The sequence below is a fragment of the Saccoglossus kowalevskii genome, chromosome 2 (genome assembly GCF_978046115.1).
Source record: "Saccoglossus kowalevskii chromosome 2, keSacKowa6.1, whole genome shotgun sequence".
NCBI lineage: Eukaryota > Metazoa > Hemichordata > Enteropneusta > Harrimaniidae > Saccoglossus > Saccoglossus kowalevskii.
Genome location: NC_140642.1, coordinates 24,221,200 through 24,438,176, shown reverse-complemented (window position 1 = coordinate 24,438,176; position 216,977 = coordinate 24,221,200). Strand labels below are relative to the sequence as shown.

Genomic DNA, 216,977 nt, shown 5'->3' with positions numbered 1-216,977 from the left:
TACTGTAAAGCTTGGTTTAGGATGATTTTTTAAGTTTAAATATGTAGTTGACTTAGTTCATAAAATTATTTTATATTAAATATTCATTGTTCCCACAAAAAACTAAAGAGATACTAAACAACTTTTGGTTCATATTATAGTATTGGTTTATTACCTGATAACACTTGTTCATAAGGCTGGTTAATAAGAGTGATGTCTTAGGCAGTATTATCCGTTAACCAAACTAAAAAAAAAATCGCTTATATTGGTAAATCATTTGCTTCTATTGGTTAATCAATTTGTGCAAATTCGACATGACGTTGGCCTATGCACATTTGCAGTTACGACCACCAATCGTTTTCAAAAAACGTTGAAATATTACCCTCCTCAGATTTGTCTTGGCATTATGTGAGTAATTTGTGTTAATTACAAAAATAACGAAAAGTATGCATGCAGTCAGTACAGTGATCATATTGACCATTGTGTAACTATGGCATTTGGTTCATCTAATCACTGGCAAACGTTATACGAGGAATTTCCATACTGCCTGAGTGGATCCTTTGCGGTATTCTTATTATTCTTATGTTTTCCAGCTTTAAGTGATAAATTAATGATAGATTATAGCCTAAAATAGCGAAAAAAACATTTTGCTCTGTATGAACATTTGCATTCAATGTGCTTCTTCATCTAATGTAAACAACGGAAAGTGTTTTAATGTGATGTCAATAATTTAGAACACGTGATTTTGGTGATAAGCTTTACCATATAAGGAAAAATTCAAATGTTGGAATGAGTGCGGATACATTTTGGTATACAAATGAATGTACTGCTAAGGGCTTCCTTGATTTTTTTTAATGTTTTTGTGCCAGGTGACAGTTTTAGACATCGAATGTCATTGTTGTCTTTCCTGACTTTTTTGTATATGCAAATTGCATTTTCTAGTGAATTTTTGCCACAGAAGTCATATTCATGTTTGGGACTACATGACAGGGCTGTACAGCCATCTTCCTATCAAATATCAATTTATTGCGCTATCCTGGCGTCAACCAGGCCCGGTCGAACACAAGCACCTGCGGACCTTAACCAAGGCTCTCCAAAAGTTGCATTCATTAGTTAATGAATCACGGCCAGTGGAATTGGCCTTCCTATTGAGTCTGTGGCACACTCATTCAGGGTTGGGGGTCGACCATTTTTGGTGTTCAGCCTGAGGTAGGATTTGAATTTGGGTTTACCGATCATGAGTCTGATGCAACAACCACTACGCTACCAGTGACCGGTTTTCTTGATTTGATAATTTTATGGTGTTCCCTCACAAAAATAAAGCAGTTCACAGTACTTAATCGTGAGCTTAGATACACACTGTATAATAAAGATCCCTGTATGACTTTGCAACTACGTGTTTGAGCCACATTAGTCTGAAAAAGTAATGTAAAAGCAGTAATTAAACTATGTATTGTTGTTTTGTTTGGACTATATTTTCTCAATAGTTTTGGAAGTGAGTTGACTTGGATGTCACATCTTAATTTTATTGCACTACAATGAGTCTTTTGTGATTTTATTCTGACTTTTGACTTGACAATAATTGGCTGATATCATTCAGGTGTGCATTGTTACCTTTGGTCAGTAAGTCTACACAATAACATGTATTTAATCACAGCTGTTGATCTCATGTAATCATTTAAAACTGCATGTACCGCTTTGTGATTATTAATTCATCCATCACTGTGTTGCATTTTGCCAAATTGCCTCATACTATTTTGCCTTGGTTACAGTTACACAGTTCCCATAGTTTTCTCAACTTCTATGTCAATAACAAGCACCATGGGAAGTTTGAGTTAAGTGTAAACGAGTCCACCTTTGAACAGAATCCCTCCTTTCTCCTTGTCTAATTCTCTCCAGTTTTTTCCCCCCAATTAATGAGCAGGGCTATATTCTATACTTGAAACAATATAACTTAAGTTATGTTTACTGGTATATGATAAATAAAGAATATGGAAAATTATATCCAGTTTTTTATACAAAAATCTATATGGGGCTTTTTTGAGTTGTACCATATTTGCTCTTTTAGAAGTGCATCTCCAGTGGAAGTGCAAATAAACCAAAAATCGCATTAGCTGCCTGAATCATTAAAATATTACTTATTTGGACCATGAAAAAAATCTAAAATTTAATTCACATACTATGTGCATATGCTACTAATAGAGACAATATGGTAGAGAAACTGTGGATTAAATATTTAAGTTTGCTACTGAAATTTGGAATCTAATATTATCCATCATGTTTAACACACTGTCAGTGTACATAAGATCCACATAGTTTGTAAGTCAGTATCCGACATGTGTTCGTGGTTTAATTTAATGTTGTGGCAACTAAACTTTTTAAACTGATAACTAGACAGAAGTTAATAATAATATTTAACTGGATGTTGTTATTTATATCTGAGTGATAACTTGTGCTCTGTTCAAGTGTTGATCTGTGTCGGTATACAAGACATACCTTTTCTTATATAGCTGCATGATCCCGTCGTTGGACATTGCACACAATGGTTCTCAGTATGCATTGTTTTTTGTTCTTTTCTTGAATGAGAATGCCCTACACAATTCATCCATGCGAGTTGTAGAATATAGCATATTTGGCCGTTCAGTTTACACCGTTGTGGGTCTGTTAAGATTTCATTCCAGTGGGTGTTCCTGATTCGTGTGTATTTATAGTCAAGTATTTGCATGACCGCTCTGAATCTCTAATCATTCATACACAACACTAACGTTTTCATTATGCGAGGACATGAGATGGACAGCCCCCTGGAAAGCAGTCATGTCTGAATGGAAGACGATATGCAATGATATGATATGATACAGGGCATGGTACATCTTTAAACCAGGATCTTTAATTACAGTCTGTTGCTAAAATAGGACTCAAAAAATGTGATGGGCTGGAGTTTATTGCACAAGTACTTGAACTTACATTTGGAAAACTATGATTTGTTCATCTGCTGTACAAGTTTATTTATGTGTATATATTGGATATTTTTTTAAAAACTATGGCATTTGGTTCATCTAATCACTGGCAAACGTTATACGAGGAATTTCCAGAAGGTTGGAATCTCAGAAGTAAGGATAAGTTTTTAATGGACATTTTATCTTGCCGTTCTAGGCTTTTAATTGCATGTACTACTTGGCGGTGTCTGGTGTTCCCCATTTCCCTATTTGTATTGGGTAGTGGCAATTTTATATTAATATCATGTTCCAGGATGCTTAAAATGACATGTTGTTTTCTTGGCTATTTTTTTTTATTTTGTATACTTTTCTATGTTGATTTAGAAAATATTGTATACCTTTGTCACTATGCATGCTATCATAACAATGGACTTGTTAGTTAAAGGTCAGAGGTTAAATACATGAACGTCAAATGCCTGTGATTATAAGGAAAACAGTTCAAAGTGTAAGAAGTAGGGCAGAAAATAATTGGCACCTCATTCAATTAGTAATTTCTTTAAAATGATTATTTTGCATCCACAAATTTAAATAGAAATCATCCACCCCATCTTTGTTTTGTTCCAAGATGTGATGTGTGATTGTAGTACACATGTACATGTGTTTATGTTATGCTATGTCATGCAATTCTGTGGCACTATAGTGTAGATTTTCAGTCTCTATCATCTTACCCTCTAAGCAGTGGTTAACTGTTATTTCACCTATGTTTATATTAGAGTTAAAATAGACAGCTATATTTTTTCAAATAATTAAGTCAACTAGCTGCGTCACTGTTGATGAGTTTCGAACTTGTGTGTAAATACATTACGGAGAACTTTGAAAAAAATGTACTCACTGTCACAAATCTAGCCATGAAATCAACTCCTGTTTCTACAAAATATTTTGGCTCAACTACTTTACTACTCTGTTTTACTGTTTTCCTATCTGAACAGCTGACAGTCATAAGAGATTTGCACAAATGACAGTACCAGTATTATGTTATTATGAGGCATACTATTACTAAACTTTTCAGTCAACACCTGCTTTTCTAATAGACTTTTCTAACTGAAAAAAAATATTTTTTTAATTCAGAGCTTAAGTAATTTAGATTTCATTCATTCATTCATTCATTCATTCATTCATTCATTCATTCATTCATTCATTCATTCATTCATTCATTCCTCTAATTGATGTGACCCAGCACTTGGCACAACGTGAATTATTGCCAGTGTTTCCTTTACTTGTAATAAAGTATATGTCAATTAAGACAAAACTTTGGTAGCAGCCATAGAATGATGTACATGTAAGTCACATGTATCATTTAGGACAATAATGGAAACATGATACCGTCAAATTGTTCAAATACACTTGTATGTTTGTAGCTTAGGATATTAATATTGAACCATAATTGAAGTTAAGGAATTTTTGAAAATCCTTCAACTCTTTCTACTGCCTTAAAAACATGTGTAAATAACATCATGCAACGTGAAAAAGTAACCTATTTTTAACTCAGTTTAAAATACTTCTGTAAATGAAACTAATGTGATTATTGTTGTAATGATGCAGTATCTTTAAAGAGTGTTTGTTTGCTTGGTTCCATTGAAATCCCATTATCGACAACATTATTATTTGAAAAAAATAGCACAGCAGATTTTTCTTGAAAAAACTGTGTTTCATTAGTACATACACATGTGTATCTTGCAGATAATTATGTTAATTTCTTCTATGAAGGCATTCATGTCCAGTGCTCCTGATGTATTTATTTTGTTATGCCCAAAATAAAATACATCCCTTTCCTCAGCTCTGGCTAAAGGGTCACATTTTTCGCTGGCTGAACACTCCAAATAACTACTGACTGAAAATAATCCTAATTTTATTCATTTCCAATGAGTTTCATATATTGTTTGTGTTCCACGTACATATGTGTCATTACAAGGTATCAATGTACTAGCCTGGGCTGCATCTTTTCTTGGTTCACCTTCGCTGACCTGCTTACAGTAGCATGGTGTACTTAATTTTACCATACAGGGTGGTTATTTGGGAAAAAATGGTGCAAATATCCAACAAGTTTGTACCTTGAGTTGATATCTTCTTGTGAATGACTTCCATCATCAACAAAAACCAAGTATTCTAGGATGAACAATTGAACAGGTACTGGAGTAATATCAATTTCTTACCACCTTTTTTCTTTTGTGTTTCCCTCCTTTAGATGAACAAGAAAGAGTTCAAAAGAAGACCTTTACAAATTGGATGAACTCGGTGCTTGCCAAGGTGAGTGCAGTGTTATTTAAGCTTCAATGAAGTCTCCATGTAGGAGTTACTCAACTGAAGTTTTCTGTCAAAAGATTTACAGTTTTGGCACATTTTTTAATTTAATTGAACTGAAAATACAGGTCTATATCTTGCTTCCATAATGATGGAAAAACTGCTTGTCATTTCCCACACCGGAATTTAAATTTTGCAATTTATAATTGTTTTAATATTGTGAGAGACAAATGTTTCTTGAATTTTGTGTGTCGCACTTAACGTAAGGTAGAAGCCCACTCATAAATTAAAATGCCCAGAATTTATTCATTTTGCAATAAACTGTACTCCAAGGCAATATAAGGATATTGACCTAAAAAAAGTTGGGGATCACCAGCCTTTTTCACTTTTTTTCGAGAAATTGATAGATGTATTTTAGTGGAAAGTCGCCATTTGAATACCGCTATAACACTTACCACAGGTTCCTATGGCAGAGATATTATGCAATATCTCAAAATCTAGCCTGGTGACATAAGCTGAAAAAATCATATATTGTTAATGATGGGGTACTTTTTGTTCTAAGTTGTTTGAAAATTCTGGGTTTTAAAAAGTGCAATTTATGACCAATTTTGTCAAAAATAATGACTAGGCTTCTACCTTAATAATGTTTTGAGAAAAACATTTGTCTTTATTTCACCATGATTATGGAATTAATACACAGAAAAAGTAAAGTACAACAAAATATATTGAAAAAAAATCTACGATAATCTTAAAATTATTAAGATATTTGATCTAATTTGCATAACAAATGATCCATTGGTTGGTTGTGTACACATAACCTCAGACAACTAATAATAATTTTTAGTTTTCCGAGACATAACTACGGTAAATAAGGTGGCTCAAAAAGCTGGTGGATGGTTCACTGACATTGAAACCACTTGTGCAGAACACTGTATGATCCAAATTTTAAATAATATACCAGTATTTTTATACTTATTTTCATATCACTTCCTTGTCTAGTCTGCACTTGTATCCAGTTGTGGCCATGTACTGCACTAAATCTTGGCTCCAACTTGCATGCATCATGGCCTTACAATGTGCAATGTGTCTTCCATCATCTTCCTGTCAACACTATTGACCCCCCCCCCCCCCCCCCCGGTACTATGGTTGATAAAACATAACATTCATGTCTAATATTAAAACCAATTAGATGCTATTTTTATGACTTCTAATGTAGTAATGTAAGGTCAAATGACACAGGAGAACTGACAGAGAAATTATGTTTGAATAATAATAATAATTGTTTACGACCAGACTATGTTGTTTATTGCTATTTCCTGTTGTTATTATATCTAATAATACTCACATCATTCAGTCACTACTACATTTAAGGGTTTCAAGCTATATCCTGAAAATTATATTTTATAAAATACTTTAATAAATGAAGCATAGTTATTCTCCCATGGTGCACCTCAACTACATGAACAATATCTTCACTTCAATACACAACTATTATCATAATGGCTGTTATTAGAAGTATCATCACCCCTTTGAAATTGGTAATGCAGCTCAATTTACCGTAAATTTGTCCAGACAAATCAGGATGGTTTATTAAATTATATACAAGTACATTACATTAACTACTGTATTTTCTCTATTAGTAATATGTGCTTTCATTTGGTTCAAGTGTTTGTAGTAAGTCATATCACCCATTTTAAAATGTACAATATATGCAAATTTTAGTATATCTAAGCTGTTACTTGAGTTGTGCCTCTGATGGAACAAATACAGCAGTTGTATAGATTTATATATTAATTTGTGGAGAGGCAGAATTACAATGTATGTATATTATAGTGTTTTAGGAATGGCAAATATTTGTATTGTACATTTGGATTATCTCTCATTTCATTTTTTCATATTCTCAGCTCCCATGAGTAATCTATAATGCCATTCCATGTCTGTGTTGTCAGTATTTGTATTTCAATGAATATCTGCCTGAAGGATTGTCTCAAGTTTTCACACTAGCACACAATACTGTGTAACTGTGTGCCCACTCACTCAAAATTTTGAGATATATTTAAGAATGACTGCGATTTTTATATTTCAAAACTACATACCGATAATGAACTCACACAGAGACTTGCTTGTCAGGCAGGGCCAGGCAATGAAAAAAACAAAAATTAATATTATTGATTGTCCTGAAGATTAACAAAAATCTCATCCACTCTATAAAAAGCTTTACTTCTTATACTAAGTATTTCTTATCTTCTAATAACCACCACATTGACCAGTGCCTGGTTGTCACATGTTTACACTTTCACCATATACCACCCATCATCTTACAAAGTAATTAAAAAAAACAGTTATATATATCTGCTCTGGGTATCACCTTACAATGAGGTCATGTGAGGTCAAACAAAATACATGTATACAATGTACCTGTAAATGTAATGTGGTAAGCTACTGAGTCAATAGAATTTAATGATGTCTCAAATGTCAGTCAAGTGCATCTAGTACTGTGCAAAAAACAGTTTAGTGAGGCTTCATTGATTTCTTGCAGTTTGTTTTAGTACTTTGCTGTGCATACATTTAAAAAAAAAATATTATACTGTAGAATACTTTATTTTCGCTTGGAATTTATTTTCGCTATTTTCGCTGAAGGAATGATTCCGTGAAAATAAAATCCAGCGAATATACATTTTTCCCTATATTTTACGTTAATCTCATCCAAAATCAGTGAAAATAAATTCCAAGCAAAACGCCCAAGAAGCCTTTTCAGCAAAAATTAATTCCAGCGAAAATAAAGAATTCCACAATATAACATAAAATAATATAATAAAATAGAATACTTAAATTACATTAACTTTCTTTTTTGAATATAGAGGAAATAAACATTTTGTCTTCTATAATATTATCCAATATGGCAATGCATGTCTTCATTACTGTACCTCAAAAAAAGCAGTAGCATAAAAAGTACTGTAACAAAGGTTATGATCTCGCGTAAAGCGAGTTATTTGGTATAAATACATAATTACATTAGTTTATTTTATTTTATCGAATGCAAATATAATACTATATGGCTCGTTGTTTAGTCGGTACCACTACCTAGGCAGCACTTGGCAAAGCCCAGCACAAGGATATGGCTTACCACAAACATGGCCGGTTTCAATTCCCCCTCCCCCTCTCCCTAGGACGTCATAAGCAACGTCCCTCACGTTTGTAGTCCGTCACACCCTGCACCCGGCACTGCCCCTAGCAAATTATTCCTAGCAAAAATATTGTTGAGGATGAAAATATCAGATTTTGTTGTAATGTCAAACCAGTAGATCATATACTCTCAGTGATCACATCAAGTGTTCAATCAAAAGTTGTAACATATGAGCATTAAATTTATAAGCAACTTGATTTTTTTCGTGAGAGGTCATGCCATTTTATTGCACAAATAAGGTGATATAAGATCTGTTTAAAAAGACGTCACTGTGATGTGGTTAATTATTTATGCATCATCCACTTTAGACAAATTCAAAGACGATGGTGATGATACTAGTATATTGATATTAACAATTGCTATAATTTAATTCAATGAACTATTTTCATCCATAACACTTCTATTAATATACTCACAACTTCTTCTACTATTTCAATTACTGTTCCATTCACTACATGTGCATATATTAACTATCATTCTTCTCCAGAGCAAGCAAAGCAAGGCTGTATGAAACCAATATTAGGTTGATAAAGTGTCAACTTACCTTTTCAATGTTGATTGCAGACATTTTCTGTATGCATAAATTCAAGCAACAAGTTGAGTTTGTATACATTTCCAAAATGTACATTTATTGTACAACTCTGTAACTTTGACTGCATACTGCAAGTATTGCACTGATGTATATTTGTTGTCAAACTCACATCATATGAGCACAGTATAAAACAAACATCCCAATATTGAAGTGTGCTGTGTATGGTTTAATTAATTTTTTGTATGTGTGCACCCATACTGAGTGTTGACATTATATATTTTTTTTTACAGCACACACCACCACAACATGTTGATGACATATTTGTTGATATCCGAGATGGAACAAAATTACTAGCATTACTGGAATCCCTCTCAGGTGAATCCCTGGTGAGTTGACAATTTCATTTCAACTTGTGACAGTAATTTACACCCACCAACATCAACACACAGTCCGTGTCTGTGTAATTTATGATATTTATTTGTTTATGTACCGGTACATTGTGCATACTAGTAAACTTTAAAATGAAATAGCAAACCAGCAAAGGTAAAATTCTGTAAAGTGCTTAAACCTTTTCATTGCCAGGCTTCCTTGTTCACATTTTTCTGCCCTTTTTTTTTTCGTATTCTTCAATATTTCTAGACAAGTCCCCTAATTTTGGGGCCAACAGACAAAATTTGAGTCAATTTTCAGTTTTTACTCAAAAAATTTAAGCTATTTTTGTCCCAATCTTCTGAATGAAAGTCCAGACTATAAACAGGACTATTTGGTGGTGAAGAGGTTATATAATGAAATGCAAAAATATTTTCTGGAGTAGCAACATTTATTATGACTAATCCATAAATTAAAATTTTCTGGTGTTAAAAGTCTGCGTTTTTCGTCCACATTGTGTAATATTTATTTTTTGCATCATGTACAGTCTAGATATGTCTGATTTCTATTTATATCTAAATAATAAATGTCCAATTGCTTCATATTTCAAATTTGGAAATGACAATGCAGAAGATCATATTTGGAATTCCATATTTGCTCTGTTAGTAGCACATGCATTTAAAGCGAGGGAGTCGTCACCTGCGCATGCGTCAGATGGCCATCGCGTGCCATTGTTCACGAACAAGCATCTACCCATGAGCCTTTGTGGTTTTAGCGTGTGTTGTTATCATCGCTTGGGACTCAATTCCTGCGCGTGCACAGGTGACCACCCTCTCACTTTAAGTAAATTTCAGAGGTATTTTTACAGTCAACTTTCATATTTTAATCATCCCGTACATAATAAATGTTAATTTTTGGTTTATATGTGCTTCTATTGGAAATAATTGTTACTATAGAAACAAAATGCATGCTTGGAAAATGGAGTCAACTCCATTGTACATTGTATATACTGTAGAATACTTTATTTTAGCTGGAATTAATTTTCGCTGAAAACACTTTTCAAGCGTTTTGTATGAAATTTATTTTCACTGATTTTTGACGAGTTGAATGAAAAATATAAGAAACAATGTATATTTGCTGGATTTTATTTTCACTGAATCATCCCTCCAGCAAAAATTTATTCCAAGCAAAAATTAAGTATTCTACAGTATGTCTGAAAGTTATAGCTCAGTACCATCATGTTTCAGTCACAGATACGTTTGTCTACACCTCCTAAAGTTCTTACACAAAGACATTGTGGTGGAGTAGACCATGTCGTTTAATTACTTGGTATCATAAAACCTTCTTTTTGGGAAAGGTTGATATGATATCATACATGTAGTGATAAAAATAAAACCATTTTTAATTAGCAAGGAACCTGGTGATTCTGCTGGTAGGCTGTGTGATGCCATGCACGAATTGTCAATATAATGTAGGACGAAATGTATCAGTGTCTAGATCTAGGTTAGAACATTTATTGCATTAAATATGTGAAATTTGACAAAACCAACAATATAGTGTGACTCTTCTTCATCACATATTTATTTATTTACATATGTACATTGTATTTCCTCTTTCTGCAGTTCAACATGTCAACAAACACACAAAATACATATAAAGTTGTACTTTATTTTTATTTGTTAGAAATATGAAAAAGGAAAGAACTTACGGCGGTTACATTTTCTCAGTAATATCCGAACTGCATTGGCATTCTTGGAAGGCAAGAAGGTGAGTAAATTTGTTCAGGTTTATTCATCCTTTTTTGGCAAGGTCTGTAAAATCTGGGGCTACTATTTTGTGTTCCATGTGTCTATCCAGAGCCATTTCTCAGACATGCATAGACCAATATTTTTCAATCTTGCCAAAGAGACATTATACATGAAGTCGTACATATGCATGACAATTTTGTTTCTGATTCAATCAAATATGGCAGACTAGTGACCATTTTGACATAAAATTGGCCTAAATTCTAATATTTGAATGACTGGCCTAATTTCAATTAAAATTGGTGTGATTATAAGAAGATGATCTGATTGCCTGTCTCAGCCTTTTATTTTTAAGCTTTATCCCAGTGCATTCATATAATTTCTGAATGTCAAATGCACTTCAAATATTAACAGGAAATATGCCATTCACAAAGACTTGTTAATTGTTATCCCAGTAATTGTGATAAATAACAACTTTGACTATAAAAAGGAATTATTAAAATTAGCTTTGGATGCATTCCCTCATCATAAGGTATGGATTTCGTAAGGGTTTTGCTGACAGAATTTATGACAATATCAATTTGTTATTTTCAGATCAAAATGGTGAACATCAATGCATCTGATATTGTTGATGGAAAGCCCTCTATAGTTCTAGGACTTGTCTGGACTATCATTCTGTACTATCAGGTAAGTTGTAAAGGGGAACCCTCTTGGATTGCACAAATATCGTATTTTGAGATATTAGTATACCGGTATATGTGCAACTTCAGATTTTAAATTCAATTTTTAATTGTATTATTATATCAATTTTGGTTTTAGTTTCTATTTAGCCATTATTCTAAATTACATGCCTTTTTTTTAGTCAGTTTGACAATAATTCAGTAATTTAGAACAGAAGCAAATCTTTGTGAATCCATGCATGTTGGACTATTATTCAAGTATGTAAGCAAAAAAGATAGAAACAAACTCAAATTAGAAGCTGAAACTTTCACCAGCAAACCAATGTGCTGAAAACCATTGACATTTGAACATAAAATGATATTTTCCAAAATTCAGGCAAATTATTATAATAATTATGTCACATATTGATATTGTCTCAAGCCCAAAGTATGGCTCAGAATGCATCGTATGTCACTTGACTTTTAGGCAGAGTACACAGATTGTGAAAGGAGAAATACATGTTGCTGTTCTCTCTTTTGCTAAGAAATTAGTGACATTTATGCAGCTAATAAAATAAGGAGGTGAAGAGGGGGGGGGGTCATGCATTTGTATTCATGGAAATTACATGTCAAGTGTATCAATTTATCAATTACGTCATAGATTGAGGAACAGACCAACATATTAGCCAAACAGATCTTGACTGGACAACCCACGGAAACTGATGGTCAACCGCCGACCAAAAAGAAAGCTGGACTACAAGCTGCCAAAACAGGCGCCAAGAAAGCACTGTTGAAATGGGCACAGAGAGCTGCAGCCAAGTAAGTATTCCTACTAAACTATTATGCATTATACTTAAACATGGTATTCATAGAGACATGATAAATGCAATAATTTGTGAATATGGTATAAATGTATACCGGTATTATCCAATCATTGGTCAATAAAACAATTTACTATAAAATAAATTACCACCAGTTTCGATTGCAGAAATTTGTCAGTTTTTTTTATGCGGTACAATGTAGATACATTCTGGATCAAAATAAAAGCTTTTGGAGATAGTTGACAAATTTCTGCTTCAATTCAGTGGGGCTGTGTATGTCAGATAGTGGAAATAATGTTGCATGTTTTAGACTCATGTCTTTTACCTTTTAGCACAGTATATAGTCATTCATCATAATATCACCAATGTTATTTATATACAATATTATAATATACCATCATTCATATTTGGGCATTGTGTGACATCTTTGTTTTATGTTATATTAACAGGTTTATTTCGTTGGCCCCTGAATCTGAATTTGTACTATTTAATAAACATAATATGCAATTTCAGATCACTACTCAAACATGTATTGATGGTATGTTATAATGTTATTAGTATGTTACTAGTAGTATGGTATGTTATTTTGGTTGTGCTGTATAAAATTCAGAAATGAGTCCTAGGTGTGGAATAGTGTGCATGTACACCTTGCCCACAACCTTCCATGACAATTGATTCATTAAAAATATATGTCTCAGTATCAGAGTAATATGTCATATTATATAACATTAATGTACTGTAAAATACTTTATTTTCGCTTGGAATTAATTTTCGCTATTTTCGCTGAAGGAATGATTCAGTGAAAATAAAATCCAGCGAATATACATTTTTTCCTACCTTTCACATTATAAAACTCATCAAAAATCAGTGAAAAAAAACTCCATACAAAACGCCTAAAAAGCCTTTTCAGCGAAAATTAATTCCAACAAAAATAAAGTATTCCACAGTATTTATGTACTTTTGACTGTCAAGATTGTGTGACACTATATCTTTCATCATAAATCACCTATTGCATTTGCTTTCTTAGAAGCGTATGTGGTAATATATGTAAATGTCTGATTAGACTTAAATAGGTTAGCAAGTCAGCTGAAATCAGATTTGTTGTTTACATACATGAATGTCCTTCTAATAAAGCAATTGCTGTAGTTACATTTCATTTTGAATTACAACATATTGTATTCAGTATAACATTTTATTTATGAATTCAATATTGTGTGTAATTACATACTATATCATATATCTTATTCAATCATAGGCCCTATTTATGCTCTCTTTTAGAGGGTCTATGATTCAATACAGTATTTGTGGGACTTTATAAGACCGTGCTGTATAGAAATCATGCATGGAATTAGTCTTATTGTATGTCTGATTATGATTATTGTATGTAAAAACTGTCATTCTTGTGACTAGAAACAAATTTGGAATACCAACCTCTCTCTCTGTCAATTTGAGTGTTTTTTCTACATTAATTCAGAATGACTGATTTCTTGACCAGGCAGATGGAGGAGATATTTAATTACATATTTTATCGAGTCAGAGTAGTATCGGTGTATTAATATCTACCAGGATGTATTGTTTATAGTGAACATTTTCAAGTGTTTCACCCATGCTTGTACCTGGTAAAATAAAAATGTGATTGAAAAGAAATATGTAGACATCAAGAATGACAGTTATATAATATGTTTGTGTCATACATGAATTCTGATATTTACCCCCTTCTGTAGGAGAGTAGACCGTGCAGTGGGTGGCGATGATGATAATATGGACACAAGGCGAGTTATACAAAACACATTAGTTGCATGGAAATGATAGCTAATCGACTGCTAACTGAAAACTAATTCAATCCAGTGCTAATATGTGACTAAATAAAATAACCCACCTGTGTACTTCCTGGTCACATCCCGATGAATTCAATCTTATCTTGGTTTTTTCAGTCCCCAGCTTAATGGTGGATAGATTTTACAATTATTGAATTTATCTCCAGTGCCAAAGTTTGTTTTTTTTAAGATACTAATCGTCTATAGCATGTTACTTGTAGATTTTACCACTGGTGTTCTACTTTATCACTGTGCAATATGCTTTGAACCGTTTAAATTTCCCTGCTAGGCATTTTCAGGATTTGAGGATTTTATGTAAAAATTTCATGAAAATCACTGTCAAATGCCACTGCTACTAAATTTTGCAATTTTTACAAACTCTCAAAATTTCCGAAAAGTTTATAAACTGAGATTTGACTAATACATTAGAGATTCTTATTACAGCTTTTTCTTCTGTGCTACATTGCATGTATGTGTGTATAGTAGTATGCATCGAAGGATGGAACAATCACCATTGGCAACCATCTGTATCTTTCTGAATCTCCATGCTTAACCCTTTCACCACCAGTTCCCTCCTTTCATCACAAATTCACAAAATAGTCCTGTTAATAGTCTACATTATCCTTCAAAAGATTGGGACAAAAATAGCCAAATTATTTTTAGTAAAAACTGAAAATTGACTCAAATTTTGTCTGATTGGTTCAAAATTAATATACCGGGGGTATTATTTCTAGAAAAAGCAGAAAAATGTGGGTGAGAAAGTTCTGGTGGTGAAAAGGTTAATTTGTGATGCAACATAGTTTTTATTTCCCAATATCTGCTCATAATTATAAGAAAACTAAAACAGCATATTTGAATATTCATAACATCAAATTAATGAAATATTTCAAATATTGTTCCAAAGTTTTTGTAATATTGATGTATACAGCAGATAGTTGCCAGGTTGCCATTGTTCTAAAAAAAATAACATGTAGAAAAAAGCTAACAATCATACTGCACTTTTCACTTTAGATGTTTGCCTCGAGGACGTATTCAAATATCAGAGCTGAAATTTTCGAGAAGGCGAGTTTTTTGCCTCAGTGCTAAACGTTGCGATCCAAGTTTCCCATAATGCATGTGTACAGAATATGGGACAATGCACGTTGTATTAATAATAATAACAATTGGGTTATGTGTGAAAATCAGATGTCAGATTCGGAATTGTCAATTTCTTCCAGAGAGAGAGAGTACAACTGTGAACTGTATTATCTTCGACAGTAACAATTATCACGATTTGTGAGCATTTGTGCTAAAGTATATTTGTAAAAATCACTGAATTACTGTCTTAGGATCTCATTGAAATTTTGATGACTACAACATTTTGTGGTGAATCCCACACTTACGAAATGTGCAAATATTTGTCTCTCGAAAAAAGCAGTTCACAGCATTTATGCACCATAATGTACATTATGGTTCGCAATGCATCATGGGATATTTATGTAAATACATGGAGCTCTCATAAAATTTGTTTGTGCTATGTGCTTCACTCAAGATTAGAACTATGTTGGATACAGTAAATTATGACTGTTCCATGTGGTTACTTTATAAATTGATACTTGAATCTGACATTCTGATTTACGTGTACTTTTATTGTGTTAGTATATTGGTATGATTATTGTTTATTTCTATCTCTGTCATGTGACATATAGTTGTCAGTTTATATGGGCATGAACTGAATATGGTATTTTAGTGTACTCAGCAATATGGAGTACAACTTATCTTTGTTATTTTTAGGCAACTTCTAATGGGATGTATACCTAGGTATAGATGTCTATGTTTCTAGGCTTTGGAATATCTTATACTGTGCAGGTCTTTATATACTTTGCTGCTAATTAAAATTATGGAAGTTTTTGTAGCAAAATTATTGTCATACATGCATCACTAGACAGATTAGAAAAAAGTCACTCAGAACAACTAATGATCATCCTCATTTTGGCCATCACTCATTTTAAGTTATACATTGTCAATTATGTCACTGTGTTTTTGAATATAAAATTATGGAAGAAATATCTTACAGAAAAGGATGTAAATGATATAAAATATGATGCAAAATACTCCATAATTTTGAATAGCACAATGCAAAAACTGTGTCAAATGAAGATGTGTCAAATTTTCATTGCAGAACTACCAGCACTGACATCAAAGACTTTGGCAAGAGTTGGAGAGATGGTATGGCATTTAATGTGATGATTCACAGCATACGACCGGAACTCATAGACCTGGCGTCATTGCAACCCAAAACCAATGAACAGAGATTGGACAATGCATTCACAGTCGCTGAGAGGGATCTTGGCATTCCACAGCTACTTGATCCAAAAGGTAAGTAACTATTAACTTATCCATATGTGTAGTGAGTGAGACGAAGATCTGTATAATGTGAATCCCCGCCATCTTTGCTTTCGTTACAAACTTGAAACCTTCTTCTGCAGACGATGGTATTTTCTCTTCAGTATTAACATAAACTCCTCTCTTTATGGATAAACAGAATGGTTGTACCATACCTTTGGAGCATGCTGATCAGTTATCGTTCATCAAACCTCAATCCAAATCAACTAAAAGGATGATGAAGTTGTTACTAATTTCTTATATACATGACTTGTATAAATTGTTAACTCTATGTTTTCTGTTTCAGATGTGGATGTAGACAAACCAGATGAGAAATCTATCATGACTTATGTCTCACAGTTCCTGAAAGAATATCCAGAAGTGGGAGATGACGAGTCCTCATCGGTAAGTCTCTGTAAATCTGACTCGCCTATGAAGTCATCCATAAATGGATAGATACAGTTCCTTATATCCCAGCTGCCTCTGTCTGTTTTCTCTGCTTTGCTATCGAAAAATAGACTCCAGAACATTTGTCTGTGTATCGAAATTGAATGTAGTGGATTGATTGGTCACATTTTTAATGAGTAACTATTTATTCATTCATATGCCCTGATTTGCATAAGTAACTGAAAGTAGACGAAATCTCAATTGGCGTCATTGTCACAAAAAGAGTGCTACTAGTTTTCATTTCTGTCCACAATAACTCCAGCCAATGCATACATGTTTGATGACATATTTAATATTTGATTTATAATTATTACGGTACCAATCATTTCTTATTTATTTTTTTGTCAATCACATATTCTTTTAGCACCAACTTTGAAAATGAGTAAAACTAGAATGAATCTCAGAATTCATTTATTTTTTGTTGTTTTCAAGCCCAACGCAGAAACCATTTTGAATAAGTTGGACACAAATTTAATTTATTGGTCAATTTTGTTGAATATTTTAAAATTCATTGTTGTTTTATTCAGTATGCAATGCCACATATGATCTAATCTGATTAGTTGAACAAATTGAGGATCATTTTACCATAAATTTACAAGTTGATTGAGCACTGAATCGTGTTTTACTAGCAACATATTTGAATGTGAAAAATATCTTTGTATGTTTGCAGCCCATATTGCAACCAAGGAGATGCACTACAAAGTGTGTAACACAACTGTTCTGTTCTGTTCAAGTGACTGACCATACATGTACATGTGTTTTTTCTCTCAGTTAATGGGTTCTGTGCGTGATATGCATGCTGTAGCTAAGGAAGAAGAGTCACTTTATCAGGAGATTCTGGACCATGTTCTCAGAGCTGAAGCCGTTCTTGTCATGGCAAAGGAAGGAAAAATGAATAAACTTGAAGAATATGAGGTTTGTAAGGTCTTTCTTTCAAATATATGTACATATAGTTCATGTACATTTTATTTATTAAATGACTATTGTTTGGAGTACAATGGATTGAAATTCAGAACACTTTAATAGTGTTAGCAATTTTAGGAACTTTATGAATGACCTTTGACCCATAATGAATTAATATTGTAATGTAAGCAGCTATATTTCACAAAAGGCAAATTTTCATGAAGTTCGCTTTTCAATGAAAATCATGTAATATTCTAGCAGTAAAAATTCTACTGGGGTCCTTTCTTATAGTTTTGCCCCCACAAATTTCTAAAAATAAATTATTTACTGATTGAGATTGACATAATTTAACATATTATTATTACAGCAATATGAAGAACTAAGTGAGGTCCATGAACACAAGAAAAAAGCCTACGTAGTATTTGTCACAAAATATGAAAATAAAGTCCTTGTCTCAATCACTGAAGAAAAAGTAGTCACCATCTGCGAAAGATGGGAGAGAGTAACTAGGCAAGTCATAGCCTGGAAACAAGCCATTGATGCCACTATGCCCAAACCATTGATGTATTTGATTAAATGGATTGAAAGAGCTGAAGTACTAGTGAAGGTTGAACCAACTATCCAAAAAGATAATTATGAAGAAAGTGCTAAAGAAATCAAAAGCAAGTTGAGTGAACATATGGTAAGTTTCAGTTGCTGGTTTCTCTGATTGTACTATTTATTGGAAAGACAAGAAATTTCTGGTCTGTTCTGTTAGCTGTTTTGTGTTCCATTCTGTTGTGTTTATTTTTCAAAATATTTTTGTGCCAGGTGACAGTTCCGGACATTGAATGTCACTATTGTCTTCTGACTTTTTTTTATGTGAAAAGTGCAAGTTATATAGTGCATATACAAACATATAGTGCATTTTGTGTCACAGAAACCTTATTGCATGTTAGGGAACTGTGTTTGACCATCATAATTGCAATTTAATGCACTATCCCGGTGTCAACCGTGTCTGGTCAAACACAATCATCGGTGGATCTTAGCCAAGGTTCCCTCAATGTTACATACATGTTACATAGTGGATGCTCTGTTCTTTGATGTCTTGTATATTAAAGACTAGAAAGGAAGCACACTGACGCTGTACCGTTACTTATTAAAATTGACACAGAGGGCGCTATTCTAAATTTCCCCATGCTTTGTGAAAATACCTGTGACAAGACTGATGGGAGGCAGGTGCTAATTTATTTCATAGCAGTAGACAGACAATCCCAGATGAATGTAAACAGACTGCAGTGACTGGATCAGGTGTTTGATGTTTAATAATAGTATACAACACTTCATCCCCCCAATGACATGTAGTTGGTCTAATCTCAACGTCTAATATGGGTGTGTCAGGTCAATTGAGGTCATGGAACTTAACATACCTCCATGCGCACATTGTATATAATAACAATGCTCTTCAGAGTGTTCTAGTTAGTAAACTGCGTTGCATATTTAATGACGTAGTGGGCTGCTTTAGATCAGTAGCAATGTTTTTATTGGCTGTATCTACCCCATGCTGATACAGAATGTTGTGTTGAATACTGCGTAGTAATTGTTGATTGATCTATTCAGGTAACTGTCAACTCTTTGTTCATTGCATGAAGTAGACCTACTTCCACAAAACAATAAGACATGCATTCCTGCATGTGTGAAAGTTAAAGATTAATGTCCTATTATTTGTACTGTACTGCAGAGGAATATAAGATGAATTCGTTGACGCTTATTGTGTTAAAGGAGATTTTAACACTGATAATTTGTACCGGCATTAACAGAATAGATGTTATATCAATCTAAGCAATCACAACATGATGCGGGACGTGATTGCTAAATTGATTAAATTTAGTACTAGTTTGCAAATAGTGGAAGCAGTTTATAATGTATATGTTTGTGGCTCAATCGCTTGACAACGTAGGAATGACAAATAAAAATTTGGTTGTAATTGGATATAAAAAAATGTTTGTATGTGTTTATTTTTTGGTTTACAATCTAGCCTAAATAATGATATAGAATATCACCTATTTCACACTGATTTAATTATTATATTGTTCTCTTGTCTACTCTCAATGGAATTAGCTTACATAGTTAAATTTATGATTTGAAGTCCAATATTTATTTCATTGCATTGTTGGGTTACCAAGATTGCATGTCTTCAGTCGTTCTACTGACATGCTGTTGCGGTATTGCCACTATTCAAGTTAGTTCCACACAAAGTCACTGTTCTCAGGCTGAGGTCGATCAAAGTAATATTTGCACTGATCTTGATGTTTATTAGGCAGCGAAATTGATGACAAAGTTGTTCAAGTGTATGCAAACATGCAATATACCCAAGCTTTCATAGCTTGATTTCAATTCCAACTTTGCTGATTCAAGGTCACAAGGTGACTAGGTGCTGGTTATTTTTGTCACGATACTTGATAAAGAGACTGCCACACGCGTGGAAGACATTCCATGTTATTTTTGTTGAACTCAGGACTAAGACTAAAATACTGAAACCAAAAACATTGATATATTGATTTATTCAGTCAATTTTTGTGTGTACTGATTTTGCCTGCTGATGAATGTATCTGCTAACTTTTTCCATAATCATTTTTAAACCATGGGCTTCAAGTTTTTTTTTTTTTATCCATATTCAAGAATATTCTCACAAAATAATACTCATATTGTAGTGTTTTGTAATTAAATTTTAATTAGTGACTCTTATATTTTTGTTAAATTGTATAATAATTTGAAGTCAAATGTTTTTTATTGTAGGGATTTTTTAAAGATTCTGACAGGGCGAAATCAGTTTTAGAGGAAATATGTGAAAGTGGTCAGTGTGAAGGAACAAAACTCCCATCATCACAGCTTAATAAAATGGCAACTAGACTTGACAATGTCCTTCCGACTGCCAAACGAAGACAGTTGAAACTTCAGTATGAAGAGTTAAAATATGGCATGTTAGGATTTGTTGTGATGGCGGAGAGAAGGTTGAAATCGTGGACTGTCAAATATGGAAACCAAGAAAATGTTGAAGCATTGCTTGATAATTACATGGTGAGTTATTCAAGAATCCATATACAGCAATACTAATTCCAACCCATGACACATTACAAGTGTATGTGTTGATCATGTGTCTATATTACTATAAAGAATTGAATGAAAAATGTTTATTTACGTTTATGAATATAATATTCATGAGTTTAGGAACTTAATGATTTTATATTTCTTTTGTTAGAAACGCATAAATACTTACTTGAAATTCTCTGTCAAAAAATAATTAAATTTTTGCTTACATGTGGTTCTCTTACAATGCTTTTTTAATACTAATACTATCAATATTATATTATAAGTGTATGCATTAGTTATGGTAAAGCTTGTTTTCCAGTTTCCCAGTTTCCCAGTATCCGTGATACCAACAATACAAAAGAGTAAATAATGACATCTGATATGGATGCTTTTAACTCAGTAGACATGCTTAAACTTGCTTGTCATATATCCAGAGTTTGTGTACACAGATGTACAAAGATCATCATGGATTATAATGAGTTTGGAATAAATGAATTTGAATATACATTGTGCTAAGTCTGAAATAAACCCATACCAGTGCTATTGGTCAATGACTTCCAACTATGAACAAGATGTATTGATGTCATAGCATTTTTAAATCTGTATGATGATTCAGAATTCCCATTCGAATTAAAAATTAAGCTAATACTACAATGAATAAGATATTACTGCTGCAATGACATAATATTTTGCATTATTTTCTAAAACTATGCTAAAATGTTTTTCAGGATTTTATTGAAAAGGATAAATTCTTTCAAAGATATGAGTCAGGGTTTCAGCAACTGCAGGCAGTAGCAGAGGCCTATTACAATGGTATCCAAGATGGTAAGTTTATATATATATATATATATATAATGTAAATAGTCCCTCAGATATGGAACTATTACCTCTTTCACCATCTGTGTTAATTGTTGTAACCTTCCACAAAGTAGATCTGTAGATCAGAAACAGATGATTATGTTGTTTCACTTGTGAGGTCACAGAAAGTGACAAAAAGTAATAATTGCTTCAGCCGAATAATCAGAATCACAAATTATTTAAATATAAGCAGTATTTAGTCACTTATTTGTAATACTAGTAGTAGTTTCTAATTACTGTTAATTATTTTTAGATGGAAATAGCTGAAACTATTGTTTGCATGATATCAGAAAATTGTTGCTATTGCTATCCCATATTTGTACAATGTCAAACAGGGCATTTGCATATAACCTTATTAGGAAAAGTAAATTCCATATAAGGAGTGACCCACTCACAGCTTGGCTTGCTTTCTACAATAACAATAAGAAACCTGTCAGCCCTGTGGGCATTCTATTTGCATTCTTGTACTTTATTCACAAAACAGTCCCACTGCTTGGATATAAAAGATGTATAGTAATAAGTACCGGTAGATACAGCAAATAAAGCACTTTGACTGTATGTCATTGCACCGATTGCTGGTATATACTCTCACTACGGTGCTATAGACATCAGTTTATAGTTGATTGATGACAAAAGGTCACATGTCATGTAGTTGGCTCAATGTTTGAGGGTTTCTATTGAAATATGAGTTAATTTATTACATAAAGGGTTTATTTCAGCCTAGTGGGGCTATATATATAACACATTATCAAAGCAATATACTTACGTTTAATGAGCGTTAATGTTACCAGCACTATTATAACTATGATCATTTAGAACAGTTAATATTTGCCGGTTGAACTATTACTTTAATATATTTAAAAAAAAAATAATTCTTGTGAAAAAGGAAAAACAATACTTTTGAACTTTGTCGTTTGGAAACAGCTGGTGAGCTAAAAATAGCTCTCCTGAACACAGTGACATGTGAGTGATTAGGGGAGCGGTGATATTAAAGTGACAATAGCTGTAACTATCGATTTTTTTTCTCAGATTTTTATTTTTTATATTACACATTCCCTGTGTCATTAGTGTCGATTTGTAATGGCTATCACTGAAATGTGAACACTGAAAGCACAGTATATATGCTACATATCGATGTTGTACTTTAAATCACTTGTAAGTGGAAAAAGATGGCTGCAGGGTTCCTTACGGGTCTCCAGAGGGTGAAACCTCTGGGATTACGGTACAAGATGACAACTTTAATGGGGGCCCGGTGAAATGTCAAATACACACCATCTTGTATGGCAAACCCTCTCATGATCTATTGTTGCTTTAAAATGGTGTGAATTGGAAGAGTGATACTTAGCTCTAGTGGATCTTTCATTTAAGCAAGTCGTTAAAAGTCTGTAATAACGGTGTTTATTTAGCACAGTTATGTCCACAGTGTTTTGCACAAATATTCTTTCTGATTAACCTTTATTTATCTTTTCATCTATTTAAGCCGAAGAAAAATCAAAGGTTCGTAAATTTGTAAATGAACAAGGTACAAAGATGAAGAACCTTTCTGTAGAGATACATAGTGTAGAAAGTATGCTAGATAAAGTTCTCCAAAACTGGACCAACTACAACAGATCAGTGGAAGAACTGCAGGCATGGTTGGAACATGCTGAAAGAGTTCTCACACAGCCTCATGAAGCTAGAAAGGTATTGCAATAAACATTCAAATCTGAATCCAGTAAAAGTGAAAAATGTAATTTTATGATCCATTAGAACTAGTGAATATTTCAAAAACATATATCTTGAAAAGTAATTTTAATTATATTAGTTTACCCTGTAAACAGCAAATTAAAAAGTCTTGTCACCTTCACAAAGTAATAAGCAGTGGAGGAAATTATGATACAAAATTAATAATCCAATTTGTGTAAGATTAATAAGCTTAAAGAGTTATATTGATATTTAACAATAATGAAAATTGCAAGAAAACTTATGTATGTACCCAGACAGTAATCTGGCTGCACCATCCTCCATTACAGCAAATTCTTTGTGGAATCTTGGCAATAACACCTTCATAATTGCATACAAACTGTTAAAATTCATGTTTAATATTTCAGGAGTTCTTTCGAGACCTCCAGACTTGGATGGACAAACATACACTACTAAATGACTCAGGTAACTTCCTGATAGAAGTATGTAAAGAAGACGTCTCTTTCGACATCAAACAACAATTACTGCTTTTGAATAGAAGATGGAAAGACATCTTTGAACAGGGAAAAATTTACATGAAAGAAGAGGAGGCCGAAAGATTACAGAGACAGTACGCTGCTGGCTTGAAATCCATGACAGTTTGGTTGGACAGAGCTGAGAAGTTATTGAAAGATCCTATAGATTGTACATATAAGGGGTTGAAAGAACTTGTACAGGACTTAGATGTAAGTTTATTTATTCTGTAATTTGTTGGCTGACTTGACTGAAATGATAGTTTGTTAATCAAATATCTTCTTTGGTTATATTATTGTTGATTTATTTCTTACTGATAGTTAATTTCAAGGATATTCATCTGTGCCCAGTCTTTTATTTGATGTCATCCACATTCTTTTTTGCTCTAACCACACACACACATATTAATTGTCACAATTTATTGCAACATCAACATAGACAAATATTTTCAGACATAGATACTCCAGTGAGTACCGTATTTGAACTAATAGATGTTCATCTCCAATAAAGCTGCATATTAACCAATACTTGGATTTATTGTACACTAAATTTTTAAAATATAGATTAACCACAGAAACATCTGTCATGTACGTAAGCACATGTTATACTAATAGACCAAATACAGGAATGTAGATTCAGTGATACAGTACAATATTATAAGAATTATACATTGTTGTTACTTATTAACACTTATCAGGACATTAGAGACCAAGAGCACGTCCAGGAGGAAATATTCAAAGACATATCAAAAGTTGCCCAATCTCTTGTCAAAAGCTGTTCACCAACAAGAGTGGATGCAATGTTGAACACCTTGAAACGCGTGAAGCAGAGGATTGTCAATGTCCGTGACCAGGTGCCGAAGAAACAGAGTGCCTTGCAAAAGATAATGCCATTAGTGCAGAAATGGGAAGATGGAATTAAAGATGTGGAGGAATGGATGGAAGAGGCTGATACATTGATGAGTTCACATGTATTGGATGGAAACAAAGATAGAACGAAAGCTAGACTTCATCAGCATCAGGTAACAATGATAAAGTAGTATGATAATTAGATTAATGCTGCTCGTACCAATAAATATGATATATAATAGATAATATTTAGTAATTATTGTTATAGATAAAATGTTGTGAAATGTTTTCAAATGATGATAAATGTGCTTATCTCTAAGCTTTTGTCATGTATCAAGTAATTGTTGTGTTAAACTGATTGGATACAGTGCTAGGATAAACCTGACAACTCCACACACAATGTACCTGTATGACGCAGACTCTGCTTCATGCTCTATGCAAACACATAACACGTTACCAGGCAACAATCGGTGTGTATACTTCATCAGTATGATTTTTCACATCATCCCAGGTAATAAATATTAAAATACAGTATACTTGTTGTGGGTTTCACCATCTGTCACTCTATTCACATCATCATTAGGAGTTCTTCCGAGATGCTCCTCACTATGACCAAGTGATGGAGAGTAAGAATAAGTTATGTGATGACATAAGCAAAGGTCATGGTGGTGCTATAGATACCTCACAGCTGCAAAACAAGATGACTCGACTTAATGGACATTTCCAGGTACAGTTAAAATTTAAACCTTTCTATTAACATACCAGTATCACTACCTTTTATGTTTGTTTTCACCTTAATATTGTGGTCAATCATTTATTTTAAATCTTCATATTAATATTAATAAATTGGAATTATCTTGTTTTTGCAATCATTTTTGTTTTTCCATACACTTCTCCAAAGTGCTGAGATTTGTGAGTGTGTTCAACATCGTTGAGACACAGAATTTTAATTTATACCAACATATGCTCTTTTCTTTTTCTCTTGCAGAGCATTATGGGTAATGCCCAAAGCTGGGAGAAGAAATTTACTGGTAGTCTGGACCTTTGGACTAAGTACTTGTCATCACTTACTGACATAGAACAATGGATTGAGGCATCACAGGCTGTCCTCAAAGATAAAAATGATAATATAGAACACCTCATAGAAAAACATCAAGTAAGTCCAAAAAAATTACAATAATGTGACGTTGATGTGCATGTATAAAAATCATTCTTTTTTAATAGCATTAGAAGATTGATCAATTCTAACATCAATTGGATTCAGTATCGAGAATTAATTTTTGTCTTTTCTTTCATTTTAGGATTTTTTTAATAATGTTGATCAAGATATTCTAGAGAATTTTCTCAGGGCTTCTAGAGAATTATTACATGCTATGCAAGATGATGAAAGACCTGAAGTAAAACAAAAAATGACATCCACGCAGGCCAAGTGGAAGGCAAGTAACAGTGGATTTTTGTATGTATCATCAACATGGTGTATACAACATTGTGTAAAATACAAAAAAATATAAAATGCTTTAAAATACAACAAAATGAAAAATTAAGAAAAGACATTATTTATTTTTATTTGTCACTCCATGCAGTATTTATGGGAAATGTACTTCTAACAGTAAATATACAGTACTTATTTTTTTCTAACTTTCACTACTTGTCTATCTGTGTGTATAGGATGTGATGTACCAGTCTCCTATGAGGCTAATAAATCTCAGGTTTAAGTTAGCAGAAGAACATTTATTAGATAGCATAGACAGTGCTGAGAAAGAATTAAATGAAGAAGTTAAAGATATGAATGGAAACAAAAAAATGCAAGACATTTTACAACAACATACAGTAAGTATACCTTGCCATCAGTTTCATTACTTGTGTTTCACTCGCAGAATGTACTTTAAAAGTCTGTGTGCTATGAAAATAAAAACTCATCGTATATGTGCTACTTTATTTTTTATTACAGAGATTTTTTCATGAGACAAATTTCTTTAAGAATGGTATCCAGTGTTTGCAAGAGATGGAAAGCCTTAGCAATCAGTTGACAGCCTATCGAGCTGAAGATACCTCTTTACGAGAATTACACGACTTACGCCACCGACAATGGAAAGAACTATGCAATAATATTGATGATATCCATCGACAGTTACATGATTGGCCTGAAAAATGGAAAGACTATTATACAAGGTATGTTTGCTGACTTGGTTTTCAAGATTATAGTCTTTATGATATCTTCAATTCCTGTGTTGCTAGGCAACCAATATTTGCTTCCTCCCTGGATAATTTTTGTTTCACATATCACTTATAAATCATCCTGAATTTTGTTTTATTGCATTATTTTATTTACTGGTATGCAGCACAAATGTGTGTCATTTCAATTATGTATTTAAAAAGAATACAATTGAGAACACTGAAATACTACTGGAATAATTCATCTTTCATAAAAATGGAATATCATTTTCCTGGCCTCAGAAATTGGAAAATAATCTTACATGTATGTATTGTTTTTGTCATGTTAGGTTCCATGCAGTATCAAAATGGATGGACAGTGTTGATGATTCCGTTTCTGCTCTTAAAAAAGCTGCAGCATATGATGAATTCAAGGTTATTCATGAAAAATTTCAGGTGAGTAATTTCTGAATGATACTTTTATCCTGGACATTATAAATGTTTTATAAAATTTTCTAAATTAAAAATGGCTATTGTACTGTTTGATTTACAATTTACCAATCCAGCAATGGTGCTGTGACATTATAGTGAATATAAATTTTAATATTGAGTTGGTTTTATTGTCATCCAATCAGCAAACACTTAAAATTTGAATAAGTGGGCAATCACAGACACTTCATGTAAGTCACACCCATATATGATTGTATTCACAGTATAGGTGTTTACAATGTTGAGCTGTAATCCAATCAAATTTACATATATACTGGTAAATTTCAATGAGGGTTGATGTTTACAAATATTTATAAGGTACAAGTTTCTACCACTCACTGTATGCAAGTTTTTAAGTTTCAATACTTACAAGTAAAGTATGGCTATGTTGTAAGCATTATCTTGTTTCATTGTAGGCAATCAGCCAAGACATCAAGAGACACCATGACGATACACAGTGGTTAGTGAACACATTTACAGACCTTTCACAAAGCTGTACCGAGGATGAAATGATGACTGAGGATAAAAAGCTTGCAGCACTTCTAAATAGACATAAACACCTCCTTCCCAAAATAGAACTTGTCAGGGTAGAGGCTAAGGTTGTTGAGGAGTGTTTTGAATATCAGACGGTTGTCATGACAACCAGAACATGGCTGAAAAAGAAGAGGAAGAGGATGACAGAGGTTCCTCCTGCGGATAGTTTAGAAATTGCCAAGGAGCAGCTGAAGGAACATCACACTCTGATTGAAGAGCTGGATAGCGGCAAAGACAAAGTACATGAAGAACTGAAGAAAGGCAAAGAGTTGCAAAGACAAGAAAGTGCTCCTAACTTTTTAAGAGAAGATGTCAGTGGGTTGGAGGAGGAGTGGAAAGATACAAATGCAGAGGCTCACCAGAGAAAGCTCCAACTAGAGGTAAGAATTATTAGTCAGCTTCAGAAATGTGATGAGGTGTTAAAAGTTGGAATTGTGGAATTAAATCATCACAAAATGTGGTCTTCCCTGATGACATACATAACACAAACAAATTCCAGAATGTGCTGTAATGTTTTATTTTTCTAACAAATATATATTCATAAATTACCAAAAAAGTCATCATGTTACTCACATAAATAGTTTTTACCTTTTTTGTGAAATTATTAATAACCAAATGAAAGGTCAGGGCAACTAGTAAGTTACTCAAAGTATTGAGACTTTATTTTTTACAGAGTTTAACAATGATGTTGATGTCTAACTATTCAAAGGTAAAAATACTGTAAACTGAATGGAGACTCTTTGTATAAAGCAAGTCAACACTGTCAATTTATTTGCATTACTTTGCCTGTTTCAATCTATGTATGTCTAAACACATGTCTTTGGTATGTCTGCTTGTTGCCAATGTACATGAATGTAATCTTATTTGGCTGACTGCCAGTATTTATCTCGGCTGTCTGTAATTTTCTACCGTATTCCTTCACATTTAGCCATCACTTTATCTGATATCATTCCTGTATTTTTTATCGCAAAAAAAGATCAAGATCATTTGATGTTAAATCTGATAATTAAGTTCTGTTATTGGAAAGCATGTAATTTTTGGAATGACTTCTTTGATATTTATTTTTTAAAGTAGCTGTCTTGGGTATTAATATCAATCCTTCTTTGTCACATGTAATCCATCTTTTTTTTTTTACCGTTCTTCATCTCATGTATGTCTGCTCTGTGTTTGTGCGAATTTTTTTACTATTGTTATCTTACTTTTGATTTGTTTCATTTTCAGGAAGAGTACGATCTCTGGGATGAATATGAAACAGAGAAGGGCATTGTGTTGGATTTCTTGAACAAAACCGAACCTCAAATGGAGAAAAGAACCCAGCCCAACGGACTGGAAAGTGTTAGGACAGATCTCAATGAAAAAGAGGTAACATTCATAGAACAATTTTAAAATAATTCTATTTTTTTTAGTAAGAAATGGAATATTAAAATACATGTATATACAGTATGTGAATATTTTAGAAGGAAACTGATGTACATGTTTTATCAAATTCTTAATTTTAGGATCTTCTTGAAGCTCAACAAGCCCTCTCTCCAACTCTATCAAAAGTTAAATCCACCAATGCCAAGCTACAAGATGTGGCACCAGAAGATCGTATATCCAGTCTCCATGATGAAGTAGTAGACATGGAGAAGCGATATAAACTATTAAATACAAAACTTAGCAACAAAGTCAGTAATCTCACCCAACAGGAGAACAATTGGGTAGTCTACTATGGTCGACTTGACAAATTCTCTGATTGGCTGCAAGGTACGGAGAAAAGATTTGATGAGGTCATCAAAGCAGAAGGCACGCCAGAGGAGCATTTCAGTAAAGCCAAGGTAAATCATTCTTGATTACAATAACTCACTGTCTAGATCATAGACATATTTCCACAATATGTAATTTTACAAATGTTCATATTAAAATTGTTCATACTAGTCATTGGCAGTTCATCATGAAGTCTTATTTTTGATCAATTACAAAAATGAATATAACATTTTTCTGTCCTTAGGTGATGTTTTCTGAAATTTATGACAACTATGAAGACTTAGAAAATCTTGAGAAAGATGGAAGAGACCTTGGACAAGGCTTCAAGACAAAAGAGACTTCAGTCCTAAAAAGAAGACTTTCAGACTTGAGAAGCAGATGGGAAGAACTTTGTTCCCGAGCCAAAGCCCAGAGTACACAGTTAGCTGACAATGTCACCCATTGGCAGCTCTATCAGAACTCCACACAGCAGCTATTGCCATGGTTAGAGAGGACAGAGGCAAGGATTGCCGAGACTACAAATAACTGCTCATCACCTATTGAGGTGCAAGCTTTAATTGATGACCATGATGTGAGTTGACAATATTTTCATTTTTAAATATAAATGTACATATATAACATTCCATATTATTTCTAGAATAATTTTTTGGCTCGTAATATGTTTTGCAGATTTTTTCCATCAATGTTCATATTGGTTTTTCAGTTATTTTTTGGCAATAAATGTCTTTTAATATTAATCATTTTAAAAATAATTGAATATATTTCAGGTTGTGTGCAAAGAAATCCAGGATAACAGGCAGGTCATGGCCACAATTGAGAATGAGGTTAAACAAGTATCTTCCCAGCATAACATTAGTGAAGATGTGAGAGAAATTAAACAACGATGGAAGGCATTACTGAAAAATGCTGATGACAAGGGACATACACTACAGGACTTATTGGCACAGTGGTCCAAATTCAGTGAAGATTTGGCAGCCTTTCAGAAGTGGCTGGAAAAGACTGAAAAAATCGTCAAAAAGGAGAATATTGATTCAGCCAGTACACCGAAATTAGAATCGCTTCTGTCTGTTTTCAAAGTGAGTCTTAGTCTTTCTACTCTCACTTCCCTTCCTATTTTCTGGATGAAAATTAAGCAAAAATGAAATTGTTTGATAACTCATTGGTGTGCTTAAGGACTAAATTTAGGCTTTTTACTTGGCTCGTGAAATTCATGTCTTTTTAAGTAAAGGACTCTTGAATGTTCAGGTGTCAGTTCATCTTATTGCTCAGTGATGAGCATATGTTCATTCAAGGGGCACAGTTCATTAAAAAGAAATTCCTCACTTGTTGTCAAGTCCTGAACTAAGCAAATTCGTTGATTTCTATCTTTCTATGAGTTCTTTTTATTTGTTTTTAATTACTATTACCACTACCATTCCTCTGTTGAATGCGCAAGTGTTTCTCAATAAATATATCAGATGGCATATACATGTATATACCGGTAATTTTATGTCATACTTGTGCACTGATTAAGCTAAAATTTTATTGTCTCTTCACAGAAATTGCAGCAAGAGGTAAAAGATGCTAAACCTAAGCTAGATGAATTCAATGTCCTCAAGGAAAGTCTGTCATCTCAATGCAATGCCATGGGTGTAGAAAACATGAACCGAGGAACCAAGAATGTCCGAATCAAATACAACAAAGTTAAAAACAAACTTGGTGACACTATAACGACCATTATCACAGCTGTCAATGTAAGAAGAGAGTTCATGTCCAGACTGGAGATCACTGCTAATCAGTTGTCTGAGTTTCAGAGTCGATTAGATGCACTTAGTGAGGTGTACTCGGATGATTTACCAGACTCTCAAGAAGCACATAATGTAAGTTGAAATTTGAAGTTTCTAAAATAACAGTGAAACCCGGGAATTCAATGATCATCTCCTCATTATATCAGTGAGTAAATGAAAAGAAATCTTAACTTATTTTGGTTTGCAGAACGTCAGAAGTGATATAGATGATCTAAAGGCTGTCACTATTCGAATCGGCAAAGAGGTGAGAGATTTGATACTTGACATGGGTCCTGAAGAGTCTCAAGTACTGCAACAAAAAGAAGCGAACATCCAGAAAACCTACGCAAGTCTTGTAGAGACTTTGGACAAGCGTGATCAGTTACTGAAACAGTGGATAGAATTCCAAAAAGATAAACAAGACATTGCTAGTAAATTAGATAACATGCAATCTCAGCTGGAATCTGAGGAACCTAACGAGGCAGAAATCGAGAAATGTAAGGATGAGCTGGTCTCTGTGAAATCTGTTTTGAATACTTTAGGTGGGCAGTGTAGCGACATGGACAAACAGGTACAGCAGCTACAGCTATCTCCCAAGGACACTAAAACGCAGGCACGTGTGTTCTTCAAAGTCGAGTTACAGAGTTTACTGACCCAGTATGAGACCCTTATGGTGCTGGTACAACAGAAGAAAGACAGATGCGAACAAAAGGCTGGCATGTGGAAAGTCTACCAAGAGAGAAAGCATAGGTTCTTAAACTGGGCTGGCGATGTGGAAATAAAAGCTGAGTCACACAAATCAACTACCGTCTCTCCGGATACATTAAAACAACAACTGAAAGACCTAGAGGTAAGTACATGTATTGATTATCACGTTACATATCATGTTCCGTTGCAGCGAAAACGACAAACAAACGACACAGACTTCATAGTGGGTGTTCTTAAAATGTGTTTTCTACTAAATTTCTACTGTTTGTTATGTGTGAAAAAGATGTCCAAGTGTCCAATGTTTTCTTATTATAAATATTCAGTAGATTCTACAAGTGATGGGACTGAAACTAACAAATGCATGATTGGATTACCTGTAAATTGTGTTTTTATATTAAACTAATCCACTTTGTTGAGTAATAACAACTCTGCATGTGATAAGCGTCAAAGTACAAAACAACTAGTACTAGTGGTGATACTGTTTGGTGATAGATTTTAACTCCCCTTATCTATGTATAATGGTACAACCCATGAATTAGCAACAATTGGGATACACTGATTTATGTATAAACTAACTTGTTAAACTTTAATGGTTATGGGTTTTCTTGTATGGTGGCTTTTTTGTGCTTTACAGAAACTGCAGGTGGAGGTTGCGGCTCACCAGCATGAGGTAGCCCAGGTGAAGGAGAAGGCGCATCAACTGATTCAAACTGACCCACAGAACAGCGACACCTTGCAGTCTGACATTCAAAACATAGACACCAAATGGGAGAAAGTACAGGCATTAGTACATCAACAAATCAAAGAGTCTAAATCAATACTGACTTTATGGTTAGAGTACAATGATAACTCCAATGGGGTTGGTCGTGTATTGAGTAGTGTTGAGGCTGTTACAGCTGAGCCACTCACCAGTTCAAACTCAGAAGATGTCCGTAGACAGATGACCAGACATGAGGTTGGTGCCGTCATCAAGCCCACAGAATTTTAGATTATTTCACTCCTGCACATTATATGTTCAGTTCATTCAAACTCATTTGTATGTTTAATTGTCAAGCTATATATTTATTTGAAATTTGATCACCTAATGACATTTATCTTTTCTGTATTTTCTTAATATTTGTCTTCACTTTAGGTAGTCTATGCAAATAACTTAGTTACAAAGCATTAGATAAGTGCATTAGATATACAATTTGTCTTAAAAAATCGGCTCTTCTATCCAAAGATTGATGTGTCTCTAATGTCGTTAATGAATTCTTGAATATTTAAATTATTTGTTTATTGGGTAGAACTAGCTGTGAATCTAAAATTGTTTGTTAGTTCTGAGGTACTGGTTGCAACACAGTGTTTTGGTATATAATTGTGGAATGAATGAAACCATGCACCAAAATGAAATTTGTTGTTTACATTGTCATTATTATTACCGTATAACTTCTAAAACATTATTACCAGACTCATTTAACTGCCTCTAATTTTGTAGATCGCTGAAGCAGAACTCGCTAGTGCTAAAGACCAGTTAGACAAACTGAACCGAGTTGGTGACCAGTTGATGACTGAAGTAGAAGCTGCTAAAGGAGTCAAACCAAGTGAGATTGAGGATGATGTGCAGAGAAGTAATCTAAGATATGCGGTGGTAGCAGAGAGACTGGATTCTAGGAAAGAAAACCTGGCTGATCAACTATCAGTTCTTGATAGTTTGACTGCATCCAGGGAGGAGTTAGCCACATGGTTGCATAGCTCACAGTCTGATCTCAGTGCTGCACCAAATCAGTTCTCTGACAGTAATGCTGTGGAACAGAGACTTAGCAACTTCCGTGTAAGTAAAACATTTTAACATCATTGTGCTAGACAAATTTATTCATTTTTTCTAATTTTTAATCAGTTAGGTATGTTTTATGTACCGGTAGTAAATTGCATATTGAAATCCGGTATCATTTTATAAATTAATAAACAACAAAACATTAATAATGGTCTTCTTGCTGAATTCATATTCATTTTAAATCACAGCACTTGTAAATAAAAATCTGTTCTTATGTACTAAGGTTTTTTTGTTCCTGTGTTTAAAGCTTAAAATTGGAGCTACCCATGTATGCATGTGTTTATATCCATGTATTTAGTTGACTGATATTCTAAGCAATGTTTAAAACTTTAATATGGATTATTATTATAAACATTTGACCATTAAATGTGTATTACAGGATCAACTAGCTGAAAAGGAATCCTCTCTTAATGCCATGAAGGCTAAATTGACTGAATTAAAGAGATTGAATCCGGATGCCGATTATCCTGAATTAGAAGCAGCAATAGCACAGATGGAAAGAGAATTAGCCCAAGCCAAACAGGTAGCCATTCACTTCATGTCATAACCAGAAAACGCTTTATAGTCCTTGTACTTGCCTACTTGCTTGTTTTTTTCCATTCTTTAGTTTGTTGTTTTTTTTATAATTTTTGATCAAATCAGTGTTAAGCATCATAAAATGTTGTTATAAATTGATTAGAAATTTACATTACAAATAAAATGTGATAAAAACATTGTTAATATAAATTATACTATTATATCAAAATGCTGTCTATTCTGTGCAACAGCTTGCCAAAGACCAGGAGATGGGTTTGCATGAACTCACAGTACAAAAAGCAGATCTTCAAAATGTTGTAGAAGGATTGAAAGATTGGCTTGATAGGACAGAAGATAGATTGGGATCCTGTGAAGATAATACTAAACCTGATGGCAAGGTGGTACAACAGCTCAAAGAATGCAGGGTGAGTGTAGACGCTTTCATTGTAAATTTCCCTTTTTTGTTGATCATGTGTTTGTATAGAGTAATACAAGAATGTCACCAAAAACAAAAATTTTGATAAAAAAGTCTTTTTCCAAAAATGTAGACATGACAGCTTCTTATTGGCTCACCAAACCTAGATATCTCACTCTCTGGCCAATCACAGAACACCTTGATCAGTTTGCTTTTCATATATTATGTGAATTGTCTCTGTAGAAAACCATTGATGACTTGCGTGCACATCAGCCTAATGTGGATGGAGTTCAGAGTAAACTACGCAACATGTCTGGTAAATACCCAGCAACTGATTTAGTTAACGTACAACAAGAGATTGCTGTAGTGGCAAGAAAACATGATGAACTCAAACACAGAGGAGCTAAGGTGAGACATTATTGTACGGGGATGGGGTTGTTGTTAAAATATCACAAAGTTTACAATCCCTCAGTACTGTAAGAGTAATGATTGGTTTTAAATATTTGTATCTACAAATAAATATCACCCGATTATAAATACCAAATTTTAATAAATGACATCTCAGACATCATTGTAAATAAAAAATCTACTTTACCCCTTACCTGTTGACTCAGATTAGTTGACTTTGGTGGCAAACATTTACGTAATAACTTATTTTTCTGTACAGATCCAAGATTCTCTGGAGACTACTTTACAGCAAAGATATAAAGATGCAAGCCAGGAATATTCCAAGTGGATAAAATCAGCAAAGTCTTCATTACACAGTTGTGCTGATACATCTGGTGATAGAGCGTTCATTGAAACTAAATTGGACAAACTTAATGTAAGTCTTTGTGCATAATGTCTTTACATTATTCATGCCAGATTAATTGAGTTAATCTGTGGTTGAGTATTTATCTTCGTTGTGGTAAAATAGAGCCATCAGCTGCAAATATCAATATACTTGTACATAAATATATAAAGATTGCTTCGTTCAATTAGTTCATATTCTCCTTTCACGATGATGAATATGATTCATGAGGAGGACTTTGTTTTATACAATTTTATATGAATATACAACTTTCTGTATTATGCTGTATACCAACGATAATTTATGGAGTCCAAGTTAGTGTGGTCCCTGATGTGTTGAAGCAAGATTGTCACTATTGACATTTATTTTACTATTACCTACTTGTTTTTGTATTCTACACCAGGATCTGGATGCAAACATAGAAGAAGGTAAAACTAAGTTGAGCAACTTAAACAACAAGGGAGATCACCTGTGGCCAACTTTACCTGATCCCAAACAAGAAACCATTAAGCATGAACTAGCTCTTGCCAATGAAGAATTCAATAAATTGACATCTGATTTGCTAACATGGTTGGATAAGTTAGAAGAGTGTGCTGATCTTTGTCAACAATTTGAAGAATCATTTGATGAGTTGTCAAATTGGATGAAAACAGCTGATGAAACACTCAAGTCACAAGCTGGTCCCAAGAGAGATTTGGGACAAAAAGAAGACCAGCTTGAAGATTTCAAGGTATGTTGAGGCAATTATATAACACTATGAACTACTTTCCCTAAGTGGTTGTTTATTATCCTAAATAACAATTGATTTTAATGATAATAACATGTTTGTGTTTTGAAATTGGCCTCTGGAGACAATGAGTATTGTCATCTGATTTTTGCTAGATTTCCTGGATGTTATGTAAGAACCAACACAGGCAAACAGCAAGCTTCACTGGACAACATTGCTCAATGATCACATGATCGTGTATTGACCAATTAAAGCAACTGCCATATATGTGAGGGATAGTAATACACAGTATTTGTTTTCTATATTCAGAGCTTAGACCATGACATTACAAAGAAACAACCTTTGGTGGATCTTGTGAAAGAAGGAGCTGAAAGCCTCACTGAAGTCAGTTCCACTAATGCTAAAGTTGTTAGTCAGGTTGCCCAAGTAACCAATACCTACAATATGCTGGCTAAAAAAGTTAAGGTAAGAGTCTTTTATTTTAATTTTATGATTTGGCTTTTGGCTTTAGTTTTTGATTGAAAGGTAATTTTGAATAGATTTTGCGGCATATTTTAAAACTCAGGTTGAATGAAACATCGTCAAGAATTTATTCCATCTAGAGTGAGCATTTCACTATTGGAGCAGCCCACTTCTGATATGCTAGTGAGCATTTCACTATTGGAGCAGCCCACTTCTGATATGCTAGTGAGCATTTCACTATTGGAGCAGCCCACTTCTGATATGCTAGTGAGCATTTCACTATTGGAGCAGCCCACTTCTGATATGCTAGTGAGCATTTCACTATTGGAGCAGCCCACTTCTGATATGCTAGTGAGCATTTCACTATTGGAGCAGCCCACTTCTGATATGCTAGTGAGCATTTCACTATTGGAGCAGCCCACTTCTGATATGCTAGTGAGCATTTCACTATTGGAGCAGCCCACTTCTGATATGCTAGTGAGCATTTCACTATTGGAGCAGCCCACTTCTGATATGCTAGTGAGCATTTCACTATTGGAGCAGCCCACTTCTGATATGCTAGTGAGCATTTCACTATTGGAGCAGCCCACTTCTGATATGCTAGTGAGCATTTCACTATTGGAGCAGCCCACTTCTGATATGCTTGTGAGCATTTCACTATTGGAGCAGCCCACTTCTGATATGCTTGTGAGCATTTCACTATTGGAGCAGCCCACTTCTGATATGCTTGTGAGCATTTCACTATTGGAGCAGCCCACTTCTGATATGCTAGTGAGCATTTCACTATTGGAGCAGCCCACTTCTGATATGCTAGTGAGCATTTCACTATTGGAGCAGCCCACTTCTGATATGCTAGTGAGCATTTCACTATTGGAGCAGCCCACTTCTGATATGCTTGTGAGCATTTCACTATTGGAGCAGCCCACTTCTGATATGCTAGTGAGCATTTCACTATTGGAGCAGCCCACTTCTGATATGCTAGTGAGCATTTCACTATTGGAGCAGCCCACTTCTGATATGCTTGTGAGCATTTCACTATTGGAGCAGCCCACTTCTGATATGCTAGTGAACATTTCACTATTGGAGCAGCCCACTTCTGATATGCTTGTGAGCATTTCACTATTGGAGCAGCCCACTTCTGATATGCTAGTGAGCATTTCACTATTGGAGCAGCCCACTTCTGATATGCTAGTGAACATTTCACTATTGGAGCAGCCCACTTCTGATATGCTTGTGAACATTTCTATGTGACCAGGATTTCAATGTTTGAACATTGTATTTTAATAGGATATGATGAGACAAGCTGATGAGAATGTACATGATCACCAAGACTACCTGGACAGTACTAGTGAATTTTCCAATTGGTTACTGGAAATGAAGGAAGATTATGCTAAATGTGCGGAACCAACAGGTGATAGACAAACATGCCAAACTAAACTGGAACAGTTAAAGGTAAGATCTGAAATAAATCTTGTAAAATAATGGAATTCAAATATGAGTGTTTTTTTTTTTCAATTTATAATTAAATTTACAAAAATTTCAAAATTAATTTGAATGTTCTAGATGAACGTTCTCATCTGGTAATTACAGAATATTCATGTAATGGTTTTGTGTAATGGTGATTATTTTTTGTCAGCTACCTGATTATTATTTTAAAATTATTATATAATATTTTTTTGTTAATTTTTAATAAAATTAAAATGTTGAAAAGGCTTAATGTTTGAAAGGTGACCTTGTTTATACCAAGCTATAATTTATTCATATGGCAGTTGTTGTTACAAAGTGCATGTTTGAGTTTTGTATACATCGCTTCAATTAACCTATCAGGACATTGCATGACAACCACCATCTTTTAAATATATGTAAGGCATGGTTGAGGGGGGTTGTAAACTTTCTAAATCTGCAACATACTTTAGAATAATTTATTTTCGCTTGGAATTTATTTTCGCTATTTTCGCTGAAGGGATGATTCCGTGAAAATAAAATCCAGCGAATATAGTGTTTTTCCTATATTTCACATTTATAAACAAATTCCATACAAAACGCCCAAAAAGCCTTTTCAGCGAAAATTAATTCTAGCAAAAATAAAGTATTCCACAGTACTTTAGAGGGGAAATATCAACTGTGTTTAATTTGAGTTTTTATTTCACTGGTATTGTGAAGAAAACAATGCCGTCTATGGTTTACTTTTTAATTTAGCACATTTTGCTATTTAGCTATTTATAGTAAGTGAAAATAAAACCCAGTTGATAATTAAGTCCTACATAATAATGACATGAAAGGAGCATTTATATGTAACATTGCCGTGTATTATTTTATTAGACACTGCTTGGTAAGAAGGAGGAAGGTCAGATAAAACTCAACGTTATAGTGAATCAAGTACACAAAGTACTACCACACACATTACCAGAAGGCAGAGAAATCATCAAAGATGACTTGAAATCCATGAAGGAGGAATGGGAAGCTTTGATGAATGATGTTGCTGAATCTAGAGGCAGGTTAGAGGCCAGTTTACAGCAATGGGGTACTTATGAAGACAGCTATAGACAGATATGTGAGTGGTTGGATGATATGGAGTCAAGGTTGCAAAGTGATGCCGAACTTAAAGACGATCTACATGACAAGAAACTACAGTTGGAAAAATTGAAGGTAGTGTGTCATATCATGTTGTTCCCATCTAGTTAATAACACAATATATTGAATTGCCATAATCGGGTGTAGTGTGTGATTAATCTTTCGAACATCAGAAACCAATCTGTTTGCAGAATAATGTCATATATACCGTACCGAGAGAGAATCCTGTCCCAAATAAACATGTTGGTTGCTTGGCATATTAGTTTCCATACGAGTAAGTGTTATTTTAATTAATATAATTCTTGAAATCATAACTATAATTTAATTTCTTGATAGTCATTACAACAAGATATTCTGGCTGACAAACCAATTATGGATGCCTTTGTGATGAAGGCACAGGAGATTCAACAAACCAGCACAACTCGGGATCAGTCAATCGGTAGACATGCATCTGAAGTGGAAAACAGATACCAGAATGTTTCTGCTAAAACTAAAGAACGTCTGAAAGAGCGGGAACATTACGTTCATGAGCATGAGTTGTACAGTACTGCACTGCAGGACTTTACTGAGTACTTCAAGTTAACCAAAGACAGATTTAACACATGTGCTGATCTCTCTGGTGATAAGATTGTCATGGAAACAAAGTTACTCAAAGTACAGGTAAAATGTTATAAATGTTGGAATTTTACATTAAATCATCTTTGCTGTTATTTCAGTGTGGCAAATAACTTTTCATGAGTACAATGCATCATCAAATGATGTAACTTCTACTCTTTTAAAGCCATTCTGAAGTTACTTAGAAGATTTAGCCTGATTGGCTCCCTAACACCTAACAGTTAGTCCAATCAGAGAGCAGTTTGACGTATTAAATTCTGCCTTGTATATATGCTTCCACTCAACTGCTCTTTTTAAACTCTCTGATCTTTAGGAGTTACTGTCAAAGAGGCACCAAGGCCAAAGTAAACTGAACAATCTTACAGAATGTGCTAGCGATGTGAGACCCCACACGGCACCAGAAGGTCAAGAAAAGATCAGTAGGGAAATGGATAAATTACAGAAAGACTGGGCCATGTTGATCAGCCAGATGCAGGATTCTCGGAGTAATCTAGATTCTTGTCTGGAACAGTGGAATAACTACGAAGACCGGTATGACCAGTTAGCCAGATGGGTGAGACAAGCAGAGGAAACGTTGAAATCCTCATCTGAGTTACAGCCAGGATTGAAAGAAAAGAAATTACAGCTTGAAAGATTCAAGGTATGAATAATGTATTTATATGTATGCTTAATAAAATGTCAGATCAAGATTTTTATAAGACATTTTAGGAACCCTTCTTGTATTTTCAAAAAAAAAAGTAAATTGTTGAATTTCATTTGTAGAAATTTATTTTTATGGTGAAATTAAAGGGGTTTGCAGTGATATGTATGCATAACCATGGCAATGCAAACAATAGGACCTCTATACCAAAAATAATTATACTAATTATAGGCATATATTTCCTGAGAATGGCTTCAATGTTTTGTCTCTGACATACGGATAATGTTTATATATTGTTTATCATTCTAATATTTTTGCAGAGTCTTGATCAAGAGATTATTTCACAACAAATCCAGATTGAACCTATTTGTGATGAAGCCCAACAGATAGTGCAAGCTAATGCTGCTGAGATCACTGTAGGAAACCAAGCTTCCCAGTTATTATCAAGATACGAGGGACTTCAAATCAATTCAAAGGTCAGGTCATAGTTCATTCCGTTTTACCTGTGAGGGCTCTTCATTGTGTTATGCTTGTTATATTGTCCACAATGTGCATGTATGTGAAAGATAGTTTGAGATGGGCATATGATGTATGTGTGTGATTAGAGAGAAATATCAACCAAGTTTAGAATGTTTTTTATATAATAACTTATTTTTCTACCCTATCAATTTTAAGCTTTGTTTGTTATGAAAGTGATTTTATCTGATTTGTTATGAAAGTGATTTTATCTGATTTGTTATGAAAGTGATTTTATCTGATTTGTTATGAAAGTGAATTTATCTGATTTGTTTTGAAAGTGATTTTATCTGATTTGTTATGAAAGTGATTTTATCTGATTTGTTTTGAAAGTGATTTTATCTGATTTGTTTTGAAAGGGATTTTATCTGATTTGTTATGAAAGTGATTTTATCTGATTTGTTATGAAAGTGATTTTATCTGATTTGTTTTGAAAGTGATTTTATCTGATTTGTTATATATGAAAGTGATTTTATCTGATTTCATTCAAACTAATAATACCATTAAAGTAACGCATGAAGGGTTGATAAAACAAAAATAATTTGGTTGACACTTTAATCAACATTTCTGTTGATAGAGCTTCATTAGCACCCTAACAATACATAAATGGGAAATTTTTTACACCAAATTTATTTACTGATTTGACTTCAGTTAGCTCCATAAAAAAGTGTTTCTGATCAATTTGTTTTTCAACGTTTTTTTTCTAATATTTAAAAATTCTGATTTTTCGTGACCATTGGAATTTTCAAATACTCAAACACAATTTTAACTGAGGCATGCAGTTATCACTAACAAGTGAACCTTGTCAAGGCTTCAATAGTTTAACTATGTTCACCTTGACATGTACTTTTGATTTTAAACTCTTCTATCCTCACTTAATCTAAACATTACGTTGTTTTGTGATGTTTCGTTTTTTGGTCAACATTCCAAATATAAGGGTGTGTCTGAGCACAGTCTTAGGTATTTGTGTTTTTTCAATAACACTTATATTGTAACTAGGGATTTATTTTAGTGCCAATTACACTTAGCAAAGTAAAATAAAACCAGTTTATGAATACTCAGCTCTGATCTCATTGTCCAATATACACGCAATCAATGTTGATTACACAATGAAAATTTAAAACTTCTTTTATTCAAACAAGTTGGCAAAAACAATAAATGCTTATAACTGCTTAGCAAATGAGAACCAAGTCTAAATAAGAGCATAACAATGTGAAGTCATCAAATTAATGTCATTCTTTCAGATTGAGTGATTGTTACTAACCTTTGTCTGTTGTACCTGAATGAAAAAATATTACCTTATTTAACTAATTGATGTGTTGTTTGAAGTGGTGCACATTGCCTGGCTAATCAATTTAAGCACAAACCCATTCTCTCATAGGAAATACCAGTTAAATAATTAATTTCTTGATGTTGATGTATTTCACATATGATAAATGAAACATTCCTTTCCCCAAAACAAATGTCCCCTCACACACACACACACACACACACACACACACACACACACACACACACACACACACCCAATGAATCTGGTTCCATGTTCATGTGCTAGCATAGTGATGCACCTAACATTCACTGCATATAAATTGCACACCATTGTGTCCTTGGTTGTAATGTTGTCCTTGTATATTTGATTTCAGGAGACTTTAAAGAGACTAGAAGTACACATAGATGACCATCAACAGTTTATTGATGCCATACAGGAATTCAACACCTGGTTACAGGATGCTATACACACATTACATAATAATTCTATTGTATCTGGTGATAGAGCTGACCTGGAAAAGAAAATTGCTGTTATCAAGGTGAGCCATCTTGATATCTCCCAGCATTTTAGAAATTGTTTTCAATTTATGGTTACATTTTCCAAAAAGATGTATTATTATTGTCACTACTCACCTTTGAATTGTACTGTGGTTGTTCAAAGACACTATAAAAAGTGTCTTTGGGTTGTTATTGTAAACATTTCATCTTTAACATGAAAGTCAAAAAAAAAAAATTGAAAACAATAAAAAAAGAAGATAAAATTGCACATTTAACATAACAGTTAATAATGATTTGTATTAATGTGCATATTTTTCATTGAACATATGAATTATCAGCATTTTTATTCATATTCACAAACTGAATAATTTTTAATTCAATTTTTCCAAACTAGGAGCTGCAAACTGAGAGAGCACATGGACAAGAGTTGCTGAACCAGACAGTGGACAGAGTACATAAAATATTGCCACACACAGCTCCAGCTGGTAGAGAGTATGCCAAACAACAGTTACAGACTGCAAAAGAAGACTGGGAGAAGTTTCTTTCAGAGCTGAGTGAAGCTAAGGGAAACCTAGAAACATCTCTGTTGCAGTGGCACAGTTATGAAGACAATTATGACCAGATATTGAAGTGGTTGACGGAAACAGAACAGAGTCTGTCGCCTGAAACTACCTCTCAACTTTATTCTGACTTAAATGGAAAGAAATCACATCTTGAAAAGTATAAGGTAAGTGTCATTTATCCAAATAAATATCATCCATCAAGTTGTATTTTGTACTATTATAATTGCATTTGCTTACATAAATGCCATATTGCTAACAACAACTGATATCAAGTGTACAAAGGGTTTAGACAGTTTCCGGTTTCTGCAGGGTTTGGTTTTTATTTTATTATTCATAGAGGTGAAATAAAAGGCAACAATAGATGTCATCCTATCAGATGGAAGTGTAACTTATCTTTACCCAGCTTTGAGTTATTCATTAATATTTTATTTATTTATCAGTAGGAAAGTATCAGTACTATAATTATGTTAATTATGCTCACTGCAACAAAATTGGACAATTCAATAATGTTCGAAAATAGCGATTTTGTAATTTGGGTTTTTGAAATTCAAGTCTGATATTACTTTTAAATATATACTATAAATAATTGTTCTATTATTGCTAAGCTCCTATCTCACACTTTATTAAATAATTAATAATTAAATAAATTTTGCCATTTTTGATGACAGTTTTAAGTTGTCCAGTACACATACTTAAAATTTGTTCATCATCTGAATGGCATGAACCCATAATAATAAAAGTACAAAGAAATTGATAATGATATTCAATTAGTCAAACCTCCATAAACAACTGTGGTATTGATTTATATAATTAAATTGTAAATGAGTGTATAAAAACATTACATTCCCATAACAATAGATTATTTATAGTGTCCAGCAGTGTCTGACATCTGTTATGTTTATGTTATTTTTGGAATTGGTATAACAGCATCTGCTACCCCATAACATTTGTTTCATTCAAATTTAAAATCAGTTCCATTATATATTTGGTAATTACATTTTTATGATGTTTTTTGTCAGTAACACCACCCACCTGTTGCTTTGTTTTCACCATTTGTTTATCTGCATTGTGTTTCTGAGAGAGAAAAATATGTCTTGACTGTCCTATGAATTATTTTCACCTGAAAAAATTATTATTTGTGCTAAGAAAAAGATTCTTTTATTAAATTCTGCTTGTGATAACAAACAAATTTTTTTTTTTTGCTGCATAGGCAATACAACAAGACATTGTTGCTCATCAAAGCATTACTGATGCAGTCACTCTAAAAGCTCAGAGTATTCTTGAAACCAATGTTGGTGAAATAAATGTTGGACATCAGGTCTCTGAACTCTCCAGTAGATATCAAACTGTATCTCTGGCAGCAAAGGTAGGTTTATTTGCATAATATTTGAATAAATGTATTTGTAAAATTAACATATGAATAAGTTGATTTTCTGATTGGCTGAGTTGTGAACTTTGACCAAACTGCAAATTAACAGAATTATGAGCTGTAGAGTGTTAAAGTATTAATAGTGGTCAAGTGGTTTGGGTTGACCCAACACATAAAAAAAAACCATCATGGTGAGCTAGCTGACCACGGCACGAAATGCCAAAAAAGCAGAAAAAATCCTTGAAAAAAAGGCTAGGATTTGTTAGAGTATTCACTCGATGTTGTTCTGGTTCTTCTGCCGATGTACAGGATGTTGTGCAAGACACAGAGAAAAAAGTGCATGACCACTCAGTTTATGTTGACAATGTACAAGACTTCTCAGACTGGCTGCTATCAACAAAGCAGAAACTGGCAACTTGCTCTGAACCTTCCGCAAGTAAAACTGCAAATGAAGAGAACCTACGCAAACTGGCGGTGAGTAATGTCACCCGATTAATCATTAAACACAATTTAATATTTTCAGTTCACCTGTTAATTTTATCTACGAAATACAGAAATAAAGACAATGTAGATGTATCTACATTTGTAATTTATACTTAAATAAATGTAGGGGGAGGCCCCTATATCTCTTATCGACAATTGTTGAAATTAATGAGCCGAGGCTAAACCTGATGACCACAACAATAGGCCAAAATAAATAAAATGTCAGTTGTTGAGTATCAGGTGACCTCCAGTCACCTTTTAATGTGAACTGGTACATGCGTGTAGTGTCATGCATACGTGTTAGCATGTTTCATACACCTCCCACGGAGAATAATTAATCAAAGCACCATCTTTACAGGAGGACTTTCATATTTTTGTTGACTATTTGGTTATTTTTAGAGATCACGGGGTCATAAATGTGAAAGGAATCTCGCACAGTAGTAAAAACATTCCTGGTTCATAAAGTTGTATTGGCTGTGTGCCATCTTTATTGTAGAAATTTTAAACAAAATAATCTGTTACTTACTATAACACTGTATTTAATTTTGTGAACTGTATAATTATGACAGTTGACGTTATTTATTTGGCAACAACACCTTTCCAGTATTGAATCATACACCTTGATTTGGGAAGCAATATTTTTTTCAAAAGTCCACTTTAAACAAAATGGCAATCCTTTCATCTTTATGTAAACACTTTTCCGCCATGTGTTTTTTTTTTCTTCACTTTTTACAAGAAGGGCTTCAATATAAACTTGAAAGAGCTGTTATGTACGTAGTTAAATTTCACAAATAAAAGTGTTGACTGTCTACATAGTAGTTCCGCAGGTAGATCAGTATTTGATGGGATTATTTGAATTACTCTACTTTCAAGCTATTTCAACTCTGGTTATTTGTATAATTGTAAAAAATATTGTGTGTTCTAATATAATTACTCACTTATTATGCAACATGCTGTCTCAAATCCATTGGTTTGTACATGTTCTATATCACTATGTGTATATACCTGGCTTTTGTGCATTGGATGAATTTAATGATTGGTTCTATCAATTCAATACATATTATTTCACACAGTCCATTTTAATATGACCATTAATGGATAAATTAATTTTAAATTATGTATCTATTGTGCCCTGTCTTGTTTGGTTTAACTTTACTAAAATATGGTTAAAAACGGTATTATATCTTGGTATATTCTGGGTCAAAAATCAGTGATTGTGATTGGTTGTACTTTGCAATACCAAAATCAAATAAATAAAAATAGACCATTTTCCGTACACTGCGAGAATCACGCGTTATGCGTGAAATCGAACGTAAAAACAGGACAAACAAAGGTCATAGCGTCGTAGTCGCGTAAAACATCGCGTGGGATTCGACAAACGCGAAAGTATTTCGGGGAAATTTCCATGCTTAATAATGTGCTGTCCACATTTGATGATAGGCAATTTAAATTAAGTGAGGGTATTCGGAAGCAATATTCCTCTGTCGAAGATCAGCCGGTCGATGTGAGCTACGAAATAAAGAAATTCAAGTTCAAAATCAAATCGTTCGATTTTTGCGGCAGACGTTCGACGCGCGTCTTTCATGCATCTCGCGAGATCTCGCAAGTGTACGGAAAATCACCTATTGCTTGTGGATGAAATGGCAACAGTATTACAAACAATATCACTGTGAGCAAGTGCTGATTTGTGGCAACATAAACTGATCTAAGGTTAGGAGATACAGGGCTGTGGGGATCATTTTATAATACCAAAGGTGAATTCAGTGATTGTGGAGTATGCTAAAAGGAAATCCACGTTTGTTAAAACTAACCGATATTCACATTTTAATCTAATCAATATCCATGTAATGTATTTAGCGTATGTATTAATAACTAACTACCGGTAGTTCTAACTGTGAAATCTCCTAATAAGTGACTTGCTAATAAACAAAGGTTCTATCTTTGTAGTATTCTGAAGTACATTAATTTTGTAAGTTAAATTGAATAACTTTTCATTGGAGATTATAGAGATTCATACATACATGAGATTTTATGATAATCAGCAATAATTTTTGTTCCATTTTTAATAGCAAAGAACTTGTGCCGGGTATATGGTGAATACAGGTACATGTACATGTATAAATAGGACAGTATAAGGGCATAGTAGTTAAGTATCTGTTACTAAAACAATCAAATTATGTTTTCATTATTTTCTACTTTGCCAGGATCTACTGACATCAAAACAGCAGGGCCAGAGTAAATTTAACAATGTATTGGAGACTGGTGAGCACATCCTGTCACAGACTGCACCAAGTGGTAGAGAAAACATCAAAACGGAAATGATCACCTTGAAACAAGAATGGGATAAATTGGTCACTGAAATTGCTGAAACTAAAAACAAGCAAGAGGCATCATTACAGCAGCTGAATAAATTCCAATACAGTTATAATCAGCTGTCTAAATGGCTCACTGATGTGGAACAACAACTGAAAATTGCAACAGAACTTCAACCAGGTTTATCAGAGAAACGAAGGCACTTAGACAAATACAAGGTATGTGTGAATGTGATGTGGTAAAAGTAGTCTGATTTACATAGGTTTTAATACTCCCAATAACGTTGATCACCCATAGCAATATTCAATATAATTAAGTTTGGTATTAGTTAACAAACATATTGTGTGACTATTTACATTAACTTGAGTGTGGAATTTATCAGTACCTGAAAACATTCCTTTTGCTTAGTATTGCACAATTTCTACTTTGGGGCATGTTTGGGGCCTCTGAAATGTTTTCAATGAAATGGATCTATGGAATCAAATTCTTAGTCATATGTTTGAAAAAGTCTTGATATTTTTTTTTATAAATTGTCAATATACATGTTGCTGATCAGAATTATTATAAAACTTAATTGTATAATTTTTATTTTCTGTATCCATGATTTCATCATTTATGGGTAGACACAAAAAAATTGTGAATTATAAAAAAATTACTAATTCATAAAAAAAAAGCTGGTATGAAACTATCAGGTAGAAAAAAAATTAACAATGATTTAATTATTCGAAAACCAGTGTAGTCTATGATTTGTTATGTATTGTTTCAATCACATAGTAGTTGTTTATTTTTTTATTCTTTTTCAGGCTTTGAATGACAATATTGGTGCTCACAAAAGTACCCTTGATAGTATAATTGCAAAGTCACAAGAAATCAAAGATATTTCCACCGGTGATGTCACTGTGATTAATGATGTAGCTAAACTGTCATCACAGTATGAATCAGCAGTTGTCAAAACTAAGGTAAGTAACACATGTTTTCCCATACTTGAACAAACATTATTTGGAGAGGGAAAAGTGCTTCTAGCAATTCTATAGAGCGCCATGTATTGGTCACAGTTTGTTTGACGACCGGTACTTGAGATAAGAATATCATTGCAATATACAAGACCTTTTGTTAGCATGTGTACTTTGAGTTCAAGTTCAATATTTGCTGAGCATCATTACAATCTCAGATAAGAGGCACTGAGTTGTTACTTCATGTAGGTAGTTCACATTTGAAGTTTTAATATATGCAGACATCAATTGTACATCACAAGATAAGTGATTTTATGATTTCATTCATTGTGGCCAGCAGTCATTCTGTCTTGTAAATTACCTATCAATTATACTTACATGTGATATATATGATGTACTACTTGTTATCAAGATAAAACAGACAGAATATTCACATTGAATTGTAACGGTGACATTTATGGTAATTTGTTAACCATGTTGAGGAATTATAATTTAATTTAATACAATATAAAACAAAATAATGATTCTAATGCATTGACAGTCATAGCACAAATAATTTACAACAATAGATTGAAGTTATGTCCCTGTGGCTGTTGTGGTAATTCATTGCTGTCACTTGCCATCAATCACTCCTAACATTGCGTAGATGCGTGTGTTTCAGTGAACACCCTGCAGTGTTCTGTGATTTGTGTGCCACCGACTTTTTGAACCTTTTCTTGATTTGTATCTCATCAATGTATAAGCTTGTTGCATTGTATGTTTGTAAAATTTTATTGGCACTTTATAGCATGGCCAATGCATAACATGTTTGTACCAATAAGGTGTTGTCATTGTTGTCTCGTACTAGTAGTAGTTGTCATTCAAATGAAGTGGGTTAATTTTTTGCATATATGTGGGTGACAACTCCGGTGTACTTTGGAATGTTGAAACCAAAAATGGTGTGGTGTGTTCAACTCTATGAGATTCAGCAACCATAGCATGATAATTTTAGTGCTGCTTGTCTATATTACTATTCAGGATATCTTGCGAAGACTCGAGCAAAATGTTGTTGAACAAAAGCAGTATGATGAATGTGTGGTTGAAGTCAGGAAATGGTTTGAAGAGGCTGAACAGAAACTAGAAGACTGCAATAACACAGCTGGCAGCAGAAATGTTCTAGAACACAGACTGACTGATGTGAAAGTAAGTACACCTGTTTTTTCATACTATCTGGAGTAACTGGACAAAATATGGTTATGTGGTGTTATTGTTTATAATAGTGGTATTATTTACACTTTGAGCTGCAGGTCATATTTGTGTTGCTAAGGGTTGCTGGGACAATTTATTCTTTGGCTTCCTAATAAACATATTTATCAGCTTGTTCATACACCCACCAAACAATAAAAAAATTTGATCTGCCTAAGTCAAGCAATAAATTGCTGTCTGCTGCAACATTGCTATTTTTGTACATAAAACTTTTAATTTGAAACAGGTTTTAATATATGACCTTTGACCTCAACAAATGGAATATTGTTATTTATATATTTCTGACCAATAAAGTTATTTTCATTAAATATAGCCTTTATTTAATTCACTGTTCAATCTAACAATATTATGTGTGAGTGACCTTTGACCTACCTGGCTGTCATCAATCATTTTGTAGATCAGCAAATCCTTCCTCTGATTTGACAGGTTCTAATGCTCTTTTCTTTTAAATTTTCTTCTGGCACTGCAGGTTTTTATTTTGTTTCTTTCATTTTTAGAGAAAGATATCCATCTTTTTAACAAGTTGTTTAAGATGTGTGCCTGTAATCTTGAATTTAGAAGAAAAATCACTCAAATAATGACAGTAAAGCATCTGTTGTATACAATTTTGTATAACTTCACATCAGTAATGTGAAAAAGACTATATTCTGAAAAACTGACATCATGTCTGACGTCATGTTACTATTAGAGAAACACTAAATGTTTTTGTCGAGTGTCAAAAGTCCTGGTCAAATCATTTTGAGTTGTTTTGTGATTCTCCATTACAGAATCTCCTAGCTATTAAGCATGTTGGCCAAAAGAGACTGGAGCTGGCTGTCAGCGAAGGAGAAAAGATTATCCCACAGACTGCTGAAGGAGCACAGGGAAGAGGAGTCATCAGAGAGGAGATTGATGCATTGAAAAGGAAATGGGATAGTCTGAATAACCAGATGAGTCAATGTAAAGATACTCTTGAGAAATGTGTACATGAGTGGGAGGTGTATGATTGTAACTATGAAATGGTTCTCAGATGGCTAAAAGATAAAGAGGAAGCTTTGAAGAGCTCAACTGAACTTCAACCCACAGCATCAGAAAAGAGCAACCAACTAGAAACTTACAAGGTACTGTAAATTTATACCCATCATGCACTATCCAAGATGGCTCATCATATCCTCAAATGTATGTCCATCATGCACTATCCAAGATGGCCTATCATATCCTCAAATTTATACCCAAAATGCACTATCCAAGATGGCCCATCATATGCTCAAATTTATACCCATCATGCACTATCCAAAATGGCCCATAATATCCTCAAATTTATACCAACCATGCACTATCCAAGATGGCCCACCATATCTTCATTTACTTTCCACCCCATTGAACCTTCCTTTTGTATTTCACAGGAATTGCAACATGACATCACAGGTCACCATGACAACTTGCAGAAAGTGATGGAGAGTGTTGAACAAATCCTAGCCTGTAATCCAGATGATGCCAGTATTAGTAGTCAGTCTCAACAAATCCAGTCAAGGTATCAGGATGCAGAAGATACTGTCAAGGTAAAATAAATAACATTTTATTTTTCGCTACTTCAAATTGTTAATAAACATTTTTCAATATTATTTTTAATATCTCTTAGCCTTTGCTAAAATGTGTGATATTTATAATACGAACAACAATAAAATGTTTTCTACTCAGTACCGGTATTAAGAATTTTGACTTCACTCACTGTTAAGTCAAATAGAGAATAATTTTTTTGTTCTGGTTTCTGCTAAAATATGTAAAAATGAAAACGCAAACAAATGTTATTTATTTTTTTTTAAAACCTATACAACTTGTATACAACTCATATCTGTTGGTAGTGCAAAGTTATAAATCAATTATTTGGCAAACTTCACATTAGATTTATTTAATTAATTAATGTTTTCCTCCTCACCCCATTACAGGAAGCCGTTAAGAGGATAGATAAGAACCTAGCTGACCATCAGAGATTCAATGATAATGTACAGGTTTGCAGAGACTGGTTAACTGATATGAAACAGAGACTATCTGGTTGTCTTGATTCATCAGGGGATAAAGAAACCAACCAAGAAAAGCTCAACAATATACAGGTACATTCATGGCATGCTTCTTTGTTTTAATTGACATCTTTGGACACTACGATGTTCTGGGAATAGATTTGTAAACATGGGAAACACACTTTGGATTAATGGCGCCCTCTTGTGATGAAAGACAGAGGCATCAGATTTATCTGGTAGCAGATGTTTAAAGTTAGATTATAAATTTTATTGGAAAACGAAAGACTGAATTGTAAATTACAAGATATCCATGAGTAAAAAATGTTTGACTTTAATGTTTTATGACAATTTTTGAAAACTAAATCATTTCTCATTCTAGTATTGTTTTGTGACATTTCAGTCAAAATGCCAGTCTGACAATAATTATTGAAAAATACCGAAAACTATAACACCTTTTGATAATATTTCTTATTAGGTTTTAAAGTTTATAACAATTTGGCTAATGGTAAGCATAAATATTGAACATTCTTCAATTTAATATATTTATAACAGGAGCTAATGTCTAGAATACCGGAAGGAGAAGCCAAATTACACTCTACACAGGAACAAGGAGACAAAATACTCACCCAGACAGCACCAGCTGGAAAACAAGCAATAAAACAACAAGTGCTTGTACTGAAGCAAGACTTTGACAATCTGTTGAAGCAGATGCAGGAATCTACATCCACGCTTGAAGCTAGTCTAGTACAATGGGGTAGTTATGAAGACAGTTACTCAGAGCTGTCACGGTGGTTACAAGAAATGGAGGGCACATTACTCAGTGGTTCTGAATTGAAACCCAGTCTGGATACAAAGAAGACTCATCATGAGAGAATCAAGGTGTGTTAATTAAAATAACATTGGCTGTCTTTTATTGTTTCAGCAGCGTGCAGTGGTCTTCCATGTAACCATCAAACTTACCAACTTTAATAGTTCTTTACCTAATATAATATACTTTGCTAATGATTCATACTACCTGTTATCTCTTGCAATCTGGAATATTAAGTAATCAGTTTCTTAACTTTCGATTTATATGATCTTTTGATTTCATCTAATATGTTTCTACCATTCTCTGCCATAACACTTATAGTAATTATTATTTAATGCACTCATCTCCAACAATTGTAGTCTTGAAAACTGTTCTACAAAGACCCCAGTATCTGATTTGAATGCTAATTTCTTAAATCCTTGATCTGTAACTATAAGATATGATCACAATACGTTTTACCAATTAACACACGTTTCTCTAGTCTTCACTGTGGTAATAAACCATCTGAATTTATCAAATGAACTGTACTTGGTCATCATATCATTGAGTTTTATAATTACTAGGCTTATCTACAGTACTCAAAGGATTTAACAAATCGACCTCTAAGAGAGATGAGTGTAGTACTTATTCTAAAATGGGACATACTGACCATCATTATCCATGCATGTTACCCGGTGATGCTTAAAGTAATGCATGTTGCTAGCTGCCAATATGGAATGCTATATTTCTTTCTCTCTCTCTCTCTCTCCCACCATAGGCTGTGCATGATGAGATCATTACTCATCAAGGGGACATTGATGCTCTGAATAATAAAGCTCGTCAGATTCTTGACACTAACGTTGGTCATGTCAGTGTTGGCAGTGATGCCACCAAGATAACAACTCAGTATCAGAAATCACTTATGGATGCTAACGTAAGTATTCAGCACTTTTTACATGTGTATCAAGTCCCAACAATTAAGGTTGAGCAAAGTTCTAGTTGGAGACCTATAGAAGATAATATTTGGTAATTGTAGTCCTAAATAACTATTAAAAATAAACCGGTCACTGGTAGCATAGTGGTTGTCGCATCAGACTCATGATCGGTAGACCCAAGTTCAAATCCTACCTCAGGCTGAACATCAAAAAGGTCAACCCCTACCCTGGGTGAGTGTGCCACAGACACAATGGGAAGGTCAATTCCACTGGCCGACATTCATTCACTATTAAATGAATGCGACTTTGGGGAAACTTTGGTTAAGGTCCGCAGGTGCTTGTGTTCGACCGAGCCTGATTGATGCCAGGATAGCGCCATTTGATAGGAAGACGGCCGCGCATCCCTGTCATGTAGTCCCAAACATGAATATGACTTCTGTGGCAAAGATGCACTATGTGTCAGCACTTGCAATTTGCACATACAAAAAAAAGTCAGAGACAACAGTGACATTCAATGTCCGGAACTGTCGCCTGGCACAAAAAATATTTATAAAAAAAAAAAAAAAAAAAAAAAAATGGCTCTTTATCAAAACGTCTAGCTATTTTTAATAGTTATTTAGGACTACGATTACCAAATATTATCTTCTATATATCATATTTATCAGTCCGAGCAGCGTTTATTTAGTTGGAGACCTGCCGTTCTCAGGACTAAGCTGAAATCAACAATCAGCTTTGTTCTGCATGGCTGATGTCGATAATTGTTGAAGCCCCGATGAAATCTCAGGTCTACTATGAGTGACATGCATCTGAACACTCAGATTTGCCATTAAATATCATATTATGTATAACACCAGCCTCCTCTTTCACAAGATAATTTCCATTCCCCTAATTAGTGCATTATTGTGATTAATACTGACATTTTGAAATTCTATTCGTATCTTGGGGGTTTTCTTATAGGAATTTCTGAGAAAGGCAGAGACCAATGTATTGGAACATCAACAATATCTTGATGCCGCCCAGGACTTTGTACTATGGCTGAATGCCACCAAAGCCACACTTGCTCGCTGTACAGAAGTTGCTGGTGATAAAGATACCATGGAATCCAATCTACACAGATTACAGGTAATAATTTAGATGGGGTTGTTTTCGCATTAGAATCTCTTTGCCTTCACATTTATTCTGGATATTTTGTTCACTGTATCTGTGAAAATTAAAATAATAGTTATGATTTTGAAATACTTTTTTGCGTAGTGGAGAATTTTTTCAGATATCAAGCACACATCACATTGTGCATGTACTTAAGGCTCATATGCATACTTTCAAATATAGTCCAATGAATCTTCTTTACATTTCACCTTCTAGGAGCTGATCCCACATAAACACAAGGGTCAGACTCTACTGAACACCACAGTGAGCAGGGGAGAACGAATCCTACCACAGACTGCAGAACCTGGTCAAGAAGACATCAAGAAACAACTACAAGAATTACAAAATGAATATGACAAGTTAGTTAGAAACATGAATGAATCAAAACACAGTCTAGAACAGAGTCTGTATGAGTGGAAAGGATATGATGACATCCATGATCAACTAGCAAAGTGGTTGAATGAAACACAAGAAGTATTACACTCTTCATCAGAAGTCAAATCAGGACTGTTGGATAAGAGATCACAACTTGACAGATTCAAGGTACAATAATTATTATTTGAATGCCAATACATGAATGATATTAGTTGTGCATACTTTGCTGTTTCATTGTAATAATCTATAGTTATATTTCTCAGTTCAAACTACTTGGTGTACATGTATATTGCACAGAACTAGGCAAGGTGCTGAAAATGAGAGTATTAAAATTGTTTCTGTGAACTGAATTTTGCACATGTTTCCCAACTTGGGAACTAATCTTCCCGTTTATATAGAATTCACATTTTCTAGTAAAATAGGGAGCAGATACCCCATGCAATACTGCAAAATTACATCACACTGTGGATGTATAATAATAACCAGTATTACTTCTATTCAACAGAGTATGCAGCAAGATATTCTTCTGCACAACTCTGATATTGACATGGTCACGGCTAAAGCCCAGCAGATACTTGATAAGAGCACTGAGAGTGTTGCTGTTGCTAGTCACGTCGCTGAACTCTCAAGTCAATATCAACAATTGGTTTCCCTGTCTAAGGTAAGAGTCGTTATTTCAATCAAATACAGTTGTGTAGTTTGTAATATAAATTGAAGTGTGTGAAATATTATACATTCTGATTGTATCATAGACCCTAGAAATGGGTCTAATCTTTCTTATATGATGATCATATGAAACCTCAGATTTTACTCAACAAAACCATACAAACCATTTAATTTCACCTCAATCAATCCTGATGAAATGTTCACTGCTGCAAAAAACTTTGCTATTTTTCTTGACTTACAGAGTGCAGGAAAAATTTACAAAAATTAAGGCTACTTTACTCATGTTGTCCCGGATAAATGACATTTTCTCCTCTATTTTTTTATATGTAGTAATATTAGTGTAAATTGCCACCAAAAATATTCGAGATTTGTTCAGAATGACTACATTTAGACATTTCACAAAAGACGTGTCATCTCATGAAACCCATCAAGTAAAATTTTGTTACTTTCCCTGGCTTGTGAAAATTAAGCAGCTTATAGTATATTTTCTCATGCTTTATATGGGTTAATACAAACAGGACACTGAAGGGTATTAAACACTGAAATATTGTTTATTTGACAGGATGCTGTAAAGAAGATTGATAAGGATGTATCTGAACATCAGCAGTATCAAGATAGCATGCAGGACTTCATGGCATGGCTAAACAATGCTAAACAAAAAGCAATGAATTGTTCTGAACCTACAGGTGACAAGGAAAGCATCAGAAACAAACTCCATCAAATAGAGGTAATGTCATTGCCTCAATTTTGAAAGTACTGTCTCTCTTGAAGAAATATGTTACTTACAATGGTTTTATTCCAATTGTAAATTGGGTTCACATTTTGTGTTCTTTTTTTCTGTGTACAGGATCTACTAGCTGCCAAACAACAAGGTCAGTCTAAACTGAACACAGTAACAGATAAAGGGGAGAAGGTAATCCCCAACACGGCAATCGCTGGAAAAGAATCCATTAAACTACAGTTGCAGATTGCAAAGCAAGAATGGGAAAATCTAATAAAGAATTTGACTGAAGCGAAGGCAAGTTTACAAGATTGTGTGTATCAGTGGGGTAACTATGAGGATAACTATAGTCAGTTGGTTGTTTGGATGACAGAGACAGAAGATTCACTGAAAGGCGGTGATGAACTTCAGCCAGCTCTCATTGAGAAGAAAGTACATGCAGATAAATACAGGGTAAGTTCTCAGAATTATTTTTAGGTGTGGTTGCTTTTTTAAAATAAAGAAATTTTAAATGTGATTTTGTTCATAGAAATGATTGCTTTATGTAATTACCGGTACTTTATTTTTGATGGACAACTTTTGAATTTTAAAACTTTTTTTTGCTTTTTTTTCCAGACAATTTATGAAGAGATCCTTGCTCAACAGCCTGTTGTTGATGATATTGATGATGAAGCACAACAAATCATGGAGAAAAATACTGGTACTTTAACTGTTGGTAGTGACGCTAGTAGACTAACTACTAGATATCAAACCTTGGTCTTGAATGCTAAGGTAGGTGTTACTTAAAGGGAAAGTCAAGCCAAACAACACAATGACCCCCAAGAAAAAGCTCCACAAATGTAGGAGAATGCAATTTACAGTTTTTTTATATCACTTTTCATTCTCTAGATATTCAACATTTCATCAGTATTATGTTGTCAGCCATCTTGATTCTCAAGCAAAGGATCATGGGTAAAGTATGACATCACAGAGTCTGTTGTAAGAAATTGAGAGAATGATTTCATCTATAACATGGGAATTACTGATGCGAATTAGTTCAAATTTTCGTTATGCATATAAATCTTGTATATGATTATAGTAATGTAAATTAGAATGTTACAAATACACATGAAGTAAAGATATTGCCAAAAACTTTAAAAAAATAAAAATCGTTATTTTCGTTGTAAAATATAGAATGACACTTTTTTGTCCACTTTTTATGATCAACAAGTAATATGACACCTATATAACCTACTCACATCGGTAAATTGTATACAATATAAGGAAATTTGAGCATTTGGTAGATAAACATAAAAATAAATATTTTCAGTTCTGTTTCCATGACAACTATTTTATAAGCATGTTTGGCACCAGTACATGTATGCTACCCTGTTCTAAACTTTCAGCCAATTTAAAGTTCAACTTTTGAAGTTATAGATGAAATCATTTTCTCAATTTCTGACAACAGACTCTATGATGTCATACTTTACCCACAATCCTTTGCTGAAGAATCAAGATGGCGGTCTACATAAAATGTTGAAAAATTGAATATCTAGAGAATGAGAAGTGATATAAAAAAACTGTAAACTGCATGTTCTTACATTTGTCGAGCTCTTCCATCGAGGAGTATTATGTTGTTAGCCTTGACTTTCACTTTAATTTAATTTTTCTGTTGGAGTGTCTTCTGATTACAATATTTTGCCTGCTCCAGTCTGTAGTATGATTCTCTATCATAATATTTGACTGTTTTGTTCATAGAAAATTGATTTTATTTGTTCATTTCAGGAACTTGTGCGTAAATGTGAACAGAATGCTTTAGACCACCAGATTTACAGCGACGCCGTAAAGGAGTTCCGTAATTGGATGACACCGGCTATGAAAGCTACCATCGCATGCCGAGACAGCACTGGAGATAAAGCTAGTCTGGAGGCCAGATTACACAAATCAAGGGTAAGATTATTTATTATCAATATAGTAGGATTCACTAGCTGTGGAATATTATGAAAAATTCATTTTGTTATTCAATTTGTTGTTAAGTATGTCATGTCACATGTAAAACAGTTTACAGATTTTTTTTATTAACTATGAAAATTTAAATGAGATGATAACAATTGGTTTTCTTTTTAGGAGCTTGTATCAAGTCGGCAAAGAGGACAAAGTCTACTACACTCATTAACCACCAAAGGTGAGCGAGCACTCCCTCACACCGCAGACCCTGGTAAAGAGAGAATCACCACAGAGCTACAGAATATGAAGGAAGACTGGCAGAATTTTATTACTGAGATCAATGAAGCCAAGGGACAACTGGAGAATTGTGTACAGAAATGGCATCAATACGAAGACAGCTGTAAGGAAATATCAACATGGCTGAAAGACACAGAGGAGACTCTACAGATGGACCCTCAGCCTAAAAATGAACTTGGTGAAAAGAAAGCACAGCTTGATAAATATCAGGTATTGTATATTTACATTTTCACTGACAGCAAATTGAAACCATGTGGTATGTAATGTACTGGTTAGCGTCTCCACCCAGTATTAGAGAGATTGTTTTGGGATGCCCCCTGATCACTTTAATAAAAAGTACTGGAAACATAGCCACCAGTCAGATGGATATAAAACTGTTTGATCCTGTTCTTGGTGCTCATATAAAATCCATCCCTGTGTCAATGAGTAGTTAATTACCACAGGATGACCACAACTTACCCGCAAAGATGGGCCATGTAGAGATTTGACCTAAACAAACTAATCTATACAAAGCTCACAACAACTGCTGACCAATTTATGAATATTATGTTCATATGGATTTAGTGTTGAAAATATCACCCTCCGAGATTGACTCAATTAACATACTTTTTAACCACCATAGACTCTCCAACAAGAAGTGCAAGCCTACCAGACATCGTTAGAAAGTCTAGACGAACAGGCACACCAGTTGATGGAATTAACAGGAGACAGATCCGTTAGTAGCCATGCCACGGCGCTAAGAACCAGGCATGAAGCAATGGCTGCGACTCTGAAGGTGAGAAAAAATAACTTCAAATCAACAATCACAGTCACTCTAGACAATTTGATTGGAGATAACATTGATTTATTAACTTGTTTATGATAATAATTACATGACAACATGCCGGTCATGTGTATATTAATATTGTTCTGTACACACAAATAATGTTTGAATTTTTTTTTTGGAAAATTTTTATTGGAGCGTCATTATGAAAGATACATTTCATTTTATTTGTTTTATTGTACTAGGATGTTGTTAGAAGGATTGAGCAGGCTGTGAGGGACCACCAACAGTACTACAATGCTTTGCAGGCCATTACAGATTGGGTGAATAAAACAAGACACACGTTGACTGTGCATTCAGATGCTGGTGGTGGAAAACCAATGCTGGACGCAAGGCATAAACAATTACAGGTAACCTCAAAGTCAATAATTATTTTGAAAAACAATATTTGAATTCTTATGATGTTTTTTTTTTTATTTCTAATAACATACATATATGTACTGATCTTAACAGCAGAAAATCAAAGAAATATTTTTAGTATTGTTTATTTCTGATGTATTTGGTGTTTATGGTTATCCTCGGGGGCGGAGCTACGTTACAAGACGTTCCACATTGCTACGACGCGCACCACTGTACATGCATTTCTATGGGCTCTGTGAGCGCTGCTGTGGAACGCCGGTGGAGCCGGTGAAAATTCAAGAAAACAACACAAACTCAACTTTGAAGTAATCCCGAACAACCAAATTTATATATGTTACACACGTAGGGCTAATCTTGTTACACTGTTCAGGGGACTCTCAACAATCATCCCAAAGTATCATTTTCTGTGAGTTTTGGGCCTTTGTTTTCACCGCCGCGGGTTGCCAGGCGGTGAAAATGCCCGGATGTCCGCCCCCGAGGATACACTGTGTGTGGAAAGAAATACAATATACATGTTTATACCTCTAGAGGGAGCTGTGTACTACTGTGAAATACTTTATTTTCACTTGGAATTAATTTTCACTATTTTCGCTGAAGGAATGATTCAGTGAAATATATTTCACATTCAACTCAACAGAAATCAGTGAAAATAAATTCCATACAAAACACCCAAAAACACTTTTCAGCGAAAATTAATTCCAGCTAAAATAAAGTATTTTACAGTTATTTTATATCATTGGTATCGTTTTTTAGATATATTTTTGGTACATTGTAGAAAGGAAATTAATGTCTGTACAAAATTATTAAATACTGTTTTATATTTCAGGAGCTTTTATCAAACAAGTCCCAGGGTGAAGCCAAGCTGAGGACAGCCTATGACTGTGGTGAGAGAGTACTGCCTCTTACGTCAGCTAGTGGCAAGCAGAATATCAGTAAACAGTTAGAGGCATCCAAGCAAGACTTTGACAATCTGATGGAACAGATTCTGGAAGCTGTCAGGAATATGCAACAGTGTATTGACAAGTGGAACCAGTATGAAGATATTTACGATGACTTACTGAAATGGTTGAGTGAAATGGAAAAAACATTGAAAGATGAACCAGAATTGAAGAAGGATTTGACAGAAAAGAGGCAACAACTCAAGGAGTATAGGGTGAGTGGAAACAGTTATGACAGTTATGTTTCAGTGTATGTGGATGAAGTGAAGGTGAAATAGCAGTTTTACTCGCTTCAACTTAGTCAAAGGTAATGCGGCGATATAGCTCTATTAGATAAACGATTGACAAGGGAACTGGTGCTGTTTAATATGAAAATTGTATGCTAGAAGCAGTTTTCTGTCTCCAGGAAAACAATATACTAGACTTCAGGACCTGGAAGTGAGGCATTCAACTACATGATGTCTCCTCAGGTTGCTTGTCCAATTACTAGTGACCATATTGCACTAATTTTAAAATTCAAAACTGTGATATTTTTTTTGATGAAAATCATCTTTCTTTTGTAAATTAACTGTTAAACTGGATGCCCGGGCCTACACTATGATATTTGCTTCAACAATTGTTTCAAGTATTGGTACAAAAATAGACTGAAATGTTTTACCCACATATAATGGGTACATGTGTTATAAACTGTGCTAACATAAGAATGTTTGTGTTTTGTAGATATTGGATGAGGATATTAAAAGCCATCATTTGGTTATCCAAACCACAAATGAAAGAGCACAGGATGTGTTAGAAAGTAGCTCTGGAGATGAGAGTGTTACAAGTCACATGTCTGAACTCCGTACAAGATATCAATTCCTTATTAATACAGCCCAGGTATATTTCATATTTAATTATAAATTTACTTTATATTGATAAAGTTGTATTGTTATTTTTTTCTATACGTTTTGTTCAAAATTTAATAATACTGTGGAATACTTTATTTTCGCTGAAAAGGCTTTTTGGACGTTCTTTATGGAATTTATTTTCACAGATTTTTGATGAGTTGAATGTGAAATATAGGGAAAAAAGTATATTCACTGGATTTTATTTTCACGGTATCATCCCTTCAGCAAAAATAGTGAAAATAAATTCCAAGCGAAAATAAAGTATTCTACAGTAACTATATAAAATTTTAATAACCTCCCGATTGGTTGTTATTTTAAAAGCCATTTTTTTTTTTATTTATTTATATTTATTATATTATTTAACAGCTTTTTGTTGTCATTACATATTAAAGTGATTATTGTTTACTGTTATATAGGATGTGTTATTGCGTCTAGAGAAGGGCGTGGCAGACCACCAGAAATATAAGAACACACTTGAAGATTGCCATGTGTGGTTAGAACAAGCCAAGCAAAGACTGGAAGAATGCCAGGAGATATCTGGAGATAGAGCAACTATTCAAGAGAAACTAGAAAACGTCCAGGTAACTATTTTATGGTTGTATAATTTGAAGCATTTGCAAGAACTAATTTTAATTCCACCCTTAAAATCTCCAGTGAAATTCTCACTACTATAAAATATCAAAAAAGCACTTAAAAATCTTTGCCTGGTGATGCCAGATTTAATAGGATTGTCACTGTATGTTTATATGAAATTATCTTCCAGGTTAGTAATTGAGAAATATTTTTACCAATTTCATTGTCAACTTGTGTGAACTTTAACAAAAAAAGTCTGTATAATATTGCCATGTTTCTTAAAAGCATTATCAGTTTCTTGTGTCATCATATCCATATTTTATTTGAAAAGTAACATTGCTGGCGATGAAACTTACCATAACACTATTTTTTTGTTTCATAGGCACTGTGTATTATGAATAAAGAAGGTGATGCAAAGATCAAAAGCACAGTGACTCTCGGCCATCAGATCATGCCTCAGACTTCTGAACTTGGCAGAGAGATTATTGAATCCGAATTACAAGCACTCCAACACAACTGGGATGACTATGCTGCAAACCTACGCAGCACAATGAGCAATTTGGAGCACAGTCTTCAACAGTGGACTGATTTTGAAGACAACTTTGCAGGTATTTTCAAATGGCTAGCTGAAAAGGAGAAGTTCCTGGAATCTGAGCCCGATATTAAAACAGAACTCTCTGAGAAGAGAACTCAGTTGGAAAAATACAAGGTAGGGCATAGTGAAGAATTAAATTATTTTTATTCAGTCCTTTGTGTATATTATGTCACAAAAAACGTCATTTACTGTAAGGATACTTTTTTTCAATTGCAATTTATTTTTACCCGATTCAGTTGAATTTGCTGAAGCCGCCCATCTGTGGCTATCCTAACGAACTCATGTATAATTGTGTTTAGGAAAAGCTGTATTCAACCTCTATTAAGTTGAATGATTTGATTGGGCATGCCAAGGAGAATGATCCAGCAATCAGCGTTCCTGTAACAACTCACATCAAATTTAAATAAATAATGAATGAGTGAATGAACCTTGGCTTGTGAATTGCAATTGTAAAATCGTCAAAAATAATGGAATCATCAAAAATAAATTTCAAATTACTGCAGAAGAATGAAGTTTTGGGCTGCCATGTTCATTGCACATAATGGTACTCTGTGAGTTTTACCGTGTGTGCATCAGATTGTCTGTATATTGCTGTTTTAGGACAATCTACAGACCACAGACTAGTCCAAATCTGTACCAATTAATTACATAATTTATTCAATGCTAAACAAGTTATTGTGTGTGAACTTTGTTGCAAATATTTAGTAAGAATATGCTATCTTAATTGTTTTCTTTGTTTTTATAGTCACTATTGAAATATGCTTCAGTATGTGACTACTTGTGATAAATAAATGTTTCCATCCACACCTCAGGCTGTGTATGAAGATGTCATTGCCCACCAGCCCACCATTGAGAGTTTAAATTTAAAAACCAAAGAAATTTTAGAAAGTAATGTTGGTGATACAGATATTAGAAGTCATATGACAACACTGACCGCTAGAAACCAGTCTGTAAATATCAGAGCTCAGGTAAGTAATACCATGATTATTTATAGAGGAAACGCCTACAATCAAATAGAAAAAAAAATAATTTTGATGTTCAATAAATTACAAGTACCGGGTAGACATTATTTGTGTTTAAAATAAATCATCTACAACACCTAAATTTACTCCAGATGAGTTGAATTTTTCTTTATCATTTGGGTGTTGTGTATTTTCAATAGGAACTTCTGAAACATCTTGAAAAAGGCGTCTCAGAACACCAACAGTACCACAATGCTTTGCAAGAAGAAGAGAAGGCTCTGCTGAACATTTCACATAGACTGACAACTCAGAATGTACTACAAGATGAGAGTATGGAGACAACTCAAGAACAGCTAGAACAACACCAGGTTTGCAATCTACATAGTAAAATGCATGTATAATAATGTGTGTGATAAAACTGCTGTGTGTTTTTCCACCTTAATTTTAATTGTATTGTTAATCCTGCTGGTTTCATGTTTTCTACTATGCTGTGTGTTTTTCTCCCTTTATTTGTTTTTCCTTTGTGAGAGATGGCTACTCTCACTCTATCTCATTGTCGATCTTAGAGGGGTACATTGTAGCTCTGTTGCTAAGTAACAGGGTACAATTGGTTGATTTGAAGGAGATACTTCTTCACTGACAGTTTACAGAGGACTCAACTATTTTGGCATTTCACTGCATTTCTCACCTTGGTATAGGGTCGCAGGTGGATTTCTGCTTGACTTTTTACTCTCACGTTGCAGTGACATGTGCACATGCTAGCAATGCATGCTGGGTATCTATTGTGTTAAAACATGTGTTTGTGCCACCTGTTCTCTTGGTTTGCTGCATGGGGTTTGCTTTGCGGTGGGTTATATCAGCACTGAATGGTGAAGGTGGGGATTCCACAGTGCCAACAAGGCCTAGCATGGCCTTATAACAACACCCTGTATTTATTACTTTATTAGTCTTTGCATGCACAATAACACCTGTATCGCCAATTTGCACGTACTTACTGGCTCTTACTTGTAGGCATTGATGCGAGAGCTCAGCGATGTCAACACCCGACTGGAAGCTATCAGTGCTAAAGGAAAGCATCTGCTTGATATCAATCAAGGCTCTCCCAAACTTGCCAAGCAAGTTGAGTCGCAGTTAGGTAGTTTGAGAGAGAGTTATGACGCTGTGAGTAACACAGCTAAACAGATACAGAGAAAACTTGAAGAGTCGTTGCATAAACACAAAGCCTATCAAGATGCCCTACAGGAGTGTAAGTTATGGTTGGATGGCACCAATGATTTCCTTGGTGACAATGACGAAGTAAGCACTGCAGACCTAGCCAATGCCCAGCAACAACTACAGTCACATCAAGTAAGAACTTGTGTTTTCATATTTATTTTTCTTTATTTATTTTTTTTTTTTGCGATGAGTTCAGGTTTATGTATGACATCAATTCGCTAATGCTAAACCGATCTGATTAAAATCAAATGTAGGTGTAGACTCCAATTTTTTTTTTTTTTATTTTTATATTTTTTAATTTATACATTTTTTATTGTTATTTTTGTTTATTCATGAATATTTGTTGGTTTTACTTGCCGTTATTAAGTTTTTTTATGTATCGTATCTCGGTAAACAAAAATAACAATAAAAAATATAAAACAAAAAAATTGGAGCCTATACATTGTACCTACATCAGATTTTAATCAGATTGATGCTAAACAAGTGACATGTACAAGAACCATGCCATAAAGAACGATCTTATAAAAATAAGGACATCTATATGGTAAGTGCATGTATACTTTGATTGGTTATCATATTTTTATTGATGAATGAGTGATTGGCATTTTTCACTGTTCAGGTTATCCAGGATAAGTGTGTAGTTCATCGGAATATCATAGAAAGTGCTGCAAGTAATGCTGATGTGACAGATGGAAGAGAAAGCAAAGATGTTACCATTGCACAGCTTTCTGATCAAGTTAATACCAGGCTTATTACTGTCTCTGAGAGGGTAGGTCTAAATTTAAAGTCAATGACCTTGTTTATTAGTCCCCGTTCGGACGCAGTCCGAAAACGGGGACTTATGTTTTGACCTCCGTGTGTGCGTGCATGCGTGCGTCTGTGCGTGCGTCCGGACCTGTATCTTAGAAATGCCTGGACCAATCACAATCAAACTTCACACATACATCATACATGATATTATACATATGCACATCAATTTGTTTCACGATCTGATTCAAGATGGCCGAATGGTGGCCATTTTTGTGCTAAAAATCATCAAAATCAAGCATTTCTCGGCTATTTACAGATGGATTTTGTTTAAACTTGGTATATACATTAGACATTAATAGGACCTTGATGTACTTCATTTTGTTGCACGATCTGATTCAAGATGGCCGACGGGTGGCCATTTTTGTGCTAAAAAATCCTAAAAATCAAGCATTTCTCGGCTGTTTACAGATGGATTTTGTTCAAACTTGGTATATACATTCGACGTTATGGGACCTTGATGCAAATAATTTTGTTTTTCAGATAAGATTCAAAATGGCCGACTGGCGGCCATTTTGTTTTAATGAATGTGGCTCTTGTGTCATATCTCTGACTTGCTTTCACTGATTATATTCAAATTTGAAATATTCATTATACATGATGTCATAGATAGATATATTGGTTTGACGATCCTATTCAAAATGGCCAAATGGTGGCCATTTTTGTGCTAAAAAATCATCAAATATCAAGCATTTCTGGATAGATTTTGTTCAAACTTGGTACATATATTAGACATTACAGGTTCCTGATGCACATCATTTATTTTTTAGATCGGATTCAAAATGGCTGTCTGGCGGCCATTTTGTTTTAATGAATGGGCTTCTAGACCCATATCTCCAACTTGTTTTGACTGATTATATTCAAATTTTAAATATTCATTATACATCATGTCATAGATAAACAGATATATTGGTTTGACGATCCTATTCAAAATGCCCGAATGGTGGTCATTTTTGTGCTAAAAAGTCATCATATATCAAGCATTTCTGGTATTTATGGATGGATTTCGTTCAAACTTGGTACATACATTAGACAGGTTCCTGATGCACGTCATTTTATTTTTCAGTTTGGATTCAAAATGGCTGACTGACGGCAATTTTGCTTTAATGATTGGGGTTCTAGAGCCATATCTCATAAATGCTTTGACTGATTATATTCATATTTTATATATTCGTTATACATCATGTTATATATATACATGTATTCAAAATGGCTGATTTTGAATGCTGTTTCAGAGCAATATCTCTCAATATGGACAAGTACTTGTTTGACAATTAGATACAAATGTCAATCATTTTAATGTTAAATTATAGCTATATTACTATAAACAAAACTATATATCTTAAATTTGATAACTAACGGGGACTGTGCCATGCACGGCTTGTTTATTATGATATGCTCAATCCAGGTTGATTTATTTGCGATGAAATTATAAAATAAAATATGAACATTCGAAGTTGCTTTCTTCCACTATGAATTGTATAGCGCCCTCTATTGGTAGATTGATAAACTAATTGGAATTTGTTTTTGTTGCTATAAACCAACCATATTTCCACCTCGCAGGCTGATTTGAGAGTAGACAAACTGAAAGACATCATCAGAAAATGGAGAGATTTTGAGAAATCCAAGACTGATATGAAGTATTGGTTACAAAGTATTGAAAGTACCTTACAATCTGAATTGAAACGACCTGGTGATGTTACCATAGCAACAGCTCGGTCACACGCTGCTGAAGTACAGGTATGTACAGTTTGTGTTCAGCCCATTGTCACAGTGGAAGGTCAGTAGATGAATGTTATGCAATTAAGATGACATTGAAACCATACTACTTTCCTTAATAGGTGGCTGCAGGCTAATTTGCCACCTGCATTGTACTTTTCTAAATACTTTGAGTGAAAGAATACAATTTAGCCACCTACATTCTTAATTTTTTGATCATGTCTTGGTGTCAAATGTACAATATCTACACTAGATTTGAAACAATAAATTAAATATGTATTTTTTTATTTTGGGGATTATTCAGTCATCCATATAATATTACTAGTATATATCTGAGCTTTTAAGAACTTAAGATTGTCAGTTGTTTTAGTTTCCATATGCTTGTAGGATATTATTATTATTTCACATGTTTCATTTGCATCTTAAACACAGGTGTGCATAACACTTAAATTTTCTTATTCTATCAAAATGTGCTATAATTACATACATAAACCCTTGGATTGCATCCAGGATTAAAGATCCTAGATAATACGTAACAATACTTGAAAACTATTTATGAAATATTACATTTAAATTCGATGGAAATAAAACTGTTCTACAGTTTGCAATGATGATATGAATTGCACATTAGATTCAAACTGAAGCCCACAAACTTTTAAAAATTATACAAGAATGGTAAACTCAATGTTGATTTTCTTGCCTTCATTCTTTTTATACATCATTTTTATACCTTAACTAGGAACTTGCCAAACAACTTCACTCCAAGCAAGCTGTGGTTTCCGAATTGAAAACTAAACATGACACTCTGACATCCACATCGGACCCTGAACTTGAGAGCTTCAGTGAAAAGCTTGATCAACTAGGTGCCTTGGCAGATCAACAAGCAACAAAGCGTAAGGATGAATTTGAAGAAACAGAGAAATACAACTTGCTGTGTGATGAGGTTGATGAGTTTTTACAGAGGATGGCAAGAGAGATTGATGCTTTGGATCAAGATGTTGATACTCCCACCGACCAGAAATTAGAAAAGGCCAAGGTAGGTGATATGCATAGAATTGAATGTGGAATAAAATGTGATATTTTATTGGTGTATGATATAGTCTTATAGCCAGGCTTCAATAACTGAGCATATGTGATATATTTGAGATGTTATCTTATTCATATTTGAGCATGTCTGTGTAATTAGGTGATGTTAGTATGTAAATGTGAGTGTTAAATCTATATTAATCCGAAGTGACACAGGGAATACAATATGTTGGTCCATTGCACTGGAGAACAAAGGTGCTATTGTCTTTTTTGACTTTGAAGAATTACTTTAATTTTGTCTAGTCATCATCAATAAAATGAACATTGACTGAAAATGTTCTAAAGTAAACAAAATAAAAACATTGTGCATTGGATAGTTGATATACTTTAGCATCAAATGTGTAGATTTGCATATTGATCTCATTAGCATATTCATGGTTATGAAATTTGAATATCTCTGTTGTGAAGTTACAACTATTTGTGTATGTGTGTAAAAGTAACATGCTGATACCATTGTATTAAAGAGAACAGGGTGAGAGAAATGTTAATAAATGTAGCTGGGTGTCATGCCCTGGTTAAACCCCCTGCAGCGTACACTCCCAGACTACCCTGTTATTATTAAAGGTGAGTATTGTTGTGTGTTAGCCTTCAGATCACATGGGGACTGAATAGTTGACATACTTAGCAATACAACAATGATTTGGAAGAAATAAAATACTCTTGTTATTGTTAAACTGATTCTAGCGTGATGTGGTGGTGGTGGGAGGGGGGGGGGCGTGGTTCTTGGTAGACGACTTGTTAGGTAAATATCAGATAAATGTTGAACAAAATGTTACCTGACATCTCACGAAATTTAGTACATAGGTGCATTGCAATAATGAACTGATTACCTGGTTAATTTTGGTCCTGAATGTGTGCATATTAGTTAATTAATCTGCATAATAAGTAAACACACTGTATGCTGAGTGCAAATCAGTGCCAGGGCAGAGGGGTCTAGATTTCAAAATTTGTAAGGGGGAGTATGCCCCTGGATCCCCCTAGTAAGCTTGCGCCTTTGGCATGAGGGGTGAGCAGATCTCGCCCCTCCATACAAAATTTTGTTCCGCTACCTCTGACCATAGCAATCAGCTGAGCACCTGAGATTTCCTTTATAACCATTTGACCAATATGCCTCATACTTTATAGAACATGCATCCATTTTGTAGACTATTATAGGTCTGTTTCTAGCAGCCATACCCATGCCCATAGCAACCACACATAAAATAATATGTTTGTGGTTGACAGTATCTTTACCATCTTTAAAACTGCTGAGGAGCCATGTGTCTTCCATATATGCTGGATATGGAGTACAGGAGTCTCTATCCCATATTATATTATACCAGTATATTGATGGTGTTAATCCATTAATTTGATTGGTCCAAACACAAAATTTGCATATGCAATCCATGGTATATTGGCTGATAATGCACGGCTAAACCAAGTGGCCCTGGAACATGAATTGACTACAGGTTTAATACGGAAATACATAAAACCGGTATTATTTGATTTTTAGGGAAATATAGTGGTTGAATTTTGGAAGAATATTAAAAAAATACTGAATTAAAAACATCTGAAAAGTTATATAACTATAATATTGCTTTTTGTTAATGGTGGGATCCAAGTTGTGAGCGTCGGTCGTTGGGTGATTGTCGTTCGCCACACAAACCTAAACCACCGTCCCTCAACACCATGAGGTGCCTACACGAACGCCAGAACGCTGTGTTCTCAGTGTTGTTACTTTGAGATGGATTGCGAACTTCCAACAAAGAAAACATGATCTTTAAGTACAAGATATAATTGAGGGATTTAATGACATAAAAATGCAAAAAACTATGAGTCACAGGCAAAAATGTATGCCACCAATAACAACCGGTGTCCGGTAGCGGCAGCTGACAAAATTGCAGTGCACCCGGGTAATTGCCATCTGTTTCAAAAAACACGAGACAACGCAGGATTCGACGACGATATATGGTATTGTAATTCTCCACTATATGTAAATAAATACAGGAGATGATGAAGGTAATTTCGAAAGCTACAGATTTGTGCCGAGTGTACACCAACCACTGTATTAGAGTGACGGCGTGCAAATTCTTTCGGCCGGAGTTGAGACAAGGCATATCATGTACGTGTCACAAAAACGATGCGAAAATCCGATTTTACACCATCAAACTTACCCCAGAACAACGACAAAACTTGTCAGTCATACTATCACAAAACTTTGGTTATACCAAAGGTATCCAGGTCAGATGTTGGAACTGAGGTCGCTGTGCCGGTCGCCGTACATGATACACTGCGTCCCGCCGCGGCTCGTGCATATATGTCGTGAATTGTGCAATATCTCGTGGTATACCCGCCTTCGGCGGGGGTTATTGCTTAAATATTCCATGGAGTAAAATAAATAGACTGTGACCTACATGTATATAATGTGTAGACTGGGATCCCCTTTCAGCTTGCCTTCATTGAAATCATAGTACTAGAGATGTTCAGGTCAAAGTTCATTCATTCAGGGTAAGATAATCTATGTCAAAGGTCATTAAATCTATATTGATAAAATGTAGTTGGGGGGTTATTGCCAAGTTTAAAGTACTTCATTTGATATTATGTTTACCTAAAGTAGACATATTTAAATCTCCCCACAAATATTAATCCCGCCAAAATATTTTTTTTATATCTGTCGATACAATCTTTATTTTTAGTACATAAGTTTACAATTGCTGACAAGCCTCGGACATAATTTAAAGAGGGAAAGTAAATGTATGTTATTGTGGAAGTGGCAACACTTGAAAATTGTTTCCACAGAAATAACTATTGTGACATATTAGATAAAACAATCATGAAAAGAATATTAAAATCACATATATTAATTTCACAACTGGTGATAAATTTGTGATTGGTGTACCATCTTATCTAGAGTAAGTAATCGTTCAAGCGATAAATGTATGTCATATTGTTGGATCCTGTCCAAACTATACTCAAATAGTGTATGCATTAGACAATAGTTACACAAGAATGCTATAACAATTGTTTTCACAACCTGTTGTAATATGAGAATAAACTCAATACAATAGGTATTCTTGTCTTCATTGTTAATATAGATTTAGAAAAAAACAACTTTATCATGATTATTAAGTCCATGTGTTGTATCATGGTACGTAGTTCTAATCAGTACTTGCTGTCTGTTGTCATTCCATATTCAACTTTTCTTTTTACGTGGCATAAATTCAATATTGCTTTATAGTGTCTTATCCCTGAATCAAACTTTGTTGTATTTATTTTTATTATTTATTTAGAAATGTATTTTCTTTGTCATAACTTAATGTACAGATTTTATCATTTTTCATGTAAATAGGTCTCTATGTGGTAGTTACATACGGTAAACTGAGCGGCTAAGTTAGCCTTGTTTGAAAAGTATTTTAATTTATCGTGTGATATTTTATTGTGCTTTAACCGGTTTGTACTGTCTGATTTTCTCATTGTGCGTACTCTGACACAATTGACAATAACGGGACGTGAAAGGCATAAAATATTTCAATAGGCAAAGATCCTTGGATACGCTGCGGTCATTGGACAGCAATGATTTGAACTTTGTTTCTATACTGTAGTTAATGTGTAAATATAGAATCGCCTGAAGCATATATTAAGATGGACACTAATGAAGCGAAAATTTCTTTAATCAAATCAGCATTCTTGAAAATCGCTTCGCAAGATGCATGTGTTCTTTTTATTGCAATCAAGGACTTTGTTTGTATGCATTTTCTGATGATCGGATGGTTTTAAGCACCCACGTTTTCACTTTTTTATTATCATTCCGTTTACAATAGAAGAAGTCTAAGAGAAGATCTTACAGGTCAGCTCATGATTGATGAAAAAACCTGTCCTTTAACTCAATCCAATTGTAAACCAACAATGTATTGATCACATTGCTAAAGGAAAACTAGTTAAGATTGTTATTCAAATTTTCACTGCTGCTTAACAATTCTATCAATTGTCATCCACACCAAGTTGTTCCCCACTTTTTTTGATTGTAATAAAAACATTTCGGGTACTGCTATTTCGTCTATAAACTTCCTCGAGACTTAATGGGTTTATCCTGACTTTAAATGATGGGGGCAGAGGGTTCTAAGGCTGAATCTCACCATAAGCATAAATCGCACAGGCTTTCTTTCCGACGTAAGAAAAAAGTAAGTGAAGCTCATCTTATTAGTTTTATACTGACAGTTATATTAACTCAAGTATGCTTCACTAATTGTCATTTTATCGTGTCTAGTTTAAATTGATATGGTATTTCACATGGTTGCTGGTTCTTCAATGCGACTTCATGTCTGTTTAAACACATTCTATTCAGGCTTTTCTTAAAGTCTTGCTCTGTTTTGTGAAGATTACTACACCACTAATTGGCACAATGGATGTAAGGCTATGACCTTTGTAGTGAATCCACCCCCGTAGTGTGCACGTCTTGTGTGCGTGTGTGTGTATGGTCCCACTAAATATTGTCCCGTCTTTTAACCATAGCTACTTTTCAGTTTATCGTTGCTCAGGAAAACATAGGCATTGTGAATTTAAAAATCTGGTGTTGTTGTTGAACTAGATAAAGTTGGTAACTCAATAAAGCTTACAGCATGCTTTTGTTGTGTAGATATTCAACTATTGTCATCCGGATTCTGTGTTACAAAGTCATAAGACCTTGCTGAGAGGCAAACTCTCCAGATTTAATAACTTGACCCCCAGCTTTTCACAAGTATAGATGTTGACAATCCCACTACTGTTGCTGCCTGACAACCACAATGTCATACCTACCTCACTACAAAAACAACATTATCAGACTAAGACAGTCTTCCATCGTTAAGAAGTTGATGAATCTTTGATGTTAATTTCCAATTTATTAGCAGTCTCTACGCACAGTCTTGTTGCAATGCAGTTAATATATTTACTATACTTATATTAATGTTTTAGTATAATTATTTTTCTGACAATTGAAATATATATCACTCATAGCCATAAAGTTTTCTGTTACATCACACCTCAATGATATTTTTCTGCTTCAGCGACCCTTTCTAAGGTCAAGCGATGCATATTATTATGGAGCAATAGGGTAAAATGAGTTAAAAATTAATCTGTGATTCAAACATTCACGAAAAGATACTAAGCATGCTACTCTAACAACCTATATATCATCTGAAAGCTTAGATATAGGTGAATATATAGGAGTACGGTACATGTGCCATACCAATGTTTCTCTGAAGGACTACCTGATGACCAATTGTGCTATTGTAATTTTTTTGACTGTTCTAACTATTAAAAACACTGCTTTTAAACACTTTTAGTCATGTGAATTGCACTGGACATTGATAACGTTGTAGGCTAGATGTTTGCATCTTGTTATTTTTTTCTTCCTTTGTTTCAACTGAATAACTTCCTTCCAACTAAATAACTACAGACACGCTACTACAATGTAATACTCCATTGTTGGTAGCATATATTTTCGCTGGAATTAATTTTCGCTGAAAAGGCTTTTTGGGTGTTTTGTAAGGAATTTATTTTCACTATTTTTTGATCAGTTTAATGTGAAATAGAGGAAAAAAAGTATATACGCTAGATTTTATTTTCACGGAATCATCCCATTCCAAGCGAAAATAAAGTATTCTACAGTAGTTAATATGCTTTACATATATTGGTTAATAGTTTCACAATCAAGGTGTAGTAACAGTGTTTTTCGGGGGTCAAAAAATAGGGTGAAAAAGATATAAACACATTAACCAAATCCATTTAATCTTCCCATATAGGTAATGCAAAATACATTACATATGTTGATTGGCACACTCTCACAATCAAAGTCTTTTAAAATTCACAGGCTTCTTGTAGCACAGCTTACATGGGTTGAATTAAGTTCAATAATAACTACTTTTAATACTCTGTGATGTTACAACAGCACCTGAACAACATAAGATTCAAAAGCAAGGTTCTAAAAACAAGGCTAGAAGCGTGTCATTATAAATGCATTGTTTTATTCGTTTGTGATGACACCTGCCAATATTTCAAATAGTCAGGTTGGTTGAACACAACACTATTTCTGGCATTGAAAAAAATAGGGTAAATATTTGTGCCTGTTCTTAACATTGGATTAACCAATTTCATTCAAACTTCATAAATATAGTACACACAATACATTACATATGTTGATGATTTTACAATTAAAGTCTATTTAAGGGATTTCTTTGTGTCAAAATATATCATTTTTGGTCTAAAAATAAGAGGAAATCTAGTTTTTCCTGTTCTTGGCAATGCAATGACAAAATGTATTTAAACTTCACACATAGGGAATACAAAATACATTACTTATGTTGATAGACACAATTTCACAAGCGAAGTGTAATAATAGTGTCATTTGGGATCAAAATGTGTCATTTTTGGCAAAATTTGGTGGAAACATTTCTTTTTTGCCTGTTAGGTAATGCAAAGTACATGTCACAGTCTATGTCTATTAAAGAATGCTATGTCATTTTATGTCTTGTTTAATAATGATTACACAAGTATGAAAAGTCAATTTTAATATAAGGATATTAATAGATACTTGAACTAAGTTATTATATAGAATTCAACTACCTTTGTTGTCTGCATTGTTGATCTTGATCACCCTCTTTTAATCTAATTGATTGACTTTCACCTCCTAGCTTCTTACACTTTATTAACAACTTGATTTTGCCACTTTACTTTATTACCCCTGCTCACTGATCCTTATCTTTTTTAATTGACTTTAAACCAGTCAATTTCCCCTGGGGAGTGTGTTTTTCTCCATAATTGTAATTTGGCACTTGCCTGTTAAATACATGCAGATTTTCTAACTACTGTGCCAGGTTCTTGTCCCATTAACAGATGCATGGGAACAATACAATGAAATCAATAGTTATTCCCAACGGCATGTCATCTGCGATTTACACTGCTACTTCTGACCTGCCACCTTACAGTAGCGCCTATTCATAATGTGTATATTACACACTCACAATGAATTAGTGTCAATATTTGTGAAAATAAATTATTAGTAGTATACTGAAATACCAGCATTTATTCTGTAATGATTATTGTAAACTTACCTCACAACCACCTGTTTGATTTTCCCCAAAACTGTTATTTTTAAAAATCTGGTTGTGAATTCAAAATAATTTTTGATAAATAAATTTATGTGTTATTTAAAGAGGTAAAATATCTATTAGAAACTAGAAAAAAATGAAAAATAAAAACTTGCACAGACAAAAATCATGGGGAAAAAATCTTGTAGGAATCATTAGAAGAAAAAAACATTCACAGCTTAATCTTAGAAAAAAATATTTCACAAAGTGAAAAAAAGAAATTCTAATGAAAAAAAAAAATATTAGCACAAACTATTATATAAATTAAAATGAAGAAAAAACAATTTTGCACAGTTTTTCTGCCATAGCCCCACCAAGAGTTTCTGGTGGTCCACTCTTAAGTTTACAAAAGTCTTAATCACATACTAGTACTCAAATACATTTTCTACATAATGTGTTTTGGTAAGGTCTACACAGACTCGAGGTTGTCAGAGGAAATTTGCTCTACTGCCCTCTTTGGTTTCGTTTAGTAGTGTTTTACATTGTGTGAATTCACCACAGAACTATGCATGTCTTTCTTGTGTCATTCTTGAGATAGTCTTGAGACAGTATGTGTGTTGTTGTGTCACCCTCTATGTGTAGTTCACATAGTTTGAATGCACACATTTCATAAACTATTTGAAGTAGCTTTCGTGCCACTATAGGAAACTTGATTGTTTACACTCTCATTGGATGTGTCCCTTTAAAATCAATTCTATTCAATGTTTTACCTTGGAGGACTCCACCCCTTTGATACTGCAATCCCTCAACCAATAGTGTCTGGCACTATAACAATACCTATTGTTTCCTTCACGTCATTTCACCTTTGTATGTACCTATTGTACATTCTCTCCACTGTTATGCTGTGTGCGTGTTTTCGGGTCCTATTTTTTCTACCAGGGTTGTAGTTGCGTTAGTAACAATCAGGTGGAGCAAAGTTCGATAAACAAGTCCCCTGTTAATCATTGACTTGGTGCTAGCATTAGTAGACTGTAATCCGTAGTGCGATGATTTCTATGTGTAGGGCTGCAATAGTGTTGTACGGCAGTGTCGACTCAAATTCCTGTGTTAAAGGGAATAAACAATAGCCTTTGTCGTGTACCTCGGAGAATAGCAGATATTCAATACCTAAGACGGTGACAGATATATTGCATGGTTTAGGAGCCTTTGTTGATTTATACTACAAACTAGTCAGAGGACATTTAAATAAAGATGCATTGGGACGTGCCTAAGTAAAGGAGCTGACATTCACAGGATCATAATACATACAGGCTATGTAGGCTGCGTCAGAGCTAGTTCTACCACGACTGACAGGGATAAACCACAATCATGACTTCGCTGGATGTGCCAGATGAAGTCGCCAGCATTCTGAAAAGCATGGATTATCAGAATTATGAGCTTCAATGGCGAGTTCAAACTAACGACGATCGAGAAATTAAACGGCTGGTTCTAACTTGGCAAAGATTTTCTCACCCCGACGGCACATCAACACCGTTGTTTTACGAGTCATCAGATGCTCTTCATTTTGCTGGAAGTGGTGGGGGCAAGAAAAAGTCGCCATCCAAGCGGAGGAGAGATATAAAAAGGATGAAGAAGTGGCTAGAAAAGAAATCTGAAAGCCAAGCTGATGATGAACCTGAAAGCCCACGCGATGACGCCAGTCTTCCTCATGCAGATCTGAATAATCCCCTTCACAATCAGAGCGGCTTACTTGATTCAGGGCTACACAGTGATGCAGATGTGAGTTTTAACTCCATAATTAATTTATAGTATTCAACAGCAGATTTTTTAATGTTTTTTTTTTCAACAAAAAAAAATGGCAGAACAAGAATTAAATTTATTAATGCAAGAGTGGATATGGGTATGGGTAGACTCCTATTCCTGCAACAAATTGGTTAAAGAAGTTTTAGTAACTTATTGCAAAATAACACCATTAAATGTGTTACCAAGGTTACCAAGATATAGTAACTGATATTCTAAGTATGTATCGTAATTTCCTTCTATTTAACCCGCCTATTCTATCAGTTTTAGTGGTCAGATATCAGATGGCGTTGGCACCATGCCAGCATGTTGAAAATCTAATACATGTTCAAATAGGGGTAAATATCAAGAGGCAAGAAGCTTCTCAGCTGTGGTATGAAACGGTGTTTGCTATTCTGATAAGAAGGGACGCTCTTTACTTTGTAGCATTATGGCAACAAAAGCCATGTTCAAAATGACCCTAAATAATCATTCGTGATTGTTTGTAGAAACCACAACAGCAATAGCAGACGAACATTTGCTTTGAATCAATCGTGCGGGCACGTCTTTTTGGCGTATTTAATTTGAAGAACAGATTAGCTTCATAGATTTCAATGCTATAGTGTCAATTCACTAAAAAAATTCAATGGACTCCGCCTAACCTTCTGTGCTTCGCTTCTTTTTTAAATTGGAATTTCTTTTTCTGGAGCCACAGAAGCATTTAAATCTAGTGCGATGTTATCGATGTTTGTGTAGTGCTCGCGACTTAAGCACAAATCTTGGTGTCTCATTAATGAGGCTTGAAGTATGTGTTATTCTTTGACGTGTTTCTAAGGTTTCGCCAAGGTCAAAACATGCAGCAATTTGTACAAAGAACTCCTGTTCTATTAGTATTGAAAGAAACTGTGTGAATCTGCTGACGAGGTTGATAGCCACACAACAAACCCATCCGAATTGTAGGTGTGTCCAACTGCAAATGTTCTTGGGAGACCGTCTTCATGACAAACTTTTAAATCAAACAAAAAAATGCGAGGCCAAGAATTTCACTTTCTCATATTTGTTCTTACGAGGATTTATCAGACAACAGAGCTGTAAAGATTTATTGCCACAGAAAGATTCAATATTTCCTTTTGACTACAATGTCAATAAGGGTGATGTGTTAAATAATGGACAGTCAATTTTAAAGAGGTGTGGACCACAACTGATAAAAGACTACATACACCAATTGCATGGGGTCTTAAGTATCACAGTTGTAGCATTTACTAGCTGTTATTCTTGCTTTAGTTTATAGAAATAATCCAAATAAATAGTCACTTCTTATTTTAGATTAAATTATCTCTAATTCTTAAAGTTTTTATTTATTACTTAATTTTAAAGCTCGAATTGAAAATATTCAAAGTTTAATTTTATCAAGGTTGTTGTAAATACCACTGACTCTTAATTTATTTTTCTAATTCCCTTGATGATATGAATCAAGAAAATAATTCTGGAATAGATTTTTATAATATATATATATTGTAACGATTTCTGGAGTGAGAGTGTTGTGTACTGTATGAGATTGATGTCATTAAAAAAAATAAAATGTTTGTTGTGAATACTATGGTAGCTAGGAACTGACACCTGTTGATTTATTCAAGGTATTTAACAAGTGTATCATTTGATTTACGAGTACTTTGTTTGTGTTTAACATCTTGTTACTTCGCCACAAATAATATTTTAGTTGTTTCTGTAATTTGGGCGCAATGTGTCACTGGCTTTCTACCATGACAGAACAACTAATAAGTGTGATTAGTAGCATGTATGAATATTTATTTTGAAGAAAACAAAAACATGTGAATCTTTTAACACATACATAGTTACGTGCAGGTATATTGGTGATACTTGAGGTCAGCCTCCAATACCCCCCAAGGCATGATTGACCTTTGACACATATTGGTAATGGTGAGCAATCAGAATAAAATCATTCAAATTTTTATTTATGTATTTTTTTTACAGAGACATTCTGCTGGTCTTAGTAGCCGTAAAGAAAGTATTGAAAGTTTACATTTACATGGTGATCAGATGTGTACATACTGCAGTAGTCCTGACCAAGCTATTGTAGAAGAACATCTCAGGTTAGTTTATCTTTTCATTATTATTCAACCTTGTTGATTTTCTGTCAGTCTCACAATATTTTTACTCAATATTTCACTTGAATAACTTGCTTATGAGTCTTGGTGTTGTTTTCTACTTTTATATTAACCATACCACACATTGTTAATTTTTGTCATCTTTCACTTTTTAAAGTACACCTATTAATATCTGCCTTTTTCATTTCAAGTGTAGACGTTTGATTTTTTTTTCAAAATCTGTGGGTATTGTGAGATTTATACTCTTTTCCTTCAAAATTCTCATTCAAATAGGAAAAAATTACAGAAAATGTGAGAATCTGTCCTGAAAATGTTGGTGAGAAAATATTGAGAGTAATCTCTGACTCGTAAGGTTTAGAGATTTTTTTTAGATTTTATGTAATTTTTCACTAATTTTAACATATTTTGTTGACAGATAGAAACATTCCCTAGTGTATAAGTTTGGATCAAATTAGTAAATTAACTTTATTGGATGTTTACAATGATTGCTAAAGGGTTAACAAACCCAAAAAAAAGAACAAAAGTTGACCATTTCCATTTTGTGGTAGTTGTATATCATCTTTAGATTATTTCTGCTCTTTCTAACCTCTCATAAATGGTTACTTTGATAAAGTCATAAATTCAAGGGACAAAACAAACTTATTATTCAGTGTTAACAATTCCCTAAGGCCAGACTTTTTTTATATGAGCCTCCACGACAGCTTGCTTTTAAATAAGCGTTCATTGGAATTGGTACCATGACTAACAGTGCCTAACAACCAGTCCACTCAAGTCACAAGTGTAGTGTACTGTAAAAATACCAAACTTAGTTTCAGTGATTTTATCCTGTCCAGATCGTAAAACTGATTACCACGATAGTTGTCATAGAAGATCTATCCCGGGAATATAAGACTGGGTCACTACGTCCTTAAACTGATTTTACTGTTTGCCCATCCAAACATTCATCTCCTTAGAAACATTGAAAATAACTGACTTTTATCGCCTGTTCTAGCTGAACGCTATTTAAAATCTTATTATTTCCATTTCTTGACCCAAACCTCAAGGTTTAGGGGTTAAGGAGAGAGAGTTTTGAACGAAGTTAGTGAAGGTCCCTTCCTGTCAATGCTTATACTTATTTATTGTGCCTGTCCATAGAGAAACCAAAACTTTGAAGACTTGAAGATCTATATACACATAGACTGATGTCTTGAAATCTATTGTCAATTTGTGTAATTTTTTTTGTACGTTTCTATCTTTTTGTTGTGTGGTAGTGCTACTTGATTTTTTTTTTAGGGTGGGGTTGCTTACAGAAGACATTGTGGGTCAGACTTATGTCACCACTTGACAAGTGACATACTAATTGTATGTCTTTGTGCTCAGATCATATTATTCAAAGGAAAAATTCCTAACTTTAATTGTCACAATTGCTCACTTGTTAACAGAATAGTGGATCTTTCTTCTGGTTCATTCTCACAGAAGTACATCACCAGATTTATTCTATCAAACAATGGCACTAAAACTATTTCTATAAGTTGCTGCAGTTTGTGTTTAAATGGGGACTTATGTAAATGTGTATGTCTCCACTTGTGTTTTGGTTATGCCTAGACCAATTTAAACTTACCGTGTACATTATGTTTGGATACATATGCTTGGACATTTATGTTGTAATTTGATTCAAAATGGCCGAATGGCAGTTTTTTTTTATGCTAAAAATTCATCGAAATTATGAATTTCTGCCTTTTCATATCTTGGTCATTTATGTACGGAAACTCTGTACAAACATTATGGGACCTTGATGCACATCATTTTGTTTTTCAAATCAGAATCAAAATGGCCATTTTATGCAGTTCCAGCTATATCTTTGATATGACCCGACTGTTCATGTTCCAGCTTTATATATACATCATACAGCACGTCGCACATACCCATATGAGTTTGTTATTCAGATCAAATTCAAAATGGCGGACTGGTGGCCATTTTGTTTTAATGAATGCTGTTGTGAAGCAATTTCTCTGACATGCTCTGACCATTCAAACTTTATAAATACATTATACATCATGTCACACATATATTCATTTGTTGATGCATTTCAATATACAAAATGTAGTGGTCATTTCAATGTTGAACAAATTATCAAAATTAAGCACTTCTGCTATTCTAGATCTGGATTTCTGACGGTTCATTTTCAAACTTTATATACCGGGGGTGTTTCTCAAATTTGATAATCGCAAGGCTATTAACCAGACTTATGTGACCACCGGTTCAACAATATTTTGGCAGATTCCCCTAGAGATCTAAATAATAATTAGCCAAACTTATTGATTTTGATTGTGTACAACTCAAATAAATGTGATTGCAACAGTACTTACTATCTTATTATTTTTTGGACAAATATATCAAATGTATGAGTTGACAATCCATAAAAAAAAATAATACAACCTCCACCTGTCTTTAACCATTTTAATGAAGTTACTTTAATGAAGTTTGTTCAAATTTGTTACAGAGAATTGATTATAAACACAGATGCAAAGTGATTAGCTCCACTGTCAACATAGTCAAGTGGAGCTTATGATATCACTGATTGACATCACTGATCTAACTTAACATTTTTGACTTCCTGCTTGCCCCATTGGTTTGATATCTTATATGTAGGTACCTCTAAAGAGTTGTTCATTACGTGACAATATCATCATATCTTTAACTTTGATGAATATTTTTGACTTCTTTTTTAAAATCGCGAGTCTGATTTCTTTGACATTAGTACATAGACCTCAGGCGAACCTCTCCCAGTTTATTAATTGTGTGACAACATCTTCAGTTTTCTAATTTTGATGAATATATGTGTTTGTTTTTTGTAAAAAGTGATATTTTCAACTTCTTGTCAAAAAACCTCAAGTTAAATTGCTGTGATATTAAATATATTGGTATCTCAAATGATCGTCTTCCAGATTTGTTCATTTCATGAATTTCGTGATTTGTTTTTTTAATTTTAAAGAATATTTTTGTCATTTTCATTACTATGGATAAGATAGCTTCCACTTAATGCATCTCAATGAGTGCTGGTTTACCTAATGGGATTCTTGTTTAATACGTTATTCTTAATTGCTGGCGAAATGTGCATCACTAACAATGTTGCTATATCAGCTGACAGGCTGCTTGTTTCTGTTTAAATCCAATCCAGAATTAAGTTTTACACATTGTATGACATTAATTGTAGGCTTATATTGTTCTAATAGGTGAATCGTGTAATAATATTTTTTTACACTGAAACATCTCCATAATATTTCAATGCTATGGTCAAAAAAAATAATAATGTTTGCACCATGTTTTTTTTTCCAGGCAAGTACAAGAGCGATATGATAGCCTACATGATAGGACAAAGAGGAAGGTTCAGGCTGTGGAAGTTGTACTCTTAGATTACCGCACTTTAGTAGAGAGGGTTCAAGAATTCTTGGGATGGCTAGGAAAAACAGAAAGGCATATGACGTCTCAGGGACCTCTCAGTCCTACCATAGAAGAAGCTGAAAATCAGCTGCAACTACACACTGTAAGTACTTTATCATATGTTTGTGATTTACTATGCTCGAACTGTCCAATTTTATAAACAAGTTGCCCCCTTTCTGCCTACCTAATATGAAACTGACCATAACTTGGTATTAACCTTACAATTGACCTCTTTCAATGTGTACTTTGTGCTATTAGTGAATGGCTATGTATTATAATTGGTTTTAAACTTGCAAAATATTGGTAGGGATCTTCCTACATAATGGAAATAGCCATTACTCAAGTTCCGGGATGTTGGTTATTTGCAATGGTCCTCTGCCGATGTAGTTCTACTGTATGGCTATAATTTTTGCAGCAAAGCTCATTATTGGACCTTCTTTAAATATAAATATGAAATTTATGCAATTCAAGATTGCAATTTGTCATGATATTTGTTTACGTTATGAGATGAAATGTGATCTTTTTATTTTTTATTTTCAATAATTTCAAAAGTCAAATGAAAAATGAGCAACTTGAATGAAGGAATAAAATAGATAACTTTTTTTTTTTTAAAGGCAATGTGCAGTGAATTAGAGAGCAGGAGAGCTATAGTAGACAGCATCAGTGGACAGGGTGATGCCATCTATCGTGGTCTCAGTCGTGGTGAACAAGAACACATCAAAAGACATGTGGACAATGTGAGAAAACAACTGAGTCTGGTGGAAGAATTGGCTGATAATAGAAAGAAGAGTCTTAAGAAGAGCGTTACAGATCGTGAGGAATACCATAAAAGGATACAGAGTTGTCATGATTGGATGGATGAGATTGAATCATCCGTGCTTACTGATGAGCAGCCCCGACTCCATGCTGTAGATGTCGAGGAGCAGCTACAAGAAATTAAAGTAAGATGCTTTGTAATGTACTTTTTGTAATAGAAAGTAAATGTTCTTCTCATTCTTTAGTTTAAATTCCACATCTTGAATACTTTGATGATGGGACTGCATACTATTAGCAAAGTGCAGCCAGAAGTAAATAAATCCTGCAATTGTTCACTGTTTTCATTCTCGGCACTAAAGTTGAGTTAAGCATACCGTACAACTACTTTTGTTGCCTTGTTGTTCTGCAACTGCTCGTGTTCTTTCACTTGGTTCATAACAAATTAAATTGAATTATTCGCTATGTTGGAAATCTGGGTCAGCCTTTATTGTCAACAGATATAATCTCTGTGGGGTTAAAAATTAGTCATAAAGACACCCTGTGGACGTAAAAAAAATGGAAACTCCTATGGTGATTCCGTTGAAAGCGTTTTTTGTCACACTCACCATAATCAGAATCTGCGGGTATTCCTGGTCACTTGTTGATATTAATTGGCCAAACTTATCTGTATCTTAGGAGATTGCAGAAGCAATCGATGACCATAAACCTCATGTACTTGAAGCCATTTCTATTGGAAGGTTGCTTATAGTTGAGGGTAGCGAGGAGGACCAAGAGACTCTGGAAAAAGAGCTACAAGGTAAGTGTGCATGTAAGCTTGATATCCCGGGACACAACAACATAGCAACTGTACACTCACGGTGAAATGTTTCCCATCCTGTATTTAATACCCTATGGTCATTGTCCGAGACATAATGCACTTTTAAACATTTTTGTCATTGTTCATTCAGGCAGAAAACGGGTGCATGCAAGGGAAGTCTAGTTAAGGGAATCGTCATGTAGATTTCAGCAATAGCTTTGTTCAGGTGTACAAACAAGTGCCAACATGCTTTAAAGGCATACTTTATTTTCATAAGTGTCTGCATGAGATGGGGGGGTGTGTGGATATTTCTGCCGGCTTTGTTGTAGATTTGATAATAATTCTATGCAACAAGATAATAGAGGGGATTTTTGTTTATTCGTACGTTTACTTCAATTGATCGAGTTTCAAATCTTGTGTTTTCTCCCTGCGAAGGACTCTCAGAATTCAAACTTACTGATTGTTAAATGCAGTTATGTTATAAAAACAAATGAATGTTTAAAACTTTCATTACCTTCCAAAAAAAATCTATTGAATAATGAAAACATACACACTTGAATTATTGGCCTTATGCCAACACCGATTAGTCCGGTTACTTCCATCACAATAACAACATCCCTTGCTTGACTAACCCGTTCTGATATGCAGAACCTCTTGTGTAGTGTTAAATTAAGTTTATGAAGATTATCATCTCATTATTTTTGTTTTCAGATGTGCAATATCGATTTGATAAGGTCACCAGGAGATGTCAGGAGAAACAGCATGCTCTGGAAGATGCCTTGGATAAGAGGAAGAGTATCCATGGTGACATAGAGAAAGTCACAACCTGGATGAAACCAGCTGAAACCAAACTTGGTGATACCATCAAACTTAACTGCCCTATTGAGAGGATAGAAGGACAACTGAGACAACATCAGGTAGAGTCTATAGGATTGTTTATTGAACTTACCTAGATATAAACAAAAGCAGTTAATGTTACTAAAGTAGGTGGCAGTATCTAGACCATCCATAATTTTTTTAAACTAAGTGCAGCGATGAATTACAGTACAGCTGAGAACAAGTTTTTCATTTCAGTATTGAAACTATTATTTTTCAAAATACTCTTAATTTTATAAGATCACTGCTGCTTTTATTTAAAATATCTGTGTACAAACTTGATGCTTGTCATAAAATTTTAAAGATTTATTTTATGTTGAATCTCTGAATGTTTTTTTTTTCTTTTTTCAGTCTATCTGTAATGATATTAAATTTTATGAGGGCTTGGTTGGATCAATTCAAAAGCAAGGTGAACACATACTGCCTGAATTGAATGAGAGTGATAGGAATACATTTGAACAACAACTAGACAGTCTACAAAAGCAGTGTGAAAGGTATGATAAATTTTCTGCTCATGATAGTTTTTTCCATGTGAAGTAAGTTATATAATTTCCTTCTTGTTTTGTTAGTCCAGTATAAAAGTCTGATTGGTCTGATATATTTTGGCTGATTAGTTTAGAATAATTTTCATATTTTATTTTTACCGTAACATTAAAATAGAATTCACAATTTAATTTGAATGTCCTGATGTTTTGTGTGTGCTAATTGCAAGTGCTGATTGTATATAAATTTGGTGCATTTCACCACATAAACACGATACATGGCAGAGCTGTGCAAAACTATCCTTTTATTTTTTTTATTTTCACTCAACTTAAATTTAAGAAATTCCATTTTGCCTCAAGATTTCCGCAAAGTCATTCCTTTTATAGGGCACACTGCATCTGTAATAGCATTATGGCAATTTTAATCAGCTGTCCTAGCATAAGCTATGATCAGTCAACCACTTGTGGACCATACCCACTGTAGCCTCCCAATTAGACTCTGCTACAAACTCGTCATAGGATGCTAGGCCACTCCTTTTTTCAGTGTTAGACCATTAAATCCCCCCCCCCAAATAACCACTGTTCTAACAGTGATCAGTTTTGTGGGTTCGATTGATTTAATGATGCATAACTTGGTGTCCGTCTACTCTTCAAATGAATGTTTATGGAACTGTGAAATAGACGATGTGTTTCTGTGGTTCATGACTTGTATGCACAATGTGTTGTTGCCTGGCATTGTTGCTATGCATGCAATGTTGTCAGACATTGTCTACATATCTTTTACAGCTTAAATTGGAATTTGTTAATAAAAAGTTTGATAAGGAATTCAGAATATTTACAATCAATATATATCTTTGGAATACTAAGATTATGTTGTCAACTGGAAAGGAGATGCAAAAATTACAATTTTCCTGTTGTTTCATTTTATTTAAATATAGCATTGCTTACTCTATGGGATTCTTATTGCATGTAATATTGACGTAATACCAAATGTGACTTGATTTGCAGGGTATCCACTACAGCCAATGATAGGAAACATGAATTAGAGACAGCCTTGGCAGAGAGGAAAAAATACGAAGTTGATGTTAAAGAGTGTGATAAATGGTTGCAAGATTCAATCAAAATGGCCAAGACAATTGACCAGCCGGTTGGACATACACTGGATGATGCACAGGAACTCCTTCAAAAATACCATGTATGATTTATTATGTTTATTTTCTGAAATCAAAGGCAGATAATAGATAAGGGTGTGCAACTAGGGTGATATTCCACTGATTGGGAGAAATCACACACACAAATATCTAGAAATATTAACTAAATTCAAGTCTGCAATAGAAATGTTTAGGGTACGACTTAGGTTGCTATTTCTAGTGTTTTTGCATATTTATACTGCATACACATATCAAATAACCTGAAACGTTAATTTCAACAGTTGAACCTTTTCATTGTTATCTACCCTGTCTATTATATACCTTTTGTAAAATAAAATAAAGAAATAATTCATGTTTTTTTAAATTAAATTGCAAAAAAAATGTCCTTCAACTAGTGCAAACTTTCAATTGTTATCAGGAGTTACAAGCACAGTTGGCCACACATCACGCAGACATTGAATCTCTTAACACAAAGAAAGAGCATATGGCTAAGAGTGGACAGGCTACATCATCTGGAGATGTCATGAGAATCAACAACACTTACGATGACTTGAACAAACAGCTTGAAAAGAAATGTGCTGAACTGCAGAGAGCTGTCCAATCTAGAGAACAATTTACGGAAGGTACCCAGGATATTGAAAAATGTCTTGAGGAGTGCTATGCTGGTATTTCTAAGATAGAACAGCCTGGATTGACAGCTGAGGAAAAACTTGAACGTTACCAGGTAAGATTTCAGATTTCTGTTTCTGGTACTTATTTATTTCATTCCTGCCTTGTTTTAGTGTACTGTTGCATTAACTGTGTATTGTAATACAATTTATTAACCACTCTGAGCACCTGAACTTTACAGTATACATGGTGGAGGCTTATGACCTACATTTCTATGTACACAGTGTAGGTGTGGGAGTAACGATGTATATGCTGTATTGAGAGTCATTTACATTTGTCATGATCAATGTCCAAGTTGTCTTAAAATTGATTTCAGACATGATGTCCAAGAGAATAATCATTTACCATTAAAACTTGATTAATGAGTGATTGAATTGAAAGCTACATGTCTGGAACCCTAAAACAACAACTTTGAACCTAATGGCAGTAAGGGTGTCTGCTGTAGAGATTTATGTAGTCTTCTCATGTGTACTGAATCTAACCCTTGGCAACATTAATATATTACACAGATGTAGTGTCCTCTACCCCCCTCCCCCCTTTAATGAATACACCCACTGACACCCAAGTTGAAACCTATTTGCCAATTTAATCTTAATGTTTTGTTGTATTACTGTTGTGTTGCCATGGTATTCACTATCAGAATGCTCAAAGTTCATCTGTAAAGTTTACCCACTCACCACTTAGTTTATCATCTCATTCATCATCTTTTTTGTTGCTGTTCGAGTCGCAGTCGTAAAGCCATCATCATGTGAATTAATGAAGTTCAAAAAACCCAGAGTTCCATAATCAATTTATTCAACCATGCTTTCTCAATTTACTGTTATTTGTGTTTGATTATAGACCTTAGCACAAGAATTAAAAGCGAAACATGCTGCACTTGGCCTCTTAAGCGGACATGGACAACAGATCAGTAGTGAAGGTAATGAAGCGGACAGGCAGCAAGTTGCTGACCAGCTGGCAAAATTACAAAACAATTTGGAAGCAGCCTTATCAAAGATCGAAGAAAAACAACGAGAGAACGAGAAAACCTTGGAAGAAAAGAAAGCAGCTAAATCGCAGATTACCAAAGCATTGGAATGGTTGCAACAAGCACAGAGTGTTGCCATTAGTGATGAATCTATACCATTGGATATACATTCATCTAAAGAAGCACTCCAAAAACAACAGGTGGGTAAAGTCAGCAAAGTATGTGTGTAGTAGGTGGCGATTATTTTTTTCAGCTGAGGTCAACTATTGTCAATAAACTCTATTGTATGTCTCTTCTTTATTGTATTCTGTTTATTTTGTTTTCACGTCAGAAACAGTTATGTGTCATTTGTTGTAGTATTAGTTTATTCATGTTTTTATTATGATAATGTATTATATTCTAAATCCTCTTGTTTCTATGACATACTTTGACAGTCTGTCATCACTATTGCCAAATGTTTTCTTCTTTCACCAAATCGTTCTAATGTATTTGCTGTATTAGTAGTACTGTAAAATCTGTATTAAAAGCTGCGGCTTCTATTGAAATGGTACAATGCGATGGAAGGGATGCGGCTTCTATATTGGAACATTTACACATATGAGAAATGATGTAGTTGTAACAAGAATGGGTGTGACTTCTATTAGAAATGCAACTTCTAATACAGATTTTACGGTACATACTTTTATTAGAGCTGCGCTTTGTACTGCAATTATTAATAAAAAAATTACTTAATTAAAAAATATGATTTACAGGCACTGGAGAATGAAACTGAAAAAGAGATACAGAGGTTGCAACAACTATCCGATTCCATCCGTGCAAAGTTTGCTGAACTTGGAGAAGAGATTCCACCAGAAGTACAAGAACAGTTAGATGCCATTGAGAAGAAACAAATGCAATTGCGAACATCTATGAAGGAGAAACAAGCTGCATTGGAATCTGGCATTGCGTTGAGAGAAAAATACCAAAAAGCTGTTGACGATGTTGCTTTGTGGCTGGATAAAGCAAATCAGAAACTACATGAAGGACAAGATGGTGCAGACTATGAGAATCTACCAATCGCTCTTGAGGACCATAAGGTATAGAACCAACTTCCTGTGTCTGTCATTCAAAGTGAATCAAATAATCCTATATTTTTGTGAAACATTAATTTGTCAATTTCATAGTTAGTTACTTGGACAATCGATGCTATTAACATAGTGCAAAGTGACGCCATTTGTATTTTTAATTAAATGATCGAAAATAAGTAGAAAATGTAGCCAAGCATTATAATATACATGGTTGATGTGTATTACGTGTATTAAGAAGAAGTAAGAAGTTGTACTCTCAAAGTTGATAAACATGTATCACCAGTTTGACAACAAATCATTGTTAATATGATCTTACAAGCTGTGCCTTTGATAGGCTGATAGCTATAGATGCAGGTTCGTTGGCACTTGGAGTGAAACAATTTTTTTTTTTGTATTTTCTTATCCAGACAGTCTTGGCTAGATAGTGTTGACATTTCGGAGTTCTGTCAATGGTGGAACATACTCAAAAAATAAAAATATTGGGAACCCAGGCACGCATATGTAATTAAAAGTCCGAAAGTTTGTTTACTTTGCTCTTTGATTGACAAGTCACTGTTGATGATGTATGCAAATAGTTGCTGGCCTCAGAACAGTGCGGCGGTGTGTGACTTCCTTCTTGGCTCCCTGTTTTACTTACCTCAAGCGCAATCAACTAGCCTCGCAAACTTCTAAAAACAGACAAGATTTCTCTTGCCATTTTCACTGTAAAATGTCCTTTTATTGACCCCAATGTTTTTTTTAAGATTACCAATTATTCACTTACTATATCTAGGAGAACAATGAATTGACCACTGTTGAGAACATGCACTAAAACTCACTTAATGTACCAGAAATATCGCCTCGGGCACTCTGTCAATATGATTGTTTTTTTAATGTAAGTTACCCAGACACAAGCAATTCATAATGTGGTATGCATGGGAACAATGGAGGCGCTCTGTATGAAAGCTGGTTTATACTAGATACGTCTTACTAGTATTAACAATACCTTGCACTAGGTGTGTACATTATTTACTTGAAATTGAACAATGAAAATAATTTCCCTACTGTTGTATTATCAATAGGAATTCTTCCGAGATGAAAATGGCTGCCATGACAAAATGGATGAAGCTGTTGAGCTGGCGAAGAAGATTTCGGTTTCCTTGGCGTCTGAAGAGAAGGATGTAATGAAGGATAAGCTGAATACATTGAATACTGAGTTGACTCGTGTTCTAGCTGCAGCCGTGGTAAAGGAAGAGAAATTACACCATTATACCGAGAACTGGGAAACATTCCAAGCTGAAGTGATATCAACGAGAGAAGCTATTGAGGTTGTTGCTCAAAAGTGTGTGACTTCCATTGAGCCATCTATAGAAGGGGCTAAACAGGCTTTAGACCAGCATGGGGTAAGACACTAGATTAAAACACTTCATTTATTTTACAGTGCATGATTTTGTGTAAATGAATTTATATATACATACATTTCATTAGTATGCACCATTAAACTATTCATTTGATCTAGATGAAGTTCTAGTACAGCATACTCGTTGTTCATCAGTTACTTCTGTGAGATATACCGATTCCTGCTTTTCAATGAAAGTTGAGAAGTGGTCTTTAAGATTTTCACAAATAATGTATTGAAACTGTCCAACCATGTTATTCTTCATACAGTTATATGTATCAGAACTGAAAATATACGAGGACCCCGTTGAAGTTCTAAAAGGTAAAGCCAGCAAACTGAAAGATGAAGGCAGCAAACTTGGAAAAGAATCTGTTGAGAAGAAACTGAAGGAAATCCAAGAACCGTGGAATAAACTGAATCTCAAAGCTGCTGAGCAGGGTAAAACTATCCATGAATGTGTTGTACAGTGGCAAGAATATCAGACAGCGCTAGAAGAAGTCTCTGAGTTTGTCACCAATGCTGAGAAGGCTATCCCATCCTTGGTGGTTGAGACTGTTCCAAGTCAGCAACTCACTCAGGATCTTCAACATGCTAAGGTAAGTGCATATTGGCATTTCTTTTACCTCGATTTAGTTCATATGTAATTGAGGTAATAAACAAGTCACTGTCATGTGATGTTTGACATGAAAATCTATTTCAAGTGGCCACCTCATTTGTTTTATAAAGTTTTATATTGGAGTTCAAAAGTTCACCTTGCTGTGGATGTAATGTATACTGAAGTCCCATTACCAGGACTTGAACTCTAGTGAAAAAAGCCCAAATAAAAGTGCTTGGAAATTATTAAGGAATATCTGGATACATGTTTATAATGAAAGGAACACAAATAGGTCATCTAGACAATTGCCTTTAATGGCTTCAGTGAATTTCATGCGCTGCAGTACTTGGTATCCAGCAGCCCACTATGCTGTAACTGTAAACCTGTAAATCCAAAACTACCTGCACTTATAATAACAACTCCAGATAAGTATACCAGCATCTCAATATACTAACAGTGACCCACTGCAGTCATTGGTACAAACTCAGAGGCACAGTTGTGACTTACTACAATCAGATATCGACCATTACCATACTCACAGGAATCCGTGTTATATATTGTAATCCACTGTAAAACCATCATTGTCAATAATTATTATAATGATAGTAGATATTATAATCATCCAAGCCTTGTAGGATTCACTTACTAGATGTCATTTAACAGGTTGCTGTTGAATCAGCAGAGAGTGCAGAGAGCAAGTTTGATGTTGTAAAGAAAGTTGCTGTGTCATTGAAAGAAAGAATGGAGGAAGCAAAGAAGTCAGTTGGACAAGAACCAGACACTGTTCCTCAGGTTGATCAAGACATCAAGAAAGTTGAAGAAAAAATTGGCTGGTAATTTGGATTTGCCTGCTTTGCACTTTAGATTTATCATTTCAATACTTGAATTTTATTCTGCGGATTTATATATTTTAAGGCTTTAAACTTTAAACAGCTGGTGATTAGTGCCCTTTAGCAAATTTTAGTCTTACCTGTCAGTGACATTATATTTTTGTAATATTCTCAAAGTAAATTCAGAAATCTTGGCTCAGCTTGTAAAAGTAAATGATATTGTTATTTCACATTGTTTCAAAACACTGTGTTTTAATTTCTAAAATATATTATCCAAAATGTTTTGGCATATTTAAGCAAACCTTCAGACAAAGAAAATGACTACTTGCAATCTTAAGGAGAAATGTCTTGCATTGATTTTCCCACAGTGTTCAGACATCTGCAGTGGAAATCCAACATGGTATAGAGAAGGAACTGGCTGAGCGAGAGAAGTTCAAAGCTGAGGTTGTTAATGTTGCAGAGTTCTTAGAGACATCGCAAGGAAATGTACAAGCACTTGATAGTACTATTGGCCCAACACCAGCTGATGTTGAACATAAGATAGAAGAGAAGAAGGTATGACAGGAAATTAATTAAATATTGGTTATAATATGTGTAGCTACACCCAAAGGGTTTATTATCCAAAATCTGGGAAGTCATTAAATTGCCATTAACTCATCCATATGTTTGCTTGTAGGAACTGCAAGAGGCTTTGATATCTAAGTTACACATCTTGGATGAACAAACACAAGTACAACAACAGCGATACTCGGCAAAGGACGCTCCAGTACCTGAAGAAATCAAAGTAGAACTTGATAAACTAAAGTGTTTGGAGAGTGACATCAATGCTAAACTTGCTGACAAAGATGATACTTTAGTTAAAGCCAAAAAACTGAGAGAGAATTTTGCACGTGAATGTGACATGACCGAGAAGCAGTTACAGCAGTCACAGGAGCAGGTTAACGAAGACATTGTCAGTATACCAGAAGATGTACAAGGACATAAGGTATGTGGTTATTTGATGTGGTTTATGCCTTGATATTTTATAAACATCTGATTAATCACAATAATATCAATCAACTTTTCTTATTCATGTTAAAAAAATCATCAAATATCAAGTATTTTTGGCATTTATTGATGGATTTTGTTCAAACTTGGTACATACATTAGACATACATTATGGGTTCCTGATGCACGTTTTTTTATTTTTTGGCTGACTAGTGGCCATTTTGTTTTAATGAATGGGCTTCTAGAGCCTTATCTCTGACATGCTTTGACTGACTATGTTCAAATTTTATATATTCATTATACATGTATTCAAAATGGCTGATTTTGTTTTAATTAATACTGAGTTGTTTTTCAATCAATGGCTTCAGAGAAGATTTATTTCTATATTACCAAAGAATTGAATTAGCTTACATTACATTTGATTCATAGGAAGTATGCCAAGATATTGACCAGATCCAAGAAATGGTGGATGCTTTACAAGAGTATGCACAGATTATCACTGAACAAACAGAAAAAGAAAATGAGAAACAAGTTGTCGTGGCTACCATTACAACTATCCAAAACCATTATGCAGAGCTCAAACGCAGTGCTGAATTGAAGACTGCTAAACTGGAGGAAGCCGATATCATGTGGACTGACTACCAGGAAGCAACTGAGTTTGTTGGTGAATGGTTAGAAAAAAGTAGGCCTGTGGTTACAGCTGGTATTGTTGTTGACAATCTTGATGGCATAAAGCACCAGCTTCATTCACATCAAGTAAGTCCATTGTGTGTGAATTCCACCAACATAACTCATAAAAGTAGTTGTTAAAATTAGAAAATTATAATAACATGTATATAAGCAATTTATACATAGTGTCTAAAGTGAATTCATATTTTGAAATTTTGATGCCCATTTTACTAACTTGAATCGTTTACAAGGAAATGCACCAATATATCTATAAATGCTATGATAAACATTGTATAAAACATCATGAGCTCATACCGAGATAGTAATATATATTTGGCGTATGTTTTATTCTGTGTAGGAGGTCCTCATGATTTCAGATCCAGTGTTGCACAAAATACAACTTCTCAAATCAGCCACGGATAAACTTAGTAAGATTTATAATGCTGGAGAGCTTCAAGAGAGAGCAGCTGATATATCAGAACATGCCATTGGAATTGAAAAAGAGGCTAAACAACGGGCTAACATCTTGAATGAGAAAGCGAGAAAGTGGGAAGAATGCGAAACTGGTGTTGTGAAACTAAAAGAATGCATTGATCATGTCAAGAAAGAACTTTTTGATCCCAACTTGGATGATGAAGAACTTGTCCATCAGCTGGAGAAACATGAGGTGAGAATGACAATACTACTAACGATCTCTTAGTGTGTGAACACTAACAAATAAACATATATAAATGACATCACCTGTATACAAGATTTGAGCTCATAATCATGGAAAGTGCCATGGTTCTATGGCCTTGCAGTGATTAGTTGGAAATGAACATGCCAAATCTCAGACATTACCAAAAAAAATATATATAATTACACACACATAAGCTTCATAATGTGAGTTGCAGTCAAAAACTTTTTAGAATACTAAATAACTTGTTTCAGCATATTTCTATTATTTTATGCTTGTAATAACAATTGTAATACCTTTGCCCATACAGGAATTGTCTTCTGAAATTGACAACTACAAAGATAGACTGCAAGCTATTAGAGCTAAGAAAAGAGAGATCACTGCTACTGTTGATACAGTTGATGCTAGTCCACTTGAAGATCCATCCCATGTAAAGATGCAGGAAGATATAGTACAGATTCAAGATGCTATATCTGGTCACAAACAGATGTTAAGAGAAGCTGTTGCTAAAAAGGTAGAAGAAATTAATTTCTGGTCTTCTGGTCCAGTAATTTGTTATGTATGGTGATTTCTGTTGGTTATGGCTTGCCAGTGATATGATATATAGTTTGTTTAGTGTTGTGATGTGAATGTTGTATGTTGTGATGCGAATGTTGTATTTGCTTCTTATATTTGTACATTGTCTTTAGAAGATCTTTTCTGTTTATATTATTAATATATTTATATTATTATAATATTTCTGCTTAATAATAATTCTAGAGATTCTTAATGGGCATAATGCATGATTTTTGTTTATATTGCATCTTTCAAATTTACTTCAATGATGCCTTGCAAAGTTCTGTGGGATGAACTTATCTTCCGAAATATACACCTCTAAATTCACCTATAGTCAACTCTAAATCTGTAAATAAATGATCATTACTTTTTGGCATATTATATTTTTGGAATCTAAAGCAGAGTATATGAACTTAATGATAACTCTAAAATGTAACTATTTTTTGGGCTTTCTGAAATTTAGGAATGTGAAAAAATGTACCAAAATGTGACCCTGCACATAAAAAAAATATTCTTCCCAACTTATAGCATTTTTAAACAAAAAATAAGACTAACTGCTTGCTGTTGCATGTATTGGTACTGTGGGTTTGCTTTTTAAATAAACTGTAGATTTAGTGAACTCACCTAGACAACTCCTACTCATTAATCCAACAGGAAGAGTATTACAGTGAGGTTGAGAGACTGACAACAAAAGTGAAAGAGGCCCAAGAGAAACTGAATGCCACTCCTGTGGCACCTACCAGTTTTGATGGTCTGAAGAAACAATTAGCAGAACATACTGTATGTTACTCATCAAATAGGTTGCTTGGTTTGGCGTGTTTGTAAAATATCAAAGAACAATGTCATGGCTTACACCATACTGTGTGCTATATCATTTATTGCACATCAATTACTGTTTCTGGTTAAGCCATACCATTATTAATTGTACTTTCACACGTGAAAATATAAGCTACAATAAAAACCAAGTGTGTGTTTGTTATTCAAAACTTGGCGAGGTTTCATCATGTTACTACATATTCTAACATTAATCAGTTTCATCCAAGCACTTATTTCATTGCGTATTTCATTGCTAACATTACATCTTCTTTTTCATGGTTTCCAACATATGCTTCAACAACAGATAACGTGTCATCTTAGATTTATTAATTCATGTTTTCTCTTTTCATAGTTCCTGTTGTTTGTGACAACAACATCTGTTTCTTCTCTGATCTTTACTTTCTTTCACAGGAAGTAATTTCATTATCAGGTCACTGAAAACATGCAGCAACCTTTTTGTCAACTTGTCAGGGTTCATATTTTGTCTTTATTTTCTCACTTCATTGCTATAATAATACATCATATATGATTGTGTGTACATGTTTTCAGCTCACCAACATTTCCTGCTTTAATAGGGGAAGTCAACTGCAATGGTGTTTAATATCATATTTGCACAGTGAAAATCGACAAGTTGATCTTGTCCACTGGTTGCTGTTCACTGATTGGGTGCTGGTGTTAATTCCACAACAGAAAGTTGATACATATTCTTGGCTGTTCAGAGATCTTAAAATTATTCAGATATCAGAATCAATAAGCTATACACTTTTCATATTTTACAAACATTGGGTGAATTTGAAAAAGGAACCTTGATGCCACGCTGCAAAATCAATTTATATAGTAAAATATCTACAACAAGAAGTCTATAACTCCCTTACATTATGTGCTTGCCAAGAGAGCCACACAACTAGAGTAACTCCAGTTACCACTAAACAGTCAGTTGATGAATTCCATGTGACATGAACAACTTTTATAAAATACATATATGTGATATGTGATAGCGCGAAAAAATAAATAATGTTTACATAATGTTGTATTACAGATGTAAGTAGTATTTATCTTTTTAAACACATGGCCCAGGGAGGTATACAAGGGCTTAAATAATAAAGTGGTGATAGTTTGAAATGATTTTTAAGTATATTCAATTGCAATAACTGATACAGCATTGCAGCACTGACTACCCCTGTAAGTAATGTTCAGTAAACAAAATGTATTGCACATGCTTGATATAACTAAACTAAACATTTCAATCTTATGTGTATTAGGATTTATTTGATTCCGTTTGGCTAATGCTGAATATTTTCCAATTTTAAAATCTGTGTATTCTTTTTGGCTGACCTTGATTGTTTGTTTGTTTCCCAGTGGGTATTGCTTAACTTGAGTTGTCTCTCATTTTGTTAGGCTTTGAGAGCTGAAATGGAGAGTTACAAGGAAGAGATCAGGACCATTAATGAAAAAAGTGAGGAATTAGATGATTTAGCTGCAGAAAGGGCTGCTGTGAGGAGAGCTGCTGCCGAGAAGTTTTTCCCAGGCATGACTGAAGTTGTTGTTGCTGAAGTACATCCTGGTGATGAAGCCCTTTATGCAGCTGAAGGTGTAACAGAGATTGTGTCACCACAAACTGCATCAATACAAGATCCAAAACATCAACAACAGTCAAGCAAGGTTCATCGGGCAGTGGATGAGTACGGAAAACCAATATTCAGTGAACAGAATAATGTTGGTGTGCTTGGGCATGATCTGCCTTGTGGTGAAACAGCAGAACAGAGACATCACTCTGGAGATTTTAAACATATGGCTAAACCTGGGGAAAAACCCCTAACCGCAGTTGGAGAATCAGTTATCACAAAAGGTAAACTTAACTATGCAGGTGGACAATATGAAGAAACCAAGGATATCTCTGAAACTTGTGATGGATCTTTGAATGGAAGATTCCCTTCAGTTAGTACTATCGACTCTGGAATTCATTCTCCACCAAATGGACAACCTGGGGAGTTAGTGGAGACTTTACCCAGCTCATGGCAACCAGGTCATGAATCTCAAACAATGTCATTAGCAAAAAATGCCCATGTAGATGCTGCCGTAGGATTTGAGCAGGTAGATGCACTTAATACACAAGAAGACAAACGACACACAGCAGAGGAAGGTGTACAGACAGGCTTACAGTATGCCAACCTTCAGCGCTCAGACATGTTAAATCCTGTTGTTGATGCCAGTACAGATTTAAAAGAAAAACTTGAAATTGCTCATTTGCATGACAAATCCTGGGAACGATCAAGAGAAAATAGTCCAGAAAGGCGAAAAGCCACTTTCAAATCAGGTGAGGTGCATGAAATGCCTGAAGCTGAGCATGCACAAATTGTAACTGCTCCTATGCATGAAGGAGATGTAGTGCATGGTGTGAAATCTGAGCTGCATGCAGAAGCAATGAATGCAGTATTGACAGAGCAAAGGGAAGAACTCAACAGTAAAAAGACCAAACCAGGTGAGGTGCATGTTTCTCCGAGTGAATTTGTTGTGAGTGATCCTTCTCCTGAAATCCTTTCTATGCACAGAGCTGATATTTCTGAACTTTCTTCTGTTATTGCTTCGCACTCTGAAGATAAATATTCCATTCACCCGCCTCTCTCACCTTCTGGACTTGAACTTAACTATGAACATTCTTCAACTATTTATCCTGATGAAACAGAGCATTTAGACCATGTAGAAGTAAAGAAATCAATGACCAATCATAAGGCTGAAGCTGACGAGCCAGTTGAATATTTCAAACTAGAAAGGTCTAATAGTAAGTCAAAAGACGCCTCTGATGAGGTTGATGGAATACATTCATCACTGATAGGTCAAACTGTAAGTCCTGCACAATTATCTGCAGCTGAGCAAGAAATTACTGCAGCACATTTTGCACCTGATAAATCGCAAGCTTTAGCATTTGATGCTAATGAAGGTGTTCTTCCTGTATCTGAAAATATTGAAGAACTTAAGGGAAAAACCTTGATTCAGCCTCCAGGTGAACTACCTGAGATTGAGCATGTTGCACCTCAGTCTGCAAATGAGGATCAACGAGATGAATGTGCTCTGTCGATATCTCAGAAATTACCTGGTGAAATAAAAACACCAGGTAATGACCCTGTTGGTGTAGCCCTTGCTGAACAATATATGATAGGGCAAGAACAACCTTCTAAATCTGAGTGTGCACATAACATTGATCAAACCCTAGTAATTGGTGATGCCACTAATAACCGTGAAGTACAGCTTTTACCAAGTGACCCATCAAGCCATTTGCCATTTGATAATGAGCAGCATGTCATTAGTAATGAAAATGAATACACAGCTCCACACACACACAGTCAGAAAAGCAAAGGTGCTACATTACCTATACAAGCAGAAATACACAAGACTGAACTCCATAAGCGGGAGCAATGTGATGAGGAACACATTATTTTAACGCTAGTTGAAACTGAAAATTCAGACATTCCACCTGGTTCATTCATTCCTCAAGTAGAAAAGATTACTAAACATAAAGTACCTCAAATTGACTGGATACCTGTGGAGAAACAAGAACACGGTAGTGAAAATGAGAAACCCCATGGGATCGTGGTTGTCAAATCAACAGGTGAACCAAACATAGAAGAATATCTAGAGAAAGGTAATAATGCCATCCACATAGAAGACAACATACCATTGCAAAATGAAAATAATGGTATACTTATTGTATCTGAAAAAGTTGAAGATCTTGAAGTAATTGCACATGTTGCACCTCAATCTGAAAATGAAGATCGACCAAGAAAAGATGTTTTGTCTATATCCCTAAAATTACCTGATACAACAAAAACATCAACAAATGGCACTTCTGTCGAACAATTTCTACCAGGTGAAAACGAGAAAAGTGATTATATATCAGGTTCAGTTGATAAGATTACTAGTCATGAAGTTTCAGTACCACAAGAAAAGCATGAGCAGGTAGATGAAAACAAAGGGGATGGGAGATATATGACAGGGAAGTACAATGTTCACAATATAATGGCTACCATTGTAGAGCCTGTCACTCTTGGCGTTCCAATAGACAAATCTGATATAGAGCAAACAGAAACAAATCCAAATGAATGGATGATTGAAAAAAGAAAAGCAGATATAAAATCTGCTTACATTGCAGAGCCTGGCTCGAGCGGGGACGTCATGCTTGGGACTCCTACTGACAGACCAGATAAAGAGCAGGCAGTTAAAACAGAACATCTAACTGCACTTGATAGAATTGAAGAAATGAAAGATGATCATGACTCAGAGGGAGAACAAACAGATATAAAACATGCTCACATTGTGGAACCTGGCTGCAGCAAGGAGGACATGCCTGTTATTCCTCATGACAGATCTGATAAACAACATACAGTAAAACCAGAACTTCCAAGTGGATTTGAAAGAGTCAAAGAAACAATAGATGATCATGAGATAGAGGCAGGGAATGTTGATATAAAACATGCTGTCATTGTGGAGCCTGGCTGGAGTGAGGATGATATGCTTGGTATTCCAAGAGACAGGCCAGATGAACAGCATGTAGTTAAAACAGAACAACCAAGTGAATCTGAAAGAGTCAAAGCAACAATAGATGATCATAAGATGGATGAAAGTAAAATAGATCTAAAACATACTGTCATTGTGGAGCCTGGCTGTAGTGAAGGTGATATGCTTGGTATTCCAAGAGACAGGCCAGAAGAACAGCATGTAGCTAAAACAGAACAACCAAGTGAATCTGAAAAAGTCAAAGAAACAATAGATGATCATGAGATAGAAGGAGGAAAAGTTGATCTAAAACATGCTCCTATTGTGAAGCCTGACTTGAGTGAAGATGATATGCTTGGCATTCCAAAAGACAGGCCAGGTGAACAGTACGTAGTTAAAACAGAAGAACCAAGTGAACCTGAAAGAGTCAAAGAGACAATAAAGAATCATGAGACAAATGAAAGTAAAATAGATCTAAAACATGCTGTCATTGTGGAGCCTGGCTGGAGTGAAGATGATATGCTTGGTATTCCAAGAGACAGACCTGATGAACAGCATGTAGTTAAAACAGAACAACCAAGTGAATCTGATAGAGTCAAAGAAACAATAGATGATCATGAGATACAGGCAGGGAATGTTGATATAAAACATACTGTCATTGTGGAGCCTGGCTGTAGTGAAGATGATATGCTTGGCATTCCAAGAGACAGGCCAGATGAACAGCATGTAGTTAAAACAATACAACCAAGTGAATCTGAAAGTGTCAAAGAAACAATCAATGATCATGAGACAGATGAAAGTAAAATAGATCTAAAACATGCTCCTATTGTGAAACCTGACTGGAGTGAAGATGATATGCTTGGCATTCCAAGAGACAGGCCTGATGGACAGCATGTAGTTAAAACAGAACAACCAAGTGAATATGAAAGAGTCAAAGAAACAATAGATGATCATGAGATACAAGCAGGGAATGTTGATATAAAAAATGCTGTCATTGTGGAGCCTGGCTGGAGTGAAGATGATATGCTTGGCATTCCAAGAGACAGGCCAGATGAACAGCATGTAGTTAAAACAGAACAACCAAGTGAACCTGAAAGAGTCAAAGAGACAATAGATGATCATGAGACAGATGAAAGTAAAATAGATCTAAAACATGCTCCTATTGTGAAACCTGACTGGAGTGAAGATGATATGCTTGTTATTCCAAGCGACAGGCCTGATGAACAGCATATAGTTAAAACAGAACAACCAAGTGAATATGAAAGAGTCAAAGAAACAATAGATGATCATGAGATACAGGCAGGGAATATTGATATAAAAAATGCTGTCATTGTGGAGCCTGGCTGGAGTGAAGATGATATGCTTGGCATTCCAAGAGACAGGCCAGATGAACAGCATGTAGTTAAAACAGAACAACCAAGTGAACCTGAAAGAGTCAAAGAGACAATAGATGATCATGAGACAGATGAAAGTAAAATAGATATAAAACATGCTCCTATTTTGAAACCTGACTGGAGTGAAGATGATATGCTTGGCATTCCAAGAGACAGGCCAGATGAACAACATGTAGTTAAAACAGAACAACCAAGTGAATCTGATAGAGTCAAAGAAACAATAGATGATCATGAGATACAGGCAGGGAATGTTGATATAAAACATACTGTCATTGTGGAGCCTGGCTGTAGTGAAGATGATATGCTTGGCATTCCAAGAGACAGGCCAGATGAACAGCATGTAGTTAAAACAATACAACCAAGTGAATCTGAAAGTGTCAAAGAAACAATCAATGATCATGAGACAGATGAAAGTAAAATAGATCTAAAACATGCTCCTATTGTGAAACCTGACTGGAGTGAAGATGATATGCTTGGCATTCCAAGAGACAGGCCTGATGGACAGCATGTAGTTAAAACAGAACAACCAAGTGAATATGAAAGAGTCAAAGAAACAATAGATGATCATGAGATACAAGCAGGGAATGTTGATATAAAAAATGCTGTCATTGTGGAGCCTGGCTGGAGTGAAGATGATATGCTTGGCATTCCAAGAGACAGGCCAGATGAACAGCATGTAGTTAAAACAGAACAACCAAGTGAACCTGAAAGAGTCAAAGAGACAATAGATGATCATGAGACAGATGAAAGTAAAATAGATCTAAAACATGCTCCTATTGTGAAACCTGACTGGAGTGAAGATGATATGCTTGTTATTCCAAGCGACAGGCCTGATGAACAGCATATAGTTAAAACAGAACAACCAAGTGAATATGAAAGAGTCAAAGAAACAATAGATGATCATGAGATACAGGCAGGGAATATTGATATAAAAAATGCTGTCATTGTGGAGCCTGGCTGGAGTGAAGATGATATGCTTGGCATTCCAAGAGACAGGCCAGATGAACAGCATGTAGTTAAAACAGAACAACCAAGTGAACCTGAAAGAGTCAAAGAGACAATAGATGATCATGAGACAGATGAAAGTAAAATAGATATAAAACATGCTCCTATTTTGAAACCTGACTGGAGTGAAGATGATATGCTTGGCATTCCAAGAGACAGGCCAGATGAACAACATGTAGTTAAAACAGAACAACCAAGTGAACCTGAAAGAGTCAAAGAGACAATAGATGATCATGAGATAGATGAAAGTAAAATAGATCTAAAACATGCTGTCATTGTGGAGCCTGGCTGGAGTGAAGATAATATGCTTGGTATTCCAAGAGACAGGCCAGATGAACAGCATGTAGTTAAAACAGAACAACCAAGTGAATATGAAAGAGTCAAAGAAACAATAGATGATCATGAGATAGAGGAAGGAAAAGCTGATATAAAACATGCTCATATTGTAAAGCCTGACTGGAGTGAAGATGATATGCTTGGTATTCCGAGAGACAGGCCAGATGAACAGCATGTAGTTAAAACAGAACAACCAAGTGAATATGAAAAAGTCAAAGAAACAATAGATGATCATGAGATAGAGGGAGGAAAAGCTGATATAAAACATGCTCATATTGTGAAGCCTGACTGGAGTGAAGATGATATGCTTGGTATTCCGAGAGACAGGCCTGATGAACAGCATGTAGTTAAAACAGAACAACCGAGTGAATTTGAAAGAGTCAAAGAAACAATAGATGATAATGAGATACAGGCAGAAAAAGTTGATATAAAACATGCTGTCATTGTGGAGCCTGACTGGAGTGAAGATGATATGCTTGGTATTCCAAAAGACAGGCCTGATGAACAGCATGTAGTTAAAACAGAACAACCAAGTGAATCTGAAAGAGTCAACGAAACAATAGATGATCATGAGACAGATGAAAGTAAAATAGATCTAAAACATGCTGTCATTGTGGAGCCTGGCTGGAGTGAAGATGATATGCTTGGCATTCCAAGAAACAGGCCAGATGAACAGCACGTAGGTAAAACAGAACAACCAAGTGAATCTGAAAGAGTCAAAGAAATAATAGACGATCATGAGATAGAGACAGGAACAGTTGATATAAAACATGCTGTCATTGTGGAGCCTGGCTGGAGTGAAGATGATATGCTTGGCATTCCAAGAGACAGGCCAGATGAACAGCATGTAGTTAAAACAGAACAACCAAGTGAATCTGAAAGAGTCAAAGAGACAATAGATGATCATGAGATAGATGAAAGTAAAATAGATCTAAAACATGCTGTCATTGTGGAGCCTGGCTGGAGTGAAGATGATATGCTTGGTATTCCAAGAGACAGGCCAGATGAACAGCATGTAGTTAAAACAGAACAACCAAGTGAATCTGAAAGAGTCAAAGAGACAATAGATGATCATGAAATAGAAGCAGGGAGTGTTGATATAAAACATGCTGTCATTGTGGAGCCTGGCTGGAGTGAAGATGATATGCTTGGCATTCCAAGAGACAGGCCAGATGAACAACATGTAGTTAAAACAGAACAACCAAGTGAACCTGAAAGAGTCAAAGAAACAATAGACGATCATGAGATAGAGGGAGGAAAAGCTGATATAAAACATGCTCATATTGTGAAGCCTGACTGGAGTGAAGATGATATGCTTGGTATTCCGAGAGACAGACCTGATGAACAACATGTAGTAAAAGCAGAACATCTAAGTGAATTCGAAAGAGTCAAAGGAACAATAGAAGATCATGAGATAGAGGCAGGAAAAAATGATAAAAAATATGCTGTCATATTGGAACCTGGCTGGAGTGAAGATGATATGCTTGGTATTCCAAGAGACAGGCCTGATGAACAGCATGTAGTTAAAACAGAACAACCAAGTGAATCTGAAAGAGTCAACGAAACAATAGATGATCATGAGATAGAAGCAGGGAGTGTTGATATAAAACATGCTGTCATTGTGGAGCCTGGCTGGAGTGAAGATGATATGCTTGGCATTCCAAGAGACAGGCCAGATGAACAACATGTAGTTAAAACAGAACAACCAAGTGAATATGAAAAAGTCAAAGAGACAATAGATGATCATGAAATAGAAGCAGGGAGTGTTGATATAAAACATGCTGTCATTGTGGAGCCTGGCTGGAGTGAAGATGATATGCTTGGCATTCCAAGAGACAGGCCAGATGAACAACATGTAGTTAAAACAGAACAACCAAGTGAATCTGAAAGAGTCAAAGAGACAATAGATGATCATGAGATAGATGAAAGTAAAATAGATCTAAAACATGCTGTCATTGTGGAGCCTGGCTGGAGTGAAGATGATATGCTTGGTATTCCAAGAGACAGGCCAGATGAACAGCATGTAGTTAAAACAGAACAACCAAGTGAATCTGAAAGAGTCAAAGAGACAATAGATGATCATGAGATAGATGAAAGTAAAATAGATCTAAAACATGCTGTCATTGTGGAGCCTGGCTGGAGTGAAGATGATATGCTTGGTATTCCAAGAGACAGGCCAGATGAACAGCATGTAGTTAAAACAGAACAACCAAGTGAATCTGAAAGAGTCAAAGAGACAATAGATGATCATGAAATAGAAGCAGGGAGTGTTGATATAAAACATGCTGTCATTGTGGAGCCTGGCTGGAGTGAAGATGATATGCTTGGCATTCCAAGAGACAGGCCAGATGAACAACATGTAGTTAAAACAGAACAACCAAGTGAATCTGAAAGAGTCAAAGAGACAATAGATGATCATGAGATAGATGAAAGTAAAATAGATCTAAAACATGCTGTCATTGTGGAGCCTGGCTGGAGTGAAGATGATATGCTTGGTATTCCAAGAGACAGGCCAGATGAACAGCATGTAGTTAAAACAGAACAACCAAGTGAATCTGAAAGAGTCAAAGAGACAATAGATGATCATGAAATAGAAGCAGGGAGTGTTGATATAAAACATGCTGTCATTGTGGAGCCTGGCTGGAGTGAAGATGATATGCTTGGCATTCCAAGAGACAGGCCAGATGAACAACATGTAGTTAAAACAGAACAACCAAGTGAATCTGAAAGAGTCAAAGAGACAATAGATGATCATGAGATAGATGAAAGTAAAATAGATCTGAAACATGCTGTCATTGTGGAGCCTGGCTGGAGTGAAGATGATATGCTTGGTATTCCAAGAGACAGGCCAGATGAACAGCATGTAGTTAAAACAGAACAACCAAGTGAATCTGAAAGAGTCAAAGAGACAATAGATGATCATGAAATAGAAGCAGGGAGTGTTGATATACAACATGCTGTCATTGTGGAGCCTGGCTGGAGTGAAGATGATATGCTTGGCATTCCAAGAGACAGGCCAGATGAACAACATGTAGTTAAAACAGAACAACCAAGTGAATCTGAAAGAGTCAAAGAAACAATAGACGATCATGAGATAGAGGGAGGAAAAGCTGATATAAAACATGTTCATATTGTGAAGCCTGACTGGAGTGAAGATGATATGCTTGGTATTCCGAGAGACAGACCTGATGAACAACATGTAGTAAAAGCAGAACATCTAAGTGAATTCGAAAGAGTCAAAGGAACAATAGAAGATCATGAAATAGAGGCAGGAAAAAATGATAAAAAATATGCTGTCATATTGGAACCTGGCTGGAGTGAAGATGATATGCTTGGTATTCCAAGAGACAGGCCTGATGAACAGCATGTAGTTAAAACAGAACAACCAAGTGAATCTGAAAGAGTCAACGAAACAATAGACGATCATGAGATAGAGGGAGGAAAAGCTGATATAAAACATGCTCATATTGTGAAGCCTGACTGGAGTGAAGATGATATGCTTGGTATTCCGAGAGACAGACCTGATGAACAGCATGTAGTTAAAACAGAACAACCAAGTGAATCTGAAAGAGTCAAAGAGACAATAGATGATCATGAGATAGATGAAAGTAAAATCGATCTAAAACATGCTGTCATTGTGGAGCCTGGCTGGAGTGAAGATGATATGCTTGGTATTCCAAGAGACAGGCCAGATGAACAGCATGTAGTTAAAACAGAACAACCAAGTGAATCTGAAAGAGTCGAAGAGACAATAGATGATCATGAGATAGATGAAAGTAAAATAGATCTAAAACATGCTGTCATTGTGGAGCCTGGCTGGAGTGAAGATGATATACTTGGCATTCCAAGAGACATGCCAGATGAACAGCATGTAGTTAAAACAGAACAACCAAGTGAATTTGAAAGAGTCAAAGAAACAATAGATGATCATGAGATAGTGATAGGAAAAGTTGATATGAAACATGCTCATATTATGAAGCCTGACTGGAGTGAAGATGATATGCTTGGCATTCTGCGAGACAGTCCAGATGGACAGCATGTACTTAAAGCAGAACAACCAAGTGAATTTGAAAGAATAGAAAAAATACCATTTGCACCTGTACATAGCACTGTTAATGCACCTAGAGAAGAACATACTATTACAGGTAAGGTTGCTATGTTTTGTCTAAGAAGCTATTGAATAGAGAACACAAGCAAGTAAGTGAGACAGTTTATCTTGTGGCACTCTATGCTTATTTGCACGTCTTTATTTGGCATGAATGCTTATGTTTTCTATATACATTTTTCAATGTCATTCTACTTTATGTGTCGGAAACTGCAATGTGTAATTTATACAAAGGAAATATGCTTTTGTTACTTGTGAATCTTTTTACTCTATCTTAGCTGTTTTATCCATAGGTGACATTACATGCGATGAACACTCAGATCAGTTCTTAAACTTTGCTACTATTGAAAATGGCACATCATCTGAAGTGTGTGTGTTACTTGAACAACATGAATCTTCTGAAGGATATAACCATTATAAACCTGCTGGCGATTCTGCTTCTCACACATACAATGTGTGTATGTTAAAAGCAGCACATTCTTCTGCAGAACATTCTGACATACTTACATCACATAAAACAAAAGTCCTTGAACAAGAAACAAACTTTTCTTCTGAACCTGAAATCACAGACACAGACCAGGTTACAGCAGAACATCAAGAAAAATTGGAAAGCCCTGCAGGAAACAGTGTCGACTTGGCTACTCAGGGCTACAGAATGGCATCTGAACATGAAGAGAGTAAAATGCATCCTAATATCATAGATATGCCAATTATTCAACAGGAGAGTGCAACAGATGAGAAAATTGCACATGGTGATATTGTCAAAAAGCAGATTGACAGTGTGACACCTGACCAGAGTGATAATGATATACTTGATGGTCATAGTGGCAGCCTAGTTGGAGAAAAGGCTGATAAACCAGAACATGCAGAAGAATTTGAAAGTGCAACTGAAGAAAAGGCTATACCTGATGTCATTATCAAAAAGCAGATTGACAGTGTGACACCTGACCAGAGTGAAAATGATCTGCTTGATGATCCTAGTGATAGGCCAGTTGGAGAACAGGCTGATATACCAGAATATGTAGATGAATTTGAGAGTGCAACAGAAGGAAAAGCTGTACATGGTGTTGTCAAAAAGCAGATTGACAGTGTAACACCTGACCAGAGTGAGAATGATATACTTAATGATCGTAGTGGCAGTCCAGTTGGGGAACAGGCTGATAAACCAGAACATGCAGAAGAATTTGAGAGTGCAACTGAAAAAAAGGCTGTACATGATGTCATTATCAAAAAGCAGATTGACAGTGTGACACCTGACCAGAGTGAAAATGATCTGCTTGATGATCCTAGTAGCAGGCCAGTTGGAGAAAAGGCTGATAAACCAGAACATGCAGAAGAATTTGAAAGTGCAACTGAAGAAAAGGCTATACCTGATGTCATTATCAAAAAGCAGATTGACAGTGTAACACCTGACCAGAGTGAAAATGATCTGCTTGATGATCCTAGTGGCAGGCCAGTTGGAAAAAAGGCTGATAAACCAGGACATGAAGAGGAATTTGAGAGTGCAACTGAAGAAAAGGCTGTACAAGATGTCATTATCAAAAAGCTGATTGACAGTGTGACACCTGACCAGGGTGAAAACGATGTGCTTGATGATCCTAGTGATAGGCCAGTTAGAGAACAGGCTGATATACCAGAATATGCGGAGGAATTTGATAGTGCAATTGAAGAAAAAGCTGTACATGATGTCATTATCAAAACGCAGATTGACAGTGTGACACCTGACCAGAGTGAGAATGATATGCTTGATGATCCTAGTGTCAGCCCAGTTGGAGAAAAGGCTGATCAACCAGAACATGCAGAAGAATTTGAGAGTGCAACTGAAGAAAAGGCTGTACATGATGTCATTATCAAAAAGCAGATTGACCGTGTGACACCTTACCAGAGTGAGAATGATATGCTTGATGATCCTAGTGGCAGCCCAGTTGGAGAACAGGCTGATAAACCTGAACATGCGGAGGAATTTGATAGTGCAATTGAAGAAAGAGCTGTACATGGTTTTGTTGTCAAAAAGCAGATTGACAATGTGACACCTGACCAGAGTGAGAATGATATACTTAATGATCCTAGTGGCAGTCCAGTTGGGGAACAGGCTGATAAACCAGAACATGCAGAGGAATTTGAAAGTGCTACTGAAGAAAAGGCTATACATGATGTCATTATCAAAAAGCAGATTGACAGTGTGACACCTGACCAGAGTGAGAATGATATGCTTGATGATCCTAGTGGCAGCTTAGTTGGAGAAAAAGTTGATAAACCAGAACATGCAGAGGAATTTGATAGTGCAACTGAAGAAAGAGCTGTACATGGTGTTGTTGTCAAAAAGCAGATTGACAGTGTGACACCTGACCAGAGTGAGAATGATATACTTAATGATCGTAGTGGCAGTCCAGTTGGAGAAAAGGGTGATAAACCAGAACATGCAGAAGAATTTGAGAGTGCAACTGAAAAAAAGGCTGTACATGATGTCATTATCAAAACGCAGATTGACAGTGTGACACCTGACCAGAATGAGAATGATATGCTTGATGATCCTAGTGTCAGCCCAGTTGGAGAAAAGGCTGATAAACCAGAACATGCAGAAGAATTTGAGAGTGCAACTGAAGAAAAGGCTGTACATGATGTCATTATGAAAAAGCAGATTGACAGTGTGACACCTGGCCAAATTGAGAGTGATATACTTAATGATCGTAGTGGCAGCCCAGTTGGAGAACAGGCTGATAAACCAGAACATGCAGAAGAATTTGAGAGTGCAACTGAAGAAAAGGCTGTACATGATGTCATTATCAAAAAGCAGATTGACAGTGTGACACCTGACCAGAGTGAGAATGATATGCTTGATGATCCTAGTGGCAGCCCAGTTGGAGAACAGGCTGATAAACCAGAACATGCAGAGGAATTTGATAGTGCAATTGAAGAAAGAGCTGTACATGGTGTTGTTGTCAAAAAGCAGATTGACAGTGTGACACCTGACCAGAGTGAGAATGATATACTTAATGATCGTAGTGGCAGTCCAGTTGGGGAACAGGCTGATAAACCAGAACATGCAGAGGAATTTGAAAGTGCAACTGAAGAAAAGGCTATACATGATGTCATTATCAAAAAGCAGATTGACAGTGTGACACCTGACCAGAGTGAGAATGATATGCTTGATGATCCTAGTGGCAGCCTAGTTGGAGAAAAAGTTGATAAACCAGAACATGCAGAAGAATTTGAGAGTGCAACTGAAAAAAAGGCTGTACATGATGTCATTATCAAAAAGCAGATTGACAGTGTGACACCTGACCAGAGTGAGAATGATATGCTTGATGATCCTAGTGGCAGCCTAGTTGGAGAAAAAGTTGATAAACCAGAACATGCAGAAGAATTTGAGAGTGCAACTGAAAAAAAGGCTGTACATGATGTCATTATCAAAAAGCAGATTGACAGTGTGACACCTGACCAGAGTGAGAATGATATGCTTGATGATCCTCGTGGCAGCCCAGTTGGAGAAAAAGCTGATAAAACAGAACATGCAGAGGAATTTGATAGTGCAACTGAAGAAAGAGCTGTACATGGTGTTGTCAAAAAGGAGATTGACAGTGTGACACCTGACCAGGGTGAAAACGATGTACTTGATGATCTTAGTGGCAGTCCAGTTGGAGAAAAGGCTGATAAACCAGAACATGCAGAGGAATTTGATAGTGCAACTGAAGAAAGAGCTGTACATGGTATTGTTGTCAAAAAGCAGATTGACAGTGTGACACCTGACCAGAGTGGGAGTGATGTACTTGATGATCCTAGTGACAGGCCAGTTGGAGAAAAAGTTGATAAACCAGAACATGCAGAAGAATTTGAGAGTGCAACTGAAAAAAAGGCTGTACTTGATGTCATTGTGAAAAAGCAAATTGACAGTGTGACACCTGGCCAAAGTGAGAGTGATATGCTTGATGATCCTAGTGGCAGCCCAGTTGGAGAAAAAGCTGATAAACCAGAACATGCAGAAGAATTTGAGAGTGCAACAGAAGAAAAGGCTGTACAAGATGTATTTATCAAAAAGCAGATTGACAGTGTGACACCTGACCAGAGTGAGAGTGATATACTTAATGATCCTAGTGGCAGTCCAGTTGGAGAAAAAGCTGATAAACCAGAACATGCAGAAGAATTTGAGAGTGCAACTGAAAAAAAGGCTGTACAAGATGTCATTATCAAAAAGCTGATTGGCAGTGTGACACCTGACCAGAATGAAAATGATGTTATTGATGATTCTAGTGACAGGCCAGTTGGAGAACAGGCTGATAAACCAGAATATGTAGATGAATTTGAGAGTGCAACAGAAGAAAAAGCTGTACATGGTGTTGTCAAAAAGGAGATTGACAGTGTGACACCTGACCAGGGTGAAAACGATGTACTTGATGATCTTAGTGGCAGTCCAGTTGGAGAAAAGGCTGATAAACCAGAACATGCAGAAGAATTTGATAGTGCAACTGAAGAAAAAGCTGTACATGGTGTTGTTGTCAAAAAGCCGATTGACAGTGTGACACCTGACCAGAGTGAGAGTGATATACTTGATGATCCTAGTGACAGGCCAGTTGGAGAAAAAGTTGATAAACCAGAACATGCAGAAGAATTTGAGAGTGCAACTGAAAAAAAGGCTGTACTTGATGTCATTGTGAAAAAGCAAATTGACAGTGTGACACCTGGCCAAAGTGAGAGTGATATGCTTGATGATCCTAGTGGCAGCCCAGTTGGAGAAAAAGCTGATAAACCAGAACATGCAGAAGAATTAGTCAATCAGATTACAAATGAGGAAGAGGCCTGTAGGCCTTTCTCTGATCAAAACAGTGAAGCAAATGATATTATTGAGGATTCATTTCCTGAGTACAAAACATCACTTTCACAAGCCAATGTGCCTTCATCTCTTACAGAGCAATACAAACAATCACCTGATTCAATGCATTTACAAACTCATAAATATGTAACTACAACCTCTTTGCCTTCGCTTGAAGCCATTACTGCTGGACATCATTGCACATCCTCGGAGGACTCTGTGTTACCTGAGCAAACTGAATCTTCTGAAGTTTATGTTGTGTCTGATCAACACAGGCCTTCTGGAGACTCAGTTACTCATGAATATCATGAGTCAACTATGGATGATGGGCAGCAGCCTGACTTTGCTAAAGACTTTGCTTATCTCAAATCTTCATCTGTCCTTGATGCTCAACATCTGTCAACTGACCAAGACACTGCTATTGCAAAGCCACAAGATTTGACATACACTGTACATCCTGGTTTGGTGAGATCTTCTAAACCTGATTCTAGTATTTCTGTGTTACCTGGTGGTGGGCTTGAACCTTCTACTATCAACTCTGGTGTGTCTGTCTACCATGGTGATGATATGTCACTAGCCGAGGTAATCAATCTTGGTGAATCTCAAACACCAGAGAAAACTAAATCACATATTGATCCTATTACAGTAGAAGGAAATATGCCAATATTTGTCAAACCTGGAGTAGAGAAGCTGCCAATTATCAGACGAGAGATGCCAGATCCTGTCATGCCTGTTAAAACTGACATTCGACCAAAGAATGCTGGATGGCAAAATGCTGAAGCTCTTGATGTCAGACTACGGCCTGATGAACAAACTGGTGAAACACCATGTAAGTGTATTTTAATTATTTTAAATGGGAAAAGTCAACTAAAGTACATGTATCTTTGATTTTTCTATCATTGTGTATTGTATATTCTAATGGTTCTCATTGGTTAGTCATGTACGTTGTCTTTTCACAGATGAAAAGGATCCTGCAAGTCCACGGAAAGTAAAAGATGAGAAAGTTAGGGAGTTAGAAAAAGAGTTTGTTAAACTAGAAGAAAAGGTAGGTTTAGTGTTTGTTTATCTAATAGTAAGAAAGATACTATTAATACTGTGACAGGCATGAATATGTGTCAATTGTGGAAAATATTCAACCTTTGTAAATATTTATCTTGCCTAAGTACAAAAATCAATTGCTATGCTGTTCAATAAACTGTGGTGTTCATATTTACTTCATATTTTCTCTACAGATATGATTTTAGCTGATATATTGTAATTTGCATGCATTTGACAGTGTTCAATTTGAATCATCCTCTATGGCAATTTATCTTGAGCAAGTTTATTTAAAAATTATTTTATCTGTCATGTGAAAATTTCTTGCATATGTTAGGTATAAAAAGAAATATTGTCACAAATGCATAAAGAGGGACTTGCATGACAATTAAAAAAATATTTCTAACATTAGCTTCACCAAATTAATTTTAATGACATTATACTTAATCCTCTTTCCCACATTCATCTATAAATGTATCCACCATTGTCTGCATTTGACATGTCACTGCTGATTGTAGTATCCCGTGGAAAATATTTAATTTAACAGTTCTTACTAAATATGAACAAAAATTAATGTGGAATTAATAAAAAAAAATTCAACCAGAAATCTATCGGATATTTCCTCTGTCTATAAATGTGCATCTCAAAACAACTATTTTTACTGTGTGTTAAGATGGGTGAAAAGGGCAGTGAGCTGGAGTCAGCATTTGACAGACAGAAAAAGTACCAACAAGTTCTAATGGAGCTGACCTCAAGAATGGAATCTGCTCAATCCAGACTCAGTTCTGTAGGTGAAATAGAAGATCCAGATGAACAACTACGAGAAATCCAGGTATGGGAATGACTTCAATGATAAGATACACAGAGTCATTATGGCTTCCTCAGTCTTTCACAAAAAAAGTAGGATGCATCTATCAACACAACAGAAAACAGTATTGTGGTGTTCCTAATGTTTAGTTAGCTGGGTAATAATAGAATGAAACATTATCCAGCTTGTGAAATGTGTTACATATTTTCTCAATTTGAACTCATCCGTGCAAGCAAGTGAAGAATGGTAAATTTTAATAATTTCATTTTGTTATCAGGAAATAATGAAGGAAATAGCTGATTTGAAAGAGTTTGCTGGTATTGTTGGTGAGAAGGGCAGCAAAGTAATGGAAGCGGGCGATATTCAAGGACAGCAAGCTATGGAGGCAACACTTGGGATACTTAATGACACTCTAGCAACGTTGCATGCACAGTCTGCAAGTAAACATAATGCATTGGAGGTAGGGTTTCATTGCATTATCTTTTAATGTAACTCTTAGGGAAATGTGGTTTAAGTACTAGACTCAGTACTATAATTTAGAGATTGTGTCAGGTAGAAGGAAGAAACCAAAAATGTCACCATCTTTAAAGAAATGTAAAAAATGCAATGAAAATAAGATTGAATATGAAAGGCATTTTATTTTAGAAGGCACCTATCATAGAAATGAGCAAAGAACTTCATTTTAAATTCAAATTCAAATGTTCAAAAAGACAATGTTCACTGATTTTACAAATGGAGAAATTCAAATAGCAATCTAACAATAATTCAAGGGAGGGGTGAGCAAAAAATAAATTGTATTTTCCTGTTATTTATTTTAAACTTGCAGTTCTATGTAATTCTAGCTGCTGTTATAGTATACGGTATCCTCTGTTGTGTAATAATGATGTTCTATGACTGTTAAGTGCTAGCATATCTCATTAAATTCCCATGATGCAACTATGATAAGAAGAAAAGCACATGTTTTCTAGTCACATGTGGTCATATATCACATGTAAGGTTGGCACATACAAAAATTCAAAGATATATCTCTTCTGTAGCGCATACATATTAGTATACATATCTAATTTTTTAAGATGTATATATTATAATCTATCTAATGGATAAGTATGTCAGTACCTGTTATGTTTTAAATACATTGTTGTCAATATTGATTCAGGGACAAATACATGAGAGAGATGATCAAAAGCGTCGCCTACAAGAATATCAAGCTCAACTACACGAAGTAGAAGATTGGGTAACCCGAACCATTCAGGATTATGATTCCTTAGTCTCTTTTGAGGATGGAGAACACGATATGGCTGACACTGAAGGCAACATCATAAAAAATAAGGTTTGTTATGAATTTTTGCTTTTGCTAAGAATAGACAACTCTTCGGAATGATTTTTGTCACCTTTTCGCAAAATAAATCTGCATAATACCTTTTTTTGTGATCAATACATGTATCTGTAACCAATTATGTCCATTTGGTCAAAAATTAACAAATACTGTAGAACCATTTATTTTCACTGACTTTTAATTGCACTAGTTTGGTGTTTTGAACATATTCACTGTGTTTTACTTTCACGAATTTGTCAAGGAAACAATGAGTTTTATTTTTATTTTACATATTCACGTAGATTCAATTTAGGGGAATTCACTTATCAGCGAAATAGTGACATTAATACCCAGTGAATAGTTAATGCATTTACAGTAAACACAAAATTTTCAAAGGGTTAAAATGTTGGAAAGTGTACGACATTACCAAATTCTGATTTTTATGTGTGATATAGTAACTTTCAAAGAATGAAAAGCCTAACAACTTGTCATTTATTTGTTTACAGCAATTACAAGAAGAACTTGCTCAGAAAATCCAACAGTTAGATGATGTAATAGTCAATCTATCCTATGATCCAAACAGTCAAGCAGAGACTCTCCAGTCACAAGCTGAATTGCTCGGGACTCGCATGGATGGTCTTAAAGATGAACTTAGCAACAATGAAGAGACTCTAAAAGCCATCAGAACACGTGAGCGGATTGCAGCTGAGTACAGGCAAGATGTCCATAACTTACAGAACTGGCAAAAACCAGGAATTCCAACTATAACAGTTACTCCAGAGCCAAGTCCTGAACTATTGAGGCAGCAGGAACTAGAGCGTCAGGTAGGTTTGAAATAAATTGTTTCATCCTCTCACTATGTTGAAGTTGCTGTACTGCCCTCTGCAGTTGATTAAAGTTATTCTTTTGGATAGATTTGACTAAGCCCTCAACAATTTATCTGTGTACTTCAGTGTATAATTAAAAATGCAAAAAATGCAGTTTATCACCCCTAACTTTGTGAAGGCATAGAGTAGCTTTTGGGTGTGTGTTTCCTCGCCATTTATAACAGCCACAATTGTGCCAGGTGTCCCTGTATATTTTTGGTTATGTTTTGAAGACTGCCCTCTAGTGTCCACATACTTACATCTAAATAAACTACTGTAGAATACTTTATTTTTGCTTGGATTTTATTTTCGCTATTTTCGTTGAAGGGATGATTCCGTGAAAATAAAATCTAGCGAATATACTTTTTTTTCCTATATTTCACATAATACTCGTCCAAAATCAGTGAAAATAAATTCCATACAAAACGCCTAAAAAGCCTTTTCAGCGAAAATTAATTCTAGCGAAAATAAAGTATTCCACAGTACTTTGTTTTTTTTAAATTTACTCGTGTCCTTTTGCTATGAAAATGTATAAAAACGTTCCATCAGAGTGGAAAAATAGAAGATAATTGAAATTTCCGCATCCCTTCAAAAATTTCTAAATTATATACCGGTAGTTGCATGTATATTCATAAATGTATTAATTCATTTGTGGGATGTCTTCATACCATATCCTATACAACTGATACTTTAAATATCACAGCAGTGGTGAAACTATCAGTAACCAAACTTATGATTGCTGTATCAAAATAATTGCCAGCAGAAACAATTTTTCGAAATAATGAATTTTGACCAAAATTCAAACATAAATAAGTCCACTGTTTTTGCAGCTAAATAAGTACATTGTATATTACATGTTTGAAAAGCGTGATATCATTGCTCATTAACATATCATTTGAATATGTGATTAGGGTACTCTCCTTTAAGCCTGATTCCCAAGCGTTAATTGCATTCTGCAATGCCATTGGTCAGGAATGTGTTTGATTGATGTGCGCACAGAATAGGATCATCGATGCACATCAATTTGCATAGCCTTATTTTATATATCGTATATGTGTATTGTATGTATTGTTTGTCTGAGATCACCTATGAGCTCTGTTCTTTCTGCTACTTTCTTTCTTCATTGTCAAGTTGAGTAGAGACCATATAACTTGTTTATTCAAGATAACTTGTTTATTCAAAGTTTAAAGTGAGAATAAAAACAGAGGCGTAACTGTAAGACTGTCATTTTGTCTTGCATGATATATTCGTTGCTTACATGTGTGGGAATTTCCTGACCCCTGTGCCTGAACCCCCGGAAGATAAATAGGAATATTGGTTGTATGGTTTAGTGAATAGGAAAAGTATAATTCTTCAGTGTTTTTTATTGGCCATCTGTTGGTGTGTCATGTAGGCCTGTTTTCACAATCGGCGAATTGGGTGTAGGAATTCATATGTGTGTTTGGATTTTAACTCTCAAAGATAAATTATTTATAAAATTTGATTCAGTTGAGACAATGTTGAAACTTGTGTACAATGGCCACTAGAAGGAACGTTGTAGTTTCAAGCTTTTTAGAATCATGAATCATGATTATTAGTCAGTGAATCAGTCAGGTACATCTTGCATCCATTCCGACTCAAAACATTGAATAGATATTTCAATTTTTAGTATGTGCATGTGATTCAGTTGAGACAATGTTGAAACTTGTGTACAATGGCCACTAGAAGGAACGTTGTAGTTTCAAGCTTTTTAGAATCATGAATCATGATTATTAGTCAGTGAATCAGTCAGGTACATCTTGCATCCATTCCGACTCAAAACATTGAATAGATATTTCAATTTTTAGTATGTGCATGTGATTCAGCTTGTTTGTGAAAATTACAATAATTAATAATATTATTAATAATTAATATTATCATAACTGTGTATCAAAACATGTATGTGTACCTCCCGTAGTGTTAACTGGCACTTGTAACTGATGAGGCTTGACTATATAATAGCACAATATTCTCTTTCTGTCACTTGTTGTACAAGATAAATATGAGATAATTGATATCACCATAACAACATATTTGATTTGGAAATATGTGCGTGTTATCACTGTATATATATGTGTCTACATTTATCGGATACAAATTTGTGTACATTTCACTATTTATTTTTTTAATTTTCGTATTGTGGAAAGATGTGGCAAATCTTCATTGAAAAAAAGTTTGCAAAATAATAAGAAGGTTCAATCAGGTTTTCTCTGGTCTATAGATCAATATTTGACTTTGCAGTCTGCCAGTGTTTGCATTTGGCTTGTCAGTGTGTAGTTTGTCTTTAGGTTGCACTCTCACAACCTACTTTGATCTTCAATACGACAGGTTACGCCCACCATTCAATAACTGTTCTCAACCATCTAATTACTAGTATTATTTAGCGTCAACAATTTAGTATTCAAAAAATCCTTCTTTGTTTTTCACAAATTTGGAATTCCCAGTAATATTTTAAGAATTCATTGTACTGAATCCTCTTTTCATATTTATACCGATTACATGACACAAAATCGATATGCCTGAATCCAAAGTCCTCTTTGAAATCCATTCTGGACTCTCAAATCTTTATCATGCACATAACCAATGAGTTAGAGGGGCTTGGTTTTGTACGTTCACTAGGAGGCACTAATATCTGCATAACAAATGCTCTCTCTGTCAACCAATGAGCTTTGCTGTATTGTGCCAGCTCATTTGCATTATTTGTTTACAACCTTATTGATGTATTCTGGCTGTGTAACCACTGAGCTTTCAATCTGAGCTTGTTCACCAGTCAGTGTGCTGGGTGACAGTCATACCACACGACTCCACGTGTGTTGTGCATTTATTTTTATGTTTATCTGCCTAATTGATAGTTATTTCTGTTGGAAATTAATTACGCAGTCGTGAAGTGTCTGGTTTGTAATAGCTGTTTAAGAACTCACCTTTGCATAGCATGTTTATTTAATAATGACCATGCAGCAGATGCTAGATTGATGGATGTAACGTCTAGTTTATATCCCTTATGATCTTTCCTATTACATGGATTATTTAGCCGTGGAAATTAATAGTTTTCGGAGATGATGATGATTTGCATGCCACCAAAGCGAAGGAAGCTTTTCCATAATGAAAGAGTAAGCGGTATTTTTATTTATGTTTACGGCAGTTGGGCATGTGATATGTGACATCACTGGAAAGCAGCGGGAAGTTTATTCACAGTTACGTGTGTATGTAAGTGTGGTTTGAATGCAGTAGTCATCATGGGTCATACAATTTTTATGATCCTAAAAATCATTCGATTCTTGTATCATTTTTGTACGTAATCTACTAGAATTACTATGATGACAGTTTATGAAACATCTGTAAATTTCAGTGTGTCAAAATTCTATTATGACTTCATGCATTTACCGAACAGCTGATACAAAACTAACATATAAACTGTTAGCATTACCTGAACTACAAGTATAGCAATACCATCTCTCAACAGAGACGATGATTGTCAATGAGTACTGTGGTGTGTACATCTATAGTAACAAGGCAAACACAATGAATCCGCTGAATGTTTAGTTGCAGACAAAACTCGCTGTTTTTTAGGTGGCATGAGGGAATTCCATTGTCCCATTGTTGTCACTAATCACATGTGTCTTTAATAACCCAAAGCCAAGTTTTTTTATTTTTTTTGTGCTTTGCTTATGCCACTACTAATTATAAGATTGGTTATACAAAGCCATACTTATCACATGGATACTTTTATGGTGTTTTGGTGTTTGCCACAGATTATAACACTACGTGGTGCAAATGATAAGTCTGTACCTGTCCTGACTACGTACAATTGTCTGTGCATGACTTAAATCACGATCTGTCAAACTTAATTAAAAATAAACCGAAATACATACAAACATTCATTCTGACCAAACCAATTCAAATGACATATGAAAAAAAAATAACAGAAAGCTGCCAAATTAAATTTGTTTATTCAAACCATGCTCACTATGACTTTTAAAAGAATTCTTATGCCTGTTAGTTTTAATGCCAGACACAAAATGTTATCGCAATTGAGTTGAGATCCGGATAGATTCATGGTCAGGTAATCACACAGGATGTGACAGCCTTGTTACCGCTATTGTAATATAAATAAAATGGATACTTTCACCCAGATTGACCTATGTTAATGATAACCCCATTATTGAATTATTGACACAAATGGTTGCCTGAATAAGGTATTCTTGTATATAATTTAGAATTACATGGCTTAAATAAATTTCATTCTTGACTGTACATTTCAACAAATGTATCCATGCCCTGTTTATGATTAAGATTGTAGTAGAAATGTTAACAGTAGATCATGTTGTAATTACACATGCATGAAAGTGATGATCAAAGGATTCATAGATATTCATGTTTGACCCCTTGTTAGAAATGGAATAGAATATAACATTGATTTTTAAAATTTGCCAATTTTTTTTGTCGGCTTCTACACATGTAGAATGAATTCAAGCGTTTTATATGACATACCAGCAATGTAACTTGTAGGTATTCCTAAGCTTTATGTGCGTGTTCAGAAATTAAACAGGTTTAAAAAATACCATGTGAGTGATGCTGCAATGAATGTTCCAAAGATCACTATTTACGTGCTTCATTGCTGACTGTTTTATCTCTGGAACAAAGGAGTCTGCATGGTCATAGTTGCTCTTAGTACAAGTCTGATAGGGAGCAAAGATATGTTTGTTATTGATTCCATGCAACTGATTCCAGGTCATGAATTCTGGATATACAAAATTAGCAGTAGAAAACATAGTTATTGTATACCGTACTTACTGTTATATAGCAAGGCACTAGAATCTTAGAAAGAGCATGAATATATTTATTATGTATAGTTTCCATTTTAAAAGCAATATAGAATTACATTATTTGTTAAATGTTAATACTCAAGTCACACTTGATACTTGGGTTAGAATTACAAGAGTTTTAATAAAAGGTCAAATAGCTTGTTACATTTGGTCCATGGAGAAAAAGATATGTTTTGGTCCCTTACTTTGTAAACCTTGCTGCCTACTCAGAAGCTTAGCAACTCAACTCTTGGAATGTAACAATTCTGTGACACTTGATGCAATTTTTAACCTGTGAAAGCAAAACCATCTGCTATATAGGTGTAGATGCACACTACTGTAATGTTATCGTCTATTATTTCAATAGTTCTTTACTGCTATAACTTTAACAATGCAAACACAGCACATACCATTCACATGGATTCATTTCAGTTCTGCATCTGCTCAAAAACTATTGTTTATTTGTTACCCTCACCCCCAGGATAGGAAACTTTGGATGAAAACAATGATGTGGTCCATTTTCAAACTTTAACTGATAAAATGTTGCTTTTCAAATGTAAAGATGGGAAGAATCTCGTGAAGTGAGCTCATTAAAGTTTAAAATATCCACATCATTAACTTTCCCACCACATACCTAGTATGTATGTAGATGGTAAACGCCTTTGTTGCGAAATTACTTCAGAACTTCAGGATATTGATGATACCTGCTTGCCCTATTACTAAGGTCATCAAATCTATTGTCAAAGATTACACATATGTGTTTATTATTTTATTGACAACAATTGTCACCATGGTGATGATGAGAATGGTCTGCCAGATATTTTATGAGCACATGTTTCAGGTTGTTTTGGTTTTCATGCATATCCTAAGCTTTTTAGGTCTTCCTGTGGCTACTACCGCGGTATTTAATTATATTTACTGTGCTATGTTTCTGCTGAGTCTGATGTGAGTTGTCATCCTTTTCATTTCTTGACATTCCATGTTGCACTTAAACCAGGTGATATTATCTCTGTTAGTGTACTGTTCTTTTTTTATTGCACTACTTTGACACACTGGTATCCTACCAACTGTGACCAGCCATAACCCCCATGACCATGACCGAAGTGCCAGATGGAAAAAAGCAATTATCGCTTCACTGTAGAACCACTTGTTTCAATGCATATGGTTGGTTGCTGTAACATGGCAGTGCTAGCTCAGGGTTGTTTGGAATATTTTTTGAAATGATTAATATACAGAATATAATGATCCGAGTATAAAAGACCAATAGAACACAAATCAATAAAACTATATTAAAATAATAATTTTATAATATCAAAGTTAAATTTTTCCACATAGCTTTCATTGTTCAATAAGTATACATGAATATCCTCTTTCTATTCTTATATTGTGTTAGATTTCTTGCCTGTAACATGATGCGTTGTAAGAACTTAATCATCTTTTCTTTTATCCTGTCATGCTTACTGATTGATTGATTATGTTTTTTTTCCTAGCAGTTCACATCTCTTAGTGGTACCGGGTTTCATCTCATAATTCTTTCTCTTTATTTGATTAATTTGTAAATTATAACAGTAGTGTACTGTATTTGGATTAAACTATTATATAAACTACATTAAAAATAAAACTACACCTTTGTCCCTCCTTGGAAATCAGGTTTAGTGTACCATACAATCACATTATGCAAACAGTTTCCAGTCAAGGGCACCTTTTATTCCATTCCAAACATCCAGTTGTTGTGTTTACTCATACCAATTTAATTTGTCTGCTTCAGAAGGTCAATGGCTTCACAATTTAAATGGCTTAGGTATCGGCATTGTTAGCTTTTAAAAAAAAATGAAGGAAACAAGTTTTGATGAATGAGGTGTCTGCATTGCTTGACCTTTAACATCCATGAGTAACAGTCTTTGTAACTTTATCAAATTTCTCATTATTCAGAAAGTCTTGGCTAAGTTTCAAGTTCTTCCTCTGTTTTAGGTACAGTGGTCATCAATGCACAAGATATTTTCAGATAGTGCCTTGCTCGTAATTAATAAGACTGAATTATTGACACTGCAATGGTGCTTATCATTGCACCCCTATAGAAACATTTGAAGAAAAGATTGCGTTATACACTTCAGGTTTGCAGCATTGATCTTGCCATGCCTACATTGTCGTCGTTTTTACTGCCTTGGGGGCAATGAACCTGATATCTTGATCTCATTCAGAATATTCTGTTTGCCTTGCGTACACAATCAGTGAGATTAGGTTAGTTTTGCTGATTGAAATCTCTGAAAACTAAATTGTAAAATTACAAAATTGCATTCAGTTTTTGAGTTACTGGTTTAGTAACAAAGCTCTAAAAAGATGTCCGTACTAAACCTAAACATTCTGCTTTGTAAAAAAAAATATATATATATTACCGTTATACACAGTATCCAAATATTTGAAATGTGCTTGAGGAACCCACCTGTTAGATTAAAATATACACTATTTGCTTTGTATTTTTATATTAAGCAGTAGAATACACCAAGATGCTATTGCCATTACACTGGTAAATAATAGGCAGTTCCAGGGACAACTATAATATAAACTCCTCTCATCTCTAAACTTAAATTGCCAGTATTCGCTTTAAGACATGTTTATGCTTTGTTTACTATTCTATGCATTAGCATATCTCCATCCTTGGGTTCTGGTCTTTCGATGAGAATATTATCATGACTTTACAATAGAACATTTTTCAAATTACAATAATGTTTTCACACATATATTGTTATAGGGAGTGGATGCTGATTCAGTGTTAGATATTTGAGAGGCTTACTAAAGGTTACTTATCATAATATATGTGTGTATGCCACTCTAAACCATTTAAAATATTGTTAACAAAATGTTTAATATCAATTTAAACAAGTACAATAGTTTTTTGCTGTAAACATTTTTCAAAAAATGGTAATCAATAACTCAAACCGAAAAAGATTAAATTGCTGATGATAAATTTAATCTAAGATGTATAAATGTTCATAAATTCCTCATCCATATCATTTTACAAATATAATGAAATTAGTTGCTGACTTAGTCACTGGTACCTCTATATTTACTGAAAATAGCTGCCTTGTCTCTTCTCTATTGTCTTTGTCTGAACTGAAATAATGCATTCATTGTTAATTTTCTGCTCGCTTTTTATATTCCAATTAATTCATGCTAATTTATTCATTGTTATTGTGTTTTTTTATTTCAGAAACTAGAAGAAGAGCTGTCTGCACATCAGGAATTACTCAAATCTGTAGCTAAACGTGCAGAGAAAATAGTTGGACATAAAGACGGTTCTGGCAATGAGGTAGAAGGTGATTATGCAGAAAATAAACTAAAGTGGGAGGAGCTATCAAGACAGATTGCGGATCGAAAACAGCAGCTAGAAGATAGCTTGAAGCACAGCAGAACTCAGGTTGGTTGTAATTTATAATATTATTGAATTTCAACCTGATCAGGATGTGTCTAAATTGCTGAAGTTCAATTCTATTGATACAAACGCTTTGTGTCACGTTAGAACAGTCTACTGAAGGTTATCATGGCTTGGACTTCCCTATTAAACAACGAACACATATACTGACTGGGAGATGTCATTTAGTTACTGTCACTATTCAAAGCATGTAGAAATTGGTAAATTTTATGTTTTTCTTCAGAAAAGATTGTCTTATTCATCAATACAAATTGTGAAGTGTATTTGATTAACATTTTAAGTACAAAACGTACACAGTGTCACAGAAGCTAGGGAACCCTTTGTCTGTTTCATCGCACAACCTGCTGTTCTGTTTAACACATGTACTGCCAAATCTAGTACATTAATTGGTTTGAACGTGTGAAAAATTGTGTCCAACCATGCTGGAAAGCAGAATTCTATCCTCAACTGCTGTATTTATTTTCTGTTATCAATTTAGTGTTAATAGCTAGGAGGCCACTATGCATGTACACATCAACATGGGAATACATTGTATGTCAGTAAAATGCTGAAACTCTGGCATTAAACCTACATTGTCTCAAAACAAAAAAGACACTTGTATTCAGCAGTAAATAGGTGTATTTTTACTTCTTTGGCATAATAAATGTCCCTATTCAGAATCTGGATGTTGCCTTCCTGTACGAGTCTGTGTGGAACAACCTTAACACGCAGTGTATAAGTGAATTGCTGATGGCCTCATTGCTATTGAATTAATATGTTGATTAAATTTCCTAGGACGTTCCCCCTGTGTACTATATTACAGTAGTAATTTCAATACACACACACTCTGGATAAGTCTAAAACACTATTATTATCAGTTTAAAAGTAGGCTATGACAAATTATTTTATTTATTGTAAGACAAAGTAGAAACACACACAATTTCTATAAATTTACTAATAAATTCAAAAAGGAAGGGACAGTGCATAATTTTATTTTGAGCTTGTTTTTCTATGAGGAAAATTAATTTATTAATTTATTCAATGATTCACCATAGAACACATACAATTTTTGGTTTGTATGTGCTTCTATTGGAGATGTGCTTCTAATAAAAATTAGAGCAAATATTTTAAATCATATTTATTATTGATGTATTATTTAAGTGCTTGAAGTTATCCTTACTGCCTCTTTGAATAAATGATAACAAATAATTATTTAATTACATCATCATTTGTATAGATGATCTAAACTAAAAAAAAAAACAGATGTAAACATTCGTCTTCCAGATGATTTTGATGATAAGGAGAGTTTTGTTCCATCCTATGTTGTCAATGTCGAAACCGTATTAAATCATGTCTTGTATAAATTCAAAGTCAATTCCTTCTGAGTTTCAGTAGGCCTCATGATAGTGATCTGTCTTGACATTTCTAAATCCTTTTAGATGGCCGTGCTAGACATGGTTATTTCACATGGGAGCTAGAAGTCAACTAGTGCACTCGTTTATCAAATTACTGCACAATAACATAGTTCTATCTGTGCAGGTATCCCTCAGTAAATTCCACCCTCATCATTAATACGTAATATTACCGGTAGTACCGGTAGTAGAGGTAGGGCTGTACCAAATTTAGTTGGCACAGTATGATTGCATATAATATAGTAAATAAAGACGGTAATATACATAATACATGTGAAAATATAGCAATAAAACAATAATACTGATATAGCCAAATGAAAATAACAAAGAAAATTAAAAATCAGAATATAATCAGACCAATACAATAACTGAGGTGTACTGATACACACCCTCATCCCACTTCAAAATAACACTTTATCATCCTGCAATAGATAAAATAGACGAAAAGACACTCTTCTCTCTCATCAATAATTAATGCTATGTCTGATACTTTGTAATTAGGATCTGAACAGAATATTGATCACACCCACACACTCTCCTATAAATCTAAAATATTTTCACATCAGTAATTTGGTTTTGCATTAATTTTCATTTAATATAACAGAAATGCGGTTATCTAAGTTACCATTTTGAGGTCTGTATCTTTTTTCTCTTTCTCACTCAAAATGTATTCGGACATTTAATTTGACACAGGAACAAGCTTGAAGATGGCAAAAGAGGAAAAAAAAAAAAGAATATCTTAATTCAAGATTCACAAGAATTTTCGTAACTTAATCCCCTGAGCAAAAAGTACACAATTCTTCTATATTCCAGCTTTCTGAGAACATATATATTGCCATAGTTACATGGCGGAGAATGTCTTAATCCCAATTACAATATTTCTCACTTTTCCCTTCTACTCACGATGAGTCATTTAATTTTGTCTAAACCCAACATATTTGTCTGGATCATATTAATTCGAAATCATCCACCTTCAACCTTTGTATGTTTATTTAAAGTAAATTTTTTTAAATATTAATTGACTTGCTTGTTTATGTTCAACCAAATACCACATTGAGATCATAATAACCATGACAACAAACCTAGCAAATTATGTTAATAATTACAATATATTGCCAGAATGGATAAAATGGCAGTTAATTTAAAATTTGTTTGCAAATATTTTTTTTAAATGCCCAGGCTTACAGAATTGAAAGCTATACAGCAATATGTACTGTATTTATTTATTTATTTATTTATTTATTTATTTATTTAATAGTTGTTTTTTCTCTAGCAAATATGCCAAATACAAATTATAAACCTAAGGAAAAATAGAAGAAACATATATGAGATGAAAAAAAGGAATAAATCATTTGTAATTTATCTGTCAGCTGTCAGCAGGTGAACTTATAGGGATACGTCTGGCATCAAATTAAAATGTTTTTATTTTCTATGCTTTACTTTTTTGTTCTTGCTATTGATGGTGAATGCATTGATTGCTTTATAAATCAATGTCATTTCAAAGCTTGCATCTGGTTATTTCAGGCTAAAATATATCTAATCAATATTAGTGTATTATTGATTTATTAAACCTGTTTTTCTCACACAAAAAACAAACAAAAAAACATGTAATGTGTACCTTATTTCTTTACAAATGCTACAATTATTAGAATAAATACAAGTGCTTACAAACATTTTTATCCTGTTTCAAATTATACCAAATAATTCATTATATGTACTATAATGAGATGAATCTGGCAGAAAACAGCAGATCTTATTAAACTCGATGTGAACACTCAGAGTGGCCATCTCATCAACTGCAAGCATTACGACTTCATTGATTTTCCAAGTGTGTACACTGTGTGTGTACTTATGATACTATTACTAGATACAGTACAACCCTATGCATTATATATGGATAATGAATCCTTTCATTTCAACTGAACCAAAACAATTGTTATGTGAGATTTATTATATTGACATTTTGACTTGCAGACTTATTGTATTTGCTCTATTAGAAGTGAATCTCAAATAGTAGTGCGTGCAAGCCAAATAATTTTATTTTGAATTCATTAGAAGTTCAACTAAGTTTTTTTATTTTTGTTTTTGTTCTCATTGATAATAATTCTTATCTGTGAAGCAAATAGCACAACAATTAACTCTGATATAAGCACATCCAAGACATTGACGTTGTGTTTGAATGTGTTTCTAAAGATTGAATAAATCCAAATTATGATGCTACTTTTTACCATTACGATATATGAATAATTACTTAGTGCCTGTCTATCATGCTAACAAATCTGAAAGGGAATTTGATCATTTTATCTAATTGCAATATTTTGAATGTATCTATTAATAAAAATTAATAAAATTAGTCTTATACACATATACATGTATATACATTCTACAAAAAATATACATAGCCACTTTTTGAAATTGTTACTACGGTAATATTACTAAAATCAAGACGGTTACTGAGCAAGCCATATAACCATTTAATATCGTGATATTACAGGAAGGTTACGGTAGTGGTCCCTCACAACAATATAAAGCACATAGACTTATAGGGTATGATTTACCTGAAGAAGAGACTACAGCTGAAGATCTGAAAAATGTGTTAAGTTCCCTCAGTCAATGCTGGGATAAACTTCAAACTCAGGTAATGTCAACTTTCATGTATCAATAGGACTGAAATAAGAAAACCACAACCCCTGTATGTTATCAGTTCAATTGTCGTATTAGTTGAAGCAATACCGTTGCTGTGCATCGCACGCTCAATTCGCATTTAAAACAAACAAAACATAATTGCGATAAAGTTTCTTCGAATTGTTAAATTTGGTAAAATTACAACTAGTTTATATGTAATAAAATTCATTGGTCTGGTGTTAAAATTGTATTTTACGTTTCTAATTCTCCTAACATGGACGAGGAAGATAAACTATGCAAATGAGGAAATTTGTCAACACCATGAACATAAAACTACTGTTATATCTAACAAAGAACATTAAAAATGAGTATTACCGGTATATCAGATCTGTGGCATATGAATTCAGAATAATTTCTCCTATGTTTTGTGTATGACTTGCAGGTGACAGACAAACAAACACGACTGGACCAAGCATTTGAATTTCAGCAACAATACCAGGATGCATTGATTTCCGTTTCTCAGTGGTTAGACACCGTACAGTGCAAACTCTTCTCCACAGACTGGAGTAAAGATACAGAAGAACAATTAGCAGAACATGCAGTAAGTTTTATGTAATGTTCTGTGTATGACTTGTCAGTGCGTGGCTCTGGAATAGAATCATTGTCTCTCTAGATGCTGTCTTCTCATTCTCTGTTGGATGAATACTTGTTGTAGCTTGGTTTGTGTAGATAATAGTCAGATACAAATATGAGAAACTACAGTGTTAAATTATACATAATAATGAATCTTAAGGATAAAGTTGACAAGAACTTCGGCTCCTGCATTTGTGTTTTCTGTCTCTTTTGTGTCAGATATAAAGTCAATAAGACCTCCCTCTGATTAAAATACTCATCATGTACTCCCTGCTTTGTCTCTTTTCTTTGTTCAAAATTTTGTAAAATGTCATCATCTCAGCTTTGAGAGATTAAACCAAACACATGGAGATATAATTACCTTAGGGAAGTGCTTTTATGTTGGTGAATAGACTATTACAATAGAGATAAGCAATGTAAGAAGTGACTTGCGAACATCTAAGAGCATGATGTATGTTGCTGTGACAACAGCATTATCATAATTTGTGTGGTATATCTATATAGTTTTGTGGCATTGTAATTTAAAGTGTCACTATTGTCTGAACTGCTAATGTGTGAATTCTGCAGTTCTTGTTCTTCTGTTTTCTGGCTGGTCTTTGCTGACATTGCAGGAACTACACAGTTCTTTTTAACATCAAGAAAACTATGACTAAGCACAACATACAATTTTAACCATTGTTTGAATTTATTCTTACTGTAGAATACTTTATTTTTGCTTGGAATTTATTTTCGCTATTTTCGCTGAAGGGATGATTCCGTGAAAATAAAATCCAGCGAATATACTTTTTTTCCTACATTTCACATTAAACTCATGAAAAATCAGTGAAAATAAATTCCAAGCAAAACGCTCAAAAAGCCTTTTCAGCGAAAATTAATTCCAGCGAAAATAAAGTATTCCACAGTATCTGTAAATGCATTTAGCAGATGCTTTATTTCAATTTAGCAGATGCTTTATTCCAATTTAGCTACATCAAGAATAAAGTAATGAAAATACAATAAAAGTTTCAAACAGTAATAAAATATAATATTAGATAAATGTAAAGACGATAGAAATTATTTCGTTTTAATCCTGTTACAAGTTTTCAGGTAGTATGAATGCAACTATAATATAATTGTGGTGTTTTGATTTGAGTATAAATTGAAATTGTTTTTTATTTATCAGTCTATGCAACTTTGCAGTTTATTAAGTTTTATGTTCAATAGTATGTAAATATTTATTATTGTGTGAACCTTTCCTATGTATATGAACAATTCTGATAACAGTGATGTTTTCAAAAAAAACATCATCGGATTCCATCACAATCATCTGAGTATTAGGATTAGGCAGCTAACTGATCAGGATTAAAACATTATAGAGAATTTACGCTTTCCCTTAATACTAGTTATTAAGAAAATAAATAGTTATTGATTGTAATGCAAGGCATATCTTTATCCAACCATAGCTTACTGTGAATGTCATGCATTGAATTTAAATAAGTTACCTGTATAGAAATACTGGTTTAGTGACGTGTGGCCATAGTATTGACTAGACTGTTTATCTATTCATTGAAATGACCTCAACTGACTTATCAATAAAAACAACTATAAAATTCAGGATTTTGTAAGTTATTGATTTCCATAATACTTGCTTCACTTTTGGGTCACTGAATATTTATTGTTTTTCAGTATAACACATAATATCTCATTTCAATTGTAATTGGATATACATGCTTGCAATGTCTTGGTGGTATAACATCATTATAAATGATTATGGGTGTGATTTATATAAAATGAAATGATTTACCCATGCATTGATAGAGTTTAAGGGAGTGATACAGGTAAAATACTAATATTTTTAATTAAGATATTCTCTATAATGCTTATACATTTGTTAAATGCTGTGATGTCAGAAATAGGACTGAGTCATTGTATACTTAAGAGGTTAAGTTATGGAACATGTAAATGGTCGAGTTCTCTTACACCTACAGCTTTCTAAAAATATTTATGCTTCGAGTTACATGCTTAGTTAAAATTATATGTCTTAAATTACAAACTGATTAATAAGGATTTTTTTCTGTTACTACTTTAAGCAAATTTTAGTAACAGTTGTTTTAGATCCCACATGTTTTGTCTATAGTATTCCAAACTGTATTTACCCATGATGTAGAACAATGGAGTCAGTGAATTAATAAACATTTGTTTCATTCCAGGTTTTATGCACTGAAATTCGAAACTTCCAAGACCAGATTGGTTTCATGAATCAAGCTTGCCAAATGATTATAACCGAAGCCGATTCCAAAGATAGAGCTCTGATTAAACAGGCATTGCAGGATCTCACAGATAGGTTGACAACTCTGGAAACTCGGGCACAAGGAAAAGAACAGGATTTGGTAGAGAGAAACTTGCAATACAAAGCATATCAGGTACAGTAGTGCCATTTACTAATGTACCATTACTAGGAATGAATTATGTGTTGTACATAACACTACATGAACTCAGCCTTAGAGATTAGCGACATCATCACTTTCAGAATGCATATCTTAAATTCATTTGAAATTATAGAACTCATGGCGAATTGAGAACAATGCATTGATTCTTGCCTTGTGTGTGTTGTTTTATCTGCTCCATCATATACACTTCCTACTTTCACTCATGCTTATAATTAAACTTTTGTTCAATTGTTGTTTGACAGGACGAGATTCGCCAGTTCCATGGATGGCTTAGCGATACAAAACAAATGTTAGAAGGCGATAAAGATAGGGAGGATGAAGGGAAAGGCTCCCTGGAAGAGAGTTTAATATTCAACCAGGTAAAGAAAAACTGTTTTATTAACTAGACACTTTCTTGCACTCTATTAACAAATATCTGACATTCATACAAATATGGCTTATATTATTTGATGATATTTATTTGAAAATGATAATACCGGTAATAATGTTTATTAATCTGGTACCTCCTTCATGGGAGATTTGGGATGAAGCTCATCATTATTATCATATCATAAGTTGGAATTATTATTAATAAATATGAAAATGTCCAGTTGGATACTTGGTGAGGAAAGAATTAATGAATTGATTATAAGGCAGCTGTTGCTTTACAATGTACACAAGGAGTTGTAGCACCTGCTACATGACCTTCAAACATCAACAATATTTGAATCAGGATAAAATAAAACATATGTTTAAATTTAGTGATCAATTCTCAATGAAAATATTCTTTGATCACATCTTTATGTATTTGGGTTTTTGAATTTATTTCTAGAAATTTAATTTTTCTTAAACTTGATATATGACATACTGGTAATAGTCATTTTCTCGATGGTCCCCATCAAACTCACTCTCCACCTCACACACTAATGTACCTTCCTTCTGTTTTCCACATTTCTGTTTGTTTGTGCTTACATTAAAACATTCAGGAGCCACGATTATCCTATCAGGTTGAGTACTGATAATTGTTATAAATGTCTTGCTTGATTACACAGTGCATGGCTGTGCATAGATGTTGCTAAGTTATATTTCAGTGTTATTGTGGTAATTTAGCTTTAGCAAGCTTACAAGACAACTGTCTTTACTACCTTAGGACAATTCTGGAATTGAATTCTGTTTTATCTACTTGATTATAAAAACTTATATAACAAATACTGTAAAATACTTTATTTTTGCTTAGAGATAATTTTCGCTGAAGGAATGATTCAGTGAAAATAAAATCCAGCGAATATACATTTTTTTCCTATACTTCTCATTCAGCTCGTAAAAAATCGGTGAAAATAAATTCCATACAAAACACCCAAAAGTCTTTTCAGTGAAAATTAATTCCAGCTAAAATAAAGTATTTTAGAGTATATAGAGTTTCTGTACATAAAGATTTACATGTATGAAACACAATCCTCGTCATTTTTTTTGTGTTAAAACTTCTTTGTTTTGTGTAAGTCATCTGCTAAAAATTTGGGTGTGCATATTAGAATCTGCTGAATGCTTGCATGAGTCAATGTATTGTGAATATTCAATGGGAAATTGGGTTGTTATCTTCTTCTCTGTGACGTCTTTTCTCTTTGATTGCCATAGAAACTTGAGGATGATATTCAGAAATATGAAGCCAGGCTGAAGGAAATCTCAGAAAGAGGTCAGTATATGCTGAGTCAAGATCCTCGTCTCCAAATGTCAACAGAAATTATCAATCTCCGCAACAACTGGGAAGATTTACAGAAACAGGCTAATGTTCGAAGAAATGAGCTGAACAAAGCCAGATTGTTGCAAGAGCAGTACCAAAAGATGATGGATGACTACGCCGATTACCTGGATACAGCCGAGGAGAAGTTGAAGAATGAACAAATAACAGTCTCAGATCTGCAGGATTTACAGGAACAACTTGCCAAATACAGAGTGAGTCATTACTGCCTAAAATAGCAGTGTTGTCATAGAGTTAGGGATAATACCTAGTAAATGATCATGTTAGCAATGAGTTTTTATCTACAAGATAAAACACTTCATTAATACAATACAATTCATTCATTAGAGATGCAATAAGATTCAATGGTTTATAATTTATAACAGGATTTCTTCAGTGATATGGAGGGACATCGATTGGTGATTGAATCCCTGGCACTAAAGACAGACAATGCCACTAGACAGAGATATGCTCCTCTACAAATGAGTCTGTATCAGCGTACTCAGGAACTTCAGGACAAAGCCAATCAGAAAGGCCATCATTTAGAGAGGTTAGGACAGGAATGGCAGCAGTTTGAGAAGATGTACGGTGAATTGAATGGTTGGTTAGCACACATGGAATCTCAATTTCCAAGGGATACTAGAGATGACAACATGGAGGTGGTACAGCAGAATGTACATCGATTCCAGGTAAATACTATATCTTTGGTTTGTTGTGTGTGAATCTTGAAAGTCAATATCAGCAGAATTTATGACCATGTATGGATTTAGTGGTCAAAAAGGAGTGTGTAATTCAAAATCTTTCTTTTAAAAAATGACCTTCTTGAGGACAACTATATAGCTGTTGTCATGGTGATTGCTTACATGATTCTGATCTGTAAATGGCCTTCTCTTATAGAATAGAATACAAATTACGAACAGAATTTCTGTAGGTACATCATCTGTTTTCTCTTCGTTGAATAACTTGAGCTGGTCATTACATGTCCAGTTTTCTACAACAGTTTTTACAACAGTAATGCATAGCATCATCTTGTAGCTAAGTTGATGATTACCGGTACATGATTGTGTTTTGACAGGCAATGAAGACGCTACTTGCTGACAAGCAGCCATCTTTACATCAAGTTATCGACCGAGGACAGAATCTCTTGAAGGATGTCAACTGCCCAGCTCTAGAATCCAGATTAGCTGATGTTGGTGAAAGGTGGTTGGATCTCAATGGTAAAGTTACCAGCAAACTGAAAGTTTTAGAACAACTGTTGGATGCATGGAAGGCATTTGAAACTGGGTCGGTCGAATTGATGGGCTGGTTACAACGGTCATTGGAGGAGTTGAACGAATGGAGCAGTCGTGAAAACATCCCAGAAAAGGGTCCAATTGCATATCAACTAGAAAAATTTATGGTGAGTGATTAGTGATAATTTTTTTTTTTAATTTACAGAAAGCTGGAGCAAAATACTTATATAAATAAATATAAATAAATATAAATCTAGTGAAGGTTTATCACAACCCAGTTAAAGGTGTTTTGATAAAACAATCAATTTCTGTTAAAATAAATATAGCCTTAGTAAAGAAATATAAAAGCTTGCACATATTAACTTGTATTCTTCACATCCTACCCGGTACTATAAGTTATGATATTATTAACATTATAATATTATAAAGCAAATTGGCAAAAAATTCTCAATATATGAATTTTTTAATATAATTTATAACTAGTAGTTTTAAGGTTGAATACGGATGTAGTTTTGACAATGTTAACAATACAGTTCTTTCAGTTTCCATAATACATTGATGCTACGTGATATGGGGTGTCAATTGCTGGATTAAACAAATGGAGCCAGATGTCATTGAGTTAATCTGTAACACACTGTCGTGACAATTTGCCATCTGCAATATTGATTAGTGAACTAGAAGGATGTATCAATGCTCAAATTTGTATTTCCAACATGATCTGTTGACCTTTTTATCAACCAAGTTTGGTTTTAAAGAAAATTATATAGAATAGACTTATGTTGATATTACTGAATAGAAATCAAAAAAAAAAAAATTGCCAAAAATGGTGATATTTTAAGACTACCATAATCTTGATGTATCTTTCTCTCTCTCTCTGTTTTCAATATCACAGGAGTTCAGAAAAGATGTGGATAACCACTGTGTTATTAAAGCTGCCGTGGTAAACAATGGCACCCAACTACTTCGCCTGAAGAAAGCTGACAGCAAGCCAGTCAAAGAAAAGATCATTATGATAGAAAGCCAATGGAATGAACTGATGTCTGAAATCCCAGCTGTACAAGATGAATTACATCATTTGCAGATGGAGATGTTGCCATCACGACAAGCACTGGCAGAATTGATAATGTGGATGGATGGACTCCAGAGGGCGATCAACAGAGATGATATGATAGATTTCAGAGGGTCAATTGATGTTGAGATTGACCTTCGGAAATATAAGGTAATTTTCACACTATTTGTATGAAAATGATGGACAATTGTTATTGTGAGGAAATAGTTAAACTATTTTATACCTATTTGTTGCAACAGCATTTATTTAATAAACTTTCTTGTTTACAGGGTTACAAACTTGACTTACAGTCTAAGCAGTTGACAGTGGACTTCATCAACCAGTCAATTCTCCAAATTAGTCAGGATCACGAAAGCAAACGCAGTGACAAAACAGACTTTGCAGAAAAACTGGGCGTGCTTAACATGAGGTGGCAGTCGTTGAATAACCAGGTGAATGAGCGACTGAAAAATTTAGAGATTTTACTGAAAGACTGGCAAGACTATGAGAAGAGTGTAAAAGACTTGTTGAAGTGGTATGAACAACAAGAATGCAGGATTAAGCGATATGAAGGGAAGATTGGACATGAAATGGGTGTACAACATGCACTGAAAGACTGTCAGGTAAGATGCCTAGTTCCAATATTGATTACAAACTCATTAAACCTGATTATCTAAAAGTGATAAAATGTGTTGCAAAATGTAATATTCAAATTTTCAAAGTTACGTAGTAAAAAACAAAGTAAACTCATGTTGATCTCTAGAGCGGGTAATGCAAAAGAACTGGCAAGAACTGACTTCTGTTGTGGTGGTCTTACAGGTTGTTGAAGAGCTGGTAGAATCTAAGGATCATGAACTGGAAATGATGGAGAAATCAGGTCTGAATCTCACTTCAAGGGCTCAAGTACAGAGAACAATTGACGAAATCCAACAAGCTAAGCAGAATTTATTAGACAAAGGATCCCATTTACAAGGCACTCTTATGTCAATCTCAGATGTGTGGAAACAATATAACGAAGCATTGCTCGTTGTGACCAGGTGCCTAAGTGAAGCTGAATACACGCTGGGTAAATTCAGAACTATTGGTGGTAGACTAGATTCATTCAGATTGAGTCTCTACAAAGTCAAGGTGAGTTCATTCATAGAGTTGATTTCTTTCAAGTTTACATTTACCGGTAATTTATCTCCTTGTAGGGAATCATACTGTGATGGTAATCAATAGTCTGCAGCTGAAAATTTATTCCACAAACCCAACTTTTGTTTATCTCACTGACCTCTTCCAATTGCACAACTGCTCTATGTGAAGTGTTCTATTTTAAACTACCAATGTCTCATCACACAAATCTTGACATACTTGTGAATTAAACTTATTCTTGTAGTTTGTCTCTCGCACCTTATATTTTGCTTTGTGCTATTTTGTTTTTCTTATTCGTGCAGGATTCAGAAGAGAGCACAGATGTTCCCTTGCTGCATGTATGTGCACATCACCACTTTATATAACTTCAGTGCATTGACAGCCATAATAGCAACACTTATATGTGATACAGTGTCATTATGGCTCTTGATGTGCTGAACTGAGCTTTTTAAATATATCATACTTTCAGTTAAATGTCATTCCGAAAAATCTCACTAATTGCACTATCTCTATCATTTTCTATAATAATAATTTGTTCTTTAGCAGACTGTCTTAAGGAACTACCACAACTCTAAATTTTGTATTTTTCCCAAATGATTCAACTCGGGTTTTGGGCTTTTATATTTTGTGAAAATGCATTTTATCAGTTTGAATTGAAATGTACAAGTCTACATTTGCAGTTGCACTGTAGTTGACAATGTTTCAAGAGTCCTTTTCATTTTATTTTTTTGAAAAAATGGACAAACAAATTTAATCAATGAAATAACTTTTTAAAAAGCCCGGAAACTGAAGTGATTAATAAGGACCTACAGATAATACTGAATAAGTACTGTGGAATACTTTATTTTCGCTGGAATTAATTTTCGCTGAAAAGGCTTTTTGGGCGTTTTGTATGGAATTTATTTTCACTGATTTTTGATGAGTTTAATGTGAAATATAGGAAAATAAGTATATTCGCTGGATTTTATTTTCACGGAATCATTCCTTCAGCGAAAATAGCGAAAATAAATTCCAAGCGAAAATAAAGTATTCTACAGTATATCATTTATTTTCAGTAATAAAACATAATTAAAGCTTTATTATGAGAAACTGTCATTGGTATTTATTCTGCTTCATTTATAAAGTGCCTTGTTTAAAACCATAAGAAAATTGAATGCTCTGTTGAAAACTAAATTTTCCAACCGAATTGCTTGTCTATTTATTCCATTCTCAACACTTGAGGGCGCTCTTTGGTGATGGGCATGTGAAGGCATATCACAATGGATCAATCATTTTCATTGTTTTGTATTTGTGGGTTGATAATACATCTTGTGTCTCTTTCTCATGCATTCCATCCATCTATAGCCACAGGATTTAAAGATCATCAAGGTTTCTGACACCATTTCATTCAATACTCTGTGTTTATCTGTATTTGTAATAAAACAATGTCTTGCATGGCGTCTCTTTAAATGTCATTTAAATGTACAATGAGGAGTGTTTTTTTAACCTTTTTCCCCCCAAAATATTTTGCATATTTTAATGTATTTTTTCTATAATTTCTTTGTTAATTTTGGATCTAATTGACATAATTTTCTTTTGGTGCAGGTTTTGATCAAAACTTTGGAAAATATAAACAAAACTTTACCGGTAGTTATATTTTATGACAATTAACAAAAGCTGTGTTCTGTACTCAAAGGTTTAATTGAATGAATCTAATATTATGTTAGCAAGAAACACTCCTGAAATGGTCATATTTAATTTCAGCATTTTTTAAATTTATCTATGTTTTTAAATATGAATATTATTTTTATTAAAAGTAACTTGTTATATACTACCGGTGCAAGCCAGCCGCTGACTTTCTCTTGCAATGCTAAGCAAGAAAATAGAATGTGCTAAATTGATGTGAAGCTGCAAAGGAAAGTCAAATGCTGGCTTGCTCCAGTAGTAAGTTGTATTTTTTTTTTTTTATGTGTTATTATTTCTATATAATGTGTATATTTGATTTGTACATGTATATCAACCTTGACTGTTCTGTAACCTATGTAGTCACTTTGAAACAGAAACTGATCAAACAACAGGAACTTGCGCCATCAAATTTTATCCATTATTGTGTACAGTCTCTGTGCTGTGTATTTGAGACAATATATTTTACATTCATGTATACTTCACATAGAAACCATATCATACATGACACTGTATAATATGTCTATTCTGTCTTCTGTTTCTTTACTCATACTCTGCAATTTATTGCTTTTTATAGGGTCTCCAGACAGAGTTCAAGAACAGTCGTGTTCACTTAGCAACACTCAGCAAGTTAACCAACCAGCTGATTCAAGTGTGTGAGCCGTCTGTTGGCAATGGATTAGAAAGAAATATCTCAGACATCAGTACCAGGTAAGTTGTACATAAGGGTTATAGTTCATATGCATACTTGGCTCAAATCCAAGTCGTGTGTGATATATTGCAAAGTGTTATGTTTAATCTGGTATCATAGCAAGAAAAGATGTGTTGATATTTTCATTGGGAGTGTCATGGAGTAATGTAAAATGGCAACCGATGTGGTAGGGAAGAGGTAAGAACTTTGAATTCAGTTGAGTTTGGTAGGGGATTAGTCCTGAGGTTAAGATTAGGCCTACAGTCTGGTGAAATAAGTCTTACACCAATACATTTGTTCAATACAGTTCAAATTTTCAATCCTTACACTCATTGTTATTACTGATACATCACAGATCATATTGTAAGCATTTCTGAGTTACCAAAAAATATTGGTATATAGGTTTAATTTCCTAGAATTCAAAACAAAGGAATAGTATGGTGGTGTAGGTCTGGAGTCAATGTTATTCTACAATTCCTAATTACAGTTCTGAGTAAAGGTAAAAAAAAAGATTTGGATGGTGACCATATATTTGTTGTCTAAAGGAGATCTTTCATTTGTGTGTGTGTGTTCAGTTACTTAACAAGTGATAGATATCCAATGGTGATTTGACAGCTCCTAGCCTAGATCAGTGGTTGTTAATAGATACACAACTATGGTATTATGCACCATTGTTCATTGTACTAAGATGTATTACTACGCTATGCTAGTAAACAATTCACTACACTTGATCTGTCTGTACTTCTCATTCCAGTTCCTAAATCACTTACTAGTGTAGTGTGCTGCCCTCTAGTGTTGAAATCAGAAAGTTGATCCTAATGATACTTTAACAGTTATTCTGATTGGCAGTGTATTTTAACAAAAACATGCAAAGTGATGTTACAATTGATTTATTTTTGTAAAATCAACATTTTGTTGTCTAATAAATATTTAATATACCATGGTTTGTATTTTACAATGAAACTTGATTAAATTTGATTAAATTTTGATGTTTCTCAGGTGGAAGGCAATTGATGAGCAGATGAGGGACACTCTGAACATGTTTGAGCAAGCTTTGATGCACTGGGAGAGATATGAAGATGCGTACGGCAAAGTTGCAGAGTGGATTGAAGAGAGAGAACGCAGAGTAGAAGACGTTTTATTGGCTGCCGCCGATAAAGACTGGGACGCTGATAAAGAACAAGAGTTAGAATCAGCTAAGGTATCTAAATTGTTTTCATCTCCTGTAAATGTCATTAGTTGAGGCAATATTTGCTTGATTTTTGAAAATAAAGTACACTTAATATCACATCACTTTTAACTTTGATAGATTGTATTCACCCAACCAAATTATTTTGTATTAGTTGTGCGACTTTTTTTATTTCATATATGTGTGTCTATGGTCAAGCCAATTCACATTTTAATGGTTTGCAATTGTTTGTTCTTTGTGTGATTCTGTGGTGGTGCGCTTCTAATATTAGTTGCGTACTAAATTTGGACAGTTTTTTAAATCCTATCAATCTGTAGTATGCACTTGAAATCAGTTTGATGCATCACAAACCAGATGCAGAGTTGATTTGTGGCACAAGTAAAATTCCCTGCTGTATAATAGGCACATCTTACATTGATAGTCATCTTGAAAAACATCTTACTGTTTGTAATAAAATAAATACATTCATGATTTCTAAACAACTGGGCATGCAGCTAAATACAATTATTTTTTTTTCTCAAATACTTCTCTACTAACTGGACCCAACATAATGTTGGAAATTTCATTTTGACTCGGGATCCCTACAATTTCAGTCCTATTGGAGGACACGATGCCAAGCTGTCAAACTTAATTGCAGAAGTTTAAAACAAATTAAAATTTAAAGTGAATCTTCAATAGGAAAGAGAGCCCAAAAGCTAATGTCATCCATCAGTATGTTACCTTGTGCATGTACCAGCAAATACAGAACATGTGTCAATAGTACCCTGTAGCAGAGACCACACTAGAAGCAGCATGTGGCAAGTCCATTACTTATATTAAGTAGTAATTATTTATAATGGGAAGGTACATGCACAGTAGCGACCTTGTTTCAATTGTTTATATCATTTTGCCTCATACAGGAATTGCAATTGGAACTGGACAGCTACCACTGTGTGTCTGGCTTAACAACATTAATAGATCCACTTACAAGACACATGGATAGCACTACAATTGTTACGATAACTTCACAACAGAAATCACTTCAACAGGTGAGAATAACACTCTACGCTGCTTTATTTTCCTTTGAAAGTCATTTCATATTTTGTTTCCCAATTTTTGTATTTTTAGGAATCAACAGTGCAAATTACGCACAGCACATGAACAAATTTTGAAAAAATTCAGCAAATTTTCTTATTCAACAGTATTGTGTACAATAAACCACTTAACTTTTATGAGAGATACATTTTTTTTCACCCGTCAGTGAAATCACAAAATTTTGAAGCATTGACAAATTTACCAGAGTTGTAAAAACACAGAAATTTTATGAAATTTTGTCATCACAAATGCCATTAAATCATATAGTTGCAAAAATTGATTGGTCTACAATGTATTGAATGTGTTGGGCAGTTGATTGCTTTGAACAGCACATGGGATGATTCTTTAGTTGAAGTACAAGTTTTCGTCATCTTTTCATATGTCAGTTAATAGACCTTCTATGGTCAGTTCTGTTTTTAGCTCAAAATAATTATTAGTAAATCATGCAAACTCCATGGTAAAAACGTTTTATTCATAGCCAGAGTGTGAAACACAGAATGCAATAAAACCTGCCCAGCTGTCACTTCCATATAACAATATGGTCTTTATGTGTAAATTATTCTGTAGAAACTTGATAACATGAGACATGCCGTAAATAAACAAGTACATAGCATGGAGAATTACATTGTAGCGCAACGGAAGTTCCAAGATGCATTGCGAGCATTAACATTCTGGATGGAGAATATGGAGGAAGTGATCAGTAAAGATGACCCCAATAGGTCATCCGAGGAGAACTCCATTCGCGATAGGATGGAGGAATTGAAGGTAGGTGCACAGCTATATTTGACTCCTTGGTTTGGTGTGAATTGATGAGAGCGGTTTAAGTTATTTACTGACATTGTTCTGATCTTTAATTTTGGTTGCTATGTTCAGTATCTATGAATTAGGTTACGGTACATTTCATTGACAGCTCTTCGGTTCACACTTTATATTCAGTGCTTGTTATTTACAATGTGTCTGGCTATTTACTTTGTCTGTTGCCATGGTGTGATCTGAATTACTAATTTAGAATCTATTCTCAAACTACTGTATTATATTGAGACAAGTATATAAACAATTATGCTAAATTCTCCCTGGTGATTTGCCAAGTCAATAATCAGTATAAAAGCAAAACCCTATACATGTTTTTGACATATTTTATTGATTAATAATTCCTTAGTCCTTTTCCTGTTTAAAATAAAGTGATATGCTCTTGTATTTTCTTTCATTTTATAATTAATTGCTCTGAGTCACAAGTTTGTAGCACATTGCTTTATTCAGTTGATTAGCCAAGACGTAAATTGCCCTTGATGACCCTGATTCTGATATCATACCAACCATTCCTTTGTATATGGGTTAGGAGACCTGCAGGTCATGTGAACGTATGTGCAGGTCATCCCAGCATGCATTTTGTAATCTGATAGCGCCCTCATTTGATGACTAGTTATATTCAAATCGTAACTGCCAGGAATACAAGAAACGCCTTAGGAGTATTTTTGTTGATAGTAAATTGACTCTTTTGTGGTAAGTTTAAAACTATTTTAGTAAGACTTAAATGATGTCTGGTGTTTTGCTTTAGTTGAAATGACTCTGCATAGGGTTGTACTGTAGTTTATCCTTCAACAGCTAGACAGGACTAAAGTGATAAAAAAGCATTTGCAGGATATGACTCAAGATGATTTTTTTTTTCTTAACCTCATTTTATGTAAAATTTCATTGTTAATTTTTTTTAATTATTCGAATCAATAATGCAAGTTGTTTGAATTGTAACTATAATTATTTTGATGGTTACTATTGACAACAAACCCATTCTCTTCATCTCCCTAAGTATTTATAAATTATGTCAATTGAATAAAATTGGAATATTTTCAAATAACATTTTTGCTTGTTGATTAACTGGTTTGTTTCAACTGTCATTAAAATTTATGAATATTCATGAAGACGACAGGAATATGTTGGTTGTGCCAATAATAGTATCAGTAATAATAATGAACACACTTTAACTCACATTTGTCTATGTATATATAACATGAATTTAATGACATCTCTTTTATACTGTGAAATACTTTATTTTTGCTTGAAATTAATTTTGGCTATTTTTAATGAAGGAATGATTCAGTGAAAATAAAATCCAGCGAATATATTTTTTTCCTGTATTTTACATTAGATTCGACAAAAATCGGTGAAATAAATTCCATACAAAACACCCTAAAAGTATTTTTCAGCGAAAATTAATTCCAGCGAAAATAAAGTATTTTATAGTACTTGATTATGTTGGATCATCATTCTATATATATACTACAGTCTTAAAGCACTTGAATGATATGGCCAAATATATCAAACACTGCAATAAACACTTGTCTAAAGAAATATTATAAATAGCAATATTCAACTTTTGAGTCTGACCAAAACATCATGCCCGATGCAGTTATTGTACATTTCCAGTAAACATATTGAATTCCAATCACCTTCAACCTGCACTGTGTCACTGGCGTATGATAGAATGGAATTTAGGATTATAATTATTATTCTTTTATGTGTTATTCTTGCAGTCTGTAATGCTTCAGTTTACGAACCACAATACGCAGCTAGACTCACTCAATGAGATGGGTTACAAGCTATCTTTAAACGACAGCAATGCCGAGAAACTAACAAATCTGAATCACAAGTGGAATACACTGTCCAATCAGACATCAGAGAAATATCGCAGCTTACAAGGTATCTTGCTACAACAGCAAAGCTTTGCTCAGAAATGCGACACCTGGATGATATTCCTGGCGCAGACTGAGCGCAACCTGGCTGTTGACATTGCTGGGAGTTATGAACTATTACTAGAACAGCAAAAATTATTTGAGGTATGTTACGAGAAATTTATTTTGATGAGTTACTTTTACACTGTTCATTCCAAATTTTTGTTTTAATATGTATCAGTATTTAAATATTTCAAATCATTTTTGAATGATGAGATCAAATTGACTTTGTCTTGTTATTCAATTTTAGAAATTAGTACATCTGTTCACCCAATCTGATTTAAAACTTAAGATACTTTACGGCGTGTATATTTGTTTAATTTCATATATTTTATTTTTTTATCAGTGGTATTTTTTTTTTTTAATTATTGTTACATACATCTTATTTTGTTATTATTTCAGTTATCACCTTGTGGGCTTTCACAATTACCAAAACTTTTAAAAACCTGCCAGCAAATAAATAATAAAATAAAGTATATGAAAAATAACTAAATACGTATTTGAAAAACAATAAAAAAAAAATTGATCACATTGTTAATCAGATTTGTAGCTTTGCCAAAACTTTCCATACAAATATCATTCTTCAAAAATATTTGTTACTCAATTCCTGATATTGTTGTTAGTACAATAAATGTAATTACTTAAAAAAATATCTTTGTTATTAATTCATGTTTTCTTTGCAGTTATTTGAAGCAGATATCTTCAATCGACAACAGATCTTATTCTCTATCATAAGCGATGGTCAAAAGATGCTTCAGGAAGGAGAGGTAGAGGATCAGGAAGAATTCCAACACAAGTTAACGTTGCTGAGTGAGCAATGGCAGAGCGTTGTGAAGCGAGCCAGTCAACGCAAAGAGGTTATCGATAGGGCAATCAAAGACTGGCAAACATACAGAATGATGTTGGAAAGAATGAATGAATGGTTTGGTGAGATGGAACAAGAAATGAAAGGATACGACTTCACATGTCTCACATTACAGAAACTGAAAAATATGCTGGAACAGGCTAAAGTGAGTGTTATCACCAATGGGAAATTAAACTGAGCAAATGTCATGGAGATGTTGTTACTGCCCTCTTGTGATAGGAATGAGAAACTTTTCAATTACTGTAAAATGACTAATTTTCACTGGGTTTAAATTTCGCTGATTTACGATTTCAGGCATATTCAGTGGGTTTTAAATTCACGGTTTTATCATTTAGATAATGTGTTCTATGATCAATTTTACATATTCACTGGGTTTTAATTTAGTGCATTTTCCAGTCAGCGAAATAAGCTAAATTAAAACTCAGTGAATAATTAATCCTTTTCAATAGTTTTAGGCAGTACGATGCTTCAGTTAGTATTTGAAAACAAAATATATTTGAAAACAGTTGGACAAGTTTATTGCCTGTTTAACTCTATTGTCTGTTTGTTAAACAATTTTCTTTTTAGAGGTTGACCAGTTAAAAAGTTGGGGGGTAGTAGATTTGTGTAGGGAATCTGCACAGAGAAAAATTTTAAGAAAAAAATCACAGAATATAAATACATATTTATAAAAAAAAAAAACATTTGATAGCCTAAACAAAATTTAGCTTCTGCAAATAAGTGAAGGAAAAAAATAAGTTGTAGTTTTTATCTCGCCCACTCATAGTTTCTAATGGCCAACCCTTTAGATATTTGTTATTAATCTGAAGACTAAAACTGCCATTGTTTTATTGTAGACTACTCAAAAAGGAGTTGCTATTCAGGAAGGCAACTACTTAACACTAAACGAAGCTGGCAAACAACTGATGCGTATGTCAGACAAAATGGCTAATGAGGTCATCAAAATGGAACTTACTGATGCACAGAAACACTGGCACAGTATTACAACAACACTCAAGAAACAAACACACAAACTAGAAGATCTACTCGGACAGTGGAACAGCACAGAGGAAAATATTGAAGACTTGTTGTCATGGTTACGGGACATTAAAAAGATGCTTACTGTTCCACTGCCATATCTGTATGAAGAATTACAGAGAGACCTTCAGAAATGCAAGGTAAGTGTGTGTTTTTTCTAATATGAAAGTTTAAATTTTGGGAATGCAATATAAATTAGTCTTAAAAAAATATAATAAGAACATGAAGATACAGTGTACTGTACTGTACATCAACTTTCCATTGTGAAGCTGTTCAAAACAACCAGTTTGTGCCTTCAGTAGCTCCCTACAGTTACATAAAATCTTTATTTTTTTGGAAGACCTCTCTTCAATAGGTGATTTTCCGTACAATTGCGAGATCTCGCGAGATGCATGAAAGACGCGCGTCGAACGTCTGCCGCAAAAATCAAACGATTTGATTTTGAACTAGAATTTCTTTATTTCGTAGCTTACATTGACCGGCCGATCTTCGACAGAGGAATATTGCTTCCGAATACCCTTACTTAATCGAAATTGCCTATCATCAAATGTGGACAGCACATTATTAAGCATGGAAATGTCCCCGAAATACTTTCGCGTTTGTCGAATCCCACGCGATGTTTGACGCGACTACGACGCTATGACCTTTGTTTGTCCTGTTTTTACGTTCAATTTCACGCATAACGCGTGATTCTCGCAGTGAACGGAAAATGGTCTATTTAATTTTAGGGATTTTATTTTGACTCAGGATCCCTACAAAATCAGTCAGTACTCTGAAATCTAAACTCAAATTTGAGTTGAGAAGATGTGTTAAATTTTTGTTAAGATATTCATATTTTGTTTCAATTACAGGAATATGAGAATGCCTTTGAGACGTCCAAAGGCAAACTGAAAACACTAACAAACCAAGAACATGAACTTGCTGGCACTATCAATCCAGATGATCTATCAATACTCAGGGAAAGAATATCATTACTGGGAAAACAGTGGGATGAGATTCTACAGCAAACAACCAATAAGAAACAGAGAATCATAGATAAAATACATGAATGGTCACAATTCACAGAAAGATATAAGGAGTTCTCTGATTGGTTGACACAAACGGAAGTCAAGGTGTCTCAGAATGGAGAGAACAGTATTGAAGACTTGCTGTCTAAACTTCTTAATGTAAGTACATTTTATTTTTTATCTGAAATTCTCGCCGTCAATATAACAATTTTGTGTACAATTTTGAAAGCAATGCTTCATGAAAAAATGTAGACTGGGAGCATTATTTTGCAATCAAACAACAAACTACTAAAGTGTTCAGTAAATGGTTTTGAGTTGAACAAGAAAGTATTATAGTCGATTATTATTTTTCCTGCATTTTCGCAAACCCTTCCTATTATATATTGTATAACACCCAATTTGTCTACACTACAAGTTAGAACATTGTGGTCACTAGACACACTGGATTCACAATACTAGTAATGAGAATCATAAAAGTTAAAGAAGCGATAGAATAATAAAGACTGTGCATGCTATTTTAGTATAGGGGGTTTGATGTGATTGATCAATCAGTACATCTCATCAATATCAAGTAAATCAATGTCTAAAATATCATTAGAAATATTAAGTATAATATTATTGTAATTAACCATCAATATAAAAATACCAGCATACCAATGTACATTTATACCTTTTGTATATTTGAAGTTATACCCAAATTTATTGTTTATGGTGGTAGTAACCTTGATGTTTTGTGGTTGTAAACAAGACAGAACTAAAGTTCAAGTAGTTGATATGCATCGTCCATATATCATTTAATTTGACCCTTTTATATACAGTTCTTCAGATGAAACTGAATGGCCTCAAAACGACAAATGAGGTGTGCATGTTTTAATAACATGTTTTTGTTGTTAGAAGTACACATGTATTTGAATTCAGTGGATGTAAATTCTTTACTCTGAGAGTTAGTGTTATGGCTGGTGCCAAAATAAACTGTCAATCACTCTCTCTTGCAACATTTCAATGATCCTGAGAACATGTTGTTGTTTTGACTCCTGTGCTTCAAATTCCAACAAGCTGGCATGCCCGGACACAACTATGGATTTGGATTCAAAATGAAGTTATATTGTGTGAAGTATAAAAAAAAAAACATCACAACATTTTCTTAGATTGGTCTTTGTTGAAATACCAACTTATGCATTTCCCCTTGTGTTTCCCCTCCACTTTAGGAATACAAGGAAGAAGTGAAAATAGCAGCTGAAAATAAACAGCAATTGATAGAATTAGGAGAGAAATTGATAGCCGCCAGTAATGAACTCAAAGCCAATGATATAGAATATAAACTTGCCAAGTTAAGTGATAGATGGCAACATTTGATGGACCTCATAGCAGCCAGGTGAGTCCCACAAATAAATATAATCAAACAGTGACGGATATTCCAATTTATTGTTACAGGTATGTTTTATTAGATGCAATAACTGATTCAGGATAGTATTGCACCAATTATACAAGTAAAAAATATACATGTACTTGTATATATAATTTGTCAAATCAAATAAAGTAAAATGTAATATTCACTTGTACAGTTGGAAATTTCTTAATACCGTTTCCCAAAAATTACATGTTTTTATCATTATCATACTTTGTGCTTTCTGATTGAGATGAACAAGGGTGATAAAAAAAACAGACTTATTTACACAGTAAATCATCTCATCAGTAATTTACAAATGTTATCAAGTCATCTGTTGATGCACTGGGTCTATATATTGATATACTGGTATGCAACAAAGTATTATTATCTCTACCCATGATGCACTGGGCTTCTAGAGATCAAAGTTCATATTTAAACTATTGGTATTTTATGGAGGCCATTAACTTTAGAGCAAGATATGTTAACAAGTAACGTTTTATTAGAACTACACTAATATTTAGTAGACTTGGATCTCAGACAACATTGGGCTTCCTGCAGGGCTTACAAGTGCACTCTTGACTTCAGCAGATATTTCAACTATTGTGTGTACTATACCACCAGCCTCAATGTTCTAAATATACCATGACACCAAGGCTATATATTACAACACGTATTGGGAATTATTTTTAATGTTTCGTCCGTTCTTGTCAAGACTACTTGCTTGTGGCGATCTCAATGTGTTTTTAGCTTAGAGTGGGACGTATCATACTACCATGTCTGTGTCGGTGTTCATGGATTATGTTCTAATACCCAGGTTTGTGTGGATTTATTTTTGTCTGACAGTATCAGCAGTAAACATATTACAGATGCAGCATCTGTGGTACCTGTTCGGTAATTTTTATTTTGCCTATTCTGTAACAGTGAGGAGTACGTTGGGTGATCTGGCTCACTAACAAGCGTTTGTTTTGTTGTTGTTGTTGTTTTGTCACTAATTATGGGAAATTTGTTTATTAGTGTGTTATCATGTGAGATATGTTGTTTGCTAGCACAGATCAGAACTAATTCTTGCACTTGATATTGTTCATATTACACCTATCATTGAAAGTGTACTTTCTTTTTTAGATGTGTTCACAGTCACTCTACTAGGAGAGTGACTGTGATGTGTTTTACTTCAAAGGCAGATAATAATGAGAGGAGTATAGAGGATAATAATTGATTGACATTTGGTGATCATTGTAATTGTGTAATGAGACAAAATAGGGAATTAGTTGCATAACATTATTATGTCATTTCTAAATGTTTTTGCAAATATTATTTTAAAATATGAACCTGTGAGTGAAACTTCAAAATCTTAAATATTGTTTCTATATCAATTGTATTGTATATATTTTAGAATAACTTCATCCAATCTCAAAACATCACTTTGCATTTTATAAATGAGTTCCTCATTCCTTTTCACTTGTCTTTATTAATGCTTGGTATTTGATAAATGGCAGTTATAGTACCACAGTGACTATGATATCATCCAAGTACTAGTATACCAATTGTATTCCTTAGTTAATTTGCATTCTTTATACGGAATGTATTTCCTTCAAATATTTAACTAAATCATTAACGTATAAATGTTTATTCTGTGAACTTTGTGATTGGATTAATAGATTTATAGCCTTTATGTGATTGGATTTATAGCTTTTTTTAAGGCCTAAAAATAATGAAAAGTTTGTTATCAATTTGTCTTTCAAATCGATGCACATTTTTATTTCAAAATTGTGATTTTAACTTGACTCAATATGAAAATTGAAATATCCCTTTTCTAAAATCAGACAAAAATTATAAGACAGACAGTGGTACCCTTCAATGCCAAAGTGAAATCCCAGGGATTTAAATTAGATGCTACATGTGTGCATGATTTTCTTTAAGCTCTAGAATAAATACTCCATAATTTTGCCATCATTATCAGGATATTTATCATGACACTGAAGAAGGCAGGATGTATAGTCTTCAGTTACACAAAGGCTAAATTTAAATATTACAGTGAAGCATTACTGTCTTGATTTAGCTTGAGTCTTATTTAGATTTATCATGCTTTCAGTTTTAAAAATCATATTATTACCAGGATTATTCAGAAGTGGTTTTAAAAATTAAAAATGAAAAACTGTGTATTATCCAGTTATCTTGAAACATTTTAATTAATTTACTTCTACAATTCAATTTCATTGGAAATAGTAGCCCCTGCAGTGTTTGCATTGGTGACCATAGTGTTTATATAACAGGCTGTAATCTACGGTTCTGTGTGTGTACTGTGTTCTGGGGTTTAATTCTCAATGGTGTACTTCCAAGTCCATATTATACTATTTTTGTTTGTTTGTGACCATAAAGGGACGTTTTCACAGTTTCAATCATGGACTTTATTCACTTCAATGAAGGAAGTCCTATTCAAAAGTACTGTGGAATACTTTATTTTCGCTGGAATTAATTTTTGCTGAAAAGGCTTTTTGGGCGTTTTGTATGGAATTTATTTTCACTGATTTTTGATGAGTTTAATGTGAAATATAGGAAAAAAAGTATATTCGCTGGATTTTATTTTCACGGAATCATCCCTTCAGCGAAAATAGCGAAAATAAATTCCAAGCGAAAATAAAGTATTCTACAGTACACTGTTACTCCCATGGTGCATTTCACTATAGTATATGTGAATAATTAACACCTTAGTTACATAATTATGCAGATCTTCATTCTATTGTCTTTCAAAACAGGATGTTGTGTACATAAGATTAAAATACATGTATAACTTGAAAGTATCATTTGCAATGGTATGGCTTCTTTTATAAAGTAGTGTTGATTTGGGATTTTCTATTTTTGGAAACAGCCATGGATTTTCATGTTTACATAACAACTGAGTGTGTATTTAAACTTCAAGTTTGTCTTTCAGGAAATCTGCCATATGTCAACACGTTTCTGCACAGTCTTTGTTTGTCCTGTTCACACTTTGTTGGTTTCTTATGGCAGTTAACATTACAATACAAAGTTTTCGTCCAATAGTATGCAGAGCATTGTTGAGTATAACAATAGCCATACAGTGCAGGGGGCCATTATATATAGTGCTGTTCCCATGTTGATTTTCATTCTTGCCTCACACAGAACCAAGAAGCTACAGGAGACATTGACAGCTGTGCAACAACTTGAACAGAATATGAGTAACTTACGCCAGTGGCTTGGCCACATTGAGAAAGAGATCTCAACACCAGTAATCTATGAATCATGTGATTCTGGTGAAATACAGCACAAACTGCAACAACAACAGGTAATCTTTGTTTGTGTATTTTGTGTGTTGCGTGCCTTACAACCTTATATACTGCATACAGTCATCTTTCATGGCATATACTAGTAGTTGTCCACCAACCATCTAGTTAGATTCTTATTTTTCTAAGTTTTTTTGTATTCCCATTCCATGATGCCTACTAAATATGCTGGGTACACATTAATTATATTGACAGTGGTACAATTAACTTCATGAACAAACTTGATGAATAAATGAGAATGGTTTCATTAATTAGTACATGCAAGGTCAAAGTTGTGTGCTGTATAAAAATACTAGTATATTGTTCATATGTCTATTGTACAAGTATGGAACCTTTAATTTCACGTTGGAATGTGCACAGAGATTTGCATGAATGGAGCACTTCACAAGTGATTCAATTCAGTCCATTTCTACATGTGACTGTGTGGTTCCTCAACATGGCTTCCCTTCTTTACCCACATTTAGACATGTCTGTGTAATCCGATATTAGTATAATATCTCTGTGCCATGGCATTATCCACTAGGCATTAGAGGATATCATATAAACTGTGTTCAAGTGTACATCAATCCCACAATGACAAATTACCTTATGTAACTTATAAAACTTCTGTTTCATGTCAATTGGTGTCACATCCATTATCTTGAATTGTGCTAAATGCAATGAGACCCTAAGCTAATCGTGGAGACCTCTATGATTTTGGATTTAGCTACTTTATGTTTTTCACCAATTCATTCAAGATATGCTTGCTAATTCAGCAAAAAGTCTATTGTTGGCATGTGAGAATGAGATTCATTCACACCTCACACAGTGAAAATTATGTTGGGATATGAACAATGATTATTATCACACTTGAACTACTCACTTAGTTACATACTAGTAATTCATATGCAATGGAGGATATTAAGAGAAGGCTGACACCTCCCCTTATCGTCCAATACCATTTACCTGTAATCTCACTTTGATTTCTCACATTTTTCACAGGAGTTGCAGAAAGACGTTGAAAGACACAGCACAGGTGTGGCTTCTGTATTAAACCTTTGTGAAGTACTACTTCATGATTGTGATGCCTGTTCCACAGAAAGTGATTGTGAAGCTATCCAAAATGCAACTAGGACTCTTGATCACAGGTGGCGAAACATATGTGCCCTATCCATGGAAAGGAGACTTAGGTAAATTTATTAGTTTAGTATTTTTATGTATAAACTGCAAGACCAGGGTTCTACCGAGGGCATTACAGAGAATTTACCCCTTTTACGCTGGATAATTGTATTCACAACAATGAATACAATAAATCACATTTTCATGTTATGTCATGGTTACTACTAAAAACAGTTATATGTACAGCCATGATACTTAGGAAAAATATTGTTACTATGGTTCTTTGTAAATAATTTTCAAAACTAATGTGAATGATTTTTTTGTATCATTTTTAGTATTGAAGAAACTTGGAGGCTTTGGCAGAAGTTTTTAGATGATTACACTAAGTTTGAGGATTGGTTGGTATCAGCCGAGAGAATGGCCTCTATTCCTAACTCTTCAGATGCATCATTTGTAGTTATAAAAGAAGAACTCAAAAGATTTGAAGTAAGTGTTGGCGGTTGGAGATTTCCCAACTTATTCGTTGTGTTTGATGTCATAGATGTATCTTTCCATATGTGTGTTCTCTAAGACTTATTTTGAAAGTTTAACCGAGCAACAAAGTCAACTCAAAGCACCATCCACAAAATCATTTTCCAACAGAAATTTTAAAAATTCCCAACTTTTTTGATCAAAAACTAGTAGCAATTTTACAATTATTCTGTTCGGCCCAAAATTAAGATTGAATTCAGTGAAAAATGTAAACAAATTGATTCCCATTTTGAGAGAGAAAAATATTTTGCGCTCAAGGGTTAAGAAATGACAGTGATAAATTGTCATTTTTTTGGGGGACCAGCCATTAAAAATTAGAACAGTCTAAAAGTTGAATATTTAATTCCTAATAACTAAACTAATAATGTGAATCTGGTTGTCTTCTAGTCATTCCAACGTAAAGTACATGAAAACCTAGCTCAGCTAGAGATAATAAACAAGCAATACCGAAGACTTGCCAGGGAAGGCAGGACTGATAGCGGTGACAAACTGAAATCTATGGTTCATGATGTGAATAATAGGTGGGATAACCTATCAAAGAGATGCGGAGGTGTCATCAAAAGACTTAAGTTTATGATGAATCAAAGAGACGAGTTTGAAAGCGCAAGAGAAGGATTGTTGGTCTGGTTGACTGAACTTGACCTTCAACTGACCAACGTTGAACATTTCTCAGAGTCAGATACATCAGTCAAAGTCAGACAAATGAAGGTGAGTTTTGTGAAAATTTCAATGAACCTGAAAATTTGAAATAATAAAGTGTCATTCATACCCTGTCCCCACCCTTCTAGGAGACGACATGTTCTATGTTTTTGGACAGTTGCTCACATTGAAAAAAAATACAGGCACTTGGTGTTGTCACCTAAGTACAATGCGTACAATCTTTATCATATTTTGTAGGATGACTGAGGCTTTATTTCACATTTTTTCTCTACTCGAAAGCTGCCAAGTTTAAATAAAACCAGAAAATCATTAAATTTTGCATGTGCTTTGATCCTTGTTGTTTATGGATGAAAGATCCCTTCCTGTAGTGTAATTTATTATTGAGAGTAATTGAACCTAATTACACCACATTACTGCATTGTTACATTGTGTGTACTTTCTCAAATACATTGTATTACAGGTGACTGTTGTAGTATTTCTCTATTCCAATGATTGAGGGCAGTAGCACACCAGACATATTGGAGCCATTAACATGATCAAGCTGCAAAATTTGTTGTAAATTACAGTAAATTGGATCGTTGAAACTACTCTATCCATTTATTTTCACTGAGTTGAATGAATCCCCAACCAGTACTAAATGCATTAATTTGGTTGCTTTACTTTTATAGGCATTTCAACATGAAATTGACTTGAACAGAACAAGGCTTGACAACGTCAACATGCTGGCTCATTCTCTGATGCAAAAGTGTGATCCTGCTGATGCAGCATTTATACAAGAAGAACTTGATGAACTTCACAGATACTGTGATGAGGTGTACAACAGAGTGGGAAGATACCAAAAAAGATTACAAAGACTGTCATTATCACCGGTAAGATATATGGGTTCTCACTGCAGACATTGTGTTTATCACTGTCTAACCACCATCCACACACGTGCCTTCAAGTAATTAACTTTTAACATATTAATCATTGTAAGACCACTGTAGACTACCATTCTTTGGATAAATCTTTTCATTCTATGTATTTCCTAACACTATTGCTACAGATCTGTTCCATGATGAGAGCAAGAGTAGGGATCAGGAACTATATTGACCTGATAGTGAGTCAGGATGTGAAGATAGTACGTATAAAATGAAGAACTCAGTATAGGGAAGAGGCATTTATGTGCAAGATCAGGGAAAATCTAGTATTGTCAAGGGTGTCAGAGTAGGGAGTCACAGTAGAAAGTCATCTGGATTAGCTTTCTAGCTATAATTAGTCATCTCCAAATGAATACTTATAAAGGTTGCTTCTCTTCCACTTGCCCCTGCTGCATGTAGGAAGTACAACGTCAGCTAATAGCCCAAAGCTATCTGACATGTCCTATTAGTCCGGTGAGTACTAGTGTGTAGCCTCATAGCTCTGTCTTCTGCATGCTTTTTCTCTGTACTACAGTATTGTTGATCTGTTCTATTTTATTCTATCATCTTGTGGTTGTCACATTTCCTTTAGTTCATCACTATACATTTATTTATATAATTACAATTTTATTTCTACCCTAATAAAATTTAATTCAAGGTTTTCAATATAACCATTTTTGAATTTTGTTTGTGTTTTGATAAATTATATCTTTTAAATAAACTATTTAAACATTCTCTCATCAGAGCGACAGTCTGATGTCATCATTTGATTATACGTCCAGAGAAAGTAGTCCGGCCAGGTCCAGCAAATCAAGCAGTCCCACCAGATCTAGCTTATACAGCAGATCCAGTCTTAGTCCAGGTCGTAGGACACCATCTGGCAGAAGAACGCCCTCCACATGTGACAGCGCCAGATCAGGTTCACCATTCAGGACAATGTCAGGAAGAGACACTCCAGCCAGTTTGGATTCCTTGGACTGGGATACCTATCTGATGGACACTGCGTCTATAACATCTGATCCAGAAACACGCTGGCAAGCTATGACTGAATTCAGATCTTCTGCAGTGTCTTCAGAGGGAGTCCGAAGAGCCGTGCAAGAGTGCGAGGAAAAAATTGATCAGATGGAGGCTGCTCTAGAAAGGAGAATGCCGACCGGTCCCGATGCTGAATATGAAAGAGAAGAATATGTGAGTTGGTGCTCTTTTACTGCATACTAATCAGTGTTATATCCACTATAATTATGACGTTTAAATAATATGACAATTATAATTTTTGCAGGAGTCACTATTGGCTGACACCAAGGCTTGCATTGCCATTGTCAAAAGTCTTGCCCAGAGATTAAGAGATGATCCATCATTAACACACCAAATAACAAGTAAGTTCATACAATTACAATATTCAGACTTTTCAATCTATTTTCTGAGAAATCTAATTTCCTCATTCAACAGCAACCTAAATGGTATACTTATCACCTTGTGTAATTGTATTTTGCATGCTTGAAATAAAAACATTTCGTATTAGAAATTTTGCATATTCTTATTTGGTTTCTATTTGTCATATTACGATGCAAGAAAGCATTATTAGGTATGACATAAGATGTTCAATAATAATGTGTATTTTCTAGCTATTGTAAACCGATGGGAAGTGATGCAACCTGATGTGGTTGAGAAGTATCGTAGAATGCGTAAAACACACCAAGAATGGCAGCAATTCAGAAGTGATCTCTCTAATATATGCAGCTGGTTAGATGAAGCTGAGAACATACTTAGTTCTCAGATTGGACCTGGCGGTGATATTTACGACTTGGAATCTACTATCAGGCAACACAGGGTGAGTCATTTAAATATTTATTAGTTGTGCTCCTTAAATACACACTGCTCATATAAATTTACCCCCCTACCCCCAAAAAAACTTATCTCCCCACCACCAACCCAATAAATCATTCACAGCTATGTTCTCGGCCTTTCCTGGCAGATCATGAGATATTTACTAATCTTTCATAAGAACTGAAAAGAAACTATTTATTTATTATATTTTTGTTTTTTTTCTCAAGGAATTTTTAATGGGACTAGATGCCCGAAAAGCGATAGTGATGTCTATAAACTTATGCAGTAAGAAATTCACCTCTTCAGAAATCATGCATGGTCCTGAAATAAAAGAAAAGTTGAGCGTGATGAATCACCGATGGGAGGCTGTGTGTTCGCGAGCGACAGATTGGCAAAAAGAATTGCAGTTTCAACTTATGAGGTGTGATGAGTTCCATCAGACTACAAATGACTTACTTGGCTGGCTGCAACGAACTGAAAATGAAATGAATGATATGGAGCCTGTTGAGCTGGATATGGATCAAGATACACTGGTAGAGTGTTATCGAACATACATGGTATGTGTTACTCTATCTGACTGGGTAGCTTGATGGATTATTTTTATATTATCATACATTATTATAAATCTGATACGATAGAAAAACAAAAGAATTCATCACAGAACAGATATAGTGCATGACGAAAATAAAACCCTGTCACTTAGTGCAAACCATCGCACAGTATGAAATGTTTCTCATTAACATTTTCGACACTTATAAGGTCATCATGAGAATGCCGCAAAATATGCGCTTTTCGGTATTATGTGAATGTATGTTCTCTACGACACATAGTTGTATATTTTGATGCAAGAAAAAGTATGAAATATTTTCTTAGATCCACTGCAACATGGTTAATGTGGTGAAAAGCTTGATTTTCTCATGAGATATTAAGTATAAGATTATCACTCACAATACAATAAGACAGTGAAAATAACAAAGCTTGTGTTGTTATTCACAGAGAATCCGTCGAGAGCTTGAAGACTCACATCCTAGAGTGATGTCACTGAAGGAGACAGCTGATCAACTACTAGTCAATGCAGACACCAGAGAGTGGGAATTGACCAAAGATAAACTAAGTATAATTGTCAATAAAGTCAACTCCTTATTGAAGAGATGTCGGGACAACTTAGAATTTCTTAGCAATGTCATAGATACAGGAGAATTTGATACGGTGAGTAAAGATACTTTGAAAAGTAGAATTATAAAATTTGTGTTTTATGTCCTGGAAACATGCAGGAGATGAGAACTCAGCTGCTAGAAACCACCAAATTGTCTGAATTCCTCATCTAATCTGATGTTATTTTGTTACAGGATGATGAGATTAGTGGTGCTATGGGAATGCCGATGGATACAATAGACGGTATGGGAGGAAGTTCACTACTACCAATGAGATCCAGTACTCCATTGCTTGGGTCAGCATTACCCAGGCATTATTCAGACATATCCACTACTACAAGGTTTGGGGAACCAGAACCAGATAGGTAATTGTTCTTAATTTGTGCTTCAATTTTAAAATTTGGGATGGGGCAAAGCCGCATGAACAAGTACTAGAATGGTGTGTCAGTAATTGAATTTAAGTAATCTGTAAAGTGTGACAGTATCAATAGGTTATTATAAGATAGTGCTACATCGTTTTTGCAAAGCATATTGGCAATACAGCAGTTATTGCAACACAGATTTATATCAGTACAAGTAGACTTGGTGTACTACAGTTTAGATTCTTGTGAATGTCACAAAACTAAAGATGATATGACCAAGAGTAGTATCAAGTGAAATGGGTTGTGAACACATGGTTACTGGTACATTATCATTTTACGATACTCAGAGCTATTTCTGTCATCTTACAGAGCTGTACAGCAGCGGGGTGAAGGCGGCAACGTTCATCGTAGGTCAGCTTTCTTGGTGCGTGTTTTCAGAGCGGCGCTTCCACTGCAATTAATGATGCTGCTGCTACTTGGTGTTGCTTGTTTGGTCCCAATGACTGAAGATGATTACAGTTGCGGACTGGCAAACAACTTTGCCAATTCCTTCCAGACTATGTTACATTATACGAATGGACCACCGCCAATTTAAATAGTCACAGACTTAAATACAATACAGAGATTTCAAGACGAAGATTTGTATTACAAAATACAAACTGATACCACCCACCTCTTTTGTTGATACCAATCCTGTTTTAAGCAGTGGAACTAAGAAATTAGATTACAGCTTGCATATTCAGAAAAGAAAAACAAAAACTTGGCCTGCAATTCTGACAGCAATGTTGTAACCTAATTATTGTAATGATAAATTAAATAAATGTACAAATTGGCGCTATGTAATATACCTCAGCTGTAAAATAATATTATAGAAAATATATAATATGTTTTATACCTAAAAATGACAGTATGTTTTAGTTTGAAAAATAGTTAATATCAGTAATCAATGAATAGATGTCACTAATAATGAGTCAAATCACGGATGAATAATGCAACCAATCAAAGAATTACTTTTTAAAAGCAACTAAATTTTGTTTTAAATGGCGTGTATCTTTTTTTCGGATGCATTTTAGATTTTGTGTCTCGTTCATATCATTTTACTATACTCACTGTAGAGATATCCTATGTTCATTGTTTAGTTATCATATATAATTCCTTGTCTGGTCAAACCAGAGGGCGTGTTATTTTCTATAAAATGAATTTTTATAATTATGAATTATCCAGGTACAATTAATTTATGAGATGTTTTTTTTTTATAAAGTATTAAATGAGTGTATCTGCAGTGTGAAAGACAGAAATTGAAGTGATCATGATTCTGATTTATATACAATATATTGATGATTTGTGTATATGGTTATTTAATGCATGTGTAAATTTTGATGTTAATTTCTAGATATCTATAACACAGGATGGGAAATCATCTTTTCAAAAACAAATCTGATACAGTTATCAATGGTAAGGTGTTTTAAGTTCTGTTTTTAATACAACCCCCCCCCCCTCCCATGTACAGTAATAAATATTGTAAGTATGTAAATACAGACACCTATCTGTATATACAAAATGTAGAAACTAGATGCAAAATTGCACAAGCTTGTTTCTTTTTGTATTTTCTTATATATTTTTAGAGTAGCAGCACAAAGTACATTTGATTTGCAACAGCTTTTTTTTTAATCATTGTCTATTTTTATCACAGTTGTATTTATATTATTCACTGACATATTTTAACATGAATTGTGTTGTTGCAGATTAAGGCTGGCTTCCTCAACATGCACTGAGTTTTATTTTGTACATACTGTTTCTGTTGTACGTTTTAATCACTGACAATAAAATTATCTATTTGTTGAATGATACTAAGTTCATCTGTGTTCTGTGTTTATTTTTGTTACCCCCTCATAGGGATTATTATTCCGCCAATTTATTCACACTTTTGCCACCCTTGCATTTTTCACAATTTTTCAATAGGGATATTTGTTTAGTGCTGGGAAAGGGTATTGTCCTTTCGCTCAATATTATCTGCTTTCTTTTCATTGTCATAATTTTGAATTGAAATAAAATATGCTTCACTAAATAATGCATACTCCGGTGTCAGGGTTATAGCCACAAAAAAAAACTTTACCGAAATGAAAGATAGCAGTTCTGAATCTGTAACCTCAGACTTGCAATCGATTTTCTTGTTTATTATTCATGGTTATTTCGTAATTTACTTGTAATTTTCAATCATAATTGGACAGGTTTGTAGAAATTGTTACTCTCAAATGAAATGTTGTACCTGTCTAATAGCCTGTCTGGTGCTGGCCCTTACTGTTTTGCCCTGTTTTTTTTTTTTAAATTTCAAATTGGAGGTTTTTATGAATGCCATTTGCTTAAATACTGTAAAAGTATTATTTACCAAGAAATGGCATGTTGGTCTTGTTTTGTACTTGCATCTGCTTTTACTAGTGCATCATAGTATTCTACCAATTTTAATCCACTTTATATCAGCATAAATCGACACAACAAACAGTTGCCAATTAGATTTCTTTTCAAGCATTCAGTAGATTTGTATACTACTGGAAAGATGTTATCCGTGATACTCTGCCCTCTACAGCCACCATTCCAATTCCTTTTGTTTTTATCATTTTTCCCCCTTCCCTACACTTTTCTTAGGTTCTTCAATATTGCATGTTTTCAGACAGTTTTGCCCTAAACAAAGCCTAAAGTTAATAACTTGCATCTTAATTAACAATTACATGTTTGAATATTTTTTATATATTTGGCACTTATTTAGTAGAATGCCCATGACTGTCCTCAGTGGAGCTTCTTGTGTGGAAACCATTGAAAAAGAATCTGCCTCAGAAAAAATCTACTTGACCGCCATTAGGTAGATTTTTAAAAATACAAGAATTTGGCTCAGAATTAGAATATGTATAAGAAAAATAAATAAAAACACGATAACACTCCACTCAGCATTGTGGTTTGTACATTTATTGTTAGTGAACAACACGAACAAATGAAAGCATGTAACAAGCATTGATGAGCAATTCTGTTAGTTACAGATGAACACCTAATTTATGAATATAACATGTCAATGGTACTATTCTGTCATGTTTACATTGCCTGCAAACAAAAGCCTCTAGATAGTCGTTTCATTTATATATATTAAATACAACCCTGGTCCAAAGCCAAAAACATGATAAAATTGGGCGTAATTGCATTATATATTTTTTTCCTTTTTTGGGCATTAGGGAATCACAAATACAAATATGCTTATATGAGCCAACAATAGCATGCATCTATCTGTGTTGTTATGGTAATATTTTAAAGTAAGTTATTTTATTGTACACCCTAAGCAGAGAAACATGTACATATTGTAAAATGATTTAACCTTTTCATCACCAGACTTTCTTGCCCAAAATTGTCTGCACTTTTTTTTTATATTTAGTATTTCTGGAAATGAACCGTAATTTTTGAGCCAACAGGTTATTTTTGTTCCAATCTTCCTATGAAAAGTGCAGACTATAAACGGAACTATTTTGTGAATTTGTGATGAAAAGAGGGAACTGGTGGTGAAAGGGTTAAAGAACCATAGTCGTGCTACATTGTGTTCACATGTAAAATACATCATCTGTTTACACACAATTTAGACACGAATGTGGGTCTTTGATTTCAGAGAATCAGGGAAAATTACTATATGAATGAGATCACAGCTCGTGAGTGACTCACAAAATTTTGTTCCCACGAATACCTTCAAAATTATGAAATCAGGAAAATCTGTTTACAGAATTACAAATTTGTGAATTTGCTGCGGTATTACAATTGGCTGGCCAACACTGCACAGTGTTTGGACTCCAAGTAAAAGCACAGCAAACTTAATTCATTGTAGAAATAAAATGATTGTCAAGTCAACAAATATTAATGGGCTGTCTCTTTTAATCCACGTTAGACAGAGCCTGCGATACTGAGTGGTACCAAACACTATATTTGGTTCAGTATTACATAGATTAATTTAAATTTGACTGGAGAGGTGCACCTGCATGTAATTATTAATTGAACTGAGATGCATTGATAAATTATTTCACAGGAAACTGAATTGGATTCTTATTTTGATAAATTTAGTAACAGCCATCTTAATTTTATGGTGTGATTAACTAATATAAATATGACACAATTATGTTTTTACTAGTAAATATTGAGGCAACCCTTCAGGCAGCCCACCAAGGGTAGAACCACTCCCAATTTAGCCAACCCAGGTAATGTCACCTTCTCAGTCAGCCAACCTAGGATAAGGCCACCCTCAGCCTTGCGCCAAGGCCAACCCTCTACCAGTCAAATTAGGGTAAGGGCAACCTTCAGCCAGCCAATCCAATCCGTGTGGTGTGGTTGAGAAGACAAAAGAGACAACGAAAATTGGTTGAGGGGAAGGTGACTGTTAAAAACTAAAATTGAGGAGAAAAGGAATAAGAAATATTTTCATTACTAAAATAATAAAATAGTTACATCCTGAAAATTTTTTGAATTACACGATAAATCATCCATAATGGCACACAGAGCAGGGTAATAACGTTAACATTGTAAGTGATATATAATACTGTAAAACCATTAATTCTACACTTCTATTTACCACTATCTTAATTTAATACTAGGTTTATTTCATGGATTTAACTGTTAAACCATCGGTTCTATTGTGAATACATATTCAAATAGATTTAATTTAGCTGATTTACTTTATTTTCAGTGAATAATTAATGCATTTACAGTAAACTTGTGAGAATATGATTGTCTAATACAAGTAGTTTTGTAAAATTCTCAACTTTGCATTACTAGTTGGATTTGATTTCATCAAGATTTATTTGTTGTTATGGCAACCCATTGTCATTTGCTATACTTATACATAAAAATTATACACAAGTTTTATTTTTTATTAATATTTTTTAACTGCTTTGTGAAATGAACATTAGTAGCAATGACAGACAAATATGGACAGGCAGCACCTGAGAAAAAAAGGTGTTTACACGGAATGCACCAATCTGCATTATTACAGTCAATCCACGCAACACCCAAACATGGAACCACATAACATATTTTATTTTGTAGGTTTATGTATTATGTTTTGATATTCTACCTCAATACTATGTAAAATAATTTTACAATCTGTATATTAATTATTATATTAATTACAATAAAAGGAATGGTTTCAATTGGTAATACTTATACCAACTTTATGTATTAGTCAACATGACTATATGAAACAATGATGCTCATTGGTCAACATGAATTTATGTAACACTGATGTTCATTGGTCCACATTTGGGGATTGCTTGGACAAATACACACACATAAGAAATGAGTATAAATATTATAAAGCCACCAAAAGAAGTATTTTAAAAATAGAGTAAAATTACTCTTCTTAAAATAAATTTCAAACTGATAGGAAGGACCTAGCAAAGTTCATATATTTTTCCAAAGCTTTTTGTGCTGATCGACCATTGACTAAGTAAAAAGTGTTTTATACAATACAGCACTTGTTTTATTATAACTACTGTCCCAAAATGTTCAGTATAAATTATTTCAATGTATAATTAAACACACTAATCCCCAGCTAATAAAGTAAAAAAGAAAGGCAGAAAAATCTTTCATGCAGTTTCTACAACTACTAACCCACGATACACATCCCTAAACCTATCACACGATACCCATCCCTATGCCTACTATCCCATCATACCCATCCCTAATCTGACTATCCCATAATTTCTTACCTTCAGACGTCTACTTACAACAGCTAGGCAAATCTTTACCAGCCCCAAGAAGCACACCACTATTTGTTTACCCCAAAAGAAGACAACAATCCCTTCCCCTGGAATATAAAAATGACTGAAGCATTTACCCCCCCCCCCTCCCCCCTTCCCAAAATCTCAACAGATTCCCACACCTTCCATGGTACGGTTATTCTGTCAACAATGTATCCCCGTTCCCCAAACTCATTCTGCCTGTACTTTACATTTTACTGCATATCCCACTGACAAAAATATATAATCTCCATAAACATGTGACAACGTATTAAAATATCTTGCTTCTGTATAGCACACACTGGTTTATCTGCAGTCTAGTCATACTGCTGCAGATCCATACTTTTTTTATTTAAATGAAAGTTTCACAGATTTTCGCAATTGCCACTTTGATTAGGACCCTGTGCCATGGGCTGCTCTTCACCTACTGGGTCCTGAACTGGTTTCTGTTGTCGGCTTATTAAAGTATTAGCATCCAACATTTCAAGCAATAAATCATATAAAGGAACGTTGCCTGAGTTCTTTACTTCAAATAACTGCGCAATTCCTTTACAACTTAGATGACGGAGATGCGTTAACAACATTAAGAGTTTTGGGAGTCGCCTCGCTTCCGTGGGGTTCGAGAATTCCACAGCTTCAGTTAGTGCATCTGTCAAGTCATCTTGTAGCTTTGCTAACTGGTCTTGACTTTGTAGTTCCATAGCTGTAAGCAATGATTAGTAATAGTCAGTATCATATGTAAGTATGAATGCATGCTCATTGATATAGTGGACATGGTACCGTTTGATTACATATTACTTGTATAACAAAACACTGTTCTAAGTTATCATATAGGTATGATACCATAGGTGAGTACAATGAGCACTTTGATACACACTAATTTTATACAAGTCAATAAATACTGAAAATCGCTTTAATTTTGTCAGAAGTTGAAGTTCACTATTCAGAAAAATTATGAAAAAAATGCAAAAATTATTCTAGGATACTATGAACAACTACAGACATGTTACTGGAAATCCATTGAAAATTATACCCCGGTAGCAAGAAACTGAGCCAGACAAAAGAAAAACCAATACATAATCCTCTGGCCTACAACGTTATCGAAGTCTGTGCAATTCCCAGGTCATTCGCCTGAATAAAAATGTTAAACAACAGTGTTTTCAATAATTCAAATGGTAAAAAAGGCACAGTAGCGAAATTTTCCATCATGTAATCTCTCAAATACGTCATATGCACTACTGTATTTGCCTGCTATTTATTGAATTGTTTATTTTATTTGTAATGGAATACGATACATTCTAAAATTAAGAATTAATATAGTGACAACCAAATAATCAACAATGGCTGAAAAATACAAGTTGTGAAGTTCGACTAGCTCACCCAAATATAGCGGGAAACTGAACTACCACGAGAATATGCAAATTCATGAAAGAACGAGAAATGCAAATTAATCGTGTCAATAAATCATGTATAATGCTCCACATTAAGAATTCATTTATACCTGAATTGACAAGAACTAGAGCTTTGAGACAAACAAATTCTTCTAGAGTGATACAGAGTGCAAAAAACTTATTAGCCAGGGCTGCGATGTGCTGACATAGATCAGAAAAACCAGAAGCAGCGTACTCCTCCCTGCAAAGAAGAAAATAATCAATGATGAGATTGAAAATCAAAACTATACATACAACATTTGTATGAAACAGCTCTGGAAATACATGTACCTATTGTACAATCTGAGATTCACTGTTACAGTTGTAACATCTCCAAATAGGACGGATTATGTGTGAAAGGAAACAAGTGCAGATCAGAATTTAGATAAATTTAGTTGATGGCATGTTAATGGCTGCCAGTTGGATAAATTTCAAAATCCTTAAAAAATAACTGAAGGAAATATTCAAATCATCATGTTTGGCTTTTTTTACCAAATTTAAACCAAATCTTGAAAAAAGTGAATGTGCAAACAAACAAAATTGCTGCGAGTGACATGCATCAGTAACCCACTAGTTTGAAAGGCCTAAAATGATCGGTCAGAACAAAATCTGTGCAACATGTCCTAACAATGATGTTGGATGGATGCGTAGACTTATGCACATATGACAGGAATCAAAAACATAAGGACTATCATAAGGTCATCACAGTGCCATAAATTTCATCTGAAGTATTTCAGTCTGACACAGTGTTGCCACACTCCTCATCCTCTTGTGCCACCCCCCTATCATTTCAATAATAATAATTCTGCAGCTGCAAAGTCATACATCTTACCTGCCAATAGTCAAGCCTTGCGCAAAGTAAATTCTTTCGCCTTTATACTGCATGGATTTATAACATAGACTGATTAAAAGAATTTCTAGCCAGCTGTTTTCAAGCAGTCGAACCTGGTCATCAAGTTCAAGGGTAGTATAACCTACAAACAAGACAACATAATTCAATGTTAATGACAAAGTTACATTTGTAGTTTTAGTATGATATTTTAGTCAGAGTAAGTCATCCAGTCCGCCATGTTTGTCCTAGTTACATACTAATCCATGTACATGTATATTTGCTCTTCTAAAAATCACCAATTAAAGAAAAATTACATTTATTGTAAACTGTGTTGTTAAAATATGACTTATTTTGATCATAAATGCATCTTTGCTATTCAAATAAGTGCATATGTGCTACTAAGCAAATAGGTTTAGTGAAATTTGGTGTTTACCACTTTGAGTGAAATATTACACATGTGCATAATAAAACCTTATATGGAAATTCTACCTCCTAATAAGGAAGGGGGATAAGTGAAGAAAGAAATTCAATAACCTATGTCATAAGATAATACTCTGATCTTACCTGGGATTTGCTTTGCCCATGTAATCACTTGTAATAGTTGTCTGTCCGCTAGTTGTATGAGTGTCTTCATAAGAAAGTTTTGTTCACTATGATCAACGTTCTCTGTGAAATGTACCTGTTCATTTTCAGCCCCTACCAATGCCAGTAGTATAGGATTACACGTTTTCCTTTTATTCGGGATACCGTTTTCACTGTATGTATTATCCTCACATGGTCTTTTGTACTTGCTTCTCCCGCCAGGTTTCCTATCTTTCCTCACTCCTTAATGTAATTTGTCGGCAAAAAAAATGACGAAGAGAATGAAAATAGGAAATCTTATTATTAGGATTTCAATACATGTTAATGAATTAAATAATTTGAAAACTAACTATAGTAACCACACAGTGACTGCAGTGCCAGGAACAGACCTGCACTATGTATGCGAAGACATAGCAGTAGTAATTACGGCAGTACCAACAACACATCTGCACTATGTGTGCAAAGAGAGCACAGTCTGTGAGAATGTTTTTGTGCTTTTCATTAATAATAACTTTCCACACTGTTTCAAATGTTTGTTAGTTGTAAAGCTACTACAAAACCTAGTAAGCATTAAAGCTTGACAATACATTTCTAAAAACTTACCCCCTCTCATCATGCCCACGGTATAACATTTTCGAAGTCGACACGCTTGACAACTTTTCCTTCTGTGTTTATCGATTGTACATTCGTTGGTGGCAGGACATACATACTCAGCTGAGCCTGAGAAAATTAAACATAGTACAACTATTAAAACCTTGCCCACGACTCATTTATTGGTGGCAGGACATAACCAAAGGGTATTGTTGAACTGCCTAGTTCAAGGGACAAGTTACTACAATTGGGACGTGAAATCTATGAGGGTTAGTTTAAGTACAGTATTCTAAATACGAGTCTATTCAAATTTTCAAGACATCATTAAGTTTGACGTAGTTTGATTGTGACCTATCAAGACAGATCACCGCTCTTTATTTTTTAAATAAACTTTTGTTGCCTATGAATTATTATAATCCCACAACATTATGATGTCCAAGCCACAGGCGAGTATTGTCAGTGGAACTATTGCTAAAATAACACCAAATACAAATATGTCATTGCACATGAGCTTGTCAAAATGATTTTTTTTTTTACCACAATCCGTAGTTATCGGACCATATATAACATTGGAAGTGCTGGACAACATTTAAGCATTACATACAATACAAGCAGCCCGTCGGCTGAGATAGCTCTGCTTTTAGCAATGCATATTTCAATTAAAGAACTGAAGATATCATTAGAAAAAGAACAAATCTAAGAGAGGTCTACCTGAGGTACCTATATGTATAGTATCAAAGCAATCAGACTTGCTGTTTTCAACAAGAAGTCAAAATTATCACTTTTTACCAAAAATGACAAAAATATGCATCAAAATTGAAGATATCATCAAGAAATGAACGAATCTGAGAGGATCAACATTTAGTACCTATATATGTAATATCAAAGCAATCAGACTTGCGTCAAAAATTTTACTATTTACCAAAAATTACAAAAATATTCATCAAAAATTGGAGAATTGAAGATATCACGAAATGAACAAATCTGAGAGAGGTCCACATGTAGTACCTATATATATAATATCAAAACAATCAGACTTGCGGTTTTTAACAAGAAGTCGAAAATTTCACTATTTACCAAAAATTACAAAAATATTTACAAAAAATGGAGAATTGAAGATATCATCATGAAATGAACAAATCTAAGAGAGGTCTACCCAAGGTACATATACACCAAGTATCAAGGCATTCAGACTTGTAGTTTTCAAGAAGAAGTTGAAAAAGTAAAAAGTTAACACAAATGCAGGACGACGGACAATCACGCATATGATAAGCTCCACTCGACAAAGTCGACAGCAGAGCTAAAAAGTTGACACGGACAACAGACGCAGGACAATCAGCCCTATGATAAGCTCCGCTCGACAAAGACGACAGTGGAGCTAAAAAGTTGACACAGACAACGGACGCAGGACAATTGGACAATCACCCATATGATAAGGTCTGCTCGACAAAGTCGACAGCAGAGCTAAAAAGTTGACACGGACAACAGACGCAGGACAATCAGCCCTATGATAAGCTCCGCTCGACAAAGACGACAGTGGAGCTAAAAAGTTGACACGGACAACGACGCAGGACAATTGGACAATCACCCATATGATAAGGTCTGCTCGACAAAGTCGACAGCGGAGCTAAAAAGTTGACACGGACAACGGACGCAGTACAAAATGACATTCACCCATATGATAAGCTCCGCTCGACAGCAGAGCTAAAAAAAGTTTGGCAGTATGTGACGTAACACTGAGGTGATATGCAAGGTATGCATGTGAATAATTTCCCATATTCATTCTCGTATAGATATATCTTATGATCATACATAAATGGTGATCAAATGGTGTTTTAGACCTGTTTATCGATCATCAGATAAGAACATACCACCTCCTAAACTACTTGGTGTTTTATGTCTTAGATGAAATGTGTTATACTGAATTACAGATTAGAAACATATCTGATGGTACAGATATATTTTTTCAAAAATAGTATGGTGCCTTGTGGCAACATTGCACTCAGAAACAAAATATACATGATATACCGTATGTACTTATTTTACAACTATATATTTAGTTTGTTTTATGTTCAATATTACAAGTGTTTGCATCATAGGGTTATAATAATAACACCATATGGTACAAGCAAAGAAAGAAATAATACATAAACCACCCACACACATAATTTGCTCAAAATATAAAATGACTCATGAAGCAAATGTGCTACACAAATTTTAGAAATAAAACTGAACAGGTATTTTAGTTTGATGTTGAGCTACAAGCAATTAAAGTAAAACATTTAAAACTGATCAGATGAGAAAGATTAGGTTGTAAATTTACAAATACGAATGAATATTACATACATTCAATCACACTTCACATTACCATGGTAACTGTTGAGCCAAATATGAAAAACTGAAATGACCTGATCTCATCTAAAGAAAGTGTCACACTAATATAATTTGGATATTCACGTTTTCCTCATCCAGGAGTAAAATGTTATTATTTTATTAAAATAAATCCTGCAGTTGCATAAACTTTTGAGTTACATGTAGGTAAGGGTAATATTTTTATGTATTTTTAAGTGTTATTTTTTTTTAACTATACGCGGAGGTGAACAGTTGGTTATGCATTGATGTCATGACAATACCCAGAATGCCATTCTTAATTAGTCTGGTTTCAGGCCGAGTGTAAAATTACATACTATATTGATGCTAATGCCCACACACTGAATAAATTCACAGTAATTTAACTCTATATCCCCAGGAGGTTGGTTGGGAGCCAAAACGTTGGATAGCATCTGTGTCACTGGATGTTGAGAATGGGGGCTTGAGCACGTAGTTATGAATCCTATTTTTTCATAACCTTTCCAAGATCATGTCATTGTAAATCTTATTTTTTTCATACCCTTTCCAAGATCATGTCATTGTAAATCTTATTTTTTTCATACCCTTTCCAGGATCATGTCATTGTAAATCTTATTTTTTTCATACCCTTTCCTAGGGCAGACACACTTTTTTAAGCATTTTGTGTGAAATGATAACCAAAACATTTCGTACATATTTCCCTCCAATGGCTATTTTGCTTGCATTTAAATGAATTAATAAATAGAATTAAATTTGCATTCCATGGTAGTGAAGTCATTGCAATATCAATCTAATAGAAAACATTGATATTTCATTATATTTTTATACCCTTTTTCAGAAAATGGTTGTTTTGGTAACTATAAACACACACATCACTTATTTATAGCCCAAAAAAAACACTGTTTTTACACATTCCCTGTTCTACACACCTTTGGGCCAAGTGCAACCCCTCTACAACCCTCCTCAGTGTTCTATGTTAACTGAAAATATAGGACACTAGTGGAAAAAAACCTAAATGGTAATTTCACGTTACATTCTTCTAGTACAGTGGATTGAGTATAAAATAACATAGTAAAACTTTTATAACCTTTCCTGAATACAGTATAAAGTACATTCAGACAATTGTATTTTTGGACAGGTTAACAGCCCCAGATTGACCCCATATATATTTTAGTACATGTATGTTCTGACTGGCCTACCTTGAATACTCCTTTTGAAGAATGCTTTGCAACCTTCACATGACCAGACACCATAGTGATATCCTGAAGCTAAGTCATCACAAACTGCACAATTCCGTGTAAATGCTTCCTTTGTTTTGCCAGTCTTTCCATTAGTACTGACATTAACGCTACTACTAGCAATACTAACAGTACTATTAGTAACAGTGCTAGTTGGTTTGGTACTCATATTATGTATGCCTTCAGTGGGTTCCCGCTTTATTTCATTTGCAGGCATGGCTTCTCTGCTGGTATGTACTTCTATTTCCTTGCTCATTACAGCCTGAGAAATAGTTCTAAGTTAGGAAAAACAGAAAGAAAACACAGTCAGTAGATGAATGATTTGTTATTCCCCTGTTTGAATGAAATTTAAAAATATGGACTTATCCTCGGGGGCGGAGCTACGTTACAGACGGTCGAGCCGGTGAAAATTCGAGAAAACAACACAAACTCAACTTTGAAGTAATCCTGAACAACCAAATTTATATATGTTACACACGTAGGGCTAATCTTGTTACACTGTTCAGGGGACTCTCAACAAGCATCCCAAAGTACCGTTTTCTGCGAGTTTTTGGCTTTTGTCCAGTTGTCGGCCCCCGAGGATAGATTCACCTGTGTGTATCCATCTAATTACCTGGACTGATCACATTCAAATTTCATACATATATCATAATGTATAAATTCATTCATTTCACAATCAGTTTCAAGATGGTCGAATGGTGGCCATTTTCGCACAAACAATTGCATCAAAATCATTGACAAGTATTTCAGTTGTTCATACATTAACGATTGTAGAATCTAGATGCACGTTATAATATACATCTTTACATTTAAGTTTATCTGACGTATATGCTAAGCCTTATTATCACAACATTATTCCATTCATTTTTCACTTGCATTGCTTTTTAAAAGTTCCCTTTCTATTTTATGCAGACCTTTATTTCTTGTATACCTTTATCTTTCATTTAATTGCTATAGCAACACACAATGGTTTGTTGACTGTGTCCCGTTAGCTTGTATCTTATAGGTTAATGATATTTAGTTTTTCCTAATACTTATTTTAACATTACCATCGAAAGTACACATTACATTTTCATGGTAGTTAAATTCTCACAAACTTTGCAAATCACATTTCGTCACAATGTAAGTCCCTATATCTCTGATAGAATCTGGAAAATAGCAATGGCTTCCTGCAGTGGCAGCATGATGCAATTGGTTTCGCTAACCTCCAATCATAATTACTATCAAGACACAAATTGGTCCAACTAAGATAAGTCATAAGATATGTAAATATCTTGAGTACAGGGGTCAAAGATTATATTCAACTCATCAAACAAAAATATCACATTTTGCAACTTGTTGATGTATTAAAGCTACCCTCCTGGCATTTTTAAATTGGCATTTGTATTTATTCAGATTTCAACCCAAATGGTTGATGACTATAGTTTTCAAAATATTTCAGTTCATGAAATTCAAACAGTTCTAGCTATCCAAGAAAAAAATTAAATTTCTGTAAATAAAAAGAAATATTTTCTGAATTTAATTTTTAACAGATTTTATATATCAGAATTTTTACTATGTTGTAAATTCACTTGTTTACGAAGAAAACAATACATTGTTGAAACTAGAATATTCACTGAGTTTTAATATAGTACAATCAGCTATCTTTAATTCCTTTTGGATATTGAATACAACCAAGGCCAGTTAGGTATATTGATAGTTTGTTTGTTAATTTATTTTCACCAAGAACAACTAAATACTAGTAGAACATAATACAAGTACATAATAAATAGCTCTATTTGAGCTAGTGAAATATTAAATTTATCACTTACTTATCCTTTCATAGATAGATAGTTATTTCATCATTTACTCAAAATTTAGTATGAAGGGAAAAACTAACAATAAATCATTGGTCAAGAAAAAAAAAATAGACTATATATAAATCAGCAGCATTCATAGACACAATGAAGGTCATAGTAACTTTAGTAATTTACATAAAGTCACATGACAACATTCTTGTACACATCCTGGTGATGACCGCATTACCAGTTGTACTTTTGAAGGGGTCACTGAGTCTAAAACAAAATGCATCCAACCACTATACATTGTATATCTATATTACTTGAATACTGAACAAAACGAAAATTTCATATCACTTTAATAAAAATAATGAAATGATCTCGATAAGAGTATAGATTGCAGATTATTTAAGTTTGATATCATAATATTATCACAATACACACCCATGCAACCAAACAATCACTGAAATAAGTGACCCATGCAACCAAACAATCACCCAATCACCGTAACAAGTAACCCATGCAACGGATTTCACTCTGATTCATTGTTCGGGCATACTCATCAGTAAAGTGTCAATGACACCAAGGCCATGTTGGTCAGCATATCTTATCAACATCAATGAAACCCACCAAGGCTATAGAATTGCTAACACAACTCAAGGTCAAATAGGGTCATCTTAAATCAATATATAACATGTGAAAAACCTTGCTGGTTAATTGATTGCTTTATTTTTTCAGCTTGAATTAATTTTCACTACATAGGAGAGAGAATTGCAGCAGCATATTTTTAACCATGAGTACTATGCGACTGTACATTGACTATAAGATGTATAATTTACATTCATTTATTTCCAGGTACTTTAAATCTAATACACAGACAGAAAGATCATCTAAAATTAGATTATTCTGAATGGTACATCACAATAAACTAAACAAAACAGGATATATATTATTCTATTATAGAACTATTAATAGACTCATAAATACATAAATTTGATTATAAAACATGTTTAGTACATTTGTACATGTTGGTGATATGCTAAATTTGTTCACATAAAAAGACAAGCCTGAAGTCTTCAAATCAGCCAGTGTCCACAAGAATCATGGACCAGTGAACATGACTTTTCAAAGTAGGGAATTCAATGTACAGTTATAATCCCTGAATATTTGTTAGGAATGGGTTTCCAAAATGAACAGTCTCCTTGTTCAATGCCTCACAGTAGGGTGCATGAAGGAAGCTACAAACAATAACATTTCTGGAGGGAGTTGGCCGTATTTATGTGCAGAAAAAAAAAATCATAGTGCCAGTAAAATTAGGCTTTGTTAAGCTTGGGATGAGATATCAATTGAAGCAAACCGCTTGAAACTTGTTCACCAAGTTTATTGTAAACAATGCAGAACCCTTGATTTGAATGGATCCAACAAAACCATGTGTACAATAAACAAGATTAAATGCAGGCAAAATTGTACAACACAACAACAACAAAATTTCACTTTTTTAACAAATAACAACTTTGTACACCTGCATTAAAAAATGTGAAACTATTAAGTTATAAACAATACAAACTATCACAGTAGCACACACCACTGAGGCACCGTGCAGGTGCTTGCATGAGATCACAAACTGATATAAACTGGACATATAACAAACACGCAATGATAAATGTACTTGTACGATTAATGCATTCAACAGTTTGGCAAAGACATTATCTGCAGGAACTATTCAAGGCCAGATCATCCATGCAAAAACAACTAATTGTCATGAAGTCACTCAAAAAGACAAATGATCAGTCGACAAATTTGAAAGGTGGAATTTCCCAATTTGGAGATACGTGGAGCCACTATGACAAAAGAAAAAATTACATATACCGGTATTATTTACACTACCATTATAACTGTGTACCTACATGTACACAATTAGACCACCTAATTTTGTACATTAAAAATTTGGTTTACCAATTCAACAACAAAGTATCTATAAATAATTCTCCAGACATCATCATAGGAAGCTATAAAATCTGAAATTCCACTATGAGTTCACAGCTAAGTATTTGAGGATACCTCAAGGTCAAGCTGACACTGAAATACAAATGAGGATATGAAAATAGGCTAACAACAAAAACGGATGCGACTATTCATGCAAAATAACACTGTATAAACGTATAGCAGGGCATATACAGTGATCAATTATTAAAAGACTTGTACTACGACAATATGCTTAGACTGGCTGATGACCTAAGCTATAGCAATGTCATAATTCTGATTATTGAACTTGATGTTGATAGATGCTCAGGGTTCTGCCACAGCAGGTTAATATTATGCACATGGAATATGTAAGCAGATATAATATTTCTCTTATTACCTGTTTCAGTAAAACCAGCCACAATAACACACACACATCCTAGCTGAATTTAAGGTCGCACTATTATACCACACACACACACACACACATACATTCTGCATATATTATGTAAATAAATTATGCAAATCACTGTAATCAGTCACATGACCTGAATGCATCTCATAGCGAGGTTACTGCATTAGGTTAACCAACTCTGTGACCTCACTGAAAGTAGTGCCAGTTTCAAAACACATCAATTACCAATGTTGCTCTGGTTCATTCACAACATTCAACAATAAACTAAAAATCAATTGAACACAAATAAACAAAATTTTCAATTTGTTAATTCCAAAAGCAGAATAAAAAAAAATCAACTACTGTACTTTTTAACACATGAATCCATATAACAGGGACAACACACTTTTTGTACAAAAGAATACTGCATACATAGCATCTCTATCCCACAAAGAAATTAAATATATTACTGTACACTCTCAGTGTCCTACTGAAAAATTCTTTGTGTTTTAAGTAGCTAAAAGCTTCTTTAAGTTTATTAATGGTAAATAAAGAAAGATACCCGGTAATACAAATTCATGTCTAAACATGTGATGACACGATGTAATTGAATTAAGTAGCCATTTATTAGACAAAATGGAATATATTTCATTAAAGTTGAGAACAAAATATATACATGCATTGGTAAGTTAAGAAAATGTTTTTAAAATGAGATCAAGGCAACAGTTGCTATGGTAAAGTCAGTTACTGCAATGTTTGTCGTGATTTACATACGTGAAATTTAAAAATTGCAACAAAACTTGTCATCTCAACCTCAAACCGAAGACTGGGAATAATGATGCTGATAATCAACCCAGAAAAAAGTGTTTGCATTCTGCATTATAACCTTTGTGTATATCTTTTACCAGCAAATTTGTGCAAAATTTCATAAAAGTTTTTTATGTTTTATAATTTTGTTGTTAATTTTGGATCAAAAGAACAAAATTTGCAAAGAAATATGGGGGCCGGGGGGGGATCAGCCAAAATTTGCAACTTTACTAATCACATTTGTATTTATACGATGAATTTCTTTCCCAATTAGTACAAACTATCTATGTTACAATACGCTATTCCATCTCATCATGTGAGATTTGCTCACTGATGAACTAAAACACTGTTATTGGAGATGATTCGTTCCCATGGAAATAACATAGAAATTTGCAGTTAATCCTTGAAGTCCTAATAAGGACAGCGGTTTCAAGTTCAGTAATTACCCAGATAGCTCAAAGCCTCAAAGTCAGGGTGCAGTTTGTAAATGGTCATAATCCTAGCAGCCATCTTGTGTCCATGTTTTTAGCCAAATTTTAAAAAAAATGTAATCCCCTATTAAATGTGTCAGCATAAACTAGCAGTGATACTGGCTGATAATACACAAACGTGACAAACATTTATTCTACATATTAAACCATAGTATAAACAATTTTCTCACTAAAAATATTCTCAATATACTGGTATATACATACTTGAAAATATTTAACCATGTCAGCGTGATCATATATTGTGCTATTTATAGTAACTCCATGGTTGGCATAGCTACTTATTTTGCAGTAGTCTGGAATTGGAACTATACCTTCAAGTGTTTAATAATACCTAACAGCCAAACAGTACATTTTGCCCATATGTTTCCACTTAATGGGCCACTTTTGACAATTATTTCAATTTTTGTTATTCCAAATGCATTTTTAGTTATATTATATCTTCAGTATGTCAATGGATTACATTGATCAAACAAGCAGCTTGTCAGGTGATATAGCTCCACTGTTTGTGAGGTATAGTTTGAAAGCAATCAAAAACACAGCACCAGTATTGAAGTAGTTGCATTGAAAATATGAAATGAACTCAACTGAAATAAGTCCACCTGAGGTACCTACATATAAAATTTCAAATCAATTTAGTAATCAGTTTTTCAACAAAAGGTCAAAAATAGTATTTTTACCCAAAACAACCATTCAATAAGTTACCATCATTAAATGAACAAATCTGAAGGAGAACTTCTCAAGATACCTTCCTGAAATATTAAAGCCACACAGCTAACAGTTTTTTAAAGTTGAAGATGAAATGACGACAGACAGTAACATGAATAGCTTTGCTTGACTTAGTTGACAGGAAAGGTAAAAAGATGCTGAGAAGGGTTAAAATTATCAAAAATGGTATCGTTAATCAGCAACATAGCAATTTTGACTAACCGAGATGGCTAAAGCGGTCACTGAGATGGCTAAAGTAGTCACTGATATGGCAAAAATGTCACTGAGATGGCCATAGCAGTCACTGAGATGGCTAAAACAGGCACTGAGATGGCTAAAGCAGTCACTGAGATGGCTAAATCAGGCACTGAGATGGCCATAGCAGTCACTGAGATGGCCATAGCAGTCACTGAGATGGTTAAAGCTGTCACTGAGATGGCTAAAGCAGTCACTGAGATGGTTAACGCAGTCACTGAGATGGCCATAGCAGTCACTGAGATGGCCATAGCAGTCACTGAGATGGTTAAAGCTGTCACTGAGATGGCTAAAGCAGTCACTGAGATGGTTAAAGCAGTCACTGAGATGGCCATAGCAGTCACTGAGATGGCTAAAGCAGTCACTGAGATGACCATAGCAGTCACTGAGATGGTTAAAGCTGTCACTGAGATGGCTAAAGCAGTCACTGAGATGGTTAAAGCAGGTACTGAGATGGCTAAAGCTGTCACTGAGATGGTTAAAGCAGTCACTGAGATGGCTAAAGCAGTCACTGAGATGGTTAAAGCAGTCACTGAGATGTCTAAAGTAGTCACTGAGATGGTTAAAGCAGTCACTGAGATGGTTAAAGCAGTCACTGAGATGGCTGAAGCAGGTACTGAGATGGCTAAAGCAGTCACTGAGATGGTTAAAGCAGTCACTGAGATGGTTAAAGCAGTCACTGAGATGGCTAAAGCAGTCACTGAGATGGCTGAAGCAGGTACTGAGATGGTTAAAGCAGTCACTGAGATGGTTAAAGCAGTCACTGAGATGGTTAAAGCAGTCACTGAGATGGCTAAAGCAGGCACTGAGATGGCTAAAATCGTCACTGAGATGGCTAAAGCAGTCACTGAGATGGTTAAAGCAGTCACTGAGATGGCTGAAGCAGTCACTGAGATGGCTAAAGCAGTCACTGAGATGGTTAAAGCAGTCACTGAGATGGTTAAAGCAGTCACTGAGATGGCTAAAGTCGTTACTGAGATGGCTAAAGCTGTCACTGAAATGGCTAAAGCAGGCACTGAGATGGCTAAAATCGTCACTGAGATGGTTAAAGCAGTCACTGAGATGGCTGAAGCAGTCACTGAGATGGCTAAAGCTGTCACTGAGATGGCTAAAGTCGTCACTGAGATGGCTAAAGTCGTCACTGAGATGGCTAAAGCAGTCACTGAGATGGCTAAAGTCGTCACTGAGATGGCTAAAGCAGTCACTGAGATGGCTAAAGCAGTCACTGAGATGGCTAAAGCTGTCACTAAGATGGCTGAAGCAGTCACTGAGATGGCTAAAACAGTCACTGAAATGGCTAAAATTGTTACTGAGATGGTTAAAGCAGTCACTGAGATGGTTAAAGCAGTCACTGAGATGGCTAAAGCTGTCACTAAGATGGCTGAAGCAGTCACTGAGATGGCTAAAGCAGTCACTGAGATGGCTAAAGCAGTCACCGAGTTGGCTAAAGCAGTCACTGAGTTGGCTAAAGTCGTCACTGAGATGGCTAAAGCAGTCACTGAGATGGCTAAAGCAGGCACTGAGATGGCTAAAATCGTCACCGAGATGGCTAAAGCAGTCACTGAGATGGTTAAAGCAGTCACTGAGATGGCTGAAGCAGTCACTGAGATGGCTAAAGCTGTCACTGAGATGGCTAAATTCGTCACTGAGATGGCTAAAGTCGTCACTGAGATGGCTAAAGCAGTCACTGAGATGGCTAAAGTCATCACTGAGATGGCTAAAGCAGTCACTGAGATGGCTAAAGCAGTCACTGAGATGGCTGAAGCAGTCACTGAGATGGCTAAAGCAGTCACTGAGATGGCTAAAGCAGTCACTGAGATGGTTAAAGCAGTCACTGAGATGGCTGAAGCAGTCACTGAGATGGCTAAAGCTGTCACTGAGATGGCTAAAGCAGGCACAGATGGCTAAAGGCGTCACTGAGATGGCTAAAATCGTTACTGAGATGGCTAAAGCAGGCACTGAGATGGCTAAAGTCGTCACTGAGATGGCTAAAGCAGTCACTGAGATGGCTAAAGCAGTCACTGATATGGCTAAAGCAGTCACTGAGATGGCTAAAGCAGTCACTGAGATGGCTAAAGCAGTCACTGAGATGGCTAAAGCAGTCACTGAGATGGCTAAAGCAGTCACTGAGATGGCTAAAGCAGTCACTGAGATGGCTTAACAGTCACTGAGATGGTTAAAGCAGTCACTGAGTTGGCTAAAGCAGTCACTGAGATGGCTAAAGTCGTCACTGAGATGGCTAAAGCAGTGACTGAAATGGCTAAAGCAGTCACTGATATGGTTAAAGCAGTCACTGAGATGGCTAAAGTCGTCACTGAGATGGCTAAAGCAGTGACTGAAATGGCTAAAGCAGTCACTGATATGGCTAAAGCAGTCACTGAGATGGCCATAGCAGGTACTGAGATGGCTAAAGCAGTCGCTGAGTTGGCTAAAGTTGTCACTGAGATGGCTAAAGCAGTCACTGAGATGGCTAAAGTCGTTACTGAGATGGCTAAAGCAGTCACTGAGTTGGCTAAAGTCGTCACTGAGATGGCTAAAGCAGTCACTGAGATGGCTTAACAGTCACTGAGATGGCTAAAGCATGAAATGTACATTACAGCCAGACTCCTGCATAATTCAGACCCTTAGATGAACTACAGACGACATAAAAAATATGGCTAATATCAACTTTATTTATTGACATGCATTGACAACTTTTTATTTTTATTCTGAAATTGTCATTAAATTTATTATTTTTCATAACAATTAGATTCTCTTTAACTTTTCTAAAATTATGAATGAAAAAAAAAAAACAGTTTTGTTTCCTTTTTAAAATATGGCAGTTATCATGTTCGGCATAGATATGAACTTTGTTTCACCCCTTGAGGTCAAGGAAACCTAGTTTCCAAACTAATTACAAACCAGATGACTAGATCTACCCACTCATATTCTTATACATATATTTGTAATAACCACACTACTCATAGTAATAAACTAATCTAAAGAAGATAAATTGGTTAAGAGAATGGAAAAGATAACAGCAAGCTTGCATTTCTTATAACAAAATTTTAATCCATGTTGATCCACTGAATGAGTAAACCCATAAATGCTTATATGTCACAAATGCTTTGTACCAAAGCTGGATAAAGAGATAGGGGCAGGCAATCATGTACCAGGGGTTATATATAGTCACAAGTTCATTCTGACGAGTTTTATCTGCATGAAAATCAAGTTTTTTACCAATAAATATGTCATGGATTCTTGTTCATCGCCATGGAGACAAACAATAACTAATTCTTACACAGACTAGCAATGAACATTCTTTCATCAACATTTTTTTTTTTTTCAATCGTGGGATCTCCATCGCATGTCACCAAATAAAACCAGAGTGAAATGAAATTGAATAGAAATAGTGAAGTATTCATCATTGGTAAAAATAAAAATGAAGATTGCATCGAACATATCCAGTAATGGTAAAAAAATCAATATTCACTAGTTGTTTATTTTAACACACAGCATAAATACAAGGTTTTTATTCTATTTATAGGTAAAACCTATAAAAATTGAATAATTTCAAAGTCCTTTAGGCATATTAGTTGTATTTGGATGTTTATGGAGGTCAAAAGATGTGAAAACAGAGAAATTATACTATGCTTTCCCTGATGAAATAATTATATCTGGTCTTTGCGTAAAGTTGAAAGACATGACATGAGTCCTTGTTAGTTAAATAGTAAACAAAGCTGAAATGAGTCAGCCATTTTGAATCAGAACATGAAATAAATTACATGATGTAAAAGTTTGATTGCGATCAGTCAATAAAGTATGTTAGAGACATGGCTCTACAACAGCATCTGCAGTCATTTTAAATCTGATCTGAAAACCCAAACAGTGCATCAAACTCCCATTGGTTTTTTTGTATGTACCAAGTTTAAAACAAAATCAATTGATGCAGGACCGAGTTCTGGTTCTGGAATGAAAACAATTCTTCATTTTGATGCATTTTTAATGCTTGATTTTGTTGAATTGGTAATATTACAATGGCTGCCACTTGGCCATCTTAGATCTGATCGTCAAGCAAATTCACAAGTTTATGTGCAACATGTTTGTTTGAGTTTGAATGTTATTGGTCAAGGCATGTAAAGAGATATTGCCATAAAACCATATTTGTTTTTTTAAAAATGGTCACCAGTCAGCCAAAAAATGATCGTCTCATTACATGTAATGTAAGTACCAAGTTTAAATGAAATCCATTCATAAACAATCGAGATCCGGCTCCAGAATAGCAGAAATGCTTGATTTCAATGAATTTTTATAAAAAAAAGACAATGCACATTTCAATTAAAGAACTGAAATCTGAGAGAGGTCTACCTGAGGCACCTACATGTATAACATAAAAGCAATCAGACACTCTTTTTAACAAGAAGTCAAAAATAAAATTGTTTGACAAAAATGACAAAAATAGTCATCAAAATTGAAGATATTATAACAAAATAAACAAATCTGAGAAAGGTCCACATGTAGTACCCATATATATAATATCAAAGCAATCAGACCAAAAATAACAAAAATATCCATCAAAATGAACAAATCTACAAGAGGTCTACCCAAGGTACATATATACATCAAGTATCAAGGCTTGTAGTTTTCAAGAAGAAGTCGAAAAAGTAAAATGTTGACGCAGATGATGGACATTGACCGACAAAGTAGACAGCAGAGCTAAAAATATACATAGAACTCGTACCAAACTTGGCCAAGAACACAAAATGGTTAATATAATATCCAAGTTTGAAAAAGATCAGATAAAAACTGTTTGAGTTATTGTAACCGAACGATAAAATTATATGCAGGAGACAACGAGGACAGACATTTTCTCCTCATATACATTCATCTACAATGACACAGACAATGACAATGACACCAATTTTGTCTGCAAGTAGCACACGGAATTTGTGTCTCCAATTGCTGATCATTCATGAGATGTGGGAAGGCAGATGACTTCAACATTTAGTTAAAATATGTCTGTGGTAACTGGAAATAAATTAAAGTTTCCAAAAATTTGAAATGACATTCCTGTATGCAAATTAAATGAGATGCACACGCACATCAATTACGATTTTGATGAAATACAATGCAAATCTTTTGACATTGGATTAATAGCTCCGCTGCTAGCAATGCACATTTCAATTAAAAACTGAAGATATCATTAGAAAATGAACAATATGTATAATATCAATGCAATCGGACTAGCTGTTTGAACTTTTTACCAAAAATCATCAAAATATTCATCAAAATTAGAGAATTGAAGATATCATCACGAAATTAACAAATCTGAGAGAGGTCCACATATAGTACCTATATATGTAATATCAAAGTAATCAGACTTACGTTTTTTAACAAGAAGTCGAAAATATAACTTTTTACTAAAAATGACAACAATATTTATCAAAATTAGAGAATTACAGATTACAGATATCATCACGAAATGAACAAATCTGAGAGAGGTCCACATGTAGTACATATATATGTAATATCAAAGCAATTGGACTTGCGGTTTTTAACAAGAAGTCGAAAATATCACTTTTTACCAAAAATCAGAAAAATATTCACCAAAAATAGAGAATTTGAGATTTTGACATGAAATGAACAAATCTGAGAAAGAACCATCCAAGGTACTTGCATATCAAATTTGAGAGAGTTGAAATTGGAAAGTTGACGACGCCGGACAATCAGTAATATGAACAGCTCTGCTGATATGATATGATATGATATGGTATCACAGATGACGCATTTGATATCCCTTGTGTTCTGTAGTGTAATGTCAACAAGATATGAAATCATACTTACTGAGTGTACTCTTCACCCATTGGTTGGTATGCAGTAACTAATGGCGCCATATGAACTAACTGCTTTCTATCCCCTTGTGGCAGGCTACCAAATACATCTATTTCCTGTTTCGAAGCACATGGCATTTGTGGCTTTCTAACATCACTGATGAATAGGGTAGAAATGTTTTTCATTTGTGTATCGCTGTTTATTGTTGAGCTCAAGGGCTGATATTCGGCAATGAATGGCGATGGTTCTGATAGTGGTAGCGATGTCGGCGGTGGTGGTGGTGGTGCCACTGAGGGCATCTGCGCTGATGTTGAAGGCTGTGGTGGGGGAGTCACTGTCCATTCTGAAGGCTGTAAGTCATCGTCAATGCTCGCACGCTCTAAGAGTCTGTGTTTCAAACTAGCAATCTTTACAGGTTTTTGTGATGGTTGCGTCTTATAAATTAATGTAGGTACTTCATTATTGCCAGACATTTGGTTGTTGCTTTGAGTAAAACCTTCAGGTGCAAAGTCGTTCATGATAGCATTAAATGGACATGTTGAATAGTGTGGTATTTACAAGATGGTCACCTGCAGAAAAAAAATATTAATATTTCAATTATAAACAATTATTTATGCATATATTGGGGAAATTACAAATCAGTAACATAACATAGAACATTATTATTACCATACATTAAGAGAAATGCCAGACAGAATTGACAAGGATTATTTTATTTATGCCCTCTTTGACAACTCACACTGTACAGAATGAAAAAAATGAAATTCAGATGTTTACCTTTTGTCAAGTCAATTTTCACAAAATAATCTTACACACAGTATTTGCTCTAATTGTAGTAAATGCGCTTATGTAAATTACAGTGTTTATATGGTCAAAAATAGTTATATTTTAATAATTCAGTATGTAATGAATGCAATTTTGGGTTTATATGCTTGTCTTTTAGAAATGTTACAGTATATTGTTATAATACAGTAATTGTTTCTATATTGTTTCAAATATTTTTATTAAGACGTGTACCCAATGAGAAATTATGTACATTTGGTCGAAATTATCGAAGAAATATTAGTTAAAAGTGCAAAACTACAGTTACAGCAGGAAATATTATAAACTTCAGAGAGTATAATATTACACTTTTGAGTGACAGTAAAAAAAACAGGGTAAATATACATATTTATATTTGGAATGGCTAGAATAGACTCATTTGCAAACTGAATTGCCCCAGTAGCCTTAAAACATCTCGATGAAATTTACTGTAAAATACTATACTATTTTCGTTGATGGATTGATTCACTGAATATACTTTTTTTCCTATATTTTACATTCAACTTTAAATTCCATACAAAACATCCAAAAAGTCTTTTCAGCAAAAAATAATTCCAGCTAAAAATATAGTATTTTATAGTACGCTACTACACAGATTCAATATTGAAAGTTATTTTATGTGTGCCATAGTTTTAGCATTGGGTGTTCAAATAAAACTGTACATGTGCTTCTGTGAGCGGAAGCAATCTTTGTATAGTGGAAAACTAGCTGAAGCTCAATGGTTTATTTATTTTATTGTAAAATGATGAAAATGGGCAAAATTAGAGCTATTAAACCATCACTAATTTGGTTCCAGTAGTAATCATCCATCAAAACCATATGTCTGTTATTCTGACCAAGAATTTATGATGTCTTACCAAAAACCACCCACATGGAAGTGAAGTTATCCAAAATTACAAAATATATGAAGGCTTGCACAGATATTTTTTAAATGGAGGTTTCACAAGAAATTTGCCACTGCATGAACATGGTGGCCACATGCTTGATGAACACTTCAAAAAAAGCTGACAATAAGAGGCAACATCATTGAAAAACAATAATTACTGTAAAACAGTAATATAATATTTGTACTTAATTAAATAAAAGATGTATATTCAACAATCAAGGTCTGATATAATGTCTGATGAAGTAAAACTTGTGTGATCAACCTTGAAATGACCTGTGTACAGTTTAAAGAAATTATAAACAACGTTGACCCTGGATCGTGACCCTGGACGAACCATACACACAGTGCGTTCAAGTCGAGGTACACGTGAAATTCAATTCAAAGATGAACTAAAACACAACTATGACAAACACTGCTATTACATTGGCTCCCTGTGGAGAAACCAAAATTGTTGAACAATTGGTTCTTGCACTCGTGTATAATATACATAATTCGTGCATATTTTACGTAATCAACCCTCGTACCTCGACCATGCTAGCATCATATGCGCGGTCATTGTACTGTACGTGGTACACTTTTGCCAATTCGCGAAGTCGCCCGTTCAGTTATAAATTATATTTGTACAAACCTTGGTGTCCAACTGATCGAAAAAAATCAAAATAGCAGCAATTCCACCTGATTCAAACTAGAGTTCATATCTAAGGCACGGTGATTGAAATGCGAACGCTGTTCTTAGCTCATACGGTCTTCTACATGGAGTGTGGGAGTGTAACAAACAAGCCGGAGAACTCAATACGATGTATTAATCCGCCAAGCGTATATACGCAGTTATTGATATCACTAGTTTTTAAAATACCAGATGATATGTTATCGATTCAACCTCGACGTACATGGCAAAATTTCAAAAAAAACAGTGCAGTTCACAAGAACGTGCGTTTTTATAGAATTTGATTTCAACAGTAAAACTCAACAGATTAGTCCGCCAAACAGCTCTAGTTCAGGGTGACCCTAACCTACCTCTCGTAAACGTCATCTCGTCTCGATTTGACCTGACCAACTTATGCAAATCACTATCACCGCAGACGTTTTAATTACGCAACTAAACACATCCTCGCGGCATTGCTGTGTTAACAAAAATAGGATCGAATGAGTACAGTTCCTTTCAATCATTCGCAACAACTCCATTCGCCATTCACCTGTGATCTACACTCTCACTGAAATAGCGTTGTTATTTACATGCACCGTGTGCGTGATGGTTTCCACTAAGTTCATCTAGGGGACAAACGCGTTGAATGACCCATTTCCCTAGTAAGTGGGCTTCATTTTCACGCGTGCGCTGTGAATGATTTCATCTAAAAAAAACAGTAGCCCAAAATAATAATTTATATAAAATGTTCATTCTGTATAATAAATGGTTGACGACACCAGTGTGCCCTGTGTATTAAATCATATTTTAAATAATGCATACACTCATATTATTGAAACACATTTATTTAGCACGCCATCAATGACCGGAGACATAAAATTACCACAAAGCACAACACTTTAAACACTGCAAGGTGGAATTGTACACGAATCCGACATATGCCGACATTTCGAATACTTAAAAAAAATAGATCAACTAAACTAACAGAAAAATAAATAATTGTTTATGCAAGGAATATATAAATAAATTTGTAATCCACTGCTTTGTGTTTCTTAAAATTTAGTTTGCCACTTTCAGAGATGGAGTGACCACAGCGTACTGACGACGCCCACTTTCTCAAACATAAAGCTATTTAAACACTGACCACGCCTATCTTCTCGCATACGGCAGTTATGCTTAGTACATGTCCACATTCTCGTACACCGTGATAGTGTTACGCACCGAAGCACTGACTACGCACACTTTCTCACATACAAATTTAGTCACGGTTGTACCACAATCCTTCAACAAAGGGACAGTTTTTAAACAAACACTAACCACGCCCACCATACCGCCCATGAAGTTGGCAACTTGAGCACTGACCACGCTTACTTTTTCAGACATTCCGTATTTGGATTTACCATGCGTATAAACACACGTAACTAAATTAAGAACCGGACACACTGTTGGATATAGTGTTTAGTGTATTTTGTCAGTGCATCTATGCTGCACTGCATAGCTTCCTGGGTCTGTGATACGATTAGGACATCATCTGCAAACAAAATGCAGTTTAGTTTTTGGCTGTTTAATTCAGGGGGGGTGCCATTTGCAGATTGTTTTCCGGCATGTCATTAATGAATAAACTAAATAAAGTTTGACTTATATTACAGCCTTGTTTTACCCTCATATTTGTTTTTACATCGTAGGATACTCCACTATACATATTTTTTATGAGGTTGTAAATATTTCCAATGATACCATATTTTTTCAATTTCCAATATAATTCATCACGCCACATGCTATCGAATGCCTTTTTATAGTCTACGAAGCATGCATACAATTTTTTTTACTTTTTGAGTGAATATACTTATCTACTATAGATTTTAGAATAAATAAACAATCTGTCGTCCGTCTATTTCTACGAAAACCGAATTGATAAGGAGAGTATAAATTATTTTATTAATCTCTGATTTAGTGTGGCAGTGAATAGCTTACCCAAGCTACTGGACTCCCCTGAAATTGTCTGGGTGTGATCATGATCCCTTTTTGTGTATTAAATACAATAATGCTCCCTTTCCACCCCTTAGGAAATGTTCCTGATTTTAAAACATTATTAAAAACAACAGTAATTGGTTCTATACGATAGTTCTGGCCATGCTTGATTAGTTATTTTGTCTTCGCCAGAAGACTTGTTTAATTTTAATTTCTTGACTACAGCTTTTACTTATTTTTTATTCTTTATTATTCTCTTTATTATTTTCCATCTCCCTAGTTTCATTAATTATTTTACTTTGAAAATCACTGTCATATTCACAGGTTTTACTATTTTTTAAGTTATTTAGATTTGTAAAGTGGTTGTACCACTCATCTGCTTGGATTATGTCATTGATTGGACTAGTATCATTCTTTGAAAAGATTTTGAAATTTTTCCAATACTGTTTTGGGTTACTTTCTTGCGATGTAACTGAATCCCATAAATTTTGCTTATATTGTTTTCTCTTAATTTTTAAGATTTTATTCTATTTCTTTCTTAGTACCATAAATTGGACACGTATATGGCAGTCTTTGGGGTATTTCTCCACATAATTTGGCAGCTTCTTTGAATTTCTTTCTCAAATTCTAACAATCATCACCAAACCAATTCAGGACCTGTCTTTTTTGTGTTTTTTTCTTCATTTTGTTGTTACCTGACATCTTGTGTTTAATTGTTTTCAGTGAATTATCAGCAGCAGTACAAATAATGTTTGTAAGTTCAGTTACAGAACTATCGATGTTATTGTTTTCATAATTAAATGATACCAGCTAATTAATTATTTCTGTGCTGTGGAGTGCATCCTGGAATCTGTTAATCGGCGTAGTATCCCATAAATATCTATCTGGTAAAGGTGTACATTTAATTTCATTGTTATCTGATGACAGTAAATCCCTTTTAGTTATTGCTAGTGAAATGGCACAATGATCAAATAAATTATTAATCTCATTTACTTTGAAATATTGGATATTTGAAAGGAAAGATTTGAATACTAAGGCGTAGTCTACTGTACTGGCACCCCCAGCAAAATTATAGCATGTAAATTTACCTAATAAATCTCCCGGTGTTCGACCATTCAGAATTAATAGATTGTTATTTTTATTCAATTCTAACAATTTTTTTACCAAAACTATTGACTTTCTGATCTTTATTGTTCCTACTTTTTATACTCATCATCAACATTGGCATTGGCATATAGGTACTATTATCATTAATTATATGATCTGGTAAGGTCTCAGTACGCACATTAAAATAGTCTTGTCTGTTATGAATGACTGAGTTTTCTGGAGGAATTTAAACAGAACATATATAAAGATCTAAATCACTATTAAATACTCTTTTACACCATAAGTAATCACCAGATTTAACTTCAAATTTTGAAATATATTTTTTTAGTTGACCTTTGAAGAGGATAGCAACTCCACCAAATTTACTGTTCTTTTTTCTGTCACTCCTTAAATAACTATAGCCATCTGAAGTAATTTTATTCCTTTCCTTTAGCCATGTCACTTGTAAACAAGTAATATCAAATCTTGAAATAAATGAGGAAAAATCTAAATCACTACACTTATTCCCTACACTATGAATATTCCAAATAACTACTTTTAAACTACCGCCATTACTAAGACTACACTTCCCTCACAGTTCTATATTTGTTTTTTTTCTTGTTATGCACATACTAGTGTAGAAAGTAAAAGTGAAAATACAAAAATAAACAATCCTAATATGACATGAAAATGTAGATGTCAGGAATTCTCCGTGTGTTAGTTGATTACATACGTACAACATAAAATAATTTGAATAATTTATGAATCGACTGTATAATTGAAATCCTTATATCGATACATTAGAGATGCAATGTGGACGTGAACGTGGGGGAGTCGTCACCTGCGCATGCGTCAGATGGCCATAGCGTGTCATTGCGTTGTGTCGTCACAGAAAGCGCTGTCCCAGCACAGACGTGTAAAAGACGCCGACCCGCAGCGTCAATGGTGTCATTGTTTACAAACAAGCGTCTACCCGCTTTTAGCGTGTGTTGTTATCGTCGCTTGGGACTCAATTCCCGCGCGTGCGCAGGTGACGACCCTCCCGCTTTAATGATGAACTAAAAATACCATTCTTGCAACACACAGTTTAGAGTCCGCTTGATAACAATTTTCTAAAACGAATATTTTTTCATCGAACGAATACTGTTGGGCGTGCTGAGAAACCAGCACAACCATTTAGTTTACGATAAATCATAAACCAATTTTATCCCTAACGTACAGTATCAAACAACAATGTTAAAAGTTAGAGTGTCGGAAATTGTCGCCGGTCCGTCGGTTCGAGACCGACTGATTTCGTGTAGGATCGGCAAACCAATAGGTTCTTTTAACCGATAAAAAACATGCCACAGACCTACAGCTTTAGTCCTCTAAAATAAATTACCCGCCAAAAATTAATTACCCGCTCTCGAACGTATTTCTGCGAAAACGTCAAATTTGGGTAATTTAAAAATCGTTACATAAAATCAGTCTAAACTTGCAATAATCTGTATTATGCTCGTGCGCACAAAACACTCCCTGTCGATGTTTAGTCGTAGTATTTCATTGCAAGGGCATTATTTTTTTTTATTAAATGTCAAAATTACTGCAAAAATCTGTGCCAGGCAAAAACCTACAAACATCACTAAATAACTTAGATTTAGTATTATATTGGTATTTGGCATTTCCTCAATAAAATAGTGTCGAAATGTGAATATGTTAGAACCCCAAAGTGATTTCGAAGATAAACACAGTTACTGAATAGCAAATGAAAAATTAACGAATGAGTTAGTTAGTACCGGTAAACAGTCATTCGGCTAAGCTCCAGTTTGCATAGTTTTGATCAACATCATCGCCACATTTCACAACTAAACGCATCAAATACGATCTGATTCAAGTTTTATTTTTATAATTCAAGAAAACATGTGTCAAAATAAAATTATTGTGGATATCGTTTAATAACAAATAAATTTGAACTTGGGAACCCACATTTGCATTGGTCTTTCTGACCTGGAGATGCAACACTGGTTTCTGTAGTTATTTCTGTTATATTTATGCAATTATTAATTCAGTCAGCATCACTGACTCCTCATTTTCGCCGTCGTCACCAAAAGCTCTCCAAAACCGGCATTGTCCCTGGAAAGTTGACCCAAACGACCGGTCTCCGTACGCTCATATTCTATTACGCTGTTCCGCTTATTTTTCATGTCGATGACTACGTTAATCCGTGTAAATCCTGGATAGGATTAGGAAGAGTAGATCGTTGCAACATGTGCTATCCCAAGGACATGTCAGAATTCCTACTTGACTGAAATAACATGTGCCGATGCAGACGATGGAGATTTTTAGGCGTCAATCTTTGGTGACGACGTAAACGGGATTCTACAGGATCTCAGTGATTTTTGTGTTTTTCTGGAATTAACTGCAGAAACAAAACGTTATTTTTAAATCTAGGAACATTATAGAAGTTTCATTTTCCAAAGAATCATGCAGCCATTAAATTCGGATATAACTTCGAGCGCGTTGAAACTGGAAACTAATCTTTTATTATTTGTAATTCCACTTAATAGTAAAATAATATCATTTCTTTTATTTTTTTAGATATGTGACATATGGTACAATGGTTAAGAACATGGAATACAAAATATGGAGTCGACGTGTTCGATTCGGTGAAAATAGATGTACAAATGGTCTGAAAATAGCATGTTTTGTTTATGAGCATTTACCAATATTTTCTATGGTAATGTTATATATCTCTGTAAATTTTCGTCTTTATTAGTGTCTTACAGGTAAATTGACTGGGACACTTGTTCATGTCTAGAAATATTTAAATTATTTACGATGAATACCAAACTAAAATATCGTCCTAAACTTATCTATGCTGCCTTTTACATGAAAAGGTGAGGAAAATCGAATTGTTTTGTCATAAAACGAGCAAATTGACCAAACACACTCACGTACGCTCACATTTTAACATATGTTTTAAATAGTACTACAGGGGGGAAATATTCACTGGTTTATAAAACAAACAAACAATGTATTATATTGTGTATATTCGCTGGGTTTTAATTTAGAACATTCGCCTATCAGCGTACGATAACTAAAGTAAGCTTTATTAGTAACTGTGATTCAGCGAAATGAGCGAAACAGTATTTGTACAGCAGTCGTATTCGACACTCGACCCAGCCGCATCTCTGCTATTTTGGGAAAATTATAAGTAGTCTACTGTTATGGTAAAACTGTAAAATACAATTTCGAGTTGTTACTATTACCCTAGTACTTTAGGGAATTTGCTTCACTTTTTCAAGTATTATCTTGATTTCTTACTTTTGTTTGCTATACGATTATATTATTATAGATTATAAATTTAGTTGGGGACGATTATATGAGCAACGATGCCTGAATGTGTGTGTTTAAAGCATTGCCAACGTATTGTTCAGACCATGGTGAGATAAAACACTTTTCAATCAATTTGGAAGTAACGTGTTCGGTTACGAAAAGCGTCCTAAAAATTGGTACAGATTGGATTATCAAGTTTCCTTTTCATGAACTGTGCTATATCTGTATTTTGCTTCCATACAACTGGCAAAAAACAAACCGTGACCAATCGCGACCATCGCATAATGATCGATAATAATCGATATCACATATTACATAATGTTCTGCATTTTATCAATGTAAACACGAATACCCTCCATTTTCGCAAATAACGAAGTATTAACATTTATTTTGTTGCATTATAATTCTCGTTTACTCACTGTGCTTTGTAAATAGCCGACACTAAGATCCGGCAAATTTGATCTGAGCCTCATCAAAGAAATGAGATAAAAAATTATATCTTAAAAATAATAATCAGTCATATTAATGGGTTATAAAACGAGCTGCATACAAAGAGACATAATCACATAGACTCTTTCTACTCAAATCACGCATTTCCCCCAAATTCAGTGATTGTAAACAACTTTTAATTGAGATAGTTAAGTCTCTTTGCTTGACACGTGAATTCAAACAATTGTTACTCGAAAGTTTGACCAATTAATCTGCAATTGTTTGTTTGTTTTTTTCGCTGCGTCATAAATAAAAGGTTTTCAAGCCTTTAAATGGATAGCCACAGATTGTCAAAATCTATCGTGATCACAATTCCTGGAAAGTCACACTTAGCGCTTTGTCTAGTAGTGACGTCACCGATAAAACAGACTGTACTTCATGTCTAAGTAGAGGAAGTATTCTTGCCTTTTGCCAGATATGCAGAGTCTATACTCACTATTAAAAAGAGATAAAGGATGCTAGTGTTGTATTTGTCTACGGTCCTTCCCTGTTAAAAGCAATGCTATGAATAAGTTACGCAGAAATCACGCTAACGTGCTCACATGTGGAATTACTGTAAAATGACTAATTTTCACTGGGTTTAAATTTCGCTGATTTACCATTTCAGGCATATTCAGTGGGTTTTAAATTTACGGTTTTATCATTTAGATAATGTGATCTATGCTAAATTTTTCATATTCACTGGGTTTTAATTTAGCGTATTTTCCAGTCAGCGAAATAAGCAAAATTAAAACCCAGTGTATAATTACATGTAATCCTTTTACAGTACTAACTTAGGCTTTGACCACACCCACGTTATGAGACATTGTGTCACTAGCAGAAATAACGGTTACGTATAAACATATGGATTTAATACCAACTCTAACGTTGACCACGCCCACTTTACGTAACATTATGTCACTAACTCAGCACAAACTGCGCACTTTTCGTCGCATATGGATTTACCAACTTGAACATTGACCACACCTACTTTATGAAACATTGTGTCATTAACAAATGGGAAAGTGCGCTCTTTTCGCATCTGGAGTTACCATCTTAAGCATTTAAACATATTTATGACCACGGCAAGTACTTCATCGCTCACTCCAGACTTTAAATTTTGGCGATGGGCTCCGTAAGTGGATTAAAATTCAATATACAGTTGTGTTACGAACAATGGGCATGCGTCTCAATTTTTCACCTTGCAAAGGGGAGTCAGGCAGAGCTCTTTTATTCATTATTTCTGCCGAGCTGTTCGTTATCTGTGTCAGAAAGTGTAATAATATTTGGGGTATTAATTTATTTAATAATGTTTTAAAGATTTCACAACTAGCAGATGATACAACATTCTTTCTTCATGGTTGTGTTATGTTCAGAATGTATTGAATGTATTAACTTTATTCTGTTTTGGAGCAGGTCTACGTTTAAACAGAGGGAAAACAATATAGCTAAGTTGTTAGGTTATCACAGGTATTTAGAGAAGAAACCTTCTCGGCTAAAATGGACTAATGAGCCTATTTATGCTCTAGGTATTGGGTTTACACCAGATGATAAGTCTTCCTGTATGTTGAATTTTAATCCTAAGGTCAAGAAGTTAAAATCAGTTTTAAATATCTGGTCTCAACTTTATTTATCGCTTGTTGGCAAGGTAACTATTATAACAAGACACTTGCCATTCCACGGCTATTGTATGTTGGTTCTGTTTTACCTGTGCCAATTTCTATTATTAATGAAGTAAACCGAGTAATTTATAATTTTCTTCGGTCGGGCAAGCGGGATAAAATAAGCAGAAAAATTATATGCACATCCATTAAGAAAGGTGGTCTAAATATGCTTAATTTTGAATATCAAATAAGGGCGATTAAAGCTAGTTGGGTCAACCGACTGCTGTATTGTAAAGGCAGCTGGTGTCTTTTTCCTACGAGCTTATTTGAGAATGTATCTTTCAAAAATGTTATTTCGACAAAATACGATAAATCATATTTAAAAAAAATATGCCTTTATTTTATAACCAAGTTTTCAGTTATTACAGTGGTATAAACGTCACTCGGCGAATAACTAAGAATGAAGTGAAAAACGAATTCCTTTGGTTTAATAAATTTATTGTCACAACCAATAATAGCCCATTGTTCTATCAGCACTGGTATACAGCGGGAATTAAAAAGATTAGTGATCTACTAGATAATGAGTGTTTATTTTTAGAACCAAAAGTTTTTATTCAAAAATACCGATTAAGATTTGCAGATTATATGAAATTTTACTCAATATTAAGGATGTCAATTCCTCGTGCATGGACATCTTTGCTCGGGTCTGATAGTGATGTGATACAGAAACGTACACCTAAGATTATGATAAAAAATCCTTTTATCTGCAGTTCTTACAACAGATGCCACCTCCGGTCATTAAATCGAAACAGAGATGGAGTGAAATTTTGAATATACGAGTAGATACAGACTGGGACAGTTATTGCGTTCGAGTATGTCACTGATGTTAGGCCACAGTGCTTGCAATGGAAAATTTTACATAGAGAATGTTTCCATGTAATGTAATGCTTTTAAAGTGGGGGGAAATGTCGTCAGATCAATGCGACTTTTGTTCAGCCCGCGACACAACAGTTCATTACTTTCATGATTGCATTTTCACACACAGATTATGGGCCTCACTAGAATGCTGGTTATCGGCTGTTCTAGATGAGCGTATCAGTTTCTCTCGGAAGGACGTATTGTTATGCATTAAAGATTCAAAAAAATGGTGGCATGTGTTAAACTTTTGTGTCTTGCACGCTAAGAATTGTATATACACGCGGAAAAAACAGGGTCATGACTTATTTTTGTTTCTTTTTATTTCTTATTTAAAGAATTCAATTTTTTTTTTTTTAGTTGAAAAATATATTTTTTGTAAAAGACACCAAGAAGAAAGATTTAATAGTACATGGGAGAATTTCTATGTTTTTTTCTAGTCCCTACATGGATTTTGATGTTTTGATATTTAGAATTTCTTATGCAGTTAGGCTATCTTTGATCAGTTGTACCACAGCATACAGTCCTGTGCGTTGTTTTATTGTGTATTGTAAATGTCTATTGTAAAATTATTTTGTATTATTAATACTGTAATAAATGTTTGAATAAAGTAAAAAAAAGTACTTGCTGTTGATGTGTCATATTCTAAATTAGATGAATTTTATAACTAAAATTCTCCATAACGAAACGTAACGCATTGTTGATTTGTGTGAACTTCAGATTACAGACAACAAATAAAGCCAGAACGCAAAACGCAAAACAGAAACACATAATCATTCAATCATGTGGGATAAAGTACGCGTGATCAAGATTGGACGAAAAATGTTGTATGCTTGAAATATTGTGGAAAGTTTGACTTTAACGGAAATGACGTTGATTGTGAACTGTTTGACTTTAACGGAAATGACGTTGATTGTGAACTGTTTGACTTTAACGGAAATGACGTTGATTGTGAACTGTTTGACTTTAACGGAAATGACTGGTTGATTGTGAACTGTTTGACAAAGTTCTTGGTAATGGTATTGTAATACGGTCAATTCAAGTCACTGGAAACAATGTTTTAGTTAGTTCGTCATTGTCAAAACAAATAATTCTTGGAGTAATGGGAAAACACCATTCAGAAATAGTGTCTATATACAAAGTTTGAGGAAATAATTATTGACACAATTTTAGTATTGTGTAAATTTCATCTAACAAATAATGGATTTAATAACGCACCATATATGAATGTTTGTAAAGTTGTAAACTAACTAATTGAAACTTGTAGCATGCATGTCTGTATGATGGTCTCTGCCAAGGCAATTACGGGTGCGTATATTATGTGGCATAAATCATTGCATAAATCATAAATATATTCCTGATTTTGTTGTTTTTATTACTTGCTTATTCTGAATGAAGAATATTTCTACAAAATAAATAAAACAATTATTGAAAATTGCAATCACAAGAACTGTATTAGGCCAAAAAAAAATTGTTTTGTTGCCCTCAGCCACCGACCGAAAAATATGAAATATCGGTTAGCGTTTTTCCCCCCATATACCTCGGCTATTTACGATACCCTTAGTTTTCACGAGTTTAAAAAAAAAATCCGACCGACCGACCCAATTTTTCAATCTTCCGACTTGAGGCCTTATGGGTTGGACCGGTGAGGGCGCAATTGTTTTTACTGTTGCCTAAACGCGTTCCCAATTCGCATTGAATGTATTGTGCAGTTATACGTGTCAGTGATTATGTAATACTAGGTTGCTAAACCAATACTAAAAAGTAACCGTGCTTTGAAGTATTGCCGCCGCTACATGTACAGACTTTTACCACAGGAAGCCCAGGAACTATGATCAACTGTACATAGTCTCTATGAGCGGGGGGGGGGGGGGGGGGTATCTAGTGGCCACGCCTCCAACTGTGCCTTGCGTTCGGGCCAACCGTTAATTATTGGAGTCAATTTGTGGAGTTTTCTTGATTTATTCTGCAGATATAGGTAAAATATAAGTAAGGCTTTGGCGAAATTTGAAAGAGCAACTAATATTCCTCAACCTGTTATTTTATAGATTTTATCTTTCATTCTGTTGTCTGTTTATATGAGCTCGCTGGAGCCTTCATCCCTTGTCTATTTCTTACACTAGATGATACCAGCCGATACCCCCCCCCCGCGCTGATCATAGTTCCTGGGCTCCCTGTGCTTTTACCTTGTCCCATGTATTTTCTACACGAGTCGATGTCTTAGAAACTGCGCCCTCGGCGACGGATTCATTCAGACGCAAACTTGTTGAAAGTCATTAGTAGTCATTAGGCTAATCTAATGATGGCTAGAGATTGCCATTTACACATTCATATCAATAATAACATTATTATACAGTAGTTTTCTTTTCTTTCTTTTTTCCTTTGTTTTTGGTATCATTATTATCACCCCATGGAAAAGCTGGGGAACTCTTTAACACTTAGTCATTGAATGACTAAGTGTTAAAGAGTTCCCCAGCTTCCGAAACCCATTTCTGTTGATTTAGTGTGAGCTGTATTCATTTGACGTATTGGCCTTCTGGCAATCGTCAATATTAGATAGCTCGCAGTCATTTTATTGTTAGACTGCGCGGCGTCCTGTAAGTACAAGCATGGAGTCTATGGTCTAATGGGGGGGGGTTATTTTCGTTCAACGTAATTGCAATATTTTTTTGTTCGTACAACGTAAATAGAAAAAATAAATTCCGTAATTCTGTAATTACAGGCTAGACGTACAACGTAATCAATCAAATATTTTTTTCGTACACTGTAAAAATGTGTCATTTTTCTCGTACGTACAAAAATTCACATCCAAATAAAAAAATCGTAAAGAATAATCCAGGGAAATTACATTTTAGAAACTGTAAAACGACTAGATGACACAATTCACTACAAAATTGAATGTCAAGACGTAAAAGGCCCTCTAGCCGAATGGAGAGCATTACGAGGGTAATATGCGCATGTATCTCTTCACACGGCGCAGCAATGGTGGAGAATTTGAGTCGGAGAGCTCTTCGGACCATTCATTGTTCCATTTGTTAACACTGTAAACTGAAAAAATCCTGTCTTTTTTTTCTTCGTAAATTGTGAAAAGCCTTTTTTATTTCCCGTAAAACCGTACCAGCTACCCCCCTTGCCTCCCCTCTCTAAGGTGTATGGTACAAATACTCTCAGGGTTCAGAGTACATTAAAGCGCCACCATACGTTCACACATAACTAGTGGGATACATAGTCTCGTGTAACATAAAGTTAAAGCGCGGTAGTCGTCGCGCTGCGCATGTGCGACATTTGTGTTGATAAACATTGATTTTCCCACAATCCAATGCGCTCTTCAAATGGAAATCGCAAGTATGAGGTTTGACCTGGGCGCGACTTGCACTGATTACCGCCGGTGACTCCTTCGATGCCTTCAAATAACATGAAAATTACTTAATTAAAGCTTGGAAACGTCTCAGTTCGTAATCGTTGATCTGCGCAACAGTCAAAGTCGCCATCTTTGTTTATACGAGACCCATATATCTCGCACATGCGCAGCGCGACGACTACCGCGCTTTAAACATCTGGATAGCGTCGGCCCCTCAGTGTATGTTTAGTAACTTTATGTTATTTATATATGTCAAAGGTGTTGCGATAGAACCGCAATATATTTACTATATATTGACATACCCCTCACCACCGAAGTGTTCCTTCACACCCTTACTACGCAGATAGTATGTGTCTATATGAAATTACTTAGGGGTACCATTTGAGTGGTCTGGGACAAAATGGGTCACAAATATTAAAAATCATGAGGATGGGGTGGAAGAGCATGACCAGTATTTTTTGGGGGTGTGTGTCTTGTTTGAACATTCCAATTCTTGAATGTGCCAACATGTTTTCGCTGTAACACCATGCATGCATTGTTTTCTCTGTGTGTAGCTTGCAATTTTTTCAAACAAATCTTCTAGCCACCCCCACTGCATGATTTAAAATGGTTGACTTCTAATTACCTTTTTATTTTGCCTTATTCCACATTTATGTACATTATACGGCCAAATACAATCGTTTTTCCTCCTCTCAGTATAGTCTCCCCAAGACCACTTTTCTCTCTCCCGAATACAGAGTCTATCTACCACAGATTTTGTCTTCCAGAACAACTTTCCCATGGCCCTAACGTAATGGAAAAATTCAATTTATTTATTTCTGATTTTCAGTTAATTTTCATTGTAATAGTGATACACTATTTTTTTTCTAATCACCAGCATTTCAAACCAGGTCATCTATGGGTCAAACACGCTGTTCATTCGTGAGGCCAATCAAGATGACTGATAACCTAGTTAAGCAAACAACTAATACAAATTATTTTAAAAGGTTTTTAAACATAGGAACCTTCCAAGCCCAGGGATTGCACCAAAGAATCATAGGACACTATTATTTATGTTGTTTACAAAGTTAATCTATCTTTTGTTATCCATTGTAATTTTAATCCAGAAAGTAAATTTGTTGTGAGATTAGGCTTAACTGGAAGTGCCCCTTTAAAAGGTGATAAACGGATCACATGTACAGGGTTGCAGGATTTCCATACAAATCTCTGCATCTATGTTAGCTATTACTCTGACAGGCCAACTATGTAAACTTCTTATAAAAAAGATGAAACTGTTTGCTAAGGTTTTATACAGACAAATCTTTCATTATTAGCCAACATATAGAAGCAAATCCATTCATGTAGAATCCTTTTCATTGCAAAAGTCAATTTCTTTGTATAACACTTTTATCTGTAAAATAGATAGGGGTGTGCTGAAACCAGAACTGAACTGAAACCCTACCCATTCTAGTCAAATTTTATAGGTTTTTGAATACCTACTTCAACAATTTTAAATGATTGACATTGCATGTGTATTCAAGACTTGCACATGTACAATTGTGTCACTCACCTCAGACAGGTGTGTTGATATGTTTACCGTTTTGTCACTGAATTTGGATTTTTGGTGGATTTCCTGGTAATTTTCCACAAAAATTAAACTTGATGAAAAACAAGTAATCTATTTCCAGATGACCGTGTAATAATATTATCCACTTTTATACTGAATCAAGTGAAAAAAGACACCTACACCTTTCTATGAAATACCACCCCACACACTAGTGTGTACCCCACCACAGGTAAGACCACCCCGCCATGGGTAAGACCACCCTGCCATGGGTAACACCACCCTGCCATGGGTAAGACCACCCTGCCATGGGTAACACCACACTGCCATGGGTAAGACCACCCTGCCATGGGTAACACCACCCCGCCATGGGTAAGACCACCCTGCCATGGGTAAGACCACCCCGCCATGGGTAAGACCATTCCCACCACGGGTAAGACCACCCCGCCATGGGTAACACCACCCTGCCATGGGTAAGACCACCCCGCCATGGGTAAGACCACCCCGCCATGGGTATGACCATTCCCACCACAGGTAAGACCACCCCGCCATGGGTAATACCACCCCGCCACGGGTAAGACCACCCCACCATGGGTAAGACCACCCTGCCATGGGTAACACCACCCTGCCATGGGTAACACCACACTGCCATGGGTAAGACCACCCTGCCATGGGTAACACCACCTTGACATGTGTAAGACCACCCTGACATGTGTAAGACCACCCCGCCATGGGTAAGACCACCCTGCCATGGGTAACACCACCCTGCCATGGGTAAGACCACCCTGCCATGGGTAACACCACCTTGACATGTGTAAGACCACCCTGACATGTGTAAGACCACCCCGCCATGGGTAAGACCACCCCGCCATGGGTAAGACCACCCCACCATGGGTAAGACCACCCTGCCATGGGTAAGACCACCCTTGACACCTTCACTTACACAATAAAGATGGACTCAGTGAACTAGATTGCAATGTACCATACCTATATTTTCAGTTTTAACTGAAAAAGCACAAAATGATTTGAATAATCAAATACAAAACAATACTAAGAGAAATAAATTTCACACATAACAGAATATTCAGTAAGAGTATTGACCCATGTTCAAAAAATAGTATTTTTTTTAGTGAATTACTGAATTTACAAGCACAAGAGATAGTGATAAATAGCTACATTACTTCTGAATGATTTATACAACTAAACCACTAACAAAAAATATTTTAACAAAAAAATATGTTTGTCAAACACTGAAGCGAGTATACACTGTGATATTTTAAAAATATTTATTCCTCCCTCTATAGACGAACATGAACAAATTTGTTTACCATTTACGTCACTAGAGGGCGACATTTTCAATATCGACTTTCATCTGAGGTAGGAGGCAGATTTCTTTCAACATGACCAGCATTATAGATTACAAATACAACAGAAATATTGTTTGAATTTCAATTCTGTACACTGTGCAACTACTGTAAAAGATTCGTAAAATCTCAATCTGAAAACCTGCATAACATCATGCATAAAATAAAAAAAAAAGCTAAAAATGACATCTAAGTTTCCCACAAAGAAACAATAGACATTATCTCCAGTAGAAACAATGAGACATTGTTATGAAACGTTTTCATAATACTATAAACCCAACAATTACATAATATACAATCCATCAAAATCAATGATACAACTGGTATTAATGAAGCCAAGGTTTGTGTCGACATGGCAACAGAAAGATTTCAGATTACAGTATATCTCTGATGTATTCACACATTCTACCATGGAGCTAACAAGCATAGCTTCAAACCTCTAATAATATTTTGAAAATATTTAAAGAAACTAGATTTAAAAATACATCAAACTAAAAATAAAATTTAATTAAAACTGTAAACGACATTCCATGAATATCTCTCAAAAATTCTACATGTCTCTGTTATAGACGTTTTAAACAACATAAACTTAAGCCATTCAAAATATTGGTCCCAATTCCATTTGCTGAGAAAAGTGGCAAAAACCCAACAAACAAACTAAAAAATATAATTTGCAAGTACGTAGCAAAAAATTATAGATGTAGTGGAGTATTATAATTCTACAAACCTGAATCAAAGCCATGCTAAAAATGTTTGTTACCAACATTATAAAAAAATGATTAATATGATTATTAGAAATAGATACTACAATGGTGATTTCCACACTATGTACAATTTGGACAGAAATTCATGTCCTTCGATGAATTTAACAATATACTGAAAATAACAAATATAATTCTAAAGTATTTGGAATAATTAAAAATTGGGAAATTCATTTGAAGATAGATCAATAATAATTATTATGGAATTCCAGAGTTGACTAAATGTTTGTGAGAAAAACAAATTTAGAGAATATGGTAGCTGGCTAGTTTGGGTGAGGTAGTTCGCTTTAGTGTCAGGTTTTTTAATAAAATATAAACAATTTTGTTTTTTATTTGTTCATCTTAATTAAAGTACTTCAACAAGGATGAGAACAAACCACTCAGACACAATCCACTAAACCATTTGCTTTACCACAAAAAAATGCCACATTAATCCTCATTTGAATCATGGGTACAAAACTTACCCAATTAAAACAATTGTTTTATAATTTAGTTTAATAAACAGGGCTTTCCAATTTCTAAATATGAGTGAACCAATGCACAGCATTGTAAAATATTTATTTTGAAATTAGGTGACAAAAAATTAATAAATTCGTTATTTTTCTATTTCACCATTAGTTATTTTGTCAGGTTTTGACATCATAACACTGGGGTTTTCCAGCAGCTCAAAAACAGTTCAAAAAAGTTAAATGAATTTTATTCATGATGAAGTTTCAAGGATAACAGAGAGAAATTTAATAAATTGTCGAGATTGTCATGATTCAAGTTATTCCTCTACACTCAATAACAAAATAATTAGTAGCAGCAGTCGCATTATTTAAAGAATTTAATCAAAACATCTAATTTATGATTTACAATAAGCAAAGCAACGTGGAGTATCGGTAATCAAATCAAGAATATATACACTAAATCCACTGGAAATAGTAACATGAATTTTGCATTTTCACTCTATTTATTTTTTTTAAATATAAAAGCACATTTTTAATAGAAAATTTGAATGTGAAATGACAACCTGAAATAAATGTAATGCCTGAGATTACTGATGCTGCAGCTGCTTGGTGAGATACACTATCACTATAAGTGCGCATGCGTGTGGATCATGAACGACCCACCCATCCATTGAGATTTTAAATGCCTGCTTCAAATCAGCCAAACATTGTCAGAAAAGCCAATTACAAAACCAAAATACAGCTCATAGTTTGAAAAGTTTGAAGAGCAGAATTCTAGCAATGGCCGGCCGATGATTGCTACGAGCAATGATTTAATTAAACTGTGTAGTTCACTCAACGGAGGTAAGAATGAAACCACATGCAAATGAGCAATTATTGCGATAATGTAACTTTCCTGCAGCACATGCTACCCTGTTGAATGTGAAAATAAATTAGGATATATACCACAGTAACTTGAACTTCTACCAGTCCCATGTGCTGAGAGCGCCCTCTTGTGTTAGCTTCTTTAGCACATGGAAGAAAATCCATCTATTTACAACAAATAATATATTTTCTAGGAAAATCAATCTATTTACAACAAATAACAAATTTTCTTACAATTGATCAAATAAAACCAGGTGAAACTAACTGTAATTACAGTTGCAACAACAAAGGATGTTTTTGAAATTCGCAAGAGGCAACATACAGTTATGCCAACATAAGAAAACACATCAATCCTTAGCACTTCTATCTAATGATTCCATTTTCAGATTGTTGTATTGTTTTGTGGAATCAAGAAAAGTCACCTCCTGGTCAATTTTGGCAGTAATCATCTCTTGGATCAGTTGATTCAATGGCAGTTCCTTACGTCCCAGTAACTGGTGTAGGTGGTGTATGGAAGCCGAGCTGATCTGACGTAGAAGTGGTAATGTCAAGAGCAGTCGAATCACTCGTCTCTTGTCTAACGCATGGTGTCTTTGCAGGTGGTCATGTAGGGCATCATAAAGTGTGTCTTGTACTCGTTCAATGGCTGGTGGGTCTTCAAGATGTGTAATATCTGTTAAAGACAAACATACTTCAGAATTTTTCAGCATGTTTTGAAACGAAGACTAGATGTGGCACATATTCAAAATCAAAATTGGAGGCCAAAAAAAAAAAAAAATCGTGGTCAGTTATAAATTTTTTTTATTTATCGGTGCAAAACAGTACAATCGTAAAAATGCCAATCTATTAAATCGTTCAAGTTGTATTCTGAGTTGTATTGTGAAATGTACGCTTAATTTCAATAAACATTTATTTCTTGTATGTACCGTAATCAATTCCCCCTAAATTTTTATGCTAACATACGAAGAAATGTGTTGACATTCTATGCCCATAGGTTCCAATGTTGCTGGGTAATGATACAGATGGTATTCTATCCTATTCTATAGCGTGATATAACGTCAAACATGGCTCTACATGTTTGTATGCAAAACCACTCCTAATTTCAAATTCTGCTATTTTCTGATCTATTTATAAATGACACAATCATGCATACTTTTATTCATGTACAATAGGTGTCAACGAGAACAACAAGAACACGGACAGACATTTACCAGAAATATATATATATACCTGAATTGCAAAGAACAAGTCCTTTAAGTATCACATACTCTTCCTTGTCAAGTTTAAGTTTTCTGAATCTGTCTGTTAGTCTTAGCGTTAGATCGTTAAGGAGATCCACCTTGGCTTCTTTGCTGTCATTTCTGCTCATAGCAAAGTCGTCTGCAAAGGCCAATGTATCCTGGTGTGGAATGGATCGATATGCTAACCCGAGGATTAAAACTTCATTCCATGCACTCTGCAGGAGTGTCATCTGATCATTCAGAGACATTGTGGTAAACCCTTATGATAGAGATATATAAAGCAATGATTAGATAAAGCATAAAAAGTCACATGACAGTCAATGTCAACAGCAGTGCATCTACTGGATTTTCTCACACAATATTACAAAATTGGAATAGTGATTTTACACTTTATATATATGCAGTTCAATATTCAAATCAATGTATTTGAAATATGTTTATAGTTTGTTCATCTGAGTAGCTGATAGATGGGACACATGTCCCACATTCAAAATCGTGTTTGAAATACATTTGTATGTTTAAAATAACTTTGTTGTTTTATAAACGTTTGATATACTGTATGTTTTGGGGGGCTAATAATTTGATATGGGTGATTTGATACAATATTAAATTGTTGGTTTCAAAGCTAGCATTCATTAATGATTGTGTTCAGAGGCATTTCTAGGTATATTACAATCTTGCAAGAGAAATTGATTAGAGAAATCCATTTTCTAATGTTTTTTTTTGTGCCATCTTCTGTAAGTGTTCAGGAGTACAAAATACTATGAAAGTCGCCATGACTCTGGTTATGTCACAAGTAAATGATTACTATTGCAAAGTTGTGCGATTTTCCCAGAATCTCCATCTATATACTAGTAATATTTTACCTGGCAGTTGTTTGGCCCATCCGATGACCCCAACCAACTCTCTGTTCGCTAAATTGCCCATAATTGCCCATGCTTTTACTTCAGGGTCGACAGATTCACAAACATCTTCTGGGGTGGCGTACGCCTTTTCCGGCTCGATTGCTAACAGCTGGCCTATGAGATGGTTTTCTGCATGTAAAAAATATGCATTCCATTTAACTCATGTACAACAAATGTACTACTATTTTCATTGTTTCAAATTAAAAGATAAATATTTATCCTATTAAAATGTTTTTATGAAAAATTTACAAAACTTTTACGCTGAAAGGTCCTCATTGTAACCTTTGAATCACCAGATTAAAAACATATATAAAGATTTTATACAAAATACATTTCTCAGGAGTTCATTTAACGGCATATTGATTTTGATAATAAAATAATGGTTTATTCTGAGCATATTTGAATGCAGTGTTATGTTGTTGTTTTTTCGTTTTTTTTAATGCAATATTCAGAAGTTATACGTGTACATTTACAGTTTGGGAGAAATAAAATCACTTTAATAATGTAACATAAATAAATAAGTTAAGAAGTCTGTTTAAATATATTTAATTTATTTCACAGCTAGAATAAGTTTTTGCCACGACAACTTGCCTTTTGATTTCTTGGCAATCAAAGTTTCAGCAGGCGGTAAACACTCTTGTTTTCTCTTGATGTGGTATTTCTGTCTCCCTCCCCTCACCCTATCTAGCCTCACTCCTGCAAAAAAATGAAAGAGTCCAAGTTGCATAATATTTTGACTGACAGAAAAAAAAGGGGCCAAGATATTAGGGTCCTTTAAAGGTAGAGATGTACTTTATATAATTTGCATGAAAGAAAATTGCACAGTCATACTTGAACAAAAGCCCGTATATTTGACATCGTCTATTACGGAGGGACTACATTTCAAGGATGTAGCTTGGAACAGCAATTCAACAGCCTACGGCATATAACTATTTGAATATTTTATCCATTGCCAGACAGGTGAATGCCCTGTTCACACAAATTACAGTGTAACACAGGTGCCAGTCACTATTATACATACGACTGAATGGTTTGAATAAAGTTTTGTAACGGCATAGAAGACGATGCAACAATTGTAAAATGGATCTGAATGAATTATATATTCATTTATTTTTGCGCACCACTCGCATAAAATGATGACTTAATAATTAAACGAGCAGATAATGAAAGACTTGTACCTTCTTTCATCATTCCCATAACTAAACACTTCCCGTATCTACACGATTGGCAGGATTTCCGTCTTCTTTTCGTAATGTCACATTCGTTTACTGCGGGACACACATATTGGATATTACCTGAATCGAAAAATAGAAATTAGAAATTAAAGATTTCATTTCAGAGCGGAGTCACAAACTTTGACATGGTAGATGTATATCGTCATACACTCCTGAATCAATGGTCAAAGACCTAATTACTTATTCGGTCAACTCGTACACAGTTGGTTATCTAACCGTCAAATGATACGTAGACAAATATGGGTGTGCTTGTGACGCTCAATTATGAATACCATAGTACATTCATGTCATATAAAAATGATGAATGTGTTGGCTTATCTTCACAGTCTGGCCTTGAAATCCATGAGCACACCTGATTGTTGAGAAAGTACGTACTAAGAAACTTATATAACAGTGAAATTTTGAATCAAATTAACACAAATGTAGTTAGTTGAAACAACGTAATAGATAACCTATAATCATGTGATGGTTATGACATATAGTCGTAATTGTTGCGAATTAAGGGGTGTTCATCATTTCAAAAATAAACTGACACATGGCAAAGAACAAACAAATTGAGTTGGTGTACTCGCTGTTGAAATGGTGGTGTACGTGTCAATTTGATTTTAAGATCTGCTATCTAAACAAGATTTTGAGCAGTTGCTATGAAAAGGATCGCAATTACGGTAGCGAATAGATAGGTTGTACCAGTGTAAGTGGATAAACTGCACCGACTACTGGCTTGATAGTGACATCATTCGAATAAAATTGATAATTTGGTGCAACTTGTAACGTGTCATGACTATGATCTTCTTTGGATGCGTATCTTGTCATAACATGGTATAATATATATGTAAAGTTTGATTGTTAATCAGTTAAAGCATGTCCAGATCATTCTTTAAAAAAATATGGATGCCAATCGGCTATTTTTAATTAAGTTTGTGAAACAAAATGACACAGAACAATGTCACTTAAATCTATGCAAAACCAGAATCAGATTCTGGAGTTGATAACTAAAAAATACACAATTTCTTTCTGTTTAACCATTGGTAGTTTATACTTGTGGAAACTTTTAATAAAATCTTGTGGGTATGTATTTGACTTAATGCATGATAACAAATCAAGTGTCTTTAAGCGTGGATGTTAAAAAATGAGATTCTGGATAAGTATTGAGAATTTATAGCTGTTGAATAGGAATTCAAATGGTTCTCATAAATTACGCTAGATTTAATTGTAAACAATAGTCACCAAGTTGTTCTTGAAGGTTACTGTAAAATACTATAGAATACTTTATTTTTGCTAGGAATTTATTTTTGCTGAAGGGATGTTTCAGTGAAAATAAAATTCCAGTGAATATACATTTTTTTCCTATACTTCACATTCAACTTGCCAAAAATCAGTGTAAAATAAATCCCAAACAAAACACCCAAAAAGGCTTTTTTGGCAAAAATGTATTCCAGCTAAAATAAAGTATTTTACAGTACCTTATGAGTAATTTTGTCTAAAGGCTTAAAGGCCCTTCATGCTGGGCTCTCAAAGTGAAACGAAAAGGAAAGAGAGAACAGGATATCTTTAATATTTCAATATATCCATATATTTTTTTTATGATCATTTCAACACGTTTTATGTTTTTAGTGTGTTCTTTGAGTAATGTTTCACATATTTGCAAGTTATTATGCAACTTTAAATGAGCCCTGCAAAACTACACCATGGACAATCTATTGAAACATTGCTATGCTTAAATATCACTTGCGTTATTTCAATGGATTGTTCTCCCACAAGCTACAGTAACCACACAACATTAAACTGTGTGCGTATATAATGCAGTTATGCCTTATGTTTTTACAATTGTGCTTCCATACAATGATGGATGGAAAAGGTGCCTAGGAGAGGGGAGAGTATGGCGGTAAAATTCTGCAGAATAAATCCTGTATGCTATACAACAACGCATGACCCCCAGTAATTATATGCATTCGGAGCAGCTATTGATATGCAAATCAACATGTCAAGGATACAGGGTCAACAACGAGATATAAGCAAAGAGTATTTTACAGTTTTAAAATACATAAATTTTGTGCATATTTTGGATATCTAAAACATCAGCATCACTGGCACATAAATGATATGGCTATAATTACAAATATGACGTATTAAAAAATTATTTTTATTTGAGCAGCTTAGAGAACAAAGGTCAAAATGGCCTAATTTATGTAAATCATATCTCCAACAAGATTAGATAAAAATATACAAAAACACAGCAGTTTAGTTACATACTGATCAGATTTAGGTTTGAAAATAAATATATGTCTACAGATATTGTTTTCTACGTGAAGAAATCTTAGATGGCACAATAAATATTTTCTAATAACTGTTGACCACATTTAGGTCATCTGTTGTGAAAAGACCAGTAGTGGACCCAGTCTGAAAATCCCTCTAGATTCAGGTTGGATAGTGATTCAAATGCATAAATACAATATAAAATTCCTGTTGATTCAACAATACCGAACATGTAGTATTTATTACTATTTTACATTTATATTCTCTCTGAATGAAAATAAAACCAAACTATGTTGATCCTTTAGTCCTTACATGCATTGACACTGAATAACTGTCACATTTTTAGTAATATTATGATATTTTAATATCAGCATAAAATACAAATTGTTATACTGTTATGGCAGTCACAAATTTATAATATGCGGTTTACCATAAACTACTTTGAACAGCGTATGCAAACTTTGAGTCATATCGACCCATTTACCTTTTGTTGAACTTGGCTCTCTAACAAGGCACACATTGATATTCAATAGCTACCAAGTTCATTCGTAGTACAACTTGGTTGGTTGATGCGCATGTCCATTCAACTGGCATTCATACATCAAATTAGCATAATTGAAACTTCACCTAGTTTTCAACTTGCAATACCACTATTCATCAAATTGCTTCTTGTTTGAATGGGCTTTGAAACAGGGATTGAATTAAGCTCACATTGGCTTAGGGCCACACAACACACACAACAATGGTTACTAAAACCACCAAAGAAAATCCTCTAATTTTTCTTCGTTACTGACAATATTTTATATATTTCTGATGCAGTGAAATTACATGAAGGTATGAATGTTTTTATGGAAATTTATAAAATATATCTAAAATATTTACCCTGGGAGATCCTCGTGCTTCATTAAAATCCTAAGAATACTTTCTCATTGGCTACAGAAGCCATTTGGTATTACCCATGAGCCTTTGCTGATTTTCTTCAGGCATTGGCTGATTTATCACGTTGTGATTGGTCAATTTGTTTTCAATCTTCATGTGAAATTTATAAAACATTTATTAATATTTTATATAAAAGCTATTCATGTCTTCATGAAATTCATGTTTCAGTGTATAACGGTTTGTTTAAATACACCCACCTTGAACAGTTCTTTTAAAGAAAGCCTTGCAAGCTTCACATGACGCTACACCATAGTGGTATCCAGATGCAACATCCCCGCACACAAGACACAATCTCTGGTTGTTTTTACTCGTCCCCTGAGACTCGCCTCCTTGTGACTCGGGCACAGAACTCGTACATTGTTCCAAGAAATTTGATTTCTGACTTTCTAATTGGCTTGATGCTCCCCTTTCTGCAGTGACAGCTGCTTCTGGCGATCTCTGCCCAAGGTTATGTAATCTATGCTCTTGACTGTCCTCTGTATATGAGGTTTCCAGCTCATCGAAAAAGTTTCTGTCGCAGAACGATTCCGGCGAAGTAGGATTCTCTGTTTTGATTACTATACCTTCCATATTGATCACCTTTGAAAGAAAGTGGAAATGATTGTTTTTATCCACAAAGCACAGGCTGCTTTCATTTTGTGAGAGAAATGCTTTTGTGAAATGACTGAGAAATTTTATAGCACAGAGCCACAGTGACTGTTGCAAAATGTTGTACTCGTGAATATTATTAATAAACAAATCACAGAAGCAAAAATATAACAATATAAATTAATTCTACCAGAAATATTGTGTATTGTGTGTTTTGATTTGTGCCATAAAAATTAAAAATTTAAGAATAGGAATAAATTAATAACTTGACAGGCTCTCATTTTTCAAAATTAAACTTCTTAAAAACAAATAAAAAACATGCTATTATCACTGATACAATTAGCAACCCCCACACAGAATGAAGTGAACCATTAAATGCAGGTGATACAGTGATACAATTTTTCATAACATATCAGAGTATTAAATCATATTAAAATCAGAGTATCATAAGAAATCATAGAAACTATTGGTCACTATGGCAATTTACATAGTAAACAAAGCCTCAACATAGTTTAGTACATTTTTGTGTTTGGTTTCCTGCAGTGGCTTGATGTTTCACAAAATTTAATGCGATACGTACTACTGTGTTATGACATTTACGATGATACACTTTTTACATGCATTGTCTTTTAAAAGTCGGACAGAGGCTGACACAATTGGCTGACAATCACAAGCAGTATAAACAACGATAATAGTGCGTAACCAGTTACGTAATGATAACAACGACGCGTGTACCTATGCAGCTAGAGCCTCATTTGAAGCATCATGAATATTTATTAACGGCATGCAAATACGTTCTCTGACCCAGTTTTCAGCATCGTGTTATCGATGGCGGCGTTCCAGCTCAGTTAAAAAACCACCGATTATTTATTTGTCTTGTCAGCTATATTCTACAAGAACTATATAAAACATCTAATTCTGTCATAGATTTGTTTTTTATACAACAGCTCCCTAATCCAATAAGACGCGCCATTTGAATAGGGCAATTCGCGAAATGAGATTGTGTGTTTGTTTACAAAACAGTCGTCGCTTGCGATATACTTTCGGCAAAACTTGGACATGGAGACAGGCTAATAATCGGGAAAATATCTGTCGAACAACGTCAATAATTCCCGCAGTTACGTAGCGACGATATTTTAACGGCCACAACACAGATCCCCGACATAGATCAAAACGCTATATAATTTAAGGGGAATCAGTTTCATCACAGAAATAAGTACGGGTCAGTCGTTATGCTGAGCGTCTTCGACTAAGTCCTTAATAGTCAGTTATACGGCAATGCCAGTTAAATGACCATATTTCGGCTTGACAACCTATTGTTACTGTAATAGTGGTCGATGCAATAACGATATACACATACCAATCAGCTGACTTAAGTATATCATAGCTCCATGATCCATAGGTATATTCAGTACCCGGGATTTTATGGTATGGTGATCGTTGGAGCATAAATGGGCGACTAATATGCCAAACATAATTTAAAAACTCATGCAGCAATTAGCTTAATTAACTGCAGTTAAGATTTGTACAGTTTACTTTAAAATATTTGTGCTGGGAGCAGTGAAAGCAAAACAAACGACATACATCACAGCAAGGCAGCAACCAGCAAGCAAAACCATTTTTAATTTGTTGTTTGGCAGTAAAATAAAGCACTGTGTTTTACCAATCCGGAAGTCAAGTCCCAAAAAGCATAGCCGGCAACATACCGGCAAATTAAACATACACAGAATTCGACAACGCAATCGATCTTTGCGTCATTAGCGATCGGTTGTTGCAAAACTATTACCTACCTATCGGAAACTAACTGCTTGGCGAGAGAACGTTAAACGCTACTGTCCTGGACGCGTTACTTGTAACGACAGCGATAGAACGGAGATAGAGACGGCTTACAGAATGAAGGGGTCAATACGTTACCATCACACACGCGTCTGACCCACTGAACTCTAAACGCGTAGATGTTCTGAAAACAGTGACACAAAAATTGGAGCAGCCAGTCGTATCAGCTGATTTGCAGGGCAAAGCCCTTTTTTAACTCGACTCGACCATTTCAATTCGGGGGGTGCACAATAGTGAATTTGGTCATCAAACCGGCATACTAGTAATACCCTTTCGCATCATGGCACTATACGACAGCGAACCACGCATGTTTGTTAGTGCAAATATTATTTTTTCAAAGTATATGTAATTAAAAACCTAAAATGAAAAAGCTTTTAATGTTCATCACATCAATAGAAAGCCCGAGACGAATTGCTGAATCTCATAACCTGTAACCCCAAGACCCGTCAGCGGATACACAATCCTGTGAGCAGCGCTCTGCCTGGCTGACTGACTCGTCATGAGAAACTTGAATATTGTGAAGCTCACAATGCCCATTCAGCGACCAGTAGATATTGGATGATCTCCTCAGGTACACTCACTTTTTAAAATTTTACGATATCATCTGTGTTTTTTTTCCCAACTGCGAGGTACTCGCCATGACACTATCACCATTATGAACTTGAAGTTAAAACAAATTTAAAGATGTATTATAGTTCATGATATTTGCTGAAACTACTGAAAACGTGAGCTCTGAGTTGAAAGAAAACGTTTTCCCGCGTTAATGAATCAAAGTATTCAAAACTACCACAAAACTTAAAGAATTACATTGTATATGACTTTACATATTTTTGATAAAAACCCGGGTAACAATAATGTAATATTATTTTAGATGTTATTCAAAAAAATACGTTTTACAGGTAATAAAGAAAATTATATAACTTCGAAATCATTACATTGTTGTCTTTTGTGTGTGCATAAACGTAAATGTGTACTTTTGTTGTCTACTTAAATTCTAGCAAGTCACAGAATGATTTGGTTTTTGTCTCATTAGTCCATTAGATTTTTTGGGGGGGTCTGGAGGAAATTGATGAACTAACACGACAACAAACAACAACAGCAAGTCATTTTGTGTGAAGGGTGATCAAATTGTATTTCTCTTTTTACCATCAATCGTAAACAACAGTACGATTTGATGTATATGCAGAATAACAATACATCTCCGTTCTTATGGCTTGGTGCATATTTTGCATTTACATATTTTGTCAATAGAAACGCCATAAAATACCAGACATATATATATCGAAGGTTGAATGGATTTAGAAATGATGTCATAGATATTTACTACTATTATATCGCGTATTTCACGGTAACACATAATTATCCTGCACGGATTATGCGGTTTTATTATTTTAAATTCCCGAAATTATCAAACGTATTTCTGTTTGGTAACGTAAATTATCGTTTTTCGAAATACAAATTCACTACAAGTATGCTATATCTTAATCTATTAAATCCTCAATATAATTGGCTTAACGAGAAGAAGGAAGGACTGTTATAGAATCTATTTATCCAACCAAAGACACCAGTGTCTTTGATCTAACTAACTTCACTTTCACTCTTAGACTATTTGAAAGTTGAAGTACTAGTATATTGTTAACATATACATTCTTTGACAACTTCCCGAGGTAGAGCGATATTCGTTCATTTCTGGCATTATGTAAACAATATTTTTGTGTGCACATTTCTCTTATTAAAACAGATTCCGCAGTCTTATATAAATATATTGATCAACTAACGTCACTACATAATAGAACGAACTGAATAATAGCAATCCATCGCCATGTATAAAACCCACATTTTTTCAAATACAGCATGTTGATTGCTTGTTATGATTTGATCGGTTTAGTACTACTATTATGTAACAACATCAGAACAAACTTTGCACACGTTTCCTTACATGGAGTGACATGCTTGAACGAATAATAATGGTTTATTGCTATTGTATATGTACGTTTTATATTCGTATTTGTTTATCGCTCGACTCAAAAAGCGTTATACGAGGGCAACGACCCTTATATTTTGAAGTACAGTAGAGTCTACCACTGACAGATGGTACTTAGAAACTGTTTGGAATTTGGCCAAGTATCAATGCATTTCATCAATCAGTTGCTAAGCAACAACCACGTAATAGTGTGATTGTGTAATCTACGGACAAAGATAAAACAAACCGAATAAAGTACAGTGGCACAGAATATTACATAATATGATGAACATGCGTCATAAACTAAACAAAACATGAATCGAAAATAACACTGAAGTTACTAATCAAATAATAAAGTATAGTACTGCATTATGTTGTTTTTGGTTGAAAAGCAATACAGGTATTGAAAGATGTTTAGTCCTTAATTTCACCTGCGTTATCAGTTTTTTGTTTAGTGGGATTTTTTGGATTTGTCAATGAATGAAAATAAAAATGAATCAAATGAAAATATCTTTGGTATACATACAAACAAAATGGTGTGTCACCCTCTGTATATACTATTTTGAAAAGCCAATAACTTATATTAATAAAAAAATGGTTTAACCAAGACTGTTTTTCACTACATAAAGACCTTAAAAACATCTCAAAATTATATCAACGATTCCCAAATGATCCTATCATTCTCGATAAACTTTATACAAAAAAATACTTTTTGATAAAAACTATTAAGAAATTCCACACAATCCTGGAAAATAATGCGAGTCTTGGGTAAACCACAAATTCTAAATTGCCAGGTGGTCACATCGAACCAGATGAATGGTTTAAATATTTCAAGACTTGTTAAATAATAAAAAGACTTCGACAGAAAAAAGCATGAATAATTATGTTGAAACTGGAAAACAAGAAGAGAATAGTCAGAGCATTGACATTTTTATCGGTATTATCGAAAAATTAGAAAAAATGGCAATTAGTAATCTAAAAAAAAATGAAATGTTCAAAATTGGTGGAGATTACCTCACAAATGCATTACAGTCTTTAATATTGTCTTCAATTCTACTAAATATCCCGGAATCATAGAACACAAATTTAATGATTCTAATTCATAAACCTGGTTCAAAATCAAGCCCATCCAACTACAGGCATATTGCTATCTCAATATGCATAGGAAAACTATTCGATAGCATTTTAAATAATAAGCTGGTAACTTACCTTGACAATAAATATTCCTAGGAAACAACAGTTTGGTTTCAGAAAAATAATTCCGAACAATAAATAACCTCTTTATCTTAAAAACAGGCATTAATAAGTACTTTTACCACGGTAAAGAAACAAACAACGAACTCGAACCACGTTTATGCATGTTTATTCAAGGTTTGGCATAATGGTTTTTATAACTTCTAAAATACAGTGCCACAAAGAAAATGTTCAATATAAGTAAAACATGTATCGCGACGTCAAATTAACAAATTAACAAATGACATTTCTATCGATATCCGATGTCATACAAGGCTGCAATTTAAGTCCATATCTATTCAACGACCTGACGGAGTTGACAGTTGTGATTCACCTCATTCAAAAATTAGCATTTAACTGTAAATACTGAAAACACTAAAATCATGAATTTTCTTCCATGAAGGCGGCGAAATATGCACCGAAGACAATGTAATTGCCTCAGCATCAATATAACTCTAAATGAAAAAATCAAGGAATGACTAAAATCACCGAAGAAAAAGGCCTTAAGGCAATGAACCTTTTTAAAAAAAATATAGTTTAGATGATTACTTGATAATGAACAACATTTTGTGATGTCTTGCACTGTCTATGCCCAACATTCTATTTACGGAAGCAAGGAAAATAATTACACATTTCAATAAATTACAGCAGGACGACCAATTAAGATTTAACTTGAGCAATAAATCCCTGTCAATTCCTTTATGCCGATATTTGCGAATCTGTTTTGAATCTAGACAGCAACATCTTCTTCCTTGGATTTTCTTGGATTTTTATTTTTAATTGTTTTTTTGTTTTTGTTTTTTTCTCTGTGTATGTTTTTTTACTTTGTTATGTCACTTTTTTGTCTTGTATTTTGTGCATTGTATCCATTATTGTCCAATGGATGTTAAGTGAACAATCAATCAATCAACCGTGATCGCGGGTGAACCAAGTGGCCATCACGTGATTTTAAGCAAACAATGCTTTGTACAATAGTATTTTGG

At 34.5% G+C, this 216,977-nt stretch overlaps 3 protein-coding genes across 4 annotated transcripts; 1 reads left to right on the top strand and 2 right to left on the bottom strand.

The window, feature by feature from the left end:
* The first annotated feature begins 2,750 nt into the window (after positions 1–2,750).
* On the top strand, positions 2,751–160,607 carry LOC100367791 (nesprin-1-like). The gene is made up of 135 exons (XM_085505423.1): positions 2,751–3,089; positions 5,161–5,222; positions 9,226–9,321; positions 10,988–11,071; positions 11,644–11,736; positions 12,370–12,527; positions 16,508–16,704; positions 17,018–17,115; positions 17,929–18,072; positions 18,428–18,742; positions 20,839–21,120; positions 21,861–21,957; positions 23,471–23,673; positions 24,081–24,398; positions 24,884–25,207; positions 25,618–25,761; positions 26,023–26,190; positions 26,336–26,470; positions 26,703–26,864; positions 26,986–27,206; positions 27,539–27,644; positions 28,094–28,591; positions 29,433–29,573; positions 29,711–30,028; positions 30,202–30,528; positions 30,725–31,033; positions 31,496–31,816; positions 31,932–32,573; positions 33,066–33,386; positions 33,909–34,244; positions 34,627–34,770; positions 35,015–35,188; positions 35,422–35,586; positions 35,846–36,001; positions 36,372–36,698; positions 37,005–37,160; positions 38,445–38,609; positions 39,480–39,806; positions 40,068–40,391; positions 40,660–40,986; positions 41,307–41,462; positions 43,149–43,313; positions 43,667–43,999; positions 45,046–45,201; positions 45,514–45,678; positions 47,892–48,218; positions 48,804–48,959; positions 49,971–50,135; positions 50,966–51,298; positions 51,584–51,739; positions 52,127–52,291; positions 52,751–53,077; positions 53,764–53,919; positions 54,878–55,042; positions 55,283–55,609; positions 55,947–56,102; positions 56,670–56,834; positions 56,955–57,281; positions 57,444–57,599; positions 58,593–58,757; positions 58,935–59,261; positions 59,674–59,826; positions 60,060–60,224; positions 61,061–61,387; positions 61,893–62,048; positions 62,476–62,640; positions 63,015–63,341; positions 64,040–64,195; positions 64,390–64,557; positions 65,201–65,536; positions 66,024–66,173; positions 67,775–67,951; positions 68,670–68,966; positions 79,837–79,955; positions 83,289–83,496; positions 84,008–84,334; positions 84,825–84,945; positions 85,657–85,862; positions 86,173–86,315; positions 87,312–87,498; positions 87,873–88,178; positions 88,964–89,290; positions 89,843–90,166; positions 91,219–91,539; positions 91,805–92,131; positions 92,794–92,963; positions 93,329–93,515; positions 93,637–93,945; positions 94,377–94,703; positions 94,975–95,283; positions 95,603–95,806; positions 96,502–96,627; positions 98,062–108,037; positions 113,454–113,636; positions 113,767–113,852; positions 114,516–114,674; positions 114,928–115,110; positions 115,807–115,980; positions 116,472–116,789; positions 124,866–125,072; positions 128,973–129,116; positions 129,546–129,704; positions 131,926–132,138; positions 132,408–132,524; positions 133,131–133,151; positions 133,780–134,097; positions 134,269–134,571; positions 134,958–135,281; positions 136,007–136,333; positions 136,453–136,785; positions 136,982–137,290; positions 137,599–137,634; positions 138,641–138,664; positions 139,536–139,669; positions 140,649–140,850; positions 141,738–141,866; positions 142,480–142,677; positions 144,444–144,746; positions 145,325–145,651; positions 146,343–146,663; positions 147,375–147,689; positions 148,739–148,905; positions 152,062–152,224; positions 153,204–153,391; positions 153,656–153,806; positions 154,239–154,559; positions 155,180–155,380; positions 155,831–155,884; positions 156,155–156,598; positions 156,690–156,786; positions 157,036–157,241; positions 157,465–157,794; positions 158,234–158,446; positions 158,587–158,756; positions 159,123–160,607. Exons 1-135 carry the CDS (start codon positions 3,020–3,022, stop codon positions 159,346–159,348), a joined length of 39,402 nt encoding a protein of 13,133 aa, XP_085361549.1. The 5' UTR covers positions 2,751–3,019; the 3' UTR covers positions 159,349–160,607.
* Positions 160,608–161,695: 1,088 nt separating this feature from the next.
* Positions 161,696–186,340, bottom strand: LOC102800833 (estrogen receptor beta-like). 2 transcript variants are annotated; one of them, XM_006824766.3, is made up of 8 exons: positions 186,080–186,340; positions 183,756–184,312; positions 171,502–171,815; positions 167,966–168,082; positions 167,345–167,605; positions 166,781–166,922; positions 166,020–166,150; positions 161,696–165,221 (listed from the first exon to the last, which is right to left on the bottom strand). In XM_006824766.3, the coding sequence occupies exons 2-8, from the start codon at positions 184,259–184,261 to the stop codon at positions 164,884–164,886; spliced, it is 1,809 nt and encodes a 602-aa protein (XP_006824829.1). In that variant the 5' UTR covers positions 184,262–184,312; positions 186,080–186,340; the 3' UTR covers positions 161,696–164,883. The 2 variants fall into 2 exon arrangements, with proteins under 2 accessions (XP_006824829.1, XP_085349525.1); XM_085493399.1 differs by having other exon boundaries at positions 167,345–167,602.
* Positions 186,341–201,327: 14,987 nt separating this feature from the next.
* Positions 201,328–212,950, bottom strand: LOC100368393 (estrogen-related receptor gamma-like). The gene is made up of 7 exons (XM_085493389.1): positions 212,753–212,950; positions 210,572–210,953; positions 207,123–207,239; positions 206,536–206,640; positions 205,906–206,073; positions 205,029–205,298; positions 201,328–204,471 (listed from the first exon to the last, which is right to left on the bottom strand). The coding sequence occupies exons 2-7, from the start codon at positions 210,942–210,944 to the stop codon at positions 204,146–204,148; spliced, it is 1,359 nt and encodes a 452-aa protein (XP_085349515.1). The 5' UTR covers positions 210,945–210,953; positions 212,753–212,950; the 3' UTR covers positions 201,328–204,145.
* Between the last annotated feature and the right edge of the window lie 4,027 nt (positions 212,951–216,977).

Excerpts from the sequence above, each read along its gene's own strand:
- LOC100367791 (XM_085505423.1), top strand. The coding sequence starts at position 3,020 with ATGGCATTTGGTTCATCTAATCACTGGCAAACGTTATACGAGGAATTT. Across the intron at positions 21,958-23,470 it reads TTACAATGGTATCCAAGATG|CCGAAGAAAAATCAAAGGTT; the intron begins GTAAGTTTATAT and ends CATCTATTTAAG. Across the intron at positions 26,865-26,985 it reads ACATTTTACAACAACATACA|AGATTTTTTCATGAGACAAA; the intron begins GTAAGTATACCT and ends TTTTTATTACAG.
- LOC102800833 (XM_006824766.3), bottom strand. The coding sequence starts at position 184,261 with ATGAACGACTTTGCACCTGAAGGTTTTACTCAAAGCAACAACCAAATG. Across the intron at positions 168,083-171,501 it reads CTTCAAAAGGAGTATTCAAG|GCTCAGCTGAGTATGTATGT; the intron begins GTAGGCCAGTCA and ends TAATTTTCTCAG. Across the intron at positions 166,151-166,780 it reads CAAGGCTTGACTATTGGCAG|GGAGGAGTACGCTGCTTCTG; the intron begins GTAAGATGTATG and ends TCTTCTTTGCAG.
- LOC100368393 (XM_085493389.1), bottom strand. The coding sequence starts at position 210,944 with ATGGAAGGTATAGTAATCAAAACAGAGAATCCTACTTCGCCGGAATCG. Across the intron at positions 206,074-206,535 it reads GATTGCCAAGAAATCAAAAG|AAAACCATCTCATAGGCCAG; the intron begins GCAAGTTGTCGT and ends TTTTACATGCAG. Across the intron at positions 204,472-205,028 it reads ACTTGTTCTTTGCAATTCAG|ATATTACACATCTTGAAGAC; the intron begins GTATATATATAT and ends TGTCTTTAACAG.